A 288,358-nucleotide genomic window follows, 5' to 3' on the forward strand; every position below is an offset into this window, starting at 1 on the left:
TTTAGATTAGATTATATAACCTTTAAAATTGTCATTTATTTCCCTGTGGGCACAACAGCACACATTAAAAATGAAATTTAGTTGCTTGCTCTCAAGTGTTCCTTACATAAAACACATTTAAAGCATACTATATACAACATATGTATAGACCTACACCCTTACGTATAAGTAACATATAAATATTAATCACTGTCCATTTTGAATACATAACAACAAATTGTGGCAAGTTCTTAAAGAGATGGGAATACCAGACCATCTTATTTGTCTCTTGAGAAACCTATATGCGGGTCAAGAAGCAACAGTGAGAATTGGACATAGAACCACTGATTGGTTCAAATTTGGAAAAGGAGTCTGGCAAGGCTGTATACTGTCGCCCTGCCTATTTAACTTATATGCAGAGCACATCATGAGAAAGGCAGGGCTAGATGAAACAAAAGTTGGAATTAAGATTGCCGGGAGAAATATCAACAACCTAAGATATGCAGATGATACCACTCTAATGGCAGAAAGTGAAGAGGAACTAAAGAGCCTCTTGATGCGGGTGAAGAAGGAGAGTGCAAAAGTTGGCTTGAAACTCAACATTAAGAAAACCAAAATCATGGCATCCGGCCCTCTCAATTCCTGGCAAATAGATGGGGAAGAAATGGAGGTAGTGACAGATTTTATTTTTTTGGGCTCCAAGATCACCTCAGATGGGGACTGCAGCCAAGAAATTAAAAGACGCTTGCTCCTGGGGAGGAAAGCTATGGCAAATCTAGACAGCATACTAAAAAGCAGAGACATCACCCTGCCAACAAAAGTGCGTATAGTCCAGGCCATGGTTTTCCCAGTTGCAATGTATGGCTGTGAAAGTTGGACCATAAGAAAGGCTGAGCGCCAAAGAATTGAGGCCTTTGAACTATGGTGCTGGAGAAGACTCCTGCGAGTCCCTTGGACTGCAAGGCGTTCAAACCGGTCAGTCCTAGAAGAGATCAACCCCGACTGCTCTTTAGAAGGCCAGATCCTGAAGTTGAAACTCAAATACTTTGGCCACCTAATGAGAAGGAAGGACTCACTGGAGAAGGGCCTAATGCTGGGAAAGATTGAGGGCAATAGAAGAAGGGGACTACAGAGAATGAGATGGCTGGATGGAGTCACTGAAGCAGTAGATGTGAACTTAAATGGACTCCAGAAGATGGTAGAGGACAGGAAGACCTGGAGGAACATTGTCCATGTGGTCGCGATGGGTCGGACACGACTTCGCAATTAACAACAACAAATACTGTATGGAACAAAGCTTGACTGAATCTAGATGTTCTGTTTCAGATACCACGGAGCCTCCTCCCAGAAGGTAACAAGGAAAACAGGTCGTGAAGAGGATGTGTAGTGTCCCAGACAATCTTGCAGACCCTGCTCAAGCAACGCTTATGTGCTATGTCCTGTATGGAAAGAAGGGAACTGCCAATGATCTTTTCAGCCATTCTCACCACTCTCTGCACCGCCTTCCTGTCTGAAGCACTGATGCTTCTAAATCAGACTATGATGCTATTTGACAGGATGCTCTTGATTGTCCCTCTGTAGAAAATGGTAAGGACAGAGGAAGGAAGATGTGCTTTTCTCATGCGACGCAGAAAATGTAAGCGTTGCTGTGCCTGCTTGATCAGTGTCTCACTGTTGAGCGACCAAGTCAGCCTACTTGTTAACTGCACACCCAGGAATTTGATAATGATAATAACGATAACAACACAACAACAACAACAACAATAATAACAAAGTTGGAAGGGATCTTGTAGGTCATCTAGTCCAACCCCCTGCTCAGGCAGGAAACCCTATAGCATTTTGGACAAATAGCTGTCCAATCTCTTTTTAAAAACTTCCAGTGTTGGACATTCACCACTCCTGGAGGCAGGTTGTTCCACTGGTTAATTGTTCTAACTGTCAGGAAGTTTCTCCTTAGTTCTAGGTTGCTGCTTTGGAGAATAGTTTAACTCCCTCTTCTTTGATGCTGGTAACCATCTCCACAGATGAATCACTAATGCACAGAGCAGGGTGGCTGTGCCTGTCCTTTCTGAAATCAACAATGATCTCTTTGGTTTTTTCCAGTATTTAAAACTAGGATGTTGTTCCTTACACAAGTTCACCAAACCTCAACCTCCTTGTGGTAGGGTTCTACATTTAGGCAAGAAAAACAAAATGTACAGGTATAGTATGGGTGGTACCTTGCTCAATAGTAGTAACTGTGAGAGGGATCTTGGAGTCCTAGTGGACAATCATTTAAATATGAGCTAGCAATGTGTTGCAGCTGCCCAAAAAAGCCAACGTGGTGCTAGGCTACATTAATAGAGGGAAAGAATCAAGATGACATGAAGTATTAATACCATTTTACAATGCCTTGGTAAGGCCACACTTGGAATACTGCATCCAGTTTTGGTCACCACGATGTAAAAAATATGTTGAGACTCTAGAAAAAGTACAGAGAAGAGCAACAAAGATGATTAGGGGACTGGAGGCTAAAACATATAAGGAACAGTTGCTGCAATTGTGTATGTCTAGTTTAATGAAGAGAAGGACAACAGATGACATGATAGCAGTGTTCCAATATCTCGGGGATTGCCACAAAGAAGAGGGAGTCAAGCTATTCTCCAAAGCACCTGAAGGCAGGACAAGAAACAACAGATGGAAGTTAATCAAGGAGAGAAGCAACCTAGAACTAAGGAGAAACTTCCTGACAATTAGAACAATTAACCAGTGGAATAACCTGCCTCCAGAAGTGGTGAATGCCCCAACACTGGAAGTTTTTAAGAAGAGACTGAATAGCCATTGGTCTGAAATGGTATAAGTTTCCTGCCTGAGCAAGGGGTTGGACTAGATGACCTCCAAGGTCCCTTCCAACATCATTATCATCATCATTATTATTATTATTAACCATCGCACAGTCAGCCAGATGTTCAGACTGGATTTGGCATTTTTGTCTATCTATCGAGTCTTTACCCAAAGACCTGGGATAGGCAGATATTGATGTTTGATGATATTACAGATATCGTTGCAGAATGGAAGCAGTTCCTAGTAAGGCCACTTTTTGCAATTGACTAATGGTGAATTTGTCAATGCCAGTGGTGTTCAAGTGGTGCTCCAGTTGTTTGGGGATTGCACCCAAGGCACCTATTACTATTGATACTACCCTTGCTTGCCTTTGCCACAGTCTTTCTATTTCTACTTGTAGGTCTTTGTATTTTATTATCTTCTCCAGTTTTTTCTCATCTATTCTGCTGTCTCCAAGCACTGCCACGTCCACTATCAAGACTTTTTTGTCTTTCTTATCGACAATTGTTAAGTCTGGGGTGTTATGTTGTAGGTGCTTGTCTGTTTGAATTATGAAGTCCCAGAGCGGTTTAACTTTATCATTTTCTATGACTTTCTCTATTTTATGATCCCACCAGTTCTTGTTTACAGGCAAATGATATTTCTTGCAGATCTTCTAATGCACCATTGTTGCTACTTTGTCATGCTGCTGCTTGCAGTCAATCTGTGTGATCTTCTTGCAGCAGCTTACCAGGTGGTCCACTGTTTCCTCAGCTTCTTTGCATAGGTGGCACTTATTGTCTGTTGCTGTCTTTTCAATTTTAACTTTGTATGTATTTGTCCTTAAGGCTTGGTCTTGTGCAGCCAGAATTAGTCCCTTGGTCTCTTTCTTCAATTTTCCCACTCTTAGCCATTGCCAGGTCTTGTTATTATCTGCTTTCCCAGCTAATTTTTAATGTACTGGCCATGCAGTGCTTTGTCTTCCCATGCCTCTGTTCTGTTCTTCATTTGGCCTTTCTTGTAGACCAGTTTGGTTTCTCCAGTAGTCAGTAAGCATTCCTGATGTACAATTTCAGTGCATCTTCATCATTGTCCTTCAGATATTCTTCCAAAGCCATTTTTTCTTCTTCAACCATCTGATGTACTTGCAGCATTCTACGCCCACCCATTTGCCTTGGTAGATAGAGTCTGTCAATGTCATTGCGTGGATGAAGAGCATGATTTATTGTTATTATTTTTCTGGTCTTCCTATCCACTGCTTTTAGTTCTGCTGGAGTCCAGTCCACTATTCCAGTTGTGTATCTAATGACTGGAATTGCCCAGGTGTTGATTGCCTTTATGGTATTTCCTCCATTGAGTTTGGACTTTAAGATCTTCTTCACTCTCTTGATGTATTCACCTCTAATCTTTTTCTTGACTTCAGTGTGCTTGATGTTGTCATCTTGAAGGATACCCAAGTATTTGTAGTAATCTTCCTCATCCAGACTCTTAATGTTATTTTCATGGGGCATCTTGATTCCTTCAGTTTTCACTATTTTTTCTTGTTTGATAGTAAGTGTGGCACATTTGTCCAACCCAAACTCCATTGCAATATTTTGGCTATATATATGGACAGTGTTGAGCAGTGATTCTATTTCAGATGATTTTTCCCATACAGCTTCAGATCATCCATGTAAAGGAGGTGGGATAGTCTAGCAGATGTTTTTGATGTTTGATAGCCATGTCCTGAGTTATTCAGTATTGTTGACAGAGGAAACAGTGCAATAACAAATAGTAGTGGTGATAATGAATCTCCTTGAAATATTCCTCTCTTGATGTTAACCTCTCCCAGTCTCTCACCATTGATCTACAACTGTGTTTTCCATTGTGCCATCAATCTTTGCAGAAATTTTCTGATGTTTCTGCTGACTCCTGTTATTTCTAGGCACTTGATTATCCAGTCATGTGGCAGAGAGTCAAATGCCTTTTTAAAAAAAAAATTATTTAAATTTTCAATACATATAATACTTTCCATACATTATATATAAAACTAAAAAAAGAGAAAAATACCTTTAAAATAAGACCTTAGGTGTCGACACGCTCGTCTATCTTCCCCCGATTGCGTCCGTCCTCTGAGCCTTCCTTCCTTACTTCCCTACTCCCTCTCTCCTCTCCTCTCCTCTCTCCCCTCATCCCTTCCTCCCATCCAACTTCCTTCCATCCCTCCTCCTCCCCTCTTATCCCTCTTCAGATGCAGTTCAGGGGAAACACCCGAGCGGCACCTCCCTCTAAATTACTCCATCTATTTCATACTTTAATATTTCTATATATACTTAATCCCACCCCTCCCCTCCCCCCCCACCACCCGCACTCCCCAGAGCAAAATACAGGGTTATTATAAACAAAACAAGCACAATCTATAACTTTTAAAAAAAATTCTATACAATAAACAAATTCATACATTACCCTTAACTCTCTCTAAACTTAAAAAAAATAATAATATAAACAAATCTACTATAAATCAAATATTATAAGAATCTATAAATAATAATTATAACCTCAAAAAAAATTAATCATAAAATAAATGAAACTTTAAAGTTCCATATTTATACTGAATATAATCTATCCACCTTCTCCACACTATAATAATTTTTTCTTGTGTATGGTTCTTTAATAAGCAGAAACTTTTGCCATTTCCGCTAAAGTAGAAACCTTAAGTATCCATTCTTCTAAAGTAGGCAGCGAATCCTTCTTCCAGTATAAACCTACAAGTAATCTTACTGCAGTTATTAAATTCAACATTAAAATAGTTTCATTAACATCTAAATCCATAAAAATACCCAATAAAAATAGTTGAGGAGTAAACTTTATCTTCTTTTTAAAAATCTTTTGAATGTTCCACCAAATCATTATCCAGAAAGCTTTACAAGTCCACCAAACATGAAAGTAAGTTGCATCAGTACTACCACACCTCCAACATTTGGGCTGTAAGTTAGGATACATACAAGCCAATTTTTGGGGATCCAAATGCCACCTATAAAACATTTTATAAAAATTTTCCCTCAAATTTTGGGCCAAATGCCTTTTTGTAGTCAATCCATGCCACATTCAGATTAGTCTTCTTTTTCTTGCGGTTTTCAAAGATCATTTTGTCTATTAGGAGTTGATCTTTTGTTCCTCTGCTACTGGGGCGGTTTCCTTTCTGCTCTGGTGGAAAGAGATTGTTTTCAACTAGATGCTGTTGTACTGCATCAGCTACCACACCAATTAGCAATTTGAAAGTTGTTGGTAAGCAGGTAATTGGCCTGTAGTTGCCTGGTATTTCCCCTTCTGCTGGATTTTTCATTATTAGGTAGATTTTCCCAGTTGTTAGCCACTTTTCAATTTCTCCTCAAGCTGTTGAACTGCTTGGCAATATTATTATTATTATTATTATTATTATTATTATTATTATTATTATTATTATTGATCATTGCACAGTCAGCCAGATGTTCAGACTGGATTTGGCATGTTGTCTACCTATCGAGTCCTTACCTAGGACCTGGGATAGGCAGAAGTGGATGTTTGATGGTATTACAGTATCGTCGCAGGATGGAAGCAGTTCCTAGTAAGGCCGCCTTTTGCAATTGACTAATGGCAAATTTGTCAATGCCAATGGTGTTCAAGTGGTGCTCCAGTTGTTTTGGGATTGCACCCAAGGAGCCTATTACTATTGGTATTAACTTTGCTTGCTTTTGCCACAGTCTTTCTATTTCTATTTGTAGGTTTTTGTATTTTGTTATCTTCTCCAGTTCTTTCTCGTCTATTCTGCTGACTCCAGGCACTGCCACGACCACTATCCAGACTTTTTTGTCTTTCTTATCGACAATTGTTAAGTCTGGGGTGTTATGTTGCAGGTGCTTGTCTGTTTGAATTCTGAAGTCCCAGAGCGGTTTAATTTTATCATTTTCTATGACTTTCTCTATTTTATTTTATGATCTATCTTTTTATGATCCCACCAGCTTACAGGCAAATGATATTTTTTGCATATCTTCCAATGCACATTGTTGCTACTTTATCATGCCGCTGCTTGTAGTCAGTCTGTGCAATCTTCTTGCAGCAGCTTACCAGGTGGTCCACTGTTTCTTCAGCTTCTTTGCATAGGCAGCACTTACTGTCTGTTTCTGTCTTCTCAATTTTGACTTTGTATGCATTTGTCCTTAAGGCTTGGTCTTGTGCAGCCAGAATTAGTCCCTCAGTCTCTTTCTTCAATTTTCCTGCTCTTAGCCATTGCCAGGTTTTATTATTATCTGCTTTCCCAGCTATATTTTTAATGTATTGGCCATGTAGTGCTTTTTCTTCCCATGCCTCTATTCTGTTCTTCATTTGGTCTTTCTTATAGGCCAGTTTGGTCTCTCCAGTAGTTAGTAAGCCTTCCTGATATACTAATTTCAGTGCATCTTCATCATTGTTCTTCAGACATTCTTCCAAAGCCATTTTTTCTTCTTCAACCATCTGATGTACTTGTAGCATTCCACGCCCACCTATTTGCCTTGGTAGATAAAGTCTATCAATGTCACTGCGTGGATGAAGGGCATGATTCATTGTCATTATTTTTCTGGTCTGCCTATCCATTGCTTTTAGTTCTGCTTGAGTCCAGTCCACTATTCCAGCTGTGTACCTAATGACTGGGATTGCCCAGGTGTTGATTGCCTTTATGGTATTTCCTCCATTGAGTTTGGACTTTAAGATCTTCTTCACTCTCTTGATGTATTCACCTCTAATCTTTTTCTTGACTTCAGTGTGCTTGATGTTGTCAGCTTGAAGGATACCCAAGTATTTGTAGTACTCTTCCTCATCCAGACTCTTAATGTTATTTTCGTGGGGCATCTTGATTCCTTCAGTTTTCACTATTTTTCCTTGTTTGATAGTAAGTGTGGCACATTTGTCCAAGCCAAACTCCATTACAATATCTTGGCTACATATACGGACAGTGTTGAGCAGCGATTCTATTTCAGATGATGTTTTTCCATACAGCTTCAGATCATCCATGTAAAGGAGGTGGGATAGTCTGGCAGATGTTTTTGATGTTTGATAGCCATGTCCTGAGTTATTCAGTATTGTTGACAGAGGAAACAGTGCAATGACAAATAGTAATGGTGATAATGAATCTCCTTGAAATATTCCTCTCTTGATATTAACCTCTCCCAGTCTCTCACCATTGATCTGCAACTGTGTCTTCCATTGTGCCATCGATCTTTGCACAAATTTTCTGATGTTTCTACTGACTCCTGTTATTTCTAGGCACTTGATTATCCAATCATGTGGCAGAGAGTCAAATGCCTTTTTGTAGTCAATCCATGCCACATTCAGGTTGGTCTTCCTTCTCTTGCAGTTTTCCAAGATCATTTTGTCTTTTAGGAGTTGATCTTTTGTTCCTCTGCTATTGGGGCGGTTTCCTTTCTGCTCAGGTGGAAAGAGATTGTTTTCAAGTAGATGCTGTTGTATTGCATCAGCTACCACACCAGTTAGTAATTTGAAAGTTGTTGGTAAACAGGTAATTGGCCTGTAGTTGCCTGGTGTTGCCCCTTTTAGCTATTATTATTATGGATCATCGCACAGTCAGACAGATGTTCAGACTGGATTTGGCATTTTGTCTACCTATCGAGTCCTTACCCAGGACCTGGGATAGGCAGATGTGGATGTTTGATGGTATTACAGGTATCGTCGCAGGATGGAAGCAGTTCCTAATAAGGCTGCCTTTTGCAATTGACTAATAGCGAATTTGTCAATGCCAATGGTGTTCAAGTGGTGCTCCAGTTGTATTATTATTATTATTATTATTATTATTATTATTATTATTATTATTATTATTAATTCATCCATCCCAATCTACTTACAGCCAAGGAAGCTGTCTTAGTGACTTGAGCTAAGTGAACCTTTGCAACTAGCTGCTTGCTGTAAAGGAGAAAGTCTTGCTTTTTTAAACTCTGAGAATATTGGTTGAAGAAAGCTTAAGAAGTATGCTAAATAACTAAATTGGAGGATGAATACAAATAATATGCTAAGCAGCAATTTGACCTAATTATCAATAATGTATCAATTATCAATCATGCAGAGCACTATGCCAAGATGGCACCATGGAAATTCAATTCAAATCAAATCAATGTCAAGCAAAGATAAACTCTTGAGAAATGCACTAAAAAACCCTACAGTTTTTTAGTTGGTTGTTTTGTATCCTTGGGGTTGTCGTGTTGTGGAATTAGATCTGGGTCCAAATTGCATTACTATACCAGGTGTTATATGATCACCCTCTAGAAAGTTATTTATTTATCAAATTTATATCAGCTTTAATCACCAGGTATCACCCGATTTCCAGCAGTTAATGAAATTATGTCATCTGTGGTAACATTAAGCAGGCATACCGAACTTAAATCATAACTCAATCTGGATCAGCCTATTATTCACCATAAGCCCCCAGGAACAACTCAATTTTCAATATATTCTAGAAAGCTAAAATCATTTGTTCTATCTCTCCTTGCCAGAGACGCTTATTACTATAAATCCAGGTGTCCAATGTATTTTCCCTGCCATTATTCTTGGATTACTGAAATCCATGAACTGGTAGATGGAATTGAATCAGGAAACCCAAAATACTGAGCTGCTGGGAGGAAACCTCCCATTCCATTTTAATTCATGTTTTCCTGCCAGCTATTTTGCTGCTACATTTCAAAGTATCTGGATTACATTTGCAATCCAAACCGTGGGAGTTTCTTATTCACATGCACATCACCCACTCTGTTTCTCAATCACCTGCTCTGTAAAACAGTCTTTTTTAGAAAGGTGTTAGTGCTGGAACTAAAAGCTGAGCCACATCACTCTGCAATTAACAATCCATTCTCTTACAGTCTTACTACTTGAAAACAAGTTAATTTAGCCTGCAATTCACAGGAGCCTTGGAACTTAATTATGGCTCTAATATACACACTAATGAACAGGAGTGTAATTATGTCATGGAGTGATTTCAGGGGTATTGCATGTTAATGTTAATCACTTCCATTTAATGTGTACACTGGTTAATGAAAATGCTGTTGATTCCAGGTGGATGGCTTGGACATCAAGAAGCATCAGCAAATGATTGTGAATCTATTTTTGGAGGCAGTTGCAAACAAGCGGGCAGTAGTAAGCTTGTTGCCTAGTAAATGTACAAGGTGAGGGAGAATGGACACCTTGCAAATAATTCATACAGCTGCCTGACAATCTTGATCTTGGGAGATGTGCCAAATAACATGTCTGAAAGCGAACCTACAGTAAGGAACATCTTGTCATTTGTTGAGTCAACATTTTAAAGATAGAAGCTTCTCCATAGATAGGTTTTATTTTTCAGGTCAGGAGACAGTAGAAAAGTATGCTGGGCTTAAAGAAATGCGAGTTTGACATGCCTGGTATAAGGTTTCCTGTCTGAACAGGGGGTTGGACTAGAACAGTGGTTCTTAACCTGGGCGATATTGCCCCCAGGGGGTGATTCCATTTTTCAGGGGGCGATGGAACAAAAAGGAGTGATGTGGGGTGAAGGAACGAAAAGGGGGCAATATGGGGACATGGAGCGAGAAGTTTTGGGGACACTTTTGAGCCTTCCCCTGCGGCTCCGAGCCTCCTCCACTATTTGCAGAGAGAGACAGAGAGAGAGAGAGGCACTTGTGCTTCTCTCTCTCTCTCTCTCTCTCTCTCTCTCTCTCTCTCTCTCTCTCTCTCTCATTTGCCCCCTTGCAGGGCTCCTGATTGGCCCTGCCCCCTGGGAGAAGCACAGCCAAGAAGTCCCTTTCCCTGGCTGGCCCCACCGAGGTGCACGTGGCTGGGGAACCACGCAGGGAAGCCCTGGGATCCCCGCTGGGAGCAGCCTGCCAGAGCCTCAGCTGAGTGGGCCAGCCTTCCCGCAAGCTGTGGCCCCAAGAGAAAGCAGCCCCTGCGATCCCCAGCCGTGGGACTATTGGCCCAGCTGGCTGGGAAGGCGCGCCAGAGGCTCAGCTTCTTTGTCGGCAAAGAATGTGAGGTGAGCAAATGGGGGGAGAGAAAGGGAGAGGGGAGGTATTTTCCAACCAGCAGCAGAAGAGCCCTGGCTGGACCCATGGGAGTGCCTCCTCCTGGGGCCTGGCGCCAGCTTCTTTGCCCTTCACCTCCCCTTCTTCCTCCTGCTGCCCCCCAGGTGGCAATCCCGGCTGGGGCAGCGGCTGGAGGGGTCATCGCTTCCTGGGTGATGCTGGTGGGTCCCGGATCGCCAGGAGCGCCGCACAGTGCGGAGTGGCCACAGCTCCTCCAGCATGACAGACCTACCGGCAGCACCGGAGGCTCCAGCATTGGTCCTGGTGGGAGGCGGATCATTGCTCCGGTTCTAACCGAGGATGCCGGCGGTGCAGGAGAAGGTTTGGCGACGCAGCTGACGGGGGGCATTCCACGGATGCCCTGCGACTTAAGCCGAGGGATGCCGGCGGCGCAAGGGGAGGCTTGGTGATGCAGCTGACAGGCGGGGCATTCTGAAGATGCCCCATGGCCCCGAATTGAGCCTGAGAACACCAGCGGCATGTGGGACAGCCTGCCAATGTGACCGTGAGCTGGGGCCTCCCCGCAGGCCCAGCAGGCAGCGCAGCTGGGTGCCTCCAGCTGCGACAGGGGGTCTTCTGCTGCCTCCTGCCTCCCTGCCCCTTCGGCGCCCTCTGTCTTTCGTTCTCTCTCTCTTTCTCTCTCCTCACCTGGAGGAAGAAGGGGGAGGGAAGGGGAGGAAAGAGAGAAAGAGAGAGGGAGAAGGGAAAGAGAAAAAGAGAGAAAGAGAGAGGAAAGAGAGAGAGGGGAAGCGCAAGTGCCTCTCTCTCTCTCTCTCTCTCTCTCTCTCTCTCTCACACACACACACACACACACACACACACACACACACACTGAGTAGAGGAAGAGGACTGGCAGACCAAGGGCAGAAAGAGGAAGAGAGAGGGAAGGAGAGAGAGAGAGAGAGAGAGAGAGAGAGAGAGAGAGAGAGAGAGAGAGAGAGAGAGAGAGAGAGACCTTTTTGACATCTAAAATGAAGATAACACTGAAGATATATATATAATAAAGGTAAAAAAGGATATATGCAGTGTTATCTTCATTTTAGATGTCAAAAGGGTTTTGCGGCTCCCAGTGTTTTATTTTCAGTGGTCATTACATTTAAGTGTCTTGAATAAATAAGATAATAATGAAATACATGTATCATGAAGTTTGGGAATAAAGTGACGGGTGGCACCAAACTTTTTCACACAGTTGAGATATGGGAAAAAGACTGGAAATAAATTATTTGCATCATATGTCCTAATGACAATTTTAAAGAAAACAAAAAAAAGAGTTTGCATAAATTGAAGAATTATTTCCTATGTTGTGATTGAGAGGTTATGTTGGGGGAGGGGGCGATGACAACTTCCTCATTGGCTCAAGGGGGCGATTCATTCAAAAAGGTTAAGAACCACTGGACTAGATGACCTCCAAGGTCCCTTCCAACTCTGTTATTCTGTTATTCAATCAATAAAAGTTCCCTTACCTTTCAATCAGATGGTAGATGAGGCTGCTTTAGATAATGAGATGGTTTCCCCCCCCCCCAGGAGAAATGAGAGATGTAATGGCTTTTTGGCTGGATAACATATCCATCCTAACTCTAGTTCTGAAGCTTTCTTTTTCCCCTATTTCCATAAAAGGTATTACAATTTCTGAAAGATTTAATTTGGTTTTGAGCCTTCTGTTATATGATTTGCCATTCTCTTAATGGTCAGCTTGATGCTGACACTAAGGGGCCTGCTCTGGGGTGAGTTTCAACCTCAAGAGGCAATAAGATCTTTAGCATCTGAGGCTGATTCCACCAGGAATCAGAGCAGCTTTCTGGTGCTCAGATGATGAGGACCAAGTTGCCCAGCTGTTGAGCACATTCGTATACTTGCTTTAACCAGATGTAAAGCTTTAGCAGCCTTTCTGTGATTGACCTGGAATAGGACACTTTTAGAAGTTCAGTCTGAACTTCCAGAGGTTCACCTTGGGGCAATGTGCTATCTCTACTGCTATGGTCTCAGGAAAAACCTTCTGAGGATCCCCTGCTCAAGCAGGGTTTGGATTAGAAAAGGGGTCTTCAAACTTGGCAACTTTAAGACTTGTGGACTTCAACTCCCAGAATTCCTCAGCCAGCCCTGGCTGGCTGAGGAATTCTGGAAGTTAAAGTCCACAAGTCTTAAAATTGCCAAGTTTGAAGATCCCTGGATTAGAAGATTTCCAAGGTCTGTTCAGACCCTGTAATTCTGTTTCCTATTCATGAAGATCAAACTCTTGGTTGGCATTTGTTAAGCAAGGCAATTGTGAAGTTGGTTGTGCCCCATTTTATGACCATTTTTGCCCTAGTTGTCAAGCAAATCACTGTACTTGTTAAGTGAAGCAAGTCATTAAACAAATCTTGCTTCTCCCATTGACTTTGCTTGTTAGAAACTGGCCGGAAAGGTTGCAAATGGCAATCATGTGACCCTGGGACATCACAATCATCATATATACATGTCAGTTGCCAAGCACCCAAATTTTGATCACATGACCATGGAAATGATCCATCGGTTGTAAGTGTGAAGGACTGGTTGTAAGTCACTTTTTTCAGTGCTGTTGGAACAGTTACTAAATGAATAGTTGGAACAGTTACTAAATGAATGGTAGTAAGTTGAAAATTAATTACCTACAACTGTTTTATATATAGCAAACCATGGCAGAAATTTTGTACACCAAATATAATCGATCAATATCACTTTGTGGATTTGATGAATGATGTCATCAGTTTTGGGGCTTTCTGATCTGAATTGTTCAATTCAAACTGTGCCCAGTTTACTATGCCAGCACTATATCTGATTACTAGTATTACTCGTGTTCATGATATTTCTATCCTGAACTTAGATTTTTTGCACTCATTTTACATATTGTAAATTAGTTTTCTTTTTAACTTCCCCATTTATGTGTATTCCTAGATATTTGTAGCTTTCCTTTATGAGCAAAAATTTTATGAGATTTCCATTTTTCAGTTGTATACCTGCATTTTGTTCAATTGTTTATGCTGGGTATTGCATATTTGTCAAATCCGAATTCCATTTTGATATACTCATTGTATATTCTTGCAGCATTAAATAAAGATTCAATTTCAGTTTCTGACTTTCTAAATAATTTCAAATCATCCACATATAACAGGGGAACTATTTTTGCACTTTGTCTTAACAGTTCATATTTGTTTTTATTCAAAACTTTGAATAAAGAGTATCATTGAAATGGCAAAGAAAGAATTCAGTTAATCCTTTTGATAAATTCCTCTTCTCGTGATTATATTTCCAATTTCTTTGCCCTTTAGCATCAGAGTTGTTTCCCACTTTTTCATGGTTTCTTTAACAAAATTCTGAGTTTGCAAAATGACAAATATTTTCAAACATTTTTGTACGCAACTATGTGGATGAGAAATTAATTCCTTGCTTGTATAAATCTGAGCCATTTATAAATTGTTTGTAACTATACTTTGACTTTGTTGTTTATTATTAAATTAGTTCTATCAATTGTCATTCATTCTTCAACTTTTCCAATTTGTAATATTTTATTAAATTGAGTAGGCTATCATGGAAACTTGCAAAATATTTAATACAAAACCGTTACATTTCGTATTTTCTTGGTGCACTCCAGTTTTTAACCATGTTTTGCTCGATTTTTATTATTTCTTATCTTATGACTGTATCCTCCATTTTGAATGAGTCAAAGCTCTCCTCAATTTCTATTATTCATTTTGCATATTTATTGAATTTTTTGAGGTTATGTTAGATATCATTCCAAAATTTACAGTTTCATTTTTATCTAGATAAATATTTAAATCTGAAATATTTTTCGCAGCCATGCTTTATAAAACCATGCTGGTTTGCTAAATCCTGTTGATTTTATGAAAATTAATTTATTCTAGCTTCATATTGTTCAATCTTCTTTGAAATAGCCATGAATAATTATTTAATTTTAAAAAAACTTTTAAAATCACACTGGTGCCAAAATTATATTTTTTCTATAAACTTTCTTGCCTTATTAGTTTTCAATTTTCTTTAGATTGCTTATTTTCTTTAAATTGCTGATATCAGTTTGTAATGTGATGATCTGTCTTTCCAAGCAAATTGTACATTTTGAAAATTATTTTGTTGCTTTTGTTCGATGATATTGTATTCCTACTCTGATGTTACCATTGATGTATGCTCTAAATTAATTGATTAGTTTTAGCTAATATGTTTATTTCAATATTTCTAGTTACCAAATTTGATATCAGAATTTTTGATAGTTCATTTTTACTTGTTCTTCTCAATGACAAAACCTTTGTCTTGTGAATTGATTTGTCAATATTCAGTAATTTTTTCTTTTATTTCCCTATGCTTACCAGACACCTGATATTAAGCATTTGTGCAACATTTTCATATTTTTCATCACTGTTACCTATTTCAGAATTTAATAAAAACTTATGTTACACTTCAAAAAGTCAATTCATTTGATGATCTTCAATTTCATTTGTGCTGTTATTAATATTATTAGCATTTTTTCTAATTCTTGCAATTTCATATTGGTAAAAGCTTTTGTTCCAAGAATAAATCATAGTTGATCCATTAATTGTTGTTCATCTGTTCTTGAGTCTGAATATTTATGTTTCTGAATATCAAACATTTTGTATTGAAATCTTTTAGTTAGGATTTGATTCAAAGTAGGGTTTAGGATTTTATTTTTGCTGGATTTTCTTCACTGATTACCGTATTTCTTTTGCTTTGCTGGGTCTACTAATAGCTTTACAGTTTTACAGCTGGTTGTCCTAGCTGCCTAGCAGGAGCAGCTAGACCATGTAACCCAGTTGTTGATTAATGCTAAGAAGCCATGGCACCGGATACTATTCTGGTTGTCTTGGCAATCCCTGATCAGATATGGAATTTTTCTTGTTTGTGTTCACCATTGAGAATGGTTTTGTGTCACATACTTTATTTGGTCTCTCCACCAAAACCTGTCTGATATGGTTGAAACTTGTGATAGTTAAGCTACCTCCTGCATAGTTCTGATATCACTAAGAATTGTAGAATGTAGTCTGGAGTCCCAGGAGAGAGAGATTGCTTCCCTAAGGGCAAAGAGGTAGCATCGCTTGAAAGGTCTGGCAGGCATGAAGAAAATTAAGATGGCCCCTCTCTAACAGCTCACAGAAATGTCTATACTTATGCAGATAGTTGTTTTAGTCTGGCAAGATTCTGGTTATAGGCGAACAATAATAAAAAAACTACTCAGAAGTGTAATTCTTGATTCTTGGAGCCTGACACAAGCAAACAGACCTCCTTACTATAGTGCAGGGGTGGGGAACCATGGTCCTTTTATGACCTGTGGACTTTAACTCCCAGAATTCCTGAGCCAGGATGACTGGCTCAGGAATTCTGGGAGTTGAAGTCCACAAGTCATAAAGGGGCCATGGTTCCTACCTCTGCATAGTGGGGTAATAGTCTGTGAGGGGACCTGTGTATTCTAATCATACCAGGAGTTCTATTACTATTACTTTTGTATCATTTATTCCTTACTTATAATTTTTATTTTAATTATACTTACCTTGAGCATTTTAATTGGTTCTAAGTTCTTAATGGATTGGTGTAAACCTGGTGTTTTTATTGATTGAAAAGTACCGTATATCAATGGAATGAATAAATAAATGAACAGAGTATGCTCTGAAGAAACACAGATTAGAAGAAGTAAAAAGGGACGAAAGAGACATGTTGGGTGGGAGAATGGGTTAAACAGATGTTAGGCAAAAATCATACATAATCTGTTCCTCCACAACCTTCAACAGGTTCTCAGCAGGAGAACTTACTGAGGAGTCATAGCATCAGCCAGCCATTAGGCAATAGAATTTGCTACCTCTAGGCAAAACGGCAGGCTGCCTTTTTTGGTCTCTTTTTCATGTCCTATTTTCTGCTTGCAAACTGCTCCTACAGTCAGAAACATGACATTTCTCTTCATGCTGAATCTGTCTGAAGGCAAGATCTCACTGCTCGAAGGGAATATTGATGAGAGGGTTTTTTTTTTTTCTATTGCTCAGAACAAACAGTAACTGTTATTACAATGGATGCTTGAGGCTTATTGAATATTGCAGAAACCTCAGTATTGAGATGTGCTACCATCTTCCCTTTAGATATTAAGGCTCCACCAGGGGAAACATTAACATTTTGTTCATTTCCATCGAGCAAAATATTAATTTATCTAAAATTATTGATCCATGAAATAGTTTTCCTAGCAGTTTTCCTAGCTGATGAATGTGGAACCAAGAGCAGAACTATAAAATATATGAAATGGATAGAAAGGATAGGGATGGGCTGAGCAGAGATTAACCGCATATGTGATTATGAAGGAAAAAGCTCATGTCCAACACCACAATTGTTACTGGCTGCTGGCAATGTGCAACATGTGAGACTACGGCTTTAAAGGGATGTGCTTATCAATATAAATCTATTCCATTTTCTGTCTATGTTAGAAATTTAACAACTTCTTAGCCTATAGTCCTTTAAAAATAGATTTTAAAAGCCATTAAATTTGACTTTAAGGAACCAGTTTTATTCACAACTTTTTTTTAATATATGATGCTTTACTTCTCTTCCTTACTGAGGAGTCATAGCATCAGCCAGCCATTATTGAAGCAATATAAAACATGTCCTCATTTTTGTTATATCAGCACAACCGTGCTTGGATGATGTTAGAAAACAGTATAACTTGCTAGTAAGAAACTGACCTCAGAAAGAGACAGGGAATGAAGAGATATACTGTATGGTGACTGCAGAGAAAAAGCATCAAGAAGCATTAAGAAGAAGAGAGTGGGAAAATGGAAAGGAAAAAGTAAAACTGAGGAAAGGACAAATGGAACATCTAAGAATATGAGAGGCCTAGAAATCTTGTCAGTATTATGCACAGGGTTATTTTCGTTATCCAAGGGACATCATTTTTAAAACTATTGTTTTGAAAAATAACAAATGCCATTTTCTAAAACGTCCTTTTTCTGGCTAATTTCTCCCCATTTCTGGCATATAAAGAGGTTTCGTTAGCCAGAGATAGACTCTAACATGTCCCATTCCGTGTTGCTTTGAGTGTAATTGATGAAGTGACAGATGGCTTGAAAAATCTAACAATGATTCCTTGCCAAAGTGGCAGGAGATGTCAAAGGGGCTGCCACAAAGTTTAATTTTGGGGTCTGCTCTCTTCAGCATTGGTGTTTAATAACTTGGAGGGAATGCTTATCAGATTCGCAGATGACATAAATTTGGATGGAATCCCATTGCTCTGAATTGTTCAGAGCTGACCTTGGCTTCTGTATCCACTTCTGACATCAGACTTTGAGAAGAATCCAAGCAAACTAGAACAGGTACAGAGTACTACAGACTAAGACTTCTGTCTCTCTGTGTAAGAGTCTTCTTGAGAATGAGAATCTGTTCTGAGCAAGTTTCATATTTGTTGTACAAATGAGATTTATTTATGGGAAGCACATTCAAGGGTTAGGCAATGCTTAGCACCCAGCTAACTACATCCTACTGAGAATCTCTGGAGTTTTTCAGTCATCCAGGTTAGGGACCCAAATTAGAACTGAAGAAGCTTCTTGGGTGAGAAGGAAAATGTCTTCAAGGAAAAACAAATAAAGTTGCCTCTTGAAAAAGCATCTTTGGGGCATCCTACTGAGAAAGAGTAAGACAGTATGTACTCCATGGCAGTGTGTCTAGGAACAAAGGCAAAAGGAAGTGACCGAACATTAAAAATCTCTTAAACAAAAAGTAACAAAGTAGTGACCAAGTGGAGACATGGGGTAAATCTTTAACTCTCCCTCCATGTTGTATTGTTCTTTCTAGTCAGGTGGTGATATTGAAGAATCAGTGCCACTGGATTTGGACTTCCAACACAGAGAAGGATGCTGAAGATAATTAGGGACTGGAAATTAAACTTTAATGTAAACATAGAGGGAACATGGTATGTTTAATCTTGAGAACACAAGCAAGGAGATAGCCCCCTTCAATAATGAAGATGATGATGATGATGATGATGATGATGATGATGGAAGGGACCTTGGTGGTCATCTAGGCAGGAAACCCTATACCATTTCAGACAAATAGCTGTCCAGTCTCTTCTTAAAAACTTCCAGTGTTGGAACATTCACAGCTTCTGGAGGCAGGTTGTTCCACTGATTAATTGTTCTAACTTTCAGGAAGTTTCTCCTTAATTCTAAGTTGCTTCTCTCTTTGGTTAGTTTCCGTCCGTTGCTTCTTGTCCTGCCTTCAAGAGCTTTGGAGGATAGCTTGACCCACTCTTCTTTGTGGCAGTCCCTGAGATATTGGAACACTGCTATCAGGTTACCTCTAGACCTTCTTTTCATTAAATTAGACATACCCAATTCCAGCAACCGTTCTTTATATGTTTTAGCCTCCAGTCCCCTGATCATCTCTGTTGCTCTTCTCTGTACTCTTTCTAGAGCAGTGATGGCGAACCTTTTAGAGACTGAGTGCCCAAACTGCAACCCAAAACCCACTTATTCATCGTCGAGTGCCGGGTGGGTGTGGCCCATTGGGTGGGCGTGGCTGCGGTGGTAATGGCAGACTGGGCGGGACTAAAAAGTTCAATCAATCAATTCCAACTTTGCAAGATTTTTTTTTGTGCGAGAAGTTGAAATTGACTGATTGAACCTTTTTTTTTTTTTTTTTTTTGCACATGGCGGCGGAGGCCTAAAGCGAAAAGGTTTTATAAAACCCAGCTGAAGGCCTAGGACTGGGGCAACAGTGTGCGTGCCCACAGAGAAGGCTCTGAGTGCCACCTCTGGCACCCGTGCCATAGGTTCGCCACCACTGTTCTAGAGTCTCAACATCTTTTTTGGAAGTTTGTCACACAGAAGATCAAGTCTTGTTTTCTATTGCTTCAGAAAGAATTGGTGAGACTACATTTGAAGAACTGTGTATGGTTCTGGGCACCACATTTCTAGACAAGATTGTTAAGGACATTTTAGGGAGGAAACAAAGATGGTATGAGGACCCGAAGACATTCCCTAGGAAGATAGGCCGAAGAGATTTGTTCAATCCTAAGAAAGCTGATAGGAGACATGATATTCATGTTCAGGTGCACAGAGGGGTCAGGGAAAATGATTGAGAACTATTTTCTCTAGCTATAGCAATCAGACCTAGAAACAATGAGTATACATGAAGCTATAAATATAGCTAATAAATATAGGGAAAAAACAGTGTCCTGATGGAAGTCTTTAAATGGACTTCTTTAGTAAAATTTGAATGGTTTTGATACACAAGAAAAGAGTTGCACCAGATGATCCTTGTGTTCCTCCGATCTCTATAGTTGTGTTCCTCCAATCTCTACAGTTCTATAGATTTATGAAAATGTTATGATTGAATGTTAAGGAGGGGAATCCCACACCCCAGAATGATTAAACAATAGAATTGCCAAAGAAATCATATTCTTCCCCTTCATTGGTTGTTTTTAGGCAAAAACTGCAGCTGTCAAAATCATTAGGATTTCTGCATTGTGGTTGGATTTAATGTTCTAAACAGCCCCTTCCAATTCTATGACTTTGTAATTTTATGGATCCATTTTGTAAGATCTCAGTGTAATTTCTACAGCTGATATAGCATAATACAGAAAGTAATCCATTGCTACTCTGGACTAAGGTTGTCACCAGTCAGTTAAGCAGAATTAGACTTAGATATTCCATTTCAATTTGATATGGGCAAATGCTATTACTGCTGCTGAATTTTAAGTAGTTGTCAGACTCTTCAGTTTTTGAACTCAGTGGCTGCTGCATCTCAAGGAAACATACTACAGGCTAAGGACTAGGTTTTGTACAATCTAATTCTGTTTTTCTCTTTTTTTTCCCTGCTACCTCTTGGAGGCAGTAGGATCTCAGCATGTTTTCCGTTCCTTCTACAGCACAAGATATTGTCTTTGATCTGAAAAATCACCTCCCTTGTCAGCATCCTGACAATAACAGAGTAACTACTAGAGAGTTACCTTATGCTGACAGGCAATGCATTTTTTTTTTGCCAATATATTTGGATTTTTGCCTCCTTCATCTCAATTAAAGATCTACTTTGCTTCATGTGATTTCATGGAAACACATCGATACTCAAGAAGGGAGAAAAGCATTTTTAATTCCAGGTCTCCCCAGATTTGCAAGAAGAACATTCATAGATCTCTTTGGCTTATTACAGCAAAACAAACATAGATGGCAAGCTTTTTAATCTTGACTCACTCCCCAGCCAAAATTATTTTTGGAGTTACACAAGTCAAAAAGTCAAAATCTCTCTTTAATACAAATACCTAGGCCAAATAAAACAAGTATATCTTAATGAATGTAATTTTAAACATAAAATTAAATAAAGCAAATGCTTTATAAACTGTACTAAGATTAGAGCTGATGCCTGTGTTGGATTACATGAGGGAAAATAAACTGATGCTTAATTCAGACAAGAGCAAATAATTCTGGCCATTCGCAAAAAAGATAAGGAAATAAAGTTCTGCTGACTTTATTTATAAGTCCTTAAGAGCATGGACCAGGGCATTGGGAAAAATATCACATCTCTTATGAGCTTGCCCAAGCTTTAAGACCTTTAGAAGGTATCTTTATCATTGGGCAACATGCTGAGTCTCAGAAGGTAATTCAAGGTTAATACTGTTAAATTTAGCATGTTGGGTAAATTCACCTACTATGTCTTCACCTGATCTGGTAAAAAACACAGCTCCTGCTTTACTAGCTTTGGAGGCAAGTTTGGGGCTGGTGTAGGAAAATATCTTTTCTTAGAATCTGAAACTCTTGTTTTAATAGAGGTCAAATTATCTTGCTCTCTCTTGGTTATTTTCTGCCAGCAAACAAAACATTTTTATTCAGAGAAAGATTTAGTGCATAACCTGTTGGCTGGATGAGTGTTATTTATTTTATTGATGTCTTGTGGTTTTAAGTGTGCTTTCAGTTGGCATTGGCACAGTTTATTTTGACTGGTCTAGCCAGTTTCTTCATTGGTGAAAGGAGGTTATAAATTAAGCAAAAGATAGAGACAACTAGGTGCATAGGTAGTTGATGTTTTTTTTTAAAAAAACATAATAATTGCCTAGTTGCTCAGGTCAAAGATATTTTTTGCAAACTAGATGGCTGCTTGGATAATTCCAGCTGATTTTCTTTCCTGGTGCTGAACATAAAATAGTTCGGTTGTCTTGCTCTTAGCATATTATGCTTCAAGCAAACCAGCAAAAAAACAGATATTCATGGGATTCTGCCTAGAGACTTTATTGAAAGAAGTGAGATCCAGGTCTTCCCCTCGTATCCCCCTTTAAGGCAATATCAAATGGTACTCTTTTTTAAAAAGAATGCCACCACCATATTCTGTTGCTTTCATTCTCATCCTCAGCTTAAAGCTGTCATTAGCAGTTCCAAGTTTAAAGACACAATTTCTTTCTTCGCCTAATGTAGTTTTTGCTGGGAATGCAATTTAATACATTGGTGATGCAGTTGCTAACATGGTCAGGAGTGTTAGGTACATCATACTGTCCACCAAACCAGTTCCTTCATGGTGCAGAGATCTGGAGAGCCTGCCTGATGTCCGCTGCGTTAATAAAAGGGTTTAAGCTGGGGTAGCTACACAAAGTAGTCTTCTGACAAGAGGGGTGTGTGTGTGTGTGTGTGTGTGTGTGTGTGTGTGTGTGTGTGTGTGTGTAAAAGGGATCAGCATAACTGTATACCTACATAAATAGATTTGTAGAGTTCTTGGTGCTTTCTGAGTTTAATTGTTTACTTGTAGATGTCCCCAGCAGCAAATACCCAGAGAAGCAGGGATTAACACCAGGCAAACAATCAAACAGAAAACAATACTGTGATCAAGGAACTACCACACCTGCACTGATAGGGCAAGCTACTGTATATTATCAGGGAGCAACTCCCATACTCACTAACCCTGCCTAGTTGGATAATTAAATATCTGCAAGAAAACAACCAAGCTGAGAGAGCACCAATAACTCCACAGTTCAACAATGAGTTGTTGATATTCTCTTCTATTGGATCCTTTAGGTTTTCTGTGGGGATATGTAAATCTTTTTGTCTGACAATTGGAAGCTCCTGTCCATGGCAATTTTTGACTTGAGCTGCAGAGAAATTAAACTACATGAGTTCATTTTAAACATAGGTTTGATGCTGTTTTGAAAGTACACTAGTCCTGTATTTAAAGAAAAAGAAAAGAGAAATAGCATTTTTATGAGACGCTTATCCTGTGCTGTGCAAAAGGTTGATTTAATCCAGCCCATTACATCTCCCAGCTTTGGGAACTGGAAGAAGACTAAGAGGAAAAGCATGAAGCAGATTATGAAAGTGTGGAAATACCAGGAGAATTCGCTAAGGGAAGCATCTTGGACCTGGTTGTGTACAAAGAATCAGCTGCTGGAGAATGGGAGTTTAGGAGTTAAAGATTTTGTCTGGCAGCAAGCCAGCCAGGAGAAAGCTCAGAGGTATTCCAGTTTTAGAGATTAGGAAGGGGAGAAGGATCTGTAATAAGTCACAAGCAGAAAGTGAGAGAAATAAATAGAAGAGGGAGAAAAGTAATTAGATTAAGACTTGATTTCCTGTTATTCTAGACGTACACTGAAAAACAGACTGGTTTTGCAAATAATACTTCCACTTGTACCATCTACTAGATCACATTACTTCATTAGTAAAGGTCAGGGCTTTTCAACCTTTTCACCCATTTTACCACTTTTAGGATATGGCAATATCTGAGTACCACCAGTCGCCTAGCAAGGTGTCAAAAACTTGATGACCCCCCCAAAAAAGGAAAAAAGTGATAAAGTACAGGTAGTCCTCGACTTATAACAGTTCACTTAGTGACTGTTCGAATTTACAATGGCACTGAAAAAAGTGCCCCCCAAGCCACAGCCAAGCAAGACACCTGCCTGCCCACCCGGTGACGCTCTTCCTCCTGTCTGAGGTTTTCATTGTTGTGAGCATTTCTGTTGAGGATTGGTAGCGGGGGTGGGGTGGGGGTGTTTGGTTTTTATTCCCCCCATCTGCTGGGTGGTTGCAGCAGGTTTTGGTCACTTCACATGACCCTGGGACACTGTGACCATCATAAAACTGAATCAGTTGCCAAGCATCTGAATGTAAATCACAAGACCCTGGAGATGCTACAACATTCCAGCTGATCAGCACTTTTCTGGGCTCAGAGGTGGCAGGATCAGCGCTGAGCTCCAGCTGGAGCCTGGCGCTGATCCTGGCACTTCCACTGAGCCCTGACAGCCCTGATCCTGGCACTTCTGCTGAGCTCTGACAGCCCTGAAGCTCCAGCCATCTCTCGCTCAGGCTTGTGCGGTGCTGCCACCAGTTCAGCTCATTCCCCTCCCCTGCTACCACTTTTCTAGGATGGTCGCATACCATCTGCCAGGTGCCAATGTACCACAGGTGGTACCCATACCACTGGTTGAAAAGCCCTGGTATAGGTATCATTTTGTCCAGAACAAAACTACTCATTTGTTTATCAGGGTGGCACAATGGCTCAGCAGTTAAAATGGTGGGCTTGTGGCTGGGAAGCCAACAGCCAGGGTTTGAGACCTGAGCGCCACATGATGGGGTGAGCTCCTATCCTCACCCCAGCTCCTGCCCACCTATCAGTTTGAAAGCATGCAGATGGAAGAAGATAAATAGGTACCATTTTGGTGGGGAGGAAACAGCATTCCATGATGTCATGCTGGCCACATGACTGCAAAAATGTCTTTGGATAGCACTGGCTCATGGTCTTGAAATGGAGATGAGCGCTGCCACCTAGAGCCGGCAACAATTAGTGGAGTAAAATCCCCGGGGACTCCTTCCTTTGTTTATCTGCTAAGTGTGCATGTACATTGTTGGAATCAGAGACCAGTCATTGCAGCGTGCAAAGAGGAACTCTCTCCTCGCAGTCTTTATTGCTTTTTATACAGTTTTCCAAGCAGCATAAGGTAAAATGGCAACAGCATAGCAACAGCATTTTTATTGGTGAAACTCCTTAACAATCCTTAAGAATATACCACCAGGAGGCACCAGCCAGGGGGCAGTTTTCTGCAGCATCCTGTTGATATAAGTTAGCTGATATCATGTGAACTAGGTGAGGTCATTGTACCAGCTGGGGGTAGTTTCCCACAGCACCATGGCAATGTGAACGGATGAGATCATGTAGAGAGAAGAGGCATGCAGGCTTTGGAAGGGCAGTTTGCTTCTCACGACCTCTACCTGACCCCTATCTCTACATCTCTTTTTTGTTTTGTTAGACGAAACATTGTCGTAAGAGGGGTTAGTAAAAGGATCATAATCAGGAGAGAAGCATCCTTGCAGTTTTTTATACAGGGCATAAACTTGACCCTGAGGCAATGTGGGAGAGGATTTGGGGCAAAAAGCTCTGATACATATATTGGAAAAGGAAGGAATACACTGAACAAAACAGCACCCACCAATCAAAATAGCACAAGTAATGACTGAATTTTAACGTAGAATATTTCCCAGTAATCCTGTGGACAACCAAGCCAAAAGGCTTTCCCACCAAGATCCTAAAGTATCAATTTTCAAATCAGAGGCCAAATTGTGTAAAATATCGATCTGGTGCTGGATGGTTTGTGAATTATCCGAAATATTGAAACAACACATTCCTTCAAAACTTTCACAACCCAAATGTTGACACAGAAGCAAATAATCTATAGCAGCGCAATTTTGCAAAATAGCCTTTCTCAAATCTTGCAGCTCATGGTTGATTGCTGAGATAACTGAAGAAGTAGCATTAATTGTTTTAGCTAAATTACATGCAATAGCATTGATGTTGAGGTGAGCACGAACAGCAAGTCCTGGCACACTGGCACTACGGGATCGGATTGGTCGCTGTGCCATCTGTAGAATCACCCTTGCCATTTCTGGGACCGGATCCAGAGACTGGTGGCACAACATCCTTGGCTGGGCGAATGCAACACGCTGTAATCCACAAAGGTCCTGTAGGAGCAAGCACAACAGCATAGCCTCGTCCCCAAGTGATCAGAGGGACCGGTTCCAACCATGCTTTGTCTGGTAAAGTCCTATAATATACCAGAGGGGAGGCAAGCTTGTTTTCTGTTGAAAGTGTCTCTGATAAGCGGTGGAATTTTGAATGGAAACATTCAATTGGTTTAATGTAAATAATACTTTTTTGCCTGTTGTGTTACCCATGACAAATTGGGTACCCTAGAGCCATCCTTTTTTATTTGTTTGTGAAGGCAGTCCTTAAAGGACCGATTAGAACGTTCCACAATGGCTTGACCTGTGGAATTATAGGGAAGCCCATGAATAAGAACAATATTCCAGGTTGTACAAAATTGCAAAAAGGCAACTGAAGACTAGGCTGGCCCATTATCAGTTTTTAAGGAAGAGGGCTTACCCAAGGCTGTAATGCAGTGGTTCTCAACCTGTGGGTCGGGACCCCATTTGGGGTCGAATGACCATTTCACGGGGGTCGCCAAACAATGCAGTCCACCATTTTCCCCCCCCCCTTTTCCTTAGCTGTGCTATTCCCTTTTATTCTATTGGCTTTTGAAAGTCCTCAACTTACGACCGGTTGGGGGTCGCGGCATTAAAAAGGTTGAGAACCACTGCTGTAACGGCTGAAAAAAGATGAGAAATAACATGTGAAGCTGTTTCCCCTCATTGAGGCGTGGCCCAAATGTCTCCTGAATAGGTATCAATAGATAAATGAATATATTTCCAGAGAGCCAAAGAGGAAACATGGGTAACATCCATTTGCCATAGTTGATTAGAGGCAAAACCACGGGGATTAACTCCCATGTCCCCCGAAGGAGATGCCCCAGAACATTGGGGACAGGATGAAATAATCTGCTTGGCTTGGTCAAGTGGAAAATGACAAGCTTGTGCCAGCCCCCTAGCATTTTGATGAAAGAAAGAATGACTGAAAAAAGGATCTGAAAATGAAGTGGGGAAAACGTGAACTGCGGCATCAGCATGACTGTTGTTTTCAGAAAGAGGCCCAGGAAGGGAAGAGTGACTCCGTATATGAGAAATAAAATATAAATGCTTTCTGTCTTGGAGCAGCTGCTGTAAAGTTAAAAACAAAGCCATAAGATTGGGGTCGATCCTGGGCATGATATAAGCACCTGGAAGATTAAAAATAAGTTGGCACACATAACGAGAGTCAGAGATTAAGTTAAAAAGCTGTTGAGAAAAGGTGTGGAAAACTAAAATAGCAGCAGATAATTCTGAACGTTGTGGTGAGGATTGCATTGCAGTGTAGGACACTTTCCAGGTATCATTATGAGGATTCTTATAAGCAATTGCTCCTCTCGTTCACCCTCCATCAGAAAAAAACAGTAGGAGCTTGTGGCAAGGGAGAAGGAGAAAGCAGTGGGCGGACAGGAAAGGAAGAAGTCATTAAACAAACAAGTCGAGGATCTTTAGGCAGATAATATGAAATACAGCCTATATAGTCAGTTAAAGAGTACTGAAGAGATAAGTTATTCTGAAAATAAAATTAAAAATCAGATTTTGAGATACGAAGAACAATATTAATTAAATCAGTCCCATTTCGATGGCAAGCTCGTGTGCATCCTAAGGTTACTATTTCAGCAACCGCCTGGATAAAAGATAAAACATTTTGGAATGGGGTGTGGGATAAGTAAAGTCATTCAATACAATATACTTTTTGCGCTTCTAACACAGCCAATACTCCTGTAGGTAGCTTACTAGTAGGAAATATCAAAAGTGTTAACTGACAATTTTTACGTGGAATTCTGTCCACAAACTGAGTACTCAAGTTGCAACTGTGAAACATTTAAATCCAAATTTCTTTTTCTGACAAAGAGTTAAAGAATTAAATTGGGAGACTAAGATGGCCATTTCGAGCTCATTCTGCTCTCTTCAGTTAGCCAGTAGAACTGCAGTATAGCAGTTAAAATGCCAAGGTGTAATCAAGCAGACCAGTCTGTCTAAAAAACTTCCTATATATACATACATACATACATACATACACACACACACACACACACACACACACACACATACATAAACAAAGCACACTACACATCAACACAAAGCACCACCAGACATTGTCTGACAGGGTTAAACTTAACAGCCACTTGAAGTTTCAAAACATCCCAATTGTTCAAAACACAATGCAGAGGAGTACATTTTGATTTCATTTGTTTCTTTAAATTACTCTAACGATTCCCCATATTATTATTATTATTATTTTCTACTTCAAGATTGTTCCTCTAATATTTTCCTTATGGGGGTGTATGATGGCCGTAAGGAAGCAAAAGAATTAGCGTCTTGAGAAGGAGCTGAAGATCTAATTAAAGATCCTTTAGGAGGGATAAGTTTTACTTGGTCATAATCAGGAGGGAGGCTGTTTGTTAGTTGCTGCCCTTCTGAAGCATCGGAGCCAAATTTTTCTACTGCTTGATGGCATTGATACCATCGATGTAATATCTGTACTCGAGCCCAAGGTTCAAGATGTAAAGTATGCTCTATCTTTTCCCAATCTCGTAACCTAAGCGTCCCATGCTCAGGATACCAAGGGCAATGTTTCCCTACCTCCTCCACCAGCTTCCTTATGTCTGCCTCAGGCACTTCATGCCTGATTTATGTAACAGGAATTTGAGTTCTTGTACATGTTTCTGCTTGTGCTGAGATAGATTGCAACCCATACTTACCACTGAGGGGTCCCAGAGGACGAAAGTGCACTTAGGGGTCTGTTCCAGACGCTGGTAAGTATGTTGGCTGTTGCTACCCATGGGGGGGGTCCCATCTGGGGGGGCCAGCTGATGGAATCAAAGACCAGTCATTGCAGGGTGCAAAGAGGAACTCTCTCCTCGCAGTCTTTATTGTTTTTTATACAGTTTTCCAAGCAGCATAAGGTAACATGGCAACAGCATAGCCACAGCATTTTTATTGGTGAAACTCCTTACCAATCCTTAAGAATATACCAGCCAGGAGGCACCAGCCAGGGGGCAGTTTTCTGCAGCATCCTGTTGATGGAAGCTAGCTGATATCATGTGAACCAGATGAGGTCATTGTACCAGCCAGGAGTAGTTTCCCACATCACCATGGCAATGTGAACAGATGAGATCATGTAGAGAGAAGAGGCATGCAGGCTTTGGAGGGGCAGTTTGCTGCTCACGACCTCTACCTGACCCCTATGTCTACAGTACATGTCTAGATCAGTTCTTATTCTGACCAACCCTCCAACAGGGGGATTAGTTATTAGTTTTCCCCACCAGCAGATGACTCTTGATGGGGGAGGAACCAAAATCAAGGTTCCAATCACTTTAATTAATGTGACCTGCATTAAACAGTGGGGATAATATGAGCTACAATGCCTGTGGCAGAACAGGGCTCAGCAATTGGAATGGTAAGTATGATATAGCAAACTTTTCTACCAGCTTTTAAGATCGGTAGGCCATGTGTTTCATATGAGACTTGGTTTGTACCTTCAGGCGTCATAGTATACAAGTAGTCCTGAACTTACAACCATAATTGAGCCCAAAATTCCATTGCTAAGCAAGACAGTTGTTGAGTTTTGCCCCATCTTATGACTTTTCTTGCCACAATTGTTAAGTGAATCATTGCAGTTGTCTATGGAGATTCTCAGTCATCCAGGTCATAGTTGTCCCCAAAGATGCTTTTTCATGAGGCAACTGGACTTTCTTATTTTTCTTTGAAGATGTTTTGCATCTCATCCAGTCAGAGCTGAAGGAGCTTCTTGAATGAGAAGCGAAACATATTCAAAGAAAAACGAAGTCCAGTTGCCTCCTGAAAAAGCATCTTTGAGATAATTTGTTGCAGTTGTTAATTTAGTAAGATGGTGATTAAGTGATTATGGCTTCCCCATTGACTTTGCTTGTCAGAAGGTTGCAAAAGGTGATCCAATGACCTCGGGACATTATAACCACTATAAATACATGCCAGTTGCCAAGAGCCTGAATTTTGAACATGCAACAGTGGGGATGCTGCAACAATTGTTAGTGTAAAAAACAATCATAAGTCACTTTTTTTCAATGCCGTTGTAACTTCAAATATGGTTGTAAGTTAGGGACTACCTCTAGAGGTAGTTCTTACCTTATGATCGGTAGTTTAACAAATGTTAGTAGTTATAATGGTCTCAGCAAGGGTGCTTTGTGATCCTTAAAGCATTTGCAGCAGTCATAAAATATTGTACTGCCCCTGCACCCGACGGTCACATGGTTGGGTGCTTGGCAACCGGCTCACATTGACAACTGGTTGCAGCCTGCAGTGGTCAAATGTCCATGATTTGTGATGCTTTTTACCAGTATTCAGTGGTTTTTACCAATTTTTGATGAAAATGCCATTTGAGAGAATGGATTCAGACTTGCGACCACATCATTTGCTGAATTAATGCCATAAAGCTGTCATTACATCAAGTCTGGTCACCTGGGTGCCTCAACTATGACTGTCAGGACTTATAACTAAAGTTCCAATCCCAATTATGGACATACGCCGAGGACTACCTATATAATAACAGAAAATTATGGAAGATTCCTATCCACCTCTCACATCCCCTTAATTACGGTACTTATACAAAATGACAGGATTCATACCTTGCTAGCTAATAGTTCGCTCTGCATGTTGTGTGAATGTGACTAAACACAGTTTATTCAGTTAACAGTGTTTGATTACGTTGACACAACATGCAGAGTCAAAAATATGGTGAAGCACAGGTATAAACCACAATATTTGAGTTTATACCAAAACAAACAAACAATAATAATAAAAAAACCTAACAAAAGCAAAAAGCACCCAGGATTGAAAATGCTTTTTTCTGGCTGGGTGTCACCTGCATTATTTTGGTATTCAATGAAAGCTTCAGTGGAAGGAACAGTAATGCAAAGGGCATGAGACTATATCATAGAAGTGGATAGGGCAATCCCATTGCTGTTGAGTTCTTTTCCTAGTTTTTAAACCTATATTAAGCACTTGACAGTGAGTTCTAGTCCTGTCTTAGGCACAAAGCTAACTGGGTGACCTTGGGCCAGTGATTCTCTCTCAGTCCCAGGAATGAAGTAATGATGAACCACTTCTGAAAAACCTTCCCAAGAAAGCTGTGGAGACTTGTCCAGGCACTTTTTGAGAGTCAGACACATTTGAATGTGGGAAAAAAAACCACCATAGTTTGTGTGCCTTTATCATTGCAAAATGGCAGTTAATGATGCCACCAATTTTCAGCAACTGAGGTCAAAGGCCAAAAAAAGGTTTCTTAGGTTTTGTTTGCCTGAATCAGAAAGGAAACATGTCATAAAATAGATTAACATATTGCTTGAAAAAGGCCTCTATTTTGTTGTGGGTTTTGCCACAGGAAAATATTAAAATCAACCCAGCTCTCAGAAAGCTGTTGACTGTTCTTCCCCAAAAAAGAAGTTTTAACATTTTAAAGCCTCTTGGCTATAACAGAGTCTTGTATCCATCTCTGCAACAAAGGCAGACTGTAAATGTCCAAGAAGAAGAACCACAAAATGATTGAATAAAAAAAGATTTTTTGGGGGGGGGGGGAAAGCTTGGAAAATCAATAGACCTGTTGTTTAAAATTTAGCGTGGTGTTCCTGCAACTTAAGCTAGTCAGACAAGATAAGAATAGCCTGGATATATGCAACATATATGTGAGAACAGATAAAAACAGTGTGTTTTAGATTTCAAAGTACCTTTACCCTCCCCATCATTCATGAAGAAGTCTTAAGATTTTGGTAATATGCAACTTTTATCATAAAAGCTTGATTCATTACCTAGCTTTAAAAATATTGTATTACAAAGAATAGTGTTTTTTGCTCTTTCTTATTTTATATTACTGATTATGCTACTCTCTGTAATGAAAACATATACAAGTCTGGAAATGGAAATATTTCTAACATAATATAGTTCAAGGCTTAGCAAAGTTATGGGGAGAAGTTTGACCCATTTCAGTTTTTACAGAGCCTTAGAGAGCACTAAGTAGTGGGGCTAAGCAACTATTAGCTATTTCTTTTAGAAAGTGGCCATCCTGTACACCTGCTCTATTGAAGTGATATTATCACATGGTGGACTTCAAGCCCTAGGAATCCTAAGGCAATCTAGCTATTGCTGGGAATTCTGGGAGCTGAAATTCCTATGTGTCTTGGGGAAGGGTCTATAGTGGGAACAAATGATCATCTGCACTTGAGCTATCTCAAGAGTAGGGAATAGGACTATATCGAATTCTAAATGTGGTAAATGATTTTAAAATGTTTAAAATGTTAAATCCCTGGATGGAATGTTTGTTATGCCTGCCAATTAATGAAATGAACAAAAGAGCTCTAAAAAAAAATAATAAAAAATGTGTCTGAAATGGTACAGGGTTTCCAGCCTGAGCAGGGGGTTGGACTAGAACAGGGGTGTCAAACTCGCAACGTCACATGACGTGTCGGCAGTTTGACACCCCTGGATTAGAAGAACTCCAAGGTCCCTTCCAACTATTATTGTTGTTGTTGTTGTTGTTGTTCTGCTGCCAGAACTTGGCAGTTGATTTCCTATATTGGGTCCAAGCTGGAGCTGTTGATGGGTGGGACTGAAGGGTTCATCCTCCAGCTCTCTGAGGGCCCCTAGAGGACATCACTTGAACCAAAGGCAGGGCTATGAACTTGTTAACCTGGTAAATGTAGAAAGTCACTTGGCCATTGGAACAGCTGAGCAGGTCCATTGTGTTGCTTTGACTTAAAGGAGCCTTGAGCACTGCCCATTTAGATTATGGTGATACCTTCAATAGTCCCTAGATATTTATTTATTAATTCAATTTCAAGGCCACGTGACTAAATGGCTATACTGGGCAGAATACAGATAAAAATTAAAAAAAACAAAATACATCAAGAAGAAAAAAGAAGGCAACTAACCAGAACCAAAACTCAACAAGCCAAACAGTCAATAACCAACTAATTCTATTCTAGCCTAGGATCTTGGCTAATATATCAGCAGGAATAAATTCCAAGGCTGCATCTTTCTCCCATTTGAAAAATACATAAAAAATACATTTGCAAAATTAAATGTAACTGAAATCTAATCAAAACTCCTAGAATAATTGAAAGCTAACATTTGGACCTTGTGTAGGGATACCTCTCTAAACTTGGCAAATGTATATCTTCTAGTTGTCATAACTTCGCTTTTCTTGGCTGGAGAAGCAGTAATATTCCAATGAGAATGATGTATCTGTGAACATCATTTATTTCTTCCTAAGGGAAAAAAAATTGTCCTGCTTTCTATGTCAGTGGCAATATTTACCACAGTTATTATGAAACAAATTATTTCAGAAAACCCATTGATTAATAAGTCCATCTATTTTTTAAAAAAAAAATTAAAACAGCAGCAACAACAGGCAAATACCATTATGATTGACTATTTTTAAAACCAATTATTCAGAACCTAGGAAAGAAAATGTTGTTGTTGTTGTTATTATTATTAAGTTGGAAGGGACCTTGGAGGTCATCTAGTGGTCTAAAATATAGCACCAGTCCTTTGAAATAGGCCAGGCCAAGAAGTAGACATAGCAAAGACTACTGTGTTGGAAATCTATTTTTATATGATAAAATAACAGAATTTTTAAAATCTGCCAGCTTCCCTCTGCCTGCTCATATACCAAATAAAATCAAGGTGGGATTATTCTCAATATATTTTTTTCCTCAGGTTGACTTGTCTTTTATTTGTTAATGGTTCTTGTTTATCTTCACCAGCTTTATTCCTGTTTTATTCTATATAGAGAGTTAGAATGATAAGATGCTAAGTTGCAAGGTGTTCAGACTTTACTTAGAATTTAAAGGTGAACACCAATTTATACCAAATGGTAGATAACTTGTGGTAGAGAATGTGGTAGATAACTTTGCATAACATACTACACTAAGCTAAAATGGATTTGAGTAGTGAGTGGTTCAGTCTTGATGGGAACTTAAGACATTGCCTTAGGACTTTGTGTGAATGGGATCATTAAGCCGAAGTATGGTTTATTGGTTTAGACATAGCACACTATGTGCACTTCAAAGATGTGTGAGGTATTTAAACTTAGGTTTAGTGTATTTTCTGAAAATAGCCTTTGGCAGCACGCTTGTTACAATAATAAAGAAAAGCTAATATTCTTAAATATTGACAGGAAGGGTACTTTGGGCCTAAGGTTTGCAATCTTTTGAGAATTTTGAGAACATATTTACTTATTTTAATTGGATTTCTATACTGGTGCAATCACACAATGGTTTAGATTCTATCGGCTTTCGAATTTAGATTCTATTGGCTTTCGAACACCAATAGAATAGAATCTCTTGAATAGTCTATTCTATTGGCTTTCAAAAGCCAATAGAATAAGAGGGAGTAGCACAGCTAAAGAAAAGGGGAAAAAATGGGGGGGGGGGGGAAATGGCGGACAGCCTTGTTTGGCAACGTCCGTGAAATGGTCATTCAACCCCAAATGGGGTCGCGACCCATAGGTTGAGAACCACTGGTCTAGTTTAATGAAGAGAAGGACGAGGGGTGACATGATAGCAGTGTTCCAATATCTCAGGGACTGCCACAAAGAAGAGGGAGTCAAGCTATTCTCCAAAGCACCTGAAGGTAGGACAAGAAGCAATGGATGGAAACTAATCAAGGATGGGCATGTGATCAAAATTGAGATGCTTGGCAACTGACTCGTACTTACGATCATTTCTCTTTCCCAAGGACTTGTGATCACCTTTTGCAACCTTTTGACAAGCAAAGTCAATGGGGAAGCCAGATAACAACTGTTGTTACTAACTTAACAACTGCGTCAAGTGGTCATAAAATGGGGCAAAACTCACTTAACAAATGCCTCACTTAACAACAAAAATTTCAGACTCAATTGTGGTCGTAAGTCGAGGACTACCTGTATTTCAGTTATGTAAGCCATGTCACCATTATCTCTATTAAATGTTTGATTTTCTTTACAAAAGAGTTCATGTACATCTTATTTCCTATACTCTGAACACCCCTCTGAACAAAAATTACAATTATATATTAGTTTAAAGCAATGCAAAGTTACTCAATATAAACTGCTTGAAAAAGAATAAGCCATTCCAGTATTTTTATCATCATAGTTGCATTAAATTATCAAATGCTGCATGCAGTAATTGACTTGCTTGTAACCCTGAGCCAGGATTTCTTTGTCTACAGATTCAATATAACTCTACTGGGGGAAAAAAACAGATTATATACTTATTTATCATATAGTTTCTTCACATTTCAGTCAAGTAAGAGATAAACAAAACATTAAAGATCATGCATTAACCTCAAAATAAGAAAATGCTTTTTATACAGAAGGAAACTGTTATATTCTGTCAGGGGCGACTTTGATCTGGAATAGTACATTTGGACCGAGCGCTCAGAACACAAAAATACGTTGCTCTTATTTTCTTCAAATGCTATAATATATAGAATGATTAAAAATTCTAATAGAAAAAAGCCGCGCGTGGGCAGTTCAGAATCACGCCCGCGTTCTAGTAAGGACGTCGCCAACAACTTGCCCAATGAAGCCCGTCTGCTAATGCAATTGAAGTATAACTCCTACGGATAAACGCAGCGCAAAATTACAAAGAACGGGTAGACCAAATCCCAGCGCGCTCCAACCAATCAATGCTCACTGCAGCATTTTTACACCCGCCCTTTTTATTCTACTCGGCTTCCGCAGTGCGCCTTTAAAGATATATTAAAAGAGTTAGAAAATGATTAGGCTGTGCCTTGGTCTGAACGCTCGTTAAAAATTCCAAGCAGTTCTGACAATGTGCTCCTAAGATTTGAGACGGTTCATTACTCTCCGAGCTAAAGTGGAAAGCCAATTTTATTGTACTAAAGAAAAACAAAAAAAACAGCCTTATGCTACCTGCTGTGGCCCGTCCATTCGTTTTTGGTGACCATGATCTGAGGCACTTACGAACTACTCCTCCCAGAAAGCGCTTCACTGGTTTTTCTTGTAAACACCAGGAAGGCCCGTCCTGCGGAGCATGCTGGGAATGATAGTTTAATGGATGTATTCTTTGCTCTATGTGGAGCTTCCATTTTCCAAGCTGTATTGCGAGCGCGGCGATTTCGACGTGAACGTGGGGGCGTGTGTTGCTTTAGCTGAAGAAATGGGGGAAAATGAAAACCCACTTGTGATTGTACCTTGAGCTGTGGACACGCACGAGATAAGGTCCTTAAAGGCAATAGGAAGGAGTGTCTTGGAAATTCCAGAGGGAGAATTACGGTACTGCTTCTCTGGTTTGTCTGAAGGTTCCCTCACTCAGCACCATGCTGTTTCCCACCTGCGGGGTTTCACGTCAAGGTGAAATAATCTTTTCGATCTGTTTTCTGAATAGTGGCAATGGTTTCGGGTTTTGAAACTTTTCCCTCCTGCATTGGCTTTGGCTCGCTCATTCTCATTCTCTCTCTCCCTCTTCTTAACGCATATCGTTTAATTCTCATCAAATCGTTGTGCCAGTTGAAGGTATGCTTGCATTAAAGCTCCGGAGAAAGGAGGAGGAAGGAAAGTTCTCAGTTACAGAGTGCAGTTTCTCGATTCCCGCTTAAAGTGAGAATGAAGGCTAGAAATAGAGAACAAAACCCAAGAATTTTTCTCCAGAAAAGATGCGCAGTTTTTATTTGTGCTACGTTCTGTGTGGTTCCAGTTTGGCACAACTCCCGATCACCAAAATATTCTCTGGAGAAGAAGTTAAGAGTTGACAGCTGTCAGTGGAAAAAGGCAAACTGCTAATATATACATTAACTAGATGGATGCAGTTGTAAATGTAGATGGATGAAGAGTATAAAATGAATAAATATTAATGTATAAGTCATACTCGCACTTGTAAGCATAATCAGGGTTTTGATTCAAATGCCATCAAACAATATGGAAAATGGACAGAGTTCTGATCTTAGCAGACTAAAATTCATGGGAATAAATAAGATAATTAAACAATTTGTGAAAAAAATGACAGCCATCTGGGGATGGGGTTTGAGTGGCCATCAGAAAGGATTTCTCTGAAAGGATTCTCAAACCTCAAGTTTCTTTTTCCTTTCCCCCTATTGGTCAGAAAAAAATTAGGGCAAAGGTTATTGGCTTACAAAATACTGTAGTTTTGTTTGAACATAGTTCAGTCTTGTGGAACAACATATTAGCAGGACCTATGCGTAATAGTATAATTATGATGAAGAAAAAAATGGCAAAACAAACTTGCATAGAAGGTAGTAAACTTGAGATCTGAATATGCTAGTTATAAGAAAAAATCTGTTGGGAGGAATTTTAAGATGACAGTCTTTCTGTTCTCATATTCTTCCGATTTCAGTTCAAACTACTTCCTACTATTTGGTTTATTTCAGATCCTTTTTAGAAATAAGAGCATTTTAGATTAGGGCATGCAGAGAATATCTAACTAATCACTATCCCTTTTTGCCCAACAGCTGAATACAGAGAACTGGCAGCTAGTCCTTGCTTGGCTGCTGCCCAGTTCTTTACTGTATTGACCCTTCCTGCAGATTTGCTTGTGTGTCCTCTGCTATTCTGCTGCCCAGGCTTTCTTGAATCCATTCCCTCAAATTTACTTTCATCCCCTTCAAAGTTATTGATCCTGGCATGCCCCAGCCAAGCCAACACAGAGGTACAGCAAAGACAAAGAAGTTGAGAGGCAGGCAAACTAAAGCTCTCCTCTGATGATAATAGAAATGCCTCTCAGAGTTGTTATTTGGCCAGCTGCATTCTCTTTTTGCTATCCATCAAATAATAAAACATGAGAATCACTTTTGCAAGTTACTAGCTGCATCCTCTGATTGGTGGAGATGGAATATAATCACTACTGTTCTAATTACAGGGCAACACAGTGTACAGCCTGAGGGCTATTTGCAACCTATGAGTTTCTTTTGGACACTTGGCAACTGGCGTGTATTTATGACGATTGCAGCATCCCAGAGTCATGTGATCGCCATTTATGACCTTCCCAGGCAGCTTTTGACAAGCAAAGTCAATGGTGGAAGGTGGATTCACTTAACGACTATGTGATTCACTTAACAACTGCAGTGATTCACTTAAGTTGTAAAATCAGGTGTGACTTACCAATTGCCTTGCTTAACAACAGAAATTCTAGATTCATTTGGAGTTGAGCAGCCTATAAATTTAAATAATTATCCAAAAACAGAAAATGGCTGCCATAGCTGATATCAACAATCAAACTGCCTCAATCTTTGGAGTACTTGATATGGGGCAGGTATGTCAAACTTGTGACATCACATGACATATTGGAACATATCGCACAACATATTGGAACTTTTTCCCCATTGCTGGCAATGAGGTGGGTGCGGTTTTGGCGTGACGCATCCGGCCCATAGGCCGGCAGTTTGACATGCCTAATATAGGGCTTCTGACAAAAAAAACAACATAAAGTATTGCTATCAAAATGAAAACTATCAGTCATTACTACTACTAATGCTGCTTTATGGTGCAGAATCTTTCACCTTGCTTCATAATATTTTGGAAGTTTAAAGTTTTCCAAATACATTAATAAATAATAGAGATTTCAATCTATGATAAAATACTAAATAAAACGAAGAATGGTACTGCAGCCAATCCATGGTACTACAAGAAATTCAGAAGTGTTTATAGACATGTGCTACATGGTCCCTTTAATTTGGAAAACACGCACTTTAAGTTGGAAAGTACAACATTCAGCTGCAAAGAAAATTGGCTGAAGCATGAGGAAGGTTAACAAAACTTAGAATCAAACTAATAGAAATTAAACAACAAGCCCATAACAAACAAAAATGAAAAAATAGACTAGATGCCATCAGCAAACCCATAGCACTTACAGCCCTATACTGATGACATTGTGAGTCGTTTACCGGATGCAAACTTAAGGACCTCAAGAACCAATCCAGTGGTTCACTGCAATAATCTAGATAAGAAATGCAGCAGTCATTTTTCTTTACACTATACATTTTAAGGAGTATGCTATGATATTTGCTATCCAGAGGTCAATTATAAAATAGAAATCAATAAAATTATAGAATGAGACACAGCTTAATTGTTCAGTATGATACTATTACTTAACCAGCAACATCAAAAGTGAGATTGTAAACTTTTCATGGTCATGTGATATTTTGCTTCATGACCAGGTTGCTTAGGGAGATGCTGGTCCCAACTGTGATTGCCAAATGAAGACTGCATGTATACTTTCTCATATAATAGAGGAGTGTTCAAGCACTTATCCAATCTAAATAATCATTAAAATAAAATTTGTTTCCAAAATAAGTGTTGTTGTTTTACTTCAGCACTTCATCTTCTGTATGCCTTTAAATCTGCAAGAAAAGATAGTCTTCTACCTTTATATGCAGCAAGATGGACTTCTGGTACCATAGTTCCTCGTATCACCACTCACTATACCATTCACCCCCGGGAGAAAGACAAACGGTGGGAAGGTAAGTGGCAATTTTTAAATAATGCATATATACTTTTTCCATAATCAAAGAGTAGCCTAGAAGTGAAAAGAGTAAACTGTTTATAAATACAATTACATAGTATATGTGTGATGTATATAATTTATAACTAGCTGATTACAAATAATTGTGATTGGCTAGTTATAAAAATAATCCTCAACTTACAACCACAATTGGGACTGAAACTTCTGTCACTGACCAATGCAGTCATTAGGTGAATCACACCCAATTTTATGTTCTGGTTGCTGTGGTCATTATGTGAATAATCGCAGCTGTTATGTGAATCACATAGTAAATCAAATCTACATTCCCCCATTGACTTTGCTTGTTGGTAGCCCCGTGGGAAAGTTGTAAAGGACAGTCATATGACCCCAGGATGCCAAATAAATATCTTCTGGTTGCTAAATGTTCAGCTTTTGATCATGTGACTGTGGGGATGCTGTGAAGGTGGTAAATGCAGGAACAGTCACTTTTTCAGCACCATCATAACTTTGAAAAGTCATTAAACAAATGTTTGTAAGTTGAGGACTACCTTTATTTTGGGAGGATATCCTATAAATCAGTAGTAATATGTAACAATAACTTTGCATTCTTTTATTAATAGCTTATCTTTATTTTTGACATCAGGGAATTAAAATTCGATATGATTATTTTTCTAAGTAGAGATAAGACAGAGAACATTTGCAGTAATTAGTGTGTCCCTGTGACTCTGAAAATAAATATAGGCTTGCAGAAATGTAAATCTATTTTGTTTGAAGTTGTATCGTGGACTCTGTAATTATGAATCTTAATAGTTTTTAAGCTATTGTCCTAGATTTCTCCAACAACATATTTTATGGTCTGTAACGGATTTATTTTTACATTCAGCATAAAGAAGGTTTTAGAACCTACAGTACTTTGTAAATTTTGCTAAAGTTGAGCATGACAATTGTAATAGATAGAAGCTGCCACTTAATAATTCTTCAGCAAGACAAAACAAAAGTTGTCATTTGCATCTATCTTATTTTAGTTCATTATATGAATTTGCTATTAATGCCTTAGATCAAGGAGAATGGAACAATTAATTTTAATTTAACACCATATCTATTGGTTTTATTTTCCTCTATGAAAGGGATAAGCATGGAAAGATTTGTAGAAGAAGCTGATGTTGTTATAGTTGGAGCAGGTCCTGCAGGACTTTCTGCAGCTATTCGACTCAAGCAGTTAGCTAGCGAGCATGGCAAAGAAATCCGTGTATGCCTAGTGGAGAAGGCCGCTCAGATTGGTGCACATACTCTCTCTGGAGCTTGTCTTGAGCCTCGTGCCTTGGAAGAACTTTTTCCAGATTGGAAAGAACGAGGAGTAAGTTCACCTGTTCTAATTCATCTCTACTTAATATTATTTACAAAACAGATTAATGATTTGAAGGTTATTATTAGATTAATATATTTTGAATACTAAGAATAAGTATTTGAAAACAATCATTTTCAGTGCAATTCAAATAACAATATTTTTTAGATAACTGCCTTCAGTAGTACATCTTCAGTAGTGGAATAAAAATGACTTTAGTTTGTTATTTTCCTGTTTGTTCATACGGGAGGTGCATTTTTATATTCTATAACTTTTTATTTTAAACAGAAAATGAAATCTTCCAATTTAAAGGATATCTGTAAAGATATTTAAAATATTTAAGTGATTTTAAAGAAGTTGGGTGTTTCTTCATTCAAACCATGATATTTCATTATTTTTCCATAGGCTCCGCTACATACTCCTGTAACAGAAGACAGATTTGGAATCTTAACAAAGAACTATAGAATTCCAGTTCCCATTCTTCCAGGTAGTGTTAAATACAAAACTATTTTAATGCAAATTGCCATTTGAATTGGGATGTAAAATATTCACCTGAATTCTTCCTTTACTCAAGAAAATAGTACAGCTAGTCCTGGACTTATGACCATAACTGAGCCCAAAATTTCTGTTGCTAAGTAAGACATTTGTTAAGTGAGTTTTGCCCTATTTTATGACCATTCTTACCACAGTTGTTAAGTGAATCCCTGCAGTTGTTAAATTAGTAACACAGTTAAGCGAATCTGACTTTCCCATTAACTTTGCTCATGAGAAGTTGCAAAAGGTGATCTCATGACTCTAGGACACTGTAACTCATAAATATGAGTCATTTGCCAAGCATCTGAATTTTGATCATGTGATGATGGAGCTGCTGCAACAGTCGTGTGAAAACAGTCATAAGTCACTTTTTTCAGTGCTTTTGTAATTTGAATGGTCCCTAAATGAACTGTTGTAAGTCAAGGACTACCTGTAATGTGTCTATATTGACAGAGTGTTGTATTACTGTATTTATAAAATGCTAATGAAGACAATATCTTAATTCACCAATCTACTTGATATTTCTAGCATATCAAAAAAAAATCAGGTGACAAGGTGGATGTTTTTGCAACATAAATATGTCAGCTTAGAGCAGAGTTTACTATATGTAGAACTTGCTTACCAGTGGTAATTGGAACTGGGAACTCCATCATTAAGTGAGTAAATGCAAAATCATGTGACTTTGCTGACTTAACAACAGCAGTTCTGGCAGTCCCAGCTGACATTGGGCAAATCCCATGCAGCTGCAGAATCCACAGTCACAGGATCCCCATTGGCAACCTTCTGCACCTTCCCCAGTGTCCCGTGTTGCAGGACATTGAAACATTGTAATTGCGAGGTGGATGCCAAGTGCCCTCATGTGACTGCAGGGTGTGACAACAACTGCAACTACAAGAAACAGTTGTAATTACATCTCATTCAATGTAGTCATTACTTCAAATGGTTGCTGAATGAGTAGTTGTTAAATGAGCACTACCTACAATACTTTTGCATGACAGCTTTGTGAACTAATGCACATAGCTGTTTATTCAGCTGTATAAGTAAATGATAAACAATGACTACTTATCATCTCAAATTCAATGGCAAAAGTAATAAAAGCATTTCTGATGTAGTTCTTTCTTAACTAGGCCTTCCCATGGTTAATCATGGAAATTACATAGTTCGTCTAGGACATTTTGTGAGCTGGTTGGGTGAACAAGCAGAAGCACTTGGTGTTGAAGTCTATCCAGGCTATGCTGCAGCTGAGGTAATGATGTATTTTATATACAGATATGAAATTTCTTGAACTTGGAGTACATTTCATATACTATCTGAAATGAATCAGTATTTTGTATTATTTGAAGAATAAAAAGTTCTGCTGAATCTTAGCAAATCAACAATTATAAAAAGTTATAATTATGCTGAAATTATATGTATTTGACATTATTATAGGTTCTTTTCAATGAGGATGGAAGCACGAAAGGGATTGCTACAAATGATGTTGGCATCCAAAAAGATGGCGCACCTAAGGTAAATATTAAATTTCTTATTAACACATTTGTTGTAACAGATGTGCTTTATATTATTTGACTTGTAAAAAGTGATTATTATTGTAAAAAATGATTATTTGAATATTTTAAAAAGTGATTAATATAAAGTTGTAGAAAAACTTTAGGCCTTTTAATTTAATATTGACTTTAAACCATGACAGTAAATATCAAGTGCCAGAGTTAAGATCACCATAATCATTGCTGATTTTATGTGTTTGTTGTTTTAGAATATCCACTTGATTTGCCCAAAATACAAATCTCAAGTCAAAGCCCAGTAATTTATAAAATACTTTAATTATTGTTGAGTGGGTGTTTCAGAACCCATTCTGCTCTGATTCTGATTATCCACAAACTTCCTGCGATGATAGATTTCTCTGGAGCAATATAGAAAACTGTCTGTGGCACAAAGAAAACATGTCACACAGATGTGTATTTTATGATTATACATAAAATTAAAATGTATACTATATAATGATATGTTTTATTGTTATAGGGTACTTTTGAGAGAGGTTTAGAGTTACATGCCAAAATTACAATGTTTGCAGAAGGTTGTCATGGTCATCTTGCAAAACAACTGTACAACAAGTATAATCTGAGAGAGAATTGTCAACCCCAGACTTATGGCATTGGACTTAAAGAGGTATGCTATATTATACACCTATAACCATAATTCTTGGTTCTATTAATCTTGTAGATGCTTAGTATATAAGAAAGTAATTTTCTTTAGGTGAAACTGTTTAGTACTTTACTAGTTCAAGGTGATATTGCAATATATTATAATAACATCCATATTTCCTATTTGCACATTTCCTACTTGCTCACACTTGCACATTTACCAGATTCCTGTACTATAATTTATTTAATAGCTCAGTTATTCAGTCAGAATTATAAAGTGAATGTATGCTATTATGGTTTCAAATAAAAGACTTTTATTTAAAATCTTAATAAAGCTCAAGCTGATTTTTTTAAAATTTCACTAATCAGTTCTGCATTATGCAAAATTGTACATAGTGCACTTTTCAGTGGTGTACTTAGCAGCATATTATGAACTTCATAATATAATTTTGATATTCTAGCTGTGGCTTATTGATGAAAATAAATGGAAACCAGGAAAAGTGGAACACACTGTTGGCTGGCCGTTGGACAGGCATACATATGGAGGATCATTTCTTTATCATCTAAATGAGGGTGAACCATTAATAGCTGTTGGGTTTGTAGTAAGTAGTCTATATTATTGTAAGTTAATGTCTAAATAAAACTAGTTTCTTTGCAAATTAGAACAATCTGACTCATGATTGCTCACTGTAGATGTTTATTATGTGAGGAAATATTTTTCTTCAATGAAACTTCAGGTCCAAGGTACAGCCTTCTTTTTAAGCATTTCAATTTCTAAGCACACACTGATTATTTCTAAACTAGGAACCATGGTTTACACATCAGAAGTCTATGTTCTTGTAGCACGGCAAATAGAAATCAACCAGTCACTGTTACCATGTGTCAGCTGTCCAGTTGGCATTTCCAGAAAAAGAAATTCCTGATACATAAGAGTATAATACTTTACTGAAAAATTACATTGGCACAGAAGAAGCAAAACCAGTTCTGAATTTCCCGCACAAAGGCAAACATAGTTATTTCCCCCTTTCCCTCGGAGCCACCCACAGTCCATTACATTCACCAATCACTTCTGTTCATTTTGTTATGAGAAAACAGCAGGCCACGTTGTGTCTTTGAAAACTTCCATAGATGCCTTAGTTGTCTAGATACCATCCCCCCACCTTTGCATTTCATTCTACCACCCCCTTCCTTTTGTGTCAAGCTGTGAGTGAAGGAGAAAATATAGGTGAAAGGGCAAATCAGTCTTGGCACCATGATGATGTGGTTCACACCACACACTTAAGACAGTGTAGTGTGAGTTTAGGTTTAGTTATTCTGATTTGTAAACCATGTCTTAATATACTGTTTGAATGCTTTATGTCCCTTCATAAAAGTTTTTCTTTCTTTTGGATATAACTTTTGATATACCTATAAGTATTTCAGTTTAGTTGACTTTCTTCTCAGAAACAAATTATTTTGTAAAAATATATTGCATGTTAAATTATATTCATCAAAACATATCTTGCAATATCGAAATGGATCAATGTGAGAATCACAAGAAATTATTCTATTGCTACAAAATGTATCTTTGTATCCCAAAGTAAGGTGTGCATACTCACCAGTTAATAAAAGGATGTGTTCAAGTAATTTTTTGGCTGAAATAAGTTTGTTTTTGGATTTTACTTGCATGTCTTTCTAGGTTGGTTTAGATTATCAAAACCCTTTTTTGAGCCCGTTTAAAGAATTTCAGAGATGGAAGCATCACCCTAGTGTTCAACCTATCTTTGAAGGAGGAAAGAGAATTGCTTATGGTGCCCGAGCTCTTAACGAAGGAGGTTATCAGGTAATAGTGATATAAGGTTACTTTCTTGGATTTGGGTGGGGTGGGAAAACAAACTTGGTACTAATTGATCAAGATTTTAATTGCTTAAATTGACATATAGAAACCATTGTTTCAGTTCCAAAAATGTTTATTATTATAAATGGATTGTTGCAACAGTCCAATTAATAGATTTTTTTTCATATTTAGTCCATACCCAAACTTTCCTTTCCTGGTGGTATTCTTATTGGATGTAGCCCAGGTTTCATGAATGTTCCCAAGATTAAAGGTACACACACTGCTATGAAAAGTGGAATGCTGGCTTCAGAAGCCATTTTTAATCAACTAATCAACGAAAATCTCCAATCAAAAACAATAGGTAAGAGGAATATGATTAAAACATATGTACTTTTGGCAATTCAGGAAAGTCTCTACTTATCACTAGTTTATTGCTTTAATCAATGTCATGCTGCAGATGAATAGAATTTAGGTGGAGCGCTTAAAAGCAGATAAATTCAGATAATGTGAAAAAGTAAGTTTTCACATGTAAGTTTTTTTCTTTTAAGCATATGTGGGCATATCATTATTTTCAAGGCCCTGGGCTTTTGGATGCCGTTGCTAAATGCCAGGTTAGTCAGTAATAAAGTCATGATCACCTGTGATTTGATTGTGGATGAGGACTGATCTAACATGTATCACTGAACCCTGCCTGGAGCCAGAGGGGAAGATTCATCTATCTAAGTTTCATGAGTGGCATCAACCAAAATGAGAGGGTAGCAGTGGTGGTGGTGGTAGTAGTTGTTATCCAAAATGTTTGGGAGGATTCCAGGGAGAGTGCCCCACAGATTGCTAGGTGCGAAATCCTATTTGTTAAATTGCACTCTAGGATTCATTTTGGGATTGTTGTACTGTACTAGCCTCTGTGCTGTGTAGCAATCTCCCTGCCTAAGCTCCTTGACTCCATTAGCAGGCTGGCAGTGGAGTTCCCCAGAATTACAGACCTGGGGTACTTCAATCTGCCTTTTCTGGGTGCAGAAACAGAGGTAGCTCGGGAGTTCGTTGCATCATGATAATCATGAGCATGTTCCAGGTTATATTAGCATTATCCTACTCTTTTTCCAATGTCCACTGTACTTTAAATTTACATTTTCCCAGAGTAAAAATAGTTTTAATATGAAAAATGTTGCAGCCTTTTAGTAATTATTTGTTTATCCTTAGGCCTTCATGTGCCTGAATATGAAGAAAATCTGAAAAAATCGTGGGTGTGGAAAGAGCTTTATGGAGTTAGGAATATTCGCCCCTCCTGTCATGGAATCTTGGGTGTATATGGAGGAATGATTTACACTGGTGTTTTCTATTGGATACTAAGAGGATTCGAACCTTGGACCCTAAAGCATGGAGGTAAATTTCTAAAACTTTTATTTTTGACATACAAGTTGGTAACTTCTTTCAGAATAAGTTTAAAAAAATGAATTAGGCTCATAAATATTTGGTTTGACCATCACGTTTCATATAGTCTATGATTTTGTAAGCCACATAATTCATAAACAGAGCATAAAGTATTAGAAGCGTGGTATCTCTATGGGTATTACTTCTACTGCAGTGACTGGCAATCACTGATAAATCTCCCTTTTATAAACTTTGCCTAGCTGTATCTAGAAAGACATTCATGCTTATAATAACCATATGTGATGAAAAACTGTTAATTATTTGCATAAATATTAACTGAATATTTTAATTTGGCAGATGTTTTAATTATATTTAGCGTGATATACAAAGGCAGCCAATGCTAAATATAATAATTTAAAAATCTGCATAGAAAGTCTGATAGAATCAGTTCCAAGTTTTCTTTTCCTATGTGATTGTGCATGAGGGTAGAGAATATAAACATTTGTCCATGATTACTATAACCAAGCTGTCTCGACTTTTTAAATGTACTATGAAAAAAGATGCTAGAAGGCACAAAGCTACCAGCCTTGCAAAGATGGCCAGCCTATTATCAAAATGACTGTTTTGGGTATAACTAGGGTAGCCTGTTTCTACAGTTGTGTGCCATATAAATGTTCCAAATGAGGATGACATTTGCTCCATAAAAGGAAAAATATCTCTAAATCATTTAGTCCTGTTTTCTAAATGCAACTGCCCCAACTTCTCTTAGAAAGTTTCCCAAAAAAATTTTCATTACTTATTATTATGTGTGTGTTACTGTAATGGTAACGGGAAAGACCTTGGCAGCAAAGAAATACTGCCTAAGAACAGCTGCTGGATAGTGGGTGGGGCAAGAGGCTAAGAACAGACCCTCCCTTGTTTCTCTGGCTGTAAAAGAGATGGCAGAACAGTAGCTTCAGATGTTTAAGATTCTGCTTATGTAGCTTTACAATAAATAGAAATAGCTTGGCTGGTCATGTTTCCAGTCTGGTCTACCTAGTAAAGCTGACAACAATCTTGCAAGTTAATTAGAATCTTAATACAAAAAAACTGAGCCACATTTGTGGTAATTAAAAAGATACTGTTTATGCATTTGATTTTTTTTAGCCCAATGCAATTGAAAGGTATTTTCCCCTAATGCAATATATATTAGTATTATGCAATACAAAAATAGTTGTTAAAATTATTCTTTATAGCAGTGCAGAATATCTCAAGCAGTGTGTTCAAAGACAACAAAGCCATTTAAAATGGCATTTCTTTCTGCTCACTAAATGTTTTTATATTGTCACCAATGTGTACTAAATTTTTTATCAATTTTTTCCCTATTTCAGGAACAGATGCAAAACAGCTAAAGCCAGCCAAAGATTGTACACCTATTGAATATCCAAAACCTGATGGAAAAATCAGTTTTGATTTGCTTTCATCAGTAGCTTTGAGTGGTACAAATCATGAACATGACCAGCCTCCTCATTTAACTCTGAGAGATGATAGTATTCCTGTCAACTATAACCTAGCTATATATGATGGACCTGAGCAGCGATTCTGCCCAGCAGGTAACTACCAATTTTGGGAGAAGCAAAGGATTTAAACAGACAACTTCACTCTGCTTTCAAATTGTTTTAACAAGTTATGTGATTTCCCCCCTCATTAATAAGAGGTTTTCTGATTGAGTTCTGTTGTCTCTTGAACTAAAATTATTTTTCTATTTTTCAGGAGTTTATGAATATGTTCCCGTGGAAAGTGGAGAAGGATTGCGATTACAGATAAATGCTCAGAACTGTGTCCACTGTAAGACATGTGATATTAAAGATCCCAGCCAGAATATTAACTGGGTTGTACCTGAAGGTGGAGGAGGACCAGCTTATAATGGAATGTAGTTATAATCCAGTTTTTAAAGTATGTGGGCAATGCTACAAAACAATACAACTTGGGATTTACTATTGTAAAAGTTATGTGGTCTAAGGAGCCCATTCTCTATGAAGGCTAGAGTAATCTACAGGCCACATGTCCTCAGATCACACTACAGTACTAAAGCTCAGCAGCAAAATGGATCTTGGAAGCATGATCTTTAATGTTTACTCAAATATAAAAATGGATGTGTTCTATTTTGACCTTTTCTATAAGTTAAAACCCTCTCCCTCCCCCAACTCAAAAACTGATGCCAAAAATCAATCCTTTAACCTGTGCCTGTGGTGTTTAACATCAGTGGACACATCTTAAAGGTCAAAGTGTTTTAAAGTGTTACACTGTAATCAGGCTGACCAGAACGGGACACATCGGTTTTGAAGTTAATGTTCTGCAGCCTGAATGTGATGGTGCCTTAATTAGTAAATAGACAAGCTTTATTTGCATGTATTTTTTTCTATTCAAAAAATACCCAGTAAGATGAGTTTGGATATATCCTGGTCTAATTTTATCCTGATTGTTCTATATTGTCATACTAATAATGGATGTAATCCAGAATACAGGATATTTGTAGTATCTGTAACTATTGTATCTATCTCTTGATGGCCCAGTTTCAGGGAAATAGATCTTTCAAGACTAATCTGAAGAATATTTCAGTTATTTTACAAAAAAATGAATAGAGCAACACTACCTCTGGTATAAATTCATTTTGTTATAATAAAATGTAATAAAGTATTCTCTACCTGAGTTAGAAATTTTGTTTATTTCTTCAACTTCTGTAACAAATTACACTTTGCAATCATAATGAAAGTTACTAGAAGAATTGAAGGGTTACAAACAATCTGCAACATGTAAAATGGTAATATGTCACTGTACTTGTACAAGCTCTTTGCAGCATCATTGATATTTTGTAGTTTTTTTTATACATTAAGCTAAAATACAACAAGTGTTTTTATGCTGAGCTTTGAAAGTATTACTTTTAAATCCAAAATGTAAATATATGAAACACACCATAGATGTAAGTGTGCTGCCATAATGACTCACATTAATCCTGCCATTATATGTATAAACAGAGAGAAAAACTGTATTCATGCAAACATCTTTGCATATGCTGCCCTCTCTTTTTCCTTATCATTTTTTATCTTCTGCTTGACTTTCTGTACTTCCATTCGGATGGCTACGGATATATATATAAAAAAAAAGATCACACATTTAATGTCACTTTGAATGAACATGTTTTTTTTTCATAAGCTATATACTAAGAATGCAAATATTCAAAAAAAACCATGTTATCTCAGCCTTTGTCTAAGGAAAATGTCTATAAATTGTATTTTAAACAAAAGATTCCCACACTATGCTATTTCAAAAGATGCATTACAATTTAGCATGATGTGTGAATGCAGTCACTATTTATAAACAGTTCAAAATGCCACAGAATAGGAACACAGAATAGCAAACATAGCCCTGGATAGTCTAGCATGTACATTCTATATCTTTCCCTGACCTCCTACACCAATACTGTAATACTGGCTTAAGTGTATCATAGATATTTTTAGTCATCAATAACAATAGGCCAATTCATCACTGAAGATAATCTGGTAGTGTTACCTTTATCCTGAGGGGCTATGTCTTGAGCCTTCTGAAGCTCAACCTGTAAAGTTAAATAAACAATTGAGCAATATGTAAATGAGAAAACCAATTTGGTATAGTGATTAAAGTGTTGGCCTAGAGATCAGAAGACTGAATTTTAATCCCACTTTAGGCATGAAAAGTGACAGTGCCAGTCATTTTTTCTCTCAACCCACTTCACAGGGTGATTGTGGGGAAAATAGGAAGAGGAAAAAGTATCAGGTATGTTTTCCACTTTGAGTTACTTATAAAGTAACTCAAGCTATAGTAATAAAGTGATAAAAATATTTTACAAATATGTTTGTTGCAATATTAGTGATGAAAATGTTTCTGCTTACCAATGCCTTATCATAATCTTTCGTTCCTTCCCAAGCTTGGGCCTTTCTATAAAGTGCTTTAGTATTTGTGGGGTCTATGGCCAGAGCCTATAAAGTGAGAACATTAGTTATAATATTTTGTGTCAATAAAACCCATTTCTAGCTATTAAGACTTGAACAAATTCAATCAGGATTTAGGAAACTAAATTTTCTAGAAGTTCTGTTGTGTGGACCGTAATCCATAGTCAATTGGATTCAATCAGTTCGAACTAATGGAAAATGAAGTCTAAAACACCTAGCAGTCTAGATCACTAACATCTACCATCTGTACACTAAAACTCCAATTTTCTGGACTCCCATTAGACAAACTTGGATATAACAGACTAAATGATAGATCCCGGTCCACTGTTTCTGAAACAGCATTTTACAACGTTGGTGTAGTTACATTATTGATTTTATACTAAAAACTGTGTAAACTTATATAAACTGAAATAAATTACAAAATTATAAAAATGTTAGTTGCATGTATCTGAATTTATGACATTTAGAATTAACAGATTCTCTTTTCCAAAAGTAATCAATTTGGGGGTTAATGGACATTCTGTACAATTAACAGATCCTGGTTTAGTAGACTTCAGGTGCAATAGACAAAATCTGCATACTGTACACTAAGCCTTTGCGCAGATTTAAATTCTTATTTATCCATGTATAAAAAGTATAAAGTCCCATTCACATATTACACATGTGTAAACTTTCATTTGGATTTAATAAATATTCTGCTTAAGAGACAATCTTTGCTAAATTGAAGATTTAGTATATTTGCATAAGTATTCTATGCTTATTTAGCCATTCCTAAAATGCTGTTACTATACATCATACGCCGATCGCTGGATACATAAATTCCTGAGAATATACACTGCAGTCTGATTATATACCACATGAATGGGACAGCACACAGAATGCATAGAGAAACTTCTATTGAATATTTACATATGGTTTTTTAAACAAATAACATACTACAGGCAAACCTAAGAGTATAATCTCAATTTTTAAATAAGATACTGGGGTGTGCAGCAATTTAGATTCAAAACTGACTGTAATTATGAATATGAAATACCTACCAGAAGCTCCTCTAAAAAGCTATATATCTCCCTGACCTTTGGCAGCAGCAGTCATATAATAGCAAGAAAAGATGGGATTGATTTAAAGAAGTGACTCATATATGGCATGGGCAGATGCGGATGCTCTGAATTGAGCTTGACATGTACACTTTTGTATAATTTCAATAATCTGTTTTACTTTGATTTGCTATAAAACAGCCTTGATGCAAGATGAATAGTGCCTAAATTTGATAAATTATTTTAAAATATTTGTGGCTTCAAGGAAAGGTTCAGAACTTACCTTATGGAAAAAATATTTACCTTAGCACAGTTTTCAACTGCATCCTGCCATTCCAATAATTTCAGTTTACATGCAGCAGTATTAAGATAACATGTCAATGCTACTGAATTCAGCTTTGAACTTTCTTTCTCTGCCACAGCTTTTGAAGCTTCAAGGTATCTGTATAAAATAAGATCGGGATTTTATAGCACAGTAGTCCTCATTTAGCAACTACTTGGGATGTGACCATTCACAAATACAACAATAATAAATGGTAGTAAAAAAAAGTATATGCATTTTCTGACCAATACGTACACTTATTTCTAAATTTCTGCACCTGACAATCACATGACAGATTAAAACTGCGTGAGTCAACTTTATCTAAATGAAACAGCAGCAATCTTTGCAGTGTCCTTCTCCTCTCTCTCTCTCTCTCTCTCTCTCCCTCCCTCCCTCCCTCCCATTTTGTCAGGATATACTGTAGTAGCTAAAAATAGGCTGTATAATTTATCAACTAGCTATATTACATCAATAATTTGCAAATTAAAGTAAATTATAACTATTACAGATAGTCCTTAACTTAAAACTGTTCCTTTAGTGACTGAAGTTAAAACGGCACTGAAAAAAGTGACTTATGACCACTTTTCACACTTATGATCGTTGTAGCTTCCCCATGGTCATGTGATCAAAAGTCAGACATTTGGCAACCTATTTATGTCATGTGATCATCTTTTGAAACCTTCTGACAAGGCAAAACCAATGGAGAAGCCAGATTCATTTAACAACCATGTTAGTAACAACTGTGACAAGAAAAATGGGTAAAACTCACTTAACAAATATTTTGCTTAGCAACAGAAATTTTGAACTCAATTTTGAAGACTACTTGTGTATGTTAAACAACATGCTTACACAACATCCTATGCTATTCAGCTAGTAAATATATGCAGCATTATTTTAGCCCACATCCTGTATTTCCCCAGTTGACAACTAAAGCATAGTTAGCATATTATGGAATGGCATTTGAAATCAATAACTTTTTAAACATGAACTAGTATTAAATGGGGATGTTTGCTGCTCTAGATAAGGCACTTTACCAGAGGAAAGTTATCAATTCTGATTAAGAGGCCATGCTACATGTGGATGAAACAGTGTTATGCATGTTCACATTAACCAATCACAGTTGGAGTTTGGGCAAACATGACCTGATTAAGTCAAGTTTCACTAAATATTGAAGCAAATCCTTAAAATGATTTAAATAGGACCTAAATTCAAACAATTTAGTCTTGTTTAAACTAGTTATCTTTCCCCATTCCTCACCCCCATTTTACTGAATATAGTTCACATAAGTTACATAAATGAAAGAAGACAACCTTGAAATAAACTGGTTTTAAAAAAATCTAGTGATCAAATGTTGCAATGAGCAAAGCAAGTGCAGTAAAATTTTGCAAATAAATGAGCTTTGGATTTTGGGGGTGGGGGGGTGGGGAAGGAATGTCCTTTGACTTTTTGTACTTCTTTTAAACCTTTCCAATAGCTTACACTCTCTTTTCACATTTTTGCAGAATATAATACTGATTTTTTGATGGTACTATTTCAGAGATTATATGCGCCATATGCTATCCACCAATATATTAAAAATGAGAAAAGGGCTACTTTGTCTATTCACAATTTCACTTTCTAATAAAAAAAATGTGTGTAAATGGCAAGTTACTTTAACCTAGAGCTATCAAATCTGGACTGCAAAAATCTGGATGACCACTAGATGGCACCAAACAACTTACCTTTTCTGTATCTCTTTGCCTACCAGTAGTCATCAGATGTTTGCAGTTCAAACCTGAAAGCCCTAGGTACAGTATATTTTTAAGGACAGTATATAATTTTACCTCAAAGACTTGTTATATTTCTTGACTGCCATTGCCCAATTTTGTGATTTGAAGAAAGAATTGCCTATATTTTTTACATCTTCAGCTATAGTCACAATCTTGTCAACCTACAAAAAAAAGCAAATGCACTGACCATAGCATATCATTTTATTTTGTTCCATAAAGAATTCTGGGAAAAAACAGCTTGGAAGCAGTTTCCCACACACCATTGGATATAATTGCATATATGTTTAAGAGTTGCAATGCAGCAACATGTCAGAAGAATAAATAGAGTACTCCATCTAGCTTTAAAGCTTTGGAAGCTGCAGAATGTCAAGACAGAAAACAAGACCAGGACAAATTTGTGTTACATGTTTTCTACTTTAAAAAGATGAATAATATAATTTAAAACAGATATGTCAAACACAAGGCCCGGGGGCCGGATGCTGCCCGTGAAGTGGTTTTATGTGGCCCACGAAGCTATCCTGGAAACAGTGAGGGAATGGCCCCCACTGCCTTGGCCCCGGCTGGCAGGGAGCCAATATACAATTTTGTGGTGGTCATCTATGCTGAAACGCATTCAGTCTTAGCTCCACAAGGCTGTCTAGAAACAGTGAGGAACCAGCCCCTGCCATGTCGCCCCTGCCCCCTGGGTGCATGCTGGGAAGATGTCACCCTTTGTGAGGAATGAAAAAATGGACCATGCCTTGGCGCTTGCCCCGGTCCCACCCCCTTCTGCCAGAGACCCTCAGATCTGTCCCACTCTTGCCCAGACCCCCACAGGCACCCTTGACGCGAACGGTGTAGAGCTGGCCATGCCCACCCAGTAGGCCACACCCACTCTATCGATGCCCACCCAGTAGGCCGCACCCACCCTGGCCACACCCACCTGGCCCCCCAAGGGCAACCGCAATGCTGATGCGGCCTTCAATGAAATTGAGTTTGACACCCCTGATTTAAAATGATCTTGTAACAAAGGTTCTTTAATATTAACATAGGAAATAAATGAAACACTTACTTCCTTTAAATCTATGTCAGAATCTTCAGGAAAGTCTGCATGAATATCTCCAAAACAATCCATGGGAGAGATTTCCCAGTTTTCTCCTTTTAGATCTCCACATTCTGCAATGATGCACAACTATAAAATAAATATATAAAATGCAACTTTTTCAATAGCAATCTGTTTCAATTTTCAGAAAACATACCTGTCATTTTTTCCCAAATGTTTTCAAAGCCTCAAACTTAGTTTTTTCAACTTTATTTAAAAAGTAAAAATAATCGTAACTATCTTGAATGTAGCTACACTGCAAACTGACTGCTATTTAGTCTAAGATAGGCATGGAAAAAGCTTAATTCTTGCTTTGCCAGTTATCTCAGCAACCCTAGCCAACATGTTCCAGTATGCTAGAGTTGAAATTAAGCAATATCTGGAGGGACCAGCAAATATTCTAGTAGAAAAAATAATAACCATCAAAGCAAACAAATTTCATTATTGAAAAATTTGATTCATATTTTAAGAGGAATGAAAACATATTTGAATTATCTTAAAATTTTATAATATGAAAAATATACCCCGGCAATTTTAGCTTACCTTTATAGGTTTTTCTTCTTTTACTTCAACATTTTCTAGAAATTTTGCAACACCCATGCCCTTGATCACTTGCCCAAAGACCACATGTTTCCCATCAAGGTGAGGGGTGGGCACAGTTGTGATAAAGAACTGTGAACCATTTGTATTGCATCCTGCATTTGCCATGCTCAGCAAACCTGGTTTATCATGCTAAATAAAACAATAATGTTATTCTCATGAGAATAATTCATTGGTAAATTGAAAATCATACGTAACTTACTAAACAGGTAATCTGCAATATCATATATTTGGAATACTTAGCTAAGAAAAACTTTCACCCAGTCAAAAATTTGCATACCCATATATAAAATTTATACATAATATACTAATAAAGTTAAAAGTAGGATCATGAGATTTTAAGATGTGACATTTAAAAGACAAGTATCTCCAGCATTTAATATTTATGTAAGAATTTGAGATAAAACTTTTACTTGAAAGATTGAAATGCTCTCCTCTAATAAAGATAGCTGAAACTTGTTCTTTAGCAATAACTGTCCTACTTACACTATCAGGTATATGTACACATAAATGCAATATAAACACTGTATGTTGGTGATAGAAATAAAAACCTTTATACACTGGATTTCTCACTGCAGAATAAGTGTTAGCACTCTTCATTCTCAGATTCATTCTCAGAAATTCCGTTATCCTACGTGAAAGGTGGCATTTTAGCAGATCGTGAAAGGAAAGATGCCTAAATCTGCTCAAACCAAAAGCAGAGATATATACTAGCCCATGGTGTAAATGAATATATTTAATTATTTCTTTTTATTTTCATAGAAATCTTCTTAAAACAGATTTTGAAAAAAGAACAAAAAACTTCAGAAGGTATGTAGAGCTGTGCTTGTCCCTGATTTCTACCTCCTTTAAGAACTTTAAATATGGTGTTTGGTTTTCCTTCAAATCCAAAATTCATTAGCAGAATTGTGACCACTGGAAATTTTAATTATAACACCTATTACCTTATAATGAAAATTTTCATCTTCAAACTTTTCTCCATATATACTTTCTCCACCTGTTCCATTCTGATTTGAAAAATCTCCACCCTGGATCATAAATTCCTTGATAACTACAATTGAACCAAAGTGAAAAAGCTGAAACAGATCTCAATTATCTAAAGTCAATTGCCTTTTTTTCATTACTGGCTGTTTTTAATTCTCTCTCTCTGTGCAAATCAGCATTTTAGCAAACTAAATTGATAAGAGGTATGAAAACGTTCTAAGAATGAAAAAAAAACCTGATAGGAACAAAATACCGTACACTGCATTCCAAACAGCATTTTTAGTGTTCTGATCATAGAGAACAACTCCAAAATAAGCTGTTCCAAGATCTAAACATTCATGATCCAATAATTTTGTTTTGAGGGTGAATTATTATCAATTGTAGTAAGCACTTTTCTTTATGCAAAGACATAAAATTATATTTTGTCTAATTTCCAAATTAGTTCCTCTCATATCTCCCTAAACATACTCGAGTGTTAAGGGACTCCCAAATCAACCTATAATATGCTCTGCACCAGGAACAGAGCATTGGGCAACTTTAATTGCTTTTCAGTAGCTCAATGTTTTAATGGATACAAATAAGGAACTGTCATCTATTGTATTCTTAAAATCTTAAATCTTCTTTAAAAAGGTATGCCATTTTCTTTTAAACTAAAATAAGATACCAATATCAGTGCTTCAGCTATCTCAAATTATAACAATACAAGATGCTAGAATCAATGTCACTATAGTGCTTGCCAAATTTTTGGCTGCTGTAGTTAGATATAGGAAGAAACTACAGTACTTGATGAAGGACTTCTTTCTCATGAAATGTATGCTATTTTGTTTCTTTTTTATTATATTTATTCTTGGGTGCTTTAACTATAATACTTTTATTCATTCATACAAGAACAAGTACTTACTTCTGTGGAAAGGACATCCTTTATAATGAAGAGGCTTTCCAGTTATAGGCCCAATACCTTTTTCTCCAGTGCACAATGCACGAAAATTTTCTGCAGTTTTAGGTACAATATCTGCAAACAGTTCTAATACCATTCGACCAACTGGAATGAGAGAAATCTGTAGCTGTACTTATTTTAGCAATGTGTATCTCACCATTCTTTCAATAAATCTAGGATTCATTTCACTAAATTCTCCCAGTATTAATACAACTTTAAATGTATAAAAGGTTCTTGAACTCTGATGTTTCACTTGCCAATCAAATATTTATTATTCCAGACCAAGTATGCAGCTTTTCAGTATATCTGAGATTATACCTCAGCTTTACACATAATCTAAAATCCATTCAGTTGCCACTAGATTTCAGTAATAACCAAGATCTACTGTCTACTGTTAACTTCTATTACTATTATGGATAAAAACCTGACCAGCACCAAATATTACAGATAGTCATCATAAGCATTTGTTTAGCAAATCTTCAAAGTTACAATGGCACAGGAAAAAAGCTACAACTGTTCCTTCCACTTATGATTGTCATAGCATCCCACAGGGACATAATCAAAATTTGGGACCTTGGGAAGCATTTATTTACAATGTTTACAATATTCCGTGATCATGTGAACACCATTGTCTCCTTTTCCAACCAGCTTCCAACAAGCAAAGTCAATGGGGGAAGCCAGATTCACTTAACACAATGTACTTAACAACTGCAGTGATTTGTTAACTGTGTCAAAAAAGGATGATAAAATTGGGCACAACTCATTTAACAACTAGGCTGGAAACGGGAGATGGAGAGGTCGTTCCACCTCAGCGAGGACGAGGTAAGAGACCGGCCCACTCAAGTAGATTCCTAGAGCAAGCCATCGACATGCTGAGAGTCGCCTTCGATTCCCTCAAGGGAGAGAAAGCTGACCCGTGCTGGGGCACAGCAAATCCAGGCCTGGCAGAAGGGGAGGGTAGCATGAAAGCTGTAGCAGCAAATCAGGGCCCTTCCACCAGCACTTTGGAGGCAGTGACCACATTGGCCACCCCCGCATGAGCCGCGTCAGCTGACGGAGACGGACATCAGCGACAGGCCACCAATCCAAACGGAAATTTCCACATCTGGGGGTAAAGTACAATGGAGAACCCCACATCCTGAGCTATTTGGAAGAATATGGCCAAGACATCCCCAGCGACCATAGGCAGGTGAGAATCATGACCATGGCCCTAGAGGGAGTGGCAGCCAAGTGGATGGTGACGCTACACAATGCCAATTCTCCGGAACTACAAAACTTCAACCTGTCAATGCTGCAAATACTGTATATTCTTGCTTTGACAATATGCAAAACTGTCTGGTATTTACTGAGTTAATACATAGCTTAGAGTGGAGGGGGGTAAAAAGCCCAGGAAAGAAAAAGGAAGTAAACTTTTGACCTTCACACTAATTGGATAATGTGACTTGTGACTGCAAGATAAGGGAGGGGTTTAGCAAGAAAAGTTTGATGCCAGCAAGAGGAAGTCAGATTCTGGCAACAAAACGTCCATGATGGTGACCGGCAATTTGTAGCTCTGTAATAAAGACTTTAGGAAACATGCCTGAAAGTTCTTTGAAGTGCTTCATTAGTCGGAACACTGACACAACCATTTCATGGTTGCTCTGAGGAGGAGGTTCGAGAACCCCTTGGCCGATTGGAAAGCCATCACCCTGTGGCAAATACACAGAGGAATTCTGAGCCCTAGCCAGCCAGCTCAACTGGCCGAAAGAAGTTCTTGTGGGCCATTTTAAAGATGGACTAAATGACAATCTATACCAGTGATGGCGATCCTTTTAGAGACAGAGTGCCCAAAACCTGCCTCCACCTCCGCCCACCCGCAGGGCCTCCCAGATCGCCCAGGCAGCCCAGCAGTGCCATGGCGGCCACACCCTCTGCCCATGCCCCACAGCATTATCTGCATGTGACAGGGCATGAGGGCGGAGTCTTGTCCCCACTGCCCAGCTGCCATGTCCTTGGCTGCACTGCTCTGTGCAGTCCGCGCTCGGGGGCAACTCTCCTCCGGGGAGGCTGGGGTGATGGCGCAAGTGCCCACCGAGAGGGCTCTGAGTGCCACCTCTGGCACGCGTGCCATAGGTTCGCCATCACTGATCTATACTATGCCTGCGTTCCCCAGGGATATCCTGATCACAGCTGGTACATCTTGGCCGAAGAGGCTGAAATCGAGCAAGCCCAGAGACAGCGATGCCTAGGAAGTCCTGGGAACAATCCCCTGCAGAAGGTACTCGGGAACTGGCGAAACAGACCCCTGCCATGGTGAGATCATCAGGCTGTTTCAAGTGCGGGAAAGAGATACATCACGCAGCTGAGTGCCACTCAAAGACCCCAACGCGGAAGCCTGACTGAGCAGGGGGAGGAAAGCCCGGGAAAACACCGCAGAAACTGAAGGAGACAGCCATGAAAAGCATGGAAGTTGTTGAGGTCCAGACCCGATCAAAAAATGGGGGAGAAACTGCAACCCCATCCAGGAAGCCATCAGCCTCCTCTGACAGCTCGGAAGACGAACCCCAGATAAGTGGACCCATCACGCCCCTCACCAGAACCCTAGAACTGTTTAGCCCTGGGATGCTGGAAAAGGTCTCATTAAGAGCCCTGATATACTCAGGCTGCATCCGCTGCTTCATAAGCCCAACTCTGGTGCAGAATTTAGGAATCCCAGTGAGGAGGTTGAAGAAGCCGATTTTGTTTGGCCAATTAGATGGGTCCATCGCAGGGGGAAGTCCCAGCCACCTTCGCCACACAGTCCATCCAACTCACCATAGGGAACCACATAGAGACTCTAATGTTTGTGGTTACCCCCCCCCCCCGAATGGAGTACCCACTTCTTTTGGGGATGGCGTGGCTAACGAAGTGGAACCCGAGAGTAGACTGGAGAACAGAAGTTCCCAAAAAGAAAAATCGATGCAAAGGGGACAACCTGAGTCCAAAAGAGAATCAAGAGTTCCGGAAAACGCAGCAGTGGTGAACAATGGGGGGCTGGAAGGCATCCCAAAGAAATACCAGGATTTATGAAAGACTTATATAATGAAGTTTTTACACATACAAAAATACCGGACTCATGGACTGAAGCTAATATTACTTTGATACCTAAAGAAGATACTGATCATACACTAATTAAAAATTACAGACCAATATCGCTACTAAATGTGGATTACAAAATCTTTTCTGCAATAATGGCAGAAAGAATGAAAAAAATTTTGAATGAATTTATACACCCAGACCAAAATGGTTTCCTGCCAAAAAGACAGATAAAGAATAATTTGAGGATTATTTTAAACGTACTGGAGTACTATGAAATCCATCCAGGGAACCAGATGGCACTTATATTTCTTGACACACAAAAAGCCTTTGATAACTTAAATTGGCAATTTATGATTCAACAACTTCAAGAAATGGACTTTGGTGAAAATTTTAATAAAGCAATTCAAGCAATTTATAAGAAACAAACAGCAAGAATACTTTTAAATGGAGATTACACAGATGGATTTTTGGCAAGAAATATCAGACAAGACACAGAAATTAAAGGCCTGGAGATTAAAGACCAGAAATATAAACTACAGGCCTTTGCAGATGACTTGGTCTTCATTCTAGAGGAGCCATTGCAAACAGCTGATAAACACTTGCAGAAAATTGAGAAATTTGGAGCAGTGGCTGGTCTGAAAATAAACAGGGAAAAGACTAAGGTAATAACAAAAAAAAATCTAACAGACAAACAGAAAACTCAACTTACTAAAATGACAAATCTTCAAATAGTTAAAAAGTTAAATATTTGGGTATTTATTTAACGGCGAAATATACTACACTAAAAGAAGATAATTATGAGAGATTAATGAAACAAATAAAAATGGACTTGGAAAGATGGGAAAATCTTCAATTATCACTTTTAGGAAGAATAGCGACAGTTAAGATGAACATTTTGCCAAAGCTAATTTTCTTATTTCAAACAGTGCCTGTTAAACTTCCTAAGAATTTTTTTGATGATTTAAATGCAATGATTCTAAGATTTATATGGCAAAAAAGAAAGCGAGAATCAAATGAAAATTGTTGCAAGAATCTAAGGATAGAGGGGGCTTTGGACTTCCAGATTGGAGACTTTACTATCAAGCGGCTATTTTGCTTTGGCTTAAAGAATGGATTGTATTGAGAAATAAAAGATTGCTTTATTTAGAGGGACATGACCTTCAGCTAGGTTGGCATGCTTTTATATGGTATGAGAAATCTAAAGCACATAAGTACTTTCAAAATCATGCAGTAAGAAACGTACTACTTTCAGAATGGGAGAAAATTAAACATAAAACATACATGAAAATACCTGAGTGGCTTTCAACAATGGAAGTATTTGCTTATCCAAATCTGATTAATTATGACAAACTGGTTAGTTATAAAGACATTTTAGACAAAGAGGGAAAACTTAAGGACAGGCAAACTTTACAACTACAAGGTATTGACTTGACATGGTGGTCCTACTTGCAAATTCAAACAACATACAAAAAAGATATAAAATCGATAGGTTTTTACAAAGAACAGACCCCATTGGATAAAATTCTGTTAAAAACAGATGAAAATTTGATTAGAAAACTCTATAAATTTCTTTTAAGCTGGAAGATGGAAGAAGAACAAGTGAAAGAAACAATGATAGCATGGGCAAAGAACTTTAGATATTCCCTAGATTTGGAAGACTGGCAAAAACTTTGGGATAAAAATATTAAGCTTACAAAAGTGGTAGCATGTAAAGAAAACTTGTATGTTTTATAGATGGTATATGACACCAGTTCGCTTAGCGAAAATGTTTAAAAATGTTTCGGATATTTGCTGGAAATGTAAACAACAGCCAGGCACTTATTACCATGCCTGCTGGACATGCCCTATCGCTAAGAAATATTGGTCTAAGATCCATAGATGGTTGGAAAAGATGATGAAACTACAAATAGAATTTAAACCAGAATTGTTTTTGTTAGGAATATTAAGACCTAATTATGGCAAAGAGAATGACTACTTGATATTTAACTGCTGCAAGGATAGTATTTGCCCAATTTTGGAAAAATGAGAATCTACCATCTGACCAGATTATTATTACCAAAATTTTAGAGTGTGCAGAAATGGATAGACTAACATTAGAAATGAAAGAAAAAGATGATTCAATTTATTTTAGAACTTGGGAAAAAAATTATCAATGGTTAGAGACACGTTAGAACTTGAAGGATTTAATATTTTAGAATAGATGACTGATTTTTAATCGAGTTCTAACTAACATTTTGATGATACGATTACTTTTACTGATTTACTGATTTTCATTTGTTACTTTTGATTGTTAGGATTTTTTTTGAGATTTTATTAATGGTGTTTACTTAATAGATCAACGTATTTGTTTACTAATTGTTTTTAATATGTTACAGTTTAAGCTTTGTTAAAAATGGTTGAATATGATATTTACTCATTATTATGATCCGGACGGTTGCTTGTTTGTTGAAATATGTGATTGTACCTATCCTTATTTTACCCTAATTCCTTATTTCCTTCCCCTCCCCTTTCCTTTTACCCCTCCCTTTATCATACCTGTATTGTTCCTATTTTTCCTCACCTATATAAATTTAATAAAATTTTGTTAAAAAAAAAAAAAAGAAATACCAGGATTTAGTGTTCAGCAAAGAAAGGTCTGACGAATTACCCCTCTCCACCGGCCCACAGACTGTGCTATTGAGATTTTGACGGGGTCAAACTACCCAAATTGAAAATGTACTCCATGATCCCTCGGGAGTTGGAGGAATTACAGAAATTTATAGACAAAAATTTGGCGAGAGGCTTCATACAACCAGAGAAGCCCAAAATGGCAGCCCCTGTACTACTTTGTAAACAAAAAGATGGGTCTCTTCGCCTCTGCGTGGAGTGAGTGAGAGCAATCTCTACCCACTCCCTTTAATGAAGGACATGTTGGTGCATTTGGCAAAGGAGAAATATTTTTCAAAACTAGACTTAAGGAAGGTGTATTATTGAATCAGAATTAAAGAGAGAAATGAGTGGAAAACGGCTTTCAATTGCCCCCTGGGATGTTTCCAATTTAGGGTGCTGCCGTTTGGACTGCAAGGGGCACCCGCTGTATTCATGCAACCAGAAGCAACTACAAAGCTTTCTTGGGTTTGCCAATTTTTATTGTCAATTCATCCCCTCATTTGCCCAAATTGCACTACCCATCACAAATCTATTAAAAACTAAAGGGGAGGGGAAGGCGAAACCCAATCAATCTTTGAAATCGACTATGGAATGCCAAGCCACTTTTGAGAAATTGAAAAGACTATTCTCAGCAGAACCAGTCTTAAAATACCCAGACATCAAAAAACCTTAAAACCTTTTGTCATCCAGGCAGATGCCAATGATGTGACGGTTGGGGCAGTACTGCTTCAGGAAAATGATGAAGGGAAGTTACAACTCTTTCAATATACATCAAGGAAACTCACAAAAACTGAGCAAAGGTGGGCAGTTTGGGAAAAGGAAGCTTATGCAGTTTGGTGGGCAGTTTTATGATCAGTTCCAAGTATGGACTGATCATAAGAATTTAGAGCAGGAGTGTCAAACTCAATTTCATTGAGGGCTGCATCAGCATTGCAATTGCCCTCGCGGGGCCGGGTGGGTGTGGCCATGGTGTGTGTGGCATACTGGGTAGGTGTGGATGGAGGGGGTGTGGCCTATTGGGTGCCATGGCCAGCTCTACATTGTTCATGTCAAGGGTGCCTGTGGGGGCCTGGGCAGGAGTGGGACAGATCTGAGAGTCTCTGGCAGAAGGGGGTGGGGCCGTGACAAGTGCCAAGGCATGGTCCACTGGAGGAGCCTCACTGCCTGCTGAAACCCCTCCCCCGGAGCCTATCAAGCCAGATATATGAAGTAGATGAGGGCCATTTGCTGGCCACTTCCAGGTGATGGTGCATTTCTTCATTCCTCACAAAGGGTGACACCTCCCCAGCATGCACCCAAGTCGCAATAGGACAAAGCTTCAACCTGATGCCTAAATTACCAACTAACAAACCCACCATTCCCTCCCTGAAGAAATGGATCACAAAACTCCAAAACACCTGGTCAGTTGTGAGAAAAGCTTTAGCTAAAGCTAGGGAAGCATACAAAATCCAGGCAGATAAAAAACGAACAGAGCCCAAGCCTTTCCAAGTAGGTGAGAAAGTATACCTGTCCATTAAATACCTAAAGTCCTTACAACCATCAAAAAAACTAGGGCCAAAATTTCTGGGGCCTTTCCCCATAAAAAAGATAATAAATCTGGTGACGGTAGAATTGGAACTCCCCAAAACGCTTAGACAGGTTCACCCAGTATTCCACTGCAGTCTATTAAAATGAGAATTAACCTCGCCCTTAAGGCCAGCTGCAGCCCCTTCTCCTCCTCTAATCATGGTAGAAGGAGAGCAACATTTAGAAGTCAAGGAAATCCTAGATTCTAGGAAACATCACAGCTCCACATAGTATCTAGTAGAATGGAAAAACCTCTCTTCCTCCCAAAATGAATGGGTCCATGACAGAGCCCCGAGATTAGTTAGTAAATTCCATGCTAAATTCCCTTACAAACCAGACTAACCCGTATGTCATTTTCTCCCTTTCTTGTTTCCTCTGTAGGTGGATCTCTCATTTTTTAACGGGGGCAGCATGTCAGAACCCTATTATTTGGGGAGGGGGTGATTTCTTTACTCTTTATTCCTGCACGTTCTGCCATACTCCTGGGGGGAGGCCATGGGCGCTACAATGTATCTTCTTTGCTTAACTCTAGCCGCTGCAATGTATCCTCTCCACTTCCCTCTATCTGCCTGCTCTTTGAACTATTTCCCTTGATGCCAGCCCAGGGTGAGAATGGAATGCACCTCTGGCCATCTGGCTTATCTCTAGCTGCAGAAAAAGAGGTACAAAGACGTAACGGCCTGACAACCTTGAGAATGGTGTCTTATCATCCCCGTTCCGACAGCGTATTCACATCTGAAAATTGGCTTGTATGAACTGGCTGGACTATTTGCTAGTTTCTCCTTTAATCTATTGCTTCATGTGGGAAACCTCAGATCCTTTCTATGCCTGCTGTCAACTTCTCCTAATAAAAGTTCCTTTCGGAATGAAGCTGTTCCAAGAGATCTGCTTTCTTAGGAGGGGGGATTGAGGTGGGTCCTTACACACAAGTTAAAATAGAAAAGAAAATGGTAAGTGAGCACCTGTCCACCCTAGATGAGTTCAATTCCCCAGGACCAGATGGATTACACCCCAAGGTTCTGAAGAAACTGGCAGACATGATCTCAGAACCACTGAACTATATCTTTCAAAGATCCTGGAGCATCAGGGAACTACCAGAGGACTGGAAAAGAGCTGACAGATCCAGGAAACTACACACCTATCAGCTTGACCTCAATTATCTGGGAAGCTTCTAGAAAAGACAATCAACTAACAAATCAATGAATACCTAGAGCATGGGTATCAAACTCGCTGCATCACAACTTTTTCTGCATTGCCGGAGCTGGAGAGGGTGCGGCCTCCGCATGATACAACCAGCCCAGGGGCCAGCAGTTTGACACCCCTGACCTAGAGGCAAAGTCAACCAAAAGCCAACATAATAACAATCCTTTGTGAATCAATCTGTTTTTTTTCTGTGATATGACATCATACCAAAATATCAGAGACATAAGGCCATACTTAATAACATTAAAACATGTCTCACCGTGGCATAGTATTCTCATTTTTAAACCTAATGTCAACATTATTCCAGAGAAGATTGTTTTAGATTTAGAAACAGCTTAAGAAAGTAAATCTACTTTCAAAAACTGACTTTTTCAACAGATGTTGTTGCTTTCCTTATATATCAAATAATTGGAACTGTATATCATTAATTACATTTTTTTAAAAAATCCAATGAAACACGTTTGCTCTATATCAGTGATGGCGAATCTTTTAGAGACCAAGTGCCCAAACTGCAACCCAAAACTCATGTACGTATCATCAAATGCTGGGTGGGCGTGGCTGCGGCAGTAACGGCAGACTGGGTGGGACTAAAAAGTTCAATCAATTCCAACTTTGCAAGATCTTTTTTTCCTGTGAGAAGTTGAAATTGATTGATTGATTGAACCTTTTTCGTTTTTTGCACACAGCGGTGGAGGCCTAAAGCAAAAAGGCTTTATAAAACTGAGCTGAAGGCCTAGGACTGGGGCGACGGCGCACGTGCCCACAGAGAGGGCTCTGCGTGCCATAGGATCGCCACCACAGCTCTATATTAATTCATCTAGAAACAGAAAAAACAAAGCTAAAAGTGGAGAAAAAAAGAAAAAAATACAAGAAATACAACTTTCCTTCACAGCAAATCTAAGCATAAATTCACATGAAACACAAATTTCATTTTCAAATCTTTTCATGAGAGTGCATACAAATATCTCATTGCTGTCATCATAAATAAAAAATACAAATTTTCATGAATCTTTCCCAACTGTTCATCAGTCTTGTAAGACAGGGCTTTTCAACCTTTTCACCCATTGTATCACTTTTAGGATATGGCAACATCTGAGTACCACCAGTCACCTAGCAAGGTGTCAAAAACTTGATGACCCCCCAAAAGGAAAAAAGTGATGAAGTACAGGTAGTTCTCGACTTACAACAATTTGCTTAGTGACTTCAAAGTTACAATGGCACTGAAAAAAGTGCCCCCCAAGCCACAGCCGAGCAAGGCACTTGCCTGCTCGCCCGGCCGTGCTCTTCCTCCTGTCTGAGGTTTTCATTGTGAGCATTTCTGTTGAGGACTGGCAGCAGGGGTGGGGTGGGTGGGTGTTTGGTTTTTATTCCCCCCGTCTGCTGGGCGGTTGCAGCAAGTTTTGGTCATTTCACATGACGCTGGGACACTGTGACCATCATAAATATGAATCAGTTGCCAAGCATCTGAATGTAAATCACAAGACCCTGGAGATGCTGCAACATTCCAGCTGATCGGCGCTTCTTCTGGGCTCCAGCTGGAGCCTGGCGCTGATCCTAGCGCTTCCACTGAGCCCTGACAGCCCCAAAGAAGCGCTGATCAGCTGGAAAGCGGCACTGATCCTGGTGCTTCTGCTGAGCCCTGACAGCCCTGCAGCTCCAGCCATCTCTCGCTCAGGCTTGTGCGGTGTTGCCACCGGTTCAGCTCATTCCCCTCCCCCGCTATCACTTTTCTAGGATGATCACATACCACCTGCCAGGTGCCAATGTACCACAGGTGATACCCGTACCACTGGTTGAAAAGCCCTGTTGTAAGAAATATCTCTGGTTTCAATTATATATTAGTCTTTAAGATCTTTTGAATTAAAAAAAGGGAAAAAATGAATCCAGGAAACTACAGACTATCAGCCTGACCTCAATACCTGGGAAGATCTTGGAAAAAATAATCAAACAACTATTCAGTGAACATCATTCTAGAGGCAAATAAAGTCATTACCAAAAACCAGCATGGTTTGTCAAAAACAGATCATGCCAGACAAATCTTACTGCATTCTTTGACCAGGTGACAAAATTAGTGGATCAGAGGAATGCTGTGGATATAATTTACTTGGACTTTAATAAGGCATTTGATAAAGTAGACCACAACCTACTGGATAAGGATAGAAAAATGTGGGTTAGACAGCATCACTACCGGATGGATTTGTAATTTACATATGAGCCAGCAATGTGCTGCAGCTGTCAAAAAAGCCCTCTGCATTAACAGAGGGATAGAATCAAGATCACGTGAAGTGTTAATATCAATTTATAATGGCTTGGTAAGGCCACATTTTGATCACTACGATGTAAAAAAGATGTTGAGACTCTAAAAAGAGTGCAGAAAATAACAACAAAGTTTATCAGGGGAATGGAGGCTAAAACATAGATAAAATGGTTGTGTCAGAATCCAATTATATTTCATTCCTATCTACCTACTCTGATATAAAACCAATTCTTACTCTCTTCTGGACTGTCATACTACGGAAGGAGAGGAGGGTAAGCATGGGGGTTTTATGACTCTCACTTCCTTCATTAAATACAAAGTAACCAGTTGTTTATTCGGCCATCATCTTTCATCTTACTCCCTCTGAAGTTCTCCCCTTTGCCAGCAGTGAGGGAAAAAGGGGGGGGATGCAATGCCTGGAATCTGGAAAAAGAGAAAATGAGTGATCGTGCCAACGGAGCGGACTGACGGATTGAATCGCCCGGAAGAACTGTGGGGTGGGGGCTGCTTGGGAACACTTTAAAACATTGAATGGTGGGAGAGGATTCCCCAGATCGTGTCTAGCATGCCTGCAACCAGTTTCTCTTAATAAAGATTCCTGTTGGTTTGCAGAAGGATTTGAACGATTGGAAGAAATTGCAATTATCTTTATTAGGGAGAATTGCTGCAGTGAAAATGAATCTTCTGCCTAAATTTCTTTTTTTTTGTTTCAAATGATACCTATTTTAAAGAAAGAGGTAAATTTAGAAGAGTGGCAGAGGGGGATTAATAGATTCATTTGGGCTGGGAAAAAAACAAGAGTCAAACTCAAAATTATTCAAGATGTTCGAGAGAGAGGTGGACTCAAGGTGCCGAATTTAAAATTGTATTATGATGCGGTGGTTTTGACTTTGATTAGTGATTGGGTTAACTTAACAAATTTAGATATACTTTCTTTGGAAGGATGGGATTTATTATTTGGATGGCATGCGTATTTAATTTATAATAAAAAGGTGGATAAGGCCTTTAAATCCCATGTTTTAAGAATTGCTCTACTGCGTGTCTGGAAGAAATATTATAGGGTAAATTCTAGAATACCATTGTGGGGAATTCCTGGACACGCTATAGAAGGGATAAGGAAAAGACGTGAAAATGGATAGGATTTCTTATAAGCAATTGACTAAGTGGGAAGGGAATAAGTGGCAATTAAAATCGATGGATTTATTGCAAGAAAATATTATTTATTCTTGGTTTCAGTATAGGCAGCTATTAGAAAGATGGAGTATAGATCAAAAAACGGGTTTCATTGTGGAAGACGCCAATTTGGTGAAACAAATCAGAGATCAAAATCGAGCCCACATAAAAAGAGTTTATAATGCTTTGGTGGAATTGGACTCAGAAACAGAATTAGTTAAGGATTGTATGGTTAAGTGGGCTCAAAATTTTGAAGAGCCAATTTTATTAGATACATGGGAGATAATTTGGGTCAGGAATGTTAAGTTTACCCAAGCTCAAAATTTACGAGAAAATTTTTATAAAATGTTTTATAGATGGCACCTTGATCCACAAAAGATGTCTCGTATGTATTAATTTACAGCCCAAATGTTGGAGATGTGGCTGTATGGATGCAACTTATCATATTTGGTGGTCTTGTAGAAATATAAAGGCTTTTTGGATCAAGATTTAGTGGAACATGCAAAAATTTTTTAAAAGAAAGATAAAATTTACACCACAATTATTTTTGTTAGGTATTATTGAAGATTGTGATAGCAAAGAGATTATTTTAATGTTGAATTTTATTATGGCAGCAAGGTTATTGATTGGGCAATATTGGAGAAAAGACTCCTTGCCTACTTTAGAGGAATGGTTTTTAAAATTTCTTATTTATCAGAAATGGCAAAAATATCAGCTTATCTGAAAGACCATTCACAAGAGAGATACAACTCTGTATGGAAAAGATGGGTAAATTTTGTTCAGAACAAATATGGGATTAGAAAGTATTATTTAGCTTTTGAATAACTTATTGTATAAATTTCTTATGTTTAGATTTGTTGATTTTATTGTAATGGAGTTAAAGGGGTTTAAAAACTTTTTAGGATTTATGTATAATTGTTTGATGTTTATTTAATTTTTTATGTTTTTCTTTTGTTGTTTTTAGCTCTGTATTCAGCTCTGGGAAGGGGGGAGGGTCAATGGGAAGGGGGAGGGAGAGAGGTGGGGAGGGATTTTATTGTAAAATGTTTATAAAAATTTCAATAAAAAAAAATAAAGATTCCTGTTGGAAGATTCATTCCAAAAGTTCTGTCTTTTTAAGATGTAAAATTAAGATGGGTCCTTATAGGTTGCTGGAATTGGGTATGTCTAGTTTAATGAAAAGAAGGACTAGGACAGTGATGGCGAACCTTTTAGAGACCGAGTACCCAAACTGCAACCCCAAACCCACTTATGCATTGTCAGGTGCCGGGTGGACATGGCCTATTGGGTAGGCATGGCCCATTGGGTGGGCGTGGCTACAGTGGTAACAGCAGACTGGGTGGGACTAAAAGGTTCAATCAATCAATTCCAACTTTGCAAGATCTTTTTTTTTTCCCATGAGAAGTTGAAATTGACTGATTGAACCTTTTTTTTTTTTTTGTGCACGGCGGCGGAGGCCTAAAGCGAAAAGCTTTTATAAAACCCAGCTGAACGCCTAAGACTGGGACGACAGTGCGCTCTGAGTGCCGCCTCTGGCACCTGTACCATAGGTTCGCCACCAGTGGACTAGAGGTAAAATGATAGCAGTGTTCCAATATCTCAGGGGTTGCCACAAAGGAGTCAAGCTATTCTCCAAAGCACCTGAGGGCAGGATAAGAAACAATGGATGGAAACAAATCAAAGAGAGAAGCAACCTAGAACTAAGGAGAAATTTCCTGACAGTTAGAACAATTAATCAGTGCAACAACTTGCTTCCAGAAGTGGTGAATGCTCCAACACTGGAAGTTTTTAAAAAGAGATTGGATAACCATTTGTCTGAAATGGTATAGGATTTCCTACCTGAGCAGAGAGTTGGACTAGATTCTAGAAGACCTCCAAGGTCCCTTCCAACTGTTATTCTATTCTATTCTATTCTATATACTGGATGCAATTAGTATATTCCATATTATGAAATTTTATTGTGGTACCCGTCAATGTTGTAATACACTTTTAATGATAGAAATTTCAAATATTATTTCAAAATTCTTTTTTAATATAAGAAGATAAGGAGAATTATGGATTTCTACAGAAAGTAGTAAAATAATTAAAATTGTTTGTTATTCCTAGTTGTCTTCTAAGGTTTGGCTTAACAAAAGAAACAAAGATAGCATAGTGAAGGAGCTTATATTTTATGATAGTTGTCGTATTTCAATAGGAATTTGCTCAAGTACCAGAATCATTGGGACTGATATAAGTTATTAAACTAAGAGACAATGCTAACCTAGAATATAAATCTACAGTATCTGATTTCAGTAGGATTTACTGCCAAGGAGACACTTGAGATTGATCTGTAAGTGATTTACTGACTGAATGCAAGATATATTTTACAATAGTTCTGCGGGGCATTAACCTTCAGGCCCAACCCATAAAATCACAGCACATTCCTTTTCTTAAGGCTACCAAAGTCAGTTTATAAGTCGAGAACCGTGTGAAAGCTTTATCTGACCACAACACTTCAGATTGCAGAGGTGAGAACGGAGTGCCATCACGTTGTGGTAATAAACCTATTTTTCCCTAGTTATGTGCGTAAGGGGCTTTTACGATAGGAAAAGGGGGAAACCCTCCGTAACCTTAGGTGAACCCCTCATCCGAAGCGTTGACCGCTGTGATACTACCGCAAGGAACACAGCGGCCTTCAGCGTTGAGATCGAGAGACTTCTGCAGGGCGTGTGTCGCGGCAACATAGCGCGCGGGGTAGAGGACACATTACAAAAGAAAATATGAAGGCGCGGAAGCGATCCAACTGATTCTCCAGTGTAGAAAACTGGAAAGCAGCGCGCTCACACAAACACACAAACCCTCCCTCCCTCCGCCCGGCCTCTGCTCTGCGCCCGTCCCGTGGAAAAGGTCTTCATCGTTTACCGCTATTTGCTCAGGTTCTGCCCAGAGGCGCCGCGCCTCGCCCGAAGACTGGGACGCAGGCATGCCTTCTGCACGAAGGTCCGATGCGGCGCGGCCATCCCGCTGCCAGCCCCACCTTCCAACCTCCGAACGCGCGTGGCCACCCCGCCTCCTCTCCTGCCACCCGCACCTCGTTCACCCCCAACGTCCACATCGAAAAAGACTCGGGGGTTGTTCGGGTTGGACGGTTTCGAGAGCGGAGAAGCGTGAGACATGTTGGTGCCGGCTACCGCTGAACCAAAACACCACCCCCACTCTTCCTGCTGCTTCCCAGTCTCTGCCGCTCTGCCTTCAGCCGCAGGCTTCAGTCAACTGGCTCCGCCTTCCTGCCCGGAGAGAGGCGGGACGCACCACGGCCCTTTGCCCGCTCTTTTAGTTCAAAAAGGCAAGAATCGCTGTTGCCAGGAAACGCTTTCGGTTACTAGCTCTTCAGTGGCGTGGCTTTGTTTCCGAGTATATATAGCAAACATTGCAGCTTCGGTTAGTAACTGATTATGGGTCAAATACATCGTGGTTTTCTTGCATCTGTGTTCCCCCACCAAAGCTTTTGAGAGCGGGAAAAAAATAACTAAGATGTTCTCAAAGCCCGCCCCCCTTCCCGGCTTCAGTCTCTTTGGCTGGTTTTGGATCGCGTGTTGTATGAACACAGGAAATTGAGTAATTTCATTTAACCTAGCACTATAAGCTTATCTGAAGCATCCATTACCAACCCAAAGGCTTCATTTGCACAAAAAAGAAAAAAAAAGACAGGATTGACTATTTTCCCTTCAAAATGTAGCCAGAAAGATAAAAGGAAAATGATGCACGTTAGGGGAGGGGGGATCAGATCTCATAGACGTTGATGGAGGATGAGCTGCGGGGTAACCAGTCTGGAAAAACATTTTGAGGTCATAGGTAATAAGTCAGAGAAGATGTAAAAGGCAAATTGGATGGTAGAGATCATTTGGGAAGTGTTTGAAAATAAAAGTGCTAACACTATACAAATTTATAATACTGTGGGTATTTCCTTCTCTGGGGGGCTCTGACTTCCCACACCTCTATCAAACATTAGGGTCTGGAGCTTAAATATAGGTAAACAGGAAGGAGTGGGAGTTGAAAATTTTTAAAAGCTTGTTATGTGCTCCTGGCTACTTTCCTTTGTGACCAGAGGCAAGCTCGCCTGACCAATAACCAGCCAAGACACAGTGAAGGCCTTTTGTTTCGTTTATTGCAATAAGCGGGGAGAGAAGCTCTCAAAGCTTGGTTCTCTCCAAAGTTTTAACCCAAAATATCTCCTTCTTTTATTCATCCCTATCACCGGCCGCTACAGCCCTCCTCTTTCCCCATTGGCTGAGGTAGTATGAGGTTACACTCTTTCCGTCCGCCTATACACATTTCCTGATAACACACTAAATCATATTCACTTACACAATAAGAATAAGAAAAATTATTTTCTTATGGTTATTTTAAACTCAGATATATTTATGTCCCCTCTCTAAACAATAAGTTCTTTTCCTGCTTTTCTATACTTCCTGGCTAGCCATTTCCTTAAAAACAACTATTTATCTATTTTATTACTTCCCTCTTCCTTTCTCAGACCCAGCTATTTTTGCCTATATGGTTATCTTACTTCCTTAATCTCTTTCTGACTCTCACCATCTGTATTTTTCTTTCTGTTCAATTAGTTTCCATTGTGTTGTATTTTTAACTGACTCTGAAGATTTATCATATTGATGTATATTTATCAAGCTTGAGAAATATAATTTACTATTTAGCATTAGATCAGCGGTTCTCAACCTATGGGTCGCGACCCCATTTGGGGTCGAACGACCATTTTACGGGGGTCGCCAAACAATGCGATCCGCCATTTTCCCCCCTCAGAGGGTGCCGCCGCGCATGCGCGCCGTGCATGGGGGCGGCGCCACACATGCGCGGCGCGTCCGTGTGACGGGGGTCGCCGTCACACAAACATTGAGAAACGCTGCATTAGACAGATGCACAGTATGAAAGATAGATCTTTGAAGGCTATGATCTTGAAGACTTACTGTTATCTCTGAATTAGAAGATCATGCCTCCAAATACTAGTCATAACAGCTGAATATGGATATATCTTTCTTTTCTGCTTGCAAGCAAACCAGAGGTATGTGGTTGTCCACTATGACACATAAAATGCTGGATTAAAGGCGCTTTTCTTGATCCAGCAGATCTATTTTTATGTTTCTTCAGATAGTTTTAAGTTACAATTGCCAGGTAAAATGTAGACTGAAAATATGAAAAGATCAGTAAGTTTAATTTATTCATGTTATGCTATACATAAATTTTCAAAAATAACTTTAACTGATTCAGTGGGGTATAACCTTGATAAGCACACATATGATTGCATTTTTATTTGTATATCCATATGATAGTTTATAAATACATATTGTTTAAGTTAGTTAAGTCCTAAGCAACTGATTGCTGAAGCTGTTGAAACATCCTAAATCAGTAATTTCTGAATGTGCGTGTAGCTGGAATAGAGAGCAAATTATATACTGGAGATCTCATTATAATGTTGTGAAAATGATTTAAGAATGGCTTGATTCTCTTATCAGCCCTGATAACATGTCCCAGGACCAATGGGTTTTGGGTTGTGATTTATTTATTTTTTTCTACTATTTTTCAGCATTTTACCACCATACCTTGATTTTCTGTAACCTTGTAGCCAGCAAAATTATTTTGAACAAGAAATACTTGCTGGCAGTACTGACTCATATTACCTTTAAGACAATTTATTTTAAAATTAGGATTAATTACCCCGTTATTACTCAAAAGATAAATGAAAAATGAAAAAGAAGCCTTGATTTGAAACAATAATATTGCAGAAAAGGCCTCTTTTTTTCTTTCAAATTAAACCATTAAAACTTGAGCTCTAAAATCCTGACCATCACTAGATGACAACAAAGAATTAGATTTTCTGTTGCTACCAGTATCTAACAATCAAATAGTTTACAGCCCAAATCTGATAGCTCCATCCTTGTAATTTATTTGAAAATTCTATTAACAATAAACAAACTTTCTTAGTTTTCACAATTCAAATAGATATTCTAGTTCTTGTTCTAGTACCTCCTAACCAATATGGAATTTAGGAAGGGAATCCGCATCAATATGAAAAGGATTATTAAATGTGTCCTTTTTAAAAGTATTCACCTTGAAAAACTGGAACGAGCCACTCCCAGTTGCACTGTGACTCGTTACTGCAAAATATTAAAAGTGCAAAATAAGTATCTTTGGCATAATTTTCTATTCTTTTTGAGATATTGCATAACTTTTCTAAATAAAAAAAAAAACTAAAGAAAGGCGCTAGCATACCTTTAAGACTAGCTTTCAAAGCTTTGCACCCAGCTTGAGCAAAGCTTAGAATCTCAGTGAGAAACACAGGATGGGCGTTGTGCATTCGGAAAGATTGCAAGATTGAAATGCCGAGCTCTGAAATCACAGCCAACGGCCGAAGATGGGGGGCGCTGTATGTGCGGTATGCGTGACACTGAACAAACACTTTCAGCTTTTTCCCCAGTCATATGACTGATAGGCTCCATTAATGCCTGTCTAGGAAAAGAGGGAGGCGACTGCGCTGCTCCGAGAGAGAATGAATTAAGCTCTGCTTAGCGGAAGTCTGGATGTCCAGCATGTAGCTGGCATGGGGGCTACTACTGACGCTACAGAGATAGAAACTCTTGATCGTGGCTGGTTGAGTGACTTGTCGCTGGTGTGTCCTGATTCCATTCCCATACTCCGCTCAGCTCAGGAGGAAGCGCAGTAGCATGGCTCCGACGCTGCTCCAGAAGCTGTTTAACAAAAGGGGCGGTGGCCGGCTTAGTAGTGGCGACTCAACCTTTTCCCCTTTTAGACTGTCCAAGGAATGCTCAACCTTCAGGTGAGGAAATGCAGTTGTTATCTTGAGTCTTCCTTGCTGCGTTGTCATTCTGATAGAACATCCACTGCCCAAAACGTGAGACCCAGGAGCGCGTAGGGAGTACTTTTTCTCATTTCTAGTTCTTTTTATTCTCTGTAGACCATGTTCTTCAGAGTCTTACTTTTATTATTAAAAGTGCAATTTGTGTTTTGATAAATTAGTCTAAATCCTAACCCCAAAAAGAGAAATATATCTTGCATACTGTAATTTCCTGATGGTCGTTTTGGTTTAAGGGAGTAGTGTACTAAACCAAGAAAAATTTGGTTGGGTTAGGATTTTTTCTTTGTAATGACTCCTAAATGGTTAAAACATGTTGCACATGTTCAGTAACTGTAGTATATGGTCTCATGGATAATTTGGGGAGTTAGAATTCTCTCTTTGGAATGACCACTATTAGGGCATCTCTTGTCCTTTAAAGTACTTAAACTGTCATAATACATAGAGAAGTCTTAATTCGATAAGATTGTTTAATAGATATACATACAATTGTGCTTTTTAATTGAGTTTGTTCTACAGTGAACTTCAGAAAACATATATAATACAATTTTTTTCCAATCTGGAACACTCCTCTCAAAATAGGGATAATCATTTGATCATTCCCAGTGAACCTCAACAATAGATATTCTGTCTGGGGATGATGGGAGCTCAGTACATCTGGGAGACAACAGGATGAGGATGGCTGTCCTGATTCAAAGCAGTGTGATGTGATGAACAAACATGAGACTTTATCCTGCTTCCCAGCTTTCCTCATCCTTGAAATGAAAAAGCAAAGGAGAGGGACAGCAGAGAAAGAACATGTGGTTCTCTCTGGACTCCTTGAAATATGGGATAAGGTTATAATTTTCTTGTGGTAGTACTGCTACTTGATTACTATGTTTTACAACCATTCCTTTATACCTTTATAAATATACGTCCCACTGTGGTTACTAGACTATTCTCCTATGCAATTATGCTTAAAGTTGTAGTTTCAATGAATAGTGAGAAATGCAGGCTTATATAAAGTTATTTTTGAAAAAATGATAAAATGTACTTTCTGATTCATTTCTTATAAATATATGTGCATATTTTATTTTGTGATATTTTTAAAAATTTAAATTTTCTGGCTCTGTCATCTGTTTTTATCTTCTAACTATACGTTCCTTGAATGTAAAAGTAAGATGGTTTTGAATGCATTGAGTCTTAATTCTGTTTACTATTGGTATATTTGAACAATCTAGAAACATTCAAGAATATCTGAATTAGGCAGGCTGGCAATTACCATACTATTGTATTTTATATGTAATTATATTACATCCATAATAGCACCCTATTTTTATTCTCTTACAGACATGGACATCTAAATGCAGTTGTACTGTGAAAGTCTTTATTGGTCTTAGTTCCAATAAATGATAATAGGGATGGGTGTGGGATAAAAATGGCCTGTGAGAGTGATGGATAACACTAGATAATAGTAAGAAGTCTGTAATTTTATATCACACTTGTGGAATGCTATACTTACTGGAACTAACATGCTAAAGATAGACAAATAATTGATTTTTTCCTTCTGTATAAATATGCATACACACACTCATGAAACAAATGGAATATCAAATATAAAAAAGAAACAGCATAATTCAGTTTTTGTCTTCTAGCCTATAATAAAGATATGTGACATAAGTCTATATTCTCCTTATATGCGCTCATACAAGAACTATGTAGTATTGAATTAGGGGCAAAGCAATAAACAAGGGCTGCATAAACCAGAAGTAGGAAGAAAATAGATGACTGGGGCTATGTGATGTTCCCAATAGTTTAACATAGCAGAAACAAAGGAACTTTTTTTCCTACTTAACTAGATTGCTGTGCAAAAAGCACGGGACGATCAGATGAGTATTTCTGTTTAAAAGGATTGGGTTCTTATATTGAACACAAGTTCAAAAGTAAGTAGTCAGTTCCCTAATTAGAGTTGTACTGGATGCAGTCTAATAAAAAGAACACATTTTAGTTGCTGGAAGTTAGCCTGTCTATTAGAAATTATATAGTCCAAATAATCTAACATTAAAGTATAATGCCGTCCATGTACTGTATGTTCATTGAACAACATATGGAATCCATACAGGAGTTGCCATCACTTTTCACACAATAGCTTTTGGAGGCTGAAGTTTTGTGTAGTATAGCTTTGTGCATTTTAGGAATAGGAGAATGAACTACTCAATCTTTATTGTAACTTCTTTTATAAAGGTATTTCTGTTTTTAGAATATAAACAATTTCTAAAATGTATATCAAGTTTAAACAGTTGACTATTGTTTTCATATTGTAGCTCAATTCATGTCACGATAAACTACCATTTTGAATGAGCAAACAATGTTGTTGCAAATACAGCAGCCTTGTTCTGGCAGGGGTCAAACTGCCGGCCCATGGGCCGGATGCATCATGACTAAACCGGGCCACCTCATTGCCGGCAATGAGGAAAAAGCTCCGATACGTCGTGCGACGTCATGTGACATTGCGAGTTTGACATGTCTGTAGGGTCTTCTTGCAAGTTGAAATGGATGAACAATTGAGGAAGCTGGCTTTCATGGTTTGTTTGTAATGTGCAAGCCAAGATATTAAACTTGGGTCTTAGCTGAGGTAAGCTGAGAACAAATTCTAATGTTTGATCTTTGTTAAAAAGAATACAAGCCAGGGCTCCTGATTTGGAGATAATGACAAGAATTGCATAGTTTATTCAGTTGCTTTCATTGGCAGAAGCAGTCAGGTAGGCATAACTGACATGCTTGCTTGTTCATAAAGAACTAGAATTCTGGTCATACATGCAAATCAAACTTATCATTTTTGTTAACCTATGCTTTTCAGATATTTGTCTCCATTGTTTTCCTTTCTTTTGTATTTGCTAAATAAATGGTTCAGAATTTGGCTATTCATTTCCTTTGTGAAAAAAGTAGTCAAGGCCAGAGAGATGACATCACATATGTAGACAGCACACTTTCACATGACATCCTATTCCATTCTTTGTGACTGTCTTGTGATCCGTTTGCCAGAATCTGTCATTTTGATCTGTCTGGCTCTGTATTCTATATTCCATGAAAGATAGGATGCATCTGGGAAGCTCATAAGTAAATGAAAAATGTTTTTTTACTTTTTAGCCTGCAGCTACTGCCTTTTGTTCTAAAGGTAACAAATATCCATCTACAGATTTTCTTAATTTCTTTTTTTAAACTATTGAAATTATAGTAGTGACATTACCACATCTGGGGATCTAGTCTCAAACTTAACTAATGTATCTATGTATCTTAAATCTTTGCATATTTAACTTTAATGAATGATTCGAATTCTAATATGTTTTATCTAACATGATAAAACATCTCAGTATAAATATTATCTATGTCTTGCATGACTTTAATACTTTTGTTGTTATTGTTATTCAACTTTCTGTCTAGAGAATTCTTTGTCCTGTTAATAGCTTGTTTTGCTGTATGATTTTTTTATAAAGAATTACCTTAGCTACTCTAAAGAGCTACTTTTGTTTGTTCTTTTCTGCATCTATTATAGCTTTACAATACCTTTTTACAAATTATTTTGTACTGTATTGCATTTTAAAATAACAAAAAAACTGGAAAAAATACAAAGATAAAAATACTTTGTCAAAGAAAAAATATATAGAAAATGCTTTAAAAGTGAAAAAAATACAAAGGAAAAAGGTATAATTTTAGCAGCACATAGTTGCAATTCTTTAGTTATATAATTCAAATACCTATTTCTAATACATATGCCTATCTCTTTAAAAAAATCTTACTGCATTTTGTATAAATGAGTCCCATATTTCATTATATTTATCCATACAAAGTCTACATCCATAGGCAGTCTGCTCATTGGTGCAAGTGCAATCAAGTCCTCAACCCGTTGAGTGAAAGGGGCCAAACATTTTTTGTAAGTTTACAATAGTCTTTTTGAACTGTGACATTTCACACATGACTACTCATACAAGCTATTCCTTTGATTCTCAGTATCAGTTTTTAAAGTGAGAAAATGGATTTAAGCCAATTTCAAAAAGGCTGTATACGTTTTTCTTTGTACGTTTTCTGTCTTCTTAGGTTCTATGAAGACATTTAGCCAAGATTGTGTCTTATTCTATATCTTCTCTGAAAGAACTATATGGCAACTTGAGACTTGTTGGTTCAACATTTTGTTTAGGCTTCCTATATTGTCATGTAGCTAATACACCTTTTTCTTTTGGTGTGCCTATATTGCCATGTAGCTAATATATATTTTTGCTTATGGTGAAAGGAAGGGAAGGGCAGGGCATAACAACATACATTCCTTTAGTTCGTTATAACTTGGTAAACAAACCAGTCCAGCTAGTTGTATAAATTGCCAGATATAAAACTTGGAAAGTATAGATTATCTATACTCTTAAAGAAACATTGACAGACACTGACTTTACTTTGTTTGGTATTGTAACATAACCAGATTTTTTCCACTATAGTTTGCTAATATTCCTAAAAATATTGGAAACAGAATGAAATGATCCAAATATACTCTATATTTCAAGTTTCTGACTATGCAATATGCTTAGCAAATAAAATATTTAATTCTTCAATTTGCCATTTCAGATTTTATTCAGATTTTTCATGAACATCTTACATATCCTCAATTAAAATAGAATGTCTTTTAATATCAAATGAAGAGGTTGACAGAAGGAACATATCTTTACAATTACAGGTATATAAATGCTTCAAGTTAGCTCTGTTTTGTGTAATGTAGACTTCATGACCTTATTGTAATTCATACATTTTCAGGTATTTAATTTCAGACCACCTAAGTTACATGGATAGATCACTGTTGAACATGCTAACAAAAACTATGGAAAGTAATGAAGGAGAAGGTTTGTCAATCATAATCAACACATATTTTTAACATCACTTAACTATAATAATTGAGTCTGGCAACTCTGTCGCTAAGCAACATAGTCTAAAATGAGATATGTCACTGTGCCGACTCACAATGGCAGTTGCAGCAGAGCTCACTGATGATGTTGAATGAATCCTGCATGGTTGCAACACTCTGTGGTTATGTAATCTCCATTGTGACATTGTGTCAGCTAGTCTGTAAATGGTTGTTTTATGATGCGCTTTGGAAACCAGTAGTGAATGTCACAAATGGTGATTATAAAACCGTGGCACACTGCAGCTTCATAATTGCAAGTAAATTGCCAAGTACTTGAATCATGATCATATGACTACAAAGACGCTGCAGCAGCTACAAAGACCGGTTGTAAGTCCCCCCATTCAGCGCAATCAAAACTGGTCACTGAACAAGTGGTCTTTCATTGAGGCTACCTGTACTAAGGGCCATGAATAATCACAGCAGTCTTGCCTATCAAAAAATCATGGAATAACCAGATTTGTTCATATAGTCCACCTTTAACAACCATAATTAGAAATGGAAATTCAGTCCTTAAGTGAAGCAGTTGCTAAGTGAAACCACAACTGTGCTTCTGATTTTACTTCAGCTTTGCTTTGCTTTGCTTTATAGACCTGCAGAGGTCATAAATATGAAGATTAGTCATGAAGTTAGTTTTTTATCACTGTTATAACTGCAGACTATGTAACTCTGAACTATGTAACTGCAAAGTATAACTCCTTTTCCTGACGCTTGTCTGCTGCCAGCACAATCACCTTGCTCTTGGTGTGTAACTGAACAAACCAATCAAACCTCTTACTCTTTTGAAATCTCTTTCTCTCCATTCTCTCTGTTCCTTCCTCCTCACAGGTTAGACAGATTGGAGATTCAACAGTGTACTGTAAGCTATTTGAGTAGTGTGTCTGTGACTCCCATCCCTGGGCTGCCAGCATGATCACATTGCTTTCAATGTGCAGAAGAGCTAACCGCTTACTTTCTTGTAATCCCTCTTTTCAGTCACTCTGATCTGCGGGGGAGGGGGGAGGAAAAAAAACATAAGTCAGGCAAAGAACAACAGATATAGACTGTAATGGCAATCATGTGATGATACTTGTGTCATGTCATAGCAGCTACCTTTGCACCCTCCTGCAGACCGCAGCACCTACCTCCCATCCAGCCATGCTTGCACCGTGACATTTTTAAAACATTTTTGCAGCAATCGCTAAGTAAATCAATTTTCCCCAATTGCCTTCTTTTACTAGAAATTAGAAGTAAGCACCAGTAACTGGTTAAAAAAAAAAAAGCAAATTGTCATGTGATTATGCAGTGCTGCAAATGGCTGTAAAGTGAGCTAATTGCTTAGCATCCAAAATTTGGACATGGGTGTGTGTGTGTGTGTATGTTTTTGTAGCTGTTGTAACTTTAAAAATGAGTTGTAAGTAACTTTTGAGGAGTCTGTCATAATTTCAAAAAGGTCATTAAGCGACCGATCCTAAGTTGAGCACTACCTGTATAAAAGAGAGGGGAGGAAAAACATAATCAGACTTTCAAGATTCTGTTATTTTATATTTTTTATTAGAAAGTTTTATTAGTTTATAATATACAATACAATGGAAATACAAAAGCAAATAGCGGAAAAGATGGGGAAGGGAAAGGGGAGTAGAGAAGTGAGGTCAGGGAGGGAAAAAAAGGCATTGACTTCCAACTTCCTTTGGTGCAATAGAGTATCAACTTCAAATGTCAGCTTTTTAGTTTTACAAAATATTATAAACTAGCCATTTCAGCAACATCAAATCTATCTAACTGATAAAGCCCAAAATCAAAATTTCACTTTTTTCCACTTCAAGCACAAAATCTAGAAGCAGTTTTCACGTGGCCATAAAAGTTTTCATATTTTTTTCTTTAATCAGTACAGTCAGTTTAGCCATCTCTGCTAGCTCCATCATTTTTTGTAACTATTCCTCCTTTGTGGGAATCGATGTGGTCTTCCATTTCTGAGCATAGAGTAATCTTGCTGCTGTCAACATATATAACATCAAAGTTCCATTTTTTTTCCAGATCTTTGTCCATTAGCCCCAAGAGAAAAGTCTCTGATTTTCTTTCTATATTTAATTTAAGAATTTTCTGTATTAACATATGAATCCTACTCCAATATTTTCTTGCTTTATTACATGTCCACCATAAGCGGTAAAAAGTCCCCTCCTTACATTTCCAACATTAATTTGAAATACCATTGTACATTTTTGATGACTTGTCTGGTGTTAAGTACCAATGGTTGTAAAAATTTACTTTTAGATTATAATTTAATGTAAATGTTAACCCTTTATTCCACATATTTTCCCATTGTTCAATCATTATACTCAAAATTCCTTGCCCACTGAATCATACAGTGTTTTACGTGTTCATTTTCCAGATTTAAATTCAATAACATTTTGTAAACTTTAGCAATATGTTCATCACAACCGCACAATAGGCTTTCCAATTCATTTTTAGCAAAAGTAAACCCATGATTTGGACATGGATGTGTGTGTGTATTTGTTTGTAGCTGTTGTAACTTTAAAAAAATTAGTTGTAAGTATCTTTTGAGGAGTCTGTCATAATTTCAAATGGTCATTAAGCGACCGGTCCTAAGTTGAGCACTACCTGTATAAAAGAGAGGGGAGGAAAAGCATAATCAGACTTTCAAGATTCTGATTTTTTAGACCGGGGTGTCAAACTGCCGGCCCATGGGCCAACTGCATCATGCGGAGGCTCCACCCACCCCAGCTCTGGCCATGAGAAAAAAGTCACAATACATCGCAACACGTCATGTGACGCAGCAAGTTTGACACCCATGTTTTAGACTATTTCAATGAAATATAGTTCTAATCTTCCTGTGGAATCAGTTTCCTGATCTGTTCTATCTAAGACAAGAAACAATGGATGGAAACTAAACAAGGAGAGAAACAATCTGGAATTAAGGAAAAACTTCCTAACAGTGAGGAGAATTAATCAGTGGAACATCTTGCCTTCAGAAGTTGTGGGTACTCCATTATTGGAGGTTTTTAAGAAAAGAGTGGACAGCCACCTGTCTGAAATGGTATAGGGTCTCCTGCTTGAGCAGGGGGCTGAACTAGAAGACCTCCAAGATCCCTTCCAGCGCTATTCTGATTGCTTGGGCTGGCATCATCTGGCAGCTGCCTCCATTGCTACCTCAGCCTACAGAACAGAATTCTTATCAAAATAATGCAGGTTGGATTTTATTAGGATTTAGGAAGGCTATTAAGACCTGGTTATTCCAAGAAGCCTTCAGGGAATGAAGTAGATGTTCCTTGCAGTTTGTGATTACTGTGTTCAGTTCAGTGGGATTAATAATTTTGTGAATTTGTGTAATTTACTATTTTAATATTTGATTTGGATAGGTTGCATTTAAAGTGGCTTATAAACCTGAAAAAATAAATAAGGGAAGTAAAATATCAAAATACTTTTGAAAGACTCTATAATAAGTTTGCTTGAAGTAAAACATTTTTGTAAAAAAAAACAGCTCAAGAGAGGACAGGCTCAATCACTAAATAACTTTAGCTTGAATACTTCATTCTGGTTCTTTGTAGTATTTTCAGTTAAATGGATGTTTTATTACTATTGTGCATTATCTTAGTAGCTGTTAACAGTATTAACACTGGCATCAGTAAATAAGCTCATTCATTTGGCAGTTGATTGCAAATTACTATTCAGGCTATGTTGCCATGCTTAGAGATTCTATCCATGTAAAATAAAACCATATGTGAGAGAACAGTTCATTACGTATTTGGCAATTCTTCATTGCCAGTAAAGAAAAGAAAGTTGTAAATGAATTTTATTGCAATGTAGGCAATGCTGAGGCTGGTTTTGCACATCACATTAGCCCTTAATGTGTTTTTTTGCTTATTATAGTATGCAGATTCAACCAATACAGCCAATGTGGCTTACAATGCAATCACAATTAAATTGTGGCTTAAGACAAACCAGCTTGTTTTTAATCTTAAGATATTTGGTGTATAAAACACTTGCTCTAAATATATTAAAATTGTAAAACTTTCTTTTTTCCTTTAGAATAGTAAGGACAATGTGATAAATTCTAGTTTGAGAAAGACATGAGTGTGGACAAGTGGCCGTAAGAAAATGTATATAATTATGAGGGAAATTAAAAACACCAGGGTAAACAGTATGACTAAAAGTAAACAGTTTGGCATTATCAATAGATTTGGTTTTGTTTTGAAATATGTTAATGAATTCTTTGGAGTGAGCACAGTAGACTTAGCATTGGGATTTGGTTCTGTTGGTTATACTTTTGAATTGGCCTTTCCTACTAAAACTGGGTGTTGCAGGAGGTTAGTTATCTGAAATATTCAAAAAAAATCCCCTTAACATGTTTAATATGGTATTATTCCCATGTTATCAGTAGGGAATATTGAAGTTAATAGATCTGAAACATTCTTGTCCTTTTGGGGTCATGGAATATAAAATTCCTATGTGTGTGGATACTTACATAAATTGATGGACATCTAATTCTTTCTGCAGCACAGATTTTAGTTGGAAGTCCTAAAATTCCATCACACAATGTACCTTAAGTGTATTTAGGAATGCAGCTATAAAAGGGGTGTTGTAACTTTGAGCTATCTTCATCAGCCTGACACTCTCCAAAATTATTGCATTTCAATTCATATAACCCCTCAGTCGTCACATTTGAAGGTACCTGTTTGGATAAGGCTAAATTAAGAGTTTTGTATTTTGAAAACTGTCATTCAAATGGACAACTTCTTTCAGAACAGGGAAGCAAAATATTAATTATGTTGCAGTTTAATGCATTTCACAGGATCAATTTATCCTAGGCCACAGCAGATTGGTAGCACTTAGTCAATCTTAGCCAGTCCCCCAAAAGATAAGCATATTGTGGTATGGTTAATATCAAATTCAAACCCGAAAAGATTGAAACAAAATACATGTCCTAATTCATGGCTAAATTTCCATGGCTTCTCTTCTTTTAATTACATTATAATATCTGTTTTCATCCATAGTATTTAATATAGCCAGCAACCATTATCTATTTGGATTATGGATCACTGTTTGGATTCTTTTGCTTAGTAGATAGTTCATGAGATATTGTCTGAATTATAGTATATGTTCTTTTAAGTTTTGTACCAAGGTGCGCTTGGGACTATTTTTAATTAAACATTTTACATATGTCACTTGAAGGATAATGAAACAAGAGTTTCAGTTGAACTGGCCATTGTACACAATTTTTTTATTAAAGACAACTATAATAGAAATTACCATGATTCTGATGTCTGTGACAAAGTGATGGATTGAATTTCTAGTGCCTCTCTCTGAAGAAGGGTATAAAAACCATGAACTACAAGCAAAAAAATTAGCAAGCACATTTTTCAGGATACTAATTCTAGGTGTGTTCTGGAAGATTGATCTGTGATGTTCCAGATGTAGCACAGAGGTTAGGTGCTGACATCAGCCTGCAATGAAAAACAGAAATGGAATTTGCATCATATACAGTTAGAGATACGGGATGTTTTCACTGGTCGTTGTACTGTCCCAGGAAGGGCGTTTGAAATCTAACCAATGCAGAATGTGGCATCATTATTATTGTTTGAAATCCACAGCCAAGGTCATAGACTTAGGAGTGAAAGAAGAGGGGGTCAGAGCAAAAATGGCAAAACCTAGCCAGGTTTCAATGACAGGCAAAAAACTTCAAGTTGGATATATCCTGACATACATTCTACTGAGCACTTTGTGCTTAGCTGGCCATATATATGAAATGAGGAATCATCTGAAAGAAACAATGTCCTTCATTTGTCTCAGATGCTGGCATCTGCTTTATTGAAAAAAAATTGTGTCTATAGAAATGTGAAGTATAAGCAGAAAGTCAAATGGCATAGTGACTATATACTCTGTGCTCTTATGGCAAGGAAGACCACTTTTATGTGTCTCCAGATCTTCATATGTTTACAAGAAAAAATTGAAACTTTTATATTGAAGCCGTGTAATCTTTAAAATATTAGCAAAATAGTTCCAAAATTTTTATATACAGTGAAATATAAATTTGCTTTCATTAATTGTAATAATTCATAGCCTGTTTCTAAGGATTGAAAACTGACCAGTGTATTGCAAAAACATTTGTGCCTTAGAGTTCACTTTATCACAGTGGTTCTCAACCTTTTTAATGCCGCGACCCCAACTGGTCGTAAGTCAAGGATTACCCAACCGGTTGTAAGTCAAGGACTTTCTCTGCCCAGGAGCGCCGCACATGCGTGGTGCCACCCCCTGCGCCGGCTGAGGCTTAGCTGGCAAGCGGCAGAGACGGCGCAGGCCGACCACTGGCTGGGCCACCAGCTGGCCCAGCCTAAGGGAGGTAAGGCACCCGCCGGGCCCCACGCGTGCCAGCAACCCTCCCTGCGCCCGCCAGCCTCCCACCCCTGGCCCTCTTTTACTTACATTTTTAGTAGTTGCTCAGCAGGGAGGGGTAGAAGCTTCCAGACAGCTCGCCTTCGCTGCAGACAACTTGCAGCACCCTTTGCAGAAGGGACTTTTGGCGGGCTCAGCAGGGCAGAGACAGCCTGGACAATTCCTATTGGCTTTTGAAAGCCAATAGAATTAGACTCTATTCAAGATTTCAAAAGCCAATAGAATAAAAGGGAGTAGCATAGCTAAGGAAAAGGGGGGAAAAATGGCGGACTGCGTTCTTTGCCGACCCCCGTGAAATGGTCATTCGACCCCAAATGGGGTCCCGACCCACAGGTTGAGAACCACTGCTTTATCAGATACATATCATGGACTGAGGTTAACAACTACATATTTCTTACGTAGAAAAATTGATTGGTCCTTATGTATAACAAAACATTAATTTTGATGCAGCAGACTTAAAACACTAATATTAACAAATATATATTTCTGAAAATTCTGCTAATCCTTAAATCTGTATATGACTGTTTTGTATGGGAAAGCAGCAATGGATAGATTTGTGGAAATCGTTTTCATGTCAGTATTGCATGCAAAACTACAATACAGTGTTTTTTCTGTCTAATTTCTCAGTAAATCATGTTTTTTAATCCAAACTACACTTATATAGATTATGTTAAGTATTTTTCACAACTATCCTATGTAATTTATATAAGTATTGTTATACACACTTCGCCTGATGCACTTTTACGATATGTCATCCCTAATACATGATTTCTATAAATAATATATGTAAACATGTATATTTGTGATAAATCAATATAATACTGCATCCTTAATTCATGATAAGTTTAGGAAACTATGTACTGATTATAAATCTATTATTGCTATTGTTTTTTAAAAAATTTATACCAAATTGTATAGTCTCAGTTGCTTATCCACAGATGATTTTTTTAAAATAGTGAATGTACTACAGCAATCATAAGGCTAAATGATTAATCTCATAATGCCTCTCTTTCCAAGAAATTATGACCAATTGAATTATGAAATTGGGGAAATCTCCTAGCTTTGTTGATTATCTCATATATATTATCTCCTATTTTATTATGTTTATCCACTGAAGATTCTTCCAGTTACCTCCCCAGTTTCAGTTACAGTCCTTTCTAAACTTAATCTACAGTGCATCCAATTTATAGGGAAATTTCATTGATAAATGTAGGTATTAATAAGTACCCAACAATTGGTAGATAATAATAGAACAGTGATTCCAATTTAGACTAAATTTACATGAGGCCATCAAATTCTGGATAAAATATTTTCATTTGATGAATTTGCTTTAACTTAGAATATTTGGAATCCTTTTGATGTAGCTTCTTGGAGGTCTCTGATATGGAACCTGATTGGTTTTTCCAGCATTTAATATATCCATTAATATAGTTTATTTTATTCTTGAATTATGTTTAATTACAAGTAATATGCTTTCTCATTGGTTGAACTGATGTTTTTAAACATGTCAAAATTTACTGTTTTTCCTTTTTAACATAGCTTTAGAAACTCTTGAATGCTGAAAATATTAAAGGACTTTAAGGAAGGCATCTATAAAATGTATAATCTAACTATTTTATAGATAAACCAGAAATTCATTTTCACAAACATTCTTGTTTGAGATAGTGATAAAGTTTCATATTAGTTCAGGTTACAATACTGTATAAATTGTCACTATGTGTGAATTGGACAGCCACTGTATAGACTAATCATTTCTTTGTCAGTGGGCAAATGTACAAAATCATCAGGGGTTCAAATAATTTTTTCCCTCATTGTATATAAATCTGTTTAATAAATGAATAAATATAAATTGGAATGAATTAGACTTGATCTTCCTAGAATTGCTAATAATTTGGACTTGCTTAAGTATTTGGAATATAGTTTGGGTTCTGATTTTGGGGTATTTTTATTCCCACAAAGTTGTTTCAACTAGCAGTTTAATCTCAAAACTAATTTACATTATTTTACATAATTTATAGTGAATTTATATATTGTTAAATAATTCTATGCCATGTGCATTATTAAAGGTTTTTCATTGCATACACACAGTTGTTGGAAAAAATGCTTTAAATTTATATGCTTACAAGCCAATAGTTAACAATTCATTTTAATTTAGGTTACTGATTAGGACAAGACATTTCAGAATTCAAATTCTTTCTGGGCTCACCTTGAAAGTTACTACTTGACCCCATCAAAATCATGGCAGACAATGAAATCTATTTTATAACATCCCTCTTTCCTTACCTACCAGTCATCTATTATCTATCTCATTATTCATGAAATGTTCATGTTATATAGATAAACATCAGTTTAAAAAAAGCCAATAAATCTATTTTGGGAGGTAAACTGGGCCTCTTGTAATATTAGTATTTTAGATCAGTTGACTTCTGATGGTGCAGTTTTTAAAACTTATAGATTGTAAAATTGAATTTGATTTATCTCACAGTATTTTTTAATTCAACTTATACATATATTATAGAGACTGTTCAACATCCATTAGAGATTTTGGAATCAGAGTTTAAAATTACCATTTTCATCTCAGAGAAAATGAGATGATAAAGAATCTGAGAAGAGTTGAAAAGAAACTGCTGGATTCATGGTAGAATGAATGAATGGAGTGTATCAGGGCCAGAAAAGAGGAGAGCAAATAACCTATGCCTGAAACACAGGGCTTGCAAGATAAACAAATTCTCCATTTTCTAATTGAGTTAGTAACAGTAGAGTTTCTAGGAAAACTCTGTCAGCATAAAGTCTTGCCTACTACAGGGTTGCTAACAACTAAAGTCTTCTTTTGTGAGCAGCTTTGACCAAACTTTTCCTTGATTGTCTAGACCAGGGGTGTCAAATTGCCGTCATGGCATCCCACCCCATTGCCAGCAATGCAAAAAAAGTCACGATATGTCGCCACACGTCACATGACATTGCGGGTTTGACACTCCTGGCCTAGACCTTCTTGTTGTGATGTTGTGCTGTTAATCTATTCCCCTCAGTACTGTGATGTGCTGAACTAGTATACTTTGTTTTTCAGCTTTAGACTTAGCTTTCATTTGGTGAATCCTCCCTAGATTTTCAATTTTTATTCTTAGAACAGAACACAAAGCTAGCAATTAATTTTACCTGTATTTGAAGAAACTAGTTGGGTGCATTTGAATATCACATATAGCCTTAATCATAACATAGTTTGGGACTAGCATATTCTTCAGTAGCTTTCCTGCACAATTGTTGGTTCTTCCTAGAAATATTTGGAGTAATTTTTGTTTTAAAGTAGCTGTCTTGTAGGATGGTTATGCAGGTCTTCTAAATACAGATAGTTCTCATTTAGCAACAATAATCAGGACCAGCAACTTCGTTAAGCGAAACAGTTGCTAAGTGAAACCATGTCTGTGCTTATGATCTTACTTCAGCTTTCTCTTGTCTTACAGACTTCCAAAGTCTGTTTAGTGAGGACTGATAATAAAGTTATTTTCCATCATCATCACAACTGCAAATGGTCATTAAATAAGACAGTTGCTAATTCTAATATAACACTTTGGTATACACTGTGATTTGCATCATGCAGAAAGTCATATTCTTTGTTGAGATTAAATGTTTAATTATTTTTCAAAAGCATTTCAAAAGTGTGGTGGACAGAGGCAGTTACTGAACAAATCTGTTCACATTTTTGTTGTATTGCTGACATAGATACTTGGAGAATCAAACACTTTTTATCAAAATATGAAAGCAACATTGACCTGTTGCAATGCAGGCTCTTCTCTTTTGTACATACACAGGATATGCCACATGTACAAAGGTGGCAGAGCTTGCCTCATGTTAGTGCCACACTGTTTTTCATTTGTACTCATTCCCAGCTAATGGACTCCCCCCATTGCAAATACCCTTGTGTTTTAATTTGCATTCCATCCATGTATGTATGTGCGACCCAGAAACAAGCAATTATTTTAAATTTCATAACTCATGTTTACTTGAACGTTTGTTTTTAAGATCATTTAAGTGTAAATGGTTAGTCATTCCTTACACCTCTTCAGAACTAATAAAATGAAACAAAGAACAATTTTTGAGTTCTTCTTACTGTATTGAGATTGTTCTTTGTTACTGATAGTAAACAAGTTGCTAATGTTAATCGCATTAGAGCCAAAAGTCTGAATGTGGCAGAAGGTCTCTTTTTTGTGTTAATCATTTCTTACAGATAACCTGTAGCATTGGTGGCAGGTTCCTGTTTACCTTGAAGAGATGGTGCTGAGACACAAGGTTGCTAAGAGCTGTCAGATGACACTTGCTCACATGAGACCATTAAGAGGGTGTTGCCTCCTGTTTTAAAACAAGTTTGCAACTGAAGAGTCAGTGAGAAAGCAGCTACCTTTCTGTTGAAGGCCATCTGGTTAGGTCTTGTGATCAAATAATAATTGCTAGTTACAGAAACAAACCAGGAAGCATGACTATCAGAGTTCTTCTTTGCTAGCAACAAAACTGGCAGCATTTATAAGAACAAGCAAGTTATTCTATGTTTTTAAAGAAGTTATTGCTATAACTTTTAATAGTAAATGGTTAAATTTTATCTAAAGAAGTAATACTGATTGCAGAAGATATTCAGCTGTGATTTGTTTTTTCTTAAAAAGGCCAAATCAGTGCTAGCCAATTTTTGTCTGACATTTCTTTCATGAGTAGTTTATTACACAGTAATCTCTGTGGATACTTAAATATAAAATCATTATTTTGAAGAAATCATGCCTATAACAGCATGTCTTGAATTGAAAATGTGTGGAGGTACATCAAAATCATCTAACAGTATAGGCAACCAGGCGCAGAAATCAAGTCATTGTTCCCCTACTTCACTAGTGAATAGCTTTTCAACACCAAGAGTGGATAAGGCAAAGAAATCAGTTGTGGCAGAAAAGAGTTCCAAATTTTCAAAGAGGTTTACTGGAGAACTATCTAAAAGGTATGAAAGTTTAATGTAAAACTGGCTTTGAGTGGACTGGGAGGCAGTTTCACTTTTTTGCATTTTTATTATCACACATGTTCTTTTCTAGGCAATCATCTGTGATTATTCTTTTCAGTACTGAAAGTTTTTTTTAAATATTAAATTATTGTGCAATTTCTGTTGAATATATTGCATTCAATTGCATGTTTTTTCATTTTTAATTTGTTCCATTCCATTTCTGCATCAGTTTGTGTTTGCCTGCATGAAAATCTATACATATTTACTGTTTGCTTAGGAACAAACATTCAGAAGCATAAATAACAAAAAATGTGTTTTTAAAATTTCCAGGTTTAGAGGTTGCAGATTTGCTAAATCTGCATTAAAATGTAAATCCCATTTTGTTCACAGATTGTTCTAATAAATATATTATCCTATGATGATAAAATATTTTGAATGATATTTTGAAAGCTCTAAATAAGTAGCCTAACTGTAGTGTTTTTTATTGTTTTACATAATTCCTGATCACTAGTTTAAGGATTGTATTGTTCAAATCATCTAGCAACTCTCAGAAATTCTAGTAGCTAGGACAGTGTACTTTCACTCAAAATAACTAGATGATTATTGCATATCTATTTTAAATTCTTTGTATGGCCATTGTTTAGTGGAATAGAAATACTTACAAAATAGAATAAAATACTAATTGCAGTGAAGAATTGAAGATGCTGTAGCACATTCTCTTTGTCTGATATAGGTACAGTCATGTGAAAAAGAAAGTATACCCTGGTTTTACATATCAGGACAAAGTAAAAACTATCTAGTCCTTAGCAATTCTTAAAAGTACATAAATACGTCAGATGAACAACAACACTTGACATACTACACTATGTTATCATTTATTTTACAAAAAGGCCAAAATACAGAAGCCATGTGTGAAAAGTGTACCTTATGATTCAATAGCATGTAAAACCACCTTTAGCAGCAATAACTTGAAGTAATCAATTTTTTTGTATGATTTTATCACTCCCTCATATCGTTGTGGAGAAATTTTGGCCCTCTCTTCTTTACCACATTGCTTCAGTTCATTGAGGCTTGTGGGCATTTGTTTATGCATAGCTCTGTTGAGGACCCGCCACAGCATTTCAATCAGGTTGAGGTCTGGACTTCGACTGGGCCATTGAAACACCTTGATTCTTTTCTTTTTCAACCATTCTGTGGTAAATTTGCTGGTGTGGCTGAGATCCTCTTGCACGACCCAATGTTGGTCAATCTTTCGCTGACACATTTGACTCTAGAATATTTTGGTATACAGAGGAGTTCATGGTTGACTCAATAACTCCGAGGTACCCAGGTCCTGTGGCTTCAAAAGAAGCCCAAATTATTATTCTTCCATTACTGTGCTTGACAGTTGGTATAAGATGTTTGTGCTGATACCAAATGTGGCACTGTGCATTATGGGAAAACATCTTCACTTTGGTCTCGTCAGTCCAAAGGAAAGTGTTCCAGAAGTCTTGTAATTTGTTAAAATGCAACTTTGCAAACTTAAGCCATGCTGCCATTTCCTTTTAGAGAGAAGAGGCTTTCTCCTGACAACTCTTCAAACAAACCATACTTATTCAGTCGTTTTCTAATTGTACAGTCATGAATTTCAACATTTAACTGCTAACTGAGGCTTGTAGAGTCTGAGATGTAACTCTTGGATATTTTTGCAATTTCTTTGTAATATTTGATGGATTGTTGTGTTATCTTCTTCTCTACTGTAAACTAGATCTCTGAATTCACATTCCTTAGATTAACTCTTTTCACTGCAGACTGATGGATTTGCTAGGGGAAAAAAATTCTTGCATAATTCTCTTCATTTTTTTTTTGTACTAAAAACTCATAGCTGGTCCTGTTCTGGGTTTGATCTAAATGAAATCCGCTTGATAGTGTATCAAGATTGTGAAAGACGGGGCAGACAAGTCTTGTTTGATTCTACAGCTGTCCGAAAGACTGATGAGAAACAGTTTCAGGTAAGTTTTTTTTTTAATATGATAAAAATTATTTTGCAATTTTAAGTAATCTTTTATTGTATCTGATCTATCAACTTTTATCAGAGAAATTAAACCCGCCCTTAGTAAAACTTAAATATGAAATTAGAACAAATAATATAGAATTATAAAAAATGTTACAGAATAAAGATAAAATATGTGTATGTTTTAAAAAGCTGACAGTAAACTTAAAATTAAATCATATTATCTTTAGTTTGTGCTGTATAGTTCTTGTTAGAGAACTTGTATGAACCATGGTGGCGCAGTGGTGAGAATACAGTTTTGCAGGCTAATTCTGCTGATTGCCAACAGCCAGCAGTTTGGCAGTTCGAGTTTCACCAGCTCAAGGCTGACTCAGCCTTCCATCCTTCCGAGGTTGGTAAAATAAGGACCCAGATTGTTGGGGATGATACACTGACTCTGTAAATGCTTAGAGAGACTAAAGTACTGTGAAGCAGTATATAAGTCTTAAGTGTTATTGCTATTCCTAGAGGTTTTGCTTTATTAATAGTTGTTGTTAGTTGCGAAGTCATGTCCGACCCATCGCGACCCTATGGACAATGTTCTTCCAGGCCTTCCTGTCCTCTACCATCTTCTGGAGTCCATTTAAGCTCACGCCTACTGCTTCAGTGATTCGATCCAGCCATCTCATTCTCTGTCGTCCCCTTCTTTTATTGCCCTCAATCTTCTCCAGTGAGTCCTTCCTTCTCATTAGGTGGCTAAAGTACTTGAATTTCAACTTCAGGATATGGCCTTCTAAAGAGCAGTCAGGGTTGATCTCCTTTAGGACTGACCGGTTTGATCGCCTTGCAGTCCAGGGGACTCACAGGAGTCTTCTCTAGCACCATAGTACAAAGACCTCAATTCTTTGGCGCTTAGCCTTTCTTATGGTCCATCTTTCACAGCCGTACATTACAACTGGGAAAACCATGGCCTTGACTAATATGTACTTTTGTTGGCAGGGTGATGTTTCTGCTTTTTAGTATGCTGTCTAGATTTGCCATAGCTTTCCTCCCCAGGAGCAAGCGTCTTTTAATTTCTTGGCTGCAGTCCCCATCTGTGGTGATCTTGGAGCCCAGGAAGATAAAATCTGTCACTACCTCCATTTTTTCCCATCTATTTGCCAAGAATTGAGAGGGCCAGATGCCATGATCTTGGTTTTGTTAATGTTGAGTTTCAAGCCAACTTTTGCACTCTCCTTCTTCACCCGCATCAAGAGGCTCTTTAGTTCCTCTTCGCTTTCTGCCATTAAAGTGGTGTGATCTGCATATCTTTTATTAATAGTACAAATGCATTAATATTCAATTGTAATAAAATAAAATATTTATTTATTTATTTAATTTTATTTATATGCCGCCCAATCCCAAAGGACTCAGGGCGGCGTACAAAATTAAAACAATCATCTAACAATAAAACAATAAAATAATACAATCATACAGCATGTCCGATCATATCCCGCCCCCCCCCGGGACATCAGCCCCAGGCCTGCTGGAACAGGAGAGTTTTAATGGCTTTCTTAAAGGCCGGCAGGGTGGGAGTAGTTCGAACCTCGGGGGGAAGTTGATTCCACCAGGTTGGAGCCACCACAGAAAAGGCCCTTCCCCGAGGGCCCGCCAGCCGACATTGTCTGGCTGACGGGACCTGAAGGAGGCCCAATCTATGGGACCTCACCGGTCTCTGGGAACTGTGCGGCAGTATGCGGTCCTGTAAGTAACCTGGCCCTATGCCATGAAGGGCTTTAAAGGTGATAACCAACACCTTGAATTGCGTCCGGAGACCCACAGGAAGCCAGTGCAGCTCGCGGAGGATAGGTGACACATGGGCGTACCTTGGCGCGCCCACAATCGCTCTCGCGGCTGCATTCTGAACCAACTGCAGCCTCCAAACGCTCTTCAAAGGTAGCCCCATGTAGAGCGCGGTACAGTAATCCAGTCTTGAGGTGACAAGGGCATGAATGACCGTGAGTAAATCCTCCCGGTCCAAATAAGGCCGCAATTGGTGCACCAGGCGAACCTGGGAAAAGGTCCCCCTGGCCACAGCCGATAGATGTTGTTCCAAATTTAGCTGTGAGTCCAGGAGGACACCCAAGTTGGTGCCTGCACTGAGGGAGGTAAATTTGCCCCCCCCCCAGGACTAATGATGGACCATCCAGTTGACCTTTGGGAGGCAAGACCGAGAGCCACTCGGTCTTGTCAGGGTTGAGTCTAAGCCTGTTCACCCCCATCCAGACCCTCACATCTTCCAGGCACCCCCATCCAGACCCTCACATCTTCCAGGCACCGGCACATTCACTGAAAGGACACAGGGTGGAGATATATAATTGGGTATCATCCGCGTACTGATGATACTTCACCCCGTGTCGCCGAATGATCTCACCCAGCGGTTTCATGTAGATGTTAAAAAGGAGGGGGGGACAGGACCAAGCCCTGAGGCACCCCATGATCGAGGCGCCTATGGGTCGATCTCTGTCCGCCCGCAAACACCGACTGCGACCTGTTAGAGAGGTAGGAGGAGAACCACTGCAATACGGTGCCGCCCACTCCCACCTCTCCGAGACGACGCAGAAGGATACCATGGTCGATGGTATCGAAAGCCACTGAGAGGTCAAGAAGCACCAGGATAGAGGAATGACCCCTATCCCGGGCTCGCCAGAGGTCATCGGTCAGTGCGACCAAAGCAGTCTCAGTGCTGTAGCTGGGCCTGAAACCAGATTGAAAAGGGTCCAGATAATTAGTTTCATCCAAGGATCGCAAGAGTTGGGACGCCACCACCTTCTCTACAACCTTCCCCACAAAGGGGAGGTTGGAGACAGGACGAAAGTTCTTCAAAACAGCTGGGTCCAGGGAAGGCTTCTTGAGGAGGGGCCTCACCACCGCTTCCTTTAAAGGTTGCGGGAAAGACCCCTCCATCAAGGAGGCGTTGATTATCGCCTGGAGCCAGCCTCATGTCACCTCCCTACTGGCAGAAACCAGCCAGGAGGGGCACGGGTCCAATAAACAGCTGGCGGCATTCATTGCCCTCACGGCCTTGTCCACTTCATCAGGGGTCACAGGCTCAAACTCGCTCCAGATAACATGACTAAGACCAGCCCCCGGCAACTCAGCTGGCACTGCCCAGTCGGAGTCCAGGTCTCTCTGAATCTGAGCGATTTTGTCCGAAAGAAACTGAACAAACTCCTCAGCTCTCCCCTGCAAGGGTTCCTCCGCCTCCTCCACTTTAAGAAGGGAGCGGGTCACCCTAAACAAGGCGGCCGGGCGAGATTCTGCGGACGCAATAAGTGCGGAAAAGTGAACACGCTTTGCCGCCCTTATCGCCACTAAATAAGTCCTAAGATAGGCTCTTAATAGTGATCGGTCAGATTCAGAGTTACTGGCCCTCCAACGTCGCTCTAGACTTCTCTTGTGGCGCTTCATCTCCCGGAGCTCCTCAGTAAACCAAGGCGCCCTCCGGGGACCACCACCACAGAGAGGTCGCAAAGGCGCAATTCGATCCAGGGCCCCGGACGCCACCTCATTCCAGGTCACAACCAGGGACCCGGACGAGTTGTGGACAAGGGAGTCAGGTATTTCCCCAAGCTCCTCCTGGAACCGCTATGGGTCCATTAGGCGTCTGGGGCAGAACCACCTAGTCGGCTCCCTCTCCCTGCGATGGGGGAGTGATGCTCTGAAGTCCAGCCTCAATAGGAAATGAACTGTCCATGACAAGGGCGAGATCTCTATTCCCCTTAATTCCAGATCATGTCTCCATTGCCCCGAGAGAAACACAAGGTCGAGTGTGTGACCACCCCTATGAGTCGGATCCTGAATTACCTGGGTCAGGTCCATGGTTGCCATGGAAGACATGAACTCTTGCGCTGCCTCTGAGCGATCGCCGAGTGATGGTAGGTTAAAGTCCCCCAGTACCATAAGTCTGGGGAACTCCACCGCCAACCCGGCTACTGACTCCAGCAATGCAGGCAGGGCTGTTGCAACGCAGATGGGAGGTAGGTACGTCAGCAGCAAGCCCAACTGAACCCATGAACCCAACTTCAATTGGAGGGACTCACACCCAACAACCTCCGGGGCAGGAATCCCATGAGGACTCAAGGACTTCCGAGCGATGACTGCCACTCCCCCACCCCTGCCCTGATGTCGAGGCTGATGAAGCACTACAAACCCGTCCGGGCACATCTCCGAGAGGGAAACACCCCCCTCAGGGCCCAGCCAGGTTTCGGTTATACATGCCAGGTCCGCCCCGCTGTCCAATATTAAATCACGGACAAGGGAGGCTTTGTTGACAACGGACCTGGCATTAAGCAACAGCAGCCTACAACTAGGGCCCTGTACTCCCCTGTCACCAGTACTACAGGATGAGCCTTTTGAGGGGCCGGAACAAGGAATCGCTCTAATATAGCGAGTCCTCGTTCCCCAAAGATGGCCTGCCCCTCGGCTCCCACCATATCTGCCCATCCCAGTCATAACCGGGATGCTCCGACCTTCTCCCCTCCCCGGAGTACCCCCACCCTCACCAGCCTTCTCCCTTCAATACAGACCAAGCCCAAGGGTAAGTCCTGCCCCCCCTACTTTTATATAAATAAAATATAATCTGTCTAATATTCACTATAAATCGTTCAGGTTTTTGATCAAAAACTTGGCATCACTGACAAGGCAAAAGGCAAACATATCCACAACTCTATTAACATATCTAACACCAAGAAGACATCCCACATCTCTGTCTTTTTCCTGTTCCAATGGTGAGTTATTTACTGAACATTTCATTTAGTATCATGCATGTTTTACTTCCATCATATATTGTCTTCTCACATTCAGCAAACAACCAACTTCATATTCAAGCAAAATATTTCATGATTCAAGCCTCTTTATAGTATTGGACTCTTTCTCTAAATTACAAATATAGGGTTTGTTGGGTTTTTTTTTGCAAATTCGTATGTATCTCAGTGACCATCCAAAATTTGGAATGCCCAGTCTGCTTAGCATTAAGCCAAAATTCCCAAATATTATTCATTCTTATTTCTCAAATTGTACCTTTTAAATTAGAATTGTACCAATTTCCCTAAGACATTTAACAAATTAAATGCCCCTACTGTTTTTTGCATCCAGTCTTGTTATTATTACTTTTACATTAGGGAACAATAATAGTATTCTTCCAATTGTCGGGGAAAAAATGACTGTGCTAAAGAGGTTTCATAGCCACTCCAAAACAACATAAGTATTCTCCAGTTATACCATATATACCTTCAAACTTTACCTTTTTGAAATCTCAGAATTGTTTTATGGTTCTCTTTTCATTATATTTTTTCTTGAACAGTAACATTTATAGCCTGGATTTCAGTTCCGTTCTTAACATCATATTATTCTGATACAAATCTTTAAAATGCCTTCTACTGTGTGTCCCTGAAAATAAGCCTTAGCCTGGTTTTTAGGGTGTGCCTAATATAAGCCCTACCCCAAAAATAAACCCAGGGAGTGGGTGTGGCCAGCACAGGAGGCAGCAAGCACATGGGGGCTGACATTGTCCTCCAGGCCTTGCTGCCCAGAACGGAGGTTGGGGACAGCGGCCATGTGGCTCCAGAGGTCTGTTCTGGTCATTGGAGGCCTCCTCCATGTCTCTGCCACCCAGAATGGAGGTTGGGCAGTGGCTGCATGGTTCTAGATGTCCATTCTGGGTATTGGAGGCCTCCAGGCCTCTGCAACTACACCATCAGGGAGAAGGAGCTATTGGCCATTAAGGTGGTGTTTGAGGCCTGGAGACATCATTTGGAAGGGGCTCAGCATCAAATTGAAGTCTGGACAGACCATAAGAATCTGGAAAGTTAGTAGACCGCCCGGAAATTGAACCAACAACAGATTTGGTGGTTTATCTTCTTCACGAGTTTCAATTTCCGCATTACATTCATACCAAGCGGTCGCAACCAAAGAGTGAATGCTCTTTCAAAGAAACCAGAATACTCCCGTACAGAAGACAAGCTTCTGCCCAGGGCTGTTCTGCCCATAGAGTCTTTCTCTGCAGTTTGGGAACCACTAGATTTATGGGATCAGATTCAGGAGGCACAACAGCACAACGCATGGGTGGCTCAATGAAGGGAGGAGTTAAGGCTAGACTCCCCATGGACCGTCATGGATGGACTCCTGAAATATCACAATTGGCTCTATGTTCCAGCAGGGCCGCTCAGAGGACTTATTCTCAAACAATGTCATGATAATCCTGCAGCGGGGCATTTTGGCCTTTACAAGACATTCTGGTGGCCCCGAGTATGACATGATGTCCAGGCCTACATCATGTGTTATGTATGGTGTAGGCAGGCCAAATCAGCAACGGGGCCTCCACCAGGTCTACTTCAGCCCTTACCAACACCCAAGAGACACTGGGGAGCACTGTCCATGGACTTCTTGATGGACTTGCCCCCGTCTTCTGGCTTCCCAACGGTGTTTGTGCTGGTAGATATGCTGACTAAGATGGCACATTTCATTCTTTGCCGTGGCTTGCCGTCAGCCCGCACCACCACTCGCATGTTCATCCAGCATGTTTTCCGGCTGCACAGCCTCCCTGATAGAGTCATTTTGGATAGAGGGGCTCAATTTAAGGCCGGTTTCTGGAAAGGGCTGATGGCCTAGACATACAAATCTGCCTGTTGTTGGCGCATCATCTGCAAATGGATGGCGGGACCAAGAAAGTAATCAGAATCCTAGAACAATATTTATGCTGTTTCATGAATCAGCAACAGGACAATTGGGCAGACTATCTTGCAGTAGCCGAGTTTGCTTTTAACAATTCACAGCACATCTCCAAATGTATGACACAGTTCCTGGCCAATGTGGGATATCATCCCTGGTTTTTTCCCTTCTCGCAGCTCGACATGCCAGTTGCCACAGCTATTGAATATCTGATTGAGTTACAGGGTTTCCATCAATTGGTGTGACAGCAATTAGATAAGGCCAAGGACTTTACAATAAAGTCGCCAATCAGTCATGGCAAGATACACCTGCATTAGCTATGGGAGATCGGGTATGGCTGTCAACCAGGCACCTTCCATCACACTGGCCTGCCAAGAAACTGGGCCAACTATACCTAGGCCCTTTTCCTACTGAAGCCATCATTAATGTGGTTGCTTATCGGTTAACATTGCCATGTTTGTTACGGGTGTATCCGATCTTGGTCCCTCTTGGTTTCAGAACAACCGTGTCTGCTCCACCAATCGGAATGTCCCCCACTGGAACAGCAGAACAGAGACAGCACTCCTGAGTATGAGGTCGCCAGTATTCGAGATTCCCTTTGGAAAGGCCGATTTCAATATTTGATTGAGTGGAAGGGCTAGGGACCGGAGGAATTCACTTGGGAGGACATGACCACCATGTATGCTCCTGCCTTGATGACAGTGTTCCACAAACAATTCCCTTCATGGCCATATCTGGCCCATCAGATCCGGGGGAAGGGTCCTGCAGTGAGGGATAGTGTTGTGAGACCTTGCCTGGCAGCAGATCCGGCAGCCAGGTCAGATGAATTGGATGAGGGGGAAAGGTTGCCTGCGGTCACATTGGAGTCTATGGAAGGCTCTGAGGAGCATGAAGACTCAGAGCTAGATGTGACATCTGGCCCATCTACTCATGCTCAAGCAGAGAGACAGCTGGATTAGAGGCCTGAACTAAGTGAAGAGCAGGAGCAGCTGGGGCCTGTTCCAGATGCATGGATGCACAGGGAGGAAAGGCGTGCAGGACAGTGAAGGGCGGTGGGGCGGCCCTTCAGAAAAAGTAAATGATTCTAAGAAGCTATGCCCTAGCTGGACTATAAAGAGGAGTGGTGTGGGAGGGGCTGGTTGCCGATAGCAACCGTTCAGTAGCTTTGTGCTACTGTCGTTGGATTTTTTGCCTCAGGTTTTTCGGATTTCTGTGTGTTTGAGTGAGTTAAACCTTGAGCATTCCAGCTGAGAACTCAGAGACTGGTCTTGTTTGTTTCAACAGCTAAAGGACTGGTTGAGTTTTGTTCCATAAAAGCTGTGTCAAAATAAAAGGGGTTTATCTTATCAAGTCTTGCCTTTTTTCATGCAAAGGGGTTTTTCCTCACAAGTAAGTGGTTGAGCAGTATTTGCAGATGCTGGGACAGAACAGATTGGGGGCAGTGGCCGTGTGGCTCTGGAGGTCTGTTCAAGTCATCAGAGGCCTCCATGCCTCTTCCACCTAGAACAGAGGTCAGGCGCAGTGGCTGCATGGGTTTGGGGGCAGTAGCCACATGGCTCCAGAGGTCCATTCTGGGCGTCTGATGCCTCCTCCATGTCTCTGCTGCCCAGAACGGAGGTCGGTGATAGCCATGCGGCTTCCAAGGTCTGTTCTGGGCAGCAGAGGCATCTTCCAGAATAAACACTCTTTGGCCAGAGGCTGAAAGCTTTTGGGGGCCACGATCTTGTGCTCAGGCACTCATCCACTTTTGCAGAGAATGGGTGCCTGACATCCCGCAAGATCAGGCATCCAGAAGCTTCCGGGCTCTGCATGAAAAATGTTTGCACACCAACAGGAGGTTTGAAGCAATGTGATTTTGTTGCCCCAAACCTCCCTTCAGTGTGGAAATGCTTTGGAGGTGACTCATTGAGACTGCCTGCCACTCCAGAAGTGGGCGGCAGCTCGGTGAGCCAGAGAAGCTGAGCAGGGTGCACTTGTCCTGCTCTCCCTGTGTTCTCACGGGAGCAGACAAAGAAACAGGCTGGAGAGGAGACTCATCTTCACAAGGTAAGTGACCCAGCACGGCAGGATGGGGGGGGTAGAGCAATTGTGGGGACCCCAGAGAGTTAGGTATTTCAGTTGGTTGGGGATGGCCTTGGGTTGTCTGAAGCAGGTGGCTTGTTCCATCACTAAGCCTCCCACGGCATTCTCCACCCTGAGATAACTCATGTTCACTTAACGAGACGTGCATTCGCCCACGCATTAAATTAGTGAATGGGAGTGATCGCATTCAAGGTATGAGATTCACTCCTACAAATCCTTGAGTTATGAATGGAATGGGCAGGCTCCATTACATTCGTAACTCGAGGACTACCTGTGCTTGGTTTGACCAATATTAAATTCAGCAAGGCCCAGTTCATATATTCTGGGTAAGAAAAAATTGCAAGCAACTCATTTTTATTTTTCAGTGTTGGTGTCAGAATCCAGTTATATTTCCTTTCTCTCTATCTTCTCTGAAATAAAACCAATTCTTACCCTCTCCTGGATCCTGCCATACTCCTAAGGGGGAGGGGGGGTATGCATGCGGGTTTTATTACTTTCACTTCCTCTATTCACTACAAAGTAACCTTTTGCTTATTTGCTTTTGGATCTGCTAATCATCACAATGTAACCATTTGCCTTTCATCCTATGCCCCTCTGAACTCCTCCTTACCGGCCAGCTAGGAAAAAGGGTGAAAAGATGCAGCCTCCGGGATCTGATTTAATTAACCATCATCAAAATAAGGTGTGAGGAGCTGTTGAATGATCGTGCCCAACGGAGCTGGATTGATGTTATCTTTCCTGGATTTAACACCTAGAAATCTGCCGGTCTGAATCGCCCGGAAGAACTGTGGGATGGGGGTTGCTTAGGGACACTTTAAAACATCGATTTGTAAGGAAATCCCTCAGATCCCGTCTATCATGCCTGCTATCAATTTCTCTTAATAAAAGTTCCTGTTGGAAGAACCATTTCCAAGAGTTCTGCTTTCTTAAGATGTGGATTGAAGTGGTTCCTTACAGTTGGTATGTTTGGCAAAATACTGCTGAAGTGACTAGTACTTGTAGAAGTTGGATTTGATGTTCTGAAATCCCTATCAATATTAGGTTGTCAATGAACACCTTGGTATCCACTAGGCTTTCTATTCCCCTCAGTAATTTTTTTAAAGTTTGTTTTATTAAAAAAGCACTTTTGGAAGTGGCATGTTGCAAAAGAACAACTTGTAGTATCTTTATTTATAGAAGTTCTTCTGGTTCAGATATGGTCCCAGGTGTATTTTTAGAGAATAAATATGCACTCCAGTGCTTTGTTTGAAAGCAGGCCCACCTGCTCATGAAAACACAAAGGCAAGCTGGATATTGAAAAGATTCCTGGAGGACTGAAGTGGTTAGCAGAAAGTGACTTCACTTGATCAGTGGGGTGGGGTGGGGGTGTCTTGGGAGGTTAAAAAAAAGAAAATAACTTCACTTGTTCTGTAGGTGGGCATTTAATTATTAATGATATCTGCCATGACTAATGAATAGACAAGAGTTTGTATGACAGTCATTTATAAGAGTAACGTCAGTCCTCCCAGGTAAATAAGACAGAAAACACAATAAGGTGTTCTAATTGTACTTTTAAGACTACATTAACAGAATCTTGCTAGTCAAATATCCTGCTACCACTTTTAGCCACTTGATCAATTAGGGCAGATCTTTCCTAAGTTTCTTTCTCTGACCATTAAGCTACTGGGGATTCCCCTCTATCTTGTCTAATTGTTTCCTAAGCAATATACCATTCCTCATTTCCTAATGTCATTCTCTCATAACCATTATAAGTAAGCAGAAGTTTCTTTCAAATTTCAAATGTTCTAATTATCCTCCTCCCCCCCAACACAATTTGGTACCTGATTTATCTTTAGTATTTATTCAATCCCTTAGGATGCCTCTGGAAAAACAGATGGTGGGTGCTGCCAAAGAAACAGTGGTATTAACACAGCTTACCCCCATAGCCCTTCGGTGAACAGCAGAGAACCTGGCAAGGAAGATATTCCTAAATATCAGGTAACCTGAATGTCTCAGCTGAAATCTATATACAAATCCAATTTGCATGAACTGAAAATTAATCTTTACATTGAATTTCTACCTATTGCCACAAGGCCATAATAGCAAAAAAGAGCTTTATAATTTGCATGGGTGTAGGGGCAAAATATATATGAATTATTATACTTGGGATTGCAGTATAAAAGATTAAATGTATTTTTGCATAAATATATGTCTTAATTTCCTATGTGGCAACAAGTATATATATTCCATCAGAAAGAAAAAAAAGTTTAAATAAATGAAGCTCATAGTTATGGGATATGATATGTTTCTTACTTTATCTGCCAATGGTGGTGACTATCCAGCAGAACTCAGGGAGTCTTCAGAAAATCCTTCTGCTTTGCAATTGCTTCTTCTGGGATCCAATAATATGTGCTTGTAGAGTAAAGCTGAGTTAATGTAGAATTAGAATATGACAGTTTATGACAGTAATTAGACACATGTATGCCCTTGTCGTCTTTATTTGTAGTATGTCAGACCTGCTTCTGATGTCAACATGCTAGGTGAGATGATGTTTGGTTCAGTAGCAATGAGTTACAAAGGCTCAACACTGAAAATTCACTACATACGGTGAGTTGGTGTCTCCAGTTCCGTGTTATTATATCAGAGTTGGAATTGTATTTGGAATTATTGACTCATGGCATTGTTTAACCTTTCAGCTCTCCTCCACAACTTATGATGAGTAAAGTGTTTTCTGCTAGAGTAGGCAGCTTCTTTGGAAGTACGAATAGGTAAGGCGATCTTTATTTTCTGTTTCATTTCAGATTCTTAACTATAAGAAAAAATCCTTGGAAGTTCAGTTTATATTATTTATAAAAGTAACATTCAAAACTAATTCGTAATAAAGTAGACTGTAATTTTGTTTATAAGAATAAAGATCAACAATATACAGGAAGAGCAAAACTCCTCTGCAGAACCACAACACTTGTAATAATGTAAAATCTCTAAATTTAGGCCAGGATTAAAATGATATATTAACTGACTTGATTGGAATTGGAATATACAGATCTACAGAAGGGAACAAAATGTTTTATTTTAATTTATTTTAATCCCACCTTTATTATTTTTATAAATTATTGAAGGTGGTGAACATATTTCATACTCGTTTCTTATCATATTTCCCCTTATGTGTAGACAATAGGGTCAGGAGAAATGGCCTTTCAAATTCTTCACCAAATTTGTCGATAGAGAAATTAAGTAGATATTTTTTCTAATTTTCTTCAGGGAAAGGAATTTCATAATGATTGAAATCCTCCATACTATATAACTCTACTACCAAAAAAGTACAACTGAGAAAATTCCTACCTAAAAAAAAAAATGTGTAGATCTTGCATTAGCCCTGATCCACCTAGCCTTTAGGACCCCAAGTCGTGTTTTCCATTGTGCCTAGGGGTCTGATAATAGTGAGAGCTTCTATAGTGGTTGCTTTGAATCTCATCTAGTGATGAAGTCTGCTGCTGACTATGGTTAATTTTTATTTTAGTGTAGTTTTAGTGATAGTTTTTATATGTTTGTATATTTTTATAGGTTTGTATATTTAGTTATTTTTTCTAATTATTATAGTTGGCCACAGAATCAAATAAATTAAAATAAATACATTAACCATTCACTATGTCATTATGGAATGTGGTAAATTAAAGCAGCTATACATTGATGAGGAGATTGCCCATTGAAAGAATAAAATTGCAAGACTTTACTGTGTCCATTAACCAGCACAAAGAAATAGATATGCAAACATCTGAAGCTGAATTTACAAGATTAGAATAGTTAAACAAAGTACATACAAAAAGCATTGGCTAAAAACAACATTAAAACAGAATGCTAAGCTAAGGAACAAAAGAAAAGACGTGTTAAACTAGACAATTGAACTAGTATAAATTTTAAAATGTAATAATTTAAACTTTAAAATTCCAGGAAAGGCAAAAATTCTCTTGCCAAGTTGCAAAACATGTCCAAATACACTGCACAGGTATCCTCGACTTATGACCACAATTGAGCCCCAAATTTCTGTTGCTAGGCAAAACATTAGTTAAGTGAATTTTGGCCCATTTTACGACCTTGCTTGCTTCCCCATTGACTTTGCTTGTAAAAAGGTCGCAAAAGGTGATCATGTGATCCCAGGACATTGCAACAGTCATAAATATGAATCAATTGCCAGGAATCCGAATTTTGATCACATGACCATGGGGAATGCTGCAATGGTTGTCAGCATGAAAAATGGTCATGTCACAGTGCCGTAGTAACTTTGAACCATCACTAAATGAACTGTTGTAAATCGAGGACTACTTGTATTCAACACATTAAAATTTCTTTAATAGTTTCATCCTTAAAAAATACAGAGTATTATCCATCAAATTATCTGAGAGTGGATAACAATAAATGCTGTAGAATTTTTCTGCTTGGCTGCAAATCCCCATTCAGCCTAGAATCCTGTCATCAGAATTCTAAATCTCCCCCTCATTACAAACTCGCCTTGCAAAGCAGTAAGAGTCATTGGAAGACAAGCACATGAAGAGGGGGAGAGACTGGGCAGACATATTTTCACTCTCCCACATAGTGCGAACTCTTCCTAATTTTAATTGATGGTTTTCGTACACCTTTAACTGTTCTCCTTTAAAATCTCGTATGTTGCCCAGATATGGCCATCCTGCTGAGGCTTTCTTATGAATCCTCACCTCGGACAGATTGTGTTTTTATAGAGAGAAAGAAACAGATCCTTTCTCTGTGTGGAGCGGCATGAAACAATCTGAAAGAAGAAACAATTTACTCTTTGACTCATGACTGCAGCAAATTGAACTTCAGGAGAAGGAGAGCTTCAGGAAGAAAGAGACAGGGGCTGCCACTGTTTCTCTCTGCCTCCTGAGAAGTACACCAAGAAGAAACCTGTTCTTTTGCCTGACAGAAATGTTGTGTTGTCTAGGAATAATATAATTGGTTCCAGGCATAGGATTTGAGATGCATACCGGTACTAGCATTTGGACAATGCTGTAACTTTTGCTGTAACTTCAACAATTAATGATAGGAATAGTTTGTGTTCTGTTGCTTTAAAGGTTAAAGTTGTGGATTGTATGTCAACAAAGCTACTTACATTATTCTTGTGCACTTTAAGCTTCTTGCCTCATAGCTTGATATCTTAGGGAATACTGCTTATCACAACATTTTCTAATATTATTTGAGAAATAGGCTATTCTAATGCAACATGACAGTGTGAGAATTTATTTTCCATTATAGTTCCCTCAGATAAGAGAAACAAAAATATAATTAGGTCAGCTGAATCCAAAAGAAACAGGTAAAGGAAAAAGATGTAACTTTGGCATATTTATATGGCTGTGATAGAGTCAAAATCAATCACTGCATTCTTTGCTTAGATAGTTTTTTTTTAATTTCCATCAAGCAACAATGCCACTCCATGTGGATCAATAATACATTGAGAGGATTTAGCCCATGTTTTACAATAGACAATGTTTTACAAGTGATAATACTAAGTTTGATTACCATTAAGAGACTTTTGCATATAATTTATAGATTACCTGAAGGTGATAAAGTAAAAATCTTGCAAAATCATCAATTTTTATAATTAAGATTAGTAGCGAAAAAATCTCTTTAGCAATTTAAGTTTTGTTGAAAGTTTAATACCTATCTTGAATGGCCTTTTCTTTTTCAAGCTTGCAAGGTAGTTTTGAATACATCAGTCAAGATCAATCAAGGCTGAATTTGCATTCAAATGGCTTGGGCCAGTGTCAGAATGGAAGTACTCTAGGTAAATATATCAAATTAAAATTAGCAGATGTGCAGGGCTAACTGCATAGATCATATCCTTTGGTTGGTTCTTAACATTTCAGACTTTTCTGATCCTTGAACTGTATATTTCTCTTATTGCCCACTTTAGGTGTGTTACCACCATGTAGCAACATGTTGCTTCATGGTATACCTGAAGGAGGGGCTTTCTGGCTCATGCAGAGTGCTTTCTTTGCAGGTTTGTGTGCAATGTTGAGTACAGCATGATGCACCTCTCTACACTTTGAGATGCTGTAATATCTGTTCCCATGGGATCAATAACTACTCTCTATAAATAGAATAAAACAATTGGTCTTCATTTTTATTATTGAATAAAATTGCAAAAGATGCCTCTAATGATAGACATCTTAAAATATTGGGCTACATTAATTGAATTCCTTCATCAATAGTACTTTTTCAGTGAAATAGCACTTATTTGATGCTAAAAATTGTGTTTTTCCAGTTTTGAGAATTGTTTTTTCCAGGTTATTTTTTTTTGAAGTTATTCTTTCTTACACATACAATAAATGCTAGCGTATTTATTTGCCACACTTTTTCTGTGATTCCCACTTCCTTGCTTCAACTAAAAAAATCACCAAATGAGCTCAAATGAATTTAATAAAGGAATAATATTTTGGAAGTGGACAAATTATAAAAGTGTGTGACTTATTCTTAGAAGGATCACAAATCTTACATGCTTTCTAAATCTAGTAATCTCTTTAATATCAATTTATATTTATTTAAATATTTCTTTCATGTGGTGTTGCAACTTGCTGCTCTGCTAGCATTGATTATTGAACCAGAAGCTTTTCAAAAATAGATAATTACTGAGTGCAAATGTGCTAAGTTCTATAGTATCTAAAATGTTGGATTTAATTTAAATAATTTTCCCTAAACATGTACATTTTTGTAGCTTATAAATAAAAGATTATTTGTTAACCCATACATGAAAGGCTTTGATTCAATAAATATTTTAATTCTGCTAAGTGCTATAATGTCCTAAGAATTTGTTTTCAATTTTAATTATATTTTTCAACCTTGCAACTTTTATAAAAATATGAGAATTTCTAGAGAATTTATTAAAAACACCACATTAAAACATTTGTAGAACAGTGCAAAGTGACATATTCCTTCTAAACAGCATTCCATGCAGATAAATTGATAAATTGAACAAAGTAATTGATTCTAACTATGAACTTTTAGAAACTTTGTAAATCCTGAAAGTGGTCAGCATTTGTTTTTCTAAAATGTGGTTGATGATGAGGAAAATACATCTTTTTGTTTTGCTGGATCAAACCAAAGACTACCCCTCCAGTAGCTAACCACAAATATCAAAGTGTAGATTCTGTGGATAACATAATTTCAGTTGCACTTCTTATCTATTGGGAGAGAAACCTAAAGGCAATATATTGCTACCATGACTAGTAGCCAGGTTCTGCTTAAGATTCATTCCATGAAAATATATCTAGGGGACCCTTGTATATGCAATTTTCATGGATTACACTGTCAAAGCAATTTTGAAATTTGAAATTCACTGGTAGTGAACGCCCCCTTATTACTTCACAGAACCTTGAGGCAGCATAGGCATTGAAATTAGTAATTCTCTGGAGCCTTTGATGTTTTCTGAGTATCAAGACTTACAAATCTATAGACTAATTTTCTACATACAATAGCTTGCCCTGCCAGTGTAGATAAACATAAACAAGAAGCTACTCCCACGCCCACTAGCACTGATAATGTTACCTAGTTGGGTAATGAAATATCTGCAAGCAAACAACCAAGCACAAAGAACTTTTCACTTCATACCTGTGAACATAATAAATGTGATATTTCAAATGACACTTCCTACTGTTGTAAATTAGTTTCAGTATATTATTTGCTACTTAATAGACCAGTCCTATCTATTTTATTTTAAAGTTCTGGAGCTTTAAAAATACTACTTTTGAATCCAACTGCTAGTAGGATTTACCTTTTGAAAAGATAACTTGGATATATTCTTTAACTTTGATATTTTTAATTCAGCACATAGCACTCCTGTTGACATGCCGAGTAGAAGTCAAAATGGAGACAGAGACAGTGGCATTGCTCGATCAGGTGATTATCCTTTTCTTTGTTCCTTTCAGAAGTGTAATCAAAAACTGTAATGAAATATCACTGAGTAGATTCAGATTTAATTTTGAGATGAAATTCATACATTCTTCTTTTGAATTGTTGTTGTTAATTGCGAAGTCGTGTCCGACCCATCGCGACCCCATGGACAACGTTCCTCCAGGTCTTCCTGTCCTCCACCATCTTCTGGAATCCATTTAAGTTCACACCTACTGCTTCAGTGACTCCATCCAGCCATCTCATTCTCTGTCGTCCCCTTCTTCTATTGCCCTCAATCTTTCCCAGCATTAGGCCCTTCTCCAGTGAGTCCTTCCTTCTCATTAGGTGGCCAAAGTATTTGAGTTTCAACTTCAGGATCTGGCCTTCTAAAGAGCAGTCAGGGTTGATCTCTTCTAGGACTGACCGGTTTGAACGCCTTGCAGTCCAAGGGACACGCAGGAGTCTTCTCCAGCACCATAGTTCAAAGGCCTCAATTCTTTGGCGCTCAGCCTTTCTTATGGACCAACTTTCACAGCCATACATTGCAACTGGGAAAGCCATGGCCTGGACTATACGCACTTTTGTTGGCAGGGTGATGTCTCTGCTTTTTAGTATGCTGTCTAGATTTGCCATAGCTTTCCTCCCCAAGAGCAAGCATCTTTTAATTTCTTGGCTGCAGTCCCCATCTGAGGTGATCTTGGAGCCCAGAAAAATAAAATCTGTCACTAACCTCCATTTCTTCCCCATCTATTTGCCAGGAATTGAGAGGGACAGATGCCTTTGAACAGTATTCCTTTGAATACTGTTAGTATATTCAGAAATAGGAATTACTTGCTTGTCACTTTGTTGTTGGTATAGATCAAAAAGTATCTTGATCTTTTTTTGTGTGTGTGATGTCCACTGTTAGATATTTTCCAAGCTCATTATTGAGACTTGCCAGTCTTGATTTTCTACTATTCACAGTTTATTGGTTTTAAGATAAATGTAAATGTCATCATTATGCCACCTTCAGGTTCTTAATGCTATAAGCATATTAGAATATTGGCAACATAAGACAAAATGAGGTTTTTGTTGTTATTTATAGTAATCTTCCCTTCTTGCTGCAATGCATATAGGTTTAATTGTTACTCATTTACTCTAGTTCCCAGAATTACATGGTCATGATTCTCTTATTCCCATTTCTTTCTTTCTTTTTAATATTAGATCTCTTGTGGCTACTATTCCTTTTCCTTTTATAATCATTTCTGTTGTTGTTAAGATTTCTGGATCTGCAAGGAGTTGTGTTTTTTCCCCTTGTTGCAGGAATTGGGCCTTCACCCTGGATCTTAAAGAGTCCCATTTGCAAATGCCTACCTTGTAGGAACAAATTTTAATTTCTGAATGTGCCATTTAGCCATTTATGAAGCAGACTTGCTCTAGCCATTCTTCCTGTTTGCAAACCACTCTGGCAACAAGCTCTAAAGACAGCTGTCTTTAAAGCCATTGTAGCTCTCTAATTCTAAATTTGAGATTATATTCCAGGACTGCTATGAAACTTACAGTATTTGCTTTTTTGAAATACTGATCAAAATCCTCTCCACCCACAAGGAAAAGGCTGGGTGCTATTAACTTCTTATTGCATTGAGAGACATAGAGTACAAGAAGAGGAATATCTCTGTTATTTCAACACTACGCCTGGAGTACTATTATAATTGAAACATCACAATCTGGTTCTCATCATCAACAGTACTCTGAATCAGCACATAGAGTTGCAGATTAGACACTTGGATATGAACTTCATTCTTCAGAAGCTCACTATCAGTCTTTCTAGGAGAAGGCTTCTCTCTTTCATTTACCCAGGGCTTTTTTTCTCATAGAATGCCCAGAACGGAGTTCTGGCACCTTTTTTGGATCAAACCTTGTAGGGTAGGCAAGGTGGGTTGTATGACGTGTGTGAGTTCCGGCACTTTTTTTTTTTTTTTTAGAAAAAAAAAGCACTGCATTTACCAGAGGACAAGAGAGAAATAATCCACATCTTTCAGATAGAAACAACATATTTTCAAGTAAAAATTAAAGATAGTTTGTCATGTAGCTAGTTCAATACCTAAAGTTACAATTTCTCCATTAACTTGCATCACCACATATGGTTCTGTACTACTGGTTTTTCAAGAAACTAAGATTAATATCCTTTTGTGATGATATTTTGTTTAGCAGTAAGACTGGATAGGGTTCATAAGTTTTACTCAACAGACTACAATTGAAGTCTGTAGCTGTTGTGCTTCATTTCAGAACTACTTGTGGTTTCAGTTCAACAAATACATCAGGTGTATGTATTTGAAATGGAAAGAGTTTTCTGCCCTATTTCCATTGCTGTTTTCAGGGCAGCATTGTTGTCCTTGATATGCTCCCCAAACCAATAGTTCAGGTCCTTCTTTATTGTTTTGAAGGTATATGGTCTTCTATAACCTCTGAATTCTTTTTGATGTTTTCCAAAGTTACTGCCTTGAATTTTGATCTAAGCTACACCTATCTGCTTGCTAGATTCTAAGATAGCTTCAGTGCTATGTCAAGAGATATCTCTCCTTCAGCAAAAATATTTCTTCCCTTCCCAAGTCAATCCCTAGTTTTCATTTAAATCAGGAAATAAAATTGGCTATTTTCTTTAATAGACCTTTTTTTTTCAGAAACTATTGTTATAATTTCCTGAATGTTTAATCCATGTTGCCTAATTTATGTGCATAAATTCACAGGATCTATATAAAGAACTGCCTTTATAGATAAGTATTCAATTCTCTCTATCTCTTATGTTCACTCCATAAAATAAAAATTCTATTGGCTATCTATAATAGAAGCATGGCTTGGCCACCTTCAAGTTCAGAAAAAATTACATTCTGACAAAATTACTGACATTTTTGCTTTGTTGACAGCATCTCTGAGTAGTCTTTTGATGACTCCATTATCATCTCCCAGCTCCTCTTCTAGTTACCAGCGCCGCTGGCTTCGAAGTCAAACCACAAGCTTGGAAAATGGCATTACACCTACACCTAGAAGGTAGGTTAACATAAACATTCTTCTTGTAATATAGATGTATGTAGTTTCTATTTGCAGTCTAAAATAAATAAATAGGTCTCACTGTTGGACTGCTCTAAACCAGCATAATAGTTACCATACTTTTAATTTTCCTTTTCACATCTCTAATTAAATGAGTTTACATGAAAGTTCATATATATTGGCTAAAATATGCAAATTTACTTTAAAGAGCAATCCACCCTGGAAGAGGGGGGGGGCAGAGGAAAGGATGAAAATTTTATGTATAGTTCAGTAGTGCAAAGCTGCCTTTCTGTTTTTAAGGAATTGCAGTACTTTGTAATGGGAGAGCTTCATTTAAACTAGATAGGGTCAGTGCTTTTTGGTCCTTCAGCAAGTTTTCTCACTATCCAGATTTAGGGTTACTGAACCTTTGAGCACAAGATGCTACAAATAAACATGTTGACAGTGATTGAAAGGCTCTGGTTATAAAGAAACTTGAGTGGGTGTAATAAATAACAGAACCTTTTAATTAATAGAACTTTAGGTGACCTAGTAAATTGTTCTGCCTTGAACTAATTAGTAATGCTTAACTGACACAATGGAAATTAGCCAGGTTTCAAGATAAATAAGGAATGAAATACATAAGAAGTTAACAAACCATCAACTTGGGTGGAGCTTTGTAGAAGAGGATTCAGACTTAAAATAAGGAAGACTTTGCTAGTCATAAGAGCTACAGTCTCTGTCCTGGAATCATGGATGCTCCATCTCTGAAGGTTTTTAAGAAAAGGTTGAACAGTCATTTGTCTGGGATGCAATGAGATTCTAGCAGATAATTAGATTACAAGACCTCTAAAGATCTATTTTCCAACCCTATAACTCTGTGAATAATCTAATGGGAAGAAATACCACTAATTGCTTCCTGAATATTAGAAGAAACCTCCACATCTAGTGAAATGTGCTTCATATGCTTCATGTGTAATTATTAACACCCAATTGCTATGAAGGTTCTGCTATTATATTCTTGGTAGACTCAACCCTCATTTGAAATATGTTAGCCTGTCATTAGTTGAATCATGTATTGAGACGTAAACACTATCTTGGAATCTTCTATGAGTTAGTGGAAAAAGTCTGAACTCAACAGAAAATAACTTAATTAAAATGGGGTGATATTGCCAATATTCTCTGTAGTCATTTCACTTGTTCAGCCAGAATTGTGTTCATTTTAGATCAATTTATTTCAAATCCCTTGTTCAAAGCTTAAGAGTCTTATCTTTGTTTTTATTATCCCATCAGGAATTGCTGATTAACATAACAGAATAACAAAGTTGGAAGGGACCTTGGAGGTCTTCTAGTCCAGCCCCTGCTCAAATAGGAGACCCTATACCATTCCAGAAAAGTGGCTGTCCACTCTCTTCTTAAAAGCCTCCAATGGTGGAACACCCACAACTTCTGAAGGCAAACTGTTCCACTGGGTAACTGTTGTCACTGTTAGGAAGTTTCTCCTTAATTACAGGTTGCTTCTCTCCTTGATTAGTTTCCATCCATTATTTCTTGTCCTGCCTTCAGGTGCTTTGGAAAATAGATTGACCCTCTCTTTGTGGCAGCCCTTCAAATATTGGAACACTGCTATCTTGTCCCCTCTGTCCTTTTTTTTTTTACTAGATTAGACATAGCCAATTCCTGCAACCTTTCTTCATATGTTTTAGCCTTCACCCCCCCCAATCATCTTTGTTGTTCTTCTCTGCATTCTTTCCAGAATCTCACCATTTTTTTTATATTGTGGTGATCAAAACTGGATGTAGTATTCCAAATGTGGTCTTAGTAAGGCATTATAAAGTGGTACTAACACTTCACATGATCTTAATTCTATCCCTCTGTTAATGCAGCCTAGGATTGCATTGGCTTTTTTGGCTGCTATAGTATACTACTGGCTCATATTTAAGTGATTGTCCATTAGAACAGGGCTTTTCAACCAGTGGTACTGGTACCACCTGTGGTACATTGGCACCTGGCAGGTGGTACACGACCATCCTAGAAAAGTAGCGGGAGAGGAGAATGAGCTGGATCGGTGGCAGCACCACACAAGCCTGAGCGAGAGATGGCTGGAGCTGCAGGGCTGTCAGGGCTCAGCGGAAGCACCAGTATCAGTGCCGCTTTTCAGCTGATCGGCGCTTCTTCGGGGCTGTCAGGGCTCAGTGGAAGCACCAGGATCAGTGCCAGGCTCCAGCTGGAGCTCGGCACTGATCCTGGTGCTTCTTCTGAGCCCTGAAGAAACACTAATCAGCTGGAAAGCAGCACTGATCCTGGCGCTTCTGCTGAGCCCAGAAGACGCGCCGATCAGCTGGAATGTTGCAGCATCTCCAGTGTCTTGTGATTTACATTCAGATGCTTGGCAACTGATTCATATTTATGATGGTCACAGTGTCCCAGGGTCATGTGAAGTGACCAAAACCTGCTGCAACCACCCAGCAGACGGGAGGAATAAAAACCAAACACTCCCCCACCCTACCCCGCTGCCAATCCTCAACAGAAATGCTCATAACAATGGAAACCTCGGACAGGAGGAAGAGTGCCGCCGGGTGGGCAGGCAGGTGTCTTGCTCGGCTGTGGCTTGGGGGGCACTTTTTTCAGTGCCATTGTAACTTCGAACAGTCACTAAGCAAACTGTTATAAGTCGAGGACTACCTGTACCTGTACTTTATCACTTTTTTCCTTTTTTTTTTTTTTTTTTTTTTTTTTTGGTCATCAAGTTTTTGACACCTTGCTAGGCGGCTGGTGGTACTCGGATGTTGCCATATCCTAAAAGTGGTACAATGGGTGAAAAGGTTGAAAAGCCCTGTATTAGAACTCCAAGATCCCTCTCATAGTTACTGCTATTGAGGCACGTTTCACCTATTTTGTACCTGTATATCTGGGAGTTTTTTTGTCTAAATGTAAACGCTTACTTTTCTCTCAACTGAATTTCATTTTGTTGGATAGGGCCCATTGTTCCAGTTTGTCAAGATCTTTTTGGTTCTTGAGCTTGTCTTCTGGGGTGTTGGCTATTCCTGCCAGTTTAGTGTCATCTGCAAATTTGATTAGTTCCCCTTCTATTCCCTCATCTAAGTCATTTATGAAGATATTGAAGAGTACTGAGCCTAAGACAGAGCCTTGTGGTACCCACTGCTTACTTCCCTCCATGTAAATGTAGTACCATTGAGTGGGATTTGTCAACTGGTTACAAATCCATTTAGTGATGTTGGTGTCTATCCCACATTTTTCAAGGTTGTTGTCTACTTTGTCAAATGCTTTATGAAATCCAATATACTATGTCCACAGTATTTCTCTGATCCACAAATTTAGTCATTTTGTCAAAGAATGAAATAAGATTTATTTGGCATAATCTATTTTTGACAAACCCATGTTAGCTTCTGGTAATAACTTTGCTTGCTTCTAGTTTTTTGCAGATCTGTTGCTTGATTATCTTTTCAGGATCTTCCCAGATATTGATATCAGGCTGATTGGTCTGTAGTTTCCTGGATCTGTTTCCCCTCTCCCCCCCCCCTTTTTTTTTTTTTTTTTGAGGATGGGAACTACATCAGCTCTTTTCCAGTCTTCTGATAGTTCCTCTGTGCTGCATGATGTTTGAAAGATAGGATTCAATCATTCTGAGATCATGTCTGCCAGCTCCTTTAGAACTCTGGGATGTAATCCATCTGATCCTGGTGATTTGAACTTGTCTAAAGTACAGGTGTTCTCTTACTATTTTCTTGCCTATTTTAATTTGTATTGCTAGTCTGTATTTTATGGTTCTGTTTTTGGTAGGTTGGGCTATTTTTGCTTTTTGTGTGAAGAGAGATGCAAAGAACGAATTAAGCAGCAGTGCTTTCTCCCTGATGCTCATCACTTTCTTGCCATCTTCTCCCATTAGTGGACTGGTTGTTTCCTTGACTTTTTGTTTCTTTACATTGAAAGAAACCTTTTATTATTTTTGACATTTATTGCAAGTAGCTTTCCTGACTCCATGTTTGCAAATTCGGACTGTATGCTGTATGCTGGTATTCTGCCTTAGTAATGTGTCCCTCTTTCCATTTTTTATACTTATGCTTTTTGTCTTTCAATTTATCAGAGAGTTCTTTGTGCAACCATCCTGATTTCTTCTTGGATTTCCTAGTTTTGTTTTTCAGAAGAATTGTGCTGGATTGCGCTTTTATAATAAGATTTTTCAGAGTTTCCCAAGCTTCTTTAGTTGTTCTCCCCTTTAAGATTTTCATATATTGAATTACGTCCAGTATAGCTGACCCTCTAGTTCCTCTTCTACCTTTTGGATAACAACATTGTCAGCTAGGATCATAAGGAACATGTTTGATCTCCCACTTGATGTAGAGTTTATCTCCCAGTTGATGTCAGGGTAGCTAAAGTCCCCCATTACTACTGTGGTAGGTTTCCTACATACATTTGTTAACTGATTAGCAAAAAGTTCATCTATTTCTTCTGCTTGTTTGGGTGGCTTATAGTATACACCTATGGCAGTGGTGGTGAACCTATGGCACAGGTGCCACTCGGAGCCCTCTCTGTGGGCATGCACGCCGTCGCCCTAGCCCTAGGCCTTCAACTGGGTTTTCGCTTTAGGCCTCTGCCACCGGGTGCAAAAAAAAAAGGTTTAATCAATCAGTCAATTTCAACTTCTCACGGGAAAAAAAAAGATCTAGCAAAGTTGGAATTGATTGATTGAACTTTTTAGTCCCACCCAGACTGCCGTTACCACTGCAGCCATGCCCACCCAATGGGCAACACCCACTCGGCACCCGATGATGCATAAGTGGGTTTTGGGTTGCAGTTTGGGCACTCGGTCTCTAAAAGGTTTGCCATCACTGACCTATGGCAATGTCATTCTTTTTTCCTTTTACGTTAACCCATTTGCATTCAAAAAGGCTTTCATGCTTGGTTTTATGCATTTCTGTAGTTGCATAATGATCTTTTACATATAATACAACTCCCCTATTCATTTGTTAGGTCTGTTTCTTTTCAACAGTTTATATCCTTCCAGCAGTACATTCCAGTCATATCATCCCATCAAGTTTCGATAATGGCAACTATACTATATTTGCCCTCATGTACCAGTACCCTATTTGTTCCTCAAATTTGAGCATTTGTGTATAGGCATCTGAGTCCTTTATGGCTGACCCTGGGCATGCTTCCGACATCTCCTGTTTTATATCTTGAGTTTTTCTTCCTTCCCATCACTCACTACTTCCTTGTTTGATTGGTTTTCTGGGAGTTTATGTTTGGGATTAGGTTCTAAAGATTCCAAACATTAGTCACCCTCCCCCTCTCAGATTTAGTTTAAAGCCCTTCGGATAAGCTGAGCCAGTAGTTTTCCAAATACATTCTTTCCGGTTCTGGTGAGATGCAACCCATCTCTTGCTAGAAATCCTTTATGTAGGTAATGCAGACCATGTCTAGGAATCCAAAATTCTTTTGTTGGCACCATCCCTTAAGCCAGTGGTTTGTTTCTAAAATCCTTTATTACCTCATTGATGTTGACCTTTTGTTGGAAGTACAGATGAAAACACTACCTGTGCTCCTAATGCTTAACTTTCTTGCAGAGCTGCTCATAGTTTCTTGATATTATTTTCATTCATCCCTAATGAAAGAGAAGAAAAAGGTAGTAATCTAAGGGAGTGATTATTTTAATAAGTCTCTCAAACACACAAAATACCGAATAACTGGTTGAGAGGAATTTGGTAGACATACCTCTCCATAAAAATATAAAATACAGTAATGTTTTAGTATTAGGGTCTTAAGCAAATCTCAGTATGCTGATGGTCTTAGTAAATTGTGATTACACTGTATTTTTTAATAATACCAGTCATTTCAATATGTGTAGTCTTGGTTTCTATTGGTATTTATAATTATATATTCAATTATATATATTGCAAAAGTATTAAAATGATTTTGATCTACATTCAGTACAAACATCAGGGCAATCATAATAAAATAAAATAAAATCAATAAAATGATTTTTGCTATAAAATGCTTTCTTGTAATCTCAGGATAATAAGTAATAGTGTGTATGAGCTTACAAGTAAGACTTCTTAAAAAATGAAAGGGAAAAAATATCCTCCTTTGTTTCTGAACTTGGTCTAAACATCTAAATTGTATTCCTATCTTAAGAAAGGTTGTTTATTTACAGAATAAGTGCAGGTGGCATCAGCTGTCCTTTCAGTCTTAGGTGCACCATTCTTTTTTTCCTTATTGACCATTCATTAGACAATCAATGGGGATCAGATTACCATTTCTTCACTGCTTTTAAGAAGAGGAAAATACATTTTTTGTGAAGGGTATTGAAAAGAAAATGAGATAAAGTGAAATGTTGAAATTGACTGAAATGTTCACAGGGCTGAGATAGTTCCAATGTAAGGACCCACCCCACTTTGCATCTTAAGAAGACAGAACTCTTGGAATAATTCTTCCAACAGGCATCCTTTATTAAGAGAAAATGGTTGCAGGCATTCTAGACAGGACCTGGGGCCCAAACCCTATGGTTCAAGGTTTTAAGGGATCCCCAGCAGCCCCAACCCACCCTCTTTCCAGCGACAATCCCAGGCATTATATTTCCACCCCCTTTTCCTTACTGCCGGCTGGATGGAGACTTCAGAGAAAACTACATGAAAGGTAATAGCCCCCTTTGTTATGATTAGGCCTTTTGGTGCTATCCACATTCAGTTCCTTTGAAGTGTACTGAAGGAAGTGAGGGCCATAAAGCCCCTTTGTTCACCCCCTTCCCTTCATCGTATGACAGAATCCATAAAAGGCAGAAATGGGGTTTTCTATAGTTGATAATTAGAGATGAAATATAATTGGATTCTGACATCCTGCCCCCTCAAATATAAGACAGATTCACCTGAAAGAAAACAAAACAGGTATAAAAGTTAGTCAGGCTTGTTAGGATATTCTGTGTGAAACTTCTTTAAAAGCTTCGGGGCTCTGACATGACGTTTATGGACCCACTCGTTTTGTGAGGCAGGGAGGTGTTTCCAGGCAACTAGGTACTGAGTTGCTCCATGATATCTCCTAGAGTCTAGAATTTCCTTTATTTCAAAGTGTTGTTCACCCTCCACCATGATTGGAGGTGGTGGTGGGGGGGATTTTTGGCTGTAAAGCTGACTGATGCTCTCTTTCCAGGGAGTTTTCTCTCTTTCTTGCTCCATTATTTGACATGGTAATTTTTTGCAAAATCCCCCGGCAAGGGTCTCCCTTCCAGGTGGATTAATTTTGCAAGTCCTGTCTAATATAAGAACCCACCCCACTTTGCATCTTAAGAAGACAGAACTCTTGGAATAATTCTTCCAACAGGCATCCTGTATTAAGAGAAAATGGTTGCAGGCGTTCTAGACAGGACCTGGGGCCCAAGCCCTATGGTTCAAGGTTTTAAGGGATCCCCAGCAGCCCCAACCCACCCTCTTTCCAGCGACAATCCCAGGCATTATATTTCCACCCCCTTTTCCTTACTGCCAGCTGGATGGAGACTTCAGAGAAAACTACATGAAAGGTAATAGCCCCCTTTGTTATGATTAGGCCTTTTGGTGCTATCCACATTCAGTTCCTTTGAAGTGTACTGAAGGAAGTGAGGGCCATAAAGCCCCTTTGTTCACCCCCTTCCCTTCATCGTATGACAGAATCCATAGAAGGCAGAAATGGGGTTTTCTATAGTTGATAATTAGAGATGAAATATAATTGGATTCTGACATCCAGCTAGGTTCATGCTTCTCTAAGCTCACACTGTGATTTGTTTAGTTTTGGCTTAATATACAGGTATGTGGAACCCTAGCCTTTATGGTTTTTCTTTATTGATTAGTCTTTATTGAATGAATCATGTCTAAGACAAATAGTGGCTTATCAAGACCCAGTTCTGTTTAACTGAATGGGATTCTTGAGTGTATCACCTTGTTATGCATCAATTAAAACACTTAAGCATTTGCTAGCAGCTGAACATATCTTGCAACTTTCTTCTCCAATAGGTCAATTGAAGAAACGTTCAGTATGGCAGATGAAAGCTGTGGCCTCAGTCCTGCACTGATTCGAAGGAAGAAAATTGCGATCAGCATCATTTTCACCCTTCCTGAGAAAGAAGAGGACCAGAGAAATTTCCAGGATTTCTTCTTCTCTCATTTCCCCTTATTTGAATCACATATGGGCAAGCTGAAAAGGGCAATTGAAATGGTAAAGCAGTGAACAAATTTAGTTTCTGTGCTTACCACCTCTAAGTGAGTAAGAATGAGAGATAACATATTAGGTTATCTCTAGAAATTTTGTAACTCAATTCTTCTTCAGAAGTTTACGTGCTGAATTACCAAAAACTATTATCTTTCTAACAATTTCAGTATCTATTTTTCCTGTACTTCCTGAATGCTGTGAATATAGTCCAAATAACTGACAGAAGGGTTTGCATGTAGAATTAACTGTACATGCATATATCCCTCAATATGTTTCCTATGCAAGCAAATTTCTAGATTAGAAATTTATAGCTTTACAAAACATTTGTTCTAGATAGGTGCATTGTACTTGTAGCCATTAAAAAATAGGACAGTGGGCTGGGCTGGCGACATACCCCTTTCCTGTGCTTTAATACAATATATCGGTGATAAATCTGAAGGAGGTTTAATTTGCACCCAGCATTCCTCCTCATTTTTAAATAAGTCCTATTGTGTTCCCTTCCACTTAGGTTTATTTAAAGCCTTTTTATTTGAGTGCATGACTTGTGGTAGTGCTTCCTGAACAGACTTTTCAATGCATCTACCTGACTGTCCACTTTTAGGTGCCAAATGTTTTACTTGCCTTTTTTTTTTCTTTTTTTCTTTTCTTTTTTACGGGAGGGGAAGGTTCTAAGGCAGTGGTTCTCTACCTGTGGGTCAGGACCCCATTTGGGGTCGAACGACCATTTCACGGGGGTTGCCAAACAACGCAGTCCACCATTTTTTCCCCTTTTCCTTAGCTGTGCTACTCCCTTTTATTCTATTGGCTTTTGAAAGCCAATAGAATAGACTCTCTTGAATAGAGTCTAATTCTATTGGCTTTCAAAAGCCAATAGGAATTGTCCAGGCTGTCTCTGCCCTGCTGAGCCCGCCAAAAGTCCCATTCTGCAAACGGTGCTGCACCAGTTGAGTAGTCCTCGACTTATGACCGGTTGAGTAGGTCTCGACTTACGACCGGTTGGGGGGTCGCGGCATTAAAAAGGTTGAGAACCACTGTTCTAAGGACTGTACTGAGAGGGTTAAGGGAACGATGCAGATTAGTTGAGCCTGTATCATACTTGTGGTTGGGGCTGAAATTTTCTAGTTTTCTTTTTATTTGGTGGGGTAGCCTACTTCTGTAGTTTTTGGATACTTTCTACTTCAAAAGAGCTGTAGAATTTTTTTTTTTTAAATCATTTTAGCTGAAGGTTTAGGTTGCACGCATCTGCTCTAGAATTCTTTTCTTTGTAGGCAAATACCAGAAAGAAGAAAGTGTAAAAACTTGTATCTCAGGTTTGATGTCTCAATAGACATCCAGAAAGAACCACCTTTGCATTTATTTTTAACCCATTCTTATTTTTCCCCCTAAGGCTATGATCACATGTAGAAAAATAACAGAAACAAACCAAAGAGTGCAAGTTTACATTAGCCATATTATGGATGCACTGGATGTATTTAGGTGAGTTATTGTTACATCAAATTTTATTGGCATGGACAAGATACGCATCTGTTCTTAAGATTAGTCTATTTCACAACTCAGATCCTGTTCTTTTTTTTTTTTTACTCTTGTCCTTGCACTAATCTATAGATCGTTCTCGACTTATGACCACAATTGAAACCAAAATTTCTGTTGCTATGTGAGACAGTTGTTAAATGAATTTTGCTCCATTTTATGGCCTTTCTTGCCACAGTTGTTAAGTGAATCACTGCAGTTGTTAAATTAGTAACATGGTTGTAAAGTGAATCAGGACTCCTCATTGACTTTGCTTGTCAGAAGGTCACAAAAGGTGATCACATGACCCCGGGATGCTGCCATCGTCATAAATACATGCCAATTGCCAAGAGTCTGAATTTTGATCACATGACCCTGGGGATGCTGTAACATTCATAAATGTGAAAAATGGTCATGTCATTTTTTTTCAATGCTGTTATAACTTCAAACAGTCACTAAATGAATTGTTGTAAGTCGAGGACTAACTATATATTTGTGTAGATTTTAATGAAGATTGTTTGAATCTTCTTCACTTGAAACTAAACTAAGGTTGAAAATATTTCAAACTTGATTTCTGTAATAAGTTGATAATAAATAGAGAATTCCTACATTTATTTGTTGACCTCCCCCTTCTCTTTTTCTTCAAATCTTTCAGGCTAACTTATGCTAGAAATGATCTTGTATGTAACATTACTTTCTGAAAGAGGCAAAAGATCATTTGTGGATAGTGATTTATGGGATGGTGATGTCATTTTTGTTCCTGAAACACACACAACATATACCTGCAGTTCAGAAACATAATCTTTTATTCAGTGGTATTCTGGAGTATTGGCTTATGAGAGCTGATTGTTAAACTTTTAGGCATTAAAAGCAAAGCTGACCCCCAATATCTAGCATGCAATATATTTTTGGCCACAAATGGTACAGTAGCAATGGAATTACTAGAACTGATTATTAAATATCAGCTTGCAACTGCCTTTACCTACAGCAGAGTATCCATAACTTTATAATATATTAGGATAGAAGAGTTTTTTAAAAAAACAATCTGCCTTGTTGACTTCAACCCTCATAACTTCATGGACGTTTCCATGCCATTTACTTTGTGGCAGTACAGAAGTCATTTGCCATTGCCACCTTTGAGTATTACTTACCAATATACCTGGGATTTTGTAATGGTTTCCCATCCAGGTATTAGTGAGGTCCAATTCTGTTTAGCCTTTTTAGAGTCTGTCAGATGCTCCTATTTTTATTGGATAGAATTTTTTAAAGTAAGATTTAAAGCTGCTGTTCTTTAAATATATGTTGGTTGGTTGGTTATAATAAGTACCTCCATTATGTATTTATACTATGATAAATGCTTCAATGTCAAGGGATCACTGTCAACATTTTTTTTACTATATATTTTAAGCCATTGTTTTTCTTTGTCTTTTCTTTTTTTTGAAAAAAATTTATTTTCAATTTTACAATACATAACAATCTTACAAATACTTCAGATAAAAAATAAAACAAATTGATACACACCACATTCGGTCTTGCCCGCCCATTTCCCCCCAAACTGCATCCCACCTCAAACCAAGTTACTTCTTTCCCTCTTTTTCTTCACTCACCCCCTCTCCTCCTTCACCTCAACCTTCCTACTTACTTCTCACCTTCTTCTTCTCCCTCTTGATGCGGTCCAGGGGAAATGCCCGAGCAGTTCCTCTCTCAAAATTAAAACATTATTATATACAATAAGACTATTTCTACTTTATCTGAACTACTTAACTTCAACCCATCCACCCCCCCCTCCCCCCACCCCCACCCCGACTTCCCAGAGCAAAATACAGGATTATGCAAACATATCAAACATAATCTATTTAAGTTTACTAATTATACAATGAACAAAATCATAAAAACCCTTAACTCTCTTCAAACTTTAACATCATAAGTTTATAAACAAAATCATTACTCATAGAATAAGTGAAACTTTGTAGTTCCATATTTCTTTTGAACATATTCTATCTTCTCCATACGTTAAAATATCTCTCTTGTGAATGGTCCTTTAAATAAGCAGAAATTTTAGCCATTTCTGCTAAATTAGAAAGCTTAAATACCCATTCTTCTAAAGAAGACAGAGAGTCTTTTTTCCAGTATTGACCCACCAATAATCTTGCTGCTGTTATTAAGTTCAACATTAAAATAGTTTCTTTAACATTAAAATCCACAAAAATTTCCAAAAGAAACAGTTGGGGAGTAAACTTAATCTTCCTTTTAAAAACCTTTTGAATGTTCCACCAAATCATAATCCAGAAGGCTTTAATAACTTTACAAGTCCACCAAACATGAAAATAGGTTGCATCCAAGCAACCACATCTCCAACATTTAGGTTGCAGGTTCAGGTACATACCGGACAGTTTTTTAGGATCCAGATGCCATCTATAAAACATTTTATAAAAATTTTCCCTCAAATTCTGGGCCTGCGTCAATTTAAGATTTCTAGTCCAAATTACCTCCCATAGGTCCAACGAGATCGGTTCTTGAATATTCTGGGCCCATTTAATCATACAATCTTTAACTAACTCTGTTTCTGAATCCAATTTTATTAACTCATTATAAATTCTTTTAATATGGGCACATTTCTGATCCTTGATCTGAATTACCAAATTTTCATCTACTAAAGTAATTCCCACTTTCTTATCCAAAGTCCATCTCTGCACGATTTACAAATATTGAAACCACGATTGTAAAATATTTTCTTGCCTTAACACATCAGAAGACTTTAATTGCCAATCAGTACCCGACCAACTCTTTATACGAAATGTTGTCAAAATTCACCCCCTTAGAAACCCCCTGGATTGCTTGTCCAGGGATCCCCCAAATAGGTATTTTATAATTTAATTTATAATAATATTTTTTCCAAACTCGAAGTAAAGCATATCTTAAAATATGTGACTTAAAGACCGAATCTACTTTCTTATCAAAAATTAAATATGCATGCCAACCATATAATAAATCCCACCCTTCAAGAACAAGAATATCTCTATTTGTTAAATTAAGCCAGTCACTTACTAAAATTAAAGTGGCCGCATCATAATATAATTTCAGATTTGGTGCTTTAAGTCCACCTCTTTCTCGAGCATCTTGTAAAATCTTAAACTTTACCCTTGATTTCTTCCCACCCCAAATAAATTTATTAATACTCTTCTGCTACTCATCCATTGTTTTTCAAATTTGGCAACTTTAGGATGTGTGGACTTCAGCTTCCAGAATTTCCCAAAATGCATGCTCTAAGCCACTGGTTCTTAACCTTTTTGAATGAATCGCCCCCTTGAGCCAATGAGGAAGTTGTCATCCCCCCCTCCCCCAACATAACCTCTTAATCACAACATAGGAAATAATTCTTCAATTTATGCAAACACTTTTTTTGTTTTCTTTAAAATTGTCATCAGGACATATCGATGCAAATAATTTATTTCCAGTCTTTTTCCCATATCTCCCATATTCTGGCCAATGGCATACAACTGTATGGGTAGAGGCTGCTGTGCAATGCGCATGAAGATAAGCAATGCGTATTCATATATGTACGGCGTTCTGTACTGAAGCTAGCTGGAGGAACATTTGAAAACACAATTCAATCCACTAATAGCGAGCGATCTGATGTTTTTGTATGACAGATATAAAGCGATTTATTGTACGAAAAAGTCTCAAAAGTGTCCCCAAAACGTCTCGCCCCATCGCCCCCATATCGCCCCCTTTTCGTTCCTTCACCCCCGTACCACCCCTTTTCATTCCATTGCCCCCCTGAAAAATGAAATTGCCCCCACTGCTCTAAGCCATTAGTTAGGCCATTATGGTCCCAGAAATAAATAGTACACAGTTGTATAAAATAGAGGCCAGTAGTATTTGTGACTAAATAGTTGATTAGGAATTCTTCAGTAGCATGTTTAATAATAGTAACTTGCAGCTGGGTAATTGTAACTTTTCAAGTTATCACACTGCTGGTTAGATTTATATGCCACCTTCCTGAAATTTCAAAGGTGCTTTTTTCTTCAAAAGGCAGCTGGACTGTTGTTTTTTTCTTGAGGACAAAGAAGAAAACATTTAGCTTCTCACCCAAGAAACTTTGTCAGTTCTGATGGGGGGGGGGGAATGATGAAGCTTCGTGGATGAGAAGCGAAACATTTATTTCTTCTTTCCCAAGGAAAAAACAATCCAGTCCAATTTCTTTTTGAAGAAAAAAAGTACCTTTGAGATAACTATGACTTGGATGACTGAGAATCTCCAGAGATATGTTCCTGAAACTTTCAGGAAACAAATGATGGATTGAAAATGAAAAGCAGAGCTGATAACTGCAGTTGAATGAGGAGCTTGCAAGTAGACTGGGTCTTTGATAATTCTTCTCCATACAAGGAGAGGACTTGAGTTCACAGTGTTCCAGAAAGCTGCTTCTTGTGAGAAAACCACAGTCTCCAGTGGAGTTAGTGCTCTGGGAGTCAAGGAAAATAGCCATCTACGGTAGCTCAAACTGTGGTCTTCACCTTTGAAAAGACATTAAATTTGCATACTTTTCTAGTCACTTTCAGAAATTGCTTTTTAACTGCTTTTTAGCTGTTAGGAACCTTTGGATCGACAAGTTTGACAATGAGTTTTCTTCAATCTTTAATGAAAGAAGTTTTAACTGCAAGTTTAACAAGTTAAAAAAAATGGGATAAAAAACAAAATAGTGATTTTGATTTTAGAAAGTTAAATGGACTAAGATTTCAGATAAATTTGAAATAAGATTTTGGAATTAATTATATAGTATCCTTTCCATAGGAAAATGTTTTTTGATTTTTTTAAAAATTAAAGATAAAAATTGGAAACTAGAGAGAATTAGAATGAATTAAAGATTACAATTAAAGGAGAACACTCAAACTCAATTTACAATTACAGAGTGAAGAATATTGAAGAATATTTGTGAATAGTGGATTCAGAAGTTAACTTTAAGAGTGTCTGAGATAAGACTTTGATTAAAAGATATTGTGGAAGAGGAACAAATTTTACCTGACAAAATCGAAACTGATTTGAAAATGTCAAGCTATAAAAATGACATGTAAAAAAATGTTGCAGTGCACATTCAAAAGAAACTGACTGATGTTTTTATAATTAAAAGGGATATATAAATAACAAACTAAGAGAATGACCTGGATAATTTTTGTACATTGAATTTCCAAAAGAGGCTTGTTAGAAATTTTGAAGAATTTGTGAGAAGGGACAGAGAAAAAGTGAAAAACCAAGTTCTAGGACATATTTAAATAAATAGTTTGAAGGAACTAAAGATCAAGATAATTAGAAGTAAAAGGAAGGAATATAAAATTGGATTATTTAATCAAGATTTAAGTAGATATGTTATTCTCTTTGGTAACTTTTAATAGTCTTTAGTTGATCAGGACTAAAACGAGGTTTTAAGGATTTATTTATAGATCATAGATGAGACATGGGAAGAAAAGATCATTTGCTGTATTTAAAGAGAAGATGATAAGTTATTAAAATTGTTTATACTTGTAATGAAGGAGAAAGGTCACTTTTTATATTTCTTTTTCTTTACTGTATTCTTTTGTCTGTTTTTTATTTTCTGCACATTCTAATTTTTATTTTTTTCCATTGTATTAATTGTTACTAGTGTAAATGTAATTTTTAATAAAAATCTATATGCTACTAAAACTCTCCTATTTGTGTGTGGGTAACTTTTAACTGGGCAAAATGGTGCATTATAAAGAAACAATTTTTGAATCAAAGTTCCTCAAATGGATAACTTACTGTATGTGTCCAAAATCCAGGCAAATTTTATACAATGTTTTATGATCTAAATATTATCATAAAACATTTCATCACACAATACAAACTTTGATAAAACATTTCTTATGGTCAATTCCTGATTTTTGACCATGCTATATAGTTTAATGTGGGCTATTTTCCAGGGAGATACTTCTCTGAATATCTCCCTGAATTTTTATAAACTTTTGCAGCAAAGGCAGTATATTAGAAATTCTGCCAGTGTTATGGAATTTGCCAAGAAAATGTCTCTGAAACTATGATCCAATGGGTCACAGGTCATCTAATTACCCTTAACAATTTATATGCCACCTTTTCTTCAGGAGCACCGTGCAATATCCACAGCACTGCCTATTTTTCCATTATGCAGCTGCTTTTTGTGGTAGAGCAGAGAAATACTACCTGACCGAAAGACTGCATTCAAACTTGCATTGCTAGAGCTCCAAAACCACTATATCAATCTGGGTCTCTACCCTGCTGAGCACAAAATATATGTGGGAAGCTACTAGAGTTGAAAGAAAAGCAAGAATTTGGCAAGAATGTCATTCATTTGGCATTCAGTCAAATTAAAACATAAATATAAATCTTGAAAAGTGAGTGGCTGGTATGAAAGAAGTATATTGATGTATTTTGGTTATACAGAGAGAATGAATGATGATAAATTGCAAAATACATATACAAAGGAAGAGTGAATAGATCAAGAGGAAGAACAGCAGGCAAAATACTTTTATATTTGAACCATGTCCTCTTGTTTAAGCTAACAAGATCCTTTTCTTTTGGTAGAACTACAATATGGAATTTATACACAGTTCCAAGGATTGCAGAACCTGTGTGGCTTACTATGATGGCCTGTGCTTCAGAAAAGGACCTGTTATGCCAACACTTTCTCAAGGAATTTGCTGTTTTGATAGAACAGAGCAGCAAAAACCAGTGAGTAATATTGTTTTGTGTTACTCCTCTAGTTTGAATGGGTGGTTTATTGCAGAGATACAATTTTGTTTCTGCTTCTTATTTTTATAGGTTTTTTGCTGCTCTGTTAACAGCAGTGTTAACCTATCATTTGGCCTGGGTCCCTACTGTGATGCCAATTGATCATCTCTCTATCAATGTTTTCTCTGAGAAACATGCCTCACCATCTGTGAACATGCTGGCAAAATCACATCCGTACAATCCACTTTGGGCACAACTTGGTCAGTACAAAACTTTATATCTAAAATCAAGATGACTCTTTAAGCATGGAAGATTTCTTTTTCCAGACAGAAATGTGCTCGTATGCACAAATGTTGATTTATTTAAATTTGTAATGGCACCAAATCCTGTGGGATTTTCCACAGTTAGAAATCCATGAAATGTTCATGACAGAAGGCAACATTAAAAATAAATAGAATCAGCCATAAAAACATGCAAACATACATTCGGGGCTTTTAATCAATTTCTGATTGAAAGACTGTCTTTTTGGTTTGATAATCAAGAATTACCTTGTGGTAAGATGGGAGGCCAATAAATTTAATAATAAATAAATAAAAGCCTTTAAAGTAGATAATGCATGTACCTGTAATAAGTGATTATGAGTGATATTCCAGAAGATCATTCAGAAATCCACTGAACAATTATAAATCACTTTTCCAAACTTTTTTTTTGTAAACAAAATTCAAATATTTAGTATCAAATATAATGGCTTGTTCCTTCCAATTAGAAAATTATAAAAGTAGGTTTGTCTTGTGAGTCAGATTGTTACTTTCATGATGCATGCTCTTTAGTGATTACTAAATAGCTTGCACACTACAAAATTGGGTTTAATTCTCTTTTGACATCCTTATTAATTAAACATAAATGCAAAAACATATTTTCATGAGAGACATAATCTGAATCACATAAGTGCCATGATTTGTATTAATAATTTATTTCAGAGCCCAGTAAAAGCATTGTGACATATACATTAGATCATTCTGGATCCTAAATGGAAGTCACATTATTTAATTACCCCTCTCCCACTCTCCCAATCTGGACTAGGCATTTAATTTTTATACTTATAAAAGTAGAATAAAAGGATGTTTCTCTGCAAAAATTAAACAGTGGAACATCCAGTCACTATACCTGACAAGACTTCAGCTTTTTTCTGTAAAAAGTCTAAAATTATGTAGCTTGATCATAAATTATCTAAAGTAAATGGATATCAAATATATTTCATCTTCAACGTTTCTAGATAGACTTGCTCAGATCTTTCAGAACTCAATTTCGCAGTTATGCTATTAGTATTTAAATCAGAAGATTATGTTTTAGTAGCAGTTAGAAATTGCTACCATAATAGCTATGCTGACAATTGATTTTAGCTGTCTCATCTTGTTGCCATAACTCTGAGATATGCAGTTCTTTGCATAATTTTACAAAAAGTATTCTTAGAAAATTAAATTCAGTTGAATATTAATCTTCCTCTACTGAAATAAATATAATAAAATTGAGTTACTAAAGTGGATCATTTTACTGAGATGGTTTATCATTTAAGATGAAGTAATAATAACTTAATGATTTTGTTCTTTCTATAGTTAGGTTAAACAAATAGATTAGATATTTGGCCTTGGCTTTTGATGTATATTAATTTTTTAATTAATTATTATTTTTTCTTTGCTCACTGTGTTTATTTAGGTGATTTATATGGTGCTGTAGGTTCACCAGTCAGAATGGCAAGGACAGTAATTGTTGGAAAACGTAACGATTTTGTTCAGCGCATTCTCTATGTCCTTACTTATTTCTTACGGTGTTCTGAGTTGCAAGAGAATCATCTGTTCTGGAATGGGCAGCTTGGCAAAGGAGAGCAAGCTGTGAATGGAAGGAAAATCATAAAGACTCTAGAAAAGGGAGAAGTTGAAGAATCTGATTATGTGGTTGTCACAGTTCAAAACGAACCTGCTCTTGTACCTCCTGTCCTGCCTCGAAAGAATGGTGGTGGTGGTGCTGATGTTGCTGCAGAACATGAACGCTGCTTTGAATCTGCCTGCTTCAAGGGCAGGCGTGAGAGGCTGAATGCCAAGTGCAGTTCTGAAGCATCCCCTTGCTTCTCCAGAGTTATCTCCCCAAAAGGAATTGTAGGGGAAATTAAGAAAGGGAAAACTTCAGTTAATTCAGAAACTGCATGTGGAAGGCATGGTTTATTAGAGGATTTAACTGCAAGAATGAATGAGGACAAGCAGCACAGTGTTACAGGGCAGTTGTTTCAAAACTTGACAGCTGTTCCACATTCTAAGAAGATTGCCCAGGTGTATTCTCAACTGGAGAAAGTTACCTTCCAAATTGGAAGCTCCACCTCACCAGAATCTGATTCTGAAACCCAAAGAATGGAAATAAACAAAACTCTGGAGAAACGCAGAAGTAAAACTAAATCTCTATGTACTCTATCAAGTCCATTACATATAACATCTAGGGTCTCACAAGAGAAATCTGACTTCTGTCTTAAAACCTGCACTAGCCAGAAAGTTAGTGAAACACAAATGTCAGGGGCACCTTGGCTGCTGTCAGTTCCACAATCTGTCATTCTTGGCAGAATGGTAAACCTGGGGAAACCAGATCAAGTTTATAATACAAGCTGTGAAAACTTGGAGAGAAATTCTCTTGACTGTGATTCAGGAGGTTCTACTGATGTACAGAGGTCTGGCCAAGCAGTTACCAAGAAAATCCCCTGTGGGGATGTCAAAAGCAAATTCCATTGTAGAACGGAGGAGAACATTCCTAGAAACGAAAGTTCTGATAGCGCTCTTGGGGACAGTGATGATGAAGGTTGCATGTACATTCCAGACAAGCAGTCAATCACTGTTAACTGTAGGCCTGAAGAATTTTTAGAAGTGGAACTTGCTTTGCCAAGGTAAAGAAAAAAATAATAACCAGAATCTCTGAGGGCTGTTTTAGTTTTCGTTTCTTGCACCGTTTTGAGATGCATGGGTAATAAGATGTAACCTGTTTTTTCATCATCTCCATCTGATTCAACTGATTCTTAGCCAGAACAATGGAATCTTAAATTTCAGTCTTAAACTGTGGACAGGTACATTTACCTTGAGTAACATAGTAACAGTTTTTAATATATACCAATGTTAACAACATGAGAAGCTATATGCTTATTCTTGTTACTTTTACATTCTGTACATGCTGCTCCATCCTGTTATTTCCTTTCTGGAGAAGAAACATTTGTATCAAGTGCAAAAAAGAAGGAACAAATAGTAAGCCAAAGAAATCAAAGGCAGGAACAAAAATAAAAGAATATTGCTGAGACTGTCTTATACTAATATAATTCACCATATTCTGTATCTTTGCTTTCAGTAAGTCCTTATACAGATTAAAACATTGCCTTTTCTTTATCCAGCTATTTCTGTTTCCTCTTGACACATTTAGTTTTCTTTCATATATTTGTTCATATGTTCATTCCATCTACAGTATATGTCCAAAACAGATCAACTTCCTTTTTTTTTTTACTGGCCACTCACTTTTATGTTTGATCTACATACATTTAGCTCCCAAGTATTCTTGACTATCTCTTTTATTATCACACACATTGTCTAGGTACCCTTTTCTCTCTACATTCAATTGATTTATGTTTCTCCTGACATATCCAACCATCACTGCCTCATAACAGAGTAAGCAGAGTTCACTCCTATACATAGTTATTTGCACTTATTTCAACAAGGTTATCTATGATTTCCTATTTTCATACCTACCTATGATGGTCAGGATGTCCATTTATGTTTTCTGACATACATTTAAATTTGTCATATACAATTAAATCTACACCATCTTTTCCCTTCACGTATTTATCAATTCTATTATTCAAGTTCTACTTTAATTCATTTTCATTACATTTTATTTTATTCCCATACACTATATGAAAATTTATACTTGTTTTTCCTTCTTGTATTTCATTTGTTAATTCCCATATGTTACTAATTTTTCACGATCCATTCTTCCAAATGCAATGAACTTCACCAGATGTTATTGGTATCAATGTCATGGCTTTGGTCATTGAGGTTATCACAAAATACTTTGTAGTAACTGAAAGTATAAACCAGCTTTCTTGGTCTGTGCCACATGCAGCCCTTCCACATAATGGTAAGACCAGTATTAGTCAGTTTAGTACATTTTGACTAGTAGGCTGTAGTGTAACCAAAACTCAGTTTTACCCCAAGGACGCTCATCATAATCAGCCCAAACTAATACGTCTAATCTGGAAAGGCTTTGCAAGCCAATGTAATGATCCTCACATCAAATTATTAGGAAGTATATATAGTTTACCAATATGCACTCAGGTTTACTTGTTTTTGTTATTAAAATAATATTTATTAAGTAATTTTAAAAATTGTTTTAATTTATCATTACAGGTAGTCCTCAATGTATGACCACAATTGAGCCCCAAATTTTAGCTGTAAATTGAGACATTTTTAAGTGAGATTGGCCCCATTGTATGTACTTTCTTGGCATAGTTGTTAAGTGAATCACTGCAACTGTTAAGGTAGTAACATGGTTGTTAAGCGAATCTGGCTCCCCATTGACTTTGCTTGTCAGAAGGTCACAAAAGGTGATCACATGACTCCGGGACACTGCAACCGTCATAAATATTAGTTTGCCAAGCATCTGAATTTTGATCACATGACCTTGGGGATGCTGCAATGATCATAAATGTGAAAAACAGTCATACATAATTTTTTTAGAGCCGTTGTAACTTCAGGTGGTCACTAGATGAACTGTTATAAATCGAGGACTACCTGTATACCATATATAAGATTTGCTGTCTGAATGTAATTTGTTTGACCAAAAAAAATACTAATATAAGTTTATTCTGTATGTTTATAATTGTGCATGTTCATATATATGTATATGGGGGGAGTGTTTCACTACATTGATAAGACATAACCTTTCCTAAATATGTTTCAAGTACATGTTTTTATATTACATTTTTCCATTTTTTGTTAATAGTCTCAAATGATCGTTAAAAATTTTTACTATAAAAATGAGGATACATTTCCTGGATTTATGGTCTGTTTAACAGGCTCTGAAGATAGATAGAGAAATTGTACTGTTACTAACTCAGAAACTGAGGTATATTTTAAAATATGTAATTGTAATGGGATGCATTATGTGAAATTTGTCTAATCATTAGTTTCTTCTGAAAAGAAGATAGCAGAGGATAAACCTTTCAGGTAATTAGTAAGTAACGTCTTCTCACATGAAAGATACATATCTTTGAATTTACTTCTATGATTAAATCTAATTATATAATGGAATTACTTACTGTTGTATATACACATACTATTACAGTGATCCATGTAGGCTGGATCTGACTAAACTTTGGAGACATTGTTTAAGTCATTAGAATTCTGTTCAATTGTGTTCAGTTTTCTGTGAGAAAGATTCAGTAATATAGAAGTTTATATATCAGAGTGAATGGTATTTCTTCACCATTCTTGAGCTGTAACCTTAAAAAACAAAGCAGATCATAATGTCATCTATTCAGATCCTGTTACAGTCTTGCCAGTGTCATACTGATTATTTTTTGTAGGACCCTGAGATGTTTTCAGTAAACAGTAAATTCTTGATTTTCAGATTTTGCACAGTTAGTACTCAAAGCATGATACATTTTGGAAGGTCACTTTTGGGGGGCTATTGTACCTCTTATATGCCTGATCTAGTGCTGCATGGAATAAGTTCTGATGAACAACTTAAGCAACATTTATCAGCTGAGTTGAATCACGCCATAAATGTAAGTCTGTCCATTTCTATGGAAAGCTTTAAGAATAATGTTTGGAACATGAAGGGAAAACTTAGTTTTGTTTCATTAGTAACATTAATTGTAATTTTTGCTATTTGTAGATAGAAGAATAGTTACATTCTGATTACATCATAATTGGGCTCTTATAATTCAAGAGTCCTTGGTGCTCTCTCAGCTTGGTTGTTTTCTTGCAGTCATTTCATTATAATTGTAAATCTTATAGTTAATCTTATAATTCACTCTACATAAGGCTTAAAGATCACACAGAAGCTGCGGCAGTTTGGAATGCAGCAAGCATAGGCACTTATAACTATACCATGGTATGCTCATTTAACACCTCTGATTTTTGAAATGCACTGGTTCAATTCAATTAACAAAATTCAAGGTGCTGATTATCACCTTAAAGTCCTTCATGACATAAGCCTTGTTTTTTGAAGGACTGCCTGTCGTCAATAGTTCTTATCCATGCCATACCTTCTGACATAGTTGGCATGCTCCGGGTGCCAACTCTGCCATGACTATGGAACATCATTTCTCATGAGATTTTTATGGCTCTCATCCTGACCTTATTTAAATGTTTTCTTAAAGCCTGGCTGTTCCTTCAGACCTTGGGTTAGAGTAGATTACAGATCCACTCTATTTATGGTCTACCAAATGTATATTGTTTGTGTCATTTTATTTTGTAAGCCACCAGAATTGTGATGTATTGAGCAGTCTATAAATTTCAGGAATGAATAAATAAAATATTGATTAAATTATTCAAACACCTGATATAGAATAGGTCTGCAAGTGACTGTTATCAATTATAGTCAAAATGAAATCTTCATCTCTGAGAAAGAAATAATATTTTTAGGCTGGAAACAAACTAGTAAAGTCACTTGCCTTCAGGCCTTTCTTTGTGACCTTGCAAAGGTATCTGCCTTATAACTGGCAACAAATAATGAAAATCAACTTCTTTCAGGTTCCAAAATTTAATTTGGAGGAGGAATTCTCCTAGATGTAGCATGTCTGCCTTGCCTTTCAGTCATATTAAGTGATGATATATTAATTCAGTCATATTAAGAGCTATAATGCAGAATGCATCTCTGTACAAAATTCTCTAGGAAAGTATCAAGAAACTCCTCGATTCCAAAGTTTTTGGAACAACTTTCTCTGTACCTACTAGTACATTGAACTGGATCAACTGAAGAAAGGCACCGCTGGTTCCCTTTATAATCCAAACCTGCTTTTTAAAGTTTGCAGTTTAGTCTAACTAAAATTAATTGGGATTTAGTTTAAGTGAATCAGAATGTGAATTATTTGAAGTCAAAGTGTACATTAATTTAGGCTAATATTGTCATGACTGGTTTGTGGCAATGTAGCTGGCTTTCTATCCCTCACTTTTCTAATTGGAACAGCTAGAAAATGAAAAATTCCTTTTTGCATGCTTTCAGTTGTGCCTCTTTCTAATCTGTGTAGCTGTATGTTCTGCATTTACCCTCTTTGTACTGGTCCAGAAATCACTACATATCCATGTAGATTTCCAGCCTTGTGTAATTAAACGGAGGGCCCCTGTTCATATCTGCATCTAATCTGTGCACTGAAAGAAACCTTATAGCACAAAATATATCTGAAAAGATAATCTAATTTTAAAAGCATATTTCTCTCTATATTAATCTATTATTAGGCTATAGAAGTTTATCATTGAATAAATTACTCTCAAGCTTATCACTTCATTTGGCTATGAGCACATTCTTTCCAGAAACAGTAGATAACAACTGACTAATTAAATATATTTACAGGCTGCCAAATATTTCTTCTATTATGCTAGATAGATTGTAGGTTTTATTCTTAAGTTTGAATTCAAAATGACTCTTAATACAGGCATTTTTCTGAAAACAGGAGCCATCCAGATTTTGACATAAGATGGCAGCTATATAAATTTTTTAACAATACATAAATAAAATGTCTTGCTTCACTTTGTTTTGTTATGTATGTTTTACAGCATCCTGTACTAGATGAATCTATAGCAGAAGCTGTTTACATTATAGCAGATGCTGATAAATGGACAGTTCAGGTGGCTACTAGCCAGAAAAAGATGACTGACAGTATAAAACTAGGCAAAGATGTCCTTGTCTCCAGCCTAGTATCATCTTTATTACAGTCTGTTTTACAACTTCACAAGCTTAATCTTTCTGCTGACTTTGTAAGTACTCATTTACAAACATGCGTGTACAATAAATATAGATAAAGAGAAAAGATAAAATGTGCTCCAGGTTTTTGAACTGCATGTATTTCTGCACTGATTTTCAGACTTAGATGAGGCACTGTGGTGACTAATGCTTTCTTTTCCTACATGCTAACTATGTTAATCTAAAGGTTCACCTTGGCAATTGTTGAAGATCTGATAACTGTTCTTCAGGAACTTTTCTGACATTAGCCCTGTGGTGGCCACATCTTTTATATCATATGAGCTACCAAATGAAAGGAAAATAGTTTCAGCCACTGAATATTGTCCTAAATACAAATATACATACATTCATAACAATGTGACTCTGGGTAGCATAAAGCATAAAAAAACAATAGATCAAAAAGAAAAAAACCACTATGTAACAATAAGCCATTACAGTATATAAAGATAAAATGGTGACAAGCACAGAACAACCATAAGGAGAGACTGTCATTCAATTGGCCCTGAATGCTTGGGGGAAGAACTAGATCTTAATGACTTCTCTAAAGACTAGAAGTATTGGTGCCTGTTGTATGTGTGTGGGGGGAGAGAAGGAGCCCACACATGTTGGAGCATGTGAGTAGACATATTCTTAGGATGCTTAGGCAGTGCTTGATTAGTCTTGGCTTCATTAGAAGCTTATTTGTCTAAATCAATAAAACACTGAATTTTAGTGTGGCCTGAACAAAATATTTTTATATTTATAAATTGCAGACTTTATTATAAACTATTTGATTTTATCTCTGGGTTTCCCGTTCCATTTACAGTGTATAATGCACCTTGAGGATCGCCTACAGGAAATGTACCATAAAAGCACAATGCTATCTAAATATTTGCGAGGACAAACAAGAGTTCATGTGAAAGAGCTTGGAGTGGTATTGGGGTGAGTACTGCTAAAGTTAAAACCTAAGGCTAGGTTATATATCTGTAAAAGTTGCATTGACCATCTAGAAATCAAACTGGGCTGTTATATTAAATGAAATTTCTAGTCCTCCTTTATTTTCTGAATAAAATAAAATTTTAAAAGGCAGATGCTCTCAAGGACTCTCTCATATGAAGAGCACTCTGTCAATTTTGAATTGAGGAAGGAGTTGTCTGTGAATTGCCAACAAGTCCACTACAGAACAGGTGACTTTCACTTCTGAAGATGTCAGCCACAATTGCTGACAAAACATCAGAAAAACAAATAATTAGATCACAGACTATTAATCTGAAAGCTCATGACCACTGGAGGATCCCATTACTTCATTTGTAATTGATCAATACTGTTCATGCAAGGCAATAAGACTAACCAATTAAAATATATAAATTAAAAAATGGATTGAGAAGGGGAAATGTATCAATTTTAATTATTTCTGTCTTTAAGATCAGGAAATCTTGTTTTAAGCATGTCAGGAGATGTAGGTGTAGTGTAATATTCATCAGATAGCATTATATTTCTGACAAATAATAATTGCTGCATTTTTATTTCTGAATAATTAAAAGGGAGGATGTTCTTTTCATTGTCCTAAGACCATCTTAGAGGAATAATTTTAATCATGGTTACTAACGATATTTTCAGTGCAACAGAGGATCAAGAATTGATCTTCAGGTTTCCCTTCTGGCAGGGAAGATTGCAAGCTGCTGCCACCTGCCAAAGAATTTTCCTTCCCTTCCATGTATTGAGGGGGGTGGTAGCAGAAATCCTTTGTCAGGCTACAGAAAAGAAGCTCAGTGTCAGAATCCAATCATATTTCATCTTTAATTATCAAATATAGAAACTCCCAATTCTGCCTTCTTTGGATTCTGCCATAAGAGGGAGAGAAGGGGGAGAACAAAGGGGCTTTATGGCCCTCACTTCCTTCAGTACACTTCAAAGAGCTGAATGCTGAATGTGTGTTTATTGTAACATCAAAGCGTTAGCACTAGAGAACCTTATCATAACAAAGCAGGATACTTGCCTTTCATGTAGTTACCTGAAGTCTCCATTCAGACGGAAGAAAGAAGAAAGGGGGTGGAATTGTGATACTTGAAACTATCACTGGAAGGGGGGTTGATTGGGTGGGACTACTGGGGAACCCCTTAAAACCTTGAATGGGAGAGCTTGAACCCCAAGTCCTGTCTAGCATGCCTGCAACCATTTTCTCTTAATAAAGGATTCCTGTTGGAAGAATTATTCCAAGAGTTCTGTCTTCTTAAGATGCAAAGTGGGGTGGGTCCTTACATTAGACAGGACTTGCAAAATTAATCCACCTGGAAGGAAGACCCTTGCCGGGGGATTTTGCAAAAATTTACCATGTCAGACAATGGAGCAAGAGAGGGGGAAAACTCCCTGGAAAGAGAGCCGCTGACCCAGTTGGAACCTTGCCAGATGTTGGGATCCGAGAGGCCAGATTCCTCAGGAGAAGAAGTGGTGGAGACACAGGACCACAAGCCTCGCTGGTCGATGGGCGTTGGAAAGAAAAGTGAGTGGGGAAAGGAATCAAGAAAGGTGACCCTGAGACGGGGGACCAAGCAACCAGAATGGAAGCAGGAGATGGAGAAATCCCTGCACGCAAGTGAAGAGGGAGGAAGCTGGGCACCGTACTCAGACTGGATCCTAGAGAAAGCTATTGACCTGATGAAGAGAACTCTCAGCTCCCTAGGAGAGGAGAATACTGAACCCTACGGCCGCCCCAGTTCCTGGAGCCGCAAAGGGAGAGACACCGAGGGGGACATGGAACCTGCAACCCCAGGGACATCTACTGATCCAGGAGCTCCCACCCCCTACCGGACCACAGATGGCAATCTGGACGGAAGGCACTACCACCCACAACAGAGGCACCGATCCATTCCAAGACGTCCACCGTTGGAAGTGAAATTCAAAGGGGAGCCAACACGCTTGGGGTTTTTCCTAACCCAAGTCCTCAGCTACATGGAGGAATATGGGCAGGATATTCCCAGCGACAAAGCCCGCATCCGGATCGTGCAATCTGCCCTGGATGGACCAGCTGCGGATTGGGTAGTGAACTTGCATGACTCCAATGCCCCAGAACTCAGTAACTTCAACCGTTTCATGTCCTCTTTGAGAAGACGATTTGAAGACCCCCTGGCTGATCGCAAAGCCCGTGAAAGAATAACAACGATGAGGCAAGGCAAACGCCCAGTGGCTGAGTATACACAAGAATTCCGGGCCATTGCCAGCAAACTGAATTGGCCAGAAGACATCCTCCTTGGCCATTTCAAAGACGGACTAAACTATGATCTATATGATGCTTGCCTGCCCCGAGGGGACCCACATCGACTTGAGGAATGGTACGTCTTGGCAGAGGAAGCAGAGATCGACATATTGAAGAGGCACCGCCGAGGAAAACAATGGAGCCGCCCCCCGCCTGAGCTGACACACCAACCGGTGAAATCATCGGATACAGCCAAGAAGCAAATGGGGTGTTTCAAGTGCGGAAGAGAAGGGCATCGAGCTGTAGAATGCCGCTCAAAGGCCCCCCAGCACAACCCAGACAGATCCCCAATCAACAAACCCGGAAAGTATTCAGCTAAGCCAAAAGAAACGGCCATGAGAATGATGGAAATTGCAGAAACCCCCACCTCTGCTCACCAAGGGGAAAGGACTCCAGCCTACACCACAGGGCCGGTGGATGCCTCAGATGACAGCTCGGAGGGCGAACCCCTGGTAAGTGGATGCATCACACCCATCTTCAAAACAGTGACTATATTAATCCCCCCCATGCCCGAAGCTGTGAAGGTGAAAGCCTTAATAGACTCTGGCTGCACCCGCTGCCTCATTAGCCCAACACTAGTGGGGAATCTGGGCATCCCATCCAGGAGACTGGAACAACCAATCTCATTTGGCCAGTTAGATGGATCCATAGCGGGGGGGGGGTGCCAGCTACCCTAGCCACTCTACCAATACACCTCTCCCTGGGCAAACATGAAGAGGACATAACGTTTGTGGTGACCCCAGGTATGGAATGCCCAATGATTCTAGGGATGGAATGGTTGAAAAAATGGAACCCCTGGGTAAATTGGAGGACGACAGAAATCAAATTCCCGAAGGGGGACCCTATGGACTTAAAACCCCAAGGGAGGCTACCAGAATCAAGAATAGAAAAAGCATCCATAGGAGAGGAAAAAAGATTAACAGAAATACCAGAGGAATATAGGGACCTTGCTGAAGTCTTCAGTGAGGAGAGGGCGAATGAGCTTCCCCCCCACCGACCCACAGACTGTACCATTGAATTCAAGCCTGGGGCAAAACTCCCGAAGCCCAGATTATACTCCATGAGCCCAAAGGAGAAGGAGGAAATGGAAAGATTTATAAAAAAAAACCTGGAGAGAGGTTTCATTGAGCCAGCCAAGCCTAAAGTGGCTGCCCCGGTCCTTTTTAGAGAGAAGAAGGATGGCTCTTTACGTTTATGCGTGGATTATAGGGCCCTGAATACAATCAGTGAAAGCAACCTATACCCGCTGCCCCTCATGAAAGACATGCTGTCACACCTATCGAAAGGGAAAATTTTTTTCTAAACTAGACTTAAGGGAAGCTTACTATCGAGTGAGAATCAAGGAAGGGGACGAATGGAAGACTGCATTTAACTGCCCCATGGGGTGCTATCAATTCAAAGTCTTGCCATTTGGATTACAAGGGGGCCCTGCAGTCTTTATGCAATTAATCAATGACGTTCTAAGGGAGCACCTGTTTAAGGGGGTCCTTGTTTACTTGGACGACATTCTTATCTTTACTGAAACAAAAGAAGAACACGTCAAACTTGTCAGAGCGGTTTTAAAGAAGCTGCGAGCCGCTCACCTATATGCCAAACTCTCAAAATGCGAATTCCACCAGGAAAGGATAGACTACCTAGGCTATCGCATATCGCCACAGGGCATTGAAATGGACCCAGAGAAGGTCAAAGCAGTACTAAATTGGGCACCACCCCGCACAAGAAAGCAACTACAAAGTTTCCTGGGCTTTGCAAACTTTTACCGCCAATTCATCCCCTCATTTGCCCAGATAGCCTTGCCCCTCACTAACTTACTAAAAACGAAGGGAGCATCCTCAGTAAAACCTAGCCAGCCACTAACATGGACAATGGAGTGCCAAGCAGCGTTTGAGAGACTAAAGAGACTTTTTTCTGCCGAACCAGTACTAAGGCACCCAGACATGGACAAGCCCTTCGTAATACAGGCAGATGCAAGTGATGTGGCAGTGGGGGCTGTGCTATTACAAGAAAATGATGATGCAGTATTGCAACCCTGTGCATATACATCCAAGAAACTCACGGAAACAGAACAGCGCTGGCCCGTATGGGAGAAGGAGGCTTATGGGATACGTTGGGCATTACTCACGTGGCGACAGTTCCTGGAAGGCAACAAAATCCCCTTCCAGGTGTGGACTGATCACAAAAATTTAGAAGCCCTGAAAACTTCCAGGAAACTCAATCCCAAACAAGCCCGCTGGTCCCAGCATTTTCACCAATTCCAATTTAAGCTCAAACATTTACCAGGAAGAAAGAACTTCCTGGCAGATGCTCTATCTCGCATGCCCCAATATAACAGCGCACGAACCACAGACTCTAGACCAATAATGGCAGAGTCACAACTGGCAGCACCAGTAACCACAAGAACCCAAGCCAAATAAAACCACAACTGGACAGCCAAACTGGAATTGAATTCAGAAAAAGTTTGGAAACAGATGAATGGTTCCAGAAAAACAAAAATGTGTGCACAATGAGAGACGGGTTGCCTTGGGTAGGGGAAAAGTTATATATACCAACAACTCAAAGAGTAACTTTCATGCACCTTTGCCATGACACAAAATCAGCAGGGCATTTTGGATTTGTAAAAACTTTACATTTAATTAAACGGCAATTTTGGTGGCCATCCATGAAAAAGGACATTGAAAGTTATATAGCCAGTTGTCCAAAATGTGCCACGGCAAAGAGGTTGCAAGGGAAAGTGCCAGGACTATTGCAAACAGTGGCAAGTCCCTCAGCCCCCTGGAGAGAAATAGCCATGGATTTTATAGTGGAATTGCCAGAAAGCAATGGGAATACTGTGGTCTGGACGGTCACGGACTTGTTTTCCAAACAGGTGCACTTTATCCCTTGCCAAAAGATTCCCACTGCAAAAGCCTTAGCAAAACTTTTCATCCAACACATTTACAGATTGCATGGGGCACCCCAACGCATCATCTCTGACAGGGGGGTGCAATTTACGTCTGCATTTTGGAAGGAATTTTTATCCCTCTTAGGAACCACTCAGGGACTGACATCTAGCCACCACCCTCAAGGAAATGGGGGGGCTGAAAAAATGAACTCCGTACTTAAGCAATATTTAAGATGTTTTCTTAGTTTCCAGCAGACCGAGTGGGCGGACTTACTCCCTTTTGCAGAAGTTGCCTACAATAATGCAGTCCACTCCAGCACAGGTTACACTCCTTTTCAAATAGCCACCGGTCAAAGTTTCAACCCCATGCCAGAATTAACCCCAAACGAACCAACGATCCCCTCGCTGAAAGAATGGATGGAGAAATTACAAAACACCTGGCCAATAGTCAGAAAAGCACTAGATGAAGCTAGGCAGGCATATAAAACACAAGCCGATAAAAAAAGGGTTGAGCCTACACCATTCATTATAGGAGAAATGGTGTACTTATCTACAAAATACCTAAAGTCCCTACAGCCCTGTAAAAAACTTGGACCAAAATATATAGGACCTTTTCCAATTAAAAGAATCATAAATCCAGTAACAGTAGAATTAGAATTACCCAAAAATCTCAGGCAAATACACCCAATTTTTCATTGCAGCTTGCTGAAAAGAGAGCATCAGTCACCTCTACGGCCAAAAATCCCCCCCCACCACCTCCAATCATGGTGGAGGGTGAACAACACTTCGAAATAAAGGAAGTCCTTGACTCTAGGAGATATCATGGAGCAACTCAGTACCTAGTTGCCTGGAAACACCTCCCTCCCTCACAAAATGAGTGGGTCCATAAACGTCATGTCAGAGCCCCGAAGCTATTGAAGAAGTTTCACACAGAGTATCCTAACAAGCCTAACTAAATTTTATACTTGTGTTTTCTTTCAGGTGGATCTCTCTTATTTTTAAGAGGGGCCGGATGTCAGAATCCAATCATATTTCATCTTTAATTATCAAATATAGAAACTCCCAATTCTGCCTTCTTTGGATTCTGCCATAAGAGGGAGAGAAGGGGGAGAACAAAGGGGCTTTATGGCCCTCACTTCCTTCAGTACACTTCAAAGAGCTGAATGCTGAATGTGTGTTTATTGTAACATCAAAGCGTTAGCACTAGAGAACCTTATCATAACAAAGCAGGATACTTGCCTTTCATGTAGTTACCTGAAGTCTCCATTCAGACGGAAGAAAGAAGAAAGGGGGTGGAATTGTGATACTTGAAACTATCACTGGAAGGGGGGTTGATTGGGTGGGACTACTGGGGAACCCCTTAAAACCTTGAATGGAAGAGCTTGAACCCCAAGTCCTGTCTAGCATGCCTGCAACCATTTTCTCTTAATAAAGGATTCCTGTTGGAAGAATTATTCCAAGAGTTCTGTCTTCTTAAGATGCAAAGTGGGGTGGGTCCTTACACTCAGTGTCAGATGCCTGACTTTGCTTTCTTTGAAGCTTGTTAGCAACTGCCATAGCCAGGGGAGAGGGGACATTTGGAAGGGGAAGAGCGTTGAAGGTGTGAAAGAATGCTGTGAGACTTTGGGGAGTATGGACACTAACAGGAACCAGAGGTGCCAAATCCAGGCATCTGCCTGTCCTTAAGGATGCCAGCCCTGGGAAAGGAGTTTGCTGCGGCACCTGAGGCACCAGGTTCACAAAACATCGGACCAGGACTGTAGTGGACTACTCTGGCTAGGGGGGAGGACTTTGGATGTTGGTGATCGCTTTCATTATATGCTTTTTGCATGGTTTTTCTTTAGAGCTCGCCTCACGTTGCACTCAGTATCTCTAGTAAAAGTACCTTTTCTCTAACATCTATGAAGTCAAGGGTCATTCTTTCCTAGGGAGTGAACTGTGGCCAGTCTGACACTCAGATTTTCAGGAACCCTGCTTGTTTTTTCCCAGCCCAGCACTTGAGGAGGAGGAGAGGAATTCCTGCAGTTCTTGCAGAAATGAAGCAGGGATTGTGAAGATCTGAGCTTTGTTTCTCCAGCCCAGTGCGCATGTTCCTTTCCACACACAGCCAAGGAATACCTCTCCAGGGGGCTGCAGAAACTGAAGCTTGAATCCCAAAAATCTGAGCTTCATTTCTGCAGCCCACCAGAAGAGGTCCTTCTGCACACAGAAGAAAGCTGCGTTCCTTCTTTTAGCAGGCAGCTCTTTTACTCTGCCTCCTTAATGACTCTTGCAGTCATTTAGTAAAGCGGTCATGTGGCTGTCTCATTTAATGACTGCTTTGTTCAATAGCCAAAACTCTGGTTCCAATTGTGGTCATAAATTGAGGACGTAGTGTCCTTAATAACCTATCGGCATTCCCACAAAAGTCCAGTCTGTTAAGTTAATTACTATTGCTATTTTCAAAAGCATTTTCACCATAAAAAGTTATTTCTTTGGAGGGGGGGTTACACCGTCCCCTTTATCTCTTTAAAAAAATGCATCCCAGTTTTGCTAATTTTTTTGCTTTTAAGTTAAAATTATTTAAAATAACTTTTTTCGCTTTCTTCAAATCTAAAAAAAATACATTCACCATGTATCTTTGATCTTTACTGCTGTTTGGAATATTTTTCTTAGGTTATCAAGTAATTAAGTTTAAAAGTGGTTAAGAAAGACTTTTGCCAGTCAAATTCTATTGAGGCTGCACAGCACTTAAGGACACTTTGTAAATCCCTCGACTCCCAAGCTGCTCAACTTGCTATTGACCATAAGCAGCTGAATTCATGTGGTCTCCTCACCCGGAGCAGCTCTTTCAGAGTACGAATAGATTGTTCCAATGATCTCTCCTTCCTCTGAAGAGATTTTTGTCCACCAGAACCTGCCTGGCAATTCCACCACAATGCCGTTCCCACTTACGGCATTTCCTGTAGGGATGCTTAACCTGCCATCAGTCCTACTTGGAAGGCCAATATTTACTTGACCTTTATATAGCATCCCAGGAGGCCATCTCCACCACCCCCCATAAAAAAGTGAGTGGTGCCAGTATAAATGCTTTATTCATGTCAGAAACACGGTCAAATTGTAGATATATAATTTTCAATGTTGAGAAAATAAAATAGATATAAAATAGATTATAAAAGCATGTGTAAAAGTATTTAATATAAATAGGGTTAAAACTAAATGATATTAGCCCAGTATTGGGCCACATCAACAGTATTTTCTATCATCAGCATGATGTCTTCCTTCATACATAAATCCTAAACTTGATTTATTTTTAATTTAGTTAGATTTATAATAATAAGTTAATTGAATACAATTATTGTGAGCACTGCCTGTGTGTTTAATTGCTAAGCACATTAAAAACAACAATTTGGCAACAGAATCATAAACAGAATCAGTGGTCTGGGAGTGGGCTGCAAGATGTCTGTTCTTGGTTTAATGGGTCAATTTGACTTCTTCCCCAGTATGCGTTCTCTACTCTATTATTGGTACAGAGATTATCAATGATATAATTTGAAAAGCCTTAGAATAGTGGTCCCCAACCTTTCCAGCTCCACAGACCAGCAGCAGGAGGGGGGAGGGGATGGTTTTGCACACCCGCCACTTGTGGTTTCCAGGGAGTTGGAGTTCCCCGCTTTAGAACATTTAAATGTGAATATCTTCTTTATATTTACGATCCCAGATCAATAAAAATATAAACATAATTTTTTAAAGAAAAAACACTCATAATGTTCAAGAAGGTGAATACGTATGGAATGCTTAAATAACTTTATGTAGCTTAAATATTAACACTTTCTCATTTTCATTTCTAGGATTGAATCCAATGACTTGCCACTGCTGGCTGCTATAGCAAGTACTCATTCACCATATGTAGCTCAAATACTCCTCTAAACTAAAGATAAACTCTACTCTCCCAAAGATTTGGGAGTGAATAAAAGTCACAAAAGAAGAGATTTTATGACAGCAGTTCATTATGTCTCATTTGGTTTCCTGCCTTTTATGTGGATATTTATCAGTGAATTTTTAGTTTACATAATATAAAAGAGATTCGGGATTTTTATATTGTTCATGCATCCTTGTATTTTAATGAATGAAAGGATTAAACATTAATGATGGATATGTTGTTTATATATAGCAGCTAACTAAACAGACTGTCAAAAATACAATTTTCTTCTTTTGGCATTTGTCATATTTTTCTGAATTTCTTCAATAAGGGGGTCTAAGCAAATTGTTTGAACATATATTTTCCTGTGTCTGTATAAATAATATGATAAACCAATATATCTGTCTGCACCGAACTGCCTCTCTTTAGAAGAAGGGCTCAGAATTCAGCTATTAGGTAACAACTTGGTTGGCTGGCTAGTTCTTCAAATGGGTAAAGAAAGCCAAAAGACTTTCAAGTTTTATTCAAAAAGAAGAGGAGGGAGAAGAAGAAGGAAACTTTTGTGTCATCAGTAAATAAAAGTGGGGGGAAACTGGCATAAGTCTGCTTCAAATTTACCTTATTGCAAATGAAGGTCTCATCGTGAATTCTAATTTCTGATTTATGTGAAAAAGTAGATGAAATGTGGAAATTTATCCTGTGCTACCAGCAAAAAAAAAAAAAAAAAGCTAAGAAAAATATGGTTATAAACCCACATAAACTCTGGATAGCTTATTTTGAATAGTAATTATATCATTGCACTGATAACTCTAGCTAAACTGTATAAACAGGATTCACCTTAAAGTAAATGATTGAAATATTCAGAAGAAATTCCAGATGGTCATGTGGGAAGAGAGAGGTAAATATAATGACAATCACTCAGTCATTAATTAGGATAACTACAGATACATGAACAATCCTACAGAACTTTTTATACTAGCTTTTCAGTGCCTTCCACTGTCCTGAATCTAGAAGAACTCATGAGACCAGGCATAAATGACATCCATCCCTAGTTGTCTAAAGTAATACATGCATCTCTATGCTTGTCCATCATGGGTTTCAAATCTAGGATTTTACTTGGCTTGGGGATAAGAACCCTGTAGCCTTTCCATTGTTGTTATCCTCTTGCTTCCCTATCAACATTGCCTCTAGTGAAGGATGCTGAAACTTGTAATTCAGCTATATGGGAGCCACTATTTTCCTATCCCTATTTTAAGGCATAGGATTCAGTATAGAAGCTGTAAAGTTTATTGAGTACTTTGAATTATCATGGCACATTAGAAGGGAGTCTTTTAAGAAGGCTCCCAAATGGTTCAGTGAGGAGATTATTTTAGTCTTCTAATAATATTTCTGTATTGAAACGAACAATACTACATGGAGGTATAAAGTGCTGGCAACTGACATAAGTGGCACTGGTAATTTTTGATACAAAGTTTATCCATGCAATGATTTAACATTATACAATTTCTTTGTTTTTCTTTTTTATTTATTGTTCAGTTTTATCAAAGCTTTCATTACAACATTTAATCCTCTCAGATTTTGACATTCCTATTTTATGGCATCTAGAAATGTATCCTTGGCAGCATTATTCTCTACTTGCTATTATACCTGCTGCAACCACCCTTTAAAAAAAAGAGGAAGAAACATTATTTCTTTCTAAATTGAGGCTCCATTTTGAAAAATAAAATACTGGGGATAGTTTTTAAATTTCCTTACATGCCTTTTCAAGATATACATTCTATGCACATTAATGATACATTATCCTAGATATAAAATATTACCTAATAATATATTAGTAGATAAACTCTTTTAAAAAATGTATTGATAGCTTCCATCATATTTAATAGAAAAATAGCCTAGATTAGAATTGTCTTTTTAAGAAAAGTAAACTATTTTCACCTTTCCACCTAAAATAATACTACCTCGGTTAACTGAATAAATTGCTACTAAGGTCAGTCTCAGATTTCTGCTTTTGCTGAAGAATTGTATCCCAAGCATTTGTGGGACTATATGATTATTCGTGAATGATTTTTATTAGTATGCTTTAGTTTAGTTTTTTTATAGTTTTAAAGATAAATGTGCAGAAGAAAAACTGAAACTGACAATAATAGGAAATAATGTCCTCAATTCAAAAGATTCTCAAATTTTTAAACAGTATAAAAGTATTTTATATGTAAAATAAAAATAAGCAAACTTATGGCCATATATTTTCAGATATCCATACATATTTTCCAACACAAAGCATGGGTTTTTTAAAAAAAATGGAAGAAACACTGTTAGATTATTATTATTTTTTTTTATTGAGAATTTTTAAAAGTTTTTACAAATAACAAAAAAAGAACAATAAAAAACAAAAGAAAAACAAAACAACCCTCACCCAACCCCTCCCAAACCACCCCCTCCATCCCCCCCCGAGCTTCCCAGAGCTGAATATAGGCTTAATTAAAATTTTAAGAAACCTAAACAAGTTTTAAACATTAAAAAGAAAAAATACTTAAAAAGGAAAAAAGAAAAGAAGAAAGAAAGAAAGAGGAAAAAAATAGGAAAAAGAAAAAAAAGAAAACAATCCATAAAATATCAAAAATTATATACAAGTTATAAAAAAGCTAAATGATATTTTTTTATATCCAATTTATGTTTTATAAAATTTATCCATTTTTCCCATACAACAAAAAATTTCTCTTGCGATTGCTCCTTTAAAAAAGCCGAAATCTTTGCCATTTCCGCCAGATAGGAAACTTTAAAAAACCACTCTTGCAAGGTAGGCAAAAGATTCCTTCTTCTAATATTGCCCTACTAACAGCCTTGCGGCTGTAATCAAATTTAACATCAATATAACCTCCTTAGCATCACAATCAGTAACAATACCTAACAAAAATAATTGCAGAGTAAATTTTACCCTCCTTCTAAAAATTCTTTGAATATTCCACCATATCTTAATCCAAAAAGCTTTTATATTTTTGCACGACCACCAAATATGATAATAGGTGGCGTCCAAACAACCACATCTCCAACATTTAGGCTGTAAATCAGGGTACATAAGAGACATTTTTTGTGGATCAAGGTGCCATCTATAAAACATTTTATAAAAATTCTCCCTTAAGTTCTGGGCTTGTGTAAATTTAACATTCCTCACCCAGATAATTTCCCAGGTATCCAGTGGGATTGGTTCACCAAAATTTTGTGCCCATTTAATCATACAATCTTTGATTAATTCAGATTCTGAATCCAATTCCACTAGAACCCCGTAGATCCTCTTAATGTGAGTTTGTCTTTGATCCTTTACTTGTTTAAAAAGATTTTCATCTTCTCTAAGCCAGCCCATATTACAATCCATCTTCCATCTGTCCACTAATTGTCTATATTGAAACCATGAATAGGTAATATTTTCATGTACTAAATCTTCCAAAGATTTTAACTGCCAGTTTTGACCATCCCATCTAAGTAATTGTGTGTAAGAAACCCTATCCATTTTAACTCCTCTCCTTATCCCCTCTATCGCATGCCAAGGTATAGCCCATAAAGGTATTTTAAAATCACTCTTATAATACTTCCTCCAAACCCGAAGTAAAGAGATCCTTATAATATGTGATTTAAAAACTCGATCCACTTTTTTATTAAAAATTAAGTAGGCATGCCATCCAAAAAGTAAATCCCAACCCTCCAGATGGAGTATTTCTACATTTGTTAAGTTTACCTAATCACTAATCAATGTTAAGGCCACAGCATCATAATATAATTTCAAATTCGGCACCTTGAGTCCACCCCTCTCACGAAAATCTTGCATAATTTTAAGCTTTACCCTTGGTTTTTTCCCTGCCCAAATAAATTTATTAATGCATTTCTGCCATTCATTTAAGTTAAGCTCATTCTTTAAAATAGGTAGCATTTGAAACAAAAAAAGAAATTTTGGTAGGACATTCATTTTAATCACTGCAATTCTACCCATAAGAGATAGCTGTAACTTATCCCAATTCTTCAAATCTTTCTGTACCCTGATCCACAACTTTTCATAATTATTCTTGTACAATTTTACATTAGAAACAGATAAAGTAACCCCCAAATATTTTACCTTATCAACAACTTCAAAATCTGTTAAATTAACCAAAATCTGCTTGTCCCGGTTAATCATGTTTTTAGGTAATATTTTAAACTGTTAGATTATTTTTAAACTGTGGATAAGTAATTTGTAATACAGGTAGTCCTCGACTGAGCCCAAAATTTCTGTTGCTAAGTGAGATGCTTGCTAAGTGAGTTTTGCCCCATTTTAGCAATAGTACTTAGATTTCTATACTGCTTTGTCATGCTTCACAGCCCTCTCTAAGCAGTTTACAGAGTCAGTATATTGCCCCCAACAATCTGAGTCCCCGTTTTACTCACCTCGGAAGGATGGAAGGCTGAGTCAACCTTGAGCTGGTGAGAATCGAACTGCTGGCAGTCAGCAGAATTAGCCTGCAATACTGCATTCTAACCACCATGGCTCTTTCTTAACACAGTTGTCAAGTGAATCACTGCAGTTGCTAAGCTAGTAACATGGTTGTTAAGTTAATCTGGCTTCCCCACTGACTTTACTTGTCAGAAGGTTGCAGAAAGTCATCACATGACCCTGGGATGCTGCAATGGTCATAAATATAACCTAGTTGCCAAGCAGACAAATGTTGATCACATGACCATGGGGACGCTGCAATGGTCATAAGTGTGAAACACAGTAATAGTCACTTTTAGCAGAAAACTCTAGCTTTGAACAGTCACTAAATGAAATGTAAGTCAAGGACTGCCTGTATAAATAAATGCATTTAAAATTTTTGTATGTTGTCTAATATTTAAAGACTTGCCATATTCTGGGAATCTCATCTGAAATGAACTGTTCTGGAACTGATAATTGCTGAAGAGGAGTGGACTTTCAAAATGCCAGCAAAACAGTTGTGTTTTTCCAAGCGCAATAACTCTTTCACAAACGGGGTCAATAAACTGGATTACTTAAGTTAAATAACATATTATTTATTAAGGAAAGACACACCGCATTCTATAGGATATCTCCAAAGAGAATATGCAGGTACTATATGTGAGTATGGTTACCAGTGTCAAACTGGAAGCTTTTTACTTTGGTTAGAAATAGGCAGTCATCATGTGTCAATTGGGGGAGGGGAGGTGCATTGGTGCAATAACTTTTATTTGTGCATCCATAAAACTAATACTAAAATACTGTTTTTCTACTCTGTTCCACTGTCAGATTGACAAGATTATTTTTACTGCTTCTAACAGGTGTGTGAGGGTGTGTATGGAATAGATCCTTCATTTTCTATAGTTTCGTAATTTATGGCAGCCAAGCTAGGAACCACAGAGTTAATAAATTAAGAAATGTTAGCTAAGGCAAGACTGTACATATTAGATATGTTTGTAAGTCTTCACCACTCTATCTCAGTAGTCAGAAGTCAGAATGTAAAGCGCAAATGCAAACTGTGATCACAAAAGTGCTGAAAATCAGAAGTGTAGACATTAAACTGCAAACAGACCAGTCTCATCTGAGTAATAGTATCACCTCATTAACTTTCTCTAAATTGAAAGTGTATTTTAAATTTATTTCTCCCATCAGATCTTCAACTGTTTATCAAAAAATTGTGTGGCAAAAAAGCCCTCTTGTTTGTCTCATTTGAATGCTAGCCCTTCATAGGTGGGAGAGTATTTAATGACCACATTCAACCTAACAGCCACTTGTCTCAAATTCTACATGGTCTCCTGCTTAAGCAGGGAGTTGGCATAGAAGATCTCCAAGGTCCCTTCCAACTCTATTCTGATTCATTGAACCCCCCCCAAGTGCAATCTCAGATAAGATGTATTAGGAAGAGTAGATGCTGTATGGATGTTATTAAGTATTGTACAATCGATAAATCAAGGCAGCCCAGTATTTGTGCTCATTTACTATACACTTGTTTATATGAATGCAAAGATCAGCTAATCTTTTATCAGTCATGTCTGTTTGTATTACTGTATGTACTACATTTTAAATAACTTTTTATAGATATTTCATGGTGAGCATGATTGATGTCACTTAAATAATTTGGACAGAAGAAAATTGCAGTGAATTATAATGGCTTACACATTAAAATCTAGTGCTTTATGGGAATTTCTTTTAAAAATATTTTAACAGTGCCTCAGTTTAGTTTACAGTGAATATGCTTTGATAGACCTCAGTTTATTAATATCATTTTTTTCTTTAAAACCTATACATTTAACATTTAAAACACAGAAAATTCATATGCTAGGCCAATGAATGATCAACAGATAAAAGTGAGGCTTTGTATTATTACTGCATTCATGAAAGAAACTCTCTGAATGGAACTAAAATATGTGAGATGGGATTGTTGCAGAGGGGGAAAATGCCTCAGCTAAACAGATTGACCAACAGAGTTAAAAAGCTTTGACCTACTTGTAGGAGGACATAAGATTAGCTTAATGACATATTAGTAATCTGTATGCTGGCAAACTATCATTAAATCACATGCATCTGTTTCTTGTTAGGCCCCTGAGCTACTGCTAAGGGTGTGGATGTTTTGAAGAACTGCAGATAATGAAATGCATATAACCAGCAATTTAGCAAGGCCAAGATCTTTAGAAATAAATTGGATTTATTACATCCACTGTTACAACAATCTGCCAAAAGTCTATATGATATGGGAATCTTCTGCGTAAATTCTAACAAAAACAGTTCCTTAACTGAGACTAAATGCCAGAAAAAAATGTATTATATATATTAAGATATGCTTCCATACATTTTTTAAAAAAAGATGTTTTAGTTAATTGCACAGTTTTAGGTTCAAAAGTCAATAGATATATTTTCTGTCACTATTATATTATTTTGAAATCTGTGATAAGTTATGAAATGTTGTTTTTTGAACATTTTTCTACACTAAATAAATTGTATGGGATAATTTAGACCTTAGAATTGATGGAGAAATAGCTATATCAGGGGTGTCAAACTCAATTTCATTGAGGGCCACATCAGCATTGCAGTTGCCCTCGGGGGGGCAAGGGTGTGTGGCCAGGGTGGGTGTGGCCTACTAGGTGGGCATGGCCAGCTCTACATCTCTACATCTCCTGGGCAGGAGTGGGACAGATCTGAGGGTCTCTAGGGCAGAAGGAGGTGGGACCGGGGCAAGCACCAAGGCATGGTCCATTTCTTCATTCCTTACAAAGGGTGACACCTCCCCAGCATGCACCCGGGGGTGACCCGGCAGGGGCTGGTTCCTCGCTGTTTCTAGATAGCCTTGTGGAGCTAAGACTGAATGCGTTTCAGCATAGATGGCCACCACAAAATTGTACATTGGCTCCCGGCTGGCCTGGGCCAGGGCCAAAGCTGCGGGGGCTGTTCCCTCACTGTTTCCAGGATGGTTTTGCAGGCCATATGAAACTACTTCACGGGCCGCGTGTTTGACATGTCTGAGCTATATGAAAGATTTGCATGGATACTAGAAGTTTTCCTTTTATAAGTTACTGGATAATAATGATGAGTTTTAATCATTTTTGGTGTTAAAATATACATATGTTTGTGTCACCTACTAGCTGTATTTACAGTTACATTAATATTTTGATTTGGTCTGGTGTATTTTCAGACTCCTAGACATTTGCATTATTAAAGTGGATCATTAAATCCCATGAGACCAAAAGCCCACAGTCTTTACAAATATTTGTTAACAATATATTGGTTGGATATAAACTCTGGATGGAATAAGGAACTGAACTACCATTTTATTTAAATAATGGGAAAATATTGCAACTTGAATATCAAAATCTCACCAGATTTCAGGTTATATAGCAAAAAAATATTTCAGGTATATTGCACGGCATGGGTCCATCCCACTGGGATTGGTCCGTCTCACCCATGCTAGCAGAGGAGATATGCTGTGGGCCCCATTGACCCGATTATTCCAGCTATCTGTGTCCAGGAGTAGGGCCTTCTCTACCATTGCACCTGCCTGCTGGAACCTCTAGCCCTCAATGCGAGGTTGGCCTCAACCCTCCTAAGAGCCTAAAGACCCATCTCCGCCAGTTAGGGGCTCCAACGGGGAAGCATCACAGTGGAGGTGGTTGATTGATTAGCAAAGATCCCACCTCTCCTTCATCTTGTCCCTGCCCTCCCCATCTGTAATTGTATCATAATGTTTGGCATTAAGTTATATTACCCTGCATGGTAAGATGGGAGGCCAATACATTTTATAAATAAATAAATATTTGACCCCATTGTGTTTGTACAGAAAAAGAATGAGTAAATCATTATGTTGTTGCAGATGCAGCCAGAATATTGCTCAATTGAAATGTGGTTTTCAATGTCCTAATGTATTTATGTTCTGAGAAGAAATAGATTCATATATTAATGTGACCTTAGGACAAGATTTAATACTTCCAGACATTCATATTCTTTTCAACCGTTACATGAAAATTGGAGTTTCATTGTATTTATTGCTAAAAGGCTAGCCCTTTAACATTGGAAAGGGAAATTTACAGCCCAAATTACTCAGTGGATTGAAGACCTGTTACAATAATGAAGAAGTTGCTTAAAGATTTAAATTATACAAGAACAGTTAAAATAAAATATGGTTATTCTTTACTGAAACTTCTTGTGGGTGAGTGGGTGGGCAGATGGATGGAGAGAGAGAGAAACTACACTCACACATACTTGCATGTAGCTTTTTTCCTGTTTTTTTTTTTTTTTGTTCTGTTTTTAAAAAGAGAAAGGTCACCTCAGGAAGTGTTTTTGGGGTTGCAGTCTAAATGAAAAGTTAAATAATACAACATATATAAAATCAAGGCTTTTTTTGTCATAGAACGCACCGGAATAGAGTTCTGGCACCTTTTTTCGATGGATTTTCCAGAGTTGCATTCTTTTCCTATTATTGCCTTTCCTATCCTCGTTTGCTTTTGAAAATGCTCTGCTGGCGGTACGGTGTGAGCAGGGTCCCCTCTGGTTCTGTCTGCTTCCTCTAGGACAGGCATGTCAAATGCCAGCCTGCGGGCCGAATGCATCATACTGAAACTGTGCCCATCCCGTTGCCAGCAATGGGAGAAAAGTTGCGATATGTTGCGCGATGTCCCATGACGTCGCGAGTTTGACATGCCTGCTTCAGGAGGAGCCATGAGGCACCGGAGCACCACAGCCAGAGTGTGGCTTGATTGGCTGGGTCAGACCATGGGGTGTGGAAGCTGATGGTGGCAGTGGGAGACACATAAACATGGAGGGTGAGTGAGTCTTTTGCCTCCCCTTACAGAAGGTGGGGTGTGTGTGAGGTTAAAAGGAGGCAAAGCGAGAGGAAAAAAAGGTGGCTGGCATGGAAGCTTGCCCGACAGCAAAACTTTACTGTTTCGTTTCCTTGTTCCTTAGTTCAAAGGGTGAGATGTCTACAAAAATCTCTTTTTAGTCTTTTATACTTTATATTCAAACTGCAGAGCGGAAGAATAAGAATAAAGCTAATGTCTTGTGATTTGGAGGTTTTATTAATATTAATTATGTATTGGTCAGATGTAAAGGTAGAACTGCAATATGAGGTTTAATCAGATTTATTTGTTAAATTGGGTTTAACTTTTTTTAAAAGTTTTTTATTAATAAAACAGTTAAAACAAAAAGGACATAATGTGTCATTCCAGTATATATAATCCTAACAATTTGTTCCTTGTCATACTTATAATTCCTAATCTCTATATATACATATTTTCCTATATAATACAGTCTCAAATTCGTTTCTCTAAATACTAGCATACAGTTTTATATACCACAATCTTAACACTAACTTAAAGCCCGAACAGTTCTCATACCACCAATAAAATTTGTCCCAGATTTCAAAATAGTCCGTTTCTGTCTTGTCCTTTAATTCCATAGTAAGCCTATCCATATCAGCACACAATAAGATTTTATGTAGAATCTCTTCTTCTGTTGGAATTTCTTTATTTCTCCAGTTTTGTGCATAGGCCAATCTGGCAGCCGTGAAGAATGTAACATTAAGTAAAGTGCCCCTTTATCGTATTTCTGCATGGTAACACCTAGTAAGAAGAGTTCTGGTTTTAGCTCTACCTCTGTCATTAGTATTTCCTCTAGCCATTTTTTAACTTTGTTCCAAAAGTCACGGGCTTTCGGGCACTCCCACCTCATATGATAATATGTCCCTCTTGCCAAATTACATTTCCAGCACATAGGGGAGATGTTTGGGCCCATTTTAGCTAGTCTTGCGGGTGGGAAGTGCCATCTATAAAACATTTTGTAAAGGTTTTCTTTGTAGGATGTGGCCAGGGTGAGCTTCCTGTTTCGTGCCCATAGTTCTTGCCAGATATGCAGATCAGAGTTGAGATCAAAGTCCCTGCTCCACGTTAACATGGTTTCTTTTACCTGTTCTTCGTACATTGCCTGATCTAACAAATAATGATATAACTTTTTAATCATTTTATCCTCAGTATCTAATAGTATTTTATCCAACCCTATCAATTCTATTTTTATGCCTAATTCTTTTTTGTCTTTCCAACATCTCACCTGTAATTGAAGGTATGCCCACCATTCTAATTCTATCCCTTCGTCTTGAAGAGTTTTCCTGGATTTCAATTCCTCTTTCTCATCTAGTACGTTTTTATATGTCATAATCTTCCCTAATTGAATAAACTTTGGATGTACATATATTTCTAACGGTGAGATCCAGCCAGGGACTTGAGTATAGTTTGGTTGCCAGGTTTTGACCCATACATCAATTAAAGCCCGTCTAATATAGTGCCTGCGAAAATATTTATGTGACCTATATTTCTGGTCCCATAGCATAGCATGCCATCCTATTTGTAGGTCATGACCTTTCAAACATAGTAATCTCCTGTTCTTCAAAAGTATCCAATCCCGCACCCATATTAAAACTATGGCCTGATAATATTTTTCCATGTCAGGGAGGCCAAGTCCCCCCCTCTCCTTCGAATCCTGCAATAATTTTAATTTGATCCTCGCTTTTTTTCCTTGCCAAATAAATTAGTGAATAATTTTGTTAAGGTTTTGAAAAAAATTTTTATCCAATTTTATGGGTATACATTGAAACAGAAATAAGATTTTCAGTAACACATTCATTTTAATTGCAGCTATTCTGCCCATGAAGGAGAGCTGTAAGTTGGCCCAAGTATCTAAATCAGCTTTAATTTGTTCAATTAGTTTATCATAATTGTCTCTCTTAAGTGTAACACATCTAGCGGTTGTATCCCTAAATATTTTATTCGTAATTTGAATACCTATTCTATCAGCCAATTCATTTTTCTGTATTTTAGTCATGTTTTTGACGAGCATTTTAATTTTTTCTTTATTTATCTTCAGAACTGCTATTTCCTCATATTTACTCAACACTTCCATCAATCTTATCCCTGATTGCAATGGCTCTTCAATTATAAAAACTAAATCGTCTGCAAAAGCTTGCATTTTAAACGTTTCTTTCTTGATCTCTAAACCTTTGATCTGTCTATCTTCGAATTACTCTGATCAATACCTCTAGGGATAATATAAATAACAATGGCGATAACGGGCAACCTTGCCTTGTACCTTTTTGAATTGGAAAGCTATCGGTTGTTTCTCCATTAATTATTACTTTCGCTGCCTGATTAAAATAGACTGATTTAAACATGTTTATAAAGTTTTCCCCAAAGTCCATATACGACAATTGATTAAACATAAAATCCTATTTCACATTATCGAAACCTTTTTGTGCATCAAGAAAGATTAAACTCATTTGCTTTTCACTGTGCACCTCATAATACTCCAGTATATTCAAAACAATCCTAACATTATTTCTTATGTATCTTTTTGATAAAAAGCCATTTTGATCAGAGTGTATAAAATCTGCTAGAAATCTTTCAAGTCTTTGCACCATTATAGCCATAAAGATCTTATAGTCTGAGTTTAATAATGAAATGGGTCTATAGTTTTTAATATGCGCCAGGTCTGTATATTCCTTAGGAATCAGAGTAAGGAGAGCTTCTTCCCATGAAGCCGGTGTTTTAGCTTTAGTTAAGACCTCATTAAATAGTTCCAACATTATTGGGCTTAAAAGTTCTTGTATGATTTTATACACTTCTACGGGTAGACCATCTGGCCCAGGTGCTTTTTTGTTTCTTAATTGCTTTCGAAAGTTCCAAAGGTGTTATCTCTTTATTCAACAAAGTTTTAAATTCTTTTGGAACTTTTGGTAGGTCAGCTGTTTGCAAATACTGTACAATGTCATCATTATTTCTCCATTCATCATCTTTATATAGGTTCTTATAGAACTCATATGCCACTAATTTCTATCCTTCATTCTGATACACCATATCACCTTCTGTCTTGCAAAGTTTAGTAATCCTCTCTTTGTTATTGTGTTTTTTAATTTTATAGGCCAGCCATCTCCCCAGTTTATTGGCGTTTTCAAAAAAAAATTGTTTAGTACGTTTTATCTGCTGTCCTAGCTCTTCTTTCCCAATAATGTTCATCTTATGTTTAATTAGCTTTATCTGCTGTTTCAACTCACGTCTTTGTGGTTCCTTTTGCAAATCTTCCTCAACTCTACTTAATTCTTCTTCTAAGTGTCTTAGTCATTGTGTTTTAATTTTGTTTTCCCTGGCCATATAGGAAATTGCAGTGCCTCTCATATATGCTTTGGCTGTATCCCATAGGTTTTGGCAGTTCGTATCTTCCTTTTTATTTGTCTCGAAAAACAGGTCCATTTGTTCTTCCAATTTCAATTTAAATTCCTTATGTTTTAGGATTGCCCTTTTCAAGGTCCATCTCCTCATTCTTTTTTGCCCTTTCCATCTAATTCTAATTGGATTATGGTCAGCCCAGGAGTTTGTATCGATTACAATATCCTCTACCTCTAAATTTAAGTCTGCTGACATCCACACCCTATCAATTCTGGACCATGATTGATGGCGTCCAGAATAGAATGTAAACTGTTTTTTCCCTAGATTCCTCTCTCTCCAAATATCCTGGATATTAAGCTCATTAGCCATTTTGAGAAATGTATCAGGTATTGTGCCTCTCGTTCTTTTTCTATTCTTTCCACATTTATAATCTAGGTTTCCATGATTGCGTTATAGTCTCCCATTATACATATATTATCATATTCCAATTGAGTAATAATGTTGTGTAGTTTTTTGTAAAATTGTTTCTGCCCCTCATTCGGGGCATAGATTCCCACAAGAAGAATTTTCATTTTATTCATAATTATTTCCACGATTAAAATTCTGCCCTCTTCGTCTTTATAAATTTGCTTTGCCAAAATTTCCTGTTTAATATATGCTACAACTCCTCCTTTCTTGTATTGTGAAAGTGCCGCAAACATGTTCCCCAATTTAGGGCAGTTTAATAAATATTGATATTGTTTTTTATATGGACTTCTTGTAGCATAATTATATCTAAGTTCATCTTGTTGAGTTTATTTAAGAACTTTTTCCTTTTTATTGGAGAGTTGAGACCATTAACATTAATGGATATGGATTCCACATCTTTCCCCCCCTCCTTATCTATGTTTAGATCTAGTTATTATTGTCGGCCTAGACTCTTGAGGTTGTAGATCCTTTCCTTTTTCCACTATCGATCTTGTCGGTCTGGTCTCTTTAATTTCTTTAGGTCTATCCTCATCATGTTTCCCTTCGTTTTTCCCATTGTCTATATCCTCTCTAATCTCAACCCGCTTTCCTTTAAGGTGCATTTCCTTTCTTTCAACAGCTGGGCTGGTATTTCTCCTTCCTGTCTTGCCTCTCTTTCAACTAAATCTTCCTCACTACCGAAGTTTTTCCTATAAAACTCCTCTGCTTTATCCATTGAGTCTAGACGAAACCTTTTCTCTTGCCATGTAACAAGAATATTGGGTTTAACTTAAAGGTAAATTAAAAGTAATCTGTTCACTGACAAAGTTTCAACTTTAATTTGTGTCAAGTCACTATCCATATTAAACTCCAAATGTAAATTTTTCCACCTTGTTTGACAACTTCTTAAAAATAATTCAATCTTTTAAAAGCAACCACATTTTGTTTTATTGGGCCAATTTCATTCCACATAGAAAGCTGACATTTCCACTCATTAAACTAAATGGGTATGCCAGTGGTAAATGTACCAAAAGATTAATAAAATGCCTTCTTGTAATTTAAAGCCACACAGTGCATGGTAACATTAACACTAGTATTAACTTACCTTTTAGATACACTAAAAGTTAAATGTTTTTTTTCCAACTACAAAGCTAAACCTTGTAGGGTAGGCAAGGCAGGTTGTATGATGTGTGTGAGTTCTGGCACTTTTTTTTTGTTTTTACAAAAAAGCACTGTATAAAATGAACATTAATTACAATATCTTAATAAGGCACATAATAAAATGGTAAAATGGATCCTTCAGCTTGATATTTTTTCTTTTTTTGCTAACAATAAGTCTTTTTTACTAAGTTAGTGGGCACCTCAAATTCCATAGTGCACTCTGAATTGCATCAGATTTATTGCTGTATTATTTGTGTATCAGTGCTATATACACAGGTGTGAATTTAGATAGATTTTAAGATATTCAAAGTTTTGCTCTGATGTATCTCAGAGTGGCATAGCAGGTAATAGTTTGGATAATCATCTTAGTCCAAGAACATAGCTAGAATGAATTTCTTTCTCTACCCATGTTTTGAAGAAAGTAGAAACAGTGGGAAAATTGAAATTGTCCAATTTGTTTAAAGAAATGGATTATATGGAGACACACACATCACTTCTGCTAGCACATCCTGTAAATCTCATGGGAGCAAGGGTTTGCTGGCATGTAATACCACAAAAAGATAAAAGCTTTGTGGAATTGTTGACAGGTGCAATATATGTGCCCATATGAGTTTTAAATCATCTTTTCCCTTCAAATGAGAATTGGGCACGCAAAAACAGAACAGAATTAGTGTAATTGTGGGACTGCTGAAGGTTTTGATTGTCTTCTGTTTGGTACATTATAACCTTGTATTTGAAATAATAAATTTCAATATAAAGAATTAAGTTTTGTATTTGAATCTTAACATGCATATAAAGTACTACAGGGAATACAACAGTTACATCAAATAATCACCTAGGTAATAATTTTCTTTTTAGTTTTTATTAATAGTAGACATGCTTATTAGGAATGGACAAGGAGAATAAAAGCTTCTCCACTCTGAACAGTGAAAAACTGGATGGTAGATAGTAATAGAATTGAATAGAAAAAAATAGAAGAGAATTACCCCCACCCCCAACTTTATGAGCAGCTAATATTTGCTTAAGGAAAGAGAGATATATTTTATCCCAAGAAGTGGTCACTAATGAGGTGATCCTAGTTATAGATGGTAGCTTTATTATTCCCTGGGATAATTAGAGGTTGGGGGGGGGGTTGCTATTAGTAATCTTTCCCCAAATCATTCTCATTTTCAAATATGGTAGTGGAACTAGAAAAATGCCTCTTGAGACATTGTTAAACCCTGTTTAAGTGCTAATTCTGCTTTTTAAAATAAACCTGTACTTGCTCTCTTAATTTTTCTAGCCAATTCATGATAGCAATTTACTCTTTACTTTCTATGTTGCTTCATGCATCAAATTCAGCAGAATTCTTCTTCTAAATCTAAAAGACAAACAGTAAGCAATTATTTGGCACAGAAAGCAAGAATATGCTTCTTGTTTATTCAGCTTCTATAGCTTTTGCAAATGGCTTTTATGAACAAATACTCTTCCCACCTGTCAAAGTAGTAAAAAAAAAAACAGTAATTTTAAAAAATACTTGTAATTTTTAACTAAAAAAATAGACAAAAAGAACACTTTATTGCCATATTGTTATATTTGCCTTTTTTCCAAGCTGCATTATGTGCCACACAAACCTGAAAGTTCACGTCCAGGCAAATAAAAAATTGTAACCATAACACGTGCAATAGGACATTCCTTATCTATTTCTGCCTCCATGGAGGAAGTCTTTATTTACATTATTGGTTCCACCACACAATCATAGTTTGGCTTATTGAAGGGAGGAGCAGCATTATTTTTGCCACCTATCGTATATATAAAATGGTAGGATAAAAATACCATTGTGAGCAGCTCTGGATTATAGGTAGTCCTCAACTCACAATTGTTTGTATAACAACAGTTCAAAGTTACAGTGGCTGTGGAAAAAGTGCCTGACAACTTGTATTCTCACAACAGTTGCAACACCCATGCAGTCACATGATTGCACCTATGAATGATTTCTTTAAGCTGAAAAACTGACGTATTATGGTAGTTTGGGGGGGAGGGTGGCTCCATACTGTGACATCACAGGCCCACGGGTGATGGCTGCTATGGGAGTTCAGCTGGATTTCAGGTAGGAGGGATCTGTATGAGGTAATGCAAAACTAAGAAAATCTCTGAAAACAGCATCCCCCCCTCTCCATGCCCCCCCCCCCATTGTAAGGCAAGGGCTCCTAGAAAAAAAATCATTTCTTTGGCCAAAGATATATCAGATGGGAAGCTTTTGTTAATTTTCTTCCCATCTTTGTTTTATTTTTTTATTTTTTAACAACTGCTGTAATATCACAGAGTTCCACAATTGCACATATGCAATTCCCCTTGCATATTTCAGCCTCCATGTTTGGTACAGTAAAGAAAGGACAAAATACAAAACTTGAGATGTCTTTCTAAGTTTTGTTTAGAAGAAGTCGTAATTATCATTAACATTTATGCTTATTATACTAGTCTGTTTGACTGGAGAAAACTAGTATCTACTTGGTGTCTATATGAATGTCTATATGCAGTATGGAGAAATTGCCACTGGTGTAGTTGGGATAGTTCCATAATATGCATGTAAAAAGAAGTAAAAAGGCATTCCTTTATTTAAAAGTCATTTCTTTATCTCAATAATGACTGGGCAGTGAACAAAGAAACAAATACAAAATTAAAATACACAGCAGACAAGAAAACAACAATCATCCATATAGTCAGGATGGATCCCTTCATGCACTTGGGGCCCAGGCTTGAGCACAGAGCCAGGTCTTCAGGGCCTTATGAAAGGCCAACAGACCATCCCAATCTCTGGAAGGAGAATGTTCCAGAGGACGCACTATTGCAGGAAAAAATTCATCTCTGGGCCTGCAGTCCTAAGCTAATAGGAGCTGGAGCATACCCTTCCTGCTGGACCAGACAGGACTGGTAGAAGCAACAGGGAAGAAATGGTCTCAGTTATTATGCCTCCCAAATTTCAATATAGGGAAGAATATATATTGGATTACCATAGGGATGTATTCACTGAGTTTCTTTCCTGAGGACATTACAATATGATAATAAATATACATATTAAAGCTTTTGAAATTTTACTACTAATCTTATATGATTCAGTTTGCTATAAGCCACAGGAGAAAGGTAATGTCTAGCTAACTATGCAGTTCAGGTGTTTAGGAACTGTTTCTGTGATGTTATGATGTCACAATTTGTCTTCCTCTTTTTCAGTGCTTTGGATAATGACTTCTGAAGGAAATCAAGCTTCAGTAAGGAACTTGTTGTAGTTTCAGTCTGAGTAGAGAATAGGGACTTTCTAATTATAACTGCTAGAACATAATTTTTCTTAAAACCTTTTGTATTAGTTTTCATTTTGAGAATGAATTCATTGAACAGATTAGAAAATTGGGGGGGAAGGAACCTGTGATTAGCCACTCTGAATGCATGTAGCCACTGGTATGTCAGTACTACTAGAAAGTTCACTGCTAGATATAAAGAAACAGGACAATAAATCAAGTTCATATGATGCTAAACATATCAAGATAAGCTATTATTGCATTAGAATATCTGAACATTCATATAATTTTTACATTTTTTTTATTTAGCATATGGCAATGTTTTTAAAAATACAGTTGATCATATTGCTGGATGCATTCCATGATATTTCAAGTGCAATTAAAATTAGTTACCAGTATTTTGTTGCTATAAAATTTAATATAATTTTAAAGACCTTGAACTCTGAGATATTAATATTGGCCTGGTTTAAACATGCAGTTACCAACATACTGAAGCACCTTTAGTCAACACTGCTAAAGTTCATACTCTGCAGGATCCCCCAGCCTACCACCTTGCATGTGTCTATTTTAGTTAAGTTAACTTAAATTGCATTTCTGAATTAAAGCTAACTGCAATTTAAAATAATTTCAATAAATAGAATCTTATCTTATGCCGCAGGCTAATACTTCACTTTGGAAAATAGTTTATTAATTCATTGCATTCAATTTGTGATGGGCTATTAACATTATCTTTTCATTTGCTTTCATTTTTAAGAGTACTTGTGGTATAGGTCACTCATTTTATTTTAGCGTTCCATATCCTTATGACAGTAATATATGAATTTGTTCTATATGTCCTCTATGCCCTTGTCCTATTTATACTGATGTATACATGTGTATAGTAGGTACTTTGCATAATGTTCCAGTTTAGAAATCTTGCCCCTTATTTATGTGCCTTGTGGGAATAGGCGGTGGTGAGAATTAGTCATACGAAACTGCCTTATACTGAGCAAAGTCATCGGTATATCTTGACAACAGTTGTCTCAGAGCTCTACAATATCTCTTTGAGAGGGCTTTCATGTCTTAACCCTGAATAGTCATTGAAATCCTTTTAAAAGATGAAGACCTCATGAAGTAAAACATCTGGTAATTAAAATAAGACATCTGGTAATTAAATAGATATGTATACTCGATTTGCTTGGCAGCAATACAGTTTGCCAATGGATTATTATTTCAATATTTATTTGTTTGTTTGTTTGTTTGTTTGTTTATTTATTTTAGTTTGGCTCTATCATATTTCCCAAGGATTCATGGCAGTGCACAATTAAAATTAAAACTCACTATCAAAATTCAATCAATCAACATAATAAATCAAAACCAAGAAAAGCATACATCAACAATAGGATTAAAGCAAATATAAAAATGCATCCAAGTATCACATATCAGTTCCCAAATTATCCTTTGAATAGCTAATCTAGCCTAAAGATTAAGGACTTCTTAATGATTTATTATTGCTGTAGAGGTATTTGTTGGCATGCTAAGTATTTGCTGGCATGCTAAGAAGGAATGTTGGGCCCACCATTCTATCTTCCAGCATGCCTACTGAACTCCAGGTCCAGTTGGGCATCTGTAGAAGACAGAACTGACCTGAAAATGAGTAGCCTCAGTGTTCAACTTTTGGAGGGCACAGAATATCCAGTTCATGATCTATCTGTCTTCTGTCTGTCATATACACACAAATATGTCTTTGTAAGTATTGTGGACCAAAACACTATGTCCATATGAAGTGCTGGAAAAGGAAGATAAATGTATATTTTAGAGAAATCAGTGTAAAGGTCTGTTACTGTATGTGGTTGTTTTATTACAGTAGCATTTTTTTAAATGGTTTTGCTGCAATTCTGAAAATCCTGGATTTTAGTGAAATGAAAACATGATACATTCACCCCTCAAGTAATTGTCTTGACAGAAGAGATTTGCATGAAATGATATATGAAGAAAAATGTTGGCTGTTCTCCGAGCTGGGTTTGTGGTTGCCAATATTTCTTTACTAGGTAATATCATCAATGTAGTTTGGAAGTTCTGTGATATATTTGTATTAGATAATCCTTTGAGCTCAGTCCAGAAAACACAATCTGAAAATAAGTCCCTCTGTTGGGATGTGAAATTGGGCAATGCATTTGTTTGCAGTAGGAGCACACACTCTACTTGCCTCTGCTTTCACCTTATAGAGCAGGGATGTCCAATATTGGCAACTTAAAGACTTGTGGACTTCAACTCCCAGAATTCCCCAACCAGAATGGGAATTGAAGTCTACAAGTCATAAAGTTGCCAACATTGGACACCCTTCTTCTAGAGCAGGGCTTTTCAACCGTATCACCCATTGTACCACTTTTAGGATATGGCAGGGGTAGGCAACCCAAAATACTCAAAGAGCCACTTGGACCCGTTTCCCACTGAAAACAAAACACAGGGAGCCGCAAAACCCTTTGGATATCTCAAATGAAGATAAGACTGCATATATCCATATATATATGGATATATGCAGTCTTATCTTCATTTGAGATGTCAAAAGGATCTCTCTCTCTCTCCCCCTCTCCCCCTCCCTCTTTCTGCCCTTGGTCTGCTAGTCTTCTTCCCCCTGTGTGTGTGTGAGAGAGAGAGGGGAGGGCACTTGCGCTTCCCCCCTTTCTCTCTTTCCTCTCCCTCTTTCTTCTCTCCCTTTCTTTCCTCTCCCTCCCTTTCTCTTTCCTCTTTCTTCTCCTTTTCTCTTTACTCTTTCTCCCTCTTTCTATTTACTCTCTCCCCTTCCTCTCCCTTTCCCTTTCTTTCCTTCCTCTTTCTCCCTTTCTTTCCTTTCTCCCTTTCTCTCCTCTTTCCTTTCTTTCCTCTCTCTCCTTTTTCTTTTCTCTCTTTCCCCCTTTCTATGTCTTTCCCCCCTCTCCCTCCCCTTCTTTCATCTCCCTTTCTTTTCTTTCTCCCTCTTTCCTTTCCCTTTCTTTTCTTCCTCTTTCCCCCTTTCTATTTCTTTCCTCTCCTCCTCTCCCTTTCTTTCATCTCCCTTTCTCTCTCTCCCTTTCTTTCCTCTTTCCTCTCTCCCCTCCCTTTCTTTCCTCTCCCTTTCTTTTCTTTCTTCTTTTCCTTTCTCCCTTTCTTTCCTGTCTCCCTTTCTATTTCTTTCCTCTCCCTCACCTTCTTTCATCTCCCTTTCTCTTTTCTCTTTCTCCCTTCCTTTCCTCTTTCCTCTCTCTCCCCCTCCCCCTTTCTCTTTCCTTTCCCTTTCTCTTTTCTTCCTTTCTTTCTTTCCTTTCTCCCTTTCTATTTCTTTCCTCTCTCCCCCCTCTCCCTTTCTTTCATCTCCCTTTCTCTTTCTCGCTTTCTTTCTTTCCTCTTTCCTTTCTTTCCTCTCTCCCCCTCCCTCTTTCTCTTTCCCCTCCCTTTCCTCTCTCCCTTTCCTCTACCTCCCTTTCTCTTTCCTGTTTCTTCTCCCTTTCTCTTTCCTCTCTTTCTCCCTTTTTCCTCTTTCCTCTCTCCCCCTTTCCTCTCCCTCTCCCTTTCTTCCTTTCTCTCCTTTCCTTTTTCTTTCCTTTCCTCTTTCCTTTCCTCTCCCCCTCTCCCTTTCTCTCCTCTTTCCTTTCCTCTTTCTCCCTTTCCTCCCTTTCTCCCTCTTTCTCTTTCCTCTCTCTCCCCCTCTCCCTTTCTTTCATCTCCCTTTCTTTCTTCCTCTTTCTCTTTCTTTCCTTTCTCCCTTTCCTCTTTCTCTTTCCTCTCTCTCCCCCTCTCACTTCCTCTTTTCTCTCTCCCCCCTCCCTTTCATCTCCCTTTCTCTTTCTCCCTCTTTCTCTTTCTTTCCTTTCTCTCCCCTCTCCCTCTCTCTTTCCTCTCCCTTTCTCTTTGTTCCTCTTTCCTCTTTCTCTTTCTTTCCTCCCTCTTTCCTCTCTCTCTCTCTCCCTCTCTTTTTCTCTTCACCTCCCCCCCTTTACTAACAGAACCAGTTCACCTACCAAAACGTTTAACTTCCTCCTTTAGAGATGGGCAATGTGGATTCACCACATTCTGACCAAGAGAAATGCCAGCACCTCTCATCAATTCTGCTGCAGGGACAGCAAACGCTGTATGTTAGCAATATCTGGAGAGCTACAGTTCATCCGCACCTTCCTGAAAGGCTGTTCCATCCGTTGCAATCTCACGCTTTGAAAGGCCCCTCCCCCTCCTCCGCTTCAAGCCGACTGCATCCAGCAGGGAGCCTCAGTAGCCGGCGCGGAAGAGAGCAGGGGAGGAAAAAAGACAGACCATCTCCTCGCAGCTCACTTCCAATCCCAAAGTGGTGAATCCTGCTTGGGATTTGGGACTGAGAGGGGGGAAATCCTGGCTCCTAAGTTGCAGGGACTTCCAACCACAGAGCTTGCTCGGCTCTGTTCCCAGCCAGCGCCACGCGTGCGCAAAACAACAGCAACAAAATACTGCGATCGAGACTTACCCGCCTGCCTGGCTCCCGGACCTCGGACCTCGGTAGCAAGCCATTTGAAGCAAGCAGCCTCGTTCGCAGAGAGGAGAGGAGAGAGTGAGGGCGGATGAGCTGAGTTTGTGGCAGGGATAACAAGGGTTCGGGAGAAGCTAGCACGAAAGTTCCGTGTCTTTTGACTTAGCTCGCCTTGTCCCCCACTGGTTCTTTGCCCGAACAAGTCACCCTCTCTCTTTCTCTCTCTTTCCTCTGCCCCCCCTCTCTCCAGATGAGGAGAGAGAGAGAGAGAAAGCAAGGCAGACGGCGCCAAAGGGGCAGGGAGGGGACGGAGGCAGGAGGTGGTAAAAGTCGCTGAAAGGTGCCCGGGACCCCACGGACCAGCCCTGGGAGATGCATGGTGAGCTCGGCTGCCTAGGGAACGGCCTGGGGACAGCCAGGAAGTGATGCCCCCCTGCTGCAGCCTGCCTGGCCCAGGGAGACATATGGCCAGTGAGTGGCCCAGGGACGGCACAGGAAGCAATGTCCCCCTGCCACCCAGCCCGGCCTGGGGAGACGCAGCCACCGCCCCAGCCAGGACTGCCACCTGGCCTGGGCAGACACGTGGCCGGCTCGACGGCCCAGGAAGTGATGTTCCTGCCGCCCCAGCCGGGACTGAAGCCTGGGGGGGGGGCAGCAGGAGGAAGGAGGGGGAGGGGGAGGGGGAGGAGGAGGCTCCAGAGCCGCAGGAGATTGCTCAAAGAGCCGCATGCGGCTCCGGAGCCGCAGGTTGCCGACCCGTGGGATATGGTAACATCCGAGTACCACCAGTCGCCTAGCAAGGTCTCAAAAACTTGATGACCCCCCCCAAAAAAGTGATAAAGTACAGGTAGTACTCGACTTACAACAGTTCACTTAGTGACTGTTTGAAGTTACAATGGCACTGAAAAAAGTGCCCCCCAAGGCACAGCCGAACAAGACACCTGCCTGTGGTGCTCTTCTGTCCGAGGTTTTCATTGTTGTGAGCATTTCTGTTGAGGATTGGCAGCAGGGGTGGGGTGAGTTGTTTTTTATTCCACCCATCTGCTGGGGGGTTGCAGCAAGTTTTGGTCACTTCACAAGACCCTGGGATACTGTGACCGTCATAAATATGAATCAGTTGCCAAGCATCTGAATGTAAATCACAAGACCCTGGAGATGCTGCAACATTCCAGCTGATCCTGGTGCTTCTTCTGGGCTCAGCAGAAGCACCAAGATTAGCGCCAAGCTCCAGCTGGAGCCTGGCGCTGATCCTGGCGCTTCCTGGAGCCCTGACAGCCCTGCAGCTCCAGCCATCTCTCACTCAGGCTTGTGCGGTGCTGCCACCGGTTCAGCTCATTTCCCTTCCCCCGCTACCACTTTTCTAGGATGGTCGCGTACCACCTGCCAGGTACCAATGTACCACAGGTGGTACCCATACCACTGGTTGAAAAGCCCTGTTTTAGAGAGCTTAGGATTCCTATCTTGATTTGCTGCCTTTCTGGATATTAAGATCAACAAGAAAGGTCTCGAAAAGATAATTTCATTTCTCCCTTGTGAGTTGCATTCAGTTAATAAACAGTAATACTGGTTTTGCTCAAGACATTCCTCTTTTACCAGACCTTTTCACTTTGAATTAGTTAACAGATAATGTTAGCTGTTGTTTTTCCACAGCAACTGTTAGCCATCTTGATTGTCCTTTGGGCAGAAAGACAGAGTGCACCTATTTATTACATAGAATCAGCTGTATATCTACATCCATTGGGTAAACTTTCAAACTCTCAGTACTCAGGATTAAATGTTAATTTCCTGGAATAAGATGAAAGAGAAGTAGACTGATTTATCTCCATATGATAATCATACACTAGATCAAAATCTATGGAATAATTCAATGGTTTTATAAAGGTAAAAATCATGAAAAAACAGTGTGATTTAAGTACCTTGAAGGCTAAAGAAATTTTCTTTAATTTTCTCTTTGGGGTACATACTGCCACAATGCAATACCATCGCAATATTGGGGAATGTGAGTCCAATATTCTTAATTTTGGTAGAAAGGAAAGCATGATAATCCATTCTGATTTAGGATTAAATATTGAGATTTCAGCAGTTATTCCTCTGCAGAGAAAGAGATGGCTATATTTTTAACTGACAATGATTTATTTATCTTTGTATTTATACTGTATGTTGTTATATTGGAACACACTTCTTTCTTTTCCCCAAGATTGGGAAACATATTAATTGGGGTGGGTGTACCCCTTATGCAGGCATGTTGCATAGCTTTGATATAACAAAGTAGCTCTCAGAGGACACTGCTCTTTGTTGACAAAGAATCAAGGCAGAGTCAATTTTCCTTAATTGTTCAATTTGCCTTGCAAATCATAGTTTCTGCACATTCACAGAATAGAATATGAATTTACATTCACTGTGAGTGATGTGTCTAATCTGAACCATTGAATAGATGTTGGACATTTCTCAGAGGCATATCAAATAGGCACTTCACTCAAATCTCTATGATTACAAAGTGTCATTTATATGCTTGAATACAGTATTAATATTTAAGCTACTGGATAGGCAAACTGGAGAACCAAAAATACTCAGTATTTTGTTATCTGCTAAGTATATATTCAGTTTTACATTGTGGACAGTATTCTGTGAATTCTCTTTATCCAACGAAATTTGTTGCTAAATAAAGTGATGTTTCACAACTATTTATCTGAAGGCAAGTTAACATCAGTTAGCAATAGCTTAAAATGCAATTATCAAAGCTTTTTATTCAAGGTTAAGCTTACTGACAATGCTACTAATCTCATGTTTATCCTGAGATTTTGCAAATGAGTTGATATAAAGGGTTGAAAGAAACACATACCTGGGATTTTTGTATTCGTTAATTATTTCAAATTCTTCAGCTGGGAGATTTAGCTTAGGCTGTCAAAGGGAAACAAATGAATATTCTTAGAGTTATTTATATTCTTCTGATCTGACTGCTTTGCTACTGTATCACTTATGTCAGGAATGATCTAAATATATCTAACTATGTAAGATTTTAAAGAAAAGCAGGGCCAACTCAGTGACCCGATAATGAACACTATCACAAGGCACACTATCTGTGGGACCATATGCCACTAGAATGTGTGATAGTGCATACAGTAAGAGGTACAAATAATAAACACTGATTTATCATTAAAAAGAAGAAACTTTCCCTTCCATATCCAGACAAAGTGGATCAGAAATGGGCAACATTTTTTATGGCCCTGAGAATACCTCAAGATCCTGAAATTCATTGGTAAATGACTATTTTGAGCAGCAATATTTTCATTGATTTTGAAGAAATTGAGTGCTAACCTTCTCCATCTTTACATCCTCCCTTAGAGAAGAGGAAAATAAATGATAGCATTTGTCCAGTGAAGTCAGTAATTACCACCATATCTCCTATGGACATTTCTTTAAAAGAAAACACTTGTAAAAAATTTACAAATGTAGATGGTGCTGATAAAGATAAATGCAGTTCAGGGCTCTGTATGTTTCAGTGAAGAATGAATTGTGTAGCCAGTATAGTAAAGCCCTGGAATGATGTCCAAACAATATTGACAGACTTATTTCCTATTTACAAATTCAGAATGGAGCTTAAAGGACCTTGGAGGTCTTCTAGTCCAACCTCATAGTCCTTCCTTTCTTTACACTATCCATACCTACCCAGTTCCTGCAACCATTCTTCATATATTTTAGTCTCCAGGCCTTAATCATCTTAGTTGTTTTTCTCTGCCCTTTTTCAAACTCTCAACATCTTTTTTGTAATGTGGTGATCAAAATTGGATGCAGTATTCCAGTTGTGGTCTTACTAAGGCTTTATAAAGCGGTATTAATACTTCACGTGATTTTGATTCTATGCCTCTATACAATCAAGAATTGTATTAGCTTTTTTGGCTGCTGCCACACACTGCTGACTCATGTTTAAGTGATCGTCCACTAGGATTCCACAGTCCCTCTCAAAGTTACTGTTTTTGAGTATAATCTGTATTTGTACCTTTGTTTTTTCCGGTCTAAGTGTAAAATCACCACATTAAATTTCATGTTGTTGGATAGGGCCTATTTTTCAAGTTTGTCAAGATCCTTTTGGATCCTAACCTTGTCTTCTGGGATGTTGGCTATTCTTGCCAGTTTAGTGTTATCTGCAAATTTGATGAGTCATTTATGAAGATATTGAAGAGTACTGGGCCTAAGATGGAGCCTTGTGGTACTCCATTGCTTACTTCCCTCCATTAGATATAGCACCATTAAGCACTACTCATTGAGTACAGTTTGTCAGCCAGTTACAAATCCATCTGGTGTGATACTGTCTATCCCACATTTTTCTAACTTACCAAGAAGTAGATTGTGGTCTATTTTGTCAAATGCCTTACTATGTCCACAGCATTTCACTGGTCTACTAATTTAACCACTTTGTCAAAGAATGAAATAAGATTGGTCTGGCATGATCTGTTTTTAACCAAACCCATGCTGGCTTCTAGTTATAACTTAATTTGTTTCTAGATGTTTGTAGATCTGGTTTTTTATTATCTTTCTCAGTATCTTTCCAGGTCACATTTCCAGAAAAATGTCAGCCAAATTTTATCTTTCCAGTAAAATTTACATTTTACTATAGCACTGTAATATCTTCACAAAATCTATAACCCTAACCCTAACCCTAACCTTTGGCTCCATTATGTTGTCCTCATCTTGACCCCAGCCCATGAAAGATTCAATATTAACTCATCATTAAACATAAAGTCATGCTTTCTCCTTATGCCCTCACATTAGAGCTACAAAATGTATACAATGCGTAACATTTTGCTACCCATTAATGTGGAGTTGAGATCAGATGATCCAAGGTATTAATTTGATTGTTGGGAAGCACAGAGAGGACTCTTTCCTCAAGATATATATGTATGTAAGTCAGTATACATGCATTTATTTATTATACATACCAGAGTCCTTTCTTTCCCTGTCTAGTTTTCCCTATAGATCTTTTATTTCCAGGATTCCTTTCATACCATTACACTCCTTCTCTTTTTTTGACATCAACAATGTCAAAAATAGAGAATGGATTACTATTATTTGGGGAGGAGGGAAAAGACAAAGAATAGGATGTTTGTGCTAATCCACCGAACAGCTGTCATGCTTGATTCAGCCTAATGACTATATAGAGTTAGGTTTCCTATGCTCTCAGGGCCTTATTTTGGAATTTGCTTACTCAGCAGTAAATGCCTGTATATGACTTGGCTAATTTAAATGCTTTATTGCGACCAAAATCAAAGCCAGTTATGAAAAGAGATCTGCCTACTGTACTAAACAGCAGTCGGAGCTCATATATCTGGCAGTCAGTAGTCAGATGATTTCCTCACCCACCTGTTCCTGTGCATGGATAGTTGGCTATTTCTTTCACATTCCCTTTATCCTTAGTTGCAGCAGCCCTTCTCTTCTTTATTGCAATGTGCAGAGATTAATACCAGAAGCTGAACTGAGCTTTTACTGTTCACTTGCCAGTTTGCCTCTATTTTTAAATTTCAACCATTCCTTGGTTCCCCATTAGGGAGACAATTGCCTAACAGTTACCCCGTTTTGTTTATCCTGCTCTACAGAACTAACTAGTTGCACAATTATAGCAAAGTTTGCCTTCCTCTTCTCTGGTGCTATTTCTGCTCTCGTGCCTGTAATGTATTAATTGTTGTCAGTTAAGAGCCAGACTTGCTGTCTACATGCTAATTATCTTGTGTTAAAGCAGGAACTAATATTTTAATCCTATTGGCTGCCACCTAGTTGTTGAGTGTATAAATAAGGGTGGAGCTGCAGTTATCCTGGCTTCTGTTTTAAACCTGCAATAAAGAGCTGTTTGTTCACCTACTGCCTCCTCAATGCCTCACCGAACACCAAACATAACAGCGCCTTCCCATGTAACTTTTTTTAAAAAACATATTTTACCTTAGGATGCTCAACTGGGATCTGACAGGGAGGGGGGAGAGGAACATAAAGGTCAGCCAAGAGAAAATAGCAAGAATCCTGAAGTTAGATTGACCGTATTTCTGCTGCAGGACCTTGATTGATGGACTATGCTGAAAAGGAACTGCAGCAAAGCCAGAAGAGAAAAACAGCAATCTTATCTATAATTAATTGACACAAAATAATACTGTTTAGCAGTGATTTTAAGCACATGCAACAGAGGTAAGACAGGGACTGTAAAAGAGTGATAGCATATTTTATGCCAACATAGTTTTGTGCTGAGTCAAGGCTGGGTAGTAGCATTTTAACTTGGTAGTGGGGGAAATCCTTAGTAGTAATGTCCATCCATTTGACTTTTTTCCTTCTTTATATATTACTTAATGGCCATTCTAGAGATCTTTCAGATCCTCTCAAAATCTGCTCAGGTCTGTCTTACCATCTTTTGCAGAAAAAATTGAGTGTATAGGATGCTGCTGGGGGGAAAAATGAGAAAAAGGACCAAAGTGACACCATGTCTGTCTGTGGATGAATAGTCACTATATTGGATTGGTATTTTGAATTTTTGATTTTAAGTTTCAGTACATTATGTTGATAGTAGCTAAGATGGTATAAATATTTATATTCTCTATTATGTATTCTGGCACATATTTTCTTAGGAAAAATGTCAATGCACAAGCTAGACATGAGGTAACATACAGTATTCTCCTCTTAGTAATGTACTATGAATACATAGCATAAAACCACTAGAGCTAGCTGCATTACCACAGCTGCAAAGAAAGTATTCTGAAATAACAATGAGCTAGTTACCATCATCTTCTTGCCCTGGGGAAGGCCAGTTTGGTTAAGTGAGCCAAACTTTTTTGTTCTCCAGCCAATTTCTCCTACAAACCAATGCCTGTGCATCCATGGAGGAGGATTACTTGGTGCAGGTCTCCACAAATACTTGGCATCACTAGTGCCCTCCACAGGTGAAGATTTTGATCCTATGTAATGGCAATAATCCAGTACCTTTGGTTGGTAATTACCTGTGCCATCCGGACCTTGAGAATAAAAAATATATAATTATATGGAATGCAAAAGTACTAAAGTTTATTTCATGCTACCTATACACAAGAATCTGAACTACTAACAGTCAAGGTAAATTGGCACCAGATAAGAGTCAATGGACTTTGGGGGGGGGTTGGACTTAGGTCTTCTATGGGACATAAAGATTCCAAACTGATGATCTGTTTGACCCCAACCTCAGGCTCAGCATGGTCATCTCCTATATTAAGGAATTTGGAACTGATAACAAAAAAGTTTGTCTACCATGAGCCTCCCCAACTCATCCAAAAATTTAATAATACAAATAGTTGTCAATAAGAAACACAAAAAAAGTCTGAATAGTGGATATGGCAGTATCTGGAGGTAGCATGATAGAAGAGAAAGAACTGGAAAAGGTAACAAAATACAAAGACCTGCAACTGTGGCAAAGGAAAAAAAGTAACAAAATACAAAGACCTGCAATTGTGGCAAAGGAAAGTATAGATAGTACTTTCCTTGATTGCAATTCCAAATCAAGTTCCTCTCCATTATTTGTACTCTACAACAGGGGTCCCCAACCTGTGGGTCTTGGCCCAGCTATTGGCCACTGGCCATGATGGCTGGCCAGTGTGTGTGTGTGTGTGTGTGTGTGTGTGTGTGTGTGTGTGTGTGTGTACAGCCCAACTCACGCGAGCGTTGCCACAAGCATAACAGGTGTTCACGGCCCCACTTGTGTGAGCATTGCCATGAGCATTGCAGGCATTCGCGGCCCCACTTGCAGAAACATTATTACAGAAGTTTGTGACCCCATTTGTGCAAGTATCATCATGAGTGTTGCAGGTGTTTGCGGCCTAACTCATGCGAGTGTCACCATGGGCATTTGCGGGCCCACTTGTGAGAGTGTTTGTGACCCCACTTGTGAGCATCACGGATGTTTGTGGCCTCACTCACATGAGCAGCCCCACTCATGTGAGTGTTTGTGGCCCCACTTGCATGAGCATCACTGTGAGCATTGCGGGCGTTTGCTCATGAGAGCGTTGTCACTAGGGTTTGCAGCCCCACTTGTGCGAGCATCATCACAGGTGTTCACAGCCCCACACGGACAAGCGCTCACAGCCTTACATGAGCAATGGGTATTTTGCGTGTGCACATGAATGTGTATGCTTTCACACACCCCCACACAAAACTATTCCTTCTTTCCCCTTCCTTTGGGCTGCCAACCCCGAAAGGTTGGGGAACTCTGCTCTATAAGATGGGAGATTAGGTTCCTGTGCTAAGCACAGCTAAACTTCTGGATTCTTCTACAGCTCACAGTTCATCTCTATATGCAATCAACTTGGTTTTTTAATATTATTCTGAACTAAAATTAATATATCATAGCTAGGGATGGGAAATTTTGGCCTAACGCATTCCATTATTTTGTATTCAGTCCTGGCATTTCAAGGAACTTCACCAATGCAGTAGGAATGAATTCTATGGTGCACGAGCAGCAGAATTGTGGTGTCATGGAAGGGCACACATTATCAGTTATTTCATTTCTTGTTGGTGTGTTTTTATAGTCAGGCAGAAAGGAGGGATTTGTGTGATTAATTATTTTTTTTTTGCCTTATATGATTAGTTTTATATACCATGTATCTTGATCTGATTTGATCTGAAGTTTGGGGCAGTCCAGTCTCAGTAGCAGGAATTCTTGAAGCCAGCAAATACTCCAAACATCTTTTAATATGTTGCCCAAGACCATTGTTTCATCTTTCCTGCTTTAAAGTTATGGGCCCTAATGAAAGATGCAAGTATTTGCTTTCTCATGCTGTTTTCTCTAAGGATTTCTGTTGGTCATAGCCAGAGTTTCAGCATTTATCAGTATCCCATCACTCTTTTTCTAGCAATAACAATAAGATTATGATTAATGTGATGTATAGTTGACATTTTTGTAGGGATATGCATCTATCTATCTATCTATCTATCTATCTATCTATCTATCTATCTATCTATCTATCGCAATAAAAATAGGCAACTACCTGTCTAGTGCTATCATCCAGATGATCACTGGAAGACAGAATACACTGGAATACATAAAACTCTGATCCTTTGCTGACAAGTAGTTTTTGTCCAGATTTTTACAACCCAGATAAGCTAGCCTATTTGTAGTTTCTCAGGTATTCTTGGCTGGCTGTTGTCTGAAAATTGGACAAGATTTGAGACTAATTTCTTTCTTTTGATGACAAATATAAGAGATTAGCCTCACATCTAAAGCTGGAATTTGAGTAATACTTTTAATTTTAATTTTATGTCAACAGAAGTAGGAGTTTTTCCAAATTTGTTTTAAATAAGCTACAGTGGGAGAAATTATGAAAGCATTTGAGATGAACTATTGAATGGAGTTATAGACTGTAGAACTGAATTTTGAAGCATAATATTCTCATATCTGAGAGGCATAGCACAAGTTGACAGGATGCTAACATCAGCATTTTTAGTGGCCACAAAGGATGCTGGAATGCTGTATAAATGCTTGAGAAAATGCAGAAGTGAAGATGTATCATTTGGGAACCCAGAAAAATTGGAGAATAGAAATCTGAAAGGGGAAATGGATTTTTCATTCCATGGATGAGAATAATACACTGCACTATAACTCACTGATTAAATATATTAAGGTGACCAACCGTCCTCCTTTTGTGAGGACAGTCCTCCTTTTGTGAGTTCTATCCTCCCTCAAAAAGTGTCCTTCTAAATGTCCTCTTTTTCTATATTTGAAGACTAATCTGCAGGGCTTTTTTTTCCTCATAGAATGCTCAGAAGGCATTCCGCAACCTTTTTTGATGGTTTTTTTCAACTTTTGCATGAGTTGTGCTACTCCCCCTATTGGCTTTCGAAAGCCAATAGGAATTGCTGCTGAGCGAGCCAAAACTCCCGGGCGGCAAACTTTGCATGTGCAAGTTGCAGGAACTTTGCACCCCTCACTGCTACCCAACTACAACATCTCCTACTTAGTTCCGAAGATAGCTGGAGGAGACTGGAGCAGTAAGTTTCTCTTGATCTTCCCTGTTCGGTTCTACATGGGGATGCGCAGGGTGGACAGTGGTGCTGGGGGCGGCTGGGGGGGGTGGCTGCAGGGCCGGAGCTGGCATGGCTGGTGCTTTGCCTTTGTGAGCCGTGGGACCGGCTCTACGGGGATGTGCAGGGTGGGCGGTGGTGCTGGGAGGTGGCTGGGGGGGGCAGCTACAGGGCCAGAGCTGGTGCAGCTGGTGCTTTGCCTTTGCAAGCCACGGGGCCAGCTCTACGGGGATGTGCAGGGTGGGGGGGTGGCTGGGGGGGTGGCTGCAGGGCCGGAGCCGGCATGGCTAGTGTTTTGCCTTTGTGAGCCATGGGGCCGGCTCTATGAGGATGCGCAGGGTGGGCAGAGTTGCTGGGGGGCGGCTGGGGGGGGGCAGCTGCAGGACCAGAGCCGGCGTGGCTGGTGCTTTGCCTTTGTGAGCCATGGGGCCAGTTCTACAGGGATGCGCAGGGTGGGCGGTGGTGCTGGGGGGCAGCTGGGGGGTGGCTGCAGGGCCGGAGCCAGCTTGGCTGGTGCTTTGCGAGCCGTGGGGCCGGCTCTACGGGCATGCGCAGGGTGGGTGGTGGTGCTGGGGGATGGCTTTGGGGTGGCTGCAGGGCCAGAGCTGGCGCAGCTAGTGCCTTGCCTTTACGAGCCGTGGGGCCAGCTCTACAGGGATGTGCAGGGTGGGCAGTGGTGCTGGGGGCGGCTGGGGGGGTGGCTGCAGGGCCGGAGCTGGCACGGCTGGTGCTTTGCCTTTGTGAGCCGCGGGGCCAGCTCTACGGGGATGCGTAGGGTGGGCGGTGGTGCTGGGGGGTGGCTGGGGGGGCAGCTGCAGGGCCCGAGCCGGCACAGCCAGTGCTTTGCCTTTGCAAGCCATGGGGCCAGCTCTACGGGGATGTGCAGGGTGGGGGGTGGCTGGGGGGATGGCTGCAGGGCCGGAGCCAGCATGGCTGGTGCTTTGCCTTTGTGAGCCGCGGGGCCAGCTCTACAGGGATAAGCAGGGTGGGCGGTGGTGCTGGGGGGCAGCTGGGGGGCGGCTGCAGGGCCAGAGCCAGCTTGGCTGGTGCTTTGCGAGCCGTGGGGCCGGCTCTACGGGCATGCGCAGGGTGGGTGGTGGTGCTGGGGGATGGCTGTGGGGTGGCTGCAGGGCCAGAGCCGGCGCAGCTGGTGCTTTGCCTTTATGAGCCATGGGGCCAGCTCTACAGGGATGCGCAGGATGGCAGTGGTGCTGGGGGCGGCTGGGGGGGTGGCTGCAGGGCCGGAGCTGGCATGGCTGGTGCTTTGCCTTTGTGAGTCGTGGGGCCGGCTTTACGGGGATGTGTTAGGGTGGGCGGTGGTGCTGGGGGGCGGCTGGGGGGGCAGCTGCAGGGCCAGAGCCGGCACAGCCAGTGCTTTGCCTTTGCAAGCCACGAGGCCAGCTCTACGGGGATGTGCAGTGTGGGGGATGGCTGGGGGGACGGCTGCAGGGCCGGAGCCGGGATGGCTGGTGCTTTGCCTTTGTGAGTCGTGGGGCCGGCTCTACGGGGATGCGCAGGGTGGGCAGAGTTGCTGGGGGGTGGCTGGGCGGGGCGGCTGCAGGGCTGGAGCCAGCGTGGCTGGTGCTTTGCCTTTGCGAGCCGCGGGGCCAGCTCTACAGTGATGCGCAGGGTGGGCAGTGGTGCTGGGGGGCGGCTGGGGGGCCACTGCAGGGCCGGAGCCAGCTTGACTGGTAATTTGCGAGCCGCGGGCCAGCTCTCCACGGCAGGGCAGCGGTGCTGGCGGGGCGGCTATGGGCGGGGGCACGGCAGGCAGTTGACCTTCCATGGGCTGAACCAGCTGGTGGTCTATGCAGTGCTTACCTGCGCTGCCACCACCTCGCCCTGCGCACCTACATGACTGTTCTGGAGCGCCTGGCTCACAACACCTGCCTCCACCGCCCACCCCCCGCGCAGTCCAGCCGTGTAGATTTTTGGACAAGTAAGAAATCGAGATTGAATGTTGATACTCTAGCTGCAGCATTTGCCGTAAAATTCAATATGAAGGATATTTGTTGTTCAGATATTTCCAATATATTGTTAGAAGATGATACATTGACAAAAAATATTCATTCAATGGAAAAGTATTCATTTAAATAATTAATAGGCATGTAAGCATAATTACAATATAAAATGTTATTGTTACAAATGTTTTTATTATGCATTTATCATATTATAGTGTATTCTGTATTATTGTTGCAATAAATACAATGTTTTATTTATAATATTTTTTTCTTCAATTTATTTGTGTCCTCCTTTTCGTTGTAAAAAAGTTGGTCACCTTAAATATATTATTTATACATCCTATGTATAGGATACAGGATACTTCACTTAAATCATAGGTGAAAATAGTAAGTGAAGGGACAATGGGGAACAAGGTGCAATGTTTAAACATCAAAAGATTTTCTTTTAAATATATTTGAGAATTGAAACAAGACAAATATCTGAAAAAAGGAATTTTCATTATACTGAAATAAAAAGCAACAACAGTTATAGAAACAAATATATGCTTGCAGATACTAATTGTCTCTGTTTGGTAGAGCAGCTTCCCTTACTACAACCACAGAGTCAAGATTTGGACCTTGCAAAAGGAAAATAAACAAAAGATGGCATAATAAAGAGGTATCCTGTCCCCCTCACTCTATCCAGAATGACAGAATACTATACCTTCAGCAATTTTTAAAAGGAAATAACAGCTGTTTGGCATAAGAATAACAGCATGCAAGGATTTCATCCATCCTTACAAAAAAAGGTCTAAATGGCAAATGTTTTCTCATAATTTAATTTTTAGGTCCAAAACTTCAAAACATTTTCATTGTTTGGAATTTACAGAGCATGTCTTATAATTCTTGTCATTCCAATTTGCTGCTTTTATTTTGCCAGTACTGCTTTTTAGAAAAATCTTATTTAGTTTATCGCTACAGCAGCATGACATTGTTTTGAAAATATTCTCCATATGCATTTGCTGTTGCTTCTGAACATCTTCACAACTTTTACCCTTACTATATTAGAGTGTCCCTACCACCACAAAATATTTCATATCTTCATGTCATACTGCATCTTTCCCAAAGCTCTGGTAATATATCTAGGCTCCATCTTGCATGTATACGTTCATAACCATTAAAAGGAATCTAGTGTGCAATCAGAAGAGCTGCTGAGACATGGCTCTAGATGTAATTCCTCTCCCATTTCATCAGGTTCTGTAATTTTCATGTCTTCATCCTCTTTTAGTGTATAATTAGTAAACAGATACTAACAGAGTATGATGTAGTTGTGTTATGTAACTCCATACATGAGGCTTCAACTCAACATCACATTTCTTTCTCTGAGCCATCTGTTTAATGAATGCTATTGTTTCGATCTACTTAGAATTAATATTTTTAAGCCAGCAATGGAGTGGAAATGATTACCTGTATATATTATTCTTTTCCCTTTATCTGTTAGTGGGGAGGCAGAAAACAAAGGGTCTCTTTTTGCCATGTCCCCAGCAGCCTGGCCACAGACTTCAAGGTCACCACTCTGAGTTCTTGGCAGGCTCACCCTTGTTCTCAGTAGGGCAGCAGCTGCTGCCTCCACCTGCCTCACTAGACAGTGCAGACTGGAAGCCAAGCCGCTGTGGCAGAAACTGGCTCTTAGGTGGCATGTTCTACATTATGACATGCTGTCCTTGTGAGCCAATAGTAGTCCTTTATTGGCTTCCTCTAACTGCACAGCAAAGGATCTAAACTCTAGAGCACTTCCATTACTTCTGCTTTTGGAGCTTGTCCATTTCTTCTAAAGCTATCATATTAATTGGTGGTGAAATAACTGTAATGAAAAGAGGCCTCCAAGTTTGTTCATTCCAACAGTGACTCTGAAAGTATCAACAAGAAAATGTGATATTTTGTATTTATCTCCTTTATAAGATTTTTATCTTGTTTTTATCAGCCATGGATTAAAATAATTTTCAGCACACTGTATTGAGTTTTGATGTGGGTTGAGTGGTTTTTACCTATTGTTTGTTCGATAATCCAGCTATCGGAATAATATCTTAGTACAATATGTGAATTCAGCCATTACTTGTTATTCCAGTGTCAGAAAAGGCTTCTGTTCTTCAACATTACACAGGATTTTTACCTGTATGGCAACTTTTACCCACCATGGGACTTACCTCTCAGATACTCTTAACAAACAAACAGTAATCAACCCACTTTCATTTTCCTTTTTTTTCCCCTCAAGAAAAGCAGTAAGGAAGCAGAATAATTCTGCCTTGAAGTATAAGGCTGATCTGGATGTTTCTGTCTGACCTTTCATTCAGTTGATAGGTTCTGGGTCTCACCATCATTTTAAAAAGGGGAGGGGTAAAGTATGCTATTAAGTACAAATTATCAATCCACAGTTTATTTCCAAGAGTGCTAAAATACACTTTCTTAGACAATAGACCCGATGGGCAGCTGCACTACCACCTTATCTGGAAGGGTATCACCCTGCTCCAGAAAAGCAATAAGGCTATGCAAAACTAGTACAGGAAGTCCTGAACGAAGCAGATGGTATTCTGGTAAAGCTGTCTTTTGTCAACTTTTATATCCTCTGGCAGCAAAGATTTTTGTGAAAGTACCTTAATAATATCTTGAAATTTTCAAGTATGCCCACTGTCCTCAAAAAACTCACAGGTTGGCAACCTGCGGCTCCGGATCCAAGTGGCTCCTTGAGTGTTTTGGGTTGTCTACCCCCGGTCTAACTGATACAGTTACACTGCATATTAGACATACAGTGTGCAATTTATTTGTACTTTTATATAATGCATTTTACTTTTGCACTGGCCAAGTACAGAACTTGAATTCAATTTTCAACACTATCTTGAAAGAAACAGTCTTATGATTTGAAGCTGTAAGCCTGTCACATTTAGGATTGATCAGCTACTTCCCAGTCAATCCAGATGTCTTCTAGAGTCTGCATTCAGGATATTGATAAAATATGCATTCTGGCATACTAGCTATGCTGCCTTCTGCCATGATCAGCTGATTTAAACAGGAATAGATTACTGCAAATGAGAATGACCTTTCTTTTTCAACAAGGTCATACAAGTGTTGTATAAAGTGGTGATATTCTTGGCAGAACTGTATGTCTGTAAAATGAATCTGATTTTAATCACAACTGCTTTAGAGCATAATGTAGCCAATTTCATACCCGTAATGGACAATAAGTCACTTGAATGCATCCAAACTGTGTCCATTCCACATTGGTAAAAATTGTATGTGATTAAGATTCATAGTTACAAGAAATTCAGCAGGTAAAATGTATATTAACTGAAACATATATATGCAGATTGTGCACAGAAACAGAAGAAATATTAGAACAGGGGTCCCCAACCCCCGGTCCGTGGACCAGTACCGGCCGCGGCATGCCAGCAACCAGGCCACACAAACAAGCAAAGCCCCATCCACAAGATGCAGGCAGCACATAAAATCACGCACCCTTCGGTCCACAGAAAAACCTCTCTCCACAGAACTGGTCCCTGGTGCCCAAAAGATTGGGGACCTCTGCATTAAAACATATACTCAGTTCGTGCAAGAAGATTGTGCAAACTGATTATAAACAATGAGATAACACAGTCACCAAAATGATCCACTGGAACATCTTAACAATTATCCCGGTAACAAAAAAAAGTGGTGGAATTATATAGTTGAAAATCAGCAGGTTAAAATATTGTGGACTTCTGAATATAACAGATAGACTTGTCAGATTTAATTGTGGCTGAAAAGAAGAAAATATGAATAATTGATATAGCAATACTGGATATAATAGAAGACAAATAATTGTAGAAGATTGTAACATTTCAAGACTGAAGTTGAAAAATCATGGCATAAACCAGATGTGGTGGTCCCAGTGATTATTGGACCATTGGGTGCCATACCCCAAAAATGTTGGATTTTTAGAAAATCTGCAGTGTTAAAATTACTATCTGTCAATTACAAAAGGCCATGCCAATATATTATGATAGTCTAGATTCTTGAACTTTATGCAAATGGAGGCCAACACCAGTGAAAGAACTGGCAGCTGTGATTTCACATGTTGGTATATACAAAATTAATAATAAGTAGGATGTCAGCACTGCCTCCATTCAAATCCTAAGGAAGAAAACCACCAACTCCTTTGATTTAGAGAAGTGGTACTTTTACTAAGAAAGAACTGATAACAGTGAAAGTAGGCAAGATCTGAGGCAAAACCGCACACAAGTTACACATAGCAAATCACCCCAAATCTCTTACCCTGGGGCCTGGCACAAAGTGTCCAATCAACGTCCAATGACATGTTATGGGAAATGGCTCTTCTGCAGGTGTTTCTTGCCTCCTGAGTCCCAGGATGGTTGGCCTTGGAGAAGTGTAAACTAATTCATTCAGCAGTGCCATAGCTCATGAGTAAAAACCTCCCTTCCAATTTCCAGAAGACTCACTCACATACCAGCATACTTCTCACCCTAAATACCTAAACCTCCCCTCCCCATTTCGATGGCAGCTGAGAGCAAGCAAGCTTTGAAAAAATGCTGGAGATCTGGCTGACACAAAAACTGGTGGGACTGCAAAATAGATAAAGTCACAGAAAATGAAGAATCTGAACTGCTCTGGGGCTTTAGAATTCAAACAGACAAGCATCTGCCACATAATACCCCAGACTTAGTAACTGTTAAGAACAAAGGCAAAAAAGTCTGAATAGTGAAGGCTGCAGTTCCTAGAGACAAGAAAATGGGATGGGATGGAGGGAGGGGGAAAGGGGTAGGAGAGGAGGAGAGGGAAGAGAAGGCCACAAAATACGAAGACCTGCAAATAGAATGACTGCAGCAAAGGAAATAAAAGATAGTACTAATAGCAATAGGCACTTTGGGTGCAATCCTAAAACATCTAGAGTGTTGGTAAGGTCCCACCTCACTTTACATCTTAAGAAGACAGAACTCGTGGAATATCTCTTCTAACAGGCATCTTTATTAAGAGAAAATGATTGCAGGCGTTCTAGACAGGATCTGAGGAATTCTCTCCCATCCTTCAATGTTTTAAGTGTTCCCAAGCAGCCCCCCACCCACAGTTCTTCCGGGCAGCGATCCTCATCCTCTCTTTTTCCAGACCCCAGGCGCTGCATTGTTCCCCCCCCCTTTTCCCTTACTGTCAGCAAAAGGGAGACTTCAGAGAGCGAGTAGATGATGGCCATATTGTTATGGTCAGTCCTCTTGGTGAGAATCAACATCCAGTCCTTTTGAAGTTTAATGAAGGAAGTGAGAGCCATAAAACCCCCTGCTCATCCCCCTTCCCCTTCGTAGTATGACAGAATCCAGAGAGAGCAGAAACGGTTTTTTTTCCAGAGTAGGTAGCTAGAAATGAAATATAATTGGATTCTGACATCCTGCCCCCCTTAAAAATAAGAGAGATCCACCTGTAAAGAAAACAAAACAGGTATAAAAGTTAGTCTGGCTTGTTAGGATACTCTGTATGAAACTTCTTTAATAGCTTCAGGGCTCTGACATGACGTTTATGGACCCATTCATTTTGTCAGGCAGGGAGGTGTTTCCATGCTACTAGGTATTGAGTTGCCCCATGATATCTCCTAGAATCTAGACTTTCCTTTATCTCGAAGTGTTGTTCACCTTCCACCATGATTGGAGGTGATGGGGGGGATTTTTGGCCCTAAAAGTGACTGATGTTCTCTTTCCAGCAAACTGCAGTGAAAAATTGGGTGTATTTGCCTAGGATTTTGGGGTAATTCTAATTCTACTGTTACTGGGTTATGATTCTTTTAATTGGAAAAGGCCCTATATATTTTGGTCCAAGTTTTTTACAGGGTTGTAGGGATTTAAGGTATTTTGTAGATAAGAACACCATTTCTCCTATAATGAATGGTGTAGGCTCAACTCATTTTTTATCGTCTTTTGCTTTGTATGCCTGCCTAGCTTCATCTAGTGCTTTTCTAACTATTGGCCAGGTGTTTTGTAATTGTTCCATCCATTCTTTCAGTGGTGGGATCGCCGGTTCATTTGGGGTTAGTTCTGGTATGGGGTTGAAACTTTGATTGGTAGCTATTTGAAAAGGAGTGTAACCTGTGCTGGAGTGGACTGCATTATTGTAGGCCACTTCTGCGAACGGGAGTAGATCCATCCAATCAGACTGTTTGAAATTAAGAAAGCATCTTAAATATTGCTCAAGTACTGAGTTCAAATGTTCCGCTTGTCCATTCCCCTGCAGGTGATTGCTAGATGTCAGTCCCTGAGTGGTCCCTAAGAGGGATAAAAATTCCTTCCAAAATGCAGACATAAATTGCACTCCCCTATTATATATGATGCATTGGGGTGCCCCATGCAATCTGTAAATATGCTGCATGAAAAGTTTCGCTAAGGGCTGCCATAAAGAAGAGGGAATTAAGCTATTTTCCAAAGCACCTGAAGGCAGGACAAGAAGCAACGGTGGAAACTAATCAAGGAGAGAAGCAACCTAGAACTAAGGAGAAACTTCCTGACAGTGAGAACAATTAATCAGTGGAACAGCCTGCCTCCAGAAGCAGTAAATGCTCCAACACTGGAAGTTTTTAAGAAGAGACTGGACAGCCATTTGTCTGAAATGGTGTAGGGTTTCCTGCCTGAGCAGGGGGTTGGACTAGATGACCTCCAAGGTCCCTTCCAACTTTACTACTATTATTATTATTATATAAGGCTTTTGCAGTGGGAATCTTTTGGCAAGGGATAAAGTGCACCTGTTTGGGAAACAAGTCCGTGACTGTCCAGACAACAGTATTCCCATTGCTTTCTGATAATTCCACTATAAAATCCATGGCTATTTCCCTCCAGGGGGCTGAGGGATTTGCCACTGTTTGTAACAGTCCGGGTGATTTCCCTTGCAATCTCTTGGCAGTTGCACACTTTGGACAGCTGGCCACATAACTTTCTATGTCCTTTTTCATGGATAGCCACCCAAATTGCCATTTCATTCAGTGTAATGTTTTTACAAATCCAAAATGCCCTGCTGATTTTGTGTCGTGGCAAAGCTGCATGAATGTGACTCTTTGGGTTGTTGGTATTTATAACTTTTCCCCCACCCAAGGCAGCCCGTCTTTCATTGTGCACACAGGTTTATTTTTCTGGAACCATTCATCTGTTTCTAAACTTTTCCGGAATTCAATTCTGGTTTGGCTACCCAGCTGTGATTTTAATTTAGCTTGGACTCCAGTGGTTACTGGCGCTGCCAGTTGCGATTCTACCATCATTGGTTTAGAGTCGGTGGCTCGCGTGCTGTTATATTGGGGCATGCGAGATAGTGCATCTGCCAGGAAGTTCTTTTCCCCAAGCAAATGCTTGAGCGTAAAGTGGAATTGGTGAAAATGCTGGGACCAGCGGGCTTGCTTGGGGTTGAGCTTCCTGGGTGTTTTCAAGGCTTCCAAATTTTTGTGGTCTGTCCACACCTTGAAAGAGATTTTATTGCCTTCAAGGAACTGGCACCACGTGAGTAATGACCATCAAATCCCATATGCCTCTTTCTCCCCCACAGGCCAGCGCTGTTCTGTTTCGGTGAGTTTCTTGGATGTATACGCACAGGGTTGCAATACCTCTTCATCGTTTTCTAGTAATAGTACAGCTCCCACTGCCACATCACTTGCATCTGCCTATATTACGAAGGACTCATCCATGTCTGGGTACCTCAGTACTAGTTCGGCAGAAAAAAGTCTCTTTAATCTCTCAAACGCTGCTTGGCACTCCATTGTCCATGTTAGTGGCTGGCTAGGTTTTACTGAGGATGCTCCCTTCATTTTTAGTAAGTTCGTGAGGGGCAGGGCTATCTGGGCAAATGAGGGGATAAATTGGCAGTAAAAGTTTGCGAAACCCAGGAAACTGCAGTTGCTTTCTTGTGTGAGGTGGTGCCCATTCTAATACTGCTCTGACCTTCTCTGGGTCCATTTCAGTGCCCTGTGGGGATATGCAATAACCTAGGTAGTCTATCCTTTCCTGGTGGAATTCACATTTTAATAGTTTGGCATATAGGTGGGCAGCTCGCAGTTTCTTTAAAACTGCTCTGACTAGGTTGACATGTTCCTCTTTTGATTAATCTGTATAATCTGGGCTTTGAGAGTTTTGTTCCGGGCTTAAATTCTATGGCACAGTCCGTGGGTTGGTGGGGAGAGGAAGCTCATCTGCCCTCTCCTCACTGAAAACTTCAGCAAGATCTCTGTATTCCTCTGGTATTTCTGGTAGCCCCTTTTCCTCTCCCATGGATGCTTTTTCTGTTCTTAATTTTGGAAGATCCCCTTGGGGTTTTAAGTCCATAGGATCCCCTTTTGGGAAGTTGATTTCTGCCATCCTCCAATTCACCCAGGGGTTCCATTTCTTTAACCATTCCATCCCTAGGATCATTGGGCATTCCATGCCTGGGATCACTACAAACATTATGTCTTCCTCATGTTTGCCCAGGGAGAGGTGGATTGGTAAAGTGGCTAGGGTAGCTGGCACCCCCCCTGCTATGGACCCATCTAACTGTCCAAATGAGATTCTTTGTTCCAGTCTCCTCAACAGAATGTCCAGGTTTCCCACTAGCATCGGGCTAATGAGGCAGCGGGTGCAGCCAGAGTCTATTAAGGCTTTCACCTTGACAGCTTCAGGCATGGGGGGAATTAATATAGTCACTGTCTTGAGGATGGGTGCAATGGGTCCACTTACCAGGGATTCGCCCTCCGAGCTGTTGTCTGAGGCGTCCACCAGCCCTGCGGTGTAGGCTGGAGTTCTTTCCCCCTGATGAGCAGAGTTAGAGGATTCCACAGTCTCCATCATTCTCATGGCAGGTTCTTTTGGCTTAGCTGGAGACTTCCTGGATTTGCTGGCCAGTGATCTGTCTGGGTTGTGCTGGGGGGCTTTTGAGCAGCATTCTACAACCCGATGCCCCTCTCTCCCGCACTTGAAACACCCCATTTGCTTCTCGGCTGTAGCCGATGGTTTCACTGGTTCACGTGTCGACTCAGGCGGTGATTGGCTCCATTGTTTTCCTTGGCGGTGCCTCTTCAGTAGGTCGATCTCTGCTTCCTCTGCCAGGACATACCATTTGTCAAGTTGGTGTGGGTCCCCTCAGGGCAGGCAAGTATCATATAGGTCGTAATTTAGTCCCTCTTTGAAATGGCTAAAGAGGATGTCTTCCGGCCAGTTCAGTTTGCTGGCAATGGCCCGGAATCTTGCGTATATTCGGCTACTGGGTGTTTGCCTTACCTCATCATTTTGATCCTTTCGCAGGCTTTGCGATCAGCCAGGGAATCCTCAAATTGCCTTCTCGGAGAGGACATGAAACGGTTGAAGTCATTGAGCTCTGGGGCATTGGAGTCATGCAAGTTCACCGCCTAATCTGCGGCTGGCTCGTCCAGAGCAAATTGCACGATCCTGAAACGAGCTTTGTCGCTGGGGATGTGCCGCCCTTATTCCTCCGTGTAGCTGAGGACTTGGGTTAGGAAAAATCCCAAGCGTGTCGGCTCCCCCTTGAATCTCACGTCCAGTGGCGGGAGTCTTTGAACAGATCAGTGCCTTCATTGTCGGTGGTATTGTCTTCCATCCAGATCACCATCTGCGAGTCGTTAGGGAGTGGAGACTACTGGATCAGGGGCTGCAGGTTCCACGTCCCCCTCGGTGTCTCTCCAGTTGCAGCTCCAGGAGGTGGTGCGGCCATAGGGATCAGAATTCTCCTCTCCTAGGGAGCTGAGGATTCTCTTCATCAAGTTGATAGGTTTCTCTAGGATCCAGCTCAAATGTGGTGCCCAGCTTCCTTCCTCTTTGCTTGCATACAGGGATTTCCCCATCTCCTGCTTCCATTCTGGTTGGGTGGCCCCTGTCTTACCGTCACCTTTCTTGATTTCTTTTCCCACTCGCCTTTCTTTCCAACACCCATTGACCACTGAGGTTTGTGGTCGTGCGTCTTCACCACCTCTTCTCCTGAGGAATCTGACCTCTCAGATCCCAACATCTGGCAGGTTTTCAGTTGGGGCAGCATCTCCCTCTCTAGGGGGCTTTCTCCCTTCCCTGCTCCATCGTCTGACATGGTATTTTTTGCAAAGTCCCCTGGTAAGGTTCTCCCTTCCAGGTGGACTATTTTCACAGATCCTGTCTAATGTAAAGACCCACCTCACTTTACATCTTAAGAAGAAAAGAACTTGTGGAATATCTCTTTCAACAGGCATCTTTATTAAGAGAAAATGATAGCAGGCATGCTAGACAGGATCTGAGGAATTCTCTCCCATCCTTCAATGTTTTAAGTGTTCCCAAGCAGCCCCCCACCCCACAGTTCTTCCGGGCGACGATCCTCATCCTCTCTTTTTCCAGACCCGAGGTGCTACATTGTTCCCCCCCCCTTTTCCCTTACTGTCAGCAAAAGGGAGACTTCAGAGAGGAGTAGATGATGGCCATATTGTTATGGTCAGTCCTCTTGGTGAGAATCAACATCCAGTCCTTTTGAAATTTAATGAAGGAAGTGAGAGCCATAAAACCCCCCTGCTCATCCCCCTTCCCCTTCGTAGTATGACAGAATCCAGAGAGAGCAAAAATGTTTTTTTTTCCATAGCATTATATTTCATTTATAGATAACTATAAATGAAATATAATTGGATTTTGACAGTGTCACTTGAATACCATTGGCTTTGTCAAAATCACCACTAGTCAATTGTAAAAGGCAGCTTTACTTGGAAAAGCTTACATTCTGCAGCAATATCTTTAACACTATGAGAAAACAGAATCTGCCTATCAAAGGTCCTTGGGAAGGCCTTGATGAATGGATAAAAATGCCAAATCTAGTCTAACAATCTGGCTAACTATATGACCAGCAGTCATAAAATATTAAATGTATATGCCACCTGAATCCCAGAAAGTCTAAGCAGTTTACAATTGTTAAATATTACAGAAATTACTGGTCTGTACTTGGTAGGTGGCCTCAGGACTTGGTCCTCTCTCCTCTCCTATTTAACAGCTACTAGGTGAGGTGGTCTGTCAGTTTGGATTGAAATACGGATGGGATGGCATTGCCCCAGACAGACTGGGTGTGCTTTCTGGGGGTCCTCCTAGACTCATGGCTCCTGATTAAAGAGCAGGTAGCAACTGTAACTAGGAGAGCCAGTTGCACCTATTCCTGGACCAGGAGGCCCTACACCTCATCACCCATACCACTTGTTTAGATTACTGCAATGAGCTCTACATAGGGCTGCTCTTCAAGAGTATTTGGAAACTTCAACTGGTGCAGAACATAGCTGCATGGGTAGTAAATGGTGTTAGATACATGGCACATGTAACGTCACTATTATTTGAGCTACATTGGCTACTGGTATGTTTCCTGGGGACAAATCAAGGTGCTGGTTGTCATCTTTAAAGCTCTACATAAGCTTGGGACCAGGTTACATGTGGAATCATTTACCATCTAGTTTGATCCAGCAGATTGAACATGCTGCAGATCCCATAAGCCAGAGTATTGATTGAGGAAAACTAGACGTTGGCCCTTCTCTGCCGTATCCCCTGCTTTAGGGAACATTCTCCCTCAGAGGTTAGAATGACCTGGAGCTCTGAGTTTGTTAAGGGTCCTGTTTCTTGGTTTTACTCTTAGTTGATTAGCTATCTTGGCTGCCAGATGTATTTATTTTTGGATGTTTTATTGTTTCTATTTGTATCAACTGTTTTACAGTTTTAGAATTGTAGGCTACCCAGAGTCACTTGGCTGAAATCGGTGGCTATAGAAATTGAATAAATAAATCCTAGAAGCAGCACAAGACAAGGGGGCAATGATGATAGAAAGGGGCAGCAGTTGTTTTCTCCAAAGTCCTGGGCAAAGTGACAGATTTTTAAGGCCTTTCAAAATCCTAGCAGGGTGGGAGCTTTTTGAATTTCAGGGGGAACCTTATTTTGGAGCAGGGGTGTCAAATTGCCAGCCAGCGGGCCAGACGCGTCATCCAGAAGCTGCGCCCATCCCATTGCCGGCAATGGCAAAACCATCCTGATATGTTGCACGACATCATGTGACGTCACAAGTTTGACATGTCTCTTCTAGAGGGCAGGCATTGCTAGAGAGAAGGTGTGTTTCCAGGGTCTAAATATCATTGTTTAATCAACGTGATCCAGAGTGCACCTAAAAGAAGCAATTTTAGCTAAACCTGCTAAGTCTATACAACAGATGAAACAAAATTAAAAGGAGGCTGTGTTCACACAACATACTTTCCTTAATAATTATCTTTTGATCAATTAGTTTTGACTGAGTTCACACTATACAGTGCAATCATTAATAAAGCATATTTGTTGGGTTCACAAAACATGTTAAATCAGAACCAAATAAACCATAAAAAGATATTATGTCAGCTCAGTTTTGAACTCATATAAAAGTTATCTGAGATATAAGAAAAACTGAGCTCCCTCCATATATTATGTTTGTGAAGGAAGTCCATGTGATCAAAGCTATTGTTCCCCCATCTTCAATGACATTCCATATGTTTGGAATGAATGCTTTAGGAAGAAAAATCATTTATACAGTTTACCCTGTAAAAATCAGGGTTCCAAATTCTTGTTACACGGTATGTGCTGTTCCTCATAGCAGTTACTGAATTAGAGGTCTATGTCATGTTAAATATATATTGTGTGTGGCTGCCTTTCAATTTTTTGTTTCAGAATAATCACAGAATATCTAATCTAAATTAGTATCATAGCATGTAGGGAAATGTTTATTTTTCCTCTCCCAGCTGTGAACACCATCTGAAAATTGGCTATGTTGTATAAAGTTTACTGATAATAAATCACCCATTGGAGGATTTTTCCTATTAATAATTGTCATGTGTCTGTGATTTAGAAGGATTGTGAAAGGGGAGAAAAGTACTAAGCCTCCCTGAAAGAAAGCAGACAAAATGCTGTGAACTGTAACTAAGAGTGACAAAATCTTAATCTTCCTCTTGAGATAGCAGAAAATGAGAATGCTGAACTCTACTACAGTTAAATTTACCTTTCTTTTGCATTGCTTAAATGAAACAAAGAAAAAAGAACAAGTAAAAACAAAATAACTCTCTCCTTCCAGAACAAACCCCCTAAAACAGATGTAACAGAATAAAATACATTCTGTAGGTTTGAAAAAGTAATGCATCTCTATCGATAAAAAACAAATTAAATCTTGTTTCACTCAGAAACATATTATACAAATGAATCTGCGGCATCATGCATGTAAATCTATTTCCAAAAACTATTTTTCCAATAATCCAGGCTAAAACCATCCAGAATTCCTTTTAAAACTTTCATTTAACTTTTCTTCAAACTTTATGTGGATTTTTTTAAACTAAAACAAAAAAATAAGAGGGTAAGACCAAATCATATCTTCAAATTTACTGTTTTCACAAGGATTGAAAAATGGATGACTGCTGTAGTTCTTTTTAAACATTCAATGAGAAGTCCAATAAACGTTTTCTGGAATTGGGTATGTCTAGTTTAATGAAGAGAAGGACGAGGGGGTGATATGATTGCAGTGTTCCAATATCTCAGGGGCTGCCACAAAGAAGAGGGAGTCAAGCTATTCTCCAAAGCACTTGAAGGCAGGACAAGAAGCAATGGATGCAAACTAATCAAGGAGAGGAGCAACCTAGAACTAAGGAGAAACTTCCTGACAGTTAGAACAATTAATCAGTGGAACAACCTGCCTCCAGAAGTTGTGAATGCTCCAACACTGGAAGTTTTTAAGAAGAGATTGGACAACCATTCTTGCCTGAGCAAGGATTTGGACTAGAAGACCTCCAAGGTCCCTTCCAACTCTGTTATTCTGTTATTCTGTAAACTTGATTTATTTCATCTTAACATTCTGAGAAAAAAAATAACATTTTTTAAAAATCTGAGACCATTGATTTGCTAGACCTGAAAGCCTCAATTTTTCTATTCCAAATTAACAATATTTATTATTGTAAGTTTCTTCAATTGTCAAGAAAACTGAAAGGTTTGTCCTGATTCTAAAAAAAAAAAATACATTGAAGAGTCAAGATTTTTAAAGGCGACTGGTGCATCTGATCCAAAGTAGAACGTTATATGTTTTAGTCAAATAATTTTTGTTTACTATATGTTTATCATACCTGGCTGTAAAAATCTAGACAACAAAGGAAAGTAGATTACAACTTTCTGGATTTCTAAATTTTTGTAGTCCAGATATGATAACTGTATTTTTTTGTCATCCTGGTGGTGGGTGAGCTTTGGTGGTGCAGTGATTAGAATGCAGTATTGCAGGCTAATTCACTGCCAGGAGTTCAATCCTGACTGTCTCAAGGTTGACTCAGCCTTGCATCCTTCCTAGATTGGTAAAATGAGGACCCAGATTATTGGGGGCGATATGCTGACTTAGTATACAATTTAGTGAGGGTTGTAAAGCATTATGAAGCGGTATGTAGGTCTAAGTGCTAAGTGCTAGTGTTTTTTCATAGGTGCAAGGTCTACTCTTTTTTTTTTTTTTATCAACTAAGCATTGATCCACTATGGCAGGAATTGAACAACCTATAGCAGGTTGTCACATGAGCCTGACATCAAGATGATAACTATATATTGTAGAACATATAAATAACACCTCAAAGGGAAGAGTTCTGTTGTTGATTTTAACCTTGTCTGATCAAGATTTTCTAACCCACAATGAGTTCTCAATGTAATAACGGAACAATGAGCACAGTCCTTCTTAGACAAGTCTTTCTCATAACTGCAGAACTATTTACTATGTGCTAATAAGGATGGCATTTTAATAACTCATATTAATAGAAAATTGATGTGCAACTGTTATTGACTAATGCTTAACTTTATACTATAAAAAACCCAAACCCTGTCATTTCTGCCTTTAAAACTTTCCTTAAGGATCTAGAAAGCTAGATTGGATGTCTATTCCTGAATGTCATAAATTATATTCTAAACAGATTATAAAATTTATGTGTTCGGAAGCATCTCCTACAGCTCACTAATAACAGATTTGAAGAACACTTAGTATATAATGACTACCAAAGTAATTGGCTTTCTACTTTTTAAATGGTTTCAAGGCATATCTCTCTCTCTCTCTCTCTCTCTCTCTCTCTCTCTCTCTCTCTCTCTCTCTCTCTCTCTCTCTCTCTCTCTCTTTCACACACACACACACACACACACACACACACAAACAAAATTATTCCAACCCACCTCCCGCCTCCACCTGTTAATAACTACCTTCTGCATTATCTCTCTGGTGTATTGCAGTTAATTGCTTTGTTCTTTAGGTTGCAGTAATTAAAGAGCACTGAAATACACTCTGAGATATGTCTATTTCTTTTTTCCCCCCTATTTCTTACTGACTGAATTGGGCAAGTGCAAAATTGAATCCACCAACAAATTCTTTAAGTTTTCAGGAATTCCAAGTGCCTCCTAGTTTTAGTTATGTACCTTCCCAACTGAACCCCTGAATGACTCTGGGTGCCCTATTGTATCTGGTAGTCCTGTCCTGTCAAATTCCTTCTTCAGTATTTACATAGGCCCGGTTTTTTCTCAGGGGATCTGTTTGTAAAAAAAAGAAAGAAAACCACACATTGTCCCTAAGTAATCTCATTAAATCTCATAGGTATGCCTATTATATATTTCCAGTGAAAGCATAGAAGGTTAAATTATGGTATAGGTTTATGTAAATGCAACCAGATGCACTATTATTCTGATATAAGCGCCTATGTATACATCTATATATTGCACTATATCTATATTCTGCTATATAGATGTATCCATATATCTATATAAATACCACATATCCGTATAGATGCTAGGTGGGAAGTTTTGGGAGTTGGTCCACACATCTTAAAAGTTGCCAAGTTTGAAAAATTGTTAATTGAAATGTAAATTTAGTTAACTTACACTTAATGGTGAAGAATTTAAGGTAAAATTATATAGTCTTGTTCTGCAGGAATGGGCAGTTCAAGAATAGATAAACAATTAGCTGGACAGTTAAAAGGATAATTTAGGAAGAAAGACAATGATAAGCTTAAACAAGATTATGAAGAGTAAGGGCATCTGTATCTGTGTTAAAATACTTATAATAAAAGTTATAACAGTTCTCAGTAAACATCAGGAAAAATTTCAGAAAGAACTTTTCAACTATTCAACTTGAAAAGTGAGCTCTCCATTTGTTGCGGGTGTTGTGGTTAAGGATTAGTGCAACAGGCAGAAGGTTTGGCTAGCTCAGTGGTTCCCATTTGGGGTCAAACGACCATTTCACGGGGGTCGCCAAACAACGCAGTCCGCCATTTTTTTCCCCCTTTTCCTTAGCTGTGCTACTCCCTTTTATTCTATTGGCTTTTGAAAGCCAATAGAATAGACTCTCTTGAATACAGTCTAATTCTATTGGCTTTCAAAAGCCAATAGGAATTGTCCAGGCTGTCTCTGCCCTGCTGAGTCTGGCAAAAGTCCCATTCTGCAAACGGTGCTGCACCAGTTGAGTAGTCTTCGACTTATGACCGGTTGAGTAGTCCTTGACTTACAACCGGTTGGGGGTCGCGGCATTAAAAAGGTTGAGAACCACTGGGCTAGCTGTTCTCCAGGATCTGTTCCAACCCTTTCGTTCTATGGCTGTATGACAACTAACCTCAGAATAATTAAAGCAATAGTTAGTGAAAAGAGTGTCAATCTGCAATTAAGTGGAAGATTTTAATGGTTTAGCTAAAAAAGACGGCCCCATTTTAAAATGCATTGTCACTAGAAGTATTTTTATCTGATATTCATTTTTGAAGGGAGCATCTAGTCTGGTTTTTGCAGAGCAGAAAATAAAGGGCAGTAAGAACGAATGCATTTCATTCAAGTTTGTTTCTTACAAAGTCTGGCTGGAACTTGTAGCTTTGGAATGGAAACAATATACTGTAGAAGATGGGATTATAGAGGGAAACACTTTAATGCTTACATAAGATACTTACAGTACATAGATAATTGTGATATCTTTGCATACGAGTTGGTAATTTAAAACTCATTCCAGATATTTTGCTTCCAGTGGATAAACCACAGAGTCTAGAATAAATATTGATAGATCTATTTAGATAAGAAGTTCATTGAAAACTCATACATTGAAATCACACATTGTGCTACACAAAATTGTTTTAACAATGTGTGAATTCTTACATCTGCTAAATCATAAGTCATGGTTTGCAGACTATAAAGATTGGCACAGATAAAATTCAGCACCAAACCCAAACAAACATGCAGTTGAATGCAATATGAATATAACCAAAAAAAGAGAGACTCTATTTTATTCTTGGCTGAGTCCCATATTTGATTATAACACACTATTAGCCCCAGGACTATCCTTCTCTCATTAAGAATGTAAAAGCAAGGCTTTTGTTTGTGTTTTCGCACACATCTATGTTGCATTTATTCCCAGTCATAATGAAAACTTTTGAGAAGCTGACTGAAAGCAAAGTTCTTTACTTAGATGGTGAACTTAGATTTAGCACAGAAGTATTGCTCATTTGATTTTAAGCCTTCTTTTTTAAAAAAAGAATTAACAACTCTGTATATGTTTATATTGTGCTTCCTGTAGTGTAGACGCTTTCAGTTTTAAAAAGTACTGTATAAATAATGTCCATTTGTATTACAAATTGTTTTGACAGTCTTGTGCTTATTTTGAATTTCCTTAAAAGCATTTTCAATCCCTCAGAAGCCTCTGACAACCTACCTACCTGCCTTCCTTCCTTCCTCCCTTTCTCCCTTCCTTTTCCTTCTCCCTCTCCATCTTCCCCCTTCATCTAGGAGACAACTTCCTCTAGTTTTCTCTCTGCTTTCAAAAACTATCCTCTGACTAATGTATGCTCTTTCTTATAATGTTCTTTTCATCCTTCATTACTATTATAATTGGTTAAATGTTGAACGGTAGTGTTAGCAGCATAAGAGGGGGGAAGCCTTTATGAATTGCAAGTTGTTTTTCCATTTTTCTTATATTTGGAGTGCATAAGGATTATACTATAAAAATGAACTCTAAAATTAACATTATAGAAGTAAGGAAGGGATGTCAAAAAGCTTTATATAATCATAATATCTTTGGAAAGGATAATCTGAAACAGGATTCTGAGTCCTTGCATAATATGAGAGAGAAAGTGTGTTCTCTTCACTAGCAATGCCAATGACTGCCAAGGTCAAATTAGTCAGAAGCTTTAACAAGTGTCTTTTGTATGTCAGGTTTTATAGATAGTATTTCATGGCAGTAGAATACTTTGTAATCATATACCAGTAGTCCTCGACTTATGACCACAATTGAGCCCAAAATTTCTATTCTTAAGCAAGGCAGTTGTTTAGTGAGTTAGCCTCATTTTATAGCAATAACAATAGTATTTTAGGCTTATATGCTGCTCCTTAGTGCTTTACAGCACTCTCTGGATGGTTTACAATGTAAGCATTATTTGCATGTTGCCCCCAACAATCTGGGTCCTCATTTTACCAACCTTAGAAGAATGGAAGGCTGAGTCAATCTTGAGCCCCATCAAGATCTAACTCCAGGCTGTGGGCAAAGTTTGCTTGCAGTACTGCACTTTAATCACCACACCACCAGGATTCTTTATGGCCCTTGTTGCCATAGTTTTTAAGAGAATCACTGCAGTTGTTAAGTGAATCAATCAGTCATTAAGTGAATCTGGCTCCCCTCCATTGACTTGTTGGAAAGGGAAAGTGACCCTGGGAAAGTGCTACTATCATAAATACATGTCAGTTGCCAAGCAACTGAATTTTGATCATGTGACCATGGGGATGCTGCAACAGTTGTAAGTATGAAAAATGATCATGTCACTTATTTTAGTGCTGATGTAACTTCGAGCAGTCACTAAATGAATGGTTCTACATAAGGACTATCTGTAGCAGATTACTATGGATTTTTGGTATGTAACTAGATATATTGTAATCTGGTATTAGACTGAAATTACATGGATAGACTCACAAAAGCTTTCCACAGCGTGGTGGATTACAACTTCTATTCCAGTTAACCAGTTGTGTTTTATTTTAATAGCTCAAGTGCATCAGATTGAAGAAAGCTGCATTAGAACTAGAACAGCATATTATTGTTTAAATACAGGTAGTCCTCAAATAACATACTCTTGTTCGGTAATTGAAGTTAACATGATGTGAAAAACGGGGTATGTCATGGTTCCGATGGAAGAAGAACTTCGAGACAATGTTTTCCTTAAAGAATCTTTTATTTGGAAACAAAGTATCGGCACTAAATTCCCTTCCCTCCCATACAAAGTAACAAAGTGCAATTCCCACCCCCAATAAACTGTCATAAATCACATTCCTCAATTAGCTTAAGGGAGGGGCTCTCTCCTTAACTCACAGCCCACCAAACTGTTATCAGCTTGTCCTTGGGTTCCCACCACAGTGATATGTTATGGCTAGCTAAGCTTACATTCCAACCCCCCCCCTGCTGCACCTGATTTCTAAAGCAAGAAAAGCATTGTAAAGGAACAGAGAAAATGGCTGCATTTTCATCAGTTGTCAAAGCGGGAACATCCAATATTAGCAGCATTGACAGGGTACTTATGACAGGTCCTTGTAGTTGCAGCCATTGCAGTTTCCTTATGGTCACATGATCACAATTTGGGCATTTGGCAAGCTATTATGGCTGCAGCATCCTGCGGTTACATGATCTCATTTTTGGGACATTCACTGCTGGTTTCCCACAAGCAAAGTCTGTGGGGAAGCCGGCAGGTTACAAATAGTGATCCTGTGAACATGGAATTCTGCACCTGTAGGAGATTAGACTAATGATGGCAACTGGGTCTCCTGGAATTGCTGTTGTAAATTGGCATGGTCATGTGACATCCTGCCTTAGTAATTGAGTGTTGCTTAGTAATAGAGTTCCTAGTCCCAGTTACTGTCAGCAAATAACAACTACCTGTAGTGACACAGCCAAAAATGTCCTCACAGCATGAATATGTATTATTGCCTGAAAAGATACTACATGGTTAAAATATTGTTTGGATAGTTCCTTTACTTTTTAGCTTATACATATGGCCAGTTTGGAGGAATGGAAATTTTTATAATATACAAAAATATACTTGAATTACAGTATATTATTTTTAATAGTATGGACAATATTACCCTATAAATAGAAAATAAGTTGATAGCATCTGCTTTTTACCACTAAGATTCCCTATTGTTCAGTACTATTCCATCAAGGTTATAAAAATGTGTAAATAAACGTAGTCATATTTAGACAACTATTTTAGCAGAGAAAATAATTAAGAGAACGTGGATGGATTTTGAAGTTTATATTTTGAACTGTGTTTGCCATATTCAAGATGACATATCGTTACTTAAAATACTTGCTTTGTTTTAGTGTTTTTGTTCTTTTTATTATTGTTACCATTTATTAATTTTTTATGCTGCCCATCTCACTGTCAGGTGTCTCCAGGCGGCCTGTAAAATCAGCCATGATGGTGCAGTGGTTAAAGTGTAGTATTGCAGTCAAATTTTGCTCAAAGCCTGAAGTTTGATCCTGACTGGGCTTAAGGTTACCTTTCATTCTTCTGAGGTCAGTAAAATGAGGACCCAAGTTGTTGAGGGCAATATGATGACATTGTGAAGCGCCCAGAGAGTACTGTAAAGAGATAGATAGGGCTAATTGCATTGCATTATAAAAGCAGAAGTGCAAAACATTAAAAGATCAAAAATTAACAGAAATTAGATACAGTAAGTGAGGAACCAGAATTCAATGGGGTGAGGTCTTCCTAGACCACTAAACACCTCCAGTGTGGAATGCCCTCACTGAGACCACTCAGACAGAGCCAGATTGTGAGGCTCTTTCAGAAGGTCAAGAGAATGGGGGTGGATCACACCTAGTGGGGCACAATGTTCCAGTATTTAGTATTTTAGAAGTACTTATATTTTAATTTCAATTTCCAATAGATGTACCTGGAAATCACTCTACTGAAATTATTGTATCATTTTCTGAGGTTCTACACTGAACTTTTTTTATTGCTGACTGTCATCATTGTGTTAAAATACATCAAATATTTTGGACAACCATTTAAAAGATTTGTATAACATTTACTCAACTGAGTTTTGTGATGAATAATGAAGAAAACACATAGTTTGCTTTGTTTCATGAGATCAGGACCTCTGAGGTGTATTCATAATACTCCCGCTTTCACAAAAAATAATCTTAGGCTGAAAGATAAAGCATATGACTTCATTAATGCAGATGCAACAGAATGTTGTTGCAGGATGAGGTGTGAAATGTAGACATATGGGTATGCAATGACATGGGGAGAGGGGGGAAGTGCCTGTAGGTCTCTCATTTGTTATTAATAGATCTGGAATCTCAAACATATTATAAAATAATACTATCATTTCAGTCAAGAACAGCTTTCAGAAATGATTTTTGGGTAAGCCCAACCAGGAATGTTCATTAAGACAGACTCTCTTTCTCTCTAATCTTTGTTTTGTTCCCTTCTTTTGAAATTTACAGTAGACTCCCAATAGGATTTGAAGATAAGATAATAAACAATTGTCAAACAGCTAATTTTATGTTATGAAATAAAAGATTCAAATCAAGATTTTTCAAAATGCAAAGGAGTGAAGTGAACTGGCAATAACATGTTTTAAATTCTGTTATCAAAGTAGTTGCTTAATAACAGATTGGATTATAATACTATTGCTGAGTTTTCTTCTATAGAAAGAACAAGACTTTCATAAGATTTGCAGAAATATCTTTGCTCTGATATAAATAGCAAAATACATTTTTAAGAAATCATTCTTTATTAGGCAGCTTTCTAATAGCATGGGATGCACATATAAAAATAATCAGTCCAAATCTATCACTTCTTGCTTTGATACTAAATATTTATTTTTGTGAAGAAGAATGTACAAAAACATTTGATCAATGGAGGGAAATTAATTTGTATAGATGGCAAAACTTAATTATTACTAAGACAAAGATGAAATCCTCTGAGACCTTGTCTTCGGAATGGCCAGAACTACCTTATTGGTTTCAATATTTACAAATAGTGAAGTCCAAAAGGAATTACAAAAATAAGATGGAGTACTAGAAGATCTGGCTAAATTTTAAAAATCATACAAAATTTTATCTGGAAAGCCAGATACAGTGTCACAATGAAAATGCTGCTATTATTCCGTCAGTGAATATATGTTAATGGGAGAGGGGTACAATTATGGTAAATTCTATTGTATCCTTTCAGTTCATGAACTCTCAACAGTGGAACTTAAAGCAGACTTGGACCAAGAGAAAGTCTAAAACAGGGCTCTTCAAATTTAGCCCTTTTATGACTTGTGGACTTCAACTCCCAGAATTCCTCAGCCAAGCACAAGTCATAAAAGGGCCAAGTTTGAAGACCCCTGGTCTAAAAGAAAGCTGGTCCTCTGAAGAGGCTCGACATAGGGCATAGTCCATATTATTGCTCTCCTTTCAAGAGAAACATTGGACTGGGTGTAGGCATAGTCACTAAAAACAATAAGGTAACTCCATCAAATGTAAATAAAGTTACATTTTTTTATTGAGTTTGCTTTAAGTTATGGTTCTAATCCATCACTTAATAACTCACTGTGGTATATCTTCCTGGCATTATACAATGCACAGGTATCTCAAAAGAGAGAAATAAAGGATTGTAATGCTTGATTTTGAAATTTAATAAATATATTAAGGAGAGAGAAAAATAAAGTGTTTTACAAATGTCATATAAGGTTTTTAAAATATCTCCCAGGACCTTGAAATGTTCTTGGAAGCCAATGATAAGCCTATTACCCTGCCTAATATTCTTATAAAAGAATGAGCTAGTTAAAGCTAGGGTATAATTCTATGAGTTAAAGAACAACACTGGGAGTAGCATATAGGACTTAAGATTAGTTATTGTGAAACTGCAGTTGTTGAATCAGAAGGATACTTGCAAATTATTTTTACTGAGCGTGATTCAGCCATGGTGCTGAATTTATCCTGTCCTATAGTTCCATAGGAAACATGTAGACTAGAAGCCATGGAAGAAGGAAAACTGCTTGTCTTTGGATCAAGGTACTGTTTCTTTAAGAGACCATACTTCAGCTGGAGTATTTCAGTGAAGAAATTGTGCTTTGAATGGAAAGTTTTACATATTTAGTATGTATTTTTTGTCTACACATATTGTGCACTTGGAGCTATCTGAGGTACTGAAAACAACTGGAACATAGCCGTGCCTCTTGAGAAAAAGTATATTTGTTCTTAAGCCATACAGTCACCAAATAATGGACATAAATTGTTTATAACTGTCAGGATTTTAATGCTGCAGGCAGTAATATTAGGAAGTCATTTGATCTTTCCACAATTGAACTAATTGTTGAACAATTCCCAGCTTCTAAATCATGCCACAGAATGAACATTTTCTCATTGTTGTCTGCTTAACATAGTTTAAATTGGATGAAACACAGCAACTATGGCTTGTTTCAGTTGCACTTTAAGGCTAGGTAGAGGAGGTTAAAATATATTGCCTATAAAATTCTACCTAATTCCCTTTCTTATGTTCATTGCTCTTATGTCCACTACTAGCCTGTGTGCTTTAAGTTGATCTGAGTTATATGACAAAGTGATCTTACTATGTGTGATAAAGAGGCATAAGAAATCACTATGCATCAAGATAAGATTACCTTTGCAAAATAGTACATAGTTTAAATGTAAATGATGCAGTTTTTTAACCATGATAAGATTATTAGACAATCAAAAGAAAGTGTGTTTGGCTAGCATATTTCCTATGGAATTGTAGGATAGAACGAGCTTAGCCCCTTAGTTGAATAAACACAGTGAAAGTTATCTGCACAAATCTTCCAATTGTGCAATAATCTTAAGTTCAATATGAAAGAATGGAGAAGATATATTCTTAAATAAAAATATTCTTAGAAGACCTCAAATCATGTTGGATCTATGTAAACATTTCACACACTTAGTATGACTGAAGACACACTAGAGTTCCCCAAGAAACACTTTAAAAAATAAGAAACACAAACACAAATATACTATATCTGGGATTTCTTTTAATCTGTGTAAATTGGTTATTGCAGATCTAACAAAACAATTATAATAAAACAATTATTTGGGCACTGTTTTAATCTTCAGCTGTGTCTCAGCTGGAGTTAAGGAGAAAAATAATAATGTCAAACTCTCCATTTTAGAAGCTAACAGAATCATTAATTCACCACTCTGCTTTCTGTTTTTTGTGTTGAACTCTGTGTGCTTTGCCCTTGCCCTTTATTTGGGCCTTACACAATACTTGCTCCACTGCTTTCTGCTTTGATACTATTTGCAATAATGAAATTCAGTCAACTAAACTGAATTTAGTGTGGCCTTACCAAAAAAAAAAAAAAAGGATACTTGAAATTCATGCATTCTGTTCTTGTAAACTCAGTTTGCCAGATTGGAAAGATTTGTAGGGAAAGATATATAATTATAAAATGTAAAATACAAAAAATGAGATCCAGTTTATCTAAGGGTTAAGGCACAAGGCAGAAGACCCTGAGTTCAAGTCCAGCCCTAGTCATGAAAGCCAGTTCTGTGACTTTGGGCCAGTCACTCTCTCTCAACCCAACTCACCTCACAGGATTGTTGTTGTGGGAAGGGTAGGAGGAAGAAGATGTATGGGATATGCACACTACCTTGAGTTATTTGTAAAAAGGCAGGATATATAGAAATCAATCAATTAATTAATTAAATAAATTTGGCTCTTGTCTTTCTTTCTATTCATTGTATAGCTGTTCTTTATGAACCTAACCTGGACATGCACAATAGCAGCTTAGAAATAACATTGATATTAATCCTAATATTATAGAAGTGGCTACCCGTGTAGAAATGCAATGTGGGATATACCATGTCAAACAGCTGTGTGTATAATATTACCAAAAGAGTATTCAAACCGGTCAGTCCTAGAAGAGATCAACCCCGACTGCTCTTTAGAAGGCCAGATCCTGAAGTTGAAACTCAAATACTTTGGCCACCTAATGAGAAGGAAGGACTCACTGGAGAAGGGCCTAATGCTGGTAAAGATTGAGGGCAATAGAAGAAGGGGACGACAGAGAATGAGGTGGCTGGATGGAGTCACTGAAGCAGTAGGTGTGAACTTAAATGGACTCCAGAAAATGGTAGAGGACAGGAAGACCTGGAGGAATGTTGTCCATGGGATCGCGATGGGTCAGACACGACTTCGCAATTAACAACAACAAATTCAGATATAATTGTAATGTCTTGCCTTAGATCTCCTCCCTCCTCCAGCTGATTAAGACTATTCCCGGGATCTATTCCCGGGATTATTGTACATATTTCTATTGAGAAGTAGCTTTAGGTTCAGTGGGAGTAGGTAATTTAATGAAAGAATGCAATACTTATCTCAATATTCAGTATCCAAGGGCACCTTATTCAAGAATTTCCCACTTTTGGAGGTGTTACTATAGGTGTAGCTTCATCCTAGCTTCACTATTGCTGATCGCTCGCCTGGACAATTTAGTCTACCATCCACCAAAATGTAAACATCAGAATATTCCTACATATGGATAGTGTGTTATTCTCTCTCAAACTTTGGTAGGTTCAAGACGACATGATTTTTGCTCCCTAAAGTGATAAACATTTTTTTAAGATCAGTTATGATAAAACTAAACTAACAGTATTTACAAAAAGGGCAAGGATGCAAAACAGGTCACTAAATGGACATGGCAATCTGTTACAGATTCCTTGGGATAGTCTTTCAGGAAACAAGGAGAAGATGCATCCATAGAGATTATGTGACACAAATTTTTTTATTATCTTATTATTCCAAGTTTGTTTTTTATTAAATTTTATTAATTTTTTTATTATTTTATTATTCCAAGTTTGTCCTATCTGCAATAAAGATCTTGTCAGCAAAAGTTATAGTGAACCTATCTTAGGTGATAAAACTCAACATATTCATTAATTTCTCAAAGCATGAGTCTATGTACTGTAGTCCATATGCCTATGAAATACACTTGAAGTGCCTTGATGTGAACCCAAAATTGCTTTTCATAGCTTAGTCACCAGGAATCAATTTGACACACACACACCCTGCCACTTTACAACTATAGGAAGGAAAGATAAATCTGGAAAGAGAGAAGTTCCCTTCGGATGGGTCCAGCATGAGTCTGAAAACTTGGAAGAATAAACTTCTGGTCCCAGTGACTGACTCAGATTGGATCCTGCGGCATTATCCTGTGAATGTATATTTGCCTTCATTTGTGAAAGTTAATTAACATTTTTCAAAATTAAGAATTTTTGGTGGGAACTACTAGACAGGTGTATAAGGTATCAAGGGACAGTCAGATCTAGCCATCTTAAATTTATGTAGTGAGTCCATGCTAATTCAATGCTTTCAGCCAGGTTGTTTGCTCTCCAATATCCAATTAATTTCATTGTAAATTATAAATAATCCTGCTCTGTACAGATAAGAGACAACACATCTAGTTGTTTATTCATATGCTAGCTTACATAACTACAGGTAGTCCTTGACTTACAATAGTTTGTTTAGTGACCATTTGAAGTTACAACGGCACTGAACAAAATGACTTATGACCATTTTTCACACTTATGACTGTTGCAGCACCCCCATGATCACATGATTTACATTTGGATGCTTGACAACTGACTCACATTTATGACATTTGCAGTGTCCCTGGGTCATGTGATCACCTTTTGCAACCTTCTGACAAGCAAAGTCAATTTGTTATTAATGTTCCCAATATCTGTCTTCTTAGCAATCCACTGATGGCACACCCGGTGAAGGTTATCTTCCTTCTATGTTTACTGCTCTCTGAGACATTCTCTCAGCAGCTCATCTTTGGGTGCCATTTTACTGAAGTACTCCTGGATGCTCTGGGTTTTGTTCAGGACAATGGCTTTGACATACATTAGACTCCATCTGTCTTCTTTCCAGTTAGTATACAGTCTCTGGATGTTGAACTTGGAGCGGGAACCTCTGTACATTGTGAGGAGCTTACAGGTCTTCACACCAGCAGCTTCCATGTCCTCTTTAGTAGGGTATCTGATGAATTTTAGGGCATATCTACTGATGGTGCAGAACTTGTTTTTCCAATTGAGATGGCTCTTCAGGATCTATCTTATTTTTTTATGGTATTGGATGTTGCTGTCTTCCTTCCCTCATTGTGGTTCCTATGTAACTATAGGTAGTCCTTGAGTTACAACAGTTCATTTAGTGACCGTTCAAAGTTACAATTGCACTGAAAAAGTGACATCACCATTTTTCACACTTAACGATTGTTGTAGCATCCCCATAGTCATGTGATCAAAATTCAGACACTTGGCAACTGACTCATATTTATGACGTTTGCAGTATCCTGGGGCCATGTGATCCCCTTTTGCGACCTTCTGACAAGCAAAGTCAATGGGGAAGCCAGATTCACTTAACAACCATATTACTAATAATTGCAGTGATTCACTTAGCAACTGTGTCAAGAAAGGTCGTAAAATGGGGCAAAACTCACTTAACAAATGTCTTAGCAACAGAAATGTGTCTTATTAAAAGCTATAACTGGGTAACACTTTTAAAAGATCTTTGGGAACCACACTCCAAGTTTCTTGGAGATTCAAATGATTTTAAGATCTTAGGTTGTGCATCCCTTTTCTATGGCATCAAGCTTTGTCATGGTATAACATAACATAACATATAATATATAATAATATAATATAATATATAATATAATAATATGATATGATATATGATGATATATGATATGATATGATATATGATACGATACGATACGATATGATATGATATAACATAATATAATATAATAATAAAGTTGGAAGGGACCTTGGAGGTCATCGAGTCCAACCCCCTGCTCAGGCAGGAAACCCTACACCATTTTGGACAAATGGCTATCCAGTCTCTTCTTAAAAACTTCCAGTGTTGGAGCATTCATCGCTTCTGGAGGCAGGTTGTTCCACTGGTTAATTGTTCTAACTGTCAGGAAGTTAATTGTTCTAACTGTTAGTTCTAGGTTGCTTCCCTCCTTGATTAGTTTCCATCCGTTGCTTCTTGTCCTGCCTTCAGGCGCTTTGGAGAATAGCTTGACTCCCTCTTCTTTGTGAATAGTTGAACTTTATGTTGTTACATATTGTAGCCAGAACTCTTTGGTACTTCTATTTTAAAATTTTCTGAGACATTGCTTTACAACACTCAACTGGAAGCTGAATTAAAACAAGAACAATGCTTTATAAAATACTTTCTCCTATAGGCCATTCTGCAGTTTCTCCTCTGCCTTGTCCAACTTATTACTCTACCTTTTATTCAGAAATCATTTCACTTAGCTATCCATGGAATAGAGGTCTAAATCCCAAGGCAGCAATCAAAATATAGAGCGATGTTGAACAGGATAATGTCTATTTATAATTAATTCAGAAGATAAGTGCTAGAATTTTAGCCGGTAAAATTTATTCAGATCACATCTCCTCAATTTTAAATGAATCTAACTCTGGCTGGCTATTTTGAAACCGAGTGTTGGTAAAACCATTAAGGCTTTAATTCAGTTAAGATTCAATTGCCAGAAAAACTCCCTAATTTCATTTGAATTTGGCTGAACACGAGTCCACAAATCAGAGTTAAAGCTGGTATCATACAGAAGAAAGAGCCATTTTAGCTATGGTCTCATATATTTTTACACCTAACAAGAGTCAATATTAGGAATTTATATTATAAGCTGCATAGAATTATCTTGGTGTATTTAGGTAATGTATATACCAGTTGTGGCGAACATTTTAGAGACTGAGTGCCCAAACTGCAACCCAAAACCCGGGTGGCTATGGCCCGCCAGGTGGGCATGGCCCACTGGGTGGGTGTGGCCTGCTGGGTGGGTGTGGCTACAGTGGTTGTGGCAGACTGGCTGGGCGTGGCCAGGGTGGGCATGGTCAGCTCGATGTTGCTCCTGGGGAGGGATGCCTGTGGGGGCCGGGCACGATTGGGGGAGATCCAGGGGGTCTCTGGTGGGTGGGCAGTGGGCAGGAGGACGTCTTGCTCAACTAATGGCTTGGGAGGGAAGGCAGCAGCTACACCCCCTCCCAAATGCTACCGTCTCACGAAAGCAGGATGAAAACTCAAAAAAAGGACAAGGAAAAGAAGTTAAAACAGAAAAGTGTCTCGCGATGGTTTTCTTCCTGGGGGGGAGCATGGGGGGAGGCTCCTGAGCCCCAAAGCTCTTCCAAGGGGGGGAGGAGAGTGGAGAGGAGCTGTGCTGGGATCGGGACTCCTCATGCCTTCTGATACCCGCCTGAGCTCTTCTGCCTCAGATTCCACGGCTCTGCTTGTCTGGCAGGATGGGGGCGCACTTGTGCATGGGGATACACATGGGGCTGCTGCCTCACTTTCTGTGCCATGCCAGGGCTGGGCTGGACTGGACGTGGAGCCTCCTCGCTGCTTCTTCCCCCACAGACATTGAGAGCACCCACCCCACCTACCGCATGTCCTGGGCATCTGCCGCTGTCCGGCGACCTCCAGCCTGTTGCCAGCCAGCTGGATGTGCTGGGATGCCTCCCTTCGGGCTCCCTTAGCCTCTTCCCCCCTCCAGGCTGGGGCTGGTCAGATTCCCCCCATGGGCAATGCTGTGCCTGTCCCCTGGCCAGCCCTCCTCCATTTTCCTCCTCCTTCTGCGGGCAGACCACGGCTTACTGAGCCAGGCGGCACCTCTCCCCATATGCATCCTCAGGTGGAGGAGCCAAGCAACCATGGCTCTCACTCCCCTCCGGCCTCCATCTGCCCAAGGCCCAAGCTCAGAATGCCTGGCTTGCCAGCAACAGGCTGGAGAGCATGGGAAGGCAGCAGCTACCCTGGGACGAAGGGTAGGTGGGGTGGGCACTCCTGATGTCCGCAGTGGAAGAGGTGGCATGGAGGCTCCACGCCCAGTCCAGCCCAACCCCGGCATGGCACGGCATGGAAAGTGAGGCAGCAACCACATGTGCGTCTGACCCAACCCTCACAGGGCACCGTTCTCCCACCACCCCGACCCAACCCTCGCACAATACCCTTCTCCCGCTGCTACGACCCAATCCTTGCAGAGCCCTAACCTGGTTCCTTACTTTACCTGGGTTGTTCCACAGCCTCATGGCAGTGGCACAGGGCAAGAGACAGGAAATGGCTGGTTTTGGCGTGGCATGGCTGTTTGCCTCTGGCCGCAGCCATTTGCAATCTCACATGTCACACCCAATGCTGCTGCAATGAGGCCATGGAATAAGCCGGGCAGAGGTAAGGAATCGGGTCAGGGCGGTGGGAGAAGGGTGCTCTTTGAGGGTTGGGTCGGAGTGGCGGGAGAAGGGCTCTCTGTGAGGGTTAGGTCAGAGCAGCAGAAGGGCACTCTGCGAAGGTTGGGTCGGAGTGGCGGGAGAAGGGTGCTCTGTGAGGGTTGGGTCCGAGTGGCGGGAGAAGGGCTCTCTGTGAGGGTTAGGTCGGAGCAGCAGAGGGGCGCTCTGTGAGGGTTGGGTCAGAGCAGCATTGGGCGCAATACATGAGGCAGCAAACAGCCATGCCAAGCTGAAACTGGCCATTTGCTGCCTCCTGCCCAATGCCACTGCCCTCGTAGACTGCCCTTCTCCTGCCACCATGTAGGGTAAGGTTGCCAGGCCCACCCCCGCCCAGATGCCCTCGCCTCCCCCAAGTGTTTTTTTACTAACATGAATTTCAGCTGCATTCCGTTTCTCCGTTCACTTCTCAGCCTTCGCTGCATGTTTGTGGGACTATGGCTAAAAAAAAAAGTTCCATCAGACTTTCTAACTTCTTGAGATCTCGCGAGAAGTTAGAAAGTCTGATGGAACTTTTTTTTTTGTCCCACAAACATGTGGCAAAGGCTGAGAAGCGAACAGAGAAACGGAATGCAGCTGAAAGGCAGGTTAGTAAAAAAAAATGCGTGGGGCAGATGAGAGCATCTGAGTGGGGGCAACAACCTACCCTTCATGGCTTCGGCAGTTGTCTGGCAGGGGGAGGGAAGCAACTGGTCTACCACCAGGCTAGTGCCGCTGCGTTGCTTCTCCACCCCATGCACAGGCTCCGTCCCACCCCTCGCATGGAGCACCCTGCTCCCACTGCTCCCCCCAGCCCCATGGGGCACCTTCTTTCCAGCTTCAATGCGTCACTTCCTTCGCCGCTGTGTGGGACTAAAAATAACGTTCAATCAATCAGTTCCAACTTTCTGAGATCTTTTTTCCTGCAAGAAGTTGAAATTGATTGATTGAACCTTTTTTTTATTTTGCACACAGCAGCGGAGGCCTAAAATGAAAATGTTTTGTAAAACCCAGCTGAAGGCCTAGGACTGGGGCGACGGCGTGCATGCCCACAGAGAGGGCGACGGCGCGCATGCCCACAGAGAGGGCTCTGCGTGCCACCTGTGGCACGTGTGCCATAGGTTCACCACCACAGGTATATACCATCCATCCATCCATATATAGTATTTAAGTCAGCTTTAATACCTGATATTCACCAGGACAAGCTCAAAGAAATATTTTTATGTGATTTGCCACTGCCTTATTCCTAGAGCTGAGAGAAAGTGAATGAGCCATCTGCATTTCATATATGTATGTATGTATGTATGTATGTATGTATGTATGTATGTATGTAGGTCTTTGGTTATTCGGGTTTTGTCCCGCGTAAAATTGGAAGTGTCTTGGTGACGTTTCGACAAAGTCCCATTCGTCATCTTCAGGCTGGTGTTTTCAGCTTTGTGCTCCTCGAAGCACGAAGCTGAAAACACCAGTCTGAAGATGATGAATGGGACTTCGTCGAAACGTTGCCAAGACACTTCCAATTTTACACGGGAGAAACCCGAAAAACCAAAGACCTACATACAAACACCCGCGAAAACCTCAGAATGAATATATATATTTATATATATATATATGTTTTCTGAGGTTTTCGCGGGTATTTGTATGTAGGTCTTTGGTTGTTCGGGTTTTCTCCCACGTAAAATTGGAAGTGTCTTGGCGACGTTTCGACGAAGTCCCATTCGTCATCTTCAGGCTGGTGCTTTCAGCTTCGTGCCTCGAGCAGCAATGTGTGGTCTTAGCTGTTTCTTCCTTTTAACTGCCAGGGGGGGTATGAACTGATTGGATGGGAGCTTGGCTGTGTTCTGATTGGGTGGAGGTGTGTTCTGATTGGTTAGGGGCGTGGCTGTGCTCTGATTGTCTGGGGGTTGGCTGTGCTCTGATTGGCTGGGGGGTTGGCTGTGCTCTGATTGGCTGGGGGAGTGTTCTGTTTGGTTGTGCTCAGGTTAGTCTGAGTTGCAGAGGGATTCAAGATTTTTGGCTGCCCTGCCATTCCTTGGCTTCGCGTTCATGGTCGTGCTTCCTCTTCATGGAGGGTGTCAGTTTGCTTCATGTATGGATTGGGGGGGTTTAAAGTGGCTAATGATGCAGCTGTGGTCTGGCTTCTGGTTTGTGGTCGTGCCTCATAGTCAGTGTGGCTTTTGGTTTGTTTTTTGCGTGGATGTTTGGTGGTGACATCCTGTGTGGTTTTTGTGAGTGTGGGTCTGGTATCATTTTTTGTGTTAGGGAGTCGTTTGTCAATAAGGGCGGGTTTCCAAATGGCTGGAAGGCGGGAGGTATCATCTCGCTTGTTCATGCTGTGTGGCGTTTTTCTATCTCGATGGCTTCTCTGATTATTCTGTTATTAAAATGTTCACTTTTGGCAATGGTTCTGGTATTTTTAAATTCAATTTCATGTCCTGTGGCTTTAAGGTGTTGGACCAGGGAAGATGTTGGTTCCTCTTTTTTGACTGAGTTCTTATGTTCTTCAATGCGTGCACTTATTCTTCTGTTGGTTTGTCCGATGTATGTGGTGGGACAAGTGGTGCATGGGATTTCGTATACTCCTTGATTTTCTAATTCAATTTTATCTTTGGGGTTTCTAAGGATGGTCGATATTTTTCTGTTTGTGCAGAATGCTGTTTTGATGTTGTGTTTATGGAGGATCTTACTGATTCTGTCTGTGGTGCCTTTTATGTATGGGAGGAGGGCTTTGCCGTTTTCTTGTTCTTTGTCTTGGATTTTAGTGGGTGTTTCTTTTTGGATTAGGTTTGTAATCTTATTTCTATTGAATCCATTGGATGTTAGTACATTGGTGAGAGTGTGTAGTTCGGGTTTTAGGTGTTGTTCGTCAGCTAAGCGTTTTGTTCTGGAGATGAGTGTCTTGGCTACAGAGTTGATCTGTGCTGGGTGGTGATGTGAGAGAGCGTGCAGATAGCGGTTTGTGTGTGTTTTCTTCTAGGACACACCATCTACCAGATCCCCAATCAGTAAGATCCTCCATAAACACAACATCAAAACAGCATTCTGCACAAACAGAAAAATATCGACCATCCTTAGAAACCCCAAAGATAAAATTGAATTAGAAAATCAAGGAGTATACGAAATCCCATGCACCACTTGTCCCACCACATACATCGGACAAACCAACAGAAGAATAAGTGCACGCATTGAAGAACATAAGAACTCAGTCAAAAAAGAGGAACCAACATCTTCCCTGGTCCAACACCTTAAAGCCACAGGACATGAAATTGACTTTAAAAATACCAGAACCATTGCCAAAAGTGAACATTTTAATAACAGAATAATCAGAGAAGCCATCGAGATAGAAAAACGCCCACACAGCATGAACAAGCGAGATGATACCTCCCGCCTACCAGCCATTTGGAAACCCGCCCTCATTGACAAACGACTCCCTAACACAAAAAATGATACCAGACCCACACTCACAAAAACCACACAGGAGGTCACCACCAAACATCCACGCAAAAAACAAACCCAAAGCCACACTGACTATGAGGCACGACCACAAACCAGAAGCCAGACCACAGCTGCATCATTAGCCACTTTAAACCCCCCAATCCATACATGAAGCAAACTGACACCCTCCATGAAGAGGAAGCACGACCACGAACGCGAAGCCAAGGAATGGCAGGGCAGCCCAAAATCTTGAATCCCTCTGCAACTCAGACTAACCTGAGCACAACCAAACAGAACACTCCCCCAGCCAATCAGAGCACAGCCAACCCCCCAGCCAATCAGAGCACAGCCAACCCCCCAGCCAATCAGAGCACAGCCACGCCCCTAACCAATCAGAACACACCTCCACCCAATCAGAACACAGCCAAGCTCCCACCCAATCAGTTCATACCCCCACTGGCAGTTAAAAGGAAGAAACAGCTAAGACCACACATTGCTGCCCGAACAACCAAAGATCTACATATATATATATATATATATATATATATATATATATATATATATATATATATTATTTTACCTTGGCCACACCTCAGGATATATCTAGTGGGACTGTTTATGGCAAAGTACAGTTAAAGTATTGCACTTTAAATATCCACAAAAATTAACAGGGATTTATAAAGGATTTGAATGAGGCATTTTGGAAAGTGCGTTGGGGATAGCAAAAGCATCTCTCCTTGAAATACCTTCCAGAAAGTTTTCCACATGTGATTTAAAGTTCCCTGTCATCAGTACAAAAGTGTTCAGCAACAATTTTGATACTTTGGTGGCAACAGCAGAACTCTTGTTTATGCATGCACTCATATGTGCAGATAACCAGGAAAGTTTTTAAGCAGTCATAGCAGCCTTCAGAAAGATAACATTTTGAAGAGAAGTGACATCAAGGAAAACAATGGCAAACTGAAGATGACTAAAATGAAATGAGCCAGCGAATGGCTTGGCTGCTGGGAATTCCTCTGTGGACAAGGAGAGGACTCAGGATACCCTACAAATTCTCCAGATAGTAGTTCCACATGAGGAGACTATAAGAAAGTGGTATCCAGTGGATTTAGAGCTCTGAGAGATAAAGAATACCATCTTTGCCCAAAATGCAGTTGATTCCTTGATGGACATAGGATTCACACGCTTATTTTCTTAATCACTTCTGGAAATAGCTTAACTGATTTCAGATATTATGAATCTTCAGAAAGACAGGTTTTATCATACTGAGTGATCCTTCTTCAATCATTAGTGAAAGTTTTATATAAGACAAAAGAGAAAACAAAAAGAAATCAAGTTCTGAGACATTATTTAAAGGCATTAAAATTGTTAAAAGGGAAAAATATAAAGTTAGTTTATTTGATCAAACATATATATATGTTTTTGATAATTCTTATTGCTAACCAGAATGGAATGAGGTGGCTTTAAAGATTTGTTTACAGATAAATGATGAGATGTGATAAATTGAGATCTTTTGTTCGATTCTCAAAAGTGATGTTACTGAATATTTTTTGTACTCATTGTACTGAAATGGGAAGTCATTTCCTTATATATTTCTTTTGTTTATCTTTATTATACTTATTTTTCATTCTTTTCTATTTCTTTGTTTTTTCTTTGTTTAGCTTGCATTAGTTTATCTTTATTAACTATAAACTTTAATAATACTTATTAGTAAAAAACATTTTGAAGAGAGATGCAGTCTGCCTTCCCAGTAAACCAGACAGGAAACATGATTAGATAAAGTCATCCACGCTGTCAGAATCCAATTATATTTCATCTTTAATTATCAAATATAGAAACTCCCAATTCTGCCATCTCTGGATTCTGCCATAAGAGGGAGAGAAGGGGGAGAACAAAGGGGCTTTATGGCCCTCACTTCCTTCAGTACACTTCAAAGGGCTGAATGTTGAATGTGTGTTTATTGTAACCTCGAAGTGTTAGCATACCAAAGGAGAGTATTTGCCTTTCATGTAGTTATCTGAAGTCTCCATCCAGACGGAAGAAAGAAGAAAAGGGGTGGAATTGTGATACTTGAAACTATCACTGGAAGGGGGGTTGATTGGGTGGGACTACTGGGGAACCCCTTAAAACCTTGAATGGAAGAGCTTGAACCCCAAGTCCTGTCTAGCATGCCTGCAACCACTTCTCTTAATAAAGGATTCCTGTTGGAAGAATTATTCCAAGAGTTCTGTCTTCTTAAGATGCAAAGTGGGGTGGGTCCTTACATTAGACAGGACTTGCAAAATTAATCCACCTGGAAGGGAGACCCTTGCCGGGGGATTTTGCAAAAATTTACCATGTCAGACAACGAAGCAAGAGAGGGGGAAAACTCCCTGGAAAGAGAGCCGCTGACCCAGTTGGAACCTTGCCAGATGTTGGAATCCGAGAGGCCAGATTCCTCAGGAGAAGAAGTGGTGGAGACACAGGACCACAAGCCTCGCTGGTCGATGGGCGTTGGAAAAAAAAGTGAGTGGGGAAAGGAATCAAGAAAGGTGACCCTGAGACGGGGGACCAAGCAACCAGAATGGAAGCAGGAGATGGAGAAATCCCTGCACGCAAGTGAAGAGGGAGGAAGCTGGGCACCGTACTCAGACTGGATCCTAGAGAAAGCTATTGACCTGATGAAGAGAACTCTCAGCTCCCTAGGAGAGGAGAATACTGAGCCCTACGGCCGCCCCAGTTCCTGGAGCCACAAAGGGAGAGACACCGAGGGGGACGTGGAACCTGCAACCCCAGGGACATCTACTGATCCAGGAGCCCCCACCCCCTACCGGACCACAGATGGCAATCTGGACGGAAGACACTACCACCCACAACGGAGGCACCGATCCATTCCAAGACGTCCACCGTTGGAGGTGAAATTCAAAGGGGAGCCAACACGCTTGGGGTTTTTCCTAACCCAAGTCCTCAGCTACATGGAGGAATATGGGCAGGACATTCCCAGCGACAAAGCCCGCATCCGGATCGTGCAATCTGCCCTGGATGGACCAGCTGCGGATTGGGTAGTGAACTTGCATGACTCCAATGCCCCAGAACTCAGTAACTTCAACCGTTTCATGTCCTCTTTGAGAAGACGATTTGAAGACCCCCTGGCTGATCGCAAAGCCCGTGAAAGAATAACAACGATGAGGCAAGGCAAACGCCCAGTGGCCGAGTATACACAAGAATTCCGGGCCATTGCCAGCAAACTGAATTGGCCAGAAGACATCCTCCTTGGCCATTTCAAAGACGGACTAAACTATGATCTATATGATGCTTGCCTGCCCCGAGGGGACCCACATCGACTTGAGGAATGGTACGTCTTGGCAGAGGAAGCAGAGATCGACATATTGAAGAGGCACCGCCGAAGAAAACAATGGAGCCGCCCCCCGCCTGAGCTGACACACCAACCGGTGAAATCATCGGATACAGCCAAGAAGCAAATGGGGTGTTTCAAGTGCGGAAGAGAAGGGCATCGAGCTGTAGAATGCCGCTCAAAGGCCCCCCAGCACAACCCAGACAGATCCCCAATCAACAAACCCGGAAAGTATTCAGCTAAGCCAAAAGAAACAGCCATGAGAATGATGGAAATTGCAGAAACCCCCACCTCTGCTCACCAAGGGGAAAGAACTCCAGCCTACACCACAGGGCCGGTGGATGCCTCAGATGACAGCTCGGAGGGCGAACCCCTGGTAAGTGGATGCATCACACCCATCTTCAAAACAGTGACTATATTAATCCCCCCCATGCCCGAAGCTGTGAAGGTGAAAGCCTTAATAGACTCTGGCTGCACCCGCTGCCTTATTAGCCCAACACTAGTGGGGAATCTGGGCATCCCATCCAGGAGACTGGAACAACCAATCTCATTTGGCCAGCTAGATGGATCCATAGCAGGGGGGATGCCAGCTACCCTAGCCACTCTGCCAATACACCTCTCCCTGGGCAACCATGAAGAGGACTTAACATTTGTGGTGACCCCAGGTATGGAATGCCCAATGATTCTAGGGATGGAATGGTTGAAAAAATGGAACCCCTGGGTAAATTGGAGGACGACAGAAATCAAATTCCCGAAGGGGGACCCTATGGACTTAAAACCCCAAGGGAGGCTACCAGAATCAAGAATAGAAAAAGCATCCATAGGAGAGGAAAAAAGATTAACAGAAATACCAGAGGAATATAGGGACCTTGCTGAAGTCTTCAGTGAGGAGAGGGCGAATGAGCTTCCCCCCCCACCGACCCACAGACTGTACCATTGAATTCAAGCCTGGGGCAAAACTCCCGAAGCCCAGATTATACTCCATGAGCCCAAAGGAGAAGGAGGAAATGGAAAGATTTATAAAAAAAAACCTGGAGAGAGGTTTCATTGAGCCAGCCAAGCCTAAAGTGGCTGCCCCGGTCCTTTTTAGAGAGAAGAAGGATGGCTCTTTACGTTTATGCGTGGATTATAGGGCCCTGAATACAATCAGTGAAAGCAACCTATACCCGCTGCCCCTCATGAAAGACATGCTGTCACACCTATCGAAAGGGAAAATTTTTTCTAAACTAGACTTAAGGGAAGCTTACTATCGCGTGAGAATCAAGGAAGGGGACGAATGGAAGACTGCATTTAACTGCCCCATGGGGTGCTATCAATTCAAAGTCTTGCCATTTGGATTACAAGGGGGCCCTGCAGTCTTTATGCAATTAATCAATGACGTTCTAAGGGAGCACCTGTTTAAGGGGGTCCTTGTTTACTTGGACGACATTCTTATCTTTACTGAAACAAAAGAAGAACACGTCAAACTTGTCAGAGCGGTTTTAAAGAAGCTGCGAGCCGCTCACCTATATGCCAAACTCTCAAAATGCGAATTCCACCAGGAAAGGATAGACTACCTAGGCTATCGCATATCCCCACAGGGCATTGAAATGGACCCGGAGAAGGTCAAAGCAGTACTAAATTGGGCACCACCCCGCACAAGAAAGCAACTACAAAGTTTCCTGAGCTTTGCAAATTTTTACCGCCAATTCATCCCCTCATTTGCACAGATAGCCTTGCCCCTCACTAACTTACTAAAAACGAAGGGAACATCCTCAGTAAAACCTAGCCAGCCACTAACATGGACAATGGAGTGCCAAGCAGCGTTTGAGAGACTAAAGAGACTTTTTTCTGCCGAACCAGTACTAAGGCACCCAGACATGGACAAGCCCTTCATAATACAGGCAGATGCAAGTGATGTGGCAGTGGGGGCTGTGCTATTACAAGAAAATGATGATACAGTATTGCAACCCTGTGCATATACATCCAAGAAACTCACGGAAACAGAACAGCGCTGGCCCGTATGGGAGAAGGAGGCTTATGGGATACGTTGGGCATTACTCACGTGGCGACAGTTCCTGGAAGGCAACAAAATCCCCTTCCAGGTGTGGACTGATCACAAAAATTTAGAAGCCCTGAAAACTTCCAGGAAACTCAATCCCAAACAAGTCCGCTGGTCCCAGCATTTTCACCAATTCCAATTTAAGCTCAAACATTTACCAGGAAGAAAGAACTTCCTGGCAGATGCTCTATCTCGCATGCCTCAATATAACAGCGCACGAACCACAGACTCTAGACCAATAATGGCAGAGTCACAACTGGCAGCACCAGTAACCACAAGAACCCAAGCCAAAATAAAACCACAACTGGACAGCCAAACTGGGATTGAATTCAGAAAAAGTTTGGAAACAGATGACTGGTTCCAGAAAAACAAACATGTGTGCACAATGAGAGACGGGTTGCCTTGGGTAGGGGAAAAGTTATATATACCAACAACTCAAAGACTAACTTTCATGCACCTTTGCCATGACACAAAATCAGCAGGGCATTTTGGATTTGTAAAAACTTTACACTTAATTAAACGGCAATTTTGGTGGCCATCAATAAAAAAGGACATAGAAAGTTATGTTGCCAGCTGCCCAACCTGTGCATCAGCAAAGAGGTTGCAAGGGAAATCGCCAGGGCTATTACAACCAGTGGCAAGTCCCTCAGCCCCCTGGAGGGAAATAGCCATGGATTTTATAGTGGAATTGCCAGAAAGCAATGGGAATACTGTTATCTGGACAGTCACGGACCTATTTTCCAAACAGGTGCACTTTATCCCTTGCCAAAAAATTCCCACTGCAAAGGCCTTAGCAAAACTTTTCATCCAGCACATTTACAGATTGCACGGGGCACCCCAACGCATCATCTCTGATAGGGGAGTGCAATTTACGTCTGCATTTTGGAAGGAATTTTTATCCCTCTTAGGGACCACTCAGGGATTGACATCTAGCCACCACCCTCAAGGAGATGGACAAGCGGAACGCTGCCAGTCGGTACTTGAGCAATATTTGAGATGTTTTTTAAATTTCCAACAGAGTGATTGGACGGACTTACTTCCTTTTGCAGAAGTTGCCTACAATAATGCAGTCCACTCCAGCACAGGCTACACTCCTTTTCAAATAGCCAACGGTCAAAGTTTCAACCCTATGCCAGAGTTAACCCCAAAAGAACCAACGATCCCTTCACTGAAAGAATGGATGGAAAACCTACAAAACACCTGGCCAATAGTCAGAAAATCACTAGATGAAGCTAGGCGGGCATACAAAGCACAAGCCGATAAAAAAAGGGTTGAGCCTACACCATTCATTATAGGAGAAATGGTGTACTTATCTACAAAATACCTAAAGTCCCTACAGCCCTGTAAAAAACTTGGACCAAAATATATAGGACCTTTTCCAATTAAAAGAATCATAAATCCAGTAACAGTAGAATTGGAATTACCCAAAAACCTCAGGCAAATACACCCAATTTTTCATTGCAGCTTGCTGAAAAGAGAGCATCAGTCACATCTACGGCCAAAAATCCCCCCACCACCACCTCCACTCATGGTGGAGGGTGAACAACACTTCGAAATAAAGGAAGTCCTGGATTCTAGGAGATATCATGGGGCAACTCAGTACCTAGTTGCCTGGAAACACCTCCCTGCCTCACAAAATGAGTGGGTCCATAAACGTCATATCAGAGCCCCGAAGCTATTTAAGAAGTTTCACACAGAGTATCCTAACAAGCCTGACTAAATTTTATACTTGTGTTTTCTTTCAGGTGGATCTCTCTTATTGTTAAGAGGGGCCGGATGTCAGAATCCAATTATATTTCATCTTTAATTATCAAATATAGAAACTCCCAATTCTGCCGTCTCTGGATTCTGCCATAAGAGGGAGAGAAGGGGGAGAACAAAGGGGCTTTATGGCCCTCACTTCCTTCAGTACACTTCAAAGGGCTGAATGTTGAATGTGTGTTTATTGTAACCTCGAAGTGTTAGCATACCAAAGGAGAGTATTTGCCTTTCATGTAGTTATCTGAAGTCTCCATCCAGACGGATGTGTGTCCTTACACACGCATTTCATTGTAGAAACTTTGGTCTCACCAGTGCAATATGTGAAGTATCCTTCACGCAGCTAGTGTATGGCAAATACAAATTCAAGTTATAAATGTAACTTTCATAAAGACTCAAGTGATTAAATAAAAAATCCATTCCATAATTTAGATTAGAAATAACTTTTTAAGATTTTTATGAGAAAGCAAAGAGATTTGGCAAATACAGAGGAGCTTTGATGGAGAATAGCAGCCTTTACTAGGAACATGACATATCACTGGCTTCCTCTTAAAGTAATGTGCCATTATCAATAAACAATCTATTTATTTTGGGTCTTGAATCTGTACATAATGCTTACTCTTTTATTATTGATTCATTAACTTGGTTGTAGGCAGGAATTATTTTTCAACTGATACTGTTAAAAGCTAACAATAAATTAGCACAAAACTCAGGAGGGGACTAGTATGCTTACAGCTAAAAAAATGATTTAGTGATTAGGTTGTATTCTACAATCTTGGAAAAACATTTTACTGGCCTTAAAATTAGTTGGAGGGTGATAGTCAATATTTATTTTCCCATTTGCCTTAGCCAGCAGGCTTTTTGGAAAACACAATATTGGAAAGTCCGAGCCATGAGAAGTCGGGCTGTAGATTGATTCTGTCTCATTCCTGCAAAGTAGCAAATGGAAAACAGTTAAAATTGCCTCGTAGTGCTTGGAAGTATTCTAATAATAAGCCTTATACCACCGATAAGTCAAAAAACGTAAGCAAACCCTATTCCACTTTGTAAAACATCAGGCTTGTAAGTTCAATACTATTGGCTTTGTTCATATATTCAGACAACATAGCTATGTTCCAATAACAAGCAATCACAAGGTAGGCAGGCACATTTTATCTTAGGTTTAACATGCTGTGGGAAGCCAACGTTCATGATTATGGGTTCAATGTTGGGACAAATGCCTTTAAGAATCTTATTAATCCTGATTACTGTCCGAATATAGAGACGTTTTACCCTACCTAACATCTTCTAATCGTTAATTCCTTACAAAGGCGAGGCCTCTGTACAGTTATGGGATTCAAACCGATATGAAGAGTTTGAAGAAGGCTGATCAAGTTTCCTAGGCTTTCTAAAACCACCAAAGTCATTGTCATTGGGAGGGAAAGCTGGGTCCATAATGTTTTCTTTCTCCTAACCTAGCTTGTGCTGAAACGTGAACTGTTGTTGTTGTTAATTGCGAAGTCGTGTCCGATCCATCGGACCCCATGGACAACGTTCGTCCAGGTCTTCCTGTCCGCTACCATCTTCTGGAGTCCATTTAAGTTCTGAAACTTCCCCACAGGTACCTTTCAGCTGAGCCATTAAATAAAGGGGAAGCTGTTTCGCTTCCAAGAATTGCCAGTCTAGGGCGATATTTCCCAAAGTAAAATTCCAAAGGTAGTGCTAGTGGAAGAGTGAGAGAGAGAAAGAGGAAGGGAGGTGGTGGTTTGGGATAAGGAATTCCGTTGCTTTTAGTAACCACTCGAGCCCAGCTCTGGCGACTCCTGCGCCGTGAGAAGCGAGCGCCGCCGCGGCTGAGAGACGAGCAGAGCTCGGGGGGCGGGAACGTAAAGCGGCGCGGCTCCTCCCCGTCTTGCTGCTGCCGGTGAGGCCGGGCGGTGCTTTCCTTCTTCGTCCGTCGCCTCACCATGGTTGCAACGGCACAAAGCCCAGGCGAACATTAGAGGCCGTTCCCGCAGTGAGCCTGCTGGCCCGACGCCCGGTCCTTTCTACCCAGACGCGGCACATCCGAATTCCTGCCTCTTCGTCCTTTCCAGGCCCGAGACTGAAACCGAGCTCGACGAGGACGCGGCGGTCCTTCTCCCGCCCTGCCGCTTGAGGGGATGCGGCGGCGGAGCGGGGAGGAGGGCGACAGTGACAACACCACTGCTGGGCAGGCCGGCAGAGGCGGGGTCGGGAGTCGTGGTCGTCGCTGCCACCGCCGCCAGCACCCACGAGCCCTCTAGGCAAAGGGGCCCCGACCGGAGGGCGGCGCTGTGGAGGCGGAGGGATCACCCGCCGCCGCCGCCGCCGCGGCCGAGAAGGACATACAGTAGCAGCTGGAGTCCCTCGGGCCAGCTGGAGCCGCCTTTTACCTCAGCTGGCTTCCTTGCCACGTTTAGGGGGTTTTGAGAAGGACTCGTTCGCCCGGTGCAGGCGCCGTCTCGCTTCCTGGGCAGGAAAAGGCGCTTGAACGTGGAAGAAGGGCGACGGGAGCGGGCCAGGACGCGGCGCCGGCCTGAAGTACGAAAAGAAAAAGGGGGAGCGATATGGCGTCCTACGTGGATAATAACTTCCGCCAGGCAGTCATGAAAAACCCAGTCGACAGGAGCCCCCAGGTATTTCTGAGTAGTGCTTCTTTAAAAACATCTATCTTCCTTGCTTCTGAGAGCCCCCCCTTCTCCCCTGATACCTTTCCCCTCGACAGTCGAGTTTGTGTATGTCGTATCCCCGTTTGAAAGAGACCCCTCTCGTCCTTAGATGAATTCTTTCTCTCCAAGTTAGCCTATACCTTGAAATTTCTTTTCTTACTCTGCAACCCAGACGTTTCTTAAACCCATGCTCTCTAAAATGCTCTGATCTTTGTTCTTGTGATCGTGGTGGTGCACATCTCCTTCATATCTTTGGGAAAACTTTACATCCATTTTTATTTTACCTTGTTAGTGATATTGAGTGCACCAGGTTGCACTGAGTGCATACATATTGAACAGGTTTGTTGTTTTCTATAAGTGTATTTGTAATTGAATTGTGTCCTTTAAAAAAGTGTACATAGCATTCACAGATCACAGGAGCTCAGATGTTTTAAATGCTGCGTCCTGTCTGTGTGTGGCTATATCAGTAAATATGTTTTCAGTAACTTTAATCCCTTTTCTACCTACAGAAAGAAAAGCTTATTGATTCACAGCACCAGACTTCCTGTCCCCCATTTCCATTAACAATGCAGCTCTTAGATGGTTGCTTGTATTAAGACAAATGCTTAATTTAGCCATTTGCCTTCCTGTATTGCCAAATTAATTTGAAAATTGTTGCTAGAGGCAGGCAATTTCATGAACACTTTTGGTAGGCAAGTTGGGGGTTGCTTGATAGTTTATTTACTAGAGTGTTAAACCTCTATTGTATCTGTTTCTGGAGATCTGTGTAATGTGTTTTTCTCCCAATAAGCAAGCAAAAATATTGAGTTTTTTTTTAAAAGATGTATTCATTCATTTGTTGTAAGTATTTAGATCCTTAGAAACCAAGTCATCACATTGCCAAGAAGGAATAATCAAAATTAACTTCTTTATGTATTTTGTTCATTGCATTTTGTTGTGAGTGGGTTTTTTTGGAAACAGAACAATTAGATTTTTTAAAAAAAGATATAGTAAATATATTTTATTGTTTACTGTAGAGTTTAAAACTCTTCACTTTATAACAGGCAATTAATTCACTTTATGTTTTCCATTGCTTTTTTTGTAATTCAAGAAAGTAAATTGCTAAAAATGGAACATAATTTATATGAAATGGAATAAGTATTATTTTTTAAAACACCTGTTTATTTCTTGCCTGCTTCTGTGGAGGTCAAGAGTTGGCTCACTGTCATTGTTGGATTACTAGCTATTGGTAAACAGTATCCAAACTGGAAAATGCTTATTCTTCTAACAGTGTGTAAAGCTTAGCAAATTATTTCTGATTCAGAATAATAGTTGAAAGTTTATTAGTGAAGTTTTAAAACATGCATAAACATACCAGTCCTCCTATGAAGCCTTGGCTCAGTAGCTTATCCTCATGGCATTTGTTGGAATCCAAGCCATTCTACCTGCTTCCTAAAATGTTTCTGAATATCTCAATTTTACAAAAGGCATTGTTTAATTGCTATAGCAGCCAATAATTTTGAAGTTTTATAACAATGTTGCAGTCTGCTAAAATCTTAATCAATCTGAATTTTGATACTGGTAAGTTTTTTAAGATTGTTTTTTTAAGATTTTACCCTGGTAAATATTAGTGAATCCAGACATTGAAATTTTAATAATTTTGTTGAATATTATTATTATTCTTCATATTCTAGATTAACCAGATGGCTCACATAACACATAAGCTATTGACTGGTTCACACAGTTTTATCCCTTCCATGTCTTGATTTAGTAATCTTTTCCCATCCCCATTTTCGTTTAGTAGTGTGGCATTCTTGAGTCTCTTACTTGCAGCTATATTGACTTAATTACTTAGAGAATAAGGGATACCCTTGAAGCAGTAGGTTAGAAAAGCTGGACTCTAGTGAAAAATCTCTGACAGGAAAGTGGTGCTACCAGGTGTTTAATAGCAAGAATATTATCTAGATGTGAAAATGTTTTTGAGTACTTAATCAAGCTTGACTATCAGAGAAAAAATGTGATTTGTGCCAAATAATAGTGAACTGTTAAATAAACTGTTGTGGCAAGTTTCCTTTTTTAAATAGGTGACACTGTTAAAAAATAAAGAAACATTCAGTAATGGTTAGGATCAACATAAAACAGATGGAAAGCTAAACCTAGAATACTTAGACTGTGTTGCTGCTGCAATATTAAAAATACCTACAAACTAAAAACTTGTAACATTTTAAAAGAATTTTTTTTGCTAATGAGTTCACAGCTAATCCCAAATGTCAGCAAAATATATCCAGGCAGCAGGAAATTTAGTGGCTATTGTACTGGCAATATTTAAGCTAATAAAGGGGCCTTTTATTTCATTTTTGACAGTTTACTGAGCAGGGAAGTTGTATTGCTGAAGCTACAACTTTTTTTATTTTCAGTTTCTATTCAATATTATATTTTTGGTTCCATAGGCTATAAACTTATCCATGTTTCCTTTCAGATTCTGTTTAAGAATATTTATTACATCTTTTAGGCAATCATTTTAGTTTTGGACTTACTTATAGTTTTTAGTTGAGCAGAACTATTTATTAGATTTATATCCCACCTTTCATTGAGAAGCTAAAGATAATATACATATTATTCCCCTCTCATTCCCCCAAATGACAATCCTGTTAAAGAAGTACTGGGGTGTAAGAGAGTGACAAGCTCAAAATCATTGGGGAAGCTTCCATGACTGGAGTTGACCCAAAATCTAGCCAATATCAGTAGAAAGCAACTTTCTCTGTTTATATCCACATACTCTCCCTCGTTATGTCAGTTTTATCATTTTATTTTAAAAGGTATTGTTATTTCAATCATTGTGATTAAACAACTGTTTTTTTTTTTAAATAACAATGGTTAAAGACTGATTATGAAGTTTACTTAAACAACCAGAAAGTAGGACAGTTTTAGAGAGTCTTTTAAAAATGAGAATTTTTGTGGGAAGAGTACAGGTGGTCCTCATTTAACGAGGCAAATTGAGGGGGGAAATTCCATTGTTAAGTGACATGGCTGTAAGTTGAAAAACCATGTGGCTACGCTGCTTAGCAATGGCAATTCTGATAGTCCTTATGGCTGTCGTTAAAAGAGGACTGCATCATTAGGCAAGGACCCGTGCCTTGTGATTTGTGACCTCCTGCTGGCTTCCTTATTGATTTTGCTTCTTGGAAGCCAGGAGGGAAGATTGCAGATTATGATCATGTGACTATAGGGATGCTTGCCAGTACAAGGACTAGTCATAACTGCTTCTCATTCAGTGCCATTGCTAGTTTGAAAGGTCATTGAATGAGTGTTCATCAAACAAGGACCACATGTATTAAAATGTTACTATCCGTATTATGGCCATAAATTGATTCATTTGAAGGAAATTTCATGCTTACAGGATTCAGATTTTATTTATACAAAATGAAATGGACTAGCATATGAATGTTTATTTTGAAATGAAGTTGGAATAATACAGGGCTTTCTAAAATAGTACTAATGACTAATATTAATTTATTTTTCTTCACTCAACTAAGTCTCCAGATTGGCAGTCTTATTCAGGAGTAAATCCTGGAGAAATGTACTACTATACTAGCAACTGGACTAATATTTGAGCTAGAGGGTCATATTCACTGTCATTGTGTTATCCATAATGAGAATGGATTTTTTAAAAATCTAGAAGTCCATCCTCTTTTCCTTGCAATAATTAGGTTGTAATTTATACCAGCATTTCTACCCCTACAGGTATTCACTTGAATTGATGCTTCCTAACTACATTCACTCCCCCTCAGCATTCCATAACATGAAGTCCTACTAGATCAGCGATGGTGAACCTTTTAGAGACCGAGTGCTCAAACTGCAACCCAAAACCCACTTATGTATCGTCGGGTGCCGGGTGGGCGTGGCCCATTGGGTGGGTGTGGCCAACTGGGTGGGCATGGCCCATTGGGTTGGCGTGGCTGCCGTGGTAACGGCAGACTGGGTGGGACTGAAAAGTTCAATCAATCAATTCCAACTTTGTGAGATCTTTTTTTCCCCACAAGTTGAAATTGATTGATTGCTTGAACCATTTTTTTTTTGCACATGGCAGCGGAGGCCTAAAGTGAAAAGGTTTTATAAAATGCAGCTGAAGTCCTAGGAGTGGGGCAATGGCACGTGTGCCCACAGAAAGGGCTCTGCGTGCCACAGGTTTGCCACCATGGTACTAGATGTTTGCCCATTTAGAAGCTGGTTTCTGTTGATATTAATGTGTACAAGTATGGGACCTTCAGGTCCTAAGACTAACTCATTATTGGCCAGTAATGAACGAATGGCACCACTAGGAGGGGGAAGGAATATTGTGTATTTTGTCGCTTTGAGATAAAATAATAAAGGCAGGAAAAAAGAATCTAATGAACAGAACAGGAAAGGCCTCAGATTAGGAAGGCTTTTTTTTTGGTAACAAGCAATAAGGAGTTCAAGAACTAATTTTTTTAAAAAGAAGGAGCTTCAGATAGGTATCCACATGGACAAGTGGCAACCTTGCTCATTAATAGACTTGATAACTACAAGTTTATCTCATTTTTGCATATGACTGCAGAAACAGTTTAGAAATGATTTATAATTTTAAGTTCAGCTGCTGCAAAACGTTGAGCATGTTTGTTTGTTTTTTGGTACTTTGTGTAGAAAGGAAGATGGAGTGTCTGGACAGGGTGCTCACCACAGTTTGTTTTTTATGGTTTGGTTACATCTGAATGCAGTTATATTTACAATTAGAGAAACTCTTTGGTTCTTTACAATAAAGAATTAATGTAATTCCCATTAAAGAGAGAAAAAAGAATCATGTTCCAAGAAAACAAATATTTTTAGGTGGGGATATTAGCGGCTATTTGTTGATTCATATTTTGGAGAATATAGATTGTAGTTATAGTGCTAAAAATGGTAATGTCACAGCCCCTCAAATGTATTTATCTTTAATCCTCCCATTTCTCCCTTTCTTGCTTTTGCCTATGTATTTTCGGGGCTTGCCATATTGTTGGGGAAGGGTGCTTGCATGGAGAATATTATTCGCTTTGCTCTGCTTTGTACGAGATGCCCTCCCTTTGGGCGAGAGGAATGCAACCTGAAAACATCTATCTTATCTCCAGATAATGGATCCTGGGACCCTTGGGAAACGAGACTGAGAGAGACCTTGAGAAGCCTGCTAAATTTATGACTTCTCATAACACTGTGGCACCTGTGGATTAGCTGGATTTCAGCCAGACGGTTGGACACTGGGGGGAGGAGTTTTGAATCACCTTTTTAATGTAATCCTTTATGTGCCAAATCTTTAGTCCTCGCTTTGCTCTCTTGCCATCACTAACTCTCAATGAAAGTTCCTTTTGAAAAGATGCCTATTTCAAGAGTTCTATTTTCTTGGAAGATCTAGTTGAGGCAGGTCCTTACAAGTATAATCAAGTGCCAATGGTGTATCCTTGGCTATATCAGTCCATTTAACTCAAACTTCTACATCTTTTTTTATTTGTAAGATTTTTGAGGGGTCCTTGGTGCTCTCTGAATTTGGTTGTTTTCTTGCAGATGTCATCAGTGCATTGATGATGTTGCCTAATTTGGGTAATGAAACGTCTGCAAGAAAACAACCAAGCTCAGAGAGCATCAGGAACCCCTCATTTCAACCCTGAGCTACAAATATTCTTTTTAAAAGATATTGCATGTATGTTTTTAAATCTCTCCTCCAGATTTCTAACTTACCTTTCTTGCACACAAATATATGATAAGATTGTAGATGGGTAGAAATTTAATCATCATAACATCTGTTTTTTCATTGGATAATCTGTAGAAGCACTATTGCCCAAATGTGTTAATTGTATTTGAGATTAAATCTTGGTATACAAATAAATCCTGTTAGATTTGGCTTTAATTTGATACTCTTTGTGTGATTTTCCTACATTTGTCATTATTATTTAGGAGTGATTAATAACTAAACTTGAGCTAATAATAAAATTACATGAGATATTTTGATAGTGTTTTGCAGCTTATTGTGCTTGGCCCTACATTTCAAATTTTTGGAAATGGTTATGTATGATTTAGTTTGCAGTTTCCTAGGTGCATGCACATTTCTGGCATGTTTTATGCTACCATCATATAGAGATAAACTTGTACTCTTCACAGATAATTGGTTGCTTTATCTATAGACGCTTGCTGCTTTTATCAAAATGAGGAAAGCAACGTTATGGCATTGCAATTTAAACTCTGCTCCTTTTATAGTTGCAGGTATCATCACAACATGTACAAAAGTTTCTTGCTTCCTTTTTTTCTCCTTATATTCAGAAAAGTAGATAGGTTGGATAACTGTAAGGAATGTTACATACCATAAAATCTACAGAAAAAAATCAGGCCGTGGATGTTTTATAGAGCAAGTCATTTCGCACATCCTTAGAAGTAAATCATAATTCAGTTAGACACAGTTAGTGTTGGACTACAAATTTAAATCAGTGAATACAAAAATATGAAACAAATAGCAAAATATTACAACATTATTGTTGACTTCCAAAGGGACAGACTGCTAGAGAGGATAAACTTGTGGATAACTCTAAAATTTCTGTAATTCTATTACAGCATTTTTGGGGACATCTTAACTTGAGAATCACCCTTTCCTCCCAAATTAAATAGAGTTGCCTAACTTATATAGGACATTTGAACTGACATTTAAAATGATGGCTCTTCCGTCCATTCCCTTCAACAATGGATAATAGTCAACAGCAATTGGACTTCAGTATAAAGAAACACAGTTGATAAAAACAATGTGTAAATGCTTTCATTTAATTGATTTAATGATTGTGTGCCATTAAATTGTTGTTGACATTTTGTGACCACATAGATTTTCTCCATTGCAATCTGTCCCTAAACTGGTCTTTCAAATCTTCCAGTGGTACACTGATTGGTATTGTAACTATCCAGAAGTCCATCCACTGTGCTTTTGGTTGTCCTCTTCTGTCTTTCATAAACTTAGAGCCTTCTCCAAAGAGTTGTATAATGTATCAAAATAGGATAATTGGACCCCAGTCATTTGTGTTTTCAGTGAGAACTCTTGAGTTTGTTTTCTTGGCTATCCAAGAGTCTTTCAGGAGTTTCCTCCAACACCAAAGTTCAAAAACATCAATATTAATTATTTCTGAGTCCACGTTTGCTTCCATAGAAGGGAATATGTGGCATGCATAATTTTGATATTTGTAGATATCATAGTATCTTCATGGCTGTTCTCCCAAGAGTGTCTGTAGTGACTGCTTGTTCCTTTACTGTTGATGATTGATAGTAAAAGACAGAAGCTATCCACCACTTCTATAGCTTGTTCTATCTGCTGTTGTTAGTTTGGGTTTCTTTATATTTAATCTTCAGTCTCATATTTTTTGCTGTTCTCCTTGATTTTGAGTACTAGCTTGCAGATCATTTGCATTTTTGGTTATCAGAATGGTCTCATCGGCATGGGCAGGTTATTAATATTTCTTCATCCAGTTTTTTTAAAACCATGCTCATCTTCCATTCCAACTTTCCTTAATATATATTCAGCATATAGGTTGAACAATACTGTATTTCCCCAAAAGTAAGACTTATCCTGACAATAAGCCCTAGCTTGATTTTTGGGGGTGGACCTAATATAAGCCCTATCCAAAAATAAACCCTAGTTTTGGGGCGAGGCACATGCCTAAAAATCAAACTGGGGTGTGGGGGGTGGAGTTTACCATTGCAGCCAGGCCTCCCATGGATCGACACTTGCTTCGTCAGCCCACTTCTTCTGCAGCTGAAGGAGCAGCTTCATTCTGCAGCTGAGAATGGAGCTCTGGCCTGCATTTCTCAGTCAGAGACCTTTCCAAAAGGCCTCTGATTGTGAAATGCAGATCGGAGTTCCATTCTCAGCTGTTGAATGAAGCTGCTCCTTTGGCGGGGCTATTGGTGCTGCCGCCACAAGGTGAGTAGAAAAAACACCCCCTGAAAATAAGACTTGGTGCCTCTTTTGGAGAAAAAAAAAAGGCTGGGTCTTATTTTCGGGAAACACAGTAAGAGGAGATTATTCAGTCTTTTCTCACTCCTTTGCTAACCTGGGGCCAGTCTGATTCACTACATTGTATCTATACTATAGCTTCTTGACCTGTATCTAAGATATTCATGAAGATACGTGCTTGTATTCCCATTTTCTGAGCACATTCCACAGCTTGATGTGATTGACATAATCAAAGGCCTTTCTTTAATTAATGAACACATATTGACTTCTTTGACTTTCTCAATTACCCAGCATGCATCAGCAATAATGTCTCACATTCCTTGGAGTAAAGCTAATTTGAACATCTGGCATCTCTATTATCATGTAGGGCTTTAACCTGTACTGGTTGATCCTAAGCATTATTTTTCTAGAAAGTGAAATTAAGGATATTGTACATTAAAGATATTGACAGATTTTATAATGGTTGTTAAGTAAATCTATTTTCCTGAATGGGTGTTTTTTGTTTGAAACTGATGAAAAAGCCCATGCAGATTGCAGTCACATGACTGCTGGACCTTATAACTGATTGTGAATGTGACCTGGTTGGCAAATGGCTGAAATGTAGTCATGTGACTATGCAGGGGACATGGTGTTTTACAACAGCTGGAAATGCTTTATGGGTCATAAAGCACCCTGTCCTATGTCATGGCTTCGAATGGTCATCAAATGACCAGTTGTAAGTTGAGGACTACCTGTACAGTCCAACTACATTTTCCTTTTTAATATTTCCAATTTTGGCATTTAATCTTTAATCACAAGCAGTGCATCTTGCTTTCATGTTTGTCAATTTCAAATTGAACTTGATAAAAAAACTCATCAACTTCCTCCTCTTCTGAATCAGTGATTGGAGCATAAACTTGAATGGTTGTCATATTAAAGGGTTATTTACAAAGTCTAACTGATATTTTTGATAATTGATTGTATTGTAACCAAGTACTTTCTTGCCATATTTTTCCTAACTATAAAAACACCACAGTTCTTTCTTTGTTTTTCATGTCCTGAGCATGTAAACAAGTATCTTCTGACTGAAAATGCCCAATCCCAGTTTATTTTAATTCACTGATGCCTAAAATGGCAATTCGTAGTTTTTTCATTCAATCTTTCACTGTGTTGAGATTTCCTATGTTCATGCTTCTTACATTCCAGCTCTAATTCTATCTTTGCAGTTTTGGATTTTCTTTCCCCGTATGGCAACCTCAGCAACTATATATTCTGACAGCTTATCAAAAACTTCATTAGTACTCCCAAAAGATCATCAGCTCTTCTCAGCATGTTGAGTGCTTTCTGAAAAAGAGGCCTATCATCCTGGACTGTATTGTCAATAGTTGTGCATCTTCTTATCCATATGGGTTTTTTTGGTAAAATTACAGGACTGATTTATGTTTACCTTCTCCTGAACAATATGGATTTATGTCTTTGCATAATTAATTGTTATTACTTTGCTGTCAGTAAAGTGATAATTTATTTACAGCATCATCTTGTATCTTGCAACCCTGCTTTCCAATATAGATGCCAGCTTTCTTTAGATGGGCAACTGCAGTGACTTTTACACCTTGGGTGATCCTGCTGTATGGGATTATACACTCCTGTCATTCTTCACTCATGTGTCCTAAGAACTTGTGCGTGCGCACACACGCAGACACACATACACAAACACAATGTAGCAACACTGCAGGACTTGGGAGAGGAAGGATTTTATTTACTGCCATTATTTACATTTTAAAATTATATACCTAATACTGTTTCTACTGATATAAATAAAAGGGAATATTCATTCTTTACAATATATTTTGAAGTTTATGTTTATTATTTCAAAAACCCTTCAGACTTTGTGAACATTCTGTTAATGATATGGGATATTGGTGTTATTAATTGTATCCTGTAATTGTAAGCAATAATTAAAAAATGATTGTCAAAATACATAATTAACAGAACAAGTAAGAATAGATTAAACCCATTTGCAGAGTATCCAATAAAAAATGAAAGTATACTAAATGGTATAGTTAGAGTGCCAGTTAATTGATTAACAGCTGACATAATAATTGTAGAGTGGAACCTGCAAGCATAATGCATGTGGACTTCATTTAGTCCATTAAGAAGCCTTGTGTGACCTGTGGGGATTTTTTGAAAACTCAACAAATCCATTGCTGTCAAAGTTGCCACTTTCAAGAAGGAGCCATAACCCACCCCCTTATTTTTGCAAACTAGACTCATGTAGTGAGCCTTCCAGGGCCTCCAGGCTTCACTAACATTGCTGCTTCTGTTTCTTTATAGCTAACTGCTGTGCCAGCTCTTCTTTTGTGGCCTGGGATTATATTTAATATAGCAGTATGGCCCTTTTCTTGCTATGAGTTGTGCTGACCTGCTATAGAGAGACCAAGAAAAACATACCGTTTAATGCATAAAATAATAACTGAAGAATTTGATGCAATTTTTTTTAGTTTACTCAGAAATACAGGTAGTCCTCCACTCATGATCACAATTGAGCCCAGCATTTCTGTTGCTAACCGAGATAGTTAAGTTAGTTTTGTCCCATTTTACAATCTTTCTTGTCAGAATTGTTAAGTGAATCCTTGCAGTTGTTATTAATAACATGGTTGTTAAATGAATCTGGCTTTCTCATTAACTTTGCTTGGCATGTATTTATGTCCCTTTTGACCCCAGAACATAAATACATGCCAGTTGCCAAACATCTGAATTTTGATCACACAATCACGGGGCTGCTGCAATGATTGTTTGAAAAATGGTTGTAATTCACTTTTTCAGATCCATTGTAGCTTTGAACGGTCACTAAATGAATGGTTGTAAGTCAAGGACTATCTATATGAATCCTTTTATCAAAATAATAGCATTTTACATTTGTCAGTATATTGTTACAAGTTTCACTTATAGTACATTTGTCAGTATATTGTTACAAGTTTCACTTATAGTCTGTATATTGTTACAAGTTTGAATCTCGGACTTCAACTCTTTGTGTTTGTAGTTTCTTTAGTTTCATCGTTTTGTATTCTGATGTATGTATATTTTAATGTTTTAACAAATTCAGCTGTTGATGAGTTAGTATTTCAACAACAAACACTTTAAAAGCCTATAACTTATAGTCAAAACTCTAAATGTACTATGAAGCCAAACAGGTTGAAAGCCTTGATATTATTGTAAATTGAAAGTTTATGAGGATCGTGTTTATGCTTTCTTTGTTTACAGAATACTGATCTGATTCTCCTGTACCTATGTGTAACAGTAGAATGTTATACATAGATGCTATGAAGCAAGCAAAGAAATAAAATCAGACCTTTCTTTGTTTTTAGTTTTATCTGAACTCTTTATTGTCTCCATTGCCAATTAGCATGCAGACAGTTTACCCCAGTGACTAGCTTCTTTGTTTGAAAAACTCTACATGTCTCTATGGGCTCTTTCTTACATCACTAGGATGCAAATCATCACAGCTGAGTTTGTGCTCAATAGCAATGGGTTTCAGATAGGGGTGGGGTTGAATACAGAAAAGCTGCTGTTAAATAACGTGTAGAATGCTACCAAACTGGTGTGTATTTACCTATGGAATTAATGCCAGCAGCAAATAGTATTTGATTTGAATATAATTCCTATACAAATTTTTAAGTCTTAAAGTGGAAACTATGAAAATAGTAGTTTTAAATGGAATTTAAATTACACAGAACAGAAACAGTTCACATTATCCAAGATGCATGAGATTCACAAGTAAATGGCTTAATTTTCTCTACTTTTTTATGCTGCTAGTTCTTCTCTCCCACTTTTTGTAAATTAACTTAAATCTGAGAAATGCTGAAACAATGTCAAATACAGGAATGTGAGCCTTGGAATGTTTTCTTACAAGTTTATTATGTTTTTAAAGTGCTGACTTTTAGGTAAAGGAGACTTATGGTACACAGCACTGCATGTAATTGAGAACTAACTTTTGATAGTCACAGTGTTGAATGAGAAAAAGAGAATCAATAATGAGTAATAGTAAAGCCATAATATACTGCACTTTAAAACTGATTCCTAGGTTTTTTTTATTAGCTCAGTACATAGGTCTTTAAACTATAAGAAGCATCACAGCTCAGAAGTCCTGTGCTTCATAAACTTCTTCCCTTAGATCAGTGGCTCCCAACCTTTTCTATACCCCGCATCCCTAGAACGCTTCTGATATATTCTTGCACCCCTTACAAAATTTCAAAATAACGGCAACAAATTATGTATATATACAATAATTTTGAAAACCCAAATTTTTGCACCCCCTGGAATATCATCTCACACCCCCAGTTGGGAACCCCTGCCTTAGATTCTGAACCTGGTTTAACAATTAAAGTGTTAGGCTAGGATGGGGGAGATCTAAGTTCAAGTTTATAAGTTTAGTCTGGGAATTGTTAAATACTTTGTAAGATCCTAGTGCAAATATAGTTTGCTGTTATAGTGATACTGTTATTTGTATGTCTTTTTCTTTTCTGGTAGTGTATGGCATTAGTCTGGTAGAGAGTATTATAATCTGCTTCTCATTTACTCATAGGACTAATTGATCATAAATAATCAAGATTTCTTTTATAAAACATCATATGAACACTGCATAAAGATTTGATTTTTTTTTAAACAGGTAAAATTACAAAAAAATCTTAGCATGTTTAATTACTAAATAAATTGCTTGGCATGTCAGAAATACTTCTTAGCATATCTCTTTGTTTTAAATATATATTAGTTAGCTCTTTATGTTTTCCTCCTTTTTATTCTGTCCAATGTCTTCACTTGTCTTTGACTCCCCTTTCTGAATTATTTGTTTATATCTGCTTTCTTTATAAGGAAACACTGAGTTTATATGCATTCTAACAGAAAAAAATAACATATTTTTTCATCATAATAATCAGATATAGCAATTGAATAACCCTGATCTTGCCACCTATTCAACAGATTGTGGGATTTCTAGTATGAAGGATCAGTCTGATTTGAAGATAGATCTATTGATTCTTGAATCCTTTGTTCTTTCTTACCTGTATTATATACTTGTCAAAGTTTTATATATCTTGACAAGGCTGTTGTGTTTCCCAGCTCAGATGCAATAGAGGTTTTTGAATTACAGATAAATGAGATTACAGATAAATGAGCTGGATCTATCATCTTGAGAGTTAAAGCTCCATTCTTCTCTGGATTCAGAGTGTAACCTTAATTATTATGTCACATCTTTTAACTTGCTACATAGATTAGAATTTATCTGTAATTTAAGGTAAATTATAAAGTTATTTCTTCCTCTATAAATATTTTTAGTTTTTTAAAAAACATTTGTTGTTTATTATATCTTAGCTTCACTATTTCAAACTGCTTCTGTGAGATTACTTTTTATAATTATATTTAAGTGGGTTTCACCAGTTTTGTATCTGTATGATTGTCCTGGCAATTTTAGCCACAAAATGGTTTGGAATGTAAAAATAAACACAATAGTAGAATTTGTAATTTAGAAGTCATTCATTCATGCATGCCCTAATCATTATCACTTCCTTTATTACATATTCATTCAGATCATACTGTAACTACCATAGGTAGAATACTACAATCTCTCTTACAGTAGTTTAGTTTCAAAATTGATAACTGGTTTAGTTAGTTAATAACTTAATAAACATTGTGGCTGAATGGAAATCTGTATATGCCAGGTGTATTTTTTCTCAAAATACATACTAAACTGCTTTAAGTTTATAATTTTCAGGTGAATTCAAAAGTCTGTATCACTTGAGGTATAAGTTGTATATATGGTGAATAATCTGTAATGTGTCATTCATACTAATATCACCTTCTGTATTCTTCACTTATTCACTGAAAAAGACCTGATAAGTATGTACAGGTAGTCTGTGACTTATGACCATTTGTCCAGCAACCAAAGTTATAACGGTGTTGAACGAATAGTGGTCCTCAAGAGTAATGGATGTCCTGCACCCTGTGATTATATCATTGCTTTCTAGGTGCTTGGCAATCTATTCCAATTTACAACTAGTTGTCAAGTGGCCCATAATCACATGATCACCCTTTGTAACCTTTTCTGCCATTTTCCCTAGAAAATTATTGGGGAAGGCAACAGGCAAGATGCCAAGTTGCTGGAGTTAACTTCCCAACCTGTGCACCCTCCCAAGCCCCTCTTTGCTCACACTACCTTGATCAGTTTACACACTACCCTGCACCCTTTCAGCCTGCACGGCATCTCTTGTGCACTCCCACATACTCTCCTTCACACTTCTGTGCATCCCTCCATCACTGATAGCAACTTACCTATCTGCTGATCTCAGGTTTACAACTTCTTGCTAGCTTCCTGGCTTTCCCGCTGATTTTGGTTGTGAGAAGCCAGCTGGAAGTTATCTTACCTAACAATTGTGGGAGTTAGTTAACAATGGCAAACAGGACTGCAGGAATTTTTGTCACTAAGTGATGCTGTTGCACTTTATGACTTCATTGCTTAGTGATGGAAATTCTGGTCCCAATTGTCATCATAAGTTGAGGACTACTTGTATTACAAATCACTTTTTTATGTTTTGCAAAACTGGTTCATATGCATTAAACAGATCAGAGATAAAGTGGAAAGCTGAAATAAACAACAGTTATAAAAACGTATGAGAAGGAACTGGATAATAAATGAAGCAATAATATTGCATAATATGATACATTGGAGAGAGCATCTGTATAGTGAATGGTGTGGAAAGAAGAAAAATACTTATGATTGGAGTACTGTAGAACTTACTATGAATGTTAGGATTTAAAATGTATGCAATACCTGCATACTATAGATTGTGAGAAAGGAAGAAAACATGAGTTAGAAAGTCACAAGAAAAGATGACAGGAAAAATAATGTCAGGAATCTTTTGAACAAAGGGCAATGAAGCATTGCAGCATTGGACTATTAATTTTATTTTTAATACAGAATATTTTCAATTTTGTGACTATTATCATTTCATAAACTGAATGAAAATTAATAGTGTAACATTACTCTAAATGGTGGTAAATTTTGTCTATTAACAGGTGATTCATATCACCCTTTAGAAAAACTTAATTAAGTTGCATTTCTCTTACAACCTTCATATCTATTGGGAATCATCAATTCTCCAGCAGAATGGGTGTAGAATCCACTGATGGGTAATTTCAGCCTTCCTGCTCAGCAGACTAAGACAAAGCTGTAGCCACGCCTCCCTCTGGGTGTGCCTTCCCAGTTTTTGTCTTAGTCTCGAGCTCAGTGGATGCAGTTTTTGAAGGCTCCTTAGCTAGGCTAGATTTAAATTGGATTTAATTAGATTTATTTGGATTCCTCTAAATTTCAAGTTCCTTTAATTGATTGAATTTCGGATCATCTCAGGATTTGTAATAAGGACTTTGTCCTTGCACCTGAGAAGCCCATCTGGGCTCTGAGGTTGGAGGCTGCAGGCCTCGATCGGGTGGGGATTCCCATCCCGACTAATTGAGGTTCTCCAAGTTTCCAAGGATCAGCTGGGCAGCGGAGAACGGAGTTTCCTCGGAGCGGCACCGGTCTGTTTTCCCCTTTAGCAGTGTCGTCATTTTAGAGCTCCTTTGCCTGCAGCCGCAATCCGGATCACAGCGGAGGCTGCGCATTGAACCGCAAGTGATCTGCGAATGGGGGAAAACAGGAATTGCCCTGTTTAGTCGTTCGCTTGCTGAGTTGCAGTTGAATCTCCTTGATTTGCCCAAAAATTGATTCTTAGCTTCTCCGGAGGCTCTGAAGAGCTTGCGGCCGCCATTTTGACCGCATGGTCATAGCGCGGCCGCCATCTTGAGAGGCCCACAAGGCGGACGCCATTTTGTGGAGGCCTATCTGATTCCTTACTGCATTCAAATTTTCCTGAGTGCCTTGGTCTGCGAGTCAGGCCCATATCGGGGGTAAAGCAATTATATTAGATCCTCAACAAGTGTGGTGGAGCTTGTGGGTGCTTCCCATCCTTGGAGCTTTGTCCATATCCAAGTGTGTCATTGGTTAGAATCAAGTTCTTAGGACTCAGTAAGTGGAGTGAAGGGATCTTTTTTTGACCGCCTGTTGTTCTGATAGTCAGTGACCTTTAGTCACAAGGCCCGAACAGACAGTATTAGAAAACTGTCTGGCTGTTCTTGCCATTGCCATTGTTCAGAGCGAGGATCGGTTTTCCATCTCTGACTACTTGATCTGTGTACTTGGGTCCCCCCCACTTCTAAGTATCCCTGACCAGGATTATCTAGACCAGTGGTTCTCAACCTTTTTAATGCTGCGACCCCCAACTGGTCGTAAGTTGAGGACTACTCAACCAGTCGTAAGTCGAGGACTACTCAACTGGTGCAGCGCCATTTGCAGAATGGGACTTTTGGCGGGCTCAGCAGGGCAGAGACAGCCTGGACAATTCCTATTGGCTTTTGAAAGCCAATAGAATTAGACTCTATTCAAGAGAGTCTATTCTATTGGCTTTCAAAAGCCAATAGAATAAAAGGGAGTAGCACAGCTAAGGAAAAGGGGGAAAAAAATGACAGACTGCGTTGTTTGGTGACCCCCATGAAATGGTTTTTCGACCCCAAATGGGGTCCCGACCCACAGGTTGAGAACCACTGTATTAAAGCTAAGCCAATTTCCGGTAAACAGAAAAGTTCTGAAAATTTTGTTTCACATATATAGTATTAATTATGCATCTTTTATCATTGATATTGTCACCTGTCAACAACTAAATTACCAGATGGAATTGGAGTAATGAATGCATTCTTTATTTGTTTAAAGCAAAATAAATATATGAGAATTAGGAAATTATTTTTAATAATTTTTCTTTCCAAAATTGTGCTCATGTATGATTATACTAAAGTTTTTAAATACATTTTAGTGAAATTTATTGTTTATTGTTTAATAAAAGTATTTTTAAAAATCCTACCTCAGCAGTAATAAAAATGGTAAACAAAACTGCTTTCTAGTCTAAGTTACAATTTTGCTTTCTATAGGTCAATAAAAGTTAGTTTAAAAGGAGTTTAAAAGTGACAATAAATATTTGAGGTAATGTATGCATAGATAATGTAGTTCTGCTTATAAGCAAACCTGAGATATTTACTAATGGGAGTAGCCTATATAAATATTTGATCAATTTTCCAATTAAAATTATACCTAGTTATGAAAGGAAGAGATTAAATACAGAAAATAAAAATTAACTGCAGAACTGACACTGACACTGATCTAAATTGCAATGGCAGACAGTTCCTCACCCAGGCTACTCAAACCAGTGTCCCCCCCCCCCGTGCAAACAAAGTGCAGATCAGATGAATTGGAAGTGGGGGTGGAGGGGAAGAAAAAAGCGAAAACCAAACATTTATCAAAAGAGACTTCTAAAGCAGCCGAGTGAGAGGCCTCGAGGAGACATTTAGCTCTGGAGAAAGAATTTTCCAAGGCACAAAGGCTCAGGTCCAGTGGGACTGAAGTGGTTTCCCCCATCCCACTGGACATTATCTCGAGTGAGCCTCAATTTGAATCTTCACAGGATGCCCCACGGACATGGTCTCCTCAGGGGGAAACTGAACAGGTTGGTCCTCCTTGCTCCTCTTCTTCCTCTTCACACCAGACATCAGAGAGCAGGCGTGCTTCAACAGAGGCTAGGGTCAGCCCTAGGGAACAGGGAGAGATGTGGTCCCAAAGCCAATTCCAGGCATTAATGCATCATGCTTTCAAACAATTTATGTTCTCCACTGGGAGTAACCAGGGGCAGTCACATCCTCCTCCCCTATCTGTTCCTCCTTCCCAGGTGGAACATGACACGAGGACCGGTTCTGGCATCTCAGAGACCTCCTCCCAATTAGGTGAGGAGGGATCAATAGATTTGGAAACAGCTGACACTCACTTGTCCGAGGATGAGGAACCAACACCTGAACAGGTGACTACTTCAGGTCTATTGACCCTGCCATATTCAGGTCTCTTCTCTTAAAGGCCATTGCCACGGCCAAACTTACCTCGGTTCAGGAGGAGAAACCATCCACCTCCACTAACCAAGAATCCAACCCCTTGTTCGCAGAAAAGGTCGAGGAGACTCAGATACCCTGTCCACTAGTTTTCTGGACTACGGTGGAAAAACAGTGGTCATCTTTAGCCACCACTCCTTCCCCAAGCAGTTTAGAAAAGAAACTTTACAATGTCTCTTCTTCCTTTGCTTCTCTCTTAGAAGTTCCGACCGTGGACGCTCCTCTAACATCTCTGTTTTCCACCACCGCCATTCCAGGGGACATGGCTGAGTTCCTGAAAGCGGAGGACAAAAAGTTCGAGTTCTCCCTTCGCAGACCTCATCAGTCTTCGACTTGGGCCATAAGGGCGGCTACCTCATCCTCCTTCTTTGCTCGATCATCAATAATATGGCTACAGGAACTTCAGGCGCTCATTCCGCCGGATCAGGTCAGGGCACACCAGACACTAGGTAAGATTGTAGCAGCATCTGAATACATTGCTGACGCATCCCTCCATTCAGCAAGGTGTTCGGCCAGATCTATTGCTGCCACAGTGGCATCTCGCAGAATGCTCTGGCTGAAACAATGGCGAACTGACTTAAAGTCAAAGTGGCACCTGTCAACATCTAAATATAGAGGAACACATCTTTTCGGCCCGGTCCTCGAACCACATATCATTGAAGGCAAGGAGAAGTGCAAGGTGATGGCCCATCCCTCCCAAAAATCAGACATACGGCCTCAACAGGAATACCGTAGGCCACTATTCTGTCCCAGTGGAACATGGGAGTGGAGGCAGCCCTTTCGGGCTGGGCAGTCCTGGGATTGGCCCAGAGGCTCACGATCCTATCCTCCCAGACAAGATCGGCAACAGGACCGCCAAAACAGTGAAGCCAGGAGTCAGTCCCAGACCAGACGCCCCTTCAGGGGTTCGGGGACTCGTCCATATAGGAGGTCCAAGTGACGCCAAGGGGGACTGTCCCATAGGGGGTCAACTGGCACTGTTTTACGACATTTGGGAGAACACAATGTCCAATGCTTGGATCAGAGAGACCATAAGACAGGGTCTCTCCCTAGAGTTTCAATCTTCTCCCCCAGATCGTTTCATACAATGCCCAGTTTCAAGAATTACGGCAAAAGCACAACTAGTCACCACAGCCATTGCCCACTTACTGGACATCAGGGCTATAGAGCCGGTGCCTCAGGATCAAATAGGAGAGGGGTTCTACTCCATTCTGTTCATAGTTCCCAAAGCCTCAGGAGGATGGAGGGCGATACTGGTCTTAAAAGGTCTAAATTACTTCCTAACCTACAGGAGGTTCAAAATGCACACCCTGAAGTCCATTTTGGCCAGCATCAGGAAGGGGGACTTCCTTTCCTCCATCGACCTGACAGAGGCTTACCTCCACATCCTGATCCTTCCAGAGCACCACAGGTTCCTGTGATTCTGCTACGCGCACCAGCATTATCAGTATCGGGCCCTTCCCTTCTTCGGCCCCGAGGGTAGTCACAAAAATCCTGGCCATACTGGCAGCTCATCTAAGGTTGATGCCCGTGCATATACAGTGCTACCTGGACGACATACTGATATAGTCCAGATCCTTCGAGTCAGCATAGTCAGACCTGGCAACCACAATTCAAACACTTCAGGATCACAGGTTCTCCGTGAACTACAAAAAGAGCCACCTGACTCCCACAAGACATCTGCTCCACCTGGGAGCACTGATAGATTCGAGCCTATGCAGGGTCTATCTCTCTCAGGAGCATCGGATCAGCATTCGAAAGCTGGCCCAACAGGTCCGGAGAGAGAAGACGGTACCCCTGGTACAACTATTCCAGCTTTTGGGAAAGATGGTCTCTTGCATAGGCATCATTCCGTGGGCCAGACTTCACTCCAGGAACCTCCAGTGGTTCCTCCTTCCCTTCCAGAGGTGCAATACTAGTGCTTCCAACAAGAAAGTCAGGGTTCCCCACCACACTCTGATGTCACTCCCATGGTGGACCTCGTCCGCCTTGAACAAGGGCTCCTTTTTCCAAGAACCTCCCAGGATCACCCTGACCATAGATGCCAGTCTGTTCGGTTGGGGGGCACACCTTCAGAGCCGCATGGCCCAGGGTCAGTGGTCCAAGTCAGACCTGGCTTACAACATAAATTGGCTAGAGCTCAGGGCCATCCACCTGGCTCTCCAAAGGTTCTCCTCCCTTGTGTCAGGAAAACATGTGTTAATCCTGACAGACAACACTGCAGCCAAGGCTCACGTAAACAAGCAGGAAGTGACCCACTCCTGGGCACTAATGCAGGAAGCCCTATCCTTGGGACTTTGGGCAGAGTCCATTCTGAGTTCCATCAGAGCAGAACACATCTCGGAGGAGGCAAATCAGCAGGCAGACTCCCTGTGCAGGTGCACAGTGGACACTCAGAGTGGAAACTGGACTCGAATCTGTTCAGGGAGATATCATACAGATTTGGTCATCCATATCTAGATCTCTTCGCCTCCCCGGGGAATGCGCAGCTCCCCAGATTTTTCACCAGTTACCCAGCAAGAAGGTCGGAGGGAACGGACGCCCTACAGTGCAGCTGGCTGGAGGGCGTACTTTATGCCTTCCCTCCTCTTCTGTTGCTGCAAGCGACCATACGTAAGCTTCTCCAAGAGCAGGCAGAGTTAATCTTAGTTGCTTCATACTGGCCAAGACGCCCGTGGTTTGCAGATCTGGTGGACCTGTCGCTCTCGCCACCATGGAGGATCCCCCAGGACCGGGTAGCTCTTAGCCAGGGGAACCTTCAACATCCAGATCCACAGTGGCTTCAATTAGCCGCCTGGCACTTGAGCGGGAAAGTCTGATTAGACAATCCTATTCTTCGGGGGTGATCACGATGATCCAAGCCTCAAGGCGTTCCTCGACTAATAGAATCTACGATGCCACTTGGAGAAACTTTTGCTCCTGGTGCAGCAAACAGCAGATCTCACCACTCTTCGTCACTATTCCGGATATATTGGAGTATTTACTTGAAGGACTAAATAGGGGGCTGTCACCCAGTACCATACGCAGGCAGGTAGCGGCATTATTGACGGTTCTCACTTGTGACAACCAAGTTTCCCTGTCTCAACACCCAGCGATCAGTGCATTTCTCAAGGGCGCGGTTAACGCTGGGCCTCCTACGGTTCATCGTTATCTGTCCTGGGATTTGCCCAAAGTGTTGCAGGTCTTAACTTCTCCCCCTTTTGAACCTCTGAGTATGTGCTCCCTTCACTTCCTCACCTTGAAGGTAGCCTTTCTAGTGGCCATCACATCGGCCAGGAGGATCTCAGAATTGGCCGCACTATCGGTTAGAGACGATCTTTGTATTTTCCATGAGGACAAGGTGGTCCTCAGATTGGATCCCTCATTTATTCCAAAGATTAATACAGGGTTCCATTGATCCCAGGACCTGGTCCTTCCTAACTTCTGTCCTAATTCCTCACATCGTCTGGAAAGATGGTGGCATACATTAGACGTGCGCAGGGCCCTGCGCCATTACATTAAGAGAACTTCAACTTTCAGAAAGTTGGAGGCTTTATTCGTGTCTTTCCAACCCTCTGCAATGGGCCGGAAGGTCTCTTCTTCCACCATTGGCAGATGGATTAGAGCCTGCACTTCCAGGGCTTACATCTCTCAGTTTCTTCCAGTCCCTTCAGACATCACGGCCCACTCAACACGTAGGGCAGCGGCTTCAGCAGCCTGGTCTACCCAGGCTTCACTCGAGGAAATTTGTAGGGCAGCGACGTGGTCCTCTCCCTCTTCCTTCATTAAACATTATAGGATTGATCAGTTCGCAGCGGCAGAGGCTGCTTTTGGTAGGTGAGTCCTACAGCAAGTAGTTAGTTCTCAGGGGACACAAGCCTAGACTTCCCTCCCTACAGGGACATGAGCGGCTTTGGTATGTCCCATCAGTGGATTCTACACCCATTCTGCTGGAGAAGGGGCGTTGTCTTACCTGAACGCCTTTTCTCAGCAGGATGGTGTAGAATCCACCCCCCCCGTGTTTTTAAACTTTATTTGGAGCCTTGCGTCAAGAATACTTTGCCTTGACAAAAACTGGGAAGGCATACCCAGAAGGAGGCGTGGCTACAGCTTTGTCTTAGTCTCCTGAGCAGGAAAGCTGAAATTACCCATCAGTGGATTCTACACCATCCTGCTGAGAAAAGGCGTTCAGGTAAGACAACGCCCCTTCACTGGATTTCATAATAGTGTTTTAAACTGAAAATTCCATTGAAAGAGGAGTTGTCATGAAACATTCCAAAGGTCTTGAAAGCTGTTTACTCTGGTAGTTACTAACTAGTAATCATTTTATATCTATTTTGGTAATGATATGACTACAATATTTATCTTTATTTTTAATATAAATATGCAGATGAATAAAGATCAAATCAAGAAAACAAATATATAAGAACAAATGTCAAGATGAAAGGGAAAAATGAGAAACTCATGGTAGGATGCAACTGAGATCTTCACAAAGAGAGAGGCAAAAATTTAAAGAACAGAAAATTATGTATAAATTGGTGTAGGCACAGGAAGGTACAGGAAGCATGTATGGAGAGAGCATGAATTGTGTTGGTGTAAATTACTTTTTAGATATGCTGTCTTTTTTTTTCTTACCACTATAATAGTTCCTAAATAAACTAACTCTAGACAACCCTTAAAAACAAGTGTATTTTATATTAATATTAATAAACATTTTCTAAGAACTCTGTTTTTACTATTGTGAAATTATATCTGATTTATGTAAACATATAAAAAAGGAAATAAAATTCATAAAATTCTTTATTTCCATAATTGCCAGTGACTTGTTATATTCAAAGACAGCCAATTTAATTTAGGAAAACTGAAAAATTACCAAGAGATAGTGATAATAATTCCAGTAAAAAGAATACAGTATATGTAGCTCAGGGTGAACTATAGAGTCCTTGGTGCTTTCTGAACTTGGTTGTTTGCTTGTAGATGTTTCATTATACCACTAAGAAAACATCAGTGCCCTAATGATCAGTAAGGTCTGATGATATTATCCTAGTATGGGTAAGGAAATGTCTGCAAGCAATAACCAAGGTCAGAGAGACCAAGGCACTGAATTAATGACCAGTTTCTGAAGTTAGGCTGATGCAGCATCCCCTCAGCCATGTAATCAAAATTTAGGTCCTTGCCCCACCCTTAAAACTGCAGGGGCAGTTCAACTTTCCCCACCCACCTATCTCCCACACATCTATGCTCTTCTGGCCCCCTGCACCCTTGGCCTCTATTGCTTTTGCTGATCTTCACTATCTTCTTCCATTGCTGACCAAGGATGTCCAGTTGGCCTTTTGTGAGGCAGCTACTGATTCCATGAGGCTTTCCTTCCAAGGACACACACAGCAGTTTCTGCGCAAGACCTACAAGATGGGCTCACAGGGCCATCAGCTGCCTTGCAAAGGGATAGGGTTGGCATTCCTCAGCAGCGGGAGCAAGAGATGGCAAAAGTCAGTTGGGGTGGCAGAAAGCATCGGAGCAGAGGCCTCGGAGTACAGGATGGTGAGTGTAACTGGCTGGGACTGGACTGGGGTGGCTGAATCTTTCCAAGATTCTGTGGCTTTGTGCCATACTGTTGGGGCTACCCGGGATATGGACTTTGCATCACACTGCCAGGCTGGGGCAGTATAGGTTTCCAGGGGCAACTTCATGCTTTGTTGTTCCTTAGAACCTTCTTGCAGCTCCTGAACCATGGTGTGCCTAGAAGCCTGTAAGGCATAGCATGACAAGCAGCCCCACGGCCCTGTGATTATAGAGTTGTTTGCCACTCTGCAGGGCAGGGTGCAGGGTGGCCAGAAGAGCAGAGATGGGAGAGAATAGGCAGTTAGGGGGAGTTGAAGGGAAGGCAGTCCCTTGCCTTGGAAGAACCAAAGCTTGGTACTAGAAAGGACCAAATTGAAATTGCTAGGATTAGAGTGTCTTCAGCTAACAACTAACAGTTAACAACTTGTGGAATTTGCTGAATTTGCAATGGAGAGTGGCTAACTGATATGATAATATGACATCACATTATATGACCATATTGCTCAATAGTGGATATTTCAATCCCAATTGTGGTTGTAAGGTTACCTAGTTTTATGTCCTAAGTTACATTTAATCAGTATGTCATGATAATATAAGAACAATTAATGACAATTAAGCACCATGCTATAGTATGGAGGCAAATTGCATGTGCCATTTCATTTTGCAGGATGCTTCTATTTTTCTAGAACTGCTCCATGCTTTCTTTTTGGTACCTGCAGATATCTCAGCGATCTAATACTTCGGCAATCTATTGGAAGCTTTTTCTAGATTAAATTTTTTTCTTTTGTAACAAGCTGTCATAATCTCAAATCTTTGTTGTGCAGTCTTTGGCTAATAGTAATCAATATTTTGGAAGATAATTATGAATTGGTATTATTAAAATATGTGAAGCACTTTTTGCAAAAGTAGTTAGTACAAAGCAATAAAGTGATTCAAGAAACACTGACTGATAGGATCCAGGAGGAGAGCCTTCTTTCCTGTAGTGTTGGCCCTCTGCAACCTCCTGCTCCCTCCCACAGGGTGAGGTTTATCCCCCACTCTCCTATCCTTGTGCAAGGGCCTTGGGACCCAATAGGGGAATACATCACTGAAGGTGGCTGCTGGACTAACTTTCTGACCCCATTCCCCCTTGTGCTTACTGTTTCCCCCTCTTTCCCTGTTTTCATTGTACTGTTGATTTCCAACTAGATATCATCCGTGAAAACACCATGGTCATAAGTCACTTTTTTCAGTGCTGATGTAACTTTGAATGGTCACTAAATGAACTGTTGTAAGTTGAGGAATACCTGTATTATAGGAACCCCAGGGCTCCTTGGACCACATTTTAAGAAATACTGTTCAAGCTGAATTATGTTTGTCAGGATTTTACTTCCATCTGCCCTAGCAAAATGATTCCAGTGGGAGGTATGACATAACAGATACTGCTTTAGTAGACTTGTAAGAAGAATCTAGCTTGCTTGTTGTATCCAGTATTTTTATATTCATGTAACCTTTATAAATATTACTGTTTTTACTAATTTTGTATTCTTTGTTACAAGTATCATGAAGAAGTGCAGGTTGTGTATAACTATAATGTAGTTTGACATGTAAGTTGTATATAACTTTAATAAATAAAAATATATTCTTGTGTTGGCAAACATTTTATAAATTTATATGTAAACCTGGAAAATAAATAAGAATCATAATATTGGTAATTGTACTAAGTTCTGTTACTAAGTTCCATATGGGTTCCAGTGAATAATGTTTTGAAGTAATAGCATTTCAGAAAATTCATGAAGTATTTTAATATTTTAATGAGTTTTAACTTTTGTATAAAATGTTTTAAAGTATACAGATCAATATTATTTGTATAATTAAACTTATTTTAGAGAATGATTATTCTGCACTTTGCAATGTATACTATGCTTATATGGAGTTGTGCAAGAATAGCTCTCTAATCCTTCTTTCAACATAGTTGAAATTTTTCATAGCTATTAAGTTTGCCTGTGAAACTTGGGTTTGAATGGATTCCAAGAAGTAATGCGGTATGTATCTGACCTGGAAAAACAGTGAGTAAGAGTATTATTTCAGAATTATGCTCTCTGAATGTCATTGCCAATACTGAAAAGAAGGCACATATTGGGAATCATGCAAGGAAAATAAACAGAAGAGTTCTCAATGGTCTTTTCTTTCCAGTGAAGGAGATTATTTAGCTTACTAGTGGTTTTAGGGAGAAGGTATGATATTTAAATGTTTACTTTTATTATGTCATGAGTTAATAATTCTTCAAAGTTACAAAATGTTAGCCTTTTACCAGTCATTTCTCAGTTTTACCTGATTAATTTTAGATATCCTATGATTAAGTAAAGAGCAGAAAGGATGGACTTCTCTTTTTATTTTTTATCCAGCTGTGTAAATTTTTAAATAGATAATGGAGAAAGGTAAATTTAGCTTTCACATCAAAGCTATTAGTTTGACAAAGACAGGGGTCATAATGCTAAAATGAAAATAACATAAGTGGAAAAATGTGCTAAAGTAGAAATCAAACTATAGAAAAGTGATGAATTAAGTTGCTAATAAATCTGTATGAACCAGGGCATAAAAATTCAGAGCAGTTAGGAAAAAAGCCTGAAATTACCACTCTTTATTTTACAATGAAATTACTACTTTACATTCACTTTTGGAACAAGTGGCAGGAAAGGATGTCAGCATAGGACAGTGGTGGCAAACCTATGGCACGTGTGCCAGAGGCGGCACTCAGAGCCCTCTCTGAGGGCACATGCACCATTGCCCCAGCCCCACCTCCCCCCTGGCCCCCTCTTCACCAGCAACCCCCCCCGGAGAATTGCCCCCAAGCACAGCCCACGTGAAGCACCGCAGCCAAGGACATGGCAGCTGAGCACTGGGGACAAGACTCTGCCCTCACATCCCATCACGCGCAGTTGATGCTGTGGGGTGCGGGCAGAGTACGTGGCTGCCATGGTGCTGTTGCGATGCCTGGACGATCTGCGGTGGGCCGTGGAGATGGAGGGTGGCCCTACAGGTGGGCAGGGTGGGGGTGGGATGGAGTGGGGCAAGGGGGACGGGGAGGGGGGACAGGGACGGAGTGGGGGCAGAGTGGGGGCGGGTGGGGGTGGTTTTGGGGCACTCGGTCTCTAAAAGGTTCGCCATCACTGACATAGAACATAAGTAAGAAAAATGTGTTGGGAACAAATTAATATAGAAGGAAAAGCTTGGTGGCTGAAAATTCAGATTTCTCCATTTTGCTTGGAGCAGGCACTTCTTGTAGGCACTTTTTTTTTTATTCTTACACGTTGTTAAAGCATTTTGGTTTCAAAGGACCAGGGCTTGCAGTCTCAAAATCTAGTCCCTAGTTACCCAAAAATCTGGATTGGAGCTTTGTAGATGCTCAGAATTTGAATGATGAAAATTCAGATCTATCTATTTTTTCTCAGATAAGTAAAATAATGTTCCCAAGTGCCCAGCTTTGTGGCGTGATCTAGGCCAAATGTACCACAGATTCAAAATGTTTATATTTGTGTAGATGCAGAACATACATTGCAGTAGTTTAAATGGAAATCAGAAACATTTCTCAATTCTTTTCTTAAGCATCAGAGTTTATGTGGAGTTACAGAGGAACATGTAGCTTATCACTTCACTTATTTTTCTGTTTAATTTGCCTCCATAAATTGTATAGAATTTCAAATGTTTGTCAATGTTTACAGATTATTATAATTAAGATGCCATTCTATTAATCTTTAAATTGATTCGTATTTTAAACAATTAGTTTTAACAATTTCAGTTCTTTGTTTTGGAGGAGAAGGATAATTCCATGTGAAATCCCAAATCTGCTTTTTTCCTTTGCACACTTTTTTCTTTACAAACTCTACAACTGTTGCTATATACTAGTCCTTGTTTAATGATGGAAATTGAGACTGGAACTTCCATTGCTAAGCAAGACAGTTGTAAAGTGTGTTGACATGTGATTGTGCCAATTAGTGATAACAGTTCCAGCAGTCCTCGGTTACTGTTCTTATGGAAGGACCTTAGTATGGTTTTCCATTTCCAACTTCTTGGTGACTTTGCTTGCGGGAAGCCAGCAGTAAAGATTGAAAATTGTTACTGTGGGATGCTATAATGGTCAGAAATCCAGGCCAATTGCTGAGCACCCAGATCATGACTGTATGATTGCAAGGATGCTGTGATGGCCAGAATTTTGAGGATTGGTCATAATTTCCATTTGTTCAGTGCCATCGCAAATTGGGTCATTAAATGAGGACCACCTGTAGTGAAAATAGAAGCAGTAGGGGTTAAATATTTGTGAAAGATAATTTTTACTAGGTTGTACTACGTGTTGAATGAACATCAAAAATATTTTTATTCTGTATAAAGTAATTCCATATATTTTGGGGAAAAAATAAAAAAAATATTTGCACAAACATATTTTTATATATTAGTTGTACAATTGCATAATGGTCTTGATCTTATTTGAATTTGAAGTTTGGTTTAGGAAATTTAGACATTTGAATTCTGAAAATCAGATCAAATAATTTGGATTTCAGTATTATTTAGAAAAGGGTTGGTTGCAGATGCACTAATACTTATTGGATAGCCCATACCTCTTCCATTTTGCTTGCATGTGAATATGAGAATCATGTAAAACATTTTAGTGAGGTATTTCACAGCATGTGGGAGTGTGAAAAAGGATTCTGTTTGAATTATTAAATTATTAAAGTAGTAACTTTTGTAACACTCCCAATGTGGCTTCTGCTTACATATGCATGCACTTCTACTTCCCTTTTCTGTGGTTGCACAAAATACACATGTGGAGACAGGTCAGCTAACATAGAAAAGGTACAACCATTCTAATTATTTAAAGAGATGTGTTTCATTTGCATTCCTCAGTTATGAAGAATACTGGTAGTCCTCAACTTACAACCATAGTGGAATCCGCCCATGTCATAAAGCAGGTCACACACATGACTGATCTAATTTTACAAACTTTTTTGTGGTAGTCATTATGCAAACACAGTTGTGGTTAAGTGATTCGATTATTTGCTATGGGTCGGTTTTGCTGAAAACGAAAAGTAATTACCAGTTTTCAGTAAAAATGTAAGATGTAGTTGTGAGTCCTCAGGATGCTGCAAATGTCTGTAAATGTGAGTGCTTGCTGAGTGTTCAAAATGCAATCATGTGATTGTGCGGGAGGCAGCTGTCGGAATTGCAGAATTATTTGAAGAACTTGGAGAACAGAAATAGATATTAATTCCCCCCATGCTAATTTGTTTGAGTCAGTTTGTTTCCATAGTTCAGCCACTGAACTGTACTAGAATTATGCTGTTCAAAAGTCAACTCTTTATCTACATGACATAATTCCAGTACGATTTTATATCATTAACTGTTTATTTTAGTTTATACCTGTGCCCTCAACAATAATATCTAACTATATCTGCGCAAATTATTCTAAAGGTTTGATAATATTTTGAGATTTTGGCTTGCTTATCTTAATCTTATTTTAGGAATATTCTGGATCTCCTGAGGCTTATGAGGTTCTTGTCTTGCATAGAGCTACATTTTTAAAATTATTAAAACTTCATGAGAATAAAAAATTTATAATTTTGAACACTTTAGATTTTTCTCCTGGTTTTGAAGAGGGATAATCAAATGTTCATTCATTTAATTAATTAGAAACCAAAGAAGGCAATTGAAAATAGTTTAGTAAAGAACAAAAATCAGAAAACACAATTCATAAACCATCATGTTCTTGCCTGTAATGCATCTGTCTGTTTACTAACATTGATTGATTGAATAGATGACTCAGTGTGGCATTGGAATACCCTCAGGTTATATTTATATATTAAAAATGAATCAGCTGGTCATTTGCAAGATAAGTGATTGTAGCTAAAGTGACTTTGTCTACCTCCCATATCATTGCCACCTAATAAAAATCTGTGATCAGATATAGCATTCCAATTTAAGAGTACACCTATGAGCTTTTGAGTTCAATATTTCCACTTCCTTCATATTCCCATTCACTGAGTATTCTGAAGAAGCATAACCCTTTTGGTATGAAACATTGTCTTTCCAGTTTGCTGAGTTGTCCAACTGTACAGTCAAGATAAAGATCTATAAAGATTTTTGAATTAGAGACAGTTAAAGATAGTGTGCCCACTTTGAGTTGATCAAAAACCATCTCAAATAGCCTACTTCCAGGTAAGGTTTAGGTTTCGAACAGAGTGCATCTCCGTACTAAGTTTTCTTTAAATTGTATTAGTAATATTTACTAATGAATTCTGTATCAATTTGTTCATTGCTGCTTACGAGTGGTGGGAACTGAGGGTTTGGGCTAATCCATGTTTTAAAAAAAGTCATGTTTTCAAGAAGCTACATGGCTTTTAGAAGCTAACATTTGATGTCGAAAGAACTAAATGCTGGTGCCCAATATGAAATTCAGAGAGAGGAATCACAATTGTTTATAATTCCAAGTATAATGGTTATTGCCATGAATAAAGTTATGAAAGATTCCAGGAGATGGTTAATTGAAATTAATTCCTCCCCTCCCCCCTTTCCATGAAAAGTTCCATTTTAAAGTGAAGAAATATGTTTGGTAAACAGGAAATTCATGGAATTGCAAGGAAATGTATAATCTTTTCTCAGAGGATTAAGGGGAAGATTGTTGTATTCAAAGACTCTGTACAGCTAATTTAAGAACAATTGTTCTTGAGACAATGTAACTGTCAAGACCTTGGTGCTGCTAAATAATAGAAACAGAATCTGTGGCTTAAATTTAAAACATGGTAAGAATTTTATTGTCCTGAGCCAAGTGCTGTAATACTGTAGAACTGTTGCTGATTGATCCTTTGGTCCACTAGCTTCATTTACATCTTTGTTGTTTGTTTATAATTTAGATTTCTAACGCTACTAAACTGAACAATGACTGTGAGTGGCCTTGCAAATTTAAATTACAGTGTATTCAGCAAAGTTTAATTTATAATGAATGATATTAGGAATTGCTCAGATATAAGATTAATACATTACTATTATTTATATAAATACAGATTTGTGGGTCTCACTTTGGCCATGTTATGTGGGGGAATTCACTGGAGAAAGTAATTATGTTTGGAAGTGTTAAGCAGTAAAAGGAAACGAGGACGTCAAAGAACACGGGGGCTGGACAATATTAAAACTGACACCAACCAGAGCATAGAAAAACTCAAAGAAATAGTTGAAGATCAGAAGATGTGGAAAGATCTGACCCATAAAAATCACCAAGAGTTGGACTTGTCACTTGACTAAATGGATAGCATCATCATCATCATCATCATCATCATCATCATCTTATTATTATTTGTGGATAAATGTAAATACTTTAAAATATGCACTATCCATTCCTGTTTTGAGAATGTAAATCTTTTTATATCTAAAGGACAGGTGTAAATGTTGCCTGATGTACATGAGCCTCTTTGATACATAGTAAGTATGATTACTGAGGTTTGTGCAAGGGGAAGAGAAAAAATATTTAGCATTTTCTTTAGACCGATTGTGATTATAACAGAATCTTTCTAGTGGATGGTTCAGTTTTAGTAACCATTTGCAATTTAGACCTGGATAGTAATATTTCATTACAGGCTTAGGTAAATCCTATTAAAACTTGATATACAAATATGGCACCATTGCAGTGCAGTGTTAAATTCCTGAAAGTCATTTACTTTTAAACCATCAGTGAATTTATAAATTAAAGATTTCAGCTCTGTGCAATTTTTCAGCTATGAAAAAATACAGAAGCTGCTTAAATCTGGAATCTTTCTTGTAAGAATATAACATAATTTGTGCCAGCATGGTAAATAAAATAATTTTAAAAAGATTTCATAAAACTAAATTAATTAATTTTTTATTAACAGATTTGAAAGTTTTGTTTGAGTATTCAACTCATCAGATTTGCAGACAACACCAAGCTGGCAGGAACAGCCAACACTCCAGAAGATAGGCTTAATGTCAGATCATGCACAGTCTTATTGCGTGAGATAACCCAGGAGTAAACACAGTAACAATGGTCTATATTAAATAGTGGTTTATCTTACACTATCTACAATATCATACACCAGGAACAATATACATACATGTGCTAATACAGCAGGATCCAACACACCACAGTTACAGCAGGAAATGGAAGAGAGAGAACACATCAGCGGAGCCTTCCCTTTTATACAGAGGCTCTTAAAGAGACATAGACCCTGCTGGCTCTTAAAGAGATACAGACCCTGCTGAGTCATTCCCATCATTCCATCTTACATTACATAAGCTGGTTAGCTGTTAAATCATTACCTTGACACTTAAGATACAAAAGGATCTTGACAGGCATGAACATTGTGCGCTATCTAACAAAATGAATTTCAGTGGTGAAAAAAGTAAGGTTCTACATTTAGGCAAGAAAAACAAATGCACAGGAAGAGTATAGGTGTAGTAGTAGTAGTAACTTGAGAGGGATCATGGAGTCCTAGTGGATAATCACTTAAATATGAGCCAGCAGTGTACTGCTGCTGCGAAAAAAAGCCAACACAGTTCTAGGCTACAGTAACAGAGGTATAGAATCAAGATCACGTAAAGTGTTAATACCACTTTCTGATGCCTTGGTAAGGCCACACTTGGAATACTGCATCCAGTTTTGGTCACCACGATGTAAAACAGATGTTGAGACTCTAAAAAGAGTGCAGAGAAGAGCAAAAAAGATGATCAGGGGATCAGAGGCTAAAACATAAAAATGGTTACTGGAATTGAATATGTCTGGTTTAATGAAGAGAAGGACGAGGGGGGACATGATAGCAGTGTTCCAATATGTCAGGGGTTGCCACAAAGAACAGGGAGTCAAGTTATTCTCCAGCATGAGGATGGAGAATCCACGAATGGGTTTATTTCATCTTTCTGTCCAATTAGACTAAGTCTGAAACTTGCCACGCCTCCTGCTGGGCTAAAGAACCACCCAGTTTTGACTTAGTCTCAGGCCCAACAGGACGCAGTAGAGTTGGCTCCAGTTACAGACTTAGTAGACAGGTTGTATGGTTCCATTCGTGGATTCTTCGTTTTTCAGGGGATCAGTGCTGCGTCAAACCGCTCAGCGTTTTTTTCCCTTAATTCCTAATTCAGCTTCAGCCAGCCTTGAGGCTGAGCAGGCTCCCTTAGAATCGCGATGCTGTCAAGGCCGTTGAGAACTGCTCGTTTGGATTCATAGGATCCCAAATTAATTACAAGCCTCCAGCTGTTTAGGACTGCTCATCTTGATTGCGGGCCGTAGCGCCACGCGCCAAACAACTTCGGCTGGCCAGCTGAGTGGTGGATTTTAATTGCCACTTCTGTCAAAAGCCCCTTGTTGCCGTTCTGTTATTGGTATGCTTGTCGCGGCTGCCATTTTGCGTGCCGTGCGACGAGCCATTTTTCCCCCTGTCAAAGACACCGTCAGCTCCGGCTTTAACTTATACTGCTCAGCCTCAATTCACTTCAAATTGCCTGCAATTGTGGATTGGGTCAAGAGCTAATTGACCACACTGGCCAAGACCGTGGCTTGCCAACCTCATGGGCCTCTCCATCTATCCCCTGTGGAGGATTCCTCCAGGTCTCATTAGGCAGGGGGCTCTGCAAAATCCAGAACCCCAGTGGCTCCAGTTAAGCGCCTGGCACTTAAAAGGCGGCTCTTGACCAGGGAGTCCTATTTGATCAAACTGTGTTTTATAAGATTTTGTTAATCTCAGATGAGAAATTAATTAAGAAAATGTATAACTTTTTGTTAATTTTGGATATGGAAAGTGAACAAGTGAAAGAAACAATGACAAGATGGGCAAATTTTTTTGGCTATAAAATAGAATTAGAAAAATGGCAAATGCTATGGAAGACGAACTATAAATTAACAATGTCAACTTCATACAAAGAAAATCTGTATAAAATGTTTTATAGATGGCACCTGCCACCAGCAAGATTAGCAAAAATGTTTAAAAATATGTCAGATAGATGTTGGAAATGTAAACATAACATAGGCACGTATTATCACATTTGGTGGACATGTGGTAAGGCAAAGGCCTATTGGAGAAAGATACATATGTGGTTAGAAAAAATATTGGGTGAACAAGTGGATTTTAAACCTGAAGTTTTTTTTACTAGGTATTATGCCTGAAAAGACTAATAAGCAGAAATTATATTTAATCTTATACATCACTAGAGCAGCGAGAATAATTTTTGCACAATACTGGAAGAATGAAGGATTGCCATCAGAAGAAGAAATAATCAGGAAAATATTGGAATGTGCAGAGATGGACAGATTAACTATGAGGTTAAAAGATAAAGAAGATACAGACTACTATCAAATTTGGAACCTATTTTATTCTTGGCTAGAGGAAAGAATGAAGGATTAGGAATTGAACATGTATTAGCATAGCAAATTCCAGACAACTTGTTGATTGAAAAAATTAACTTATGTTGATGAAAAAAAAACAATAAAATCTTTATAAAAAAAAGAAAGGTGCCATTCTTACATTTGTTATGAAGCATTTTTTCCACATCATTTTTTTAATGTGCATACAGTCCCAGCATTTATTTATGATCTACAGATATAGATGCTGACTTGTATGGTGAGAATATTTGTTACCAGGAACATGCAAATAAATACCTGCCTTTGTTTTTGAGCTTGACAATAATTTTGTTTCCTACAAACATACTAAATCAGCGGTCCCCAACCTTTTTGGCACCAGGAACTGGTTTCATGGAAGACAGCTTTTCCACGGACTGGGGGGCGAGGGAATAGTTTTGTGCACAACCTAGATCCATACATGCACAGATGAAGCTTTGCTTGCTTGCACACCTCTCACCTCTAACTGTGGTCTGATTCCTAACCAGCCATGGACCGGTCTGGGGGTCGTGGACCCTGTATTAGATGCTACACTAATAGAAACAAATTACACAAATTCTCAGGCATCTGCTCTTATAGGCATACTCATTTATTTTTTTAATCCAGATTCAGAGCTGAGTCATTGGAAGGAGAGAAGCATCTTTGCCTCCCACTAGTTTGTTAACAGTCATTAGGAGGGAGACAATGAGGCTTTCCTCTATCACTTATCTTGCTACAGAAGATAATGCTCTGTTAGCCTGTCAGATGCCTGAAAAAATTACATCAGTGGACTTATAATTATCCCACTCTTTTAGTCTACAAGTTGAACAAAACAATTTGTAACTTGAAAGCTGCTTGTTCCCACTGTAGGTTAGAAATTATATACAACTCTATCGTATCTACTTTTTCAGTAAAACATAGTGAGAATTTCAACTTCTTTTAGATTCTAGAATCTGGGGTGATAATCACGATCTGTATCCTATGCAGCCCTACATAAAATTTCTCCATCCTAGTAGCTTTTTAATCAGGATGCCCATCAGCCTACCAGATAACGCTGTTACCAATCATTAGAATGTAGTTGGAATTTACTTCATTCATGTATGAACATAAGATATGTTATATTCTAATAAATATAACTGAAGACTATAGAACATATGTCATGTCTTCTAAATTTTGACATGATTTTCTATAAGTAACTATTAATCAACTTGGTAACAGTTTGTAAAATTGTAAGTTTAGATGCTCAGCAATCAACTTGCAATTATGCCATTGCTGTGTCCTGCAGTCACATGATCACCATTGGTGACTATCACTGCCAGCTTTTAATAAGCAAAATTAATGGGAAAGCCAGCAGAAGATCACAAATGGCCCTGTATGAGATTATGGCAATTGGAACTGTTACCATAAGTGAGTGCAGCACAGTCATATGATTTTGCATCTGTCACCTAATGACAAAGTTCCTGTTGCCAGTTTATTGTCTCTAGGTGAGGAATAGCTGTATTTTGATATTTAATAAATGTAATAGTCCATGATTGTCAGATTGGAGAGGAGTAAAATGTTTGTAAAACTTCATTATTTTAAAATGTCTTATTGTTTTAATGTACAGAAGAAAGATTGTGTGTGTATGTGTCTGATTGCCAAGGAGAGGCGGGGGGAGAAATTTAAAAGGAGCATATTATCATTCACATGGGAAATAGCTCAGCTTTGAAATACATTAAATATTAGCCACCTGAAATAATATTGGTGGTCTTTATATCACTAGACAGTTCATAAGCAAAGCATTACATTACTGTAAAGTCTGTAAATTTGAGTAGCACGATCTTTCCATCATAAAAGGAAGACTTAATAATATTCATATAATGAATAACACATTTCATATTTATTATATAGAATTTAGAGCTTCATTGATATCTGAATCATATTCCTCTCAAAACCATATTAAGAAGCGTATGGATATTAAACAAATGGGACAAAACTAAAAGAAGCCTATGTCAGTACAGCTTGCATTATTATATAGTATTTCCAGCATAATGGTTTTAAAAAACATTCCCCATGTCAAGTAAGGAAGATGATCTTTTGTTGAATTAGGCCATCTTAAGATCGTAATAGAATTAATAGACTTAATATTCTTTAAGACATTTAACAATTGAATTGTTAATAAAGTATTAAGTATTCTAAATCCTTATTCCAGATATCTGAATATCCATCTTAGCCATTCTTTATAACTCTCTGTATACTATAGATTTAGAATTGTCAGAACGTATTCAATGCTGAGAATAACTTAGGAATTTTGGATGTTGCTAATATTTTCAGGTCATGTTATGAAATCAGAAGCTGCATTGATAGAATATAGTACCAGTCTACAATTTTAGACAGTCCAGATTTCTAATTACTTCAAATTATTTAAAAATCTGAGTAATCATAAACTGATATGCTTTAAGGATGACTATATTTATTATGTGATTTTAATAAAATCTAGAATTTGATACTGGAATTGTCTGAAAGTATATATTTTATCATATGAGTAGGGATGAAAATTGTACTTTAGTGCCAGCAGCATTCAGCTATGTCTAGCAGCCCTTACTTTATGCTGGAAATGCACCAAATTTGTGGCTAAATATGTAGCCAGGTTCCTTGGCTAGAGCTAGAGAGGTCACAATAAATTTATAATTATGCCTATATTGGCTTTTTACACCCAGATGTAAAAAAGATGCTGAGACTCTAGAAAGAGTACAGAGAAGAGCAACAAAGATGATTAGGGGACTGGAGGCTAAAACATATAAGGAATGGTTGCTGGAATTGGGTATGTCTAGTTTAACGAAGAGAAGGATGAGGGGGGACAGGATAGCAGTGTTCTAATATCTCAGGGGCTGCCACAAAGAAGAGGGAGTCAAGCTATTCTCCAAAGGGCCTGAAGGCAGGACAACAGATAGAAACTAATCAAGGAGAGAAGCAACCTAGAACTAAGGAGAAACTTCCTGATAGTTAGAATAATTAACCAATGGAACAACCTGCCTCCAGAAGCGGTGAATGCTCCAACACTGGAAGTTTTTAAGAAAAGACTGGACAGCCATCTGTCCGAAATGGTGTAGGGTTTCCTGCCTGAGCAGGGGGTTGGACTCGATGACCTCCAAGGCTCCTTCCAACTTTATTATTATTATTGTTGTTGTTGTTGTTATTATTATTATTATTATTATTCTATGTTATTTAAATTCTATGAAGAAGTAGAAGTCAGAATTTATGTCCAGTGAAAAGCTGAAAAATATGAAAGTTGAAATTCCACTCATTGGATGTAATCGTAACTGTTAGACTTCTCCCAAGTGACAATTACATTTATAATTTTCTAGCACTGATTCAAAGACATAGCTACCTGATAACTGTATTTAATGCAAGAATTACAAAAAATATTTAAAGAAGAAATCCAACAACTACTAATTATAAAATGCAAGCCATACTGATAAAATAAATCACAACCAGCCTGCCTTCCATTGAATATCTGTATACTGCACGAACCAGAAAGAGGGGTGAGAAAGTATCTATAGACCCCTCACATCCTGAAAATAATCTATTCTCCAGCAGGATGGCTGTAGAATCCACCTGATGGGTTCATGACAGCCTTCCCGCCCGACAGACTAGGTCAAAACTTTGGCCACACCCCTCTTCTGGGCGTGACTCCAGTTTTGACTTAGTCTCGAAGCCTGTTAGCAGCGAAAATTTCAGCTCCTTAAATAGAAAAAAGTTTTTGAGGCAAAATTCTCCTCTCTCGGTCTAAATTAGCATCTGGCTCAGCTGAATTGGCAGGAAGTCGATCCCAGCTTGTGGCTCAGAGCTCCGAGCCGTTCGTCTGATCTACGCTTCCCTGAGGGCGTTATGCAGCGTGGTGAGGGTATCCCAACAGATTTCTCAGCAAACGGCCCTTTCATTAGTTAACAGCCTCGCAGTGGTTTATGAGCGGCAGTGGTGCTCCTTTCCCCCTCAGCTGAGGCGCGCAAGGCTCCGCAGTCTCCGGAACGACCGGCAGATCCGCGAATCATCTCGCGGCAGAATAGGGAGACAAATAGGCTGTCGGCTAGCAACAGAGGCTGCCCTTTTTCACTCAGCTGAGACGCTGAAGCCCCCAAACGACCGACAAATCCGTGGAGCCCTTAGCAACTGATTAAGGGAGCAGATTATCTGCTCATCCCACTAATTACCTCAGCCGGCAAAGCATCAGTTAGGACTGTAATCGCCATTTTGAGCCGCGTGGTATTCTTGGCAGTTGACAGAGGGCGTAGCCTTCACTCTCAGCACCATCTTGGGTGTACTCACTGATGTCCTCCATTTTAGGTGGGTCAGCCACCCGGAGGTTTTCTCAGTTTTTTCCGCACTTCCTTCTGCTTCAACAAGCACATATAGAAATAGAAATAAAAGGAGAGAGGAGAATAATAAGAATAATAAGTATAATAAGAATAGATATTACAATTTTACACCCTTGGGCCTGTTTTAACAGCCCACATATTGGGGGGCAAGACAGCTACTTTAACCAATTACCTTGCAATACCTCTTAATAAGCCTGTGGTCATTATCACCACGGGCCCTGGTGGAGGAGAGTGAGGAAATTTCTAAATTAGTTCCATCTGTTCTCTAGAGTGACATTTGTCACCGGCTTAACAGGTTTTTTCTGCTCCAGTAAAGAGCCTGTCGGTCTGGCCATTGTTTTGGGTGCAGAGCGAGGCTTGTAATCCTCAACTATCTGCAATTGATCTGCGTGTCTTCCCCCCCCCAACTCAGGTATTGCCTACTCGGGGTACCTGGCCACAATGGCAGACAGTGTCTCGCACTCAGCTATACAAGGTCCCAAACTGCCCCCCCCCACAACAACAACAAAAGTGCAGATCTACAGAATCTGAAGTGGGGGGGAAAAAGAAGGCCAAAACAAAACATGTTTGAAGGGACCCTCCAAAACAGCTGAGTGAGAGGCCTCGAGGAGACATTTGGCACTTGAAAGACAATTCTCCAGGGCCCAGAGAATCAGATCCAATGAGGCTGACATGGTTTCCCCTGCCCCATTGGAGGCCCCCATACCAGATCTTACTTCTCAGGAAGTCCTCAGAACTTGGTCTCCTCTGGGGGAAACCGAACAGATGGATTCTCCTCACTTCTCATCACCAGCATCCTCACCAGACCATACCCCTCCTGCGCCTGAATCTAACGACAGAGCTCAGGAGGACATATGGTCTGCCCAATTTCAAGCATTCATGCAAAATGCCTTTTCCCAATTTATGTCCTCTAAAGGACAATTAACCTTTCAACCCCCATCCCTTAAAGGGCGGAACAAGGCTCCTGCTACAAACATCTCTGAGACCTCCTCCCAAATAGGAGAGGCGGAATCAATAGACCTGGACATGACTGACATGCCCCTTTCGGAGGACGAAGGGTCCACTCCTGAGCAGACAACAAACTCTGGCCTCTTTGACCCAGCTCTTCTTAAATCCCTGTTAATCAAGGCAGTTTTCACTGTCAATCTAACTTCAGTTCAGGAAGAGAAACCTTCAATAAGCAATGAGGCTAATCCGTTTTTCGCCCAAAAAGTAGCACAGGACAAGTACATCCCTTGTCCTGAGGTATTTCGCACCTCTGTAGAGGAGCAATGGTCTTCCTTAGCAGCACCACTTATGCCTAACAGCGTTGAGAGAAAGTTGTTTAATGTGGCTCCTTCCTTTGCAGAATTGCTGGATGTCCCCGCACTAGACAGTCTCCTGATCTCATTGTTTTCTACGTCCGCTATTCCAGGGGACATGGCAGAAGCTCTGAGACCGGAGAACAAGAAGTTTGAACACTCCCTCCATCGCGCACACCTGGCCTCAGCCTGGGTGGCCAAGGCGGCAACTTCCTCGTCCTTCTTCACCAGGGACTGTATTATGTGGCTTCGCGAGCTGCAAACCACTGTACCTCCCGATCAGGTCAGAACTCACCAAACCTTGGCCAAAATACTGGCTGCCTCACAATATACGGCTGACGCCTCATTACACGCAACCAAATACGCCGCAAGGTCAATAGCAGCCACGGTAGCCTCTCGCAGACTCCTATGGCTCAAGAATTGGAAAACTGACCTAAAAGCCAAGTGGCGCCTATCAACTTCAAAATACAGTGGGTCACTCTTGTTTGGATCCATTTTGGACCCACATGTAAGTGAAAGCAGGGACAAATGTAAAATCCTAGTCCACCCATCGAAAAAGCTGGATAGGAAAAGTCCACAAGAATTCCGTAGACAGGGTTTCCATCCCAGCAGCTCCTGGGAATGGAGACAGCCCTTTCGAACAGGGCAATCCTGGGACTGGTCTAGAGGCTCACGATCCTTTTATTCGAGACAGGATCGTCCCCAGGATTGCCCAAACACAGGAGCCAGAGGCCAATTCCAATCCAGGCATCCCTTTAGGGGATCGGGAAGCCGACCCTTTAAGCGTTCCAAGTGACCCCAGACAAGACTCTCCCATAGGGGGTCGATTAGAGAAGTTCAGCGAGGTCTGGGAGCAGACCACCACCGACGCCTGGATATTAGAAACAATCAAACACGGTCTCTCTTTAGAGTTCTATTCTCCCCCACCAAACCGTTTCATCAGGTGTCCCCTCTCCAGAAACACATCCAAGGCAAATTTGGTAACAACGGCCATTGCTCACCTTTTGTCAATTCAGGCCATAGAAAGGGTAGCAAAGGAGGAAGAAAGGAAAGGATTCTACTCCATCCTCTTTGTGATCCCAAAGACCTCAGGAAGGTGGAGGGCAATACTGGACCTAAAGGGTCTGAATTATTATGTAACCTACCGGAGGTTCAAAATGCAGTCCCTAAGGTCCATATTAGCCAGTATCAGGAAAGGAGACCTCCTATCCTCAATAGATCTCACAGAGGCATACCTGCATATTCCCATTCATCCCAAATACCGCAAGTTTCTCAGATTTTCCTACGCTCACCGGCATTACCAGTACAGGGCTCTGCCCTTCGGTCTCTCCTCAGCCCCAAGGGTATTTACCAAGATACTAGCAGTCATAGCGGCCCATCTCAGGATGATGCCGGTGCACGTACAGTTCTATCTGGACGACATCTTAATTCAGTCCAGCTCACACGAGCAAGCACAATTAGACATTCAAAACACGATACACACAATGCAGAATCACAGATTTTCAGTCAATTTCGAGAAAAGCCACATCACCCCCACAAGAAAGCTTCAGCATCTGGCAGTAGTAATAGACTCATCCTGTTGCAAAGTTTATCTTTCCCAAGAGCATCGTATCAGTATCTCAAAACCTAGGTTCATCAGGTCCAAAAAGACAGGAAAGTGCCTCTGGCACAGCTATCAAAACTCCTGGGGAAAATGATACCTTGCATGGGCATCGTGCCATGGGTAAGACTCCACTCCAGACGGTTACAGTGGTTCCTCCTCCCGTATCAGAGATGGAACCTCAGTACCTCCAACAGGAGGGTTACAGTCCCACACCTCACACGCTGAGGTCCCTAAATTGGTGGATTTCACCCACGATGCTCAAGGGAAACATATTCAGGGAACCAACCCAGATCACTCTCATGACAGATGTGAGTCTGTTCGGATGGGGAGCCCATCTGGGAACTCACCTAGCTCTGGGTCAGTGGAAACACTCAGATCTTGTTCACAACATCAATTGGCTGGAACTTATGCCATACATCTGGCCCTCTGGCGATTCTCTCACCTAGTAAGGGGAAAACATATTCTCGTTTTAACCGACAACGTGGCAGCAAAAGCCCATGTCAACAAGGAGGGAGGAACACGATCCTGGGAACTGATGCAGGAAGCATCAGCCCTAGCTCGGTAGGCAGAAGCAAATTTGGGTTCCATCAAGGCGGAACACATTTAAGGGGAGGCAAATCTCCAGGCGGACTCCCTGAGCAGAGCCAAAGTGGACCATGCGGAATGGCGCCTGGATCCGGCTCTGTTCGAGGAGATCTCACGGAGGTTCGGTTGACCGCACCTGGACCTATTTGCCACCCCGAAGAACACACAACTGCCCAGGTTCTTCTCCAGATTCCCGACACCAGGAACGGAGGGAACGGACGCTCTCTGATGTCAGTGGCCGGCGCAACTCCTGTACGCCTTTCCACCACTCCCATTAATACCGGCAACCATACGCAAGTTGATCCTGGACGGTGCAGAAGTAGTCTTGATTGCTCCACATTGGCCACGACGTCCGTGGTTTGCCGACCTTGTGGATCTCTCGATATCACTCCCGTGGAGGATTCCCCCAGACCGAGTGATCCTCAGTCAGGGCAAACTTTTACATCCAGACCCTCAGTGGCTACAACTAGCCGCTTGGCACTTGAGCGGCAAAGTTTAGCCAGACAATCCTACTCACCCGGGGTGATATCGATCATTCAAGCATCAAGGCGTCCTTCGACAAACAGGATCTATGATGCTACATGGAAGGGTTTCTGCAGGTGGTGTTCAGTACATCACTTGGATCCACTCTCGGTTATTATCCCGAATATCTTAGATTACTTGTTGGATGGATTAAATAAGGGCCTGTCATCCAGCACCATTCGTAGACAGTTAGCGTCCCTCTCAACGGTACTCTCCTGTGACAATTCAAGTCCCTTGTCCCAACATCCGGCGATTACCGCCTTTCTAAAGGGAGCAGTTAATACCAGATCACCCGTGGTACATCGGTACCCTTCTTGGGATTTGACTAAGGTTCTACAAGCCTTGACATCAACCCCATTCGAGCCTTTCAATTCATGCTCTCTCCACCACTTATCCTTAAAAGTACCTTTCTAGTTGCTTATCACGTCAGCTAGAAGGATCTCAGAATTAACAGCACTATCAGTCAGAAAAGATCTATGCACCTTCTTCAAGGACAAGGTGGTCCTTAGACCGGACCCTGCGTTCATCCCGAAGGTAAACATCATCTTCCACAGATCTCAAGAACTAATTCTTCCCAATTTCTGTCCAAACCCCACACATAGGCTGGAACATAGATGGCACAAACTAGATGTATGTAGAGCTCTGTGTTACTACGTAAAGCATATTTCTTCTTTCCATAAATCGGAAGCACTATTTGTGTCCTTCCAACCATCAGCTATGGGGAAGAAAGTTTCATCTTCAACTATAGGTAGGTGGATTAGAGCCTGCATAGCCCAAGCCTATGCATCTCAGTCAATTCCCGTGCCCCCACACGTGACAGCTCACTCAACACGCAGCGCTGCCACATCGGCCGCGTGGTCTACACAAGCCTCGGTAGAAGAAATTTGTAGGGCCGCAACTTGGTCTTCTCCTTTGGTGTTCGTTAAACACTACCGCGTGGACTCCTTTGCGGCGGCGGATGCTGCCTTTGGTCGAAGGGTGCTACAACAGACCCTCCCAAGGGGACATGAGGGCTTTGGTATGTCCCATCAGGTGGATTCTACAGCCATCCTGCTGGAGAAGGGGCGTTGTCTTACCTGAACGCCTTTTCTCAGCAGGATGATGTAGAATCCACCTCCCCCATACAGAGGGTCTAGGTAGGTGACTAACAAGGAGCTATTACATAGAATTCAACAAACATCTCTCGTCTCAGTCAAAACTGGAGTCACGCCTAGAAGAGGGGTGTGGCCAAAGTTTTGACCTAGTCTGTCGGGCGGGAAGGCTGTCATGAACCCATCAGGTGGATTCTACATCATCCTGCTGAGAAAAGGCATTCAGGTAAGACAACGCCCCTTTCAACTTCTCCGCTCAGGACACTGCTACAGGGCATTGCATGCCAAAACAACTAGACATAAAGATATTTTTCCTCCCCATGCCATCATTCTGCTGAACACTTGTAATTCCTACAGCACTGTCTCATTTCTTGTTTTCTCATCTTCTCATCTTTCTTACTATCTTCTCCTCTTGCTTTCTTACGATTTATCAATTGTTGTTTGCAACTTATGATTATTGTAATTATGATTTATGACCTAGAACCTATTACTTGCTGTTTATATGTACACTGTGAGCTTATACACAGAAGACAAATTCCTGGTGTGTCTGATCATACTTGGCCAAAAAGAATTCTATTCTATTCTATTCTATTCTATTCTATTCTATTCTATTCTATTCTATTCTATGCCACGCCACGCCACGCCACGCCACTCCACTCCACTCCACTCGTGCTTTATAGTAATGGTTTGCTGAATTCAAACTGGCCAGTTCTAGCTCTCATACTCATTGAGATAGGAGTTTCGTGTTCCATAAAAAAATTGCTTAGAAACTTATCAGTTTTATACAGTGTTAATCCAAAGTTAGTAATTTAGTAAACAAGTAATCCTTGACTTACAACAATAATGGAGTCCAGAATTCTCTCCGTAAATCATTATGGTCATAAACCTAGATATCCATGTGTCCAACCTGATTTTATGACTTTTTTGTTAGGTTTTTAAGTAAACATGGTGATCATTAAACAAATTTATTCATTCCTATGGGCATTTTTTGTTGGAAACTGGCAAAAAAATGTTGTAAATCATTGTCATGTGACTGGTGAGCCAGTTGCCATGAAATATGTCATATGACAGCATGTGTGCATGTGGGTATATATGGGTGTTGCTGTCAGAACTCCAGAACCAGATCATAAGTAGTTCTGAGGGGGAGTTATCATATCTTTGAAGGGTTGCTGTGCAAGTACTACTTGTACAATACACCCTCGATTTTATGGATTCCCATTTAGCACACTTCAGATGCACTGGACATAATTTCAGTCCAGAAATCCCTCCAAAATAACAGGCAAGTCTTTTACATCCAAAATAGTTCAGATGAGGAACTTAAATTTAACAATACATTATTTCTACATTATTTACATCATTTAGGTAACTTAAATACTGACATTACACAGATGATATATATTAACAAATGATGTAATCCACATTAATTGCATCATTATGCAAAAGAAATTGCTGCAAATTACTGTCAGATTTAATAGAGATTTGGGAGTATTGAAATGTCTACTTCATTTATATCTGCAAATAAAGTTTCATTGAAAGAGTTATTTCATGATATTTAAAAGAATTATATATTAACCAATTAAAATTCCAAATTTTATTGTTTTAGGTTAGAGAAAATATATAAATCTGATCATTTACTAAAGTATTGTGACAATGCATGTTTGTCTGTCTGTCTGTCCGTCCATCTATCTATCTAATTTAACATATTCAGCCAGTTTTATTGTCATCATATAATATGGTGATAGTGCTTTTAAAACTCAACTTTTCTTTCAAGCTATGGGCTGTCTCCTGATCTCTTTGGCTGCTTTACTTCTTAATTGATAAGCAGAAATTTCCTCTTGTCTGTCACTGTTAAGTTACTGTGCTTTTTCTTACTTGATTAATTTTGACTGTGAAATTGAGAAGATAGACAAAGCTGGATTCGTTCTCTCAGGAATAATTTCTTGAATGGACTGAAGAAAATCCAGAGCCAAATGAGAAACTAACTAACAGAAAATGAAAATTCTATGGTTTCACTTATATCTTTAAAAGCAATTTTCCAAGATTTACACACTTTTAAAATGTATGTAAAAATGTGTTTTAAAAAAATAAACAATATAGTATAAAACAACATAAAGAACTTTTTTTAAAATTAGGTACTAAGCCAGTATCAAGAAATCAGAAAATGGCAAAGTTAGGTAACTTGGTGACTGATTCACCAAAGATCACTCAGCTTGAAACTTGCGATAAAAATGAAATTAAAATAACAATTTTTAGGTTGCCTGTTACAAGTTATATGTCACAGTGTATGTAGGTGGAAAGCGACAATTGCAATTTCCCTGTGTTTAATGACCACAATTGGAACTAGTAAAACAACTGTGTTTTCTGGCTCAAAACTAACAAAAAGAGTAATCAGTTTCACTTCTTCTGTTTTTGTTTGCTCCTAAGTAATCATTCCTGGGTAGCACGGGGCAGAGTGAGGCGCAGCTCTGCAGCTGCTTAACAGGTCCTGGCCCTTTCAAAGTTTCCTACATTCAGTCAAACTTTTCCATGCAGCAAACTGGGCAAATGGCCATTGAGCCACCTTTTGCTTTCCGCAGGGTTGCCTGGCTTTGATGGGATTTGGAAGATGCTCTGTTGATGCTGAAGATGCTCCCCAAAGTAACCACCACCATGAGGATTCCATCTTTTTTCCAAAGCCAGTTAACTTTCTTCTGCAGCTCCCACCTCACCCCGATGGAAAAAACACTGTCTTAGCTAGCCAGCCAATCACCTGTGTGCTGGGGTGGAGATTTAAGCTGCATGTCACTTAGAACATCAAACGGGGCTGGGAAAGTGTCCCTTTTTATATTGGGCCAGCCAGGAGGAGATGCACAGGAGCTGTCAAGACATCTTTATGAGGCAGGCACTGGTCTTCCCCGTGGCTATGGAGGAGTAAAGGTCTGGACAGGAGCAGTGGACATGGGAAGCCACCTTGCAGGTTTGCTCTAGTTGGGGGCTGGGCACAACAGGGCCCTTGGGAAATCTCATCCTTTACCATTTCTCTCTCCCTGCTTTCCAATGCCTCTATCAATGATTTGAATGAGGGGGATAGATGGTGAACTTATCACATTTGTAGACAACACCAAGCTGGCAGGAATAGCTAACTCTCCAGAAGATAGGCTTAAGATACAGAAGGATCTTGACAGACTTGAACATTGGTGTTATGCAGGGGTTTTTTTTCTCATAGAACGCCCAGAACGGAGTTCCGGCACCTTTTTTGGATGGAACCTTGTAGGGTAGGCAAGGCGGGTTGTATGACGTGTGTGAGTTCCGGCATCTTTTTTTTTTTAGAAATAAAGCACTGGTGTTATCTAACAAAATGAAATTCAATGGTGAAAAAAGTAAGGTTCTACATTTAGGCAAGAAATACCAAATACACAGGTATAGTATAGGTTGGGTCGGCAACCTTAAACACTCAAAGAGCCATTGGGACTCGTTTCCCAGAGAAAAGAAAACACTGGGAGCCACAAAACTTGCATGCCCGCGTGTGAGGGGGGGAGCTTGATTTAAGAGTTTAATTAAAAAGAAATAAAGGCTGCTGTGCATGAGCTCTCTCTCTCTATCTCTCTCTCTCTCTCTCCCTCCCTCCCTCCCTCCCTCTCTTTGTCTCCCTGCCTCTGATCTTCTGCTCACCTGACAAGCCGGCTTCACGTTGTTCTCCGACAAGCTGACACACATTCTTATTGGGCTGGCTCTCTCCTGCCCTTGGTCTGCCAGTCCTCTTCCCCCACTCAGTAGTGAGAGAGAGAGAGAGAGAGGGAGAGAGCAAGCTGCTGCTTTCTGCTGCTTCCTGCTTTGACGCAGCAAAGGCAGGAGCCCCACCCAATAAGCTTGTCAGCTTGTCCGAGAACAGCGTGAGGCCACTCTCTTTTTTACACACACACACACACACAGAGAGAGAGAGAGAAAGAGAGAGAGAGAGAGCTCTGCAAATGGTGGAGGAGGCTGGGAGCTACAGGAGAAGGCTCAAAGAGCCATGTGGCTTCAGAGCTGCGGGTTGCCGACCCTTTGCTCAATAGTAGTAACTGTGAGAGGGATCTTGGAGTCCTAGTATACAATCACTTAAATATGAGCCAGCAGTGTGCTGCAGCTGCCAAAAAAGCCAACACAGTGCTAGGCTGCATTAACAGAAGGATAGAATCAAGATCACGTGAAGTGTTAATACCACTTTACAATGCCTTGTTAAGCCCACACTTGGAATACTGCATCCAGTTTTGGTCACCACGATGTAAAAAAGATGTTGAGACTCTAGAAAAAGTATAGAGAAAAGCAACAAAGATACTTAGGGGATTGGGGGCTAAAACATACAAGGAATGGTTGCTGGAATTGGGTATGTCTAATTTAATGAAAAGAAGAACTAGGGGTGATATAATAGCAGTGTTCCAATATCTCTGGTTGCCACAAAGAAGAGGGAGTCAAGTTATTATCCAAAGCACCTGAGGCAGGACAAGGAGCAACGGATAGAAACTAATCAAGGAGAGAAGCAACCTAGAACTAAGGAAAAATTTCCTGACAATTAAAACAATCAATGGAACAAGCTGCCTCCAGAAGCTGTGAATGCTCCAACACTGGAAGTTTTTGAGAAGAGACTGGACAGCCATTTGTCTGAAATGATATGGGGTTTCCTCCCTGAGCAGGGGGTTGTACTAGATGATCTCCAAGGTCCCTCCACCCCCCACAATATGGATGACTGGAATCCCCTTTCATCAAAACACATTGCCCCTACAAACACAGTTCTGTTGTGAGATTTTTGAGATGTTGGTGATCATAGCCTCATGGATATTACTGTGTAGGATCTTTGCAATTGAAACAAACAAACAAACAAAAAAAGTAAAGATTTTTCCAACTCTGCCTTGATAAACATTAAGAAGCAATTTATTTAGTAAAGTTTGGATGGCAGCTAAATAAAATGAGTTTTCTTTCTACCTTAGCATTTATTTCAGAATTCTGAGATGAATTTTTTTTTTTTGATTTGGAGTCTGTTGTTTGAGATAATCTAAACTAAAGAAGTAATTTTTTTTAATATAGATTTTCTGTTTTTCAGGATGAGATTGTTACCTTGTCTTAGGTGGGAGTATTGAGGAAATCTCAATAACAGTTGTGGCTTTTAAAATTTTTAGTTTTACTGTATACGTATTCATTTGTTGTTATTTTAGTAATTATTTGTCTATATTGTTCTGAATATTATTAGAAAACAAACTATACTAATTTCCCTGTTCTGCTATTAATGGATGTTAATATCCTTTTAGAATCATCCACAGAAAAAACAAACCTTTGCCTACATCCAAAAAGAGCTCCAGATGAAATGGAATAGTCAGTCAGAATTTAATCTTCCTATCTTGAAAGACAGTGGTAAAATGTCTTAGATTTCTTCTTTATCTAAATATATCTGGAGAAACATCTGTTAAGAGCTCAATTATGGTATCTTTTTTAAGTTTTAAATTTGTCATTCTAATATTGCTTAAGTCTAAAAATATGTACATTTTATAGGTATATCCTATAAAATTAAGCAGACAAAATGAGCAGAATATCATAGGCTTTTTTCAACTTAACATGCTGTTAATTTCTTTTTGGAAATTAAAATTGTGGGTAATAAACTCCAGAATGGAAAATATAATATATTTAACACATATATGGATCAAATGATTTGCAATTCTAAGCTATTAAAATTTAGAAAATAAGATAGGCATTTGATATTTAAAATGCAACCAATGAGGTAATCAGGAATTATTTGTAACAGTAGCTGGAACTCTTGTCTTGCAAAAAAAAAAAGTTTGTGTTTCAGATCTGAATTTTATTTTAGATGGAAAGATCAATGCCTGTTTCATGTGTTTTGCATAAAATCTAACAATATGACATAAGACAAGGACAAATTAAATCTCTGACAGCAGTATTCTATTGATGTCTTCCACCAAATTAAATCAACAAGAAGGAAAGGAGGAACAAGCCTTATTATCAGCCTGGCAACAAATGCTTTAAATAGTTGCTCTAACATTGTTGGCATCTTTGTAATGGGTCAGCAGAATTTTCCCAGAAACTTAGGCATAACTAATGTGCTTATGGAAGCTCCCTTTCTCTTCTTTCTGACGTAGTCAGTAGGACATACTTATCCTTGGCTGGCTTTCCCATCCTTATAAACTGTAAAAGTTATTATTCTGTGGAAACTGATACTTCCTTAAAGTTATTTCCTCCCTTACATTTACTCGTATGCCTCTACTTATTTCAGCTGTAGCTTTTGTTCATCAACTCTGCAGCTGTTAGGAATATAACAACTTCCTCCCTGAGATACTGATTTGAGCCTGATGAATTGTTAGTATAGAGCAGGGATATCAAACTCGCAATGTCATGTGATGTGTCGTGATGTATCATGACTTTTTTTCCATTGCTGACAATGGGGTGGCGCGGTTTTGCCGTGACACATCCAGCCCGTGGGGCGGCAGTTTGATACCCCTGGTATAGGGGATCTCTGATTTCTTTTTCTGCTATAATATTGGCTTAACAATGTATGGGTTTTTTTTTAAAGTTACTTAATATACAAAAGTAATTTGCAAAAAATCAGTTATGAATTTAACAGCATAAATACATAGCAATCATGTATTGTCCCTATACTCACAAAAGTAACATTACCACCTTTAGTTGAACAAGTCATTCTAAAATCTAAAATGAATAGATCTACTAATAGAATCCAATTTACTATCAGGATTAAAATATGTTTTGACCTTTGGCAAAGTCATTACATATAAACTATTCAGGTAGTCTTCATTTAGTGACTCTCTCTTGTAATGACTTTAGCTACAACTGTTATGAAAAACTAACTTTACAAACAACCTTTGCATTTGTGATTTTCGCAGTTCTGTAAAGCAAAGGATAGCTGAAGTAAGATCATAAAAATTTGCCTGGTTTTCCTTAGCATCCGCTTTGCTTAATGACTCATTTGCCAGTTTCAATTGTAGTTGCTAAAAATTACTTATGCTCTACTACTAAACATTTTTTTCCTATGGTCAGTTATGCATAGATTTATCCACTTTGTAATTATATGTTTCAATTGTAACTGTAATAAAAAAGAAAATAAATATTCAGTCAATTTTTATTTGACAAAGGTATGTTTGATCTGCGATTGATTATGTTGTCAATAATTATACTGCATTCCGCTAAAATAGAATAGTTTAAAATAGATACCAAAAATATATTAAGTTTGTTTTGTGTGCAATATATTACCATTACTTCTTATTTGCAGAATATAAAGTATGATTAAACATTATAAATGTTATATATCATCATCGTACAACTTCAAGTTATTGCCATCTTTTGGCTGAAATTGATTGTTAGTATGCTTTATTAAATGTTCCAGGTTTTTCCCCTCCAATTTTATTAATAATTCTGTCTCTCTCTCAATAAGTACGTAAGTAAGTAACCTGTGCAGAATAGTCACTCACTTATTGGCTAAATTGTATATCATTGTAAGTTGCTTCATTTCTGTCAAAAGGCCTGTTCACTATTGCTGCAACTTTCAGATTTGAGATGATAATTTATAATCTTTTAACTAAACAACTAAAACATTCTCCTAGTATGAGTTGAGATCATTTAGTCTGTAATAAGTTTCTGTTTCTCAGCCTTTAAATGTATTTAACTTTTTGAAAGTATAAAGGATGATGTATGAATGGAGTCAAGGAAAATTTCAGTAGCTCATTTGATTGTCATTGTGAGGAATATATGTCCCACAATTCTTGAGAATTGTACATGCTACTTGATTACAATGAGAGCTGTTTTAGAGACTTCCATATTTCTCTTTAACCATATGACAAGCATGCCCCACCCACCTTTTTCTTCTGGTGTATTGTTCTGATATTATCTTCAGCTTACCTTCAGCCCATACTGAGGCAATCTTAAGGTTTTTTTTCTGATTCGTGATTATTATCTTTTCCCCCTCAAGCAAGCAGCACTCCATTGTAATTATTAGATAGGTGCAGCCAGACACCCTTCTCTAATGCTTTCTACTTAATGTTCTTAATACTGGAGATACTTATATCCTACATTTTATATATACAGTCTGTTCTGATTTAAGATACTGATCAATGAACTAGTTTTGTTAAGCAACTGTAAAGAAACTTTTTATCTGTATGAAATATGCTTTTTCTCCAGTGCAGGAGATGGATAATCCACCAATGGTTTTCTCTGTCTGCCTGCTCTTGAGACCAAGTAGCCAAATTGACACGCCTCCTCTTGGGACCCATTCTTAACTTGGTCTCTGCTCTGGAAAGACTCGTGTTGGCTTGGCTCTCAGAGATTTCAGGTTAGACTATTTAATCCATTGGTGGATTTTCCTTTTAAGAATTGGATACTTCTAAATTACCCTTAACAAATTGCCCACAGTCACTGAGATCAGCTCCGATCTCAATATAATCGAGAGGTGGAGGTGTGGGGGGGAATCCATTCCAAACTTATATCTACCCCCAGGGCTCTGGGCGGGGGGGAGGGGAAGAAGGCATCAGCAGAGACTGCTTGCTGTGCCTTTCTCCCCAGCCTTCCCAGCTTTTTCCCCTAATTGGAGGGAAAATAGCAAGCTCCAGACCCGGGCTCAAATTTGAATCTGGATCGTTGGAGCTTGCTTGGGCAGCCCAGGGCAACCGCGGGCGCCATCTTTGTTGCCTTTTTAGGCAACAAAGCCCATTGTTAAGGTAATTGGGAGCTCCGGAAGAGTAATAGAGCTTCCCTTTCACAGTAACGCTCCGTTTTTCACTTAAACCTACCGGAGCGAAGATTTATAACCAGCTGGCTCACGCGATTCCCCTGAGCTTCAGATCGCCATGGAGCCCGTTTTTGAAGGGAAAACGGGCCGCGGCCGCCATTTTAGGTCACGTGGAGCACCGGGGTAGCGTGAGTCAGGCCCCAGGCCCCTGCCGGCTACCGGTAAAGCTTCTTCCAGGCTGTTTTGCAGATCGGGGGGGCAGTCCTCCCCAAACTGATGCGGACGGGCGGCCACTCAGCGGGACCTGAGGTGGCCTCCAGGACCAACGAGGCCTGTTTTTTTGCCTGTCGAGGCCTACTAGGCCTAGCGAGGCCTGCGCGTGAGGCCTCCAGGACCAAGAGACCTGGTTTTGCCTGGCGAGGTCTTTGGATCTAACGAGGCCTATTGCTGGAAGAATCAGCATAGAAGCCCACGTGGGCTCAGAGAGGCCACAGCAAGACCCATCACAGATTTCACATTCTGCTTGGTAGTCGCCATTTGATTAAATTTGTTTACCCATTCAGGCCTCCAGTCCTCATTGAGGTAGCCTCAAAAAAAATTTTTGTTTTGTAAAATTTTCTTCTTTACTGGTGCACATTGCCTGGTCATCTAAGGCCTCCGGGAGGAGCCCAGAGAGTGGTTCCAAATGTGCCTTCGGTATCTGCCTCAACTACCATGACCGTAGCCCAGAGAGAATTTTCTTTTATTGGTCGGGTGACCAGGGGGGCAGTCTTGGTATTTGCTCCAATCTCGCTTCCACCAACTACTTGCCTGCCAGAGCTTTTTTTCTCAGCGCTCATTCTGAGATTGCTCTAACGGGATGGAGGGATCCCCGTTGCCTCAACCCACAGGCACGACCTCTCCATCTCCCAATTACGGCTGCATCACGCCTTCGGGTCAGAAGGTGGCAGGCAAATGCAAAACCAAGACCAAGCATAAGCTTAAGAAGCCCTCCAAGTTGGCGGAAAAGCAAGCCAGCTGTAGGCACCAGGCCCTGGAGAAGGAGTTCTCCAGGGCGCAGAGGCAGGCCCAATTGGATTTAGACCAAATGGCGGCCACCGAGATGGAATTACCATTGGGCCCATCAACATCAACTCAGGGAGTATGGTCCATTCTGGGGACACCGACACCAACTGGCCCGCCCAGCACATCGGCCCAACAAACAGCCACTGTCACGGGTGAAGCCACGGAACCCACCATGTCACCCCCGGCCACTACACTCTGAGGTCACGACATAGGGGAATTTTTTGCGGACAGACGTCTGGAGGCCTTATTAACAAAAGTTGTGGATCGTGCCCTATCACAGCGCAGCGTCCAACACGACCAGGGAGCAGCCACACCATGCCTTGAACTCCCCACAGAGATCTAGGTTATACAGGAGCCCGCATCTCCAGTCCATTCCTCCATGAGCGGTTATTCCTCTCCGCAAGAGGAGGAGCCACTGGAAATTACCTTGTCGGAGGATGAGGAACTTCCCCCCGAACCATCCTCCTCGGGGGGTCTATTTAATCCCAATCTATTCCTCACAATCCTTCGCAAGGCCATGTCCACTGCGAATATAGGGGCTGAACAGTTTCCTCAACCGCAGGTGACAATGGGTACCACATCAAGGACGATATTTTTTGCAAAAGTGACAACGGAACATCACGTACCTTTTCCCGACATGTTTCTGCAAGAGATCAAGAAACAATGGACTTCCCCTGCCTCCCTCCCGTCAGTGAGTGGCATGGACAAGAGGATGTACAATACATCCTCAGATCTCAAGGAAGCACTAGAGATACCCAAGGTGGACGAAGCCTGGACCCCCTTGGTTTCCCAGACAGCCGTTGCAGGGGACCTCATAGAGGTTCTCAAAGCTGATGACAAAAGGTGGGAACAAACTTTCCGTAAAACTCATCAGTCAGCGGCATGGGCCACCATGATGGCCACTTCAGCCTCCTTTGTTCGGACCGCTCTTATGTGGCTACAACAACTACAGGCCAGGGTCCCGGCCGAGGACTTGCGGACTCACCAGGACCTGGCCAAGATGGTGGCAGCCACAGAATATGCTGCGGATGCAACACTTCAATCAGCCATCTTCTCCTCTAGATCCATAGCATCCAATACAATTGCCAGAAGGATGCTATGGCTAAAACACTGGCAGGCTGACACCAAGGCTAAGTGGCGCTTAGTGACCGCCCCCTATTTAGGCAGCAACTTGTTTGGGGAAGCCCTGGCTCCTTATCTTGTCGAGAATAAGGACAAACATAAGGTCATGGCCCACTTAAACAAAAAATCTGACAGGCTCCCCGCATCTTATTTTCGAAGGCAGCCCTTTCGCCAAATGACAACCGCGTCTCTCAATCAGAACGCAAAACCATATACGCCCAGACAGGACAGACCGTACGACCGTCCCTTTGACAGATCAGGGTTCAGGGCTAGGCAACAGAATCAGACCAAGCGGCCGTTTCGTGGAATGGGCCGCCCCTGCCGGAAGAATAAATGACCCCTTCCCAACCTTCCCATTGTAGGAAGACTGGCCCACTTTTTCCATCAGTGGGAACAAACCTCCACGGACAACTGGGTACTACAGACCATTCAGTCCGGGTTGTCCCTGGAGTTTCTAGTCACACCTCCAGACCGATTCAACAGTTGTTCAGTTTCCAGGGATCCCATAAAACGCAAAGTCATGCAGGAAGCCATCCAACACCTGTTGGAGATTCAAGCCATAGAACCGGTTCAACCAGAATACAGGGGCAAGGGGTTTTACTCCATCCTCTTCATAGTACGCAAGACCTCAGGAGGATGGAGGGCAATCCTGGACCTCAAAAATCTCAACCATTACATAACATACAAAAAATTCAAGATGCAATCCCTACAATCCATTCTGGGAAGCATCAGGCAGGGCGACTTCCTGGCATTGATAGATCTCACGGAAGCCTACCTTCACATCCCCATCCATCCATCTCACCGCAGGTTCCTACGCTTCTGCTACGGAGGCAAACACTTTCAGTACAGGGCCCTTCCTTTTGGTCTCTCCTCAGCACCCAGGGTGTTTACAAAAATACTGGCGGTAGTAGCCGCCAAACTCAGAAAGTTCCCAATACATGTCCAATGCTATCTGGACAACATCTTGATCCAAGCAACATCCCTCCAGGCGGCTCAGGCAGACGTAAAAACCACCATTTGCGTCCTTCAGCAGCATGGGTTCTCAGTAAACTTCCAGAAGAGCCAGACAGTTCCCTCACCCAGGCTACTGCATCTGGGAGCCATCATAGACACATCCAACTGCATGGTCTACCTCTGCCAGGAGCGAGTGGTCAGCATCAGTGAACTGGCTCGCCAGGTACACAAACAACACAAAGTTCCTCTGGTCACACTATTCCAGTTGCTAGGCAAAATGGTATCCTGCATAGCCATAGTTCCCTGGGCCAGGCTTCATCTGCGGGACTTACAGTGGTTCCTCCTTCCATTCCAACGACAGAATACCAGAGCATCCAACCGCCTAGTTAGGGTTCTGGCGCACATTCGCAGGGCGCTCCGTTGGTGGTGCTCTCGGGAGGTGACCAAGGGGTCACCCTCCAAGGAACCAGACAGGGTTACCATCACGACAGATGCCAGCCTGTACGGTTGGGGAGCTCACCTTCTACCTCACTTCACGCAGGGACGTTGGTCCGCTGCAGATCTGAGGAACAACATCAACTGGCTAGAGCTCAGGGCGATCCACCTAGCCCTATGACACTTCAGACACAGAATCAAGGGCCGCCATGTCCTAGTCCTTACCGACAACGTGGCAGCCAAGGCACACATCAACTGTCAGGGGGGCACCAGGTCCAAAGCCCTCATGACAGAGGCACGGCTCCTGTTCGCCTGGGTAGAGTCCAACCTGGAGTCGCTAAGGGCAGAACACATATCGGGGGTCAACAACCAACAAGCGGACTTCCTGAGTCGTGCCACAGTGGACCCTTCGGAGTGGGGGCTACACCCGGACCTGTTCCTAAACATCTCCTGCAGGTTCGGTCAGTCGATCCTCGACCTGTTCGCATCGTTGGACAATGCTCAGCAACCCAGATTCTACTCCCCCTACTCCAATCCAGGGGCGGAGGGGACGGACGCATTAAGAGTTCAGTGGCCACAAGGCCTACTTTATGCCTTTCTGCCACTTTCCCTCATACCGGCGGCCATCCGCAAACTGATACACAAGCGGGCGGAGATGATTTTCATGGCACCATACTGGCCACAGAGACCGTGGTTCGCAGACCTGATGAGCCTGTCTCAATCACCCCCGTGGAAAGTTCCACCTCACCAAGTGTCCCTACACCAGGGAAGCATCTGCCATCTGGACCCTCAGTGGTTACAATTGACCGTCTGGCACTTGAACGCCGCATAATGACACAGGAGTTATTCTCTCCTCGCGCCATCACCATGATTCAGGCTGCACGCCACCCAGCGACCAACCGCATCTATGATTCCACTTGGAAAAATTTTTGCCTTTGGTGTAGGGGGTGACAGATTGACATCTCCAAACTAACCATCCCTCAAATAGTTGACTACTTTCTGGACGGACTAGACAGAGGCCTCACCCCAGCGACTATTCGGAGGCAGGTGGCGGCCTTGTCCACTCTTCTAACGTGTGCGGATTCAGTCCCCTTAGCCCACCATCCCAGGGTTCGCGCCTTCATCAAGGGTGCGTGTAACACCAGACCCCCAGTGGTACACAGATACCCATCTTGGGAATTACCGAGAGTACTTCGCGCTCTCGTAGGACCGCCCTTCGAACCACTGGCGACCGTTTCCTTACGAAACCTGTCCCTAAAGGTGACATTCCTGATCACCATCACCACGGGTAGGCGAATTTCTGAGCTGGCCGTACTGTCGATCAGGAATGACCTATGCACCTTCCACAGTGATAGGGTGGTCCTTAGGTTAGATCCCTCCTTCATCCCAAAGGTGAACTCTCTTTTTCACAGGGCACAAGAGATTGTTCTCCCAAACTTCTGCTCAAACCCGAGACATGACCAGGAGCGGCAGTGGCATACATTGGACGTCCGCAGGGCATTGCGACGTTACATAAAAAGTACAGAACCTTTCCGCAAATCAGAGGCCCTCTTTGTGTCCTTCCGACCGGGCATTCTGGGGCGGAACGTTTCCGCCGGTATCATCGGAAGGTGGATCCAGAACTGTATCGCTGAGGCGTACCAAGCCTTGTCTCTGCCGCCTCCAAGTCATCTCACTGCCCATTCCACTCGAAGTGCTGCAACCTCGACGGCATGGGCTACTCAGGCGTCAATAGAAGAAATTTGTAGGGCCATGACATGGTCCTCGTCTTCTCCGTTTGTGCGCCACTATAAGATTGATTGCTTTGCTTCGGCGGACGCCTCCTTTGGTAGGAGGGTCCTCCAGCACGTGATCTCCAAGGACACCCTTCCGGCCTTATCTGTCTCCCACCCATCGGGACAGTGAGGCTTTGGTATGTCCCATTGGTGGATTATCCATCTCCTGTACTGGAGAAGGGGCGTTGGTCTTACCTGAACGCCTTTTCTCAGTACGGAGATGGAGAATCCACATCTACCCTAGGGTCAATTAGGCCGTTTTTAGGGAACTGAGAGCCAATACGTCGCCAACCTTCAGCCGCTTCACCCTCGTTAAGAATGGGTCCCAAGAGGGGGCGTGTCAATTTGGCTACTTGGTCTCAAGAGCAGGCAGACAGAGAAAACCATTGGTGGATTCTCCATCTCCGTACTGAGAAAAGGCGTTCGGGTAAGACCAACGCCCCTAATCATACAAGTGTTGCTTTGGAATGCCAAACCTTTGGAAAAGTTATTCTATAAAGCATTCAAAAGAAGCAAAATGATTTCTTTGTAATATTTTGGAATTAGAAACATTGCTGTTTAATACAGGAATTTTGACAGAAAATAATTTGTCTTTTTGAAGAGTTGTTTCAGAGTTGACTTAGGACCAATAATTTAACAACTGTTCAAAGTTACCAGGTTTCCCAGAAAGTTAATGGGGAAGTCGGCAAGGAAGATTGCAAGCTGCTGCAGCTGTCTGCCAAAGGATTTCCTCGCGTGCGCGCGCGTGTGTGTAAATCCTTCGCTGGGTTGTAGAAATAAAGCTCAGATTTTGGGGATCTAAGCTTTGTTATTGTAGCCTGTCACAGGAGTTCCCATTCTTTTATGGAGGAAAGGACAATTCCCATGGCATGTTGCAAAAGTGAGGCTTGGACCCCAAAGATCTGAGCTCCATTCTTGCATCCCACAAGTGTTCCCTTCTGCACATGGAGAGGAATTGCTTGCCATTCTTTCGCAAGCAGCTCTTTCACTCCATCTGCTTAATGACTGCAACTAGGAGAGCTGGGATTGTTATAGTTGAGCAAGGCAGTAACATGAGCATCTCACTTAATGGCAGCTTTGCTGAGGAAACAAGATTTTGGTCCCGATTGTGGTCATAAGCCAAGAACTGTCTGTATCTGTTTGCTTGTCTTATATAGAATTTCTGCAAACTTTTTCTGTCTTGAAGTATTTTGGTAAAGATGGTATATTGTAATGTAATTAATTTATGCTATATATCGAAACATGCTTATTTCTTTATCTTCCAGAAAAAAACTCTAACAATATAATCTTAGTAATTCCTTTGTCTACTCACTGATATTATATTTTTGTCTCAGCTTTTTTTTTAAAGTTTTTATTTTTCATTTATCAATTACATAAACAAAAAAGAAAAAATTTCACATTTGACAAAATAAAATAAATACACCTAGGTGTTGCTTGCCCACCCCCCCAAACTGCATCCGCCCTCTCTAACACTCTCCCTTACTTCCCTCCTCTTTCTCCCCTCCCCTCACCTCTCTCTCCCCTCCCCCTCTCCTCTCACCATCCTACTTCCTCCCTAACCTTTCTCCTCCACTCTCATCCCTCTTCGGATACAGTGCCGGGGAAATGCCCAAGCAACATCTCTCTCATAAGTTGTCCCATCTATTATCTTAGTTTAATCCTATTGTCTAACCTACTTTCCCACCCACCCCCAACCCCCACTCCCCAGAACACCCACCCCCCCAACCCCTCCCTCCCCCCACTTCCCAGAGCTTGGCACAGGGTTTTCAAACATATTAAACAAAATCTACTTAACTTTAGCTTTTTTTTTTAGCTTGTTTCTTTTCTCCTTCTGGGGTGAGATAGATTGGGCTAATACAGAGTAACTGGTTTAAATATATAAAGTGCATTTTTAACGCAAAGGGTATATTGAGACATAGTTTCTGATAATTTATCATCTTGATCTTAGGTATCATTGTGAATATTAAGTATCATAGGATTTTTAGCAACTTTCATATATCAGATTTTACTGTGTTTATAGTTTCATAATTTTAGAGTTTTTATTTTATTCTATTCTTAAAAAAAGAATTACATTTCCATACATCAAGAATATATCAGAAACAGCAAATAGATTATTATTATAATCACGTGGAATCAGCATAGCACACAAGCCAACTAAAGTTTTTTAAAATATCCTAAGCAAACCAAAAGATCCAGCAACCCCAGAAGAAAAAACAGGAGTCATCTACAATATACAATGTAAGAACTGCAACAACCACTATATAGGACAAACAGGCAGAAGACTGGCAGAATGCATCCATGAACACCAACAGGCAGTCAAAAGGCATGACAAAAATTCTTTAATTTTAGAACATATAGACATTTAATCATAGCTTCAATTAGGAAAATGTGACAATCTAGACCAGGCCAAATCCAAAAATGCCAGGGAATTTCTAGAAGCCTGGCATCCTGATAAATCAGCCATCAATAGACACATAGACATTAACAACATCAGACTATTCCAGTGGTGGCGAACCTATGGCACACGTGCCAGAGGCAGCACTCAGAGCCCTCTTTGTGGGCACGCGCGTCATTGCCCCAGCCTCCCCTTTCCCCATGGCCCCCTCCTCACCAGCAGCCTCCCCAGAGGAGAGTCGCCCCTGGGCACAGCTCGCATGGAGCAGCACAGCCAAGGACATGGCAGCCGGGACTCCACTTTTGCACTCCATCGCGCACATATGATGCTGCAGGGTGTGGGCGGAGGACATGGTCACCATGGCACTGCAGGGCCGCCTGGGTAATCTGCGGCAGGCCATGGAAGCAGTAGGTGGCTCTGTGGGCAGGGCAGGGCAGAGAATGGGAGGGACAGGCAGGGGCAGGGTGGGCACGGGGCGGTTTTTGGGCACTCGGTGGCTCGCCATCACTGGACTATTCCAAAGAGATGGTCAAACAGCCCAAAAGAGAAAAAGACTCTAGCACGTTTCCACCAGTAATCAGTACTCAGATCAGCATAGATTAACTCCAAGGTTAACTTCAGACCAACAATCAAGTAAGCAATACCCCAATCAAGGAACTGCTACAGAGCCATTAGTAAACAGCCCAACCAAAGAATTCCTAAGACCACCCCACCCACACAGACATGCAAGATACCAGAATATAAACTGAGAGCAAACAGCACTCCTTACTAGCACTGATGATGTTACCTAGTTAGGGTAATTAAACATCTGCAAGAAAAAAAAGCAAGCTCAGAGAGCACCAAGGACCTCTCATTTTATTCTTAGCCTAAAATCTTAAGAAAATTTATTCTGGAAATAAGATTATTTTTAAAATAAATAAATAACATGTAATCTTTTGTCTAAATCAAGTTATTCAAATGAAGTGATAATCTATACTTAAGCTAGCTTCTAATAAAACATCTGTTAATATGTAAGAAATCATCTTACATCTTGCAGTAGTGTGTACAATACAGTAATCAGTTTATTTGTTTAATTGCCTTGAGTGTTGTTAACATTTAAAGATATGAGACAAAGCACTATTTACCCCCCCCTCCACTTTGAGACCAAATTTCTTGTGCCAGTGGAATCATTATCTTGCCCTATAGTTAGTTACCCAGAGGATGATATCACATATATTTTAATTAATTGAATTGAAGCTAAAGTAAGGGCTTGGTAAATTAATAATCTACCTGAGGAGAAAATTTGGATAAAATTTGGAAGCTGTCAAGATTTCTAGGATTGAAGTATTTTCTCTTAATAACTTTAGTAGTATGTAGTATAGTAGTGCATAGTGTGCATGCTATAAAAGGAAGAGATTGAGAGAGAATATGTGTATATTTTTAAGAGGCAGGGTAATAATGACGTGTGACTATATATCTGTCTGGATGTTTATTTTAACTTGATTGTGACAATTTGCTTACTGCCAAGAATAATTGTTAAACTCACTTAACAACTGGTTTGCAATGGAAATTTTAGGCTCAATCGTAGTCATAAATCAAGGATTACCTGTACTCTTCCCACTCTGAGAGTATCCTATGGGCCAGATGAATACCTGTTAATAAGCAAATCCACATGTAATGTAAGGACCCACCCCACTTTGCATCTTAAGAAGACAGAACTCTTGGAATAATTCTTCCAACAGGAATCCTTTATTAAGAGAAAATGGTTGCAGGCATGCTAGACAGGACTTGGGGTTCAAGCTCTCCCATTCAAGGTTTTAAGGGGTTCCCCAGTAGTCCCACCCAATCAACCCCCCTTCCAGTGATAGTTTCAAGTATCACAATTCCACCCCCTTTCTTCTTTCTTCCGTCTGGATGGAGACTTCAGATAACTACATGAAAGGCAAATACCCTTCTTTGTTACAATAAACACACATTCAGCATTCAGCTCTTTGAAGTGTACTGAAGGAAGTGAGGGCCATAAAGCCCCTTTGTTCTCCTCCTTCTCTCCCTCTGATGGCAGAATCCAGAGAAGGCAGAATTGGGAGTTTCTATATTTGATAATTAAAGATGAAATATAATTGGATTCTGACATCCGGCCCCTCTTAACAATAAGAGAGATCCACCTGCAAGAAAACAAAACAGGTATAAAAGTTAGTTAGGCTTGTTGGGATACTCTGTGTGAAACTTCTTCAATAGTTTCGGGGCTCTGACATGACGTTTATGGACCCACTCGTTTTGTGAGGGAGGGAGGTGTTTCCAGGCAACTAGGTACTGAGTTGCTCCATGATATCTCCTAGAGTCAAGGACTTCCTTTATTTCGAAGTGTTGTTCACCCTCCACCATGATTGGAGGTGGTGGGGGGGGGATTTTTGGCCGTAGAGGTGACTGATGCTCTCTTTTCAGCAAGCTGCAATGAAAAATTGGGTGTATTTGCCTGAGGTTTTGGGTAATTCTAATTCTACTGTTACTGGATTTATGATTCTTTTAATTGGAAAAGGTCCTATATATTTTGGTCCAAGTTTTTTACAGGGCTGTAGGGACTTTAGGTATTTTGTAGATAAGTACACCATTTCTCCTATAATGAATGGTGTAGGCTCAACCCTTTTTTTATCGTATGCCTTTGTATGCCACATCTAGTGATTTTGAATTTCTTGGGGTTTTTTGTAGGTTTTCCATCCATTCTTTCAGTGAAGGGATCGTTGGTTCTTTTGGGGTTAACTCTGGCATAGGGTTGAAACTTTGGCC

The 288,358-nt window shown here is 39.5% G+C and overlaps 4 protein-coding genes across 10 annotated transcripts; 2 read left to right on the forward strand and 2 right to left on the reverse strand.

Moving 5' to 3' along the window:
- Positions 1 to 35,810: 35,810 nt before the first annotated feature.
- Positions 35,811 to 49,140, forward strand: ETFDH (electron transfer flavoprotein dehydrogenase). The gene is made up of 13 exons (XM_039319379.1): positions 35,811 to 36,125; positions 39,101 to 39,247; positions 40,377 to 40,606; positions 41,000 to 41,081; positions 42,256 to 42,374; positions 42,560 to 42,637; positions 43,151 to 43,297; positions 43,734 to 43,874; positions 44,951 to 45,094; positions 45,281 to 45,449; positions 46,289 to 46,471; positions 47,830 to 48,051; positions 48,212 to 49,140. Exons 1-13 carry the CDS (start codon positions 36,092 to 36,094, stop codon positions 48,373 to 48,375), a joined length of 1,860 nt encoding a protein of 619 aa, XP_039175313.1. The 5' UTR covers positions 35,811 to 36,091; the 3' UTR covers positions 48,376 to 49,140.
- A 7-nt stretch (positions 49,141 to 49,147) lies between these two features.
- On the reverse strand, positions 49,148 to 75,440 carry PPID (peptidylprolyl isomerase D). Of its 2 annotated transcripts, none has more exons than XM_039319381.1 (10): positions 75,333 to 75,440; positions 57,125 to 57,265; positions 56,184 to 56,290; positions 55,183 to 55,371; positions 54,610 to 54,729; positions 53,613 to 53,719; positions 51,771 to 51,909; positions 50,371 to 50,457; positions 50,012 to 50,054; positions 49,148 to 49,580 (listed from the first exon to the last, which is right to left on the reverse strand). In XM_039319381.1, exons 1-10 carry the CDS (start codon positions 75,415 to 75,417, stop codon positions 49,492 to 49,494), a joined length of 1,107 nt encoding a protein of 368 aa, XP_039175315.1. In that variant the 5' UTR covers positions 75,418 to 75,440; the 3' UTR covers positions 49,148 to 49,491. The 2 variants fall into 2 exon arrangements, with proteins under 2 accessions (XP_039175315.1, XP_039175314.1); XM_039319380.1 differs by lacking the exon at positions 75,333 to 75,440 and adding an exon at positions 72,136 to 72,316.
- A 57-nt stretch (positions 75,441 to 75,497) lies between these two features.
- Positions 75,498 to 149,077, forward strand: FNIP2 (folliculin interacting protein 2). Of its 6 annotated transcripts, none has more exons than XM_039319376.1 (18): positions 75,498 to 75,897; positions 94,096 to 94,222; positions 104,851 to 104,973; positions 105,482 to 105,582; positions 105,672 to 105,743; positions 108,678 to 108,772; positions 108,902 to 108,988; positions 110,812 to 110,883; positions 113,784 to 113,907; positions 121,890 to 122,091; positions 123,473 to 123,561; positions 130,171 to 130,317; positions 130,408 to 130,577; positions 132,034 to 133,246; positions 135,973 to 136,129; positions 138,123 to 138,323; positions 139,115 to 139,230; positions 148,256 to 149,077. In XM_039319376.1, the coding sequence occupies exons 1-18, from the start codon at positions 75,785 to 75,787 to the stop codon at positions 148,332 to 148,334; spliced, it is 3,288 nt and encodes a 1,095-aa protein (XP_039175310.1). In that variant the 5' UTR covers positions 75,498 to 75,784; the 3' UTR covers positions 148,335 to 149,077. The 6 variants fall into 6 exon arrangements, with proteins under 6 accessions (XP_039175310.1, XP_039175311.1, XP_039175307.1 ...); XM_039319373.1 differs by lacking the exon at positions 75,498 to 75,897 and adding an exon at positions 88,886 to 92,231; XM_039319374.1 differs by lacking the exon at positions 75,498 to 75,897 and adding an exon at positions 88,886 to 92,231 and having other exon boundaries at positions 130,171 to 130,284; positions 130,417 to 130,577.
- A 22,897-nt stretch (positions 149,078 to 171,974) lies between these two features.
- On the reverse strand, positions 171,975 to 183,916 carry CUNH4orf45 (chromosome unknown C4orf45 homolog). The gene is made up of 4 exons (XM_039319371.1): positions 183,768 to 183,916; positions 177,094 to 177,326; positions 173,177 to 173,235; positions 171,975 to 172,119 (listed from the first exon to the last, which is right to left on the reverse strand). The coding sequence occupies exons 1-4, from the start codon at positions 183,835 to 183,837 to the stop codon at positions 172,092 to 172,094; spliced, it is 390 nt and encodes a 129-aa protein (XP_039175305.1). The 5' UTR covers positions 183,838 to 183,916; the 3' UTR covers positions 171,975 to 172,091.
- Between the last annotated feature and the right edge of the window lie 104,442 nt (positions 183,917 to 288,358).

The sequence above is a fragment of the Crotalus tigris genome, unplaced genomic scaffold, assembly GCF_016545835.1.
Source record: "Crotalus tigris isolate CLP2741 ecotype Arizona unplaced genomic scaffold, ASM1654583v1 scf7180000023581.319791, whole genome shotgun sequence".
Classification (NCBI taxonomy): domain Eukaryota; kingdom Metazoa; phylum Chordata; class Lepidosauria; order Squamata; family Viperidae; genus Crotalus; species Crotalus tigris.

Coding starts and splice junctions, on each gene's coding strand:
- ETFDH (XM_039319379.1), top strand. CDS start 36,092: ATGCTGTTTCCCACCTGCGGGGTTTCACGTCAAG. Junction 36,126..39,100: donor CTGCGGGGTTTCACGTCAAG/GTGAAATAATCT, acceptor GTTTTACTTCAG/CACTTCATCTTCTGTATGCC. Junction 41,082..42,255: donor TCCAGTTCCCATTCTTCCAG/GTAGTGTTAAAT, acceptor TTTCTTAACTAG/GCCTTCCCATGGTTAATCAT.
- PPID (XM_039319381.1), bottom strand. CDS start 75,417: ATGCACAACGCCCATCCTGTGTTTCTCACTGAGATTCTAAGCTTTGCT. Junction 57,266..75,332: donor TTTGAAAGCTAGTCTTAAAG/GTATGCTAGCGC, acceptor CTCTCATTCCAG/TTGGTCGAATGGTATTAGAA. Junction 49,581..50,011: donor CATAGCCCCTCAGGATAAAG/GTAACACTACCA, acceptor ATATATCCGTAG/CCATCCGAATGGAAGTACAG.
- FNIP2 (XM_039319373.1), top strand. CDS start 92,017: ATGCCTATAACAGCATGTCTTGAATTGAAAATGTGTGGAGGTACATCA. Junction 105,583..105,671: donor CTGAAAATTCACTACATACG/GTGAGTTGGTGT, acceptor TTAACCTTTCAG/CTCTCCTCCACAACTTATGA. Junction 130,318..130,407: donor GAACAGAGCAGCAAAAACCA/GTGAGTAATATT, acceptor TTATTTTTATAG/GTTTTTTGCTGCTCTGTTAA.
- CUNH4orf45 (XM_039319371.1), bottom strand. CDS start 183,837: ATGGCAAAAAGAGACCCTTTGTTTTCTGCCTCCCCACTAACAGATAAA. Junction 177,327..183,767: donor GAAAAGAATAATATATACAG/GTAATCATTTCC, acceptor TTTATTCTCAAG/GTCCGGATGGCACAGGTAAT. Junction 173,236..177,093: donor CCCAGGGCAAGAAGATGATG/GTAACTAGCTCA, acceptor TCCCTTTGACAG/CCTAAGCTAAATCTCCCAGC.